The sequence below is a fragment of the Stegostoma tigrinum genome, chromosome 1 (assembly GCF_030684315.1).
Source record: "Stegostoma tigrinum isolate sSteTig4 chromosome 1, sSteTig4.hap1, whole genome shotgun sequence".
Lineage (NCBI taxonomy): Eukaryota > Metazoa > Chordata > Chondrichthyes > Orectolobiformes > Stegostomatidae > Stegostoma > Stegostoma tigrinum.
In genome coordinates this window covers 70,924,171-71,212,528 of record NC_081354.1, presented here as the reverse complement: position 1 = coordinate 71,212,528, position 288,358 = coordinate 70,924,171, and the positions used below count along the sequence as shown (strand labels likewise).

At 41.4% G+C, this 288,358-nt stretch overlaps 2 protein-coding genes across 6 annotated transcripts; one reads left to right on the top strand and one right to left on the bottom strand.

Annotated features, from left to right (window-relative positions):
• Positions 1-126,987: 126,987 nt before the first annotated feature.
• On the top strand, positions 126,988-147,943 carry paqr3a (progestin and adipoQ receptor family member IIIa). Of its 3 annotated transcripts, none has more exons than XM_059646169.1 (7): positions 126,988-127,511; positions 129,449-129,637; positions 130,198-130,291; positions 138,412-138,567; positions 139,905-140,102; positions 145,213-145,303; positions 145,839-147,943. In XM_059646169.1, the coding sequence occupies exons 2-7, from the start codon at positions 129,453-129,455 to the stop codon at positions 145,976-145,978; spliced, it is 864 nt and encodes a 287-aa protein (XP_059502152.1). In that variant the 5' UTR covers positions 126,988-127,511; positions 129,449-129,452; the 3' UTR covers positions 145,979-147,943. The 3 variants fall into 3 exon arrangements, with proteins under 3 accessions (XP_059502152.1, XP_048388326.1, XP_048388316.1); XM_048532369.2 differs by having other exon boundaries at positions 126,990-127,511; positions 130,129-130,291; positions 139,992-140,102; XM_048532359.2 differs by having other exon boundaries at positions 126,996-127,511; positions 130,129-130,291.
• bmp2k (BMP2 inducible kinase) lies at positions 147,733-281,416 on the bottom strand. 3 transcript variants are annotated; one of them, XM_048562843.2, is made up of 17 exons: positions 280,818-280,900; positions 280,315-280,332; positions 235,908-236,026; positions 233,961-234,066; positions 232,932-233,074; positions 231,249-231,370; positions 217,810-217,891; positions 197,392-197,524; positions 195,873-195,976; positions 192,484-192,563; positions 174,303-174,460; positions 174,061-174,218; positions 169,325-169,429; positions 167,738-167,997; positions 163,246-163,412; positions 161,401-161,514; positions 147,735-153,839 (listed from the first exon to the last, which is right to left on the bottom strand). In XM_048562843.2, the coding sequence occupies exons 3-17, from the start codon at positions 235,962-235,964 to the stop codon at positions 152,407-152,409; spliced, it is 3,222 nt and encodes a 1,073-aa protein (XP_048418800.1). In that variant the 5' UTR covers positions 235,965-236,026; positions 280,315-280,332; positions 280,818-280,900; the 3' UTR covers positions 147,735-152,406. The 3 variants fall into 3 exon arrangements, with proteins under 3 accessions (XP_048418712.1, XP_048418800.1, XP_048418623.1); XM_048562755.2 differs by lacking the exon at positions 280,315-280,332 and having other exon boundaries at positions 147,733-153,839; positions 167,738-167,994; positions 280,818-281,416; XM_048562666.2 differs by lacking the exon at positions 280,315-280,332 and having other exon boundaries at positions 147,736-153,839; positions 280,818-281,416.
• Positions 281,417-288,358: the final 6,942 nt, after the last annotated feature.

Below are 288,358 nucleotides of genomic sequence, written 5' to 3'. Positions count from 1 at the left end.
CGTCTTAGATATGAGGATCAGCTTAATTATTCCTTTAGGATCTCTGACGATTGGGAGAATTGGGCTAGCATCAGGCAAAAGTGACACTAAGGGGGTGTGATGTGTCATTAACAAGGTCAGCTTGGGCCAATAGCATGAGAAAATGTGTGATGTTATGGAGAGAGGCCATCCATTAAACTATATAGATTAAGCCCAAAGTCTCTATTAGGAGCTACATAACCCTCAAGGAATACCTTGCAAAGTTAACATGAGGAAATGGGCAAGGTAGTCCACTCCTGGAATATGGCCTGAGGACCTGACAATAGCGCCATAAGGAAATAAATGGCCTCACTAAGGCGAAGATCCAATAATGCATGTTCAAATTACATTCCCTGCTACCTGCAAACCTCCCTTTCACCCTGATCAATGCAATCAAGATTCAAGGGCTCCATCTTATCTTAACACAGATTTAAACACAGAAATGATACTAGATTAAATCCTACTTCTCACAGTCCCCTCTTACACATTCGGCAAGAGAAGCAATGATGGGGAGTAGGGGGGACTAGCCAGAGGTTGGCTACACCTATATCTCTCCTGGCCAATGGAGGACAGGAGTCTCCACATCATCAGAACAGCTGTGGCAGAACCCAAGGGTTGCCCAGAACAGTGTGGATGATGGCATGTTCCAAAGTTATGTCACCTCACCCTGATATTTTGCATGAAGAGCAAGACAATAATGGTGTGAACATGAAGCCATCATTTTCTGCTTCACTCCAGTTTGTTCACACAACCCTCCTGTCTGACTTTCTGCTTTCATGCATTGAACAACTGCTGCCTGCATCTGTCAATACACGGGAACTCACTAACAGCCCTGTTAGAGGTTCCCTACATCCCATGGACTGCAGAAGTTCAAGAAGGTATTTTGCCACCAACTTCCCCAGGGCAAATAGGAATAGGGAATAAATGCTGGCCTGGGTGGCTATGCCCACATCATATGAGCAATAAAAACAGTAAAGAGAGTGTTTGTTCAGACATTGTGGTCATCTCTATCATAGGTCCTCAGCTTCATTAACATGAAACATCAATGCCACATCAAAGGTATTGCCATGCATCATGCTTCTCATGTTAATAACCGTGACTTGGAAAGCTGTAATGGTGTCCTTATCATTTGACAATCCAAAATAACAGTAGCATTGCTAACTGAGAAACATGCACTATGATGATTATTGATTCATGCCTAGTGACATCCCTACAATCATGGCTAATCTTGCTCACCTGGAATCCACAGTGAGAGGAACAGAATACAGTAGGTATAATGAGATCCAAGGTGCCTCAAGAGTGTTATTAGAGCAGGTCATTACTATTTTGAGGTCTTATTTAAAATGCTTTGAGAAATCTGGTAACCCCTGCATTTCCATTGCCCCAATCTGTCTTACAATATTATATAATGTTACCAACATAAGAGATGATAAGGATGTTTTCCCATTTTCAATCTCTCAAATGACCAAAGACAGATGTGTTTACTAATAGTATTTTAGTCTTCTGACTACTGCAACTGTCAAAAAGATATAAAGATTTTCTCTTACGTTTGGTTTAGAAAGACTATTCAATATCTGAATATATTCACAACCAAATCCATACATATTCATACAAACACACACTTGCAAGCAATCTCACTCATACAACCAAGAACACAAAGTCACATGAGCAGCTACCTGAGACACAAACATACATTCATATTTTTACTTGCGCACTTATGCTCTGACATGCACAAACTCTCATACTGACACTCATTTACAAACACACACACACACACATTATGATTATAAGAGGTAGCATGCATTTAGGACTTAATAGTTCTCTGTTACACTTGCTTTTCCCTGAGGTCAAGCCCTAAAACATTGCAGGCCCACAGCTCTTTTTCTCTGTTCAACTGAGGTTACACAGAATCCAAAGTTTTGGGTAAAGAAATTTGCTATGGTTCATTGCTCCAGTTTGTATTTTTCTCTTATTCCACTCAAACCGAGGTGCAATTAAAGCCCTGAACCAAAAACCTGCCTCAGTTCCTCTAAGGTCAAGGCTGACACAATGGACAGAGTCTCATAGAGTCTGAACAACATGGACTGTGGCAGCAAAGTCTGATGAACATATATCTCGATACCAGGAGTAACTCAATGCATCTTTTAAGGAAGTTCCAGGCTTTGAGACGGGTTTCCCACTAGGGAGCAGTGTGTTGTCTATTAATGGGGACGATTGCTTGTTAACATAGCTAATTAAATGCACATCTCAGCTCATTTGTATACAGTGTCCTATCCTGCCAGTCACTGTAAGCAAAGCATACACTGAGAATTCTTGATATGGAAGCCAGAGCAGGTACCTGGTGACTTTAACTCACTGGATAGCTGTGAAGAGCCTCCATATTCATCAAACAACAGCGATTCAGGGCAGGATCATAGGCACCAGCTGCACAGACTCTCCGTCTATTGGTATTTGATGATGGACCTCAGGATCCTCATGTAACCTCTCTCATTCGCTTGCACAGACCTGTATCGCAGGATGAACCAATAACTGGCAATGAAAGGCTGCTGCAGGGACACTTTGCCCGTGGTGAGAGACTCCCAGCTCACTGATTGGACCAGGCTGCATCTCAGAGTTGTCTGCTTTTTCTCTTAGAGCTCACTTACGTAACACCCACCTGCGTAATAAACTCTAATTCTGCATCACTTTCCTTTTGTTTAATTCTTTTTTTCTGGGTTTTGTTTTGTTTCGAGCCTTTCCATATTTCAGAGAGTGGTTAATCTTCCTCCATGCTCCTGCGAAGCAAACATTTATTTTCCAGGCACTAGATGTAGGGTTAAAGGATTGTAGAATCAGATCTCTGCTCACTTCCATCCAGTATTGCATTTAGCTATGAAAAGTGCCCTTTAGGAAATGTGTTGATGTGACACGCTGCTACATTATGAGCATGTTCGGAATGGTACATTGCATGCCAGCTGTGAGACATAACACAATGAGATGGGCCAAATTGCTTCTTCTGCACTCTAACATTTTGTGATATTACTGCAGAATTTCCTGGAGTTACCCATGTTGTATCTAAGATAGAAGGAAGTATTTGTCGACTCATACCTCACTTCCACATTTCTGTGAGTGAGGTGAATACCTAAAGGAGAGGCACACAGAATCTGGGCATTGGATTTAAGTCAAAACCACCCTCTGATTGGAATGTCTGCAATGATTCCAGCAGCAACACCAAGATTTAAACTCACTACAAGACAGTAAGAGCAGGGCATTTCTTTTCTTCGAATTGCTATTCATCAGCTTCTTTTAGCTAATCAAACTTCTTTCGATACTTGCGTACTTTTAACATGTTCCAGTTCCATTTATTGCTCAAGTTTAAGCTTATCTCTCGGTACTCGGCAGTTTAGGGGGTTTTGTAGCTTTGTCTTCTCTGTGCTTTTGTGCACCTCCTGTGCAGCTCTAACCCTGTATGCCTCATTCTGTCTCAACAGTCTATGCTATGTATGTCCTTGTCTGTTGTGATCTGTCTGTACTGCACGCAATATAAAACTCTTCGCACAGTGTGTAGTTATTGCCCAATTGTTTGTCACATTTACAGATCAGAGTGTTGCAAAAGAGCTTACTGCAGATCCCTTCAACCAGAGATCGCACACCTAATGATAGGATTCCACTTTTGAAGCATTTTCTTGCTCATTTTGGAAACATTTTTTCCCTGGTCTCCAAAGAACTCTGATATACATAGTAGAGTGTCCTCCTGTAGAAGCATATGTAGAAGTCCTTTGATTACTTGAGGAATGATAAATTCTTAGCATGGATGCTGAGATGCTAATGTCCATTCTATATTGGTCTAGATCTTATCAGCATGGGGAAGGAATACCACTACCTTAGACTTGTTGACATTATCAGACTAGAACACCAATCAGCAGGGTATTTTCCCCTCTAAGGGAGCATCACAGACAGTACATATATCTTCAACTGGGATTAAGAAAATGATTAGGGTTTGAAATCTACACAAAAAAGAATACTTTGAGATGTGAATTCAGAGAAGCAAGTTAAGTTCTCATGGTTAAAGTTAATAGTCAAATAGGATGGTGTAAATTTAAGATTGAGATGAGGAGGAATTTCTTCTCTTAGAGAGTTGTGAGTTTTGGGACTCCTTGCCACAGGGAGCAGTGGGGCTAGAGTCCTTGTGTTCATTTAAGCCTAAGATAGATCAATTCTTGATCAGTCTGTGAATGAATGAGTGTGGGGAAAATGCAAGAAAGTTGATTTGATGGATGACTAATCAGCAATAATCCTATAGAATGGAGACACCAGCTTGAGGTGGTGAATGGCTTACTTCTGTTCCCATTTCTTGTGGCCTTGTATTAAATAACATGGAATGAGACAGAAAACAAAGTAGCCATGCTAGGGCTACTGGAGGCTCAATGGTGATCTAGGATAAACTGTTCTCAGAACTCTTGCTGAAGAATCCAAGTCAAAAATTCTTTGTTCCAGGTCGATCTGCAGTTTTCTTCTTAATATTTATTAGCAGATTCAAATCCATCCAAAAACAATATCACAATAGTTTTGAATAGTATGCCAAACATTTTATTAGATGCTTTCAAAATTTCAGTTTGAATATCACTGTCCTTTTAAGAGCTTTTTACTATTGCATGTGTTGTTTTTAAATTATAATGCAGATTAGTTACTGGTCCTGGGTCCCTGTGCATTAACATGAATTTGTCACATGCAAATTCATTTCCATTTTGTTTAATACATTTCTCCTTATTTATGGCAGGACAGATGTTTCAAATCATATCCTCTATTTAGCCTGATTTGTGCCCTGCTAAAGGCATCAGTGCTGAGAATACAATGCAGAAACAGCTGTGGCACTGAACTCAGAATTCACCAGGCTTTCTCTGGCAAGTGGCTTATGATTCAAGTGTCTTTCAGTTAAATTGGAAGGTTGCAAAATGCTGTATTTTTCAGCACCGATAAAAATACATTTTAAGCCCATAGAAACACTGGACGTCTGAAACATCAGATTCCAAAAAATGTAATGTTCGTATTGTATTTGGAAACCATACGTATGCATCTGTAAATGCAGCATGATGTATACAATATACACACCTTTCCTTACCTAAACCCACGGTCTAATCTCTGAACAGCTGGACTCCATCACTTTTCATTGCAGGCTTGGGAAAGACAAGGATGACAGAGTGATGCAGAGAGCCTGTCCCAGTTAATGACTTCACCATTCCCCATCATTATCCCCATCATTAGGAAATTAGGAGGACAGAAGGTATTTACTGTAAACCTGCCACCTCCCAAGGAGAGATAAATAGAAACTGATAAATGGTATCTCACAACACTGTCCATCTATTAACCTTCTGCTTCCCAGTTCGAGCATATGCAAGGCTTTCTGTCATTAATATTCACTAATTAGGTTTGATTTGTACTAAAACACATCTAAAGTATTTACATGTGGTCAAGTAGGTTAAATTCAATATAATAACTTTATTTTATGAGGTTTTCATGTAAAGGACTGCAGATCAAAAGATGACCTTGAACAAAAATGGTGGCAGAAAATGTTTTAAGAGGACAGAGAAAAAGATTATGCTGCAAAATGAGGAACATTGTCAGTCAACTGAAAAATTAATTGATTTGTCCCATGTGAAATAACTTGCCTATCTACATGAAATCCTTTTGGTGCCACCCCCTAAAGCTATTCATGGTAAGAATATCCAGAATGTCACAGACATGCCATTTGTTGGAGCACTCCGGTTGGCCTTGGACACCTTTAACGTGACACAGGTCTCTCTTTCAGTTCCCAGGGTCAGGAATTCTTTTTGATAAGTCTTGGGTGCAAATGGCTCTGTTGATGGTCAAGAGACCTCAGGCTATTTTCCCCAATAAGGAAGTAGCCTATCTTTGCCCTAATATGTAGAAACATAATGCTAAAGAGGATATACAATGCCATAAGCATAATGTGGAAGTACCTTGGGGAATCAGAACCACCAGTACAGAATACTCAACCTCTAACTTGCTTTAATAACTAAGACAAAAGTGTGGCTGTTGGGTGTCTCCTTCCCAAAATCCTCAAAACTGGCTGCCCTGGTCAACCCATTGTCTCTGCCTGCTCCTGCCCCACCGAACTTATCTCCACATAGCTTGACTCCATTTTCTCCCCCTTGGTCCAGTAACTCCCTCCCTATGTCTGTGATACCACCCATGCTCTCCACCTCCTCCAAAACTTCCGATTCTCTGGTCCCCAACATCTCATCTTACCATGGACGTCCAGTCCCTATACACTTGCATTCCCCATACAGATGGCCTAAAGGCCCTTCGCTTCTTCCTGCCCTGCAGGCCTGACCAGTCCCTCTCCACTGACACACTCATCCACTTAGCTGAACTCATCCTCACCCTCAACAACTTCTTCTTCCATTTCTCCCACTTCCTACAGACAAAGAGGGTGGCCATGGGTACCCACATGGGCCCAAGCTACGCCTGCCTCTTTGGAGGATACATGGAACAATCCCTCTTCCAAAGCTACACTGGCACTATCCCCCACATCTTCCTCCGTTACATCAATGGCTGTATCGGCATCGCCTCGTGATCCCACAAGGAGCTCAAACAGTTCATCCACTTCACCAGCACCTTCCACCCCAACCTTAAGTTCACCTGGACCATCTCCAATAACTCTCTCTCCTTCCTGGACCTCCCTGTCTCCATCTCTGGCAACCACCTGGAAACCGATATCCATTTCAAGCCTACCAACTCCCACAGCTACCTAGAATACACCTCCTCTCACCCACCTTCCTGCAAAAAGGCAATCGTCTATTCCCAATTCCTTCACCTCAATTCCTTCACCTCCACTGCATCTGTTCCAAGGATGAGGCATTCCACTCCTGAACATCTCAGATGTTCTCGTTTTTCAAGGACTGCAACTTCCCCTTTCCCCTCCACAGTGGTTGAAAACACCCTCGACCACGTCTCTCACATTTCCCACAACTCATCCCTCAGACCCACTCCCTGCAATAAAAGCCAAAACAGAATCAATCACATCCTCACGAACCAGCCCACCAACCTTTGGATCCAACACATCATCCCCGACACTTCCGTCATCTGCAGTCCAACCCCACCACCAAAGACATTTTTCCCTCCCCACCCTTATCTGCTTTTCGGAAGGACCACTCTCTCCGTGACTCCCTTGTCCGCTCCACACTCCCCGACAGCGCCCCCATCCCTGGCACTTTTCCCTGCTACCGCAGGAAGTGCTACACCTGCCCCTACACCTCCCCCCTCACCCTCATCCCAGGCCCTAAGAAGACATTACACATCAAACGGATGTTCACCTACACATCTGCTAATGTAGTATATTGTATCTGCTGTTCCAGATGTGGGCTCCTCTACAGCGGGGAAGCCAAACGGAGGCTTGGGGACAGCTTTGCGGAACATCCATACTCAGTTCGCACCAAACAACTGCACCTCCCAGTCGCGAACTATTTCAACAGCCCCTCCCATTCTTCAGACGACATGTCCGTCCTGGGCCTCCTACAATGCCACAACAATGCCACCTGAAGGTTGCAGGAACAGCATCTCATATTTCGCTTGGAAACCCTGCAGCCCAATGGTATCAATGTGGGTTTCACAAGCTTCAAAATCTCCCCTCCCTCGACCACATCCCAAAACTAGCCAAACTCCTACCCACCTCCCTAACCTGTCTTCCCATCTATCCACTCCTCCCACCTCAAGCCCCACCCCCAAATCCTACCTACTATCCTCATCTCACCCCCTTGACCAGTCCGTCCTCCCTGGACCAACCTATCCCCTCCCTAACTCCCCACCTACACTCACCTTTAATGGCTCTATCCCCGCTTCTTTGACCTGTCTGTCTCCTCTCCACCTATCTTCTCCTTTATCCATCTTCTATCTGCCTCCCCCTTTCTCCCTATTTATTTCAGAATCCCCTTCACCCCCCCATTTCTGAAGAAGGATCTAGACCCGAAACATCAGCTTTCCTGCCTCTCTGATGCTGCTTGGCTTGCTGTGTTCATCCAGCTCTACACCTTGATTATAAGGAAAGCCACGCTCACCTCATCTCGGAGTTCAACTCATATGTCCGTGGCTGTGCAAATTTGCAATGAGGTTTAAAGCCATTTAGGCATAAGAGAACCCAAAGTAGGCATTGATGAGTGAATTGCATGGGCCATTTAATAGTACTATTGTCAACACCTCTTGTCACTTCATGTTGACCGGCTGTAGGCCATGGGGTGTATAAGTAATTGATTGTTGTGGACAATACAATATTCCGCAATTGAAATGTCAATGTTGTACATTTAATGGAACAGCTTGCCTGGAAGTATGCTTAGTCCTGGAGCATTTCGGCCAGAATGTCATTGAGGCTGAAGACAAAAACAGAATTTGCTAATAAAACTTAGCAGGTCTACTGGTATTTGTAGAGAGAAAGCATAGTTAACGATTCCCATCCAGTGACCCTTTTGCAGAATGTTATTGATGCCCAATGTCTTTGTGCTTTTGTCACATTTTGATTTATTGTCTGGTTTGCAATAATTTGATTTTGTTTCTTATTAATTTTACAGCAGATTGGCACTTGTGACTTGCCCAGGCTGTTCAGAAGGTGGCATTGTGAAACTGAAGTTACATATATTAATCAGGTAAGGAAGAATGATAAGCAAACATATCAGTGAACAGGTTGACTTTTTTGGAAATAAGTCAACAATTTCATGGCACTTTTATGATGGCAGATTTATTATTCCAGATTCAATTGTAAATTAATTTCCATTGATATGGTGGGATGTAAAATAATATTTTCTGATTTACTAGCTCAGCGCCCCCCCCCACCCCAGGCAGTAACATAAACATTACGTTGCTACGTACAATGCAGTGACGTAAGAAAAAGGAAAAGGCAAAGTTGCTGTCGACTTACCAGATTTAGGGCTGCTCTCTATTTAGAGAGCAATGACCGGTGGTGGTTTAACCAGAGGGTCGCCATGCCTCATGCGAGGGGAGAGGCTAAGAAGGGGAGTCCCTCATGGAACCTGAGCTGGTGCTGAAGCAGAAATTTAGATGAGTAATGTGACCATTCTCACCTTAAATACATATGGTGCTATGTTATAATGCTTTCACTTTAGTCAATGTAAACAGCCTCGATTCTTCACTCTTTCTGTATGTACATCAACTGGATCTATCTGATGGTTAATTTAACAGTACCTAGAGCAACATTGGCCTTGGGTGGTTGGAGCTGAGCTCAAGTAAAGCTGGATGAATACCACCAGCTTGGAGCTTAATTCTACGATAAAATGCACACATCAGACATAAGACACTAAGCTGTTGTGTAATAAAGAAAGAATTGCATTTAAGCAATGCTTTTCAAGAATTTAGCATGCCCAAAGCACTTGATTATCAATGTCGCCTTCCAAAGTGTTGTTTTTTTTACTGTGATATAGGATATGTGGTGGCTGATTTTTGCACAGCAAGGTCCCACAACCAGCAACTTGTTAATGACTGGATAATCTATTATAATGATCATGTAGTTGAGGCATAAACATTGGCCATCAAATGGCTGCCAATCCACAAAGCAGTATGAATTCAATGGCTTTGTAAATTTCACAAAAGACATTAATTTGAAGCTTGGCTATTTAATTAATTCTGTATTTCAAGGAAACAGGAAGTTTCTAAACTGCTGTTTCTGAGTTAAAAAGAAATGAACGGGATGCAAAAAGAACACTTATTTATATTTTCTTACACAATGCCAGGGGAAAAAACCACCAATTTTGGCTGAAGTAAGAATTAGAATGTGTGCTTATGACCCCTAATGTTGATAATCTAGATATTAATTTACAGTCTACTGGTGACTGGCAGAATCTATCAATTACAGCATTAAACTAACCACCAGCTGCAGCTGCAGAGCACTGAATTGGTCCTCAAACTGCTGCCATTTCACTTGAATTTTACAGGCACAATTAACACTTAGACAATTGGTACATTAGTGGGCTGTCTCAGGAAACAGCAGCAGGGCAAAAACTATTCATCAGGAGATTTAGTTGACATTGACAAATAATGTTCTTTTTGTAGTATACATTCTGAAATTTCATCCCCATTAGTTGAAGAGGAGCTCTGTGATGATGTTTAAAAATTTGTTTAACAAGACAGCGCCCTAAAATCCAGGCCAGTAATAGTGTGTGGCCTGAATATTAATCTGAAGGTAGTTTCCAATACAGGGTGGTGGGGAATTATCTGCGGGAAGCATGGAACGAAGTAGATGGAATCTGTGATTTCAATTTAATTGTACTAATTAGTTTTGACTTCCAGGCTTTCATGTCCGCAAATTGCACAATGGATGTGATATGCACACAAACAACATCAGTTCAGCTACATTTAAAGCGAGTGTCCAAATCGAAAGTGGAAATATTCAAGATTGCTGATGGATATAGAGCAAAGGCAGTATCAGGATTCAGTGGATTCTAGAATTAGTGCTGAGTGTTTTGATGAATAAAAGAGATCATTTCAAAGCAACAGGGGAAATCTAAGGCTTTATTATAAAGAAGGTATAGTTAATGGTAACTAAAGGCAATGAAGAAGCTGGTTTGAAGATATAACTAGGTCAGGGAAAGTGCGTATCCATGCTGACTTTCAATATTCTTTTCTTCAAACCATTTTTGCAGTCCCTCTGTCATTCTGTCTCAACAAACATTTTGTTATGTAACTCCTCACCACTATTCATCTTTTAACATCTTTCATCTTTCGCCGGCTCTCTAATTATCCATTCATTATTGACAGTCACCATCTGATATGGGAGTCTCCTGTCTCACCATCTCCAAATGGGGCTGACACTGATATGCTACTTATCATCAGGCCTTTGTCCTTAGTATCTGTGAATGATGTTATTTGTAGTGGCCGCCACGTAGTCCCCTCCCTCAGGTTTTGTGTTCTCTTCTACAACGAGCAAGAAAACAGAGTTGAGTGAGTCAACTTTGAAGATTCACCCATTGGAAATTGTGAATTCAGGATCAGTCTGAGACACAAGAGTCACACTCCATTTGGAGTATGTGCATTTTCCCAGGAGAGGGATAATGGAAAAAAAGGGACACAAAAGTGAAAACTTCTGCTAATCACACTTGGCGCAGCTGCTCAGCACCCAGTCATTACCCAACAAACAGCCTCATCTCCCTGTTGCTGAGTTTGCCAGTGCTTAGTGCTGTTTGTATTGATTCACATGATGTGGGTTTCAGTGCTTGGCCCAGCATCTATTGCCTGTCCTTAGTTGCCCTTGAGAAGACGGTGGTGAGCTGCATTTTTTTTATTCATTCATGGGATGAGGGCCTCACCAGCTAGATTAGTATATATTGTCCATCCCTAATTGCCCAGGGACAGTTAAGAATCAATGACATTGCTGTGGGTCTGGAGTCACAGATAGGTCTCTCGAACTGCTGCAATCATTTGATGTAGGTAGACCCAGAACACCCTTAAGGAGGGAGTTCCAGGATTTTGATCTGGCGACTATGAGGGAACAGTAATATATTTCCAAGTCAGGATGGTGAGTCATTTGAAGGGGGATTTGAAGGTGGTGATGTTGCCATGCATCAGCTGTCCTTTGCCTTGGGCATTTGAGAATGCTATCTACTTTCTTCAGTGAATCTTGTTGATAGTATACACTCTTAGTGCTGAGCACCAGCGATGAAGGGAGATGATGCTCGTAGATGTGGTGCCAATCAAGTGAACTTAGATAGTCCTGGATTGTGACAAACTTGTTGAGAGTTATTGGAGCTGCACTCATCCAGAAAAGTGGTGAGTATTCCATTACACTCCTGACTTGTGCCTTATAGATAATGGACAAACTTAGGGAAATCAGGAGGTGGGCTATTCACTGCCGAATTCATAGCCTCTTAACCAATTGTTGTAGCTGTTGTATTTAGAGGACTAGCCCAGTTCAGTTTCTGGTAAATGGTAATCATTAGTGTTTTGATAGTGGGGGGTTGAGTGATAGTAAAGTCATTGTGTGTCAAGAGGTATTGCTTAGATTCCATTCTGTTGGAGATGGTCATTTTCTGGTAGTCGTGTGGCATGTACATTACTTCCTACTCATCAGTCCAAACCTGGTTATTGTCCCCTATGCCTTGATGCAGTTGAACATGCTACAGGCACTAAGGAATCAAGAATTTTGCCAAACATTGTGCAATAATTAGTGAACATCCCCACTGCTGATCTTATGATGGAGCGAAAAGTGAGATGGTTCAGGGCAGTGAATATCTAGCATTCGTTCCCCATTGATGATGAAGCAGCTGTAGATGGTTGGGCCCAGGACACTAACCAGAGGAACTCATGAAATGAAATGTCCTGGAGCTAGGATAACCCCCCAACAACCATAACCGTCTTCCTATGTGCTAGTTATGACTCCAACCAGTGGAGAATTTTTCCCTGATTCCCATTGAATCTATGCTATGGCTCCTTGATATTAAACTCAATCAAACGCAGCTTTGAAATCAAGAATAATGACAATCCCTTCTCATCTGGAATCCAGCTGTTTTCTCCATATTCGAACCAAGACTCTAATGAGATCAGAGGCTGAATGACCCTGGTGGAATCCAAACTGAGCATCACCATGCAGATTATTGCTCAGCATGTGCTGCTTGATAGTTCTGTTGATGATCCCTTCCATTATTTTATTAGTGATCGAGAGTAAACTAATGAGATAGTAATGACCCAGATTAATTTTGTCCTCTTTTTATACAATAGTTGGGCAATTGTCCACATTGTTTAGAAGATTCTACTGTTGAAGGTGCACTGGAACTATTTGGCTAGGGGTGCAGCACGTTCTGTAGCAAAAGTCTTCACTATCATTGCTGGAATGTTGTCAGAGCCCATAGACTTTGCAGTATCTAGTGACTCCAAATGTTTCTTGATATCATGTGAAGTGAAATTAATTGTCTGATGATTGGCATCTATGACGCTGGGGAGGTCGGGAGGAGGCTGAGATGGCTCATTCTCTCAGCAGGATTAGTTAAAGATTGCTGTGAATGCTTTAGTCTTATTTTTTGCACTGATCCACCATTGTTGAGGATGGGAATATTTGTGGATATCTTGCATATTGCTGCCTCCAAAAGTCCATCCCATGTTTTCAGAATTGTTTCAGTGTGCAACATGTAGATGAGTAGTTGAAGGGCAGCTTAGTGTAATGGAAGCTGCATGTGGTTGATGCTGCAGATGGGAGCAGCGAGCAGGGTCCTTTTCTTATGTTTCCCATTAAGTGATCCGCTGTGATCTTTTGGCAACCAAGCAACAATATAAGGTTATGATGGATACCTCCTCTTGTTCTTTTCCACCCTGTCCCAAAGTTGGATGATAAATCCCTATCAACTGGCTAACAAGACAAGTTGAGGTTTGTATTCAATTGAACAAGGAAGTTTATAAAGGTGCCAAAAATATAGTATGCCTGGGAAGTGTGTACATTTTAGAATTCTGCAGTGTACGATCAAGAAACTGATGAAGGAGTGGAAAATAGGATATGAGAGTTCACTGGCAAATGGTTAAAACTTCAACATGATTGCAAAAATATTAGCAAAGACAGATATGGGGCTATTACAGAGAAAACAGTTTTGAAGAAAGGTCGCTCAACCCAGAACATTCACTCTGCTTTCTCTCCACAGATGCTTCCAAATCTGCTGAGATTTTCCAGCAATTTCTGTTTTTGTTTCTACAATTTGTACTATATTGAAATCTCAGTTGCACACCTGAACGATTATTGCTCGCCACAAATAGTCCTTCACTGTGCATGGAGTCAGATGGAAACCAAAAATGAAAGCTTCTGAGAACACATAGTGGCACTTTATAGCAAATCAAAGTTTACATTTTTAAAAAATGAGCTACCACTTCACATCATCATCTGTCTGATGGCTGTCAATGTAAATACAGGTCTAAGAATCAAGCTGTGTAGGCAACCCAACCTTAGCGCTGTACTATGTTAGATACTGTCTATGGGAATGCATCTTGTCATAGAGTCATACAACATGGAAACAGACCCTTTGGTTCAACCAGTCCATGCTGACCATAATCCAAAACTAACTAGACCTGGCCCATTTTCCTCTAAAGTATCTTATTCATGTATACATCCAACTGTCTTTTAAACATTGTAATTGTACCTACATCCACAACTTACTCAGGAATTTCATTCTACACACAAACCACCCTCTGTGTAAAAAAAATTGCCCCGATGTCTTTTTTAAATCTCTCTCTTCTCAGCTTAAAAATGTGCCCCTTAGTCTTGAAATTCTCCATCCTAGGGGAAAGACAACTGCCAGTAACTCTTGCCCCGACTGACTTGGAAGGATGGCCCTGGCTATTGAATGAACAGACTCCTGACTGACATTTGTGAAGGCCTCAATTTACTCAGGGCCCATGGCCCACTCCCCAGAATGTCATGACTGGTCCAAGCACCTGATTGACCACGTCCAAGCCACTGGAATGTTGTCAGATGATGTCCTTGGCTTATTGTGCCAGTAATCAATGACTTGACTTGATTGAAAACGTACACCCCTTAGAATTTCTAGACTTGGCCATTGGGTGAAGCTGATGCAGTGTGTTTGCTGGGTAAGCTGCTTATACATGATACTGATGGTGATATTGTTGAAGCTCAGTGACTTAAAGTAACATGTCTATCTCTTTGACTGATCATTGCTGACAAACATGACAAGCTGCCTGGCTTTGTGACTGTGATAAACAGCAAGGCAAGAAAAGGATAATAATAAGACGTTATTGCATGCAAATGGACTCTCACTACTCACTAGGTATCTCATTTCACTATTTAAACCTTAAGTGCAAAATAAAACTTCTTTTCTCAATGTCAAATATCTCATATTTCCAACTTGGCCATATTTTCCCAACTGACTCATCCTTGCCCATGTTGTTCAAAGGCTGGGGAAATTCAGCCCTTTATATCTATGTTCAAAGTGAAATATCCCAAAGAAAAACAGAAATATTATATTTCCATCGGATGAATGATAAAGAGGAACCAGAATAAATTTGTATTAGTCAAAACATAGTCCTGGGAAAATTAATGGAACTGAAAGTTAATAAACCCCTCAGACTTTATGATCTAGCATATCAGAATATTAAAAAGATGACTATAAAGATATTCATTAAGTTGCTAGAGGGTAGAAAAAGTCCATTCAGGCCATCGGGTCTGCACCAAACTTCTGAAAAGCATCTCACCCAGACCTACCCCTATCCCATAATTCTTTACTTATCACGGCTAATCCACCCAGCCTGCACATCCCTGGACACTAGGGGTCAATTTAGCATGGCCAATCCACCTAAGCTGCAAACCTTTGGACTGTGGAAGGAAACTGGAGCACCCGGACGAAACCCATTCAAACATGGGGAGAACATACAAACTCCACATAGACAGTCACCCAAGGCTGGAAAATTGAATCTTGGTCCCTGGTGCTGTGAGGCAGCAGCATTAGTCACGAGCCACCATGCCACCCCAATGTATAATTGGGAGATCATTTCCACAATTCTATAGATTTTGAAACGCATCCTATAGATTGGAAGGTAGCAAATGTATCCTCGCTATTCAAGAAAGAAGATAGAGAAAATAGGAAACTACAGGATTTTAGGTTAACATCAGGCATAGGGAAAATGCTGAAATCTGTTATAACTGGGTCATAACTGGATGCTGAGGAAATGATGGTGGTGAGACAGACTGGTCAATGTGGATTTATGAACAGGGAATCACATTTGACAAACTGTGGAGATTTTCAAAGATTTTCTGAGCAGAATAGGTAAGAAGGGACCAATGATTGTGGTGTATGTGGATTTTCAGATGGATTTTCAAGGTGCCAGACAAGACTTTAGTAAAACAAATTGGAGCACATAGGATGGGGTATAGTGCATGGATTGAGAATGGCAAATGGGCAGAAAATAATGAGAAAGAATAAATAGGTCATTCTCAGACTGATAAGCTGTTACTTGTTGAGTACAGCAAGGATCAATGTTAGGGCTAAAACCGGTCATATTCTCAACCAATGATGCATGTTCCAGTTCACTCAGAGTGTCTGACTTGCTAAAGCATGTTGTAGCATGGATGTTGTAGTCTGGATGTACAGGTAGTGATGGTAGGGGTTCCAGCCTTCTACTCTTAATCATAATGCTACACAAACACATTGTTGCTTTGTTAAAATCATTTTCATGCCACTGACTCATATAAGTCCTTAACTGAGCTCTTTGTGGCAGACCTTAGCTACCATCTTGCCCTCTGGTGAAGTGACATGCTGCTGTCCACTGAGTCAGCATATCTCAATCTCAATGCTCCACCAGCCATCAATTCAAGTGCAGTATGAATATCTGAGCAGATCAAGTGATGGGACATCTTCTTCAGTGCCATTCTGTTTGTTTTTCTCTCCTTGGGTTGTGGCTGGGCTGGGCTGGAACTTGGATGTCTGAAAGAGGAGAACAGAGGGGCAAGTTGTTGTGAGAGAAGGAGTCTTGGTTAGGAAGCAACAGTTCCACGATCACACCATCTGCAGCTTGCCCATCATGCTAAATAGGAGGGTGAGGACTTGTTTGGAATTGAGAATGTTCTCAGCAATGTTGGATTTTACAGGCCCTGTTGCAGCCAAGTTCATGATGCAGCAAATAATCTCTTCTCTTGAGCCCGGGAAATACCTTTCCCTCACCAGCTCTGTTTTGCTTCCATCTACCATGTGCTAACTTATCCTGCAAGAGAGATGGCAAAATGTCAATGATTGTGTTGCATTGTGGTTGGGTAATGTGCCTGAGAATGCTGAAAATATGAAAGTATAGTGAGACAGCGGATTGAGGATATGAAACTGACAGTATTGGTAGGTGCTTGATGGTGTGGTAGAATAACTGGACGTTGAGTCTGAATGCTAAAGACTGCTGCTGGGCAAATGATGGGTGTGTAGTGCATTGAGTAATGTGAGAGGCTGGCATTCTGTTGAATAGGGGATATCATGTGAAGATATCTCCACTGACCTTGACCCCCATATGAGGTCATTAGATATTTGTGACACTGATTCCAAATCCCTGTCCTTTTACTCTCTTCCCCTTCTGAGTGATCTCTTAGTCACACCCAGAGTGGTGTCTGTCCTCAACCCTTTAATGCCTTTAACAGTTTAATGATCAGCCTGGTATCCTGTCTCTGGTTAAGGGTTCTGTTTGCAAGAATGTACATTGCATCAATATCTTTCTACTGTCCCTAAGGTTTGCAGCCTGCCTTTAAGCAAATGCAACACAAATCAGGGAAAATTAATCAGGTGTCTATGTTTGTAAATGGTACTTATACGTAAGCCTCCAGTTTGGCCATTAAGCTATCATATATTTCCTCCATATTCACGAAAGCAATTGTAGGTTGGATTGTCATTTCCACTCTATCCAGTAACATCATTCTGGTTTCATGCAACACAGAGTTCACTCTCCAACCTCCACAAAAGACCTTAAATTATTAGCTGGGCTACGTTTTCCTGGAATAGGAGGAGTTCAATCATAATCCTTAAGCCAGTGCCACTGTGTGCAGCAGGCTTGTCTTTTACTGCCTGTCATTCCCACAAGTTCATATTTCCACAGTCTGCCTGCCGACAGCCTGTTGCTGAAATTTTCTAATAGCCGGCAGTTTTATTTGTATTTATATTTTGTATTGCATTAGCATTTTGCAAACTATTATGTTTTGCTCTTCTAATTTATTATAAGCAAGTATCTTAGCTGTTCAAGCATATACATTTTGAACTGTACTAAATGACTGATGCAAGTCTAACCAAACTAAGTGTGATGATGGAGAATTAAACTTGACTTTATCTTATCTGGTAAGCAGAACACTTCAAGAAGGACAAATATTAATCCTTTGTTCACAGCACTGTAAAAGATGATTACCAAATATGCATAGTATTGCACAGGAAGTCCATTTACAGGCACTGCAATTAAGCATGTTGTGAGGGAAAATGGTTCTATTAAAGAAACTGATAAATTGTAACTACTTCACTCATAAAATCAAATGAAATGGGAAAGTACATGATCTTACAAATATCATTTGGCTTCAACTAAGTCATTTTCACAATGTAAGAATTAAAGTATATCAGACTTATTAGCAATAAGACAATAGAAGAATTATCATTCCTGTTGACAGTATTCCCCATCTCTACTTAGGATGCAAGGATTGCAGGCATTAAAATTCAGTGTCTCCACAGATCCTGCCAGAGACGGTTAGTATTTTCAGAATTTTAGTTTTTATTTTGTTTGCACGTTCTCCCTGTTTCCACACACAGTACAAAGATGCGCAAGTTAGGTGGATTGGTCATAGGAAATATGAGGTTACAGTGCTAGGTTGGAAGGGGTTGGGTCTAGGTGAGATGTTCTTTGGAGGGCCAGAGCAGATTCGACAAGTCAAATGGCCTCTTTCCACGCTGTAGAAATTCTATGAATCTGTGATTTCCAATTTCAAACATCTGAAGGATCTCATTCTGTTACTAAAAATCTGCTTTTTCATCCAAATATCCACTGTAAGTTAAAGCAATAGAGTCATATAACACAGGAACAGACCCATCAGTCCAACTAGTCCATGGCAAACATAATCCCAAACTAAACTAGTCCCACCTGCCTACTCCTGGCCCTTAGCCCTCCAAACCTTTCCTATTCATATATGCATCCAAATGTCTTTTAAATGTTGTAATTGTACCCATATCCACCACTTCCTCAGGAAGTTCATTCTACACACGAACCACCCTTTCTGTAAAAAAATTGTCTCTCATGTCTTTTCTAAATCTTTCTCGTCTCACCTTAAAAATGCGCCCCTTAACTTTAAAAAAGTCTCAAAATTTCCCACCCTAGGGAAAAGACAACTACAATTAACTCTATCTATATCTCTCATTATTTTATAAGCTTCTATCAGGTCGCCTCTCAACCTCCTATGCAGCAGTGAAAAAGATTCCAATCTATTCAGCCTTTCTTTATAACTCACGCCTTCCATACCCGGCAACATCCTGGTGAATCTCTTCTGAACAGTCTCCAGCTTAATAATATCCTTTCTATAACTGGGCAACCTGAACTGGACACTACATTCCAGAAGAAACCTCACCAATGTCCTGTATAACCTCAATATGACTTCCCCAGTCCTGAAAAGGGCTTAACGATGAAGGTAAGCAGGCCAAACACCTTTTTAACCACCTTGTCTGTATGTGACACAAACTTTAAAGAATTATGCACCTGCACTCCTAGGTCCCTCTGTTTTACAATATTACCTAAGGCTGTACCACTGACTATGTAAGCTCTATCCTTGTTTGCTGTACCAAAATGCAATACCTCACATTTAGCCACATTGAACACCATCATTTTTCAGCCCATTAATCCATTTGACAGAGATCCCTTTGTAATCTTAGAAAACCTTCTTCACTGTCTACTATGCCACTAGTTTTTGGTGTCGTCTGCAAACTTACAAACTATGCCTCCTGTATTCTCATACATATCATTTATATAAATTGCAAATAAAAGAGCATCCAGAACTGACCCCTGTGGAATATTGGTGCTCACAGGCCTCTGGGCCAAAAAGCAACCCTCCACCATCACCCTCTGTCTCCTGCCATAAAGCCTATGTATCCAATTGGCAAGCCAACCCTAAATCCCATGTAACCTAACTTTATTAATTAGACTACCATGCGGAACTTTGTCAAAGTCAATGACAAACCTTCAGAACTCCCGGATAAACAATTTCTGTGCTTGAAGTGGCTGTTTCTGCTGCTCTTTTGGGATTTTTTGTGCAACATTGGTCCAATTACTGTAGAAATTACGCACTTAAATGTATTAGGTAACACTGGTTTGTTCACTATTCTGAAAGATGTCTTTGCCTCTCTATGCATAATATCTTGATTCTATTCCTATCATTTGTGGAGAACATCTTATTTCGCAATTCTCTTATTTAAAAAGATACAGAATGATAGTGATGCATAAGTGGTCATCAAGCTTATAATATGAAAATTTCCATAAATATACATGTTAAGAGTGTAAACAGCCCACAAATAGTTATGCTGAATAGAAGTTCCAAATTTTTGAGATGTTGCATCAGGGACCGAGACTATTTATCATTTCTTTGAAGAAGCAAATTGCATAGGTATGGTAGAAGAGTTAGGTAAGATTAATTGAGCAAATCAACTTAAAGGAATGGTGGTATATAACCAGTGGGAAGCATCTTAAGAAACTTCAAAAATTCAACAAAAATATATTCCAAAACAAACATTAAGAGGTAGATGTATCTAGAGCTTACTAGGGAACTTAAGGATACTTTAGATTAAAAGAAGACATTATAATGCTGCAGTGAATGACAGTATATTTCAGAATGTGCAACTGTTTTTCTTTGGCAGCAAAGGGACGCCAAAATATTGGCAACATTGACATAATAGCTCAAATTTTCCAGTCTCCAGATGGTTGGAGATCAGATATGTGATCAGGCATGTACATTGGAAGAAACCCCTCTGAAGTCCCAATGCACTGACTCACAGAAGTTACCCAAGATGTTTGAACACCTGATGGGAATTTGCCTTTCTATCCTTGAGGGTCTGAAAATGTCTCTGACTCCAAATTAGATTCCAGGGCTTCAGAGGGTTGTGACCTATCTACCTGTATAGTTACCCAGATAAAGCACCAAGGTAACTATATAACCTCCAACATCATGAACCACAGACACGCCACTGATGCAACCTGACTAGAACCTACCATCTGACTTAACCAATCCCCTGACCTAAGCTGACAAGCACCCGAACCAACAACACATCCCAACCTGACTTGACTTAACTGCCCACTCTGTCCATTTGCCAAATATCCATCTGTCACCCTGTCCCTTACAAGTTACCACACTGTCATTCTACTCACCTGCCATCCTACCCCTTACCAGACATGCCACCCTGACAACCTACGGCTCCAGGCAGCCTACCGACCTGGTAATGGCACTTTGTCACACACTTATCACACTCTCTGTGCACTTACCCTTTTACTTCATTCATACTCACCAAAACTGAAAATCTGCCTAAATATCTTAAAACTTTGCAATTTTTTTTTAAATCTTCGCAGTAGAAGATGTAAGTTACGTACCAGAAATAAGAAAACAACTGAAATCATGAAGTGAGATTACCCCTGATGTGGAGGTGCCGATGTTGGGCTGTGGTGGACAAAGTCAAAAATCACACAACACCAGGTCATAGTCCAATGAGTTTATTTGAAAACACTAGCTTCCTGAGCTTTGCTCCTTCCTTAGGTGTAGTGTGGAAGCAGAGGTATGCTGGCACAGAATTTATAAGCAGAAAGGTAACCACCCTAAAAATGGCTCGCTGACCATCTCTTATTGGATCTTTGATCAGTTAGAAATGAGACACAGGTTTCTATTGATTAAAATGCAAACCCCAGAATTTCTTTAAAGTCATTGCCCAGAGATAATTAAAGGTTTTATCAGTGTATACAAGAAGTGATATCTCAGGTCAGACAATGCATTTTAGGTGTGAGGCTTTGTTTAGAATCTGCCAGTGTTTTTTTACCCGGAATCAGGCTGATTTTATCTCTTTGAACAAAATAGAGTGCATTGACAAATACACAAATACCTTGGATAAAATAATTCACTCCATAGATTTATACACATATGTGTATGCATGTGTTTCAGAGAAATTGTGTGTGTGAGAGAGAGAGGGAAAGTGTGTGTCTGTTCGTGCATGCATGCGTGTGAGTACGCGTGTGTGTGCGTGTGTCAATATACCATGTCTTGGGAATCCTTGCCTGCAGCATATGAGATAGACAACATTGGCCAAGTTACATGAGTATCTGCCTTGTGCCTGGTGTGTGGTGTTCCCATGTGTGTTGGTAGTATCCATGTCAATGATCTGAAATTCAACAGGAGGCAGTCAGCAAATCATTTTTCGGGTTGTTACCTTTCTGATTATAAATTCTATGTCTGTATCCCTCCTCTTCCAGACTACAGCTGAGGAAGGAGCAGAACTCCAAAAGCTAACAAACAAACCCTGTTGGACTATAACCTGCTGTTGAGTGATTTTTGACCTTGAGATTTGACCATGAGACATGGATAGAGTATGCTTTTAGGCATTTTGTTAACATGGGGGTTCAGTGTTGGGAGAAAGGTGTCCTTTGTCCTTCCTTTTGTTTAGCATCCAATAGATACAGAAGTTGCTCCTTTAGAGTAATCTAGAGACAGTGATAGGCATTTGAAGACCCAGGAGGTAAATCTTTGTGTTCAAAGCATTCCAAAATAATTAAAGTGTGAGGAAACTGCGAAGAAGTTAATAGATAGATAGACAGGCAGACAGACATTTGCTCATTTCTCTAAGCTAGGGATACAATTAATTGAGAAAGTAAGTATTTCAAAACCTGAGCAATTTATTAATAAGGCTTTGTTTGTCATAATAAGGTTTACTAATTAAATAAGAAAAAAGACAACTAATACACAATAAAAGAACAAGAGAATAAGATATAGCAGGGTAAGCAATATGTTGCAGATAGTTCACAAATATACTTTGTGTTGAAAAAGCCAATCACAATCCTTAGCACAGATAGGGTTTTTAAATTTGGCCAATGGTAAGGGACAAAAGGATGTGATGTGAGTCATGCAACTAAGTAATTGTGCAACTGGTTTCGTATTTGCCTGGTAGGTTTGAGGCTGTTGCACCTTATATGAATAAGAGTGAAAGCTGCAAGATAGACGTGAGAACTGACCATGAAATAACGGTACAGGGAACCAAATCAGGGAATAGAGAGGAATATTGTGGAAATTGGGAACAGCATTTCCTTTAGTTAAAAGCAAGAATCCAGAAGAGTGTGCTGCCTGTCATGTGTCAGGGTTTGAGAGATTTTCTCTGGGCTAGAGTAGAACTTGCCATTGGTGAGTGTTTGGGTAGGGGAGATGGGATTCTGCAGGGTATACAGTCGTTGTGTTCTATTCTAGGAAAGCAGCTCTGCTTGGGGATTATGAGCAGGCAAGGTCTAAATGACAAAAAACAGAATCTTATCTCTTGATTGTTAACTAAGCAATTAATAAATTGGCGTAAGATAAAAATGATTCAAGAGATCAATAAGTGATTCAAACACTAGTGTGTGAGAAAAGAGCTTCAGTTCATGCAGCACTGGTACCAGGGTTGAGAAATTAGGGACTGTACATTGAGTTGGTGTTCTCCTGAATGATCGTGCAACAAATATTCTGTTATGTCACATACGGTAGAGAGTCTTTAAAATAAATAGTGGAGAGAAGAGATTGTGTAAGAGGAGATGTGGCATAAGGAAAAGCAAGGAAGTATAGCAGGATGATGATAACTAGAACTTGATTGTTTGATTGATTGATTTTATTGTCATGTGTACTGAAATACAGGGTGGCACGTTGAATTCAAAGTTAAAAATGCACAAGCAAAGAAGGCCAGAAATTGCAAATGATGAAAATCGTACCACATCCATAACAAAAATGGATGAACTGTGAGCACAGGTAGGATTAAACTTGTACAACCTGATTCATTTGAAAGACAAGGTTGCAAGGTGATTAAGACTGGGTCTTGAACATTGTACGATAATTCACATTTCAAACAATGGGAAGCTAGAAATATGTAACTCCAACCTACGCCATATGACATTGTAATTAACAATGGTGAAGTCCTAGGAGGAAATAGACAACATTTCCATCCTGCATATTCATACACTCAGCACACAAGCTGATTTCTTAGATTGTTAAAATATCATGCTAAGCACACATCGGCGTCACAAGATATGCATACATCTATGATGACAGTCAGTACACCACAAAATAAAGCTACACTCCATAGTCATGATAATTGTACAATCTGTACATTGACCAATGCATTACATAATCATGAGTAAAATTATGGCTGTAATTCCCTGAATCATGCTCATTTCCCCCACCATTTTGTTATTAGTTATTAATGTTACTACAGGCTCACAGCATTGTGGTTGACTCTTATGGAATGAGCAATAGATGCTGGTCCAGACGTGATGCCCACATCTCTGCAAATGAATAAAAACAGTAACAACAGCAAGGAGTGCACCAGAGACCTGCTTAAATATACACTGTTATGCAAATTTCACAGCCAAACAAACTCGAGTCCAAATTCTAAGCACATATACTTTGATCATTGGAACTCAATTGTACAACCAACAGCCAATGAATTATTTGCAAACAATGGGTCACCATTCCCTTGCACTGGCCCACTGACAATGCAATGCAGCAGTTGCAATTCAGCATGGAAATCACAAGATGCAAAAAGTGAAGGATATAAGTGAATGTGCACACATGAATTCTCATGGTGATTCACCAGCTAAAACTAAGCACCTAACCATTACAGGGGTCACTGTTATTGCTTGACCAGTTCCTTGGTTTGCAAGGTTATTAGAAGGGAAATATGAAGATGCTGAATCAATGAAAGGTCTGCCTCTTCATGTCTCAGTGATGAATAGTAATGGTTGAACTCTGCCCTGGAATATGAAGGGCCTGCATTACATCCAAGATTTAGGCATGTATTCCCATGAGTTACCAAATTATGCATTATGTTTCTTCAATTGGTCTTGTTCAAATCCCAATTGCAAGTTTCTGTCCCCAAGCACATAAGCTAGCCTGGTACCTCCGTCCGTACTAAGGCCAGCTGCATGATTCTGTGGATAACTTAAGTACTGTCCCATTTTTCTCTTAAGGTGAATGTAAATGATTCGAATTACTATTTTCAGAAGAGTAATGAATTATCACAGCATTGTAGCAAAGAATTCTCGCTCAAATGAGATAAAACATTTCATTAACCATGTATCACATATACTATTTGCTAAACTTTGCTGTCACAATTTTATTATCTTTGTCCTTGCAAACTCTGCTTATTATGATATCAGGCACTAGACAGAAAGCATTGTGAAACTCGGAGAAAACCATTTGGCACATTGTGTTTGTTGAAGTAATCCAAAACTAATCTCACTGCTTTGGTCTTTCCTCACAGCCCTGTATTATTCTCTGCTTAACATAAATATCTCATTAGCTTCCCTTCAAAACATGCAATGGTCTCTGTGCCAACAAAGCATTGTGTGTTATAAGACAGCATTCTGTGTGAAGAAAGATCTCCTGAAACCTTTTCTCACTCTTGCCGCAATAGTTTTGAATCAATAAATACTCATCATTGTCCATCTAGAATAAATAGCCTGGCGAGAGCCAGATTTCAGTGTTTACAGGGAGTTAGATCCTCCTGAAATTGACACTGGTTCAGTATGCAGACCTCATTCCACCTCCTTCTGGCTTTCCCTGAGGCAGATTCCAAAGTAGGCAAAGAACTCCTTTGAGATCCTTCTAATGAGCTCATCATTTCCAATATTCGCACTCCTACGGTTGTGATATCAGGATGACTAATTTCAGTTTGTGCTACATGTTGCAATCCATGTAATGGGCATGCAGTATGGCAGATGTTCTATGGTATACTTCATTATAGCTCATTAATATACTATGCTGTATGCCTCACTATATGGATTATGTTCTCTTTGCATGTTCTTCAGAGTTTCTCCCTCCAGGAAATCAGACATAGAAAGAAATTAACCTCGGGATAATTTACCCCTTCTGCCTTCCAATAGCTCAGCTCCCATTCTTATAGCCTGAAAACTAAACCATTATATTAACTCATTGAAAACTCAGCAAATTCAGCATCCATTATTTTAATGGAGACATTACTCCATTCTTTGGAAATAATTACCATGTCCATTAAAAAAAAGAAGGTAGAGGAATTTGCTACAATGGAGCCTTGAAATACTCAGCCTTTAATTCTAGAATATGTTTATTAAATGAAAACTATTATAAATATAAAATAGCTGTGTATGTAAATCAGGCTGCGATGTGAGACAACCATAGAATGTTACACCAATGGAGTAAAGGGAGCTTAAAAAAAACAATACTCAAAGAGATGAATTGGTAAGTCAAAATAGAGTGGGCTGTGATCCCTTGTAACCATAAAAAAGATAACAAAGAGCTGACAACACCATGCCAACCGCAAACTATCTGCTGCAAATTATATTCTGAACTGCGAACCATTTTGTGGTTGCCCCTTTGAAGAAAACACAGGAGTTATAAACCCGTTTCAACCAGACTGTTGTGTGCAGTAAGACTGATTGTGTTCATGTGTACAAAAGTCGGTTCGAGTGTTAGTGTGCTATGAAAGTCACTGTTAAAGAACTATCCCCTAGTCACCGCTGTGTTGTAGGTTGAAAACTCTTTCTCACTTGAAATGCTTGACATCAGCTAATCAGCAGCCAGACAATACTAAATAGGATGACAAGAATAGGATCCCTCTTCCTACTGGTAAAGGGGGTGGCGATGGGTACCTGCATGGGCCCAAGCTCTGCCCACCTCTTTGTAGGTTACGTGGAACAGTCCCCCTCCCATACCTACACTGGCTCTAAACCCCACCTCTTCCTCCGTTACATTGATGACTGTATCTGCGCCGCCTCGTACTCCCAAGAGGAGCTTGAACAGTTCATCCACTTCACCAACACCTTCCACCCCAACCTCAAGTTCACCTGGACCATCTCCAATGCATCCCTCACCTTCCTGGACCTCTCTGCCTCCATCTCAGGCAATCACCTAGAAACCGATGTCCATGTCAAGCCCACCGACTCCCACAGCTACCTGGAATACACCTCCTCCAACCCACCTTGCTGCAAAAATTCCATCCCCTATTTTCAATCCCTTCGCAACCGCCACAACTGCTCCCAGGATGAGGCATTTCACTCACATACAACCCAGACGCCCTCATTCTTCAAGGACTGCAACTTCCACTCTGCCCCCGCAGTGGTCGAGAAAGCCTTCAATCGTGTCTCCCACATTTCCCGCAACTCATCCCTCACATCCCGCCCCTGCAATAACCGCCAAAAGAGAATCCCCCTCATCCTCTCATACCACCCCAACAACCTCCTGATACAACGCATCATTCTCCATCACTTCCCCATCTACAATCCGACCCCACCACTAAAGACATTTTTCCCTCCCCACCCTTGTCTGCTTTCCGGAGAAACCACTCTCTCTGGGACTCCCTTGTGCTCTCCACATTCCCCTCCAACCCCACCACACCCAGCACCTTCCCCTGCAACCACAGGAAGTGCTACACTTGCCCCCACTCCTCCCACCTCACCCGCATCCCAGGCCCCAAGAAAACTTTCAACATCAAGCAGATGTTCACGTGCACACCTGTCAATGTGGTATACTGTATCCACTGTACCCATTGTGGCTGCCTCTATATTGAGGAAACCAAGCAGAGACTTGGAGACCGCTTTGCAGAACACCTATGCTCAGTTTGCAATAAACAACCACACCTCCCATTCACGAACCACTTCAACTCCCCCTCCCACTCCTTAGACGACATGTCCATCCTGGGCATCCTGCAGTGCCACAATGATGCTACCCGAAGGCTGCAGAAACATCAACTCATATTCCACTTGGGAACCCTGCAGTCCAATGGCATCAACGAGGGTTTCACTAGCTTCAAAATCTCCCCTCCCCCCAGTGCATCCCAAAACGAGCCCAGCTCATCCCCGCCTCTCTAACCTGTTCTTCCTCTCACCTATTTCTTCCTAGCACCTCCATTTCTTACCTAATAACCTCATCCCGCCTCCTTGACCTGTCCGTCCTCCCCGGACTGATCTATCCCCTCACTACCTCCCTACCTATACTCACCTCTATAGGCTCCATCCCCACCCCTTTAACTTGTCTGTCTCCTCTCCACCTATCTTGTCCTCTATCCGTCTTCAATCCGCCTCCCGCTGTCTCCCTATTTATTTCAAGACCCTCTCCCCATTTCCTTTTTCTGATGAAGGGTCTAGGCCCGAAACGTCAGCTTTTGTGCTCCTAAGATGCTGCTTGGCATGCTGTGTTCATCCAGCTCCACACTTTGTTATCTTGGATGACAGAAAGACTCCATTTCACCTGGAATTTAATCACAATTGAAAGGAAAGTGGAGTCAAAGGTAGGCAGGGTAGTGAAGAAGATCTGGCAGCATTTGTAGAGAGATATCAGAGTTGATGTTTAGGGGCAAATGGCCCTTCCTCAGTGAAGAAGGCGTTTGGTATGTTTACCTTTATTCATCAGAGCATTGAGTATAGGAGTTGGGAGGTCATTTTGCAGCTGTTTAGGCCACTTTTGAAATATTGCATTCAATTCTGGTCTCCCTGCTATAAGAAAGATGTGAACCTTGAAAATGTTCAGAAAATATTTACAAGTATGCTGCCAGGGTTGGAATGTTTGAACTATAGGGATGGACTGAGTAGGCTGTGGCTATTTTCCCTGGAGCATCGGGGGATAGGGGTGACCTTATACAGGTTTATTCAGTCATGAGGAGCATGGAACAGTCAAGGATTTTTCCTCGCGTCGGGGTGTCCAAAATGAGAGGGCATAGGTTTAAGGTGAGAAGGGAAAGATTTAAAAGCAACCTAAGGGACAACTTTTGCATGCAGAGGTTGGTATGTGTATGGAACATGTTGCCAGTGGAAGCGATGGAGGCTGGTACAATTACGATGTCTTAAAGGCATTTAAATGGGTACACGAGTAGGAAGAGTTGGGAGGATATGGGCCAAATGCTGGCAAATGGGACTAGATTAATTTAAGATGCCTAGTCAGCATGGATGCGTTGGACTGAAAGGCCTGTTTCTCTGCTATATATTTCTATGATTCTATGAATCAGAATTACAGAATCTCAACCGATCTACAAAGCTAAGGATTGTGAAACCAACTGTTCAACTCCCGATGTTTGCACCTCCACTGCAATGACTGCAATGTTCAACTGTCCACTCCTCAAGAACAATTTAGAGACTCATTGCATATCAATTTTTTTCTAATTTTTTTCCTTTTTGACTCACCTCTTATTTCTAACTTGTATGTTTGTGTATTGCATTACTAATTCTTCTTATACTTAGTAATTAAAGAAGTCACACACCTATTAAATCAAGAAAGCCTGATGAAATTAAGCCCTTTTAAAACATACATTCATTTGGATCTTGGAGAAAAAGACCTTCAAGAGAAAGGATCATTTTTAAATTAACCTTGTTGCAATCAACTGAGGATGTAGGTGAATAAAGATCAAGGCCAGTTTATCTCTCCTTACCCAAGAATATAACAGTTTGGGGCATCCAATCTGGAAAAAATTGAGAAACCTCACTGTTTTTACTCGACTCCAGGGAATATTATTATGATAATATCACAAAATCTGCAGTGACAACAAGAGGAGGGGAGATCGAACCAGTGTGAGGAAAGTTGGCCAAAGTGGAGGAGACCGAGCCCTTGTAGGAAGTACAACTCCAGCATGGTGAAGCACTTAAGAAAGACTGCAGTGGTTGAACTTTTAGGTTTATTACTTTATTTTTTGACTTGTTACTGAGAAGGATTGTAATTTTTAACTTTTAATATTATTTATTTCTTTCTTATGCTATACTAAGAGTGACTGTAATGTTTAACTTTTAATTTTGTTCTTTTTTCTTTTTACTTTGTTCAGAAGTTTTTGTACCTAGGTACCTAAGAAGGTGCTGTGTGTGGCGATTTTGAAAACTTTTCATTGTATTTTTATACTTGAGTACATGTGACAACAACGTCTAAATCTAAAACATAGAATAAATTCCAGCTTTACAAGTCAATTAACTTTGGATAATTCTCAGGCACTGGTGTGTTGTTTTCAATCATTGGACCATACCTGTAACACGAAATAACTTTTCCATGAATTGTTTGCAAAGTGAGCAGTGCACCTCCAATAATCCCCAATGGAACATGTAAAAGAAGTCTGCCCCAAGTTTTAAATTAGGTCGCAAATCACAGAAACATCTTTGAATGAAAATGGATATATTTTTACACTCATCTGTGGAATCGCAATGCCCCTTCAACCAACCATCCAAATCAACACAACTTGAAATGATGTAAACAAAAATACCAGTCACTTTTAATATTTGTCACTTATGACATATTATAATATTCGCCTAACCTTGTAGAACTCACTACATGTACGAATGATCATTGCATAGAATAAATCTGTCACCTAAATAGAAACATAACCACAGCTGTAACCCACACAAATAAGTAAGCTTCCTGTGTATAGAAAATATATCTGAGTCACTGATTATCACATTTATTATCAATGTTCCATAAATATATTTAAATAATCACTATTAAACATACATTTCCATTAATATCTCATGTTGCATTGCCAGTAGGTTAAATCTTTCCACTCACCCCATATTCACCCTGCACTAGCACTGAAACAGCCTGTCAGTAATTGACATATCACCACTCATGTGGTGTAATAATATTACGCTGAGCTAGTTTTATCAGCTCTGATTTACTACAGGCCATATTGGGCCTAGTGCAATGCACCAGCAAACTAAGAAAAATTCACGTGAATCCAAAAGTTTTTGAGGAGCAGATGAAGGAGGCATGAACAGAGATCAGCTGGTCAGGGCTCTCTGGCGTGTGCCAAGCTGTCTGATTGGCTGGAGGGCTATATAGCCATCTTGTCATCCTGGCAGGCAATACTCTGACAGTTTGAAGCAAATATAGAGCTAGAGAGTTTGGCAGAGAGAGAGGGAAATAGCGGAGAACAGGAATAAAAGCGGACCCACGTACGTCCAAACGTTAATGTGTTTTTCTTTCTTACCTTGATGTGTTTATAAAATAACTTTACATTCTCGAGGCATAAGGTTGAGCAATTAATTACCAGCTCAAGCCACATTTACAAATTTGGCTTTGGGTTAACCCAAAAATTGATTTAATTGTATACAATTAATTTGTAAATGTGCATTAAAACTCATTGTGCAATGTAAGTAATTTTTTTTTATTTTAAGTCCTGTATTTACCATAATACTAAAAGCTATCTTAAATTAAATGAAGCAAATCTTTGGTTAAATAATAGCAAAATGAATTGTGTACAAGTGCAGTACCGTGTTTTTATGAATACCACACAGCGTATTTTCAAACCCAAGTTGTTTTTTTTTGTAGTGCCATTAGTAGTTCTTACTAGTTTTAAAACTGAAAGTGAATTTGTGCAAATCATAAATCTTACTTTTGAGTAGATCATAAATATTCACATATTCGCATGTACTCACTACAAAGATGCTTACTCATGCCAACAGTTCATGATTGAAGTGCAAGAAAATTTGTGACAAAACCTAAACAGGACACCTAGAGTGCTTTAGCTTAATGGAATTCCTATAAATACCATATCAACAAAGTGTTTATTGACAATTATTTGTTCATAGAACCAGATGCCAGATTCTGGTATGGCTGCTGTCAACAGCTCTCATTTATATTTGCATTTCTCACTTACCTTTGTGCCATGCATCAAGCATTCTATCAAAAGTCAATTTTTATGCAGTAATTTAGAATTTGATCTTTAATTTTCTCATTAATGTCATTTAAGGATTCTGAGTAATCCAAGATGGAGGATGGGAAGAAGTTGTGACTGCAAGAGCTGTTATTTTTTGGGGGGTATTTTAAGTGTTGGAGCTGATTTCTTTGAATTCTAGGAGCAGTTATTACTGCTTTATAAGCTGGTGCATTGTTTTAGAACCTTGGGAAAAAGAGATCAAAACAATGGCGCTTTAAAAATGGAAGAAGGGAGACAAAGGCAGTGACCACCTGGTAGGAAGCAAATCAATGGGGAAAGCAACCTACAGTGCGGTTGACCCAGCAGTGAACAGCCACAGCAACAGCCTCTGCTGTTTGATTTCAAGTACCCTGGACATTGTAGTTTGTCTAAGAAAAGTAAACAAACAGCGAATTTCACAGTTGACACTGGAGAAACCTGTATGGGGGCATCATAGCAGGCAAGGAACTAAGTGGCTATATCTTTTTGTAGATCTACAATAGTGAGTAGAGTGGGTTCTTTTCAATTATGTGTTTTTATTGAGATCTGTCTCTTGATTAAACTCAAAAAATACAAAACATAGGTTCTAAGTTAGACTGGAGCGGTGTTTTAGAGCTATTTTCTGGGTCTGTAGATTTTTAAGGTGCAAAGATGGCATTTAGTAAAGTGATGAGCCCTTCCTGTCAGATGTGGGAGATTAGGGAGAGTTTTAATGTTAATGATGATTATTCTGGAGGATGTGTGCTTGATTGCGAATCCTATTGGATCACATGGATTTGTTGGAATGGTACTTAGAAGCGCTGAGGAACTTACAGGAGCTAGGGGGTGCGATGGATGGCAGTTGCAGGAAGGCAGAGAAACTGAAGATACAGCCAGGTAGATGGGTTACCTCCAGGAAAGGTAGCAGAGGGAGGCAGGTCGTGAAGGAATCTCCTGTGGCTATCCCCATCTCAAACAAGCGTATTGTTTTGGAAAGCCTGGAGGGCGACGGACTCTCGGGGGAATGTAACACTGACAGCCAGATTTCTGGTACCGGGACTCACTCTACAGTAACGAAGGGTTTACCAGGTTCCAAGTGGTTGATTGTGATAGGGACTCTCTAGTAAGAAGCACAGGCAGATGTTTCTGTGGCCAACAGTGAGACACATACAAAGCCAAAGATCACAGCTGAGATGATACTTCTCATTTACTTTTGGCTGCGAGTAAATATTCACCTTATAGCACATTCTAGCAGGATGCAGATATGTTATTTGAATTCCTACACAATGTTTCTGATGATATTCAAATTTAAAGTTTTTATTCCGTCCTACTTTAAATTATAAAGTCATGCATAAAAGCATCAATGAATAGGGGTTTCTCTGTGTGTACAAAAATATATATTCCTTTAAGTACAGCTGTGTTGTACCAGACACTTTACGGATACAGCCATGATTTCCTGTCTGGTGAGCTCCCAGTGTTTAGCCAGGTATCAGTCCTGTTATCTCTGGATAGTTGGGGGATGGGAGGGGATGGATGAGTAAGTCACCCAGGAGCTCTCAGGAAAACACCAACAGAGTGACCTTTAGCTGGAGTTCCTACAGAAGACTCTCTTAGGAGCCTTTTAATCAGGATGTGATCACATATAATAGAATTTTAATATGACAATTAAGATATATACAATTTATTTTTAAGCAATTTTGAAAAATAAAGGGTTGTTTTATGTCATCAAGGTGATTAGCAGCAGTTAGGAAATTTACTGATTCAGCAGAACCCCTTAGGCACCTGTTATATCCAACACTGAGTCTGGAAAGGTAGGGGCAGGATAATGTAGGAAGCAGGCAGCAGGTGATCGCATGGTTGGGCTAGTGTTAAGAAGCTCTGCCTTGATTGTTGGATATGCTTTCCCAATTGTTTTAGATGTAGTTAAGCTCTGTATCCCTTACTCATCCCACCCCATTACTCACTCCCGAAGAAATCTATCTACCATCTCATATACTCTCCATAAACATTCAGCTACTATGTACAGATCTCAGGCCCCTGTCAAACAAAAAATATATAAAATTCTATCCATTCATTATAGCTCACACTTATGAACTCTCAATACTGAAAAATACCTGCTCATGTCTATTTTAAATTCCTTATTTATTTATTCTACTATGAAAGCAAAGTTCTATCCTGTAATTATATTAAAGGCTAATAATCATCTAAAAGCCTCTTTAACTGCCAATAATCAAATGAACTCTGCCACCAATGAAAAAGGTACCTGTAGCTTTTGAAATTCAGCCAAGCATTCGTTTTGACCCTAGTTGTAATCATAGTCCTTGAAAAATTTTTTTTAAAAATGTCATTTGAAGCTTCAGTTATAAATCATAATAGTTTTTTCTTCAACCCTCCACCAGATGACCTGTCAATCGAGGCAGTTCATGAGGACATATTTCTTTAACTCTACATGACAACTTTAGTCTGCTTTTTTTACAAGCTTAATGGCTAAAATATTTCAAAAATAACTTTGGATTAGTAGACTTAAGGAAATGCTATTCATCCTTCACAAATGTTACACCTGCTACGTAATCTTGTGGCTCTTATGTTGTGGGTTAAGCTGTTCAGAACAGCGAAGATAGAGTCTGTTTGATCTCTGCACAAGTTTTGACTAACCCTGCTTAGATCAGATTGCCTGTCCTGTGAATCATGCACTACCTCCTCCCCAATCCACACTGCTAATGAAGAGCCTAGTCTAATGTCCTAGGGGTAAGGGTTCAAATCCCAAGTGTAATATTTCCAGCACAGAGATGATAAACTGAATGGTCTCCTGCTGGACCATAATGATTCTGTGAACTGAATGCATGCTGGTGCAGTTTTAAGACATATTCATGATATTTGAACCAAGTGATTTTAAGTCTGAAATAAATTTGCAGCTTAGGTGTGGTCTTGGACTGAACATTCATGGAGTCAAGAAAACTCTGTCGGCCTTCAAAAGTGCATAAGTGCCACCATTCAAATAACTTAATGTCTTATCTGACCTTCCCTGTAAAAGCAATGAATACCACAATACTACTCAAAACATATTGGGTTGGGACTTCAAATGAAATACGAAGAAAATACCACAGAAACCTGAATTAAAAACAGAAAAAAATTTGAAAAACTCAGGAGGCTAGAGTGAGACAAGAAAGTCTTGTTTAGAATTTCACACCAATGAATCAATCTAAAATGTTGACACTTGAGCACTTTAATGTCCTAGCCAATATTTAAACTTTAATCAACAACTCTACAAATAGACTGTCTGCCCTCATTATCTCATGAATTGTCAATAATTGCCATTTACTTCACTGTACATAAATTCTCTACATTACGAAACTAATATAATGTCATGTGGCAACTATACAGTATGTTGGTTAGGCCACTTCTGGAATATTGTATTCAATTCTGGTTTCCCTGCAATCGGAAAGATATTGTTAAACTTGAAAGGGTTCAGAAAAGATTTACAAGAATGTTGCCTGGGTTGTAGGGTTTGAGCTATAGGGAGAAGTTAGAATAGTTGAGGCAATTTTCCTTGGAGCATCATAGGCTGACTGGTGACCTTAAAGAGATTTGCAAAATCATGAGGGGCATGACTAGAGTGAATAGTCAAGGTTTTTTTTTCCAGGGTAGGAAAGTCCAAAACTAGAGAGCATAGATTTGAGTTAAGAGGAGAAAGATTTGGAAGGGACCTAACGGGCAATCTTTTCATGTAGAGGTTGATGTGTCTATGCAATGAGCTGCCAGAGGAGGTGGTAATGGTTGGTACAAATACAACATTTAAAAGGCATCTGGATAGGTACATGAATAGGAAGGGTTTAGAGGAATACAGGTAAAATGCTGGCATGGATGAGTTGTACTAAAAGGTCTGTTTCCATGCTGTTCAACTCTAGAACCATGACTCTCCAAGCTTATCAGCCTTGAACTGCTTTGAGACATCATGGGGCTGTGAAAGAAGCTATATAAATGCAGTTGTTTGTTTCATATTGCTTTAAAAGGCTAGGTATTCCATCAAAGAAGGCCACAGTGATTAGCATATGTCAATATGGATATGAGTTTGCTCGCTGAGCTGGAAGGTTAGTTTTCAGGCGTTTCGTCACCATTCTAGGTAACATCATCAGTGAGCCTCCGACGAAGCGCTGGTGTTACGTCCCGCTTTCTATTTATCTGTTTAGGTTTCCTTGGGTTGGTGATGTCATTTCCTGTGTTGGTGATGACATTTCCTGTTCATTTTCTCAAAGGATGGTAGATTGGCTCCAAATTTTGTTGATGGAGTTCCAGTTGGAATGCCATGCTTCTAGGAATTCTCATGCGTGTCTCTGTTTGGCTTGTCCTAGGATGGATGTGTTGTCCCAATCAAAGTGGTGTCCTTCCTTATCTGTATGTAAGGATACAAGTGATAGTGGGTCATGTCGTTTTGTGGCTAGTTGATGTTCATGTATCCTGGTGGCTAGCTTTCTGCCAGTTTGTCCAATGTAGTGTTTGTCACAGTTCTTGCAGGGTATTTTGTAGATGACGTTCGTTTTGCTTGTTGTCTGTATAGGGTCTTTTAAGTTCATTAGCTGCTGTTTTAGTGTGTTGGTGGGTTTGTGGGCTACCCTGATGCCAAGGGGTCCGAGTAGTCTGGCAGTCATTTCGGAAATGTCTTTGAAGTAGGGGAGAGTGGTTATGGTTTCTGGGCCCATTTTGTCTGTTTGTTTGAGTTTGTTGCTGAGAAATCGGCGGACTGTGTTCATTGGGTACCCGTTCTTTTTGAACACGCTGTGTAGGTGATTTTCTTCTGCTGTTCGTAGTTCCTCTGTGCTGCAGTGTGTGGCTCGTTTTAACAATGTTCTAATGCAGCTTTGCTTGTGGGTGTTGGGATGGTTGCTCCTGTAGTTCAGTATTTGGTCCGTATGTGTTGTTTTCCTGTAGATGCTGGTTTGAAGTTCCCCATTGACTGTTCGCTCTACTGTGACATCTAGGACCCATAGTGTCGCTACCTGGAACACCAACCTACAGATTAGCCAAGGAACTACACAAAAGACTAAAACACCTAGTAGAAGACTCCTGCCACTCCATTCGCTCCACCCAAGAATTCCTGAACACCATCAAAGACACCAAGATAGAAGAGGATGAAATAATGGTCTCCTTTGACATAACAGCCCTGTTCACATCCATCAACATCAACCTGGCCAAAGAAACACTGACTACACTATTAGAAGAACCGAAGACACATACACCAGACACCACCAACCTCATCAGCAAGGACAACATCATCAAGCTAGTGGACCTATGCCTCACCACCCACTTCACTTTCAATAACAAAACCTACAGACAAACCAACGGTACACCCATGGGATCTCCGATATCAGGGTTCTTAGCAGAGGCAGTAATGCAGAGACTCAAACAAACAGCTCTGCCAATCATCCAACCCAAACTTTGGGTCCGCTACGTGGATGACACCTTTGTCATCACTAAACAAAACAAATAAGAGGAAACCTTCAAGACCATCAATAATACCCTTTACTGGCGTAACATTCACAAAAGAGGAGGAAAACAACAACAAACTGCCATTCCTAGATGTCACAGTAGAGCGAACAGTCAATGGGGAACTTCAAACCAGCGTCTACAGGAAAACAACACATACGGACCAAATACTGAACTACAGGAGCAACCATCCCAACACCCACAAACGAAGCTGCATTAGAACATTATTCCAACGAGCCACCACACACTGCAGCACAGAGGAACTACGAACAGCAGAAGAAAATCACCTACACAGCGTATTCAAAAAGAATGGGTGCCCAATGAACACAGTCCGCCGATTCCTCAGCAATAAACCCGAACAAACAGACAAAATGGGCCCAGAAACCATAACCGCTCTCCCCTACTTCAAAGACATTTCTGAAATTACTGCCAGACTACTCGGACCTCTTGGCATCAGGGGAACCCACAAACCCACCAACACACTAAAACAGCAGCTAATGAGCTTAAAAGACCCGATACAGACAACAAGCAAAACGAACGTCATCTACAAAATACCTTGCAAGAACTGTGACAAACACTACATTGGACAAACTGGCAGAAAGCCAACCACCAGGATACATGAACATCAACTAGCCACAAAACAACATGACCCGCTATCACTTGTATCCTTACATACAGATGAGGAAGGACACCACTTTGATTGGGACAACACATCCATCCTAGGACAAGCCAAACAGAGACACGCACGAGAATTCCTAGAAGCATGGCATTCCAACCGGAACTCCATCAACAAATACGTTGATTTGGAGCCCATCTACCATCCTCTGAGAAAAAGAACAGGAAATGACATCACCAACCCAAGGAAACCTAAACAGATAAATAGAAAGCGGGACGTAACACCAGCGCTTCGTCGGAGGCTCATTGATGATGTTACCTAGAATGGTGACGAAAAGTCTGAAAACTAACCTTCCAGCTCAGCGAGCAAACTCACATCCAGAACCTCAACCTGAGCTACAAATCTTCTCAACACTCGATATGTCAATATCTGTTTGGCCATCACACTTTGAAATCCTGTGATTGTAAATACATAAGGCAATCGTGAAAGAAATTGTTACTATTTGGCGGGACAAATAGCAGAGGCAACATGAAACATTAAAGGAGTCAAAAGCAAAGTGTGTTTTCTCCATTTCTCACTTAAGGTAATATGAAATGCTCTGCTCTCCATGAACAAAATCATGTCTTATTCTGTTCATTCAAATCGTAAATTTGCTGCAAGTTTTTTTCTACCTTATCTTCAAATTGCTTGCAATTTGTGACTGTCTGCTTTATGAAATATCTTTAGTAAAACCACGAATGGCCAGCCTCACAGGTTTCTTTCGCCATTTCAAGGTCAGGAAATGGGGAAAAAAATAGCGTAAGCTCATCATATCTACATGTTCACAGGGCACTTACAGAAAAACAGTTAGCCTGGAGTGAGGTGAGAACATACAGCTGTAGGGCTTTTGGCTAGAATACCGAAGATGGAAAAATTGGCAGGAGAAATTGTGATACATTGCTGCTGCCCCTACATTGACATTTTTAAGAAGAGCACCATGCCTAGGGCAGGACTCTTTTGCCAAATTATAGCTAATATTGAGTTTCAACAATTTGTCAAATTATCTACACATTTGATGGCAAGGTCCGAGTAGGGAAAGAAAAAAGGTTCGAACTGGAACATTTCCATTTTTTATGGGTATAAACAGTTGTAAGAAGTGAAGTTCACCTCCTTTTCTAGCCAGGGGATGCTATTTTTGACATGCACTAACTGAGAGATTTGCTATTCCATGTTCCAGTCCAGCTGTAGCCAAAACTGTTCTGCAAGCTGTGATTCAAATAGGGGATGATACATTTGTCAGTGTATCTGACCTACAGGCAGCACAGAAGCACACTGAATGTATTAGTTTTATAGTATATACTGCCGACTGCTAATGATATATAAACATTTTTTAAGGGGTGGCATGGTGGCTCAGTGGCTCAGTGGTTAACATTGCTGCCTCACACCTTCAGGGACCCAGGTTTGATTCTCAGCCTCGGGTGACTGTCTGTGTAGAGTTTGCATGTTCTCCACATGTCTGTGTGGGTTTCCTCCAGGTGCTCCGGTTTCCTCCTACAGTCTAAAGATGTGCAGGCTAGGTGTATTGGCCATGTTAAATTGCCCATAGGGGTGTGTAGATTAGGTGGGTTAAAGGGGGATGGGCCTGTGTGGGATGCTCTGACGTTTGGTGAGGTCTTGTTGGGCCGAAGGGCCTGTTTCCACACTGCAGGGATTCCATGAAAATAAAAGAAGTCACACAGTCTTGAAAAATTAGGTAGAGTTTAATATTTTAAAAAATCATCAGGTTACAAGGTGGTGCAATGCATGGGATAGCAGGCCATAGCACTAATAACAGTATCTCAAGTCTCAGGAGGTCAGTTCATAAGTCTCAGTTTGATCCAGTTTGCAATCTCACTTCTTTCTCCCAGGAATATATTGAACAAAGTCCAGGTTTGTTCCTAAAGGGAAAAGAAAGGAAGTGAATAGTACTTTCATTCCGAGGTTAGTCTTGTACATCTCTTGCAAACCTTGTAGTTAGGTGCTGGGTTAACCAAATTAGGGAAAAAATAAAAGAAAAGTGCACGCTTCAGATTTTAATAGTGATACTGATAGAATCTTAATTGAGTATTTAAGAGAGATACGCTGTTGGAACAATTTTAACACAAAGCTAGGCATAGTTTTCTCATCCACAATTTGTTCGTGCAAGCTTTAATTAAATGATTTAGTTGAAAATTTCACAGCTACACATTATAAGGGTTGTTCATACTTTGAATATAAATAGGGCAGTAAATGTCAGCAAAAGAGAGAAATAAATAACAATCTTAAAAGGTAAAGGTGAAGATGCTAATAGTCAGTGCAGAGAAGATAAATAATTGACATTGTATACCACCATCTAGTGTTTAAGAATTAGAAGAACAAGCAATAAATGTTGATAGAAGCATTTGTGTAACTGTAATTGCACTTACTTTAGAAAATTTAATATAACAAATGTATTTTAATTGATGGTGAATGGCGAATAAAAGAGTTCAAGAAAATGGATGTTGCTTGGCCTGAATAAGGATTAAAAGTGATGATCTAAGGATCAGTGCAAGGTCCATCACTATTTCTGACATGATTTGGGCCTGAATATAGGAATTGTACAATTTCAAATTTTACACAGAAGTACTAGATTTGTCAGACAGTGAGGAGAACTGTAAAGGATCCCTGAAAACTACCTGTAAGTTAATGGAATAGATAATTTGTAGGTGCATCTTGATACAAATAAGTGTGGATTAATACATTGAGGAAGGCAAAAGAAAGCAAGAAATAGAAATATGTTTTCAAAGGAACATTACTGAAGGTTACAGATAAACAACAAAAGGACAAAATTTCCCAAGGACTCTGCAACATCTGAAGTTGGGACTAAATATAGATCTTGAGTGTTGCATTTGCCAGTATCCCTGCCAACAAGCCTGCAATCATGGCACTAAGAAAATTCAGCCCACATATCCCATGGACATCGTTTCTCTAATGTGCCAATGCAAATAAATAAAGAAATAAAAAGACCTAAAGGAATTTTAGGTCTTATTAAAAAGTGCCAGAATAATAACGAATTTGCATAAAACATTAGTCAGGTCACAATTAGAAGATTGTATACAGATTGAGCAATGTTACATAAAAAAAATGTTAGCACGATAGGATTCACCAGGATGTGCTAAGAATAGAAAACTGAAATTTTGTGGACAGAGTTGAGCTACTGGGAGTACTTCCACTGAAGCAGAGAAAGCCGGTGCAGGACAGTAGAAGGCTTTAAAATTCCAAAGAGTTTGATGGGGTGAATAGGGAAAGATTATTTCCTCTGGTTTGTGAATCAGTGATGAACGGGTCATCAATTTAATATCATCACTAACACAGTGAAGAGAGAAAGAATAGGAGAAATGCATTATGCAAAGAGTTGTTGGAGCATGGAATGCTTTGCCACAGGGAGTGGTTGAGGCAGAGAAAGGGAAAATTGGATAAATATTTGAAGCAAGAAAGATACAAGGCTATAGGGAGAGCAGGGCATTAACACAGGCAATCTTGGACTGTTCTAGCCTACAGCTAGCATGGACAGTATTGCCTCCTTCCGTGCTATAAACTTATATGGTTCTAGGAATGTGAGAAGTGCATTAACACTGTCAGAAAAAGTACAGGGAGTTCTGGTGTCCCAGCAACATTTATCCCTCAACCAAAACCATCAAAACAGATTGACCATTCATTTAATTTATTGCTATTTGTGAGACCTTGTTGTGTGGAAAATAGTTGCCACGTTTATCCAATTAGCAATGCTTCAATTGTAACTTATTGGCTGTGAAGCATTTTGGGGCATTCAGACAATATGCAGGGTGCTATATAAATATACATTATTTCCTTCTTACCTCTTCAACCATACCTGTGATCACTGATCTTAATTTCCTCTTAATTTGTGCTTCCTCTTTGTAAAAGATTATGGATATTGTACTAAATTAAAGACTGTATATAAGCTAAAATTAGTTTTTATTAGCTGCAGTCTAACTTTAGGGTACACAATGTGCAGGACAGGTCTCACTGGGCTTACAAACCATGCACACTTGCATGGGTTGCCTATGTAACAGTTTAACATTTCTAACATCAATATTAAACATCTCTTCTTAATACATTCACTTCAATTTGGAACTTAGACTTATTTAATGCCCTGAATATTTTAGTCAAATGCACATTGCTTTGAACCATTCAGGTTCTTTCTGTTCATTTCTAAGTACAAGATCCCTTCATTAAACTCATTACATGTCAATGGCCAGGAACAAGTCACTTTTTAATGCACATGTACAAACTGCAGGTACGTCTCTGAGTATCGTCTGTATGTTTCATAACAAAGTTTCAGCCACATAAGAGTTAACAGTTATAGTTTTGGTGACAAATTTGCAGACTGGGGTACACAATACCAACAATAACTTGTATTTATTCAGAACAAAATGTCTAAAGGTGCTCCACAGGATTGTTATAAAGCAAAATTTGACATCAAGCTATGGAAAGCAACATCAGGGCCAAAGGCCAAAAGAGATAGGATTTAAGGTTCCTCCTAAAGGAGGAGTGGGATGAAGAGACAGAGAGAAGCAGAGAAAATTCCAGGTGTTTATATAATTGAAGGCCTCTAATGGAGCAACTAATGTTTTAAGATTACAGTGATTACAGAGACAACTGGGGCAAAACCATGGAGAGATTTGAAACCAAGCTTCTCAGATGTATAATCAAATTTTTCTTGATCAGAAGTCAATATAGGTCAGTGTGCACAGGGATGAACAAGGAAGGGAACTGATGTAAGTAATAACACAAACAGCAGAGTTTCAGATGACCTTTAGGTCACGGAGGGTAGGATATGAGAAACCAGCAAGGAAAAGATTGGAATAATCAGGTCTAGAGGCACAAAGGCAGAAAATGAGAATATTAGAAGTAGATGAATTGAGGCAGAGTAGAGCCAGTGAATTATAAAGAAGTGGGACTACTTAGCCTTAGCTTTGTCATGAAAATGTTGAAGGAAGCTTATCTTACATCTAAACATGATACTGAGGTTGCAATTTCTCTAGATTAGCCTCAGACAGTTGTTTGAGAGAGGAATGCCGTTGACTTTAAAGAAGCCATGGAAGAAAAAAGCTTTAGTTTTCCATGTATCATAAGGCAAAATTTCTGCGCATCCTCTACTGGATAACAGAGAAGCCATCTGAATATTTAACAGTTGAAGTGCCAAGAGAGGTAGTTTTGAGATCACAAAGTGTGAAGCTGGATGAACACAGCAGGCCAAGCTGCATCTTAGGAGCACAAGATTCTGCTTGGCCTGCCGTATTCATCCAGCTTCACACTTTGTTATTTCGGATTCTCCAGCATCTGCAGTTCCCATTATCTCTAGTTTTGAGATCAAGCAGGGTGTCATCATTGTGCCTATGAAAACTGACTCTGTTTTTAGATGCTGTTGCTGAGGAGCAGTCCACAAATGAGAAAGGGGAGGTGATACCGGTGGTAGTAGTGGCAAAGCAAAAAGAGAAACTAGTACAAGAGATTCTCTGAATACAATTCGATAGATTAGAACAGAATGAAGGGAACGGTCCCATGCAATAAGATGACAGTGAAGAGGCATCAGAGAAAGCTGATGTAGTCAACTTAATTGTAGTAAATACTCTTCGCATGAAATCCCATAAGAGTTCTTAACATTTCCACAGGTTACACATAGGTACAAAATAATGTAATACAATGTAATATAACAAAAATATCTTCTAAAACATTCCAGCATTTTACCCAAGAGCTGTTGAAATCCCTTTAAATATCTCGGAAATGGCTGCCTCTCCACTTTTACTGTCCAATCTTTGTGGGATCCGGATCTGTCAGTGTAAATGCAGGCTGAGGTAAAAAGTAGTATTATGTTGTTCTAAACACATCGACATTCTGCAATTATCATGGGTTAATGTGATTCCAGACTTTCCAGATTTCAGCTCAACTCCATATGCCCCCACCCTCAATACTCATCCCATTCTTTTACTCACCTTGTTTTTTCTATTGTTTCTAGATTAGATTAGATTAGATTCCCTACAGTGTGGAAACAGGCCCTTCGGACCAACAAATCCACACCGCCCCTGACGCATCTCACCCAGACCCATCCCCCTATTTAGATAGTCTGAGAGAAATAAGTTCCCACAATTTTGAGTTATTTCTTAGTTAATTAAAATATACTTGTGTGAGATATTATTATGATTCTCTTTACTAACTCACTCACAAGCACCCTACATTCGCTATACTGTGTTTCCATTCATTCATTAAACCGCATTTTGTGCAGTACATTTTAGTCTTATCAGATAAACTAAATTAAACAACCCTTCCTAGGCTGACAACACGTTACTGTTTCTTTACACCTTTCAATACTTACTGGCCTCATGCTGAAAGCAGTGAAGACCAGTTTCTGTATCAAAGGCTATCCCTGAATAAGTGTTAATACTGTAACCTACTCAGACCAATGCCATTCCCGCCATCGTATCTCCACACTCAAAATTTTGAAAGATTAATATTTTAATTTGCCCTTAGTAACCATCTCTTGGACCTGGATAGGCTGTAGGACATCAAATAGTTTCCTCTACCAGCATATTCATACAGCCTGCTGTTTTATATCGCTTTAAAATTTCCGTATACACTACCTATTTCTACAACACTGCAGTGCCACAACAATGCCACCCGAAGATTGCAGGAACAGCAACTCATATTCTGTTTGGGAACCCTGCAGCCCTACGGTATCAATATGGATTTCACAAGCTTCAAAATCTCCCCTACCCCCGTTGCATCCCAAAACCAGCCCAGCTCGTCCCTGCCTCCCTAACCTGTTCTTCCTCTCACCTATCCCTTCCTCCCACCTCAAGCTGCACCCCCATTTCCTACGTTCTAACCTCATCCCACCTCCTTGACCTGTCCGTCCTCCCTGGACTGATCTATCCCCTCCCTTCCTCCCTACCTACACTCACCTTCACAGGCTCCATCCCTGCCCCTTTAACTTATTTGTCTCCTCTCCACCTATCTTCTCCTCTATCCATCTTCGTTCCGCCTCCCCCTCTCTCCCTATTTATTTCAGAACCCTCACCCCTCCCCTTTTTCTGATGAAGGGTCTCAACCCGAAGCATCAGCTTTTGTGCTCCTAAAATGCTATTTAGCCTGCCGTGTTCATTCAGCTCCACACTTTGTTATCTCAGATTCTCCAGCATCTGCAGTTCCCATTATCTCTGTTACAACTCCCACAATTACCTTGACTATGCCTCCTTACACCTTGTCTGCATTCCATTTTCCCAGTTTCTTCACCCACTTCATATACGTTTCAATGACATTACCTTCCACACTGATACTTCTGATACGTCCTCCTTTCTTTTCACTCAAGGACCATCCTTCTCCCCCTCTACTGTGGTGCATCCTCACTCATCTCCAACCTATTTCCTGCACATCTGTCTTAATTTCTTCCCTTCGCTCCCAGAACCACAAACTGTTCCCCTTGTCCACTCTTTTGACCTTCCCGGTTTCCGCATTGAAAGGATCAAACTTCACCTTTTCCATCGCCTCCCACAGTATGCCACCACCAAACACAACTTGCCCTTTCCTATCACCATTCCTAGGGACTATTTCTCCGTGACACCCTGGCCCACTCCTCCATCAGCTCCCAATGGTTATCCCCATGCATCCCCATCCACTGCACCTTGCAACACCATTGCAGAAGGTGTGACATTTGAAACTTTACTCATTTTCTCTTCAATGTCCAAGGTCCCAAACACTGCTTGCAGGTAAAGCACTAATTGACCTAAACTTCAATCTATCTCATCTACTGCATCTTCAGCTCACAATACAGTCTCCTCTACAGTGAGGAGATCAAACGCAGACCAGGTGACCACTTTGCAGAACACCACATTCAATTCACAAACATGACCCTCACCTCCAAGTCAATTGCCATTTCAATACATTATTCTTCTCTCATATTTAAAAAAAAACTTTCTTCATTGAATATGGGCATCATTGACTGGTCCAACATTTATTGCCTATCCCTAGTTGCCCTTGAGAAGTTGGTGGTGCTCCCTTCTTTAACCACCGCAGGCCATGTGCAGTAGGTAATTCCACAATACCATTAAGGAAAGAGCCACAGGATTTTGATCTGGTGGGAATGAAGGACGGCGATATATTTCCAAGTCAGGATGGTGAGTGGCTTGCGGCGGAACTTGCAGATGGAGGCTTCCATCACATGACTGATTTGTGCCTTGAAGGTGGAAGCCTGGCTTTGGTAGTCAGGAGTTGAGCTATTCTCTGCAGGATTCCTAACCTCTGATTCTTCTTGCATCCACTGTATAATATGGCTTGTGCGGTTCAGTCACTGATGTCATGTGTCATCCCAGCACTGAGGATAAGGATATTTGAGGAGCCTCCTCCTCCAGCAAGTTGTTTAAGTGTCCACCACCATCACAACAACAGAGTTTAGATCAAATTAAATGGCTGTAGGGTCACTTAGCCCTGTCTATCAATGCTACTTATGCTGTTTGGCATGCAATTAGTCCTGTTTGGTAACTTCACCAGGCTGACACCACATTTGTAGTCATGTTCGATGCTAATAGTTGAGCAGGTAATATGCCAGACCATGAGGTAGCAGGCTGCATTTGAATTTAATTCTGCTGTTTGTGATGGTCCACAGCACCTCGTTGACATCTAACCTTGAATTGCTAGATCTGTTTAAAATCTGTCTAATTGACACAAGTGATATTGCCACACAACGCAACGGAGGTAGTTCTCAGTGTGACGGCACGTCTTTGTCTCCAGAAGGACTGTGCAGGGTTGCTCTTACTGGTACTGTCATGGACAGGTTCATCTGCAACTTGCAGATTGGTACGGATGAGGTCAAATAGTTTTTCCCTTTTGTCGGCTCCCTCACCACCGCACACCCAGGTCATTTCTAGACACTGCCTTATTTCAGTGAAACCCAACACAAGCTGGGGGAATCGTATCCCATTTTTTTGCTGAGGAACGTTACAGCTTTCTGGTCTTAACATTGAGATCAATAATATTTGATCATAAATTCTGTCCTCCCTCCCTGCCCCCACCAGGGCTTCCATATTGCTTCTAATGCATCTTGCTGTCAATCTGAGATCACCTTTCTTTTGTTATTAGCATCAACTCTGAATCTATGTCTTCCATTCTCTACAGCATTCGTACATCTTTGTCTTTTGTTAAATGCCATCTTTGATCACAAATCTCCCTTAATCTTGCCCCGAGCTGCCATACAACAACATTAGACAATGGCTTTCCAACTCTCTTCAGTTCCAAAGAATAGCCATATCAAACACAAACTGTTAACTCTACTCCACTCTCCACAGATGTTATCAGATCTCCTGATTTTCTCCAGCACTTTCTCAAGCATTCATCAACCAGAGCCTGAATGGTGCAGTAAGTTTTTCTGCATGTTTCACGGGCATTATTGCCCTGTTTCCATCAAGCAACATGAAGACAATTCGTCCCTGAGCATTCTCCTGGATTGGGCTGAGAGCAGTGGTCTGTTAAATGTATAGTTTCAACCAGAGAGAACAGAGTTGCTGCCCCACAGACAAGGCTGATAGAAATAAAATGGTAGGCTTGAGATTTCCAAATTCAACCCAGGAACAGCTTGATATTTGAGTCATCTAGAAGTATTTCCACTGTAGTCCTGCTCCCAGAAAATCCACACGTGGTTTTAGTGCCATCTCATTCATGAATTATTCAAGGCACAGAAAATGCCACGTGAACAACAAATGAGTGAATTCCACAGCAACAGGAGCTTCTGAATACAGATATATTGTGATTCAACGCACATAGGGATATCGAGAACTAGATTTAACAGAATGCCAGTGTCCCTCTTCCCACCTACCGCCCCCCCAAGTGGAGGTTTAGGGTGAGCAACTCCCCTCACAACACCATCAATACCCTCCTACACCCTCACAGCTTGTCCTGCAGGTATTTAATACTCAGACTTGAGTTTATCAGTATACAGTAGCACCTGTATCCTTTTCTGAGAAGGACGTCTCACCTCAATCAAATAGCTGGCAACTGTCCAATCTCAGTAGTGCCACAGAGTTCAGTGGCCACTACTGGGACTGCAATCAATGCTTGATCACAGGGATGGAGCCAGAGTGAAAGGGAAATGGGGTCTTGGTAGTATTATGAAGTGTAAATATTATAATATGCTGCTTGAAAAATAGTACTGCTGGAATTGATGGGTGAAAATTTCAAGGACATCATTAATAACACACACAAAAGCCTGGCCTAAAGTGATAGAAAGCTAAATGTCAAGTAGTTGAAAACCAATCAACATCATTGTGCGTTTGCTTACACGTCCTGCATCTAGAAAGCTGGATGTGATGTAGTACACACCCATGGTTTTGGCATCAAAGAGACTACAGCAGTATGAAAGAAGGAGAGGAAATCTATTGAGTATTTACTGATACTTTGAACATGCACAACAGGCAACCAGCAATGAGACACACATATTGTTCTCTGGGAAAATACGTGTGAGAACACACTGTAGGAACAATTGCTAATAATAATGAAATGTGACACATGCTAAAGCAGAATTACCATAGCATGTACCTCCACCATCAGTGTCTCCAAGAAATTTAGCTGGTTCACATCACCTTTATTATGGCTATATGGACGGACAGCAGATCCAAGTTTGGGAATGTAGCAATCAGTAATTTGCCTTCAGATTCCCCAAAGCCTGTCTGGTGTCAACAGTACATATGTTAGCAATGCAATGGACCTGTCTGGAAGGGTATAGATCCAACAATACTCATGCAGTTCAACACCATTGAGCAGGCACATGGGAACACCGTCATCCGTGTGTTTCCTTCCAAGTCACACATCATCCTGACTTGGAAACATATCCCAATTCCTTCATCACACCCTAGATTAAAACATTCAAACTTCCTCCCTCAAAGGTCTTTGGGAATATCTTCACCAGATGGACTGCAGCATTCTTCAAGCAAGTATCTCACTATTGCCTTCTCAAGGGCAATAAAGGAAGGGCAGTAAATGCCGACTTTTTCAGCAACACAAACATTCTATGAACAAACAAAAAAATTCTTTTGAGTCTGTCTAGCTGTGAATTACACATTTCAAATGTTGGATCCTAATCGTTGTTTAGAGTACTGACGAACATTTTTTATTAAAAATTCTCATCAAACTTATGTTTTATCACTCAAGTGCTTTCACAGTGACTCATCTGTAGGCTTATTTTGGAGCAAAAAAAAAGTCGCAAACTCTTGTTTCTCCTCTCTCAATTTTTATATTTGAAACTTGGAGTTGGTCAGCTCTTAATAATCACCAAATTCCTAAATCAAGTTCTCCATTCCAGTTCTGATGAAAGATCATCAAATACAAACATTGTAATAAAGTGTGAAAGGTCTAGGCCCAAAACGTCAGCTTTTGTGCTCCTGAGATGCTGCTTGGCCTGCTGAGTTCATCCAGCTTCACACTTTGTTATCTCAGATTCTCCAGTATCTGCAGTTCCCATTATCTCTGATCCAAATACAAACATTAATTCTTTTTCACCAGAAGAAGTGTTCAACATCCTGAGTGGATTCAGAATTTCTTTAAATTCGTAATTGCATTGATAATACCTGAGCCAGTAGTTAAGTATTTTTCTAATCAAGCTTCCTTTGGAAACATTTATTAATGTTAATCTGCTTCTCTATAATCTGCCCTCATAAATAAATAAATGAACAAATAAATAGTCAACAATTGTACATGGATAAGGCAATAGTGTTTAATCCATCGCAATTAAAACCAAACACCAACTTGCTTGTTAATTCCTCTTTAAAGGCATTGTTGGTCAACATATAGCACATGGGCCACAGCGATTCAAGAAGGCAGCTCACCACCACCTTCTCAAGTGTAACTAGGGATGGGCAATAGATGCTGGCCAGCCAGAGACACACGCCCCATGAATGAATAAAAATGGCTGTTCTATGAAGGGACCAGAAACTATCTTTGGAGTAAATAGTTGTCAGGGTGGCTCTTAGTTAGCACTGCTGCCTCACAGCATCAGGAACCTGGGTTTGATTTCATCCTCGGGCAACTGTCTGTGCAGATTTTTCACATTCGCCCCATACCTGTGTGGGTTTCCGCCCGGTGCTCTGGTTTCTTTCCACAGTCCAAAGATGTGCAAGTTAGGTAGATTGGCCATGCTAAATTACCCATAGTGTTCAGAGATGTGTAATTTAGATGCATTAGCTATCATTAATGTAGGGTTACAGAGATAGGATAGGTAAGAAAAGTCTGTGTGAAATGCTGTTCGGAGGGTCGGTGTGGACTTGTTGGGCTGAATAGCCTGTTTTCCACATAGTATGGATTCTACAGAGTGCAACTTCTGATCTACTGCTCCACTTCCTACAGTATATTCTCTTCTAGACATCAAAACAATGCATTAAGATAGTACTTTTCACAACAACTGGATACTACAAAATGATTTACATACATTGATATACTTTTCTGAACTAAGATCACTATTGCAACACAAGAAATACATTTGCATACAGAAACTCCCAGAAGTAGCAATGTGATAATGACAGATAATCTACTTTTTATGATGACTAGGCGTAGACCTGGATGAACGCAGCAGGCCGTGCAACATCAGAGGAGCAGGAAGGCTGACGTTTCGGGTCTGGACCCTTTCTGAAGAAGGGTCCAGACCCGAATCGTCAGCTTTTCTGCTCCTCTGATGCTGCCTGACCTCCTGAGCTCATCCATATCTATACCTGGTTATCCCAGATGCCAGCATTGGCAGTTCCTACTATCTCTACTTTTTATGATGTTGTTTGAGGAATGAACATTGATCTGAACACCAGGGAGAACTTCCCAGATCTTCATGGAATTGCAGAATTATGTCAGTGCAGAAGAAGGCCATTTGTCCATTTTGTCGACACCAGCTCTCCAATTCTCTCATTCTTATATTAACCTCTCTATTCATCTCCATAACCCGGTACATTCCTCCTTTTCATATTACAGTGCAATTCCATTCTGAACACTTTACCTGAATCTATCTCCACAAAATCCTCAAACAATACATCCCAGAACTCAACTACTCACTACATGAAAAAGTATTTTCTCTTATCTTTTTTGCTTCCTTTGATGATTATGTAAAACCTATGACGATCTTTTTACAAGTGGGAGCAGTTTATCTTCTTCTGGAATTCACATCATAGAACGGATGCGATCGGTTCTGGAATCCACGTTATAGGAGGGATGTGACGACACTGGAAAGAGGGTAAACGAAATTTTCCAAGATGTTGCGTGGGCTGGAGAGCTTTAGTTATGACAAAAGATTTGCTAGACTGAGATTGTTTTGCTGAGAGCAGAGGGCACTAAAGAGGGTCATGACTGAGATGTATAAAAGTATGAGGGGCATATACAGGGTAGACAGGAAGAAACCTTTCCCCTTGTTGGAGGGATAATAGATTTAAGGAAAGGGGCAGAGGGTTTAGTAGGGATGTCAGGATTTTCTGTTTCACTCAGAGGGTCGTGGGAATCTGGACACCACTACCTGTCGGGGTGGTAGAGGTAGGAACCCTCATAACATTTAAGAATTAATTAAGTGTACGCTAGTGATGCCGAGGTATACGAGACCAAGAGCTAGAAAATGTGATTAGAATAGTTAGGTTCTGGGTTTTGACCAGTGTGGACTCAATGAGCAGAAGGGACTTTGTCCGTGCTGTAGCCCTCTATAACTTTATGACTGCTATGCAATCGTTCACATCTACTAAAGCAACTGGGCCCTTGGTGTAACGTAACATTCCAAAAATGATCAACCTGCCACTGCAGCAGTCCCTCGGCTCTGCACTGGATTGTCAGTGTGGAAATTTTTGCTCAAGCTTAGGAGTGGAATTTGAATGCAGGATGTTGTGGCACAGAGAAAGCTCTCTCACTGAACTATTCCTGACACAAATTCAGCAACGTGTGGTGCAAGTTATAAACAGCATGCTAAACACTAAAATGTATAGTCCATGTCACCCATCGTGGCCTTATTTAACAGGAAATCTTAACCATTAAGTCTTATGGTTTGTAAATTGTAAATAATCTCAAGATAGAAAGGTTTATCAGTTAGCCATGCATGACTTCAGTGTGATTAGCTCATGTTCCAGATGGAGATTCTGGAAATGACTCCTGTAGCTTTGTTTTAGACAGTCATTGTGATGATTGTGTAAGAATAGTTATGTGAACAGAGGGTAATAACTCCTAAACTGGGAGCCAATTAATTCCGCAAAATAACTCATTCATAGATCAGAAACCAGATCAAGTGACTCGTTGCAAGAATTGTGAGAGGCTTCCAACATAAATTGTCCTTTGCAACAAAGAAGAAAAGGAGATAGCGGGGCTTCAGGGGATCAGATTATGAGGCTTGATTGTACAAGTGTTTTCTTGAGAATGTAGAAGTCATATGGACTATCTGATTGAAGTCTTCAAAATATTAACAGGAGAAGACAGGGTAGATAAAGATAAACTATTTCCACTGGTTTGGGGATTCTAGAACCAGGGGTACAGCCTGAGTATTAGGTCAGACCATTCAAGAGCAATGTCAGGAAGCAATTCAATTCCAAATGGTAGGTAAATATTTGGAACTATCTTCCACAAACAGCAGCTGATGCAAGATCGGTTGTTAATTTTAAAGATGAGATGGATAAATTTCGGTTAACCAAAGTTATTACTTCAAAATTTTGGTAAATATCTGTAGCTCAGGTTGTGGATGAGGTTGTTGACTTTCTCGCCTACAGACATTTCATCACCATGCTGTGTGACATCATCATCATTCACACGATTCTTCGGAGGCTCCACTGACGATGTCACCTAGTTTGATGACAAAACATCTGAATGAGAACAAGCCAGCTCGGCGAGCAGATCAACAACATCAAAGTTATTAATGGATATAGGTTGAAGGAGTTATATGGAATTAGGGCACAAATCAACCATGATCTAATTGAATGTAGACAAACAGGGGGCAGGAAGAAGTTTCTTTTGTCTCTGACCATGAATTAATTGAATAGTGGAAGAGGTTCTAGGGGCTGAATGGCCTACTCCTGTCCTTATCTTCCTATGTTTGTTCTCTGAAGTACAAATCAATGTTCTAAACAATTTCACACCTTCCCGAAGATTTACATGTCTACATGACATTTTCTAAAAATTAGTTTGTCAGCAAACATCCTCTGTACCTTTTGTAGCTCCACAGACAGTTTATTTCAAAGAAAAAACAATTTAATTGCCAGGCCCAGCCTTTAGGTCAGTTCTAGGGAGGAGTTCCGATTAGGCAGTGCAGAGATGAGCAGGCTGAGCTATCAGAGCCTGAAGCTGGGGAGACAATCTCTACTGCACAGAAATGTTTTAGAAAAACACTTCACCAACAAATTTATCAATAAAACCTTAAACCTGCCCAAGACATCCCATGGGTAAGGTAGTATGTTTTGTTCCCATTTTATTGTACAGATAGACAGATACATCACATAGCAATATCTGTTCCAATTAAAGTATCCAACAAGCTACCTGTATTGCAAAGTTATGCTGTGATACATTCATGTCATTTACTGTTTTATTTCTATCCATTTTATCAAGACAATTCTATATTTTTGAAAAAATTACATGGTAAAAGGCAATAGATCATGAAATAATGGAAGTCTGTAGCCTATTTCTGAATGAAGTCAGCAGTTGGGATAACAGATTTCAGAATAACTAAAGTAATACTCTTGGGGGTGAGATTTTTTCATTTAAAATCATTTTGAAAAGTTATAATGTTTCTCCAATTATCTACGAAGAATGTTTCAACGAAGAATCTTTCAGTTTTAATAAATTTTCTGTGCCCCGTTCCAAGCTGTTGTCTTAGAATTTAGCCGTACTTTCTCTGTTCTGAAGTGCGGAAAAGGACCTGTTGCTGAAAATGATTATACAAGCTAATATCTGAAAAAGACTGAATGTTGTAGTGCTTCATCCAAAATGGTAGCATTCATTTTAATCTGAGAATTACACAAACTCAAATATAAGTATATTTGTTTCGACCCTAATTAAGCCTCCAAAGGCATTTTGAATAAGACATATTGCAGTGTATTTGATAGTTGGTGCAATATGTTTTCTCTTTTGGAATGCTGAAAGAATTAAACCAATATTCTCCCTCCTCATGTCAGAGCGTAGAAAACCAACAACTGTAAGAAAATGAGCATTTCATTCTGTCTGCATATTACATTAATACACCTCAGCTCAACTGGTTCGTTTGTCAGCCTTTAACAGATCCCTGTCTTTTTACACCCTGACCTTTTGGTCTGATTAAAAATGATCAATGCACACATTTACAATGAGTTGCTTTACGCTCATATCTGGAGATTCAGTCCTAGTCACTCATGCAGATAATAACAGTGGTCAAGTCACTTACTGACTCAGAGCTTCATTACATCCAGAGGCTGTCAGCAAAATCCTTTTAACAGTCTTTGTCACTCGTGAGGAAAATTGACAGCAAATAGAAATAGGATTAGCAATGTAAATAAAATGTTACATGGATACTAATTCCATTGCAGGATCACTTCACACAACAGGATATGGTTAACATTTTCTAATTTATTCTCAAAAGAACATTCATAAAAATTGGTTTTATGCTTTAATCATTATCCATATTTTGTCTAAAAATATTCATGGTACTAACTTTACAAACTGAAATTATTCTGCATTAAATAACTCCAGGAAATTTTTGACTGCAATGAATAGCATTAAGAATGCAGAATATTCAGTTATTTTTGTTTTTGTGACTATGATCAAGAATATTTTATTAAATTCACTAAATGAGTAGAATATTAGCTATCATGCCTAAAAGTTTGGGTGAGTGAATCTTGCAAATGATGTAAAATAGCTTCAGCATTATTTATTTTTCATCCTCTGACATACTCAAGGTATACTCAAGGTTAAATTAAAGTCTGATCTAATAGACATTGTAACACCATTGTGCTTCATTACCAGGCTATAGCATTAATGGCAAGATTATTTATGTTTTAATATAACAATTATTACAAAGACACTCAATCATTTCCATTCAATTTTGAGATGTACATTTTATATCTTTTCTTGCCATTTCCAAAATCCCACTGGATACCAATATTTCTTCAAAGACATGGAAGTTTATGGTAGCAATTTAATCTTATTGTATAATCTTAACATGTATTCATATAACAATGGAATAACATGAAGTTTAATTTTAGCTTTATTGATGCTACAGTAAATAAATTAGGGAATTCTGAAATTAATTTTAATATTGTTTTGATCAGCGAATGAAGAGATTACACAGGTAATACATTGTAATTACTGTTTAGAAAAAAATTGCTTTACTGCTAAAAAACTAATATTCAGTATATTCTGTGCAAAGTTCAGAAATGTTGATGTCTCAAAATCTTTTTACATTAGTTATATGCCAGTAACTGATTTATAGTTTTACGTATGTCTTATCATACTTCTGTTAAACAACTTAGAACATTTTAAAGTTGCTATATAAATACAAGTTATTGTTGTCCTAATCATTAATAAATAATGTAAAGATACTTGCTTATTAATCACCAGAGCTAGCAAAAAAAATTAGATCAGTTATATGTTAGAATCCATCACCATCCTGGTATAACATTTAGAAGACAAGATAAATCTGGTAAATCTGATAAATTTAAGTATTAGTTATCCAGATCTTGATGAATTTGTTAAAAACAGCATCATTACTAATGATATAATGATTATTAATAATATAATTGTACAAACAGTACATTTAAGGCAAGTTCACTCGTTTGCTATTCTAATACAATAATTTTAAACAAATGGGTTACTGTCAAATGTCAAAAAATTGATTCAAGATGTGTATTTTAAGAGTTCTAAACAAAAACATTGTTCAATTATTTCTAGACCACTATGAGGTAAATAATCTGAGGGTTGCATTATTAAAAACTTTAACATTATGAGCTGCAAAATAACTGACAAGATTGTCTTGCAAATATATATGAAGATATGAAATAGGAGCAGATGCAGGCCATTTGGCTCTTTAAGCCTTCTCCACTATTCAACACAATCATGGCTGATCTGTTTGTGTTTAGAATTCCACCCTCCAATTTACCCAAAATAACCTCTGATTCTCTTGCCTAACAAGAATCTTCTACTCCCACCTTAAATACATTCCATAACCCCATTTCCACTGCCTCTGAGGCAGAAAGTTACACAGTCCTAAAAAAGAGACATCTAACTTTGAAACAGTGACCCCTAGTTCTGAACTGAGCCACAAGAGTAAACGTCCTTTCCACATCTAACTTGTCAAGACCATTCAGGATCTTATACACTTCACTTAAACGCCACTGAAAATCAGCTCAGTCTGTCCAAACTACCTTATAAAACAAGCTACTAATTCCATAAATAAACCTATTAAACCTCTTCAAAATCATCTCCAAAACATTTACATGCTTTCCGAAATATGGAGACAAAAATGACACGCAGTGTTCAAGATGTGGTTTCAACAATTCCTAATGTAAATGAAGCATAACACCCTTATTTTTCTGTTCAATTCTTCTCATAATAAAGGATAGCATCTCATTAGACTTCTTGATTCTGTGCTATATCGCATGCTAACTTATTGAAACTCATGCCTGAGAACACTGAGATATCCTTCTGCACCCCACAACTCTTTGGTCATTCTCCACTTAAGTAATACTGATGTTCCTGCCAAAGTGAACAACTTTACATTTTTCCATATTATACACCTTCTGCTAGATTTTGTTGATTCATTCAAGCTGTCTAAATCTACCTGTAAACTCATTATATATTCCTCACAACTTACTTTCATATCTATGTTTGTGTCATCTGCATATTTAACTATCATATCGGTGCTGTCCCCATCAAAGTGATTCATCTAAATGATAAAACGCTGGGGCCACAGCGCAGACACTTGCACGATTCCACTCATCACATCCTGCCAATCAGATAGAGGTTGGTTTGTGCATACTCTCCATTTCCTCCTGTTTAGCCTTTTACTCATTCTGTTATTCTTTACATCTGATCAATCTCTGACTTGCTGCTTGTCTTCTAACAGATAAATGCTTTCCTTAACTTTGATGCCTTCTCTAATTTCTTTCATTAACCTTGAAGGGTAGATCAATCCCTTGAAATATTTCTTCATAATGCGATTATAGTTATGCGAAATATTTTTTAAATGTCTGCCATTACGTTTCTCTTGATCTATTCCCTAGCCTAGTAAGCCAGCACATTTCAGTTAGCTCAGCTTTCATGCTTACCCTTATTTAAGTTTATGACACTAGTCTGAGATCCAAACTTCTCCCTTTCAATTCTGATGTAAATCTCAATCGTATTGTGGCCTCTGCTACCCAGAGGTGCTTTTAGGTATTTTCTAGCCAACCTGTTCAGGGGTGTTGGAACATTTGGGACTAGAACCTGGGCCTCCTGGCACAGAGTGTAGGACATGACCATTGCTCTATTGCTAGCAGTGTTGTTTCTCTGAAGCTATTAGTTCATTTGATCCAGAACTGTTTTAGCTATGGTTGTTAATTTAATGACTTAAAACATGAACTTTGTAGCAACTTTGAATCCATCATCTGCAACATACACAGCATACTATCTATACAACTGAAGTCTGTCCCTTGTCCCATTCTCAATAACTATGGAGCGAATAAATCAATGGCTGTGATTGTTCTGCCTTCTTCCTGCAGAAATTTGTGAAGAGGAAAAGTGCTATGAGGGCGAAATAGCAAAAGGAATTATAATATAGAAACAAAAATGCATTCATATTAATAAATTGCTTTTTGCATCTTTTTCAAGCGTGGTTCAAGTGACAGCTATCATTACCGATATGCTATGTGTTTAAACTACCAAGAAATGAAAGCACATGGTTAGCTCTTGCTGGGAAAACTGTTTTTAATCAGGTCATTTAAAACCTCAGTCAGATTCTCCATCAGGTGCTTCCTTACATAAATGTGCTGATCCAATATACTAATCCACCTTGGGTGACTTGGGCAATATATCAAGGTAATTGCCATATTAGGCTGCAAATTGGAGCTAAAATAACCAGATGCAAAAGAGATGGCCATATCACACTCTGTGGATGGATCTCAAAAGTTCAAGGAGAGTTCAAGCATTGAAAAGGCAATGGAAAGGGGTCAAGTGTAAGGAAATTGTTCATGTTCACGAGGAATAATCTTTACAAATATGTGATTTTAAAGGTGGTAATTTTCTACTGTCACACAGCTATTCATACTTCATTTAATTTTCCATACGTCTTCTCCATACTCCTACCAGTGTAAGGAGATTTCACATTTGAAGTGGATTTAAAGGCATGGTGGGCCCTATTTAACATTTCCTGAGATTATTTAAAACTAAATTTTGCTATTGGTACTAGCACAAGCTAACTTTTACAAAAGGATTAGACTAAATCATTTGGCATTCACTACTAGATCTGCCACAGTCACATTTACCATAAATGGACAAAAACATTTATTATAAGGGTTGGAGCAATATACTAAGCAATGCATTATGTATTATTCAGCTTTTGAGCTGGAGCTTTATGTAATTGCTGTGTCGCTGTCATGTTGTGAAGTATAATATATTGCATGCATTTCAGAGCAGGAGTAGGCCATTCAGCCTATTGTGCCCATTCTGGATTTATCGCACTAGAAGTCAATGAGAAAGATTTTTCAGTTTCTGGAAAAGGATTCTTGGATTGAGATTTACACTTAAGTCAAAACTGCCAACCAAGGTTGAAACAAAACAATAAGAAAAGATTAGTTTTCTTTCTCTTTCTTTTCCTGTTTGTTTTAAGAATGCCACAGAGATTTACATACATGACAAAGTACGGCACTTGAAATATGATTTGTGTGTTTCAGAATCCCTCGTAATATAATGTTCATACCCAGACAAGGCCTTACTATGAAACAAAATCATTAGCTTCAATGCAGAGTAACTGATGTTCTGCTACTTTGCAGATGCTGTACAACAAACACAGCTGTTCTGCACCATGCCAAAATATTGTTTTGTGCATGCACTCAACACTGGGGTCGCTGACGCAAAATTTAAGACTGCCTGATATTGAGCAGAATCCCTGATTATGTGCTTCCAGTAAAAAAAAATTGCCTTTCCTGTCTCCTCCTTCATCTAAAAAAAGACTTGCAGATGCTAGAAATCAGAAACAAAATCAGAAATTGCTGGAAAAACCCAGCAGACCTGGCACCCTTCACCATAAGTCTTCTCCAAACTCCTACCAGTGTAAGGAGATTTCACACTTAAAGTAGATTTAAAACCTGGTGGGCCCTATTTAACATTTCCTGAGATTATTTAAAACGACATTTTGCTATTAGTACTAACGTAAACTAAGTTTTGCAAAGGGATCAAAATAAATCATTTGACATTCATTAGTAGATCTGCTACAGTCACAGCAGCTCAGAAGAAATTCATTCTCTTCTTCAGGAGGCAAAGGTGTTATGGCAGGGACATTGACCATGTCCACGTCAGATTCTGAGGAATCTTGATGGATAGAGAGAGCCTATGGGTTCCACAACAGTCGGAAAGGCTGTCGATGATCCAAGCACGTTTTGCTCCTGCACCATTTGCAAGTTTGCAGCTTCTATGTGGTCTATGTACATGTTTAAGACCATTGCACCTACCAGAACTTAATACATCACTGAGCTTGACCTTGCATTGATCATGCTTCGTACCTGTGCAGGCCTATTCCCATGGTTCCTACACCAAACTTTGTTCCCTGAAGCAAACTGTTTCTCTCGGTTAGCACAGTCTTACATCTGGCATTGGCGTTTCTGATGTCATTTCACCCTCCCCCCGCCAAATCTGAGGAGATCAGATTTCATCTGTGGTGGATTCTTCTCCCTACTAGCAACTCTGCTGGAGCTATCCCTGTAGTTGCAAGATGGGTGATCCTTCAATCAAACAGGAACTAGGACATTGTGGTATCTAGTGAAGCTGTAGGCTGTTTATTTAAGCCTGCTTTCAAAGTTTGGACTGCTGTTTCTGTCAGACCATTGGATGATGGATAGTTTGGAGCTGTCCCTATATGTCGAATATCATTTCACTTTAGGAAATACACAAATTGACTGCTGGTAAATGAAGGCCCTTTAACTGTGACCAACACTTTTGGAAGTCCATGTATTGCAAAAGACGTATACAGCTTTTCTTTCATTGTCCCCGTGTTTGAAAAATGAACTCTGTGGGGGTCAAACCACTTTGAGTGGGCATCCACAATGACTAAGAACACTGGGCCCATGAAAGGGCCAATATAGCTAATGTGTTACTGAGTCTAGTGTTTACTCGGCCATTCCTACGAATGTAGGGGAACTGCTGGTGGTAGCTTTTGTCCTTGACGGCACTCTGGGCACTGCCCCACCAATGCAGCTTTCTCTCCATTCAATCCTGGCCACCAGACATAATGTCTCACTGACATCTTCATTTTGAAAAGCCCTGGATGACCCTAGTGGAGATCAACCAGTATTTGGCAGTGACCTTTGCTTTGGACAATCACTTTTGCTCCCCATAATAAAATGCAAACTCTACTGTGATCTGGTCTCTCCGGGCCCAAAAAGGTTTCAATTCTTGTTGTGAAACACCACCAGCTGTGTCAGTTTTGCCAGGTCCAGATCTTTCTGCATCTAAAGTCCGATACTGTCAGCTGTGACTGGAAGTGTGTCCAGAAAATCTTAAAACCCTTACGCACTCTTCCAGTGGTGTTACTCCTGTTGGTGTATCCACCAGAAGCAGGCAAATCAAAGCATCCGCATTTGCTACTTGATCTCCTAGACCCTGTTCCAACTTGAAATTGTATGCGCTTAGAATTAGAGTCCACCACTGAATTTGACCTGAAGCTGTGGGCTGCACTGTGCTGTTCTCCTTAGGTAGACCAAGCAGGGGTTCATTATCCTTTCTTATTACAAGTTTATATCTATGAAGATAGTTATGGAACTTCCTGATATAAACCTTCCTTCTCTATTTGGCTACATTTACGCCCTGCATTTGCCAAAGTCCTGGATGCATATACTATCAGGCATTCGTCTCTATTAGCCACCCATGAGCTAATACTACCCCGGTGCCATACAGGGAGGTATCCCATGCCAAACCAGATCTCGCTTGGGATCATTGTGTGGCAAACACCTTAGACGATGATAGCAGTTTTATTACATCTCTAAAAGTTATGGCTTGGCTGCATGACCATTTCAAAGACTGACCTCTTTTCAAGAGTTGATGCAAAGGTATAAGGATGAAGGCCAGATTATGTATGGACCTTCCATAATAATTCACCGATCCGAGGAAAGACCTAATGCGGGGCACCTTTGATTGCCCTTGTTTTATCTTCCAGTCTTGTCGACTCTGTCGCCCAAATAAGTCACTTGGGATGCTTGGAACACATGTTTCTCCCTTCTAATGTATACGCCTGCCTTGCTGAAACATCTAAGGACTATGTCCAAGTTCTCTAAGTGCTCCTTATTGGTCTTCCCTGTTATTAGCATGTCACCTAAATAAACCGTAATTTGGGGTAGACATTGTCAAATGTTCTTCATCATTTGGTGAAAAATTGCACAGGCTGTCGATATCTGAAAAGACAATCTCGTATATTAGTACAAACCTTTATGGGTATTAATTGTAGCATATGCCTGGGAATCCTCATCTAATCACTACTTCCCAGCCAGCCTTGAGTTTAAACCCTCAATGTGAGGGATTGGGTATTTATCCAGCAGCGAAAAGCAGATTACTGTTTATTTAAGATGTTCACAAAGGTGAACCAAACAAACGGGTTCGCAGTTGATACAACAGGTTCTGCCCTTTCCACAAACTGGACTGGTTTGATCTTTCCTTCACTTTCTAGCCTTCCCATTTCTGCCTCTATTTTTGCCCGTAAGACAATTGGCACTGGGCAGGCCTTGCAAAATTGTGCAATTGCTTCCTGTTCAACATGTAAGGAGGACTTAGCTCTTTTGATAGTCCCTAGACCTTCCTGAAAACCTTCCAGGTACTTAATTAGGACTTCACTCAGGCAGCCATTTTCTAATCGAAAAGTGTTGAGCCTATCAAAATGAGTCTTTCTCAACCAATTTCACCCCATCTAGATTGGCCCTGAACCTTTTACTACAATCAGGTATAACTGAACCAGCTGTTCTCATCAGATATTGGAACTAAAAATTGTACCCTTAATCCATAAATATTCCCCAATATGGGTTCCCAGTCTAGCCAAGGTCTTGCTCAAACTTAAGGGTCGGGGTCCAGAGCGAATTTTGTTAAAGTTTGGTTTGGTGATTACTGGAACGGCAGGATCAAATGAGTCAAGCCTCCCAAATAACACCATGACGCCAGAAATCCTTACACCAACTCCAAGATGAATGTTGGGAGTAAATTTTCTCAGGGCAGTGCTTTTCTCACATCGCCACTGAAGTAGCACCACAGAGGCTGGTATCCCATCACCCTTTATTTACACATGGAGAATCCTTTACACTGATGCAGCTCCCTCAGAACGAGCTCCCAGACTGAACAGCATGGTCTGACACTCCTGTTCTTATCTGTCAGCCAGGGCTCCCTGAACAGATTACATTAACAACTCCAATCAGGGGACTCATAGTCTACGATGACCACCTAACTGACCTCATTGCAATCACTGCAGGGATGCTGGAGAGGATACAGTGGACTTGTGGAAGGAAAGATGTATGTGGGGAACCATTGTTAGAACAGGAATCCAGAAAATATGTACCCTTCCTTTCACTGGCCAGCAACCTACAGGGCTAAACCTTCTGGGCTGCACATTGGGCATAGGCCTTTCCCATCATTTGTTATGGTAGAGAGGACAATAATAAGGCCTTCGCTCGGGCATTAATTTGTACCACATGGGCAATCATCAACTCCCTAGTACCCAAACCCATTAGGGTCACAGTGGGCAGAAAGGTGTTGGACACCCAAATTCATGGTGCCATCTACCTGCGGGTAAAATTCAATGCAAAAACTCAATTCCCATTTTAGTTGCCAGATGTGTGTTGACACATCCAGCTCCCTCAGCTCCTCCACTCCATTGGGAACTTTACCAAATTGGGGTATATTTCCTTTCACTTCTTTTACTTTTCTGTTGTTTGATGCCATGAGGACTTTGTTAACTCTGGGCATTAAGTTTTAACTGGGTGTCTTCATAAAAAAAATACAACATCCAAGAACACAGACACAGGAACTACGTGAAGCAAAGGATGGCTGGGGGATTTTAGTTTAGTTGACATCCTTTATCAACCATCAGACCCAATGTTCTCTGTCACTGCCATCCTGTGTTACACAAAGCAAAAATATTGAAAGATTAATCTTTCGTAAATCACTTGTCAATCAAATGAAAATTGAGAAGATCTCAAATTCTACAACACTCAGCAAGACATTTTGGTCTAAGAAACCACTGTGTGGGAATTTTTACATCAAGGATTCTGCAACTGTAAAGTATGCATAACTAAAGCAAATTTTAGCCTGATTTACTTGTCTCTCATATACTATAAAAATGAATATTAAATGTGATTAATCCTTAGTTAGTTATAGCTCATTTGTACTGTAACCAGAGTTTTTCACTCATGGGACATGGGTATCACTGGCAAGACCAGAGTTATTGCCCACTCTGAAATAAAAGCCAACCACATTGCTGTGCGTCACATGTTGGCCATACCAGTGAAGGTTACTTGCTCAGTGCTCCTAACATCTGGCCTTGTCTTGCAGCTGCAATATTTGTATGGCTAGTCCAGTTCAGTTTTTGGTTAAAATTCTGGAATTCCTGCAGCAAATGGACTGCAGGGCATCATGAGGTCAGCTCACCAACATCTTCTCAATGGCAGCTAAAGATGGGCTGGTCCAGCCGGCGAACGCCACCTCCTGAAATGATTATTTTAAATTAAGTAACAAATTACAAGCATTTGCTACATTGGAGAGTTCCAAACTATTAATTATATTCAATTCAGCATAGCAGTAGGGTCAGGATTTGTTGCTAACCTTTCAATAATTTATATTCAAGATTCAAGAGGTGTTAGCATTTGTGGACAGTTCAAAAGAAACCAGAGCACAATTCACAACTCGGTACAGTAGAGAGTCAGGGTTGAAAGCCATCCTACAGCATTTGTTTGATACAGTTGTGTAAGATTGGAGCTCTGGGAAAAACCTAAAGTCAGAATTGACTGAATTAGACTCATTGTTGGTGTGAATCTGGAGCTATGTCAGTGAGTGATTTATTTATTTGGGGTAGACATTGTCAAACGTTCTCCATTGTTTGGTGAAAAAATACACAGGCTGATGATACCTGAAATAGCAGTCTTGTATATTAGTACAAACCTTTATGGGTATTAATTGTAGCATATGAGACAGTAGGAACTGCAGCTGCTGGAGAATCCGAGATAACAAGGTGTAGAACACAGCAGGCCAAGCAGCATCAGAGGAGCAAGAAAGCTGACATTTTGGAAGGAAAGAGGTTAGAATTTGTCAGTAAAGATGATAGTGGGGAAATGCAGCGCATGATCCCTTTAAGAGATTGTGGTTTGTCTATGCATGGAAGTATTCAAACACTGTATAAAGCCCCAAAATCAAAACAAGTGTGTCAAAAGGCCTTACCATTGGCAGGCAAAACAGCAGTTTTGTTTTGGTATCGAGACAAGTTTGAATTTAGTCAATTAATTTAAACCAAGAACCCAGATACAGAAAACCAACTGATTTTAAAACTGATGGTTTTAACAACCTGAAACCAACTATAAGAAATTGATGTGTCATTTGGTGGGGAAGAGTATATATAAGATGAGAGTTTTTTGAAAATCAGGGTGAGAGCCATCTCTCATCTGATGGGAAAGTAAGCTGGCATCTGAGAAATAAGACCCGAGCCCTCACAAGAAATTGCTAAGCTCTCTAAGAAAGCACCAACTATCAGAAAAAGGTACGTCTGCATTTTAGGTCAAAATCCTCACCAAAAAAAATTACAGGGAAAAATATCCCTAACAGCAGAATCAATGGAAGAAAGGCATTTGTAGTGTAATGGAGAAGGCAGATCATTCCATAAGTCTGTGTGAATTTGGAGAGATTAAGTTTTAATGTATTGTTGTCTTGTAATGGGTTTACGTTAATGAGGCTTGTGTTTATTTGGACACCATTCCAGTAGAATTTAAGCTAGTTGGGGAGTAGTTAGTCCACTGGGGAATTGTTCAGTTTGTTAGTAATTCTGTTAATTTGCTCACTGTTAGAGTTAAATAAATAAATTGTTACTTGTTACTTATTCAGTGAATATCAGGGATTTTCTTTCATTTAATCACACTTTTAACAGATTATGAGGAGGGAGCTGAGCTTCTCTGGGTGTTTTTTGGTGTAATTATTAGAAAGGAACCTCTATTCCTGCCATAACAGGTTGCCACACAGATTGGGCCTTGTGTTTTGGTTTATCTATCAGAGGAATTTGACTTTCCCCTTCTCCGTAACAACTTGATCATGGGCTGAAATGGGAAAAATCATGGATTTTTGAGGAATTGCTGCATTTTTAAAACCAAGTAAATCATTGTAATTGCTGTTTGCACAGCTGCTTGTTTAAGCAGTAATTGAACTGCAGTTTGCAGACAAGCTGGAAACGAGGGAGGTGTACAAATAGAGACCCAGAGAACAACAAACAGCTGTTTGCTATGTGAACTAGTAACCAATTATTGATTTTAAAAAATGCATTCTGACTGTCAACAACCCAGCTAGATGACCTGCTTGGAAATGTGGACAAATTCTTGAGAAGCTATCAAATCTCCACATGCTCATGAGCTATCTCTATTCTCACCAATATAAAACATTTGAAGCCTTAAGAAAACTAACTTGTTTTCCCTTCAGCAGTTGCTATAGCCTGTGATTTGAAATTACTAAATCAGAAAGCTGTATAAATGTCAACCAGTCATCCTGTGCCTTCCACAAACAAGCGAAAACATCCAGAGCAGGAAGATTAAGAAGCAATAATCTGATTAATGTAAGAATCATCCTGGAAAATCCTGTGTTTGGGGAAAACTGAACTGGCTTGCCTCCAATCATACCACCATATTTTTCCTGTCTGTACGTGTGTATAGAGAAGGGTATGGTTTATAAGTGGTTAGAGTTTTGACTAGTGGAGTTATACCCCAATAGTAGGTTATTCCTTAGCCATAGCTAGGATCGATCTACTGGTCATAAATAGCCATTGTTATAAGTACAGAAACCCGGTCCATGCTTTTTGTCAGCCTGGGTCTGTAAGACAGATACATAGAGCGATTCTGCATACTTTTTTAAAATCCATAACTTTGTGATGACCCTGGAGGTAGTGGAGATTGATTTCCTGTGAAGCATATTAGTGAGTGTTCAAATGGAGTTTCCACTGTCCAGGTTAATGTAAAGCCAGGATAGGAGGATGATCAACTAGAATCAGAGCAGGCCTTGAGGCCATCCATAAAGGTACAGCTCTTGGGGGAGAGTTTCAAGGCCAGAATGACAAAAGTGAAGAATTTGTATTGTTTGTGAAATTGCACGAGATTTGATGATCCTTTGTGTCATTAATTGGTATAAAATAATATAATATCATATCATATAAGGTATTGTTGTGAAATTCGTGGGAATTTGTCTTCATGAGTTTGTTAATTACTATACACTATTGAGTGTTAGATCAGTCAAATAACCATATTAACTACATATAGTCTGGAATTAGTTCTACATATATTGTAGATTGCATCGAAATTGAACATTACATTGTAAAGTTTATTGTTGTTCATTCAAAACCATGAAATCTTTTCTGTATTCTCTTAATAGCAGTTCTGGACATATGCTTTGCCTACTTTTAAAAAACAGTACTGGTCCCATATCAGATTGTAGCATAAATTTTGAAGTATGTTCTAGGATTGTAACACTGTTTTATTCCAAAACATTTTCTAGTTAAATGTTTATTGCAGCTTCTTTGCTCACTCTGGTGATTCAGTCAAGATGGGTCTTGGGGTCAACCTAATTATGTTTTGGCAAAGTGTTATTTTTGACTAATTTCATGGAAGCTTTCTCTCTGAGAACTAACCGGTTTCCTCACAGTATTGTCTTGTCCCAACCATTAACACTTTACCACACTCCTTTGACTTTCCTCTCATCCAATGCTAACCCAACCCTCCTACTCACCACAACCTGAAATATTCACCACTGCTGGATATGCCAGAATCCCTTGTGCCAATGTCATATTTAAAAAGCTGTTGTGCACCTAATCAAGTGCTGGCTGCCCTGGTTTGCAGACAGGATTCTGGAGCTCCTAGTGGACAGGGTGGTATAGAGGAGGGCCAACATCTTCCCAGAGGATTGCCATAGGAAGCCATGAGCAGATATTACCAGCCCAGTCTGAATTGGGTCAGTAGGATGTCTACATTCCAGAAAAATATCCAGAAGTACAGGCAAAAGGTGAATGCTACAGTAATACCACCACGTTCTCTCTGCTATCTTATATTCACTCTACCTCCACTACCTCATGCACCTCCCACCAAGACCCATACTCCATCATTTCCTAACACATGCACCGTCTTCGTTCATTCACTCTTAACTCTGCATGGCTTCAGCACTGACCACTCATTCACTTGTGTCACTTGCCCATCTTTTCCAGCTGTGCCAGTACTACCAGCTATGCCACACACTCTCATCTCACTCAATTCCTCCATCTCAGGAAAAGAAGACCATAACAGGCTGAAAGGACTAGGGCAGGTGGTGATTTGTTGGATATTCACCTCCTCATCCCCCATGATCTTGGTGTTGGCCAGCAAAGTGTGAGGCCACTTGGGCAGAGGTGGTGAAAACTTCATGCTTCAGAAGCCAACTATGAAGCATTTCACATCGTTGGCTCCCCACCATCGTTAACGAGCCACAAAGTATACTGCTCAGTTATGAGGTTCTCTCTTTTGTCTTCTGCAGGTATCAGTGGGAAGTCCATGGTCACATTATGAACAGGGATATTCCATAAGACACGCTGTCCTCCCACTCTGAGGGAGACAACATGGATGCTTCAGAGGAAGCATTGGCAAGGCTGCCTCCTGAACCCTCCACTAGCTCCAATTCTGGCACTGTCATAGCTATGTTAGCTGGATTAGAGCCTGGAACACCCACTGGCGAGCATCTTGCTGTTACATCTCTGCAGCTGGTAAAGGGACTGCCAGAAACCAGACACGGGCTCACGCCTCAACCCCCATGCAGAGGAAGAGCCAATGTTGCCAGTCATTAATAACTTTATACAAATGTTCACGCAGACAAAGAAGGAGAGGTGGGTTTGTCAGAGATGTTTGACAAACTGGATTAAAAGGTGGAGGAGTCGGCTAACCTGACCTATACCCGCCAGCTCTGACGTGTGTGTCTGGCTGTTTCCATCAACTTTTTGGCAGCTGCCATGGAAAGCCAGATCTGGCAGAGTGCTCATTTGGTTACTGAAGATCTACACAGAGCTAGACCATTCACACTCAGCAACAACAGCAAGGGGCAGGTGGACAAGGCACGTTAATGTTACTCCAGGTGCCCCTTTCTCTCCAGGAGACAGGTGAGAGACAGTGGACATCCAGACAGGGGAGGAATCATACCCTAAAATATGCCCCCCATCTCAGGCCCCTCCACCTGCACCCTGCCTGCGATTCCCCAACATCATGGGAGATCAAGCCAAGGCGGGTGGCCTGCATCTGGGTCCAATAGCCATTATCATATCACACTCACCAACACCCAAAAACCTCAAAGCCAAGAGGCTCCACTATAGCAAAGGCTCCCTCCATCCCAGCTAGAGACCCTGGGTCTGCACCTACATCAAGTGGCAGGGAAAGTTAGAAAGAATTTCTTCTGAGGACCCACGTATGCCATGGGTGACACTTCATTTGAAGTAGTAACATTTGTAAACATCCTGGCTAATTAAATCTTTGGTTGTCCGATTGTCATTTTAGCTGCAGCTACAAGGAATGAAATTACAGACACTACTCTTGCTCAGCACTAGACAATGTTAAAACACCATCTTTCCTTAATGTCCAGCATTGCAATGCTGAATATAAGGGCGCCAGATGTTGTAAAGCCTCCCAACAACATTTAACCTTAATTTTTATTAGACAATGAGAAAAGCAAAGAAAGGAGAAACAAAAAGTCTGCATTTGGGGCTATACAGGCTCTGCTTACCTTTCCAGTGGCAACAAATTTAAAGTCAACAAATGGTGCCTTCATCTAACTGAGATCTATTGGGTTCTGATTGGATTGTTGTGCCTGAGGCTGCTCTGCTCTATAATGGTGAAGGTGATGCTCCTCCTGTTCAATTCCCTCCTCAGAAAACTGTCACTGTTCTCCAAGTTCTTTGATATCCATCATATTCCCTCTCTACTGCTGCAGCTGTACAGAGCACTGCATGTTTGGATTACGCAACGCACTCTGTCTAGAGTTTACTGCAAGGCTGGAGTTTGTATTACAGAGCCATCAACTGTGGTCAGAGGGGATCGCTCTTGTATCCCAGCAGCCATCCTTGTAAAGCTTTCTGATCTTGAAAAGATAAGACAACTTGAGAGTTCTCAAGGATACAAGCTTCAGGAGAATTTCCAGGGTGCCAGGTATAGATTCCGAGGGGTTGTTCTGATGATGACAGTTAACTTACATTTTCATAGGGTGGAATCCTTTTCTGTTGCTGATCTCAGCCACGTTCGGATATGGCCCGCTCAGTATGATGTGTGTACAGCCCACAGCCCATTCAATCTGGGGGAAGCCAGCAACGTTGGCAATGCACTGACCTTAGCATGAGGAAAGGGAAAGAGGTGATGTAAACAGGCACAAACTGTATCAGTGACAGGTCTCACATGTTGCCGGGGTGCATGTTGGAAATGAAGCCCTCTACCCCTGACAGCTCACTAAAATTAACCATTTTTAAAAGTATGCGGATTTCCCAATTTACCTGTCCTTCAGGCAGAAAGCGCCAACCAGATTTCTATACCACAAAAACTGCTCTTTATTACAAATAAATAGATTCTAGCTAGAGGTAAACAATTACATGGAAACATTACAAATAGGAGGAGAGGAGGTCATTCAGCCTTATGAGTGTGCTCCATTGTTCAATATGATCATGGCTGATCATTTAAGCCAGGACCCTATTCGTGCTGTCTCCCCTTGATCCCTTTAGCCCTAAGAACTATATCCATCTCCTTCTTGAAAACACTCAATGTTTTGGCTTCAACTGCTTTCTGTGGCAGAGTATTCCAAAGACTCACCACTCTCTGGGTGAATAAATTTAACTCTATTAGTTAAAACTGAAATTCCTTTACAACATCCCCATTTCTTATTCTCTCACTCCCTCTCTCCCAGACACACACACACACACACACACACACACACACACACACACACACACACACACACACACACACACACAAAATAGGGGTCATGGACAATTGTAGGGTCTCCTGAGGTGGTGCTTGTGCTGATCAGAACGCTGTTCCTCAGTCTTCCTTCTGTGGATGTTTTCACTGGTTTGTAGAGGTGACAAGAGCTGGTTCACACGTATAAGTATATCTAACTTATTAATTAAAGGTCATCTCATCCTCCCAAACTACTAACCCTTTCTTGCCACCAGTATTTCCTACTCACTCACTATTGAGACCACATCACCTCTCCTGCTCATGCATGACCATTACTGATCTACTTTCCTCTTCCAAGGGATTAGAGTTTGAACGAGTGGAATTATATGTTTATACGTGATAGCCACTGAGTGGATATGATGCATGCAGGGGTTTGTGCCTTACCATGTTTATTGTCAATGCCACCACAGAGCTTGTAGACAATGTCACAGAAGCAGTGGGCATGTGAGTACTGCCTAAATCTGAGGAGTGCCCAACCCCAGGGAAGGAGGTGACAGCTGGAGAGGGCTAAGTGGGGTTAATAAAGGACAGGCACTCTTCACCAACACTTCCACAACCTGCAATAGTCCCTTCTCACTGTAACTAGTCCTTCAGTAACCTGATACAATGAAGCACATTCCCTGGGCTCCCTGGGCTGTCCCTTAGTCAACTCTCTAACCATTACTTACTAAATCCACAGGACTAATCATGAGCCACAACCCAGACCAACTTGACAAGAGAGCTGCAATTGTCCACGGTCCACTTTTCAGACTGATGTCTCCCTGACTATCCTACTCAAAATTCTTGGACTGCTTGACCTGACCTTCAGCACTGACCATAGTTCAATCCACGGACTGCAAGAACACACATCCCCAGACTCTGGCAAGGCCAAGTACCTGACTGACTGTAGTTCCTCTTCATCCCATGAAGGACTGCTCCCCTTTGACTTTCACACATGGCTGTTTGTTTGAAGCATTTGCAGTGTTTTTGACACATGGCGGATCCTGCAGATATGACATAGATAAAGCACAGTGTCTCATGCTAACATGCCCACCCCCCTGTCTGATAGATTGACAGTTCAGTCTCCCATCTTTACAACTGCCTGCCTCTCACTCTGCACAGAACAGCAGGGCAAGCTACAACGACTGGCAGCCTGAAACTGAAGATCCTGTAAACTAAGAAAGTAACACAACCCACACTGACACTGGTAGTCTGTAAGTCAGTGCTGAAACCAGTGTGTGCTAAGAATGCAATGTTACCCAGATAGAGGCTACCAGACTCCAAGAAAACACTGAAGGGATTGAGTGATAAGAAAGCTAAGAGCCATAGAATGTGTATGCCCTGTCAGTGCAAAAACATCCTGTATACAGGAATGAAATGCATGCTGTTCCTGCACAAAAATCAAATTCAAAGACCATAAGAAAAGTGTTCAGCAGTAGGCCATTCAGCCCATCCAGTTTCCTCCACCAACTAATGAGATCATGGTTGATCTGAAAGTCTTCAATTCCACTTTCCTGCCATATCCTTATTCTGTTTGATTCCCTTATTGATTAAAAATCTGTCTATCACAGCCTTGAATATATTTAACAGCTTCAATAACGTTTTACAGTAAAGAATTCCATAGATTTGTTACCATTTGACAGAAGAAACCCTGTGTCTTGTGTGTTACAAATCTGGACCACTAACACTGAGATTAAGCCACCTGCTCCTAGATTCTGCCGTTAAGTTAAAACAACTTCTCCACATCTGTCCTGTCAAGACCCTAAGAATTGTATATCTTACAATAAGGTCTCCTCTCATTCTTCTAAATTCTAATGGATATAAATCCAACTTATTCAACCTCTCCTAATAAGCAAATCCCTGCTAGACCTGGCAGAAGCATGCAAGTCATACTTGTCCCTAAACTTCAGCATCAATGCCGTCACCAACGCACTTTATAATGAAGTCTGTAATGGCAGTGGCATACTTGTTTAGGTTGCCCGCTGAGTTCTTGAAACTGGACCAGTCCACGACTCTAAGCAATCTGTAAAAGCCCTTCTGTTTCCTCAGACCAACACTGCACTACTTTCTGTACTGGGTCCTCCCGCCTCATTTTCTGCTTGCAAGCTAGGAGGAGGAGCACAACATTGCGATCTGACTTTCCCAAATGCAGATGGGGACATAGAGCAGTAGGCATCTTTTATGGTTGTGTAGTAATGTTCAAGCATGTTCGGACCTCTGGTGGGACAGGAATCATGTTGGTGATGTTCTGGTAGCCTGGCTGAGGTCAGCGGTTACAATCAACAAGGCCTTGGGGTATGCCATCCCAAGACTGTTTGCATTGTTGTATACTTCATAAAGTGCACTCTTCACTTCCACATGGGATGGGATGTAGACTGCTGCCAGGATAGCAGAGGTGAACTCGCGAGGTGAATAGTAGGGACAACATTTCACCATAAGATATTCTATGTCCAGGGAGCAATTAGTTGCCAGGGCCACCACGTCTGAGCACAAGGAGGTGTAGATTTGGAGGCAGACCCCATTGCCCCTTGCCTTGCCAAAGGACAGAGAGGAGCCCATTTGGTGAACCGAGAAGCCCTCACGTTGTGAGCCAGAGTCAGATGAAACAAGGGTGAGGATGGTGGTCATGGAGCACACAGGGACATTGCTCTGAAGAAGTAAAAACTGAAAGAACTGCGGATAGTGTTAATCAGGAACAAAAACAAAGTTGCTAGAAATTCTCAGCAGGTCTGGCAGCATCTGTGAAGGAAAAAACAGAGTTTAACTTTTTGGGGCCATAACGTTAACTCTGTTTTTTTTCTTTCACAGATGCTGCCAGACCTGCTGAGCTTTTCCAGCAACTTTGTTTTTGCTCTGAAGAAGTAGTTGGATGATGGCCAGGACAAGCACCCGCTAGGTACCTGCTCTGATTTCCAAGACATATAATTGCGCTGTCTAGCTCCTCGGTCAATGAGAAGAGAATTGGAAATGCTGCACAAATGCTGCTGAATTGAGATTTTAATAAGTCGCAAATGTATGGAAATAATGTCGTCATGGCTCAATGGCTCAAGGGATAAATCAGGAGAAAGGTTTCCCAACATCAACTTGATTCTTTCATTCTCTCTGTATTTTCCCAGCTTTCTCACCATTCCTCACACCAGAAGAGGGAGGGGAATATTCTGCCTACAGTATTTTTGTTTGGTGAGTGCCGACAGTAAAACTGCTCATAAAATCATCACATTGCTTTTCGTTCAAATTGGAGACTTGCATAATAATAATGGGACATTAATTTTGCTGTGACCCCTAAACACCACAAAAGAAGGAAAAAAAATGGAATAAATAAAGTACACAATGCTTAATACACTCCATATTTTCCTGCAACATTTTGCAGTTTGCCCACAGCAGTAACAGTTGGAAGGTAATCCTTACTAGGCGCACCATCTACTGAGAAGAACACTGATCCTGATTTTACAGGATCACACCGGTGCCACATAAACTTAAAAGAGTGACAGCTGGTGGTCTGACAGCTGCTGGATTTATAGCTAATAGATTTGTTTGAAATTGCTCAAATGATTAAACATGGATCAGACTGTGGCTGGAGTATGGGTTGAGCATTACAATGGAATGTCTGTACTTAAATCCATGATGCACCCTGTATGGAAGCAGGCCAATCTGCAGAGGTGAGGGTACAGGGAGTAGATCTTTGAATGCGTGCCATACGTCAGGCACACATTAAAAACAGATCTGCAAACTCAAAATTGCCACCCAGTTGATGCAGAGAGAAATAAGTGTGTCACTTCCTCACTATCCTTGTGATAGCGTACTTTAACAACAAACAGAAGCTAGGAAGAAATGTCTAGATTAGCGCACAAGATGGCTATCTTTACAATCTCAATGTTACAGGAAAATCTGGGCCCATATTCTTCCATTTTGGTACTACGCTAAAAGTAAAACTTGCAAATATATAATGTTTTTCCTGATCTCAGAGCATCCAAAGCACAACTAATGAAGTCCTTCTGGAAGTGTATCAGAGATAACAGGAGCTGCAGATGCTGAAGAATACAAGATAACAAAGTGAGGAGCTGGATGAACACAACAGGCCAAGCAGCATCTTAGGAGCACAAAAGCTGACGTTTCGGGCCTAGAACCGTCATCAGAAAAGGGGGAGGGGGAGAGGATTTTAAAATAAATAGGGAGAGAGGGGGAGGTGGAACGAAAATGGATAGAGGAGAAGATAGGTGGAGAGGAGACAGACAAGTTAAAGAAGCAGGGATGGAGCCAGTAGAAGTGAGTGTAGTTGGGGAGGTAAGGAGGGGATAGATCATTCCAGGGAGGATGGACAAGTCAAGGGGGTGTGATGAGGTTAGTAGGTAGGAAATGGAGGTGCAGCTGGAGGCGGGAGGAGGGGATAGGTGAGAGGAAGAACAGGTTAGGGAGGCGGGGACGAGCTAGGCTCCATTTGTAATGCAAAATCAATTTGCATGCAGCATGCTCCCATAAAAGCAATGGGTTAATGACCAGATAATGTGTGTTTATTATGTTGGTTCAAGAAAAGATATTAGTGAGGTCACTCGCTTAACTCTGCTGGTCTTCATTAAAACAGTGGCATAGGGTCTACCTATCTCAGAGAACAGACAGGGCCTCTATTTCTCAGCACCTCTGATGGTGCAGAACCCCCCAGTACTGCACCAGAGTGTCAGTCTTGATTTTTTTGAGCTCAAGTTCTTGAAGCCACAAACTTTGGGTTATAGAGGAAAGAGCTCTACCAACTGAGCTGCAGCTGGCGCCGGTATTATTGGAGAAACGGGGCTGTAAATTCAGTACCTACAGCTTTTAGATCTCGTCCCTACGCAGCAGAGAGAATGACAATCAGAATTATTCACTGCAAATGATTCCTATGTTCCCAATAGACTTCTTTTATGTACAGAAAGACAGGCATGCTCTATTATCAGCAATTGAATAAATTGAGGATACCATGCAAACTGAAGTAGAACAGGCACATCTATCCCTTTAGAAGGTATATTCCTAAAATATAATCTGATTGGTAGCCAGGTAAGGAAATGTACTGAAGAAATGGTGAAGCCTTTAAGAAATTCAAGCTTTTTTTTACGATATTCTTGCAAAATCACGAGAAAAAAAGACTGTGGCCAGAAGAAACCAATAAAGCATTTTTTTAAACTATTTCCGTTTGTTGCAGTTCATGTGGTATAAGGAGATTCATGCAAGTCATGATGATATAACTGATCATATGATGTTGATGTCAGTAGGAGAGAAGATATTAACCCAGAATGGGCCTGTGAAGAGTCTTAGATACTATACTAGAGAGTTCTATTTCGGCACCTAATGAATGGAAATGAGGAAGTGTTCCAGTGCATGAGGATTTGAAGAGCTTTACTTAAAGATAAGAAGCAACCAGACCCAGAGACAGTGCATGTACAGACAACCAGATAAGTATCTCATTGTGTAAATAGCAGTACTGGAATAAGCATGTGAAGAGTGAAGTCCTAGAATTTCACCAGAGAGTTGCATTTGAAAGTGTATTTCATCAAATGAATTCTCAGTGTTGGATACATTGCAGGCGATTGATCCTTCTTTTTACTTGCATTTCCTCACATCCCAAATTATCCATCCACCTCTTCCATTGAAACTGACCCACATTCAATTTGAGACCTCTCACTTGTAGTGAACACACATAATTCCACTTCCTAATAGATCTGTTCTTTCCTTCATTCCAGGAGGAAGAGAATGGAACAGCAGGGAAGGGTAAAAACCAGAGAAGGCCTTGTGCACATCACACAATTGACAGAGATGCTGAAAGTAATCCGAGTTGCGGATTCACTGAATGATAGAGGTGTGGAAATGGGGAACTCTCTGCCACTTGGTTAGACAATTAAATACAATCCACTCACATATTTTATCATACTCAGACATGTTCATTTGGGATCATAGAATTTAAGTGTTTTCTCATTGTCAATTATCAAAGGACTTTTTTTATGTGTGAGGTATGTTTATGCTTTCAACTTAAATGATACAGCAGCAAGCTTTTGTGACTTCAAAAAATAAAGATATTAAATATCATTACATTTGTTTTCGAAAAAGAAACTTCTAACTCATTTGATTCAAACACATTGTCATTCATAAAAATTAGATGAGATCAGAGTGGAGGCTTGTGACAGGTGGTGTTCTATAGAGATTAGTCCTGTGTCCACTTTTGTTTGTCATTTATATAAATGATTTCGCTGAGAATATAGAAAATATGGTTAGTAAGTTTGTGGATTTTACCAGAATTGGTGAGATAGTGGAAAGTGAAGAAGGTTTTCTAAGAAAACAAAAGAGATCTTGATCAGTTGGGTTAATGTGCTGAGGAGTGACTGATGAAGTTTAATTTAGATAAATGCGAGGTATTTCATTTTAGTAAAACAAATAAGGGCAGGACTTATACAATCAATGGTAGGGCCCTGGTTAGCTTTGTGGAACTGAGATACCTAGGGTTTCAAGTACATAATTCTTTGAAATTTGTATCACATGCAGACAGGGTGGTTAAGAAGGCTTTTAGCATGCTGACCTTTATTGCACAGATCGTTGAGTATAGGAGTTGGGAAGCACATTAAGATTTCATAGCACATTGATGAGGCCTCTTCTGGAGTATTGTGTTCAGCTCTGATCGCCCTGTTATAGCAAGAATATTATTAAGCTTTGAAAAGGACTTGAGGGACAACATTTTTGACGCAGTGGTTCAGATATGAAATGAACTGTCAGAGGAAATGGTAGATGCTGGTACAGTTATAAGATTTAAAGACATCTGGATAAGCTCATGAAGAGAAAATGTTTAGAAGGATAGGGGCCAAATACAGGCAAGTCAGGCTAATTTGGTTTGGGAACATAGTCAGTTGAACTAATTGGGTCAAAGGGTCAATTTCCAGGCTATATGATTGTATGAAGAGAAAAAGATTATAATTAGAAATTATTGTCTAGCAGACCTGTAGTTTCTTAGTTGAGTTGGTATTTTAGCCAGAGTGGAGTTCTGGTAAAAGCAGCGGTTTTTTTGTACATTGTGATGCTTCCTATAATTTACTTCCAGCGCATTACTCCTCAGCTAAACCTGAAATTAGAACAGGTTCGGGGAGAAGCCTTCTCCAACTTTCAAAGTAGAGCTTTTTTTTATGTTGATGGGATTTTATTACATCCAATTCAATGGTTTTACATGGTGTCTCCCTTTCAGAATAGCTTCTGCAGTTACTTTTAAAAGCAGGCAATAAATTGACTGACTAATTCATGTGAGGCTGGATAAACACAGCAGGCCCAGCAGCATCTCAGGAGCACAAAAGCTGACGTTTTGGGCCTAGACCCTTCATCAGAGAGGGGGATGGGGTGAGGGTTCTGGAATAAATAGGGAGAGACGGGGAGGCGGACCGAAGATGGAGAGAAAAGAAGATAGGTGGAGGGGAGAGTGTTGGTGGGGAGGTAGGGAGGGGATAGGTCAGTCCAGGGAAGACAGACAGGTCAAGGAGGTGGGATGAGGTTAGTAGGTAGGAAATGGAGGTGCGGCTTGGGGTGGGAGGAAGGGATGGGTGAGAGGAAGAACAGGTTAGGGAGGCAGAGACAGGTTGGACTGGTTTTGGGATGCAGTGGGTGGAGGGGAAGAGCTGGGCTGGTTGTGTGGTGCAGTGGGGGGAGGGGACGAACTGGGCTGGTTTTGTGTTGCGGTGGGGGAAGGGGAGATTTTGAAGCTGGTAAAGTCCACATTGATACCATTGGGCTGCGGGGTTCCCAAGCTGAATATGAGTTGCTGGTCCTGCAACCTTCGGGTGGCATCATTGTGGCACTGCAGGAGGCCCATGATGGACATGTCATCTAGAGAATGGGAGGGGGAGTGGAAATGGTTTGCGACTGGGAGGTGCAGTTGTTTGTTGCGAACCGAGCGGAGGTGTTCTGCAAAGCGGTCCCCAAGCCTCCGCTTGGTTTCCCCAATGTAGAGGAAGCCACACCGGGTACAGTGGATGCAGTATACCACATTGGCAGATGTGCAGATGAACCTCTGCTTAATGTGGAATGTCATCTTGGGGCCGGGGATAGGTGTGAGGGAGGAGGTGTGGGGGCAAGTGTAGCATTTCCTGCGGTTGCGGGGAAGGTGCCGGATGTGGTGGGGTTGGAGGGGAGTGTGGAGCGAACAAGGGAGTCACGGAGAGCGTGGTCTCTCCGGAAAGCAGACAAGGGTGGGGATGGAAAAATGTCTTGGGTGGTGGGGTCGGATTGTAGATGGCAGAAGTGTCGGAGGATGATGCGTTGTATCCGGAGGTTGGTGGGGTGGTGCCCTCCGGATACAACGCATCATCCTCCGAAACTTCTGCCATCTACAATCCGACCCCACCACCCAAGACATTTTTCCATCCCCACCCTTGTCTGCTTTCCGGAGAGACCACTCTCTCCGTGACTCCCTTGTTCGCTCCACACTCCCCTCCAACCCCACCACACCCGGCACCTTCCCCTGCAACCGCAGGAAATGCTACACTTGCCCTCACACCTCCTCCCTCACCCCTATCCCAGGCCCCAAGATGACATTCCACATTAAGCAGAGGTTCACCTGCACATCTGCCAATGTGGTATACTGCATCCACTGTACCCGGTGTGGCTTCCTCTACATTGGGGAAACCAAGCGGAGGCTTGGGGACCGCTTTGCAGAACACCTCCGCTCGGTTCGCAATAAACAACTGCACCTCCCAGTCGCAAACCATTTCCACTCCCCCTCCCATTTTTTAGATGACATGTCCATCATGGGCCTCCTGCAGAGCCACAATGATGCCACCCGAAGGTTGGAGGAACAGCAACTCATATTCAGCTTGGGAACCCTGCAGCCTAATGGTATCAATGTGGACTTCACCAGCTTCAAAATCTTCCCTTCCCCCACTGCATCCCAAAACCAGCCCAGTTCGTCCCCTCCCCCCACTGCACCGCACAACCAGCCCAGCTCTTCCCCTCCACCCACTGCATCCCAAAACCAGTCCAACCTGCCTCTGCCTCCCTAACCTGTTCTTCCTCTCACCCATCCCTTCCTCCCACCCCAAGCCGCACCTCCATTTCCTACCTACTAACCTCATCCCATCTCCTTGACCTGTCTGTCTTCCCCGGACTGACCTATCTCCTCCCTACCTCCCCACCTGCACTCTCCTCTCCACCTATCTTCTTTTCTCTCCATCTTCGGTCCGCCTCCCCGTCTCTCCCTATTTATTCCAGAACCCTCACCCCATCCCCCTCTCTGATGAAGGGTCTAGGCCCAAAACGTCAGCTTTTGTGCTCCTGAGATGCTGCTGGGCCTGCTGTGTTCATCCAGCCTCACGTAATATTATCTTGGATTCTCCAGCATCTGCAGTTCCCATTATCACTGACTATTTCATGTGAGCTCTTACAAGTCCAGGTAATCGGTACCAAATGGGTTTGTGTGTAAGGTCAATGCACATCTGGCTTTTTACACCATCAGTGTCTGAGACAAATTTCACTGTTTGGATGAAAGGCTATCACAACACATTGAACGGAAAATGGGATCATTTCATATTTGTTTAATACCATTGAGTATTGATGTGCCTCTTTTCCATATTAAAGCAGAAAAATGGGATTGATGGTGCACTATAGTCATTTTTTGTTGACAGCCCATCCTTAAGTAAGGGTTGCGTGAATTTCACAAGTAACTGTGATTGTCGATATTTAATTTGGTATTTGCTTGAGTATCAAGACCTAATACTTCTCAAGGCCACATAATATGCTGCAGCTTTAACTGCTTCTTTATTTACATTTTTAAAATAGCTTTAAAATGTGTAATATCACCTTGTCTCTGCTGGGCATAACATTTAGCTAAAACAGTAGGTGCAATAGGATTATTATGATGACTTGCAATCTATTTTCTTTGCCAGGGTTTTTATGTCTCTTACCTCCTCATAGCCTTCAGATGTGCAACACAAGTCAATGGGCATGGTGGGTGAACAATGGTGTTTTTAGCTATTCTGTTAGTAAAAGACTTCTAGGATTTCAGTGGACCACCAATGAAGAAATGATAATATGTTCCAAGGCAAGATGTGAGGTCACTTTGAGGGAACTGGGAGTGGTGGTGCTTCCATGTATCTACTGACCTTGAACTAGGCTGAAAACAACAAGTGCTAGCGATCACAGCAGGTCAGGCAGCTTCCATGGAGAGGCTGCAAGCTAACATTTCAAATCTAGGTGACTCTTCATCAGAGCTGACGTGAAGTGTAGAGGGGGTTAGTATTTATGCTTTGGTTGGGTGGGAGGGTCACAGATTTGGGAGGTGTTGTTAAAGTAGCCTTGGAGCTTTGAGTTGCTGTAATGCATTTTGTCAATGGTGCACACTGCAGCCGCTGTGAGCTGGGTAATGAACGGAGGAATTAATCAAGCTGGCTGCTCTTTAGATCTATTGCTTCACTTTGTCGTTCTGAGGGTACATTGTCACATTATTCATTCAGATCCTTCTCAGCAAAGTGAGACTTTGCAAGATGGTCGTTATGTAAATATCTCCTTTTAATTAAAGATGAAAACAAGAGTGCTTTAGATCAGGGAGGCTGGTGATTTTGCTTAGCCTGCAGGCATGTTAGCTAAACCTATTGAAACCTGATATTTGAGTTTCATGCCTTGATACAAAAAATGGGCACTGTTTTTGTAAAGGTACAGAGAAACAATGTCACCGTGGTACTAGAGATTTAATGCTGTTTGGTGAATCAGCTTTCATTCTTGTGAAGATTACAATGAGTAATACCTCTGTTAATAGCTCAGCAGACTACTTTCAAAAATTGGTAAGCCGATATGCAATTTTCTGTCCAATGAACAAAGAAAATAGGACAGCCAAAAAGACTTTTTGAAATTTGAAAGAAAAAAAGACACCAACAAAATAAGAGAATTGTTACACTGCAACTCAGATCATTTGAATACTGGGTAATTCTAAGAGCACAATGCTGCAGGATTGCCAGCAAGTATCTGAACATGGAATGAGACTCCAGTGACAGTCTGTCAGAATTCCAGTTATTCAAAGTAAGAAATAATCTTCACTTCATAGATCAACAGATAATTGATAAAGGAAGACTGGCAATTCAAAAGTCTCATTATTTTAAGGAGGAATGCAAAGTACCAAATCTTCCAGTATTTCTAATGATGACAACAAAGATCCTGACCAGTGATAATGGGAACTGCAGATGCTGGAGAGTCCAAGATAATAAAGTGTGGAGCTGGATGAACACAGGAGGCCAAGCAGCATCTCAGGAACACAAAAGCTGATGTTTCAGGCCTAGACCCTTCATCAGAGAGGGGGATCATCCCCCATCCCCTCTCTGATGAAGGGTCTAGGCCTGAAACGTCAGCTTTTGTGTTCCTGAGATGCTGGTGGCCTGCTGTGTTCATCCAGCTGCACACTTTATTATCAAAGATCCTGACCAGTTCTTTTTTCTAGTTTGTTAGAAGATCACCACTAAGCTTATGCAATATCCTCTCTATTCTGTGTGGACATGGCACAGCTGCTCAGATTCTGTGCCCAATGGTCAGCATGTGGACATATTGACTTCTGGTTCTGGAAGCAACTACCATATACAAACCTCAGCAGCAGGAAAAATTAGAAGGGACATAGGATTTGAGTCAACTTCAGGATAAAAAAGTCTTTAAGCTCATTTCAAAATGCCAATTGCCAGTGAAAATAATAACAAAATCTTAGGTAGATGCCAACATAAAAGTGCAGAATGTAACTTCACCACAAGTGAAGTTAGTTGAAAATCTTATGGAATCGATCATTGCCTCAACAACTGTCAAATCTTTCCAAACAGCAGTTCTAGGCAAACCTAAAGACTATACCACTAACACAGTGCTAGTAGGTGAATTCATTTTCAAAGCAATTGTAGCAGATTAGCAGAAAATACAAGTGCTTGATTCTGTCATGACGATTGCAGCAATTAACAGGGTCTGTAAAATATTCAATTCCTGTATAAGATATGGATCATCTTATCCATCAAAAGAGTGTCCAGCATTTCTTGAGATGTGCAATGTATGTTCTACAAGAGGATGTTGGCCTAAAATGTAAAAGAAATCCAAGTGCTTGGGAAAATCAAAGTGTAACACAATGTTCCTTAGCACATACAAAGACAATAGACAATAGGTGCTGGAGTAGGCCATTCGGAAGAGGAAATCAAGGAGCAAAGTTAAAGATGCTTCCAAAGCCCCCTTTATGATACACAGACATGTCAACAGAAGGTAACCGATCCCAGGCAGGCATTGTACGTGGCCAATTTGAGATTCCACATGGGTGCTACAGAAAACCTAAAGCATTTACCTCTATCTAAGTAATGTATCCAAACATAATGAATAAAACAGAGTGCTAAGATTTACACCAGTGCAAGTGCAAACATCATCCCTTTATACATCTTACAAGATATAAATCCAGGAGATTAGCACAATACAGTATAATCCACACATAATGTGTCAACCACTCACTACATAGGATATCCCATGCAATGGCATTATATGTCCTCAATGTCAATATGGCTCCTCAGGATGGATACCTAAAACCATTTAAGTCATTGGTACAGCAGGACTTTTTGTCAATGGTCTACAAGTTTGCACAGACTAAGGAATCATTATGATACACAAGGTAACCAATACATCAATTCCGACATCAAAAATCCCAGATTCCAACACTGAGTCAGTTTATGACCCAAACAACTTCTACCCAGATCAATTTGATTCCATCGGTAGCTGTAAAGGTTTCAGTGTTATATCTGAAAGATGATGCTTAATCTGGCATCAACCCTCTTCATAAGTACAGTATTTATATTCAACATTACCTCAAACTGGGTTCCATGGTACAAAACAACCTGATTCACAATCACGCGGATTGGTGCAGCTGCATTAATTATGTATTGAATGAACATTGCATTCTACATTTGTGATTAAATCCAAGGAGATTTGTCATTGCATTAAAATGATGTCCACGTATGATATTTATTTGAAGGAGATCTGAAGCCCACGTTTTCAGACATGTAGCATTTTACAAGCTCTTTGCCAAGAAGGGATATTGGTCCATCAATCTTTCTGCTGAGTCAAAGGAATTGATCATTTTCAGATGATCTTTTGGTAGATGCTGTTGGCTCAGATCACCGCTTGGATTATCAGTCAACCAGGAGTTATTCCAACAATGTATGACTTGTATCATCGAGAATCTACCAGGTTGTCTCTGCATTGCAGGTGACATAGCAATTCTTCAGAAAACTAAATATGATCATGACACAGACCTTCATTAGCTCACAACAGTGAACAAGTCCCATCTTTATTTCAAAAGCAAAAAACATCAAATCATTCTCTGTGGATCTGTCCACTCGTCAAACAGTATTAAACATAACCCAAACAAAGTAAAATACAGGAAAAATACTGTTATTGAGTAAGACAGAAGCGTTTGTTTTCAACCTTTTATCCCTGTACATTCTAAATTTAGTGACCAATGTACCCCTTCTCAGGCAAACCACTCCAACATGGAAATGAAAATTCTTGTTTTAATTTTCAGAATACAAGTGTTCCACATTCATCTGTTCGGTTAGCATGCTATTATTCATGCTGCAAGCAAGTCATCAGACATTATCTGTCAAAAACCTCTCACAAGTGTACGTCCATGACTGCAATGTCTACTTGTGAGATACAAACATAGAAACATAGAAAATAGGTGTAGGAGTAGGCCATTCGGCCTTTCAAGCCTGCACCACCATTCAATATGGTCATGGTTGATCATGCAATCTCAGTATCCCATTCCTGCCCTCTCCCCATACCCCTTGATCTCTTCAGCCCCAAGAGTCACATCCAGCTCCATCTTGAAAAAATCTAATGAACTGGCCCCAACAGGTTCCTGTAGGAGCAGACTTCATAGCTTCACAACTCTGAGTGAAGAAATTCTTCCTCATTTCAGTCTCTATTCATAGATTGACCCCTTGTTCTGGACTTCCCCAACATTGGGAACATTCTTCCTGTGTCCAGCCTGTCCAGTCCCATCAGGATTTTATATGCTTCTGTGAGGTCCCTCCCTCATTCTTCTAAATCCTAGCGAGTACAAGCCCTGTCAATCCAATCTTTCCTCATATGACAGTCATGCCATCCCAGCAGTTAGTCTGATGAATCTTCACTGCACTCCCTTAATAGCGAGAATGTCCTTCCTCAGACTAGGAAACCAAAACTGTACACAAAACTCAAGGTGTGGCCTCACCAAGGCCCTATATAACTGCAGCAAGCTATCCTTACTCCAATACTCAAATCTTTTCACTATGAAGGAGAGCATACAAGGGTACAACTTCAAATTGCAACACAAACTAGGATCAACGATGACTATTCCCGAGATTCTTCATCAATTTCCAAGACTACTAAAAACAAGGATATTCTACTACACCTACAAGTGGGCATTTGGAATCCAAGTTAAAGATAGAATTCACATTGATCTCATTCATTTTGAACGTATCAAAGCAGAACAGATTCAGTAATCTCTGTCTGATGATGTCCAGATATAAGACCTAACACACCACCTATTTCACAAATTTCCCTTTATTAAGACAGATCAAAAATATTGTTGGTAGTTGACAAATTGCTCACTATATTCAGTATGTTTAGTCTTGTTCAACAAGATATGACTGTCAACAGCCTGCAGTGCACTGGTGCACATTCCAAGGCATGCGGAAGAAGTCAGGTATTCAACAAATTAACTCCACTCCTCACTACCCTCAATCTCATGATCTTGCAAAATGCACTATCCATAAAGTCCATGAACATTCAATGCAAAGCTATTTGCCAAGATTTGAAGTTAACCTTATTAAGCCTATATTCTGCTCCTTAAGGCAGTCATCTGCCATCAGTGGAGGCTGTCATGTTTGGAATACAGATCCACATAGTCCATTCTTCAGACACTGTTATCGGCCAAATGCATGAGACAGTGTTGCAGAGAACTGAGAAAAAGGTACAACTGCAAAATCAATGAGCTTGCAGACAGTTATCCCAACTTAAGCCAGAATAAACCATCCAAGTTTGAAATTTTTGTTCAAGTAGATTGGTTGGTGGAGAAACACCATAATGTGTGCACACTAAGCCATACATTTTTATCACACACAATGGGAAAATGCTACAGCAAAATAGGCATCACATCTGACTTGTATCTGACTAGAAGTCCTTCATACAAGATGAAGAGTCTGACCATTAAAGTAATATATCCGACTGCAACCAGATATTGATAGCACTTGATACACTCTCATCCACAATAGCAAAGAGCACACTGCAGAGTGAAGCTAAACAGCTAAGTTGAGATAATTGTATAAGGCTAGATCTAGTCATGTTGCATGTCCAACAAATCATTAACTTAATGTTTGAAGAGAATTTACAGATATACGCCTTTGTATTTGTTTACCAAAGCAGGTTTCTTATTCTTCAAACGACAAAAAGACTATGGCACATTACTGCACAGATCTCAGGAAAACTTTATAATGCTAAGAAAATGAGTTGGCATTCCAATATGAGATGCAATGGTGATGCCCAGATGCAACACAGCAACTGGAGGACCAGAACAATAAACACGTCACTTTCAACAGGCAGTATGCCAATCATGCTCAATTAGCTATTGTATATTCACTTTCCAAGTTATTAATATATTTTATAAATAATTGTGATCCCAGCATTGATCCCTGTGGTATTCTACAGGTTGTAAGTTGCCATCATGAAAATGCCTCCCTTAACAAACTTTCTGTCATCTATACTACTATACTACCTCCAGCACCATTAGTTCTTACCTTATTAAGAAGTGGTAGCTTAACAAAGAACTCTGGCAATCCAAACATATTACATTATCCTGTCTCCTTTATCTGTTCTGCTTATTATCTACTCAAAGAATACTAAAAAATTTGTTAGGTATGATTTCCTCTCTCCTACTACATCACTACCATTAGGGGGCCAATAGCGTACACCTGCCAGTGTCATCTTAACCTTTTTATTCCTTACCTTCCCCTGTGATTCTATATCTTCTGATCCACGTGTGGAGGAGAAAGAGACAAGCTGGAATCACAAGATTAAGCAATAGTGATGTTATTAATGAAGGATAAACTATGCTAACAGGTCAGTCACCACTTACTAGCCAAGATCTGCATCTTGAAGTCCAATACCTAATTGGGAAATGCCTCCTTTTAGTTTGGACTTCGAGAAGGTCCTCAATAAACATCTCACCCAATTTTCCCAAATTTCGCATCATGGCCCTGATTTTTCAGAGACAGAGAAGATTCTTCCCTTTGTCTCCTTTTAGCAATGTTTAAATTCTCACCTCTCCTCTGGCATTCACCTTTTGTGTTCCTGTGTGGATCAAGGTTATGACGGGATCTGCATTTCTCCGGTTTGGAAGGGAAACGGCAGAGTTGGGAGCTGGTAGATATGGTTTGATGCAGGGATTGGAGGGTGAGGGATGGCTGTAACTCAGGGAGTTGGGACATCGTGTTGAAGTTGAACAGGACATTGGTGAAGCCATTTTTGGAGTGCTATGGGGCATTCTGGTCGCCCTGCAATAAGAAAGATATTATTAAACTGGAGTGAGATCAGAAAACATTTACTGGACTGGAGAGTTTGAATTATAAGGGAGAAGTTGGATAGGCTGGGACTTTTTTTCACTGGAGCTTGAGGGATGATCTTATAAGGTTTATAAAATCATGAAAGGTATAGAAAAGGTGAATAGCAATGGTCTTTTCCCAAGGATTGGGGAGTTTAAAACTAGAGGGCATGGCTTTAAGGTGCGAGGAAAAAGATTTAAAAGGCACTTGTGCAAGATTTTCGTACAGAAAGTAATTTGTATGTGGAATGAACTGCTAGAGGAAGTAGTAGATCCAGGTTCTGTTACAACATTTAAGAGGCATTTGGACAGGTACACGAATAGGAAAGGTTTAGAGGGATATTGGCCAAAGGGAGGCAAATAGAACTAGTTTAGTTCAGTAAACTTGGTTGGCATGGACAAGTTGGACCAATGGGTCTGTTTCCTTGCTGTATGACTCTATGACTCGATAAAGACTAGAAGAACTACTTTTGAGTTTACCAGCCCATAATTCTATCCATATCTCCCTATTATAGCCAGTTGATTAAACCAAGAGTCCTGCCATTTTTATTGTGGTAGAACTGTATTGATGTGTATGTAACACAATATACCCAGATTAGACATTTCCCCAGAGTGGAAATTTAGTCAGATCTGTATCTCATTTCTTTTTCTGTAATTTGTTATATTAGCAACTGCTGTAGGACGTCCACTGATCTGCCAAGGTTGCAGAACGAAATTGCAGAATCTCTATGGAATGTCAAGGCCACTGTTCTTTACTGACCTTTCTGTAATATTTATTTTATATTGTGTTAAATGACAAGCTGGCAAAATAAACAATTAATACAGGGCATCAGGAATTTGTTTGTGAGAATGGGAGTTATGTTACATTAGTTTCGTTGCCTGTAAAGCTAAATATTCCATAATTTGTGATGATGCAATTTCTTTTCATATTTATAGCAAAGATTGCACTATCATTGAAATTTCAGATCAAAAGAAAGCCGTTTGGTGCCCAGTACCCACTTGGAGCTATCTAGTTTGATCTAATTTTCCTGGCCATTTCTATTACCTTTTAATATGGTTCTTACTCGAACATTTGCAGTTCACATTTACCCTATCTCTCTGTTTCTTTCTCTAATATGTTTTACTTCAGGATCAAATCTCAATTAGAGCAAATATTGTTCAGTGACATTACCTACCTTCCTCTTGCTCTTAGGTAGTGATAGTTTGACCCTCACATTAGCAAGTTATTTCCCAAATCCTATGTTTTAATGTACTCACCATTTTTAGCTCCTGGATAATATCCAACTGCAAAGTATGCATATGTGACCGTGCATAGGATAAGGAAATATCAATCAGCCTCAAAATCTGAATGCACCAACTTTTATTTAATTGTGTAACAGGATTAAATTTTATCAGCTTAAATATATATTCACATACGTACAAATCATCCAGAAGGAAAATCTGAAAGCACATTGTGATCGATGATGAAGTTAGTTTATTTGCTGTGTAAAATATTCTCATTGAAGTCTTATTGAACTCTAGGTTTGCATGAGAATTTGCCTATCATTAGTTACAAATATATCCATGTGAATTTAAAAAATGTTTTGTATTATTTTAACTAGCTACATTTTAAATTGTTTGATCATTTATGCATATAAATAACATACATCATCTTATTTCCTTCTGGTCACATAGTACACTATAGCCTTTGTAAATACAGTATATAAACCTATAGTGTACGGCATTTAACCACACGTAATTATCTAAAATGGATTTAATGAAAAGGATATTTTTAGGTGCAAAAAATGTCCATCGCCTCCTGTTCATCATATTTCCTTCTGTCTAGAAAATAACTTTGAGAAGACAAAAGTTGTTACTTGCAATGGTGCAGCATGGAATGGAAAAAAAACTGTTCTTCTGCGGCTTTCAATGCCGACCATCTGTGCCCCCAGCTGGAGTGCCAGCAATGGTCTGGCACTTGAACCAGACCATATTTACAGATCTAAACACAAATGGCTATTGCCTGATTATTTCACGATTCATTAGTCAGACAAGCTCTCCTATCCCACCAGCACAGCTGTTACAGAATAAACCTTTGTCACTTAATAGGTCTGATTATTACTTCCCATGAAATGTATTGATCTGTGTCAGGTTTCTTTAAGAGGAAATGACAGCAACACACCACACAAAACAAAGGTGAAATATCTGTTCAGACTTGTAACGTTTGTCTGCAATTTAAGTATGGGTCTACTATTATACTTAAGTAGTACGATAAAACCAGAAGGAACCAATATTGAAATCAGTCATTTCGGAAGAACAGATTATTTATAAACAAAAGCAAAATTTAGTGGATGCTGGAAATCTGCAATAAAACCAGAAAATGCCAAAGAAACTCACCAGGTCTGGTAGCATCTAAATAGGGAGAAAAACAGAGTTAACATTTCAAAGTCAATATAACTTCTTGATACCGATAAGAGGTAGAAAAGGGGTGGGTTTTATGTTGAGGGGAAAAGGTAGGGAGAAGCAAGTTGAACAGAAGGGAGGTTAGAAGGCAGGGGGAGTTAGAAATCACAAGTGTCACAGAAAAAAGCAAAGAGAGTAAAACTGGCTATTAAGAAATGGGAAAGGCACATAGTAGGCATTGTTGCTGGGTGTAAATGGAAGATTATTTGTAAATATGCTCAAACTAAAATCCCTTTTTGCTGAAATTCAGTTACTGAGATGTGAGTGTTTATAGCAACGATCTGTTATGTTGTAAAATTCTCAACTAACGTACTGCGTAGCTCATTGCAACTGTAATTGCCAAAGTAATTTAGTGACCTGGCATCTCCTTGCGATACCTGAATATCTGATGCACATACAGATGCCGGGCCCCATAAACTCTCGAAGGCCTCCATAACAATGATTATAGAATTGTCTTCAAAGTTAGAATAGAGACAAAGTTTCACAAAATAATGTAATCTAACAGAGCTCTCATGAGAAGGAAAATCGAACTCAAAACAGAAGAAAATTAATTCTTATGCTTTGGAATGCCATCAATTTATAGAGGATGTTTTAAGGTAACAGATTGTAAGAGATTAATAAAAAAAACTATAATAGACGGGTTAGTAATTTACCTTTGAACAGCATCCATACATTGTTATTAATGCCAGTGGTTACAGATTTTGCATTCTGCTACATGCATTATCGAACCACTTAAAAATAATTCATTGACCAGTTGAAGCAGAGATCGTTTGTTGGCTCATTGCCACGGCCCCAGTCTTCCCAGTCACAATCATTCATGGCAGTCAGTTTATTTTAATGGTATTTAATGGCATCAGAAACAGTTGGCAGTACAGAATAATTTTTATTTGAACCTGCTGTAAATAATGAATGCAATTGCTCTCTAGTGTCCTTTAGGGAATGAAATCTGCCATCCTTGCCTGGTCTGATCAACATATGATTCAGACCCACATCAATGCAGCTCACTCTTAATTAAGTCTCCTCTGAAATAGATTAGCAAGCCACTAAATTCGAGGACGTTGGGGATGGGTAACAAATGCTGGCTTTGCCAGTGATGTCCACATTGCAGGAAAGAAGAAATACACCATTTAGGACATTAATGCCATTTCAAAAATTCAGAATAACCAAGGGACTAAAGGTGGAGGAAATAAACACTCTATCACTAGAGACAAAGTACTAGGAAAGTCATTGGTCCACTGGACCTAATGGGGTGTATCCTAGAATTTTAAAGGAAGTAGATGCAGAGATGGTGGAAGCACTGGTAATATTTTTTCCAGAATCCTTGGATTCTGAAAACAATCTGGGAGGATGGAAAAACTGTCAACGTAACACCCTTCTTCAACACATTTGGAGGTCAAAATGTTAGTTATTGTTCTATGTTCTATCCAGGTTCAGTGGCTAATACATGACGTAAATGCAGTATTGGACTTTTTTTCAAGGAAATAGAGAATAAAAATAGGAAAATTTTGCTAAAACTATACAAGTCACTAACATACCACACCTAGAATAGCTTTTGTTCCCTTTTCTGAGGGAAAATATATTGACATTGGACGTAGCTCAGAGAAGATTCACTTGGTTGATTGCTGATATGGAGAGATTTTTTATGAGGACAGATTGAGTAGGGTGGCCCTGCACTCAGTGAAGGTTACAAGAATGAGAGTAGACCTTATTGAAACATAAAATTGTTAGCGGTCCTGACAGGATAGTTACAGAGAGATTGTTTCCTTTGTGGGAGATTCCAGGATCCAAGGGCATAATCTCAGAGTAAAGGTGTCACCCATTTAAGACAGATATGAGGAGGAATTCATTCTTTCAGAGGATAGTGAATTTTGGAATTCTTTACCACGGGGACCTGTAAAGGTTGGATCACTTAGTATATTCAAGGCTGAGATGGATATTTTTATTCAGTAAGGTAATCAAGGGTTCTGAGAAAAGGCAGGAAAATGGAGCTGAAGGTTATCAAATCAACCATGATCTCATTGAATAGTGGAGCAGAGCCAATTTAAACAAAATTGAAATGAGAAATATTTTGAAACGTGTCTTTTAAAGGATTGCTGCATTTTTAGAAGTCCGATGTTACAGAACAGACCAGACACCCCTCAAAGTATTTTAAGTGGATAGCCCAGACCCTAACTTTTTCTTGGTTTAAAGGCAAATGTAAATTGCTATGTTCCAGACACGATTTTACTGGTCAAATTATGCAAAACGTAATTTATTCAAACACTACAGTTAAAATACAACAAAAGAAAGAAGAAAAATGAATAACTTAACCCTATTAGAAATCTTAACAGAATAATATGGTGGACTTGTTGGGCCGAACGGCCTGTTTCCACACTGTAGCGATTCTATAACTCTTTGAATATATTCAATAACTATTACTACCTAACTGTTCCAATGTAGTACATGCCATAAACACACCCCTTGGCTAAAAGGCAAGTTCAAAAATCTGATGTTCTCACATGTAATCCTTGTAATAGGAAGAGAAAATCCAAGTTCTGGCTGTAACCAAAAGAGGGGTAAAAATAGTTTCCACTTCTTCAAAGCTCCAGCACTTTCTGTTCAATCTAAAAGCTAAAAGAAAAGCTGGAAATCCTGGTCTGTGAGAGTTGGCCACACCCATCCAGGCTGCTTCTAATGTTCCAACTTTTTGAAAAAAACCCAAGGCCTCTCAAGCTGTTTACATTTCCGCAGACTGCTCATCACCTTCTGTACACTGTCTCTCTGAAAAGAAACCAGAACAAAATAACCTCTTAAAGTCATAGCATCATCACAAGCAAGTAACCTGACACTTATGGGAAGTATTTTATTACAGGATAGAGTTGAAGTGGTTGCAGATTTATTGGAGCTGAGGAGTTGTGTACAGTTACAGCCGAATGGTAACAAGAGGTTGTTTGGTCCATGAACTAGTGACTGGTTATCGATGACAAAAGTCTTTTGCCTGCCAACAGCTTTGCAATTCGTTCTTGTTTCACTGAACAGTTTGGGGCTGGAACAAAATAGGAAGGAGCGATTTGATCTCCTTCAGCACAGAAGCTGTCTCTTCATTCTCTGCAATCAAAAACCATTTCAAAACTGAAGAAAACCAATGTCAAGAGTCCAGACACAAAATGTCAGCTTTCCTGCTCCTCTGACGCTGCTTGGCCTGCTGTGTTCATCCAGCTCTACACCTTGTTATCTCAGATTTTCCACCATCAGTAGTTCCTACTATCTCTCTCATCTTTCCTTCAGAAGCTTTAGTAAACAATAAACTTTACCTGATCAGTTTGAATCTATTTATAGGCACATTGGCCTCTTGTGTCTCTGTAAACCTGTGGAAGCATCTGGAAAAGAACAGCTGAGATGCAGCATTCTGACCAGTGTAAGAATCATAATGATCATCTTAGCAACAACTGAACTGTATCGTAGTTTTTCCTCTGCTCACAGCCAAGTTTTCCTGTCTTGTGTACATCATTGAGAGAGAAATCTGGAATTTGTAAGAGAATCTTACTATTTACCTTTAGCTGGAGTCTAATTATTTGTAATAAATAATAATTCTTGTTAAATAGAGAAACCTAGTCCATGCTTTCTCTCAACCTGGGTCTGAAAATCAGAAGTTGGGGAATTTTGCGCACTTAATTTAAAATCTATAAGTTTTGTGATGGATCCGGGAGAAGTGGGGTTTGATTTCCAGTGTTCGACCTCCAGTGAGATATAGCAGTAGTGATCGGCTGCCCAGGAAGTGTCAGGTACTCATCGGTCTTCACTAAAGGGGAAGCAAGTAATATCCCAGGAATAGCTGTAAATCAGTGACTGAAAGGGACGAAGGAACTCAAGAGAATTACAATAACCAGGGAAATAATGCTGAGTAAACTATTTGAACTGTGAGTTGATAAGCCTCTTGGACCTGAAAGGTTTCATCCTAGGGTTTAAAAAAAAACTCGGGAGATAGTTGATTTGTTGGTTTTAACTTTCCAGAACCCATTAGATTTGGGACAGGTTCCTTTAATTAGAAAATTGCTAATATAACCCTTTATTCAAAATGGGAGGGAGGCCAAAAGCAGCAATCTACAGACCAAACAGCATCTCAGGAGCACAAAAGCTGACGTTTCGGGCCTAGACCCTTCATCAGAGAGGGGGATGGGGTGAGGGTTCTGGAATAAATAGGGAGAGAGGGGGAGGCGGACCGAAGATGGAGAGAAAAGAAGATAGGTGGAGAGAGTATAGGTGGGGAGGTAGGGAGGGGATAGGTCAGTCCAGGGAAGACGGACAGGTCAAGTAGGTGGGATGAGGTTAGTAGGTAGATGGGGGTGCGGCTTGGGGTGGGAAGAAGGGATGGGTGAGAGGAAGAACAGGTTAGGGAGGCAGAGACAGGTTGGACTGGTTTTGGGATGCAGTGGGTGGAGGGGAAGAGCTGGGCTGGTTGTGTGGTGCAGTGGGGGAGGGGACGAACTGGGCTGGTTTAGGGATGCAGTTGGGGAAGGGGAGATTTTGAAACTGGTGAAGTCCACATTGATACCATTAGGCTGCAGGGTTCCCAGGCGGAATATGAGTTGCTGTTCCTGCAACCTTCGGGTGGCATCATTGTGGCACTGCAGGAGGCCCATGATGGACGTGTCATCTAAAGAATGGGAGGGGGAGTGGAAATGGTTTGCGACTGGGAGGTGCAGTTGTTTATTGCAAACCGAGCGGAGGTGTTCTGCAAAGCGGTCTCCAAGCCTCCGCTTGGTTTCCCCAATGTAGAGGAAGCCACACCGGGTACAGTGGATGCAGTATACCACATTGGCAGATGTGCAGGTGAATCTCTGCTTAATGTGGAAAGTCATCTTGGGGCCGGGGATAGGGGTGAGGGAGGAGGTGTGGGGGCAAGTGTAGCATTTCCTGCAGTTGCAGGGGAAGGTGCCGTGTGTGGTGGGGTTGGAGGGCAGTGTGGAGCGAACAAGGGAGTCACGGAGAGAGTGGTCTCTCCGGAAAGCAGACAGGGGTGGGGATGGAAAAATGTCTTGGGTGGTGGGGTCGGATTGTAGATGGCGGAAGTGTCGGAGGATGATGCGTTGTATCCGGAGGTTGGTGGGGTGGTGTGTGAGAACGAGGGGGATCCTCTTTGGGCGGTTGTGGCGGGGGCGGAGTGTGAGGGATGTGTTACGGGAAATACGGGAGACGCGATCAAGGGCGTTCTTGATAACTGTGGGCGGAAAGTTGCGGTCCTTGAAGAACTTGGACATCTTGGATGTGCGGGAGTGGAATGTCTTATCGTGGGAGCAGATGCGGCGCACAGTTATCGAGCAAGTTCTTCAAGGACCACAACTTTCCCCCCACAGTTATCGAGAACGCCCTTGACCGCGTCTCCCGCATTTCCCGCAACACATCCCTCACACCCCGCCCCCGCCACAACCGCCCAAAGAGGATCCCCCTCGTTCTCACACACCACCCCACCAACCTCCGGATACAACGCATCATCCTCCGACACTTCCGCCATCTACAATCCGACCCCACCACCCAAGACATTTTTCCATCCCCACCCCTGTCTGCTTTCCGGAGAGACCACTCTCTCCGTGACTCCCTTGTTCGCTCCACACTGCCCTCCAACCCCACCACACCCGGCACCTTCCCCTGCAACCGCAGGAAATGCTACACTTGCCCCCACACCTCCTCCCTCACCCCTATCCCAGGCCCCAAGATGACTTTCCACATTAAGCAGAGGTTCACCTGCACATCTGCCAATGTGGTATACTGCATCCACTGTACCCGGTGTGGCTTCCTCTACATTGGGGAAACCAAGCGGAGGCTTGGGGACCGCTTTGCAGAACACCTCCGCTCAGTTCGCAACAAACAACTGCACCTCCCAGTCGCAAACCACTTCCACTCCCCCTCCCATTCTTTAGATGACATGTCCATCATGGGCCTCCTGCAGTGCCACAATGATGCCACCCGAAGGTTGCAGGAACAGCAACTCATATTCCGCCTGGGAACCCTGCAGCCTAATGGTATCAATGTGGACTTCACCAGTTTCAAAATCTCCCCTTCCCCAACTGCATCCCAAAACCAGCCCAGTTCGTCCCCTCCCCCCACTGCACCGCACAACCAGCCCAGCTCTTCCCCTCCACCCACTGCATCCCAAAACCAGTCCAACCTGTCTCTGCCTCCCTAACCTGTTCTTCCTCTCACCCATCCCTTCCTCCTACCCCAAGCCGCACCCCCATCTACCTACTAACCTCATCCCACCTCCTTGACCTGTCCGTCTTCCCTGGACTGACCTATCCCCTCCCTACCTCCCCACCTATACTCTCTCCACCTATCTTCTTTTCTCTCCATCTTCGGTCCACCTCCCCCTCTCTCCCTATTTATTCCAGAACCCTCACCCCATCCCCCTCTCTGATGAAGGGTCTAGGCCCGAAACGTCAGCTTTTGTGCTCCTGAGATGCTGCTTGGCCTGCTGTGTTCATCCAGCCTCACATTTTATTATCTTGGATTCTCCAGCATCTGCAGTTCCTATTATCTCCAATCTACAGACCAGATAGCTTAACATCTGGTATAAGAAAAATGTTAGAATCTGTTATAACAGGCACTCAGATAAATTAAATGAAATCAGGCAGACTCAACAAGGGTTTGTCAAAGGGAAATCATGTTTAACTAATTTATTAGAATACATTGAAGGAGAAACTTGTGCTGTAGATCAAGGGGAAACAGTGGATGTCTTGTGCTTACATTTTCAGAAGGCTTTTGATAAGGTGCCACATCAAAAGTTCTTGCAGCCAATAAAAACGCCTGGTCTTAGAGGTAACAGTTTGACATGGATAGAGGATTACCAGGCTAATAGAAAGCAGATGATTGGAATAAATGGGTCTTCCTCAGGGCTGACAGAATGTTCTGAGCAGCGTGTCCCAGTGGTCAGTGCTGGGGTCTGAATCCTCTGGAGCTTTTAAAAAACAGAGGTAAATTTAAGAATTTGAGGAGACTTGACCGATGGACTTGGAAAGGATGTTTTCTTCAGGGAGAATCTAAAACTAGGGGTCATCATTTACCAAAAGGGCAACACCCACTTAAGACAGAGATGAGGGAGAAGTTTTTTTTTGGAGGGTCATGAGTCTTTTGAATTCTCTTCCTAAAGAGGGAGTGGATGCAGAACCCTTAACCTTTTTCTTAAGGTAAGTAGCTGGCTACTTGATTATCAGGGGTATGTATGAATGTAGAGTTGAGGTTAAAACCAAATATTCATGATCTTAATGAAGAGCAGACTAGGCTTGGTCATCTACTCTTGTTCTTTGTTCATACAGAAACAGAAAATAGGAACAGGAGTATCTTCGAGCCTGCTCTGCCATCCAATGTGATCATGACTAAACATCCAACTCAGTACCCTGGTCCTATTTTCGAATATGTTTGTATGTTTCTCGGTAGAAAGGGACATAGAGGTTCGGGGGGTTAATGATGTGTGTACCTACTGATCAAACTGACTCACTGCGCCAAGACAGGCCTGCATTGTCTTCCACAATCTCCTTATTCCTAAATGCACCCTAGGAATGAAAAATGGCTGCTACCTCACCTGGAGTAGATGGAGTCAGTGACTTTTTTTCCTTCATCTGCTTCAAGATGCAGGTTCCAATTGTGAGCAACAGGAGGCACTTTAAGGAGCAATCGCTTCAATCATGCACTTGCTGATTGAAGTCATTTGCAAATATGTCATTGGTCATTGTGGATGGAAGATAACCATTTGTGTGATTCAGGAATAATCTAAGGTGGCCTTAAAAGTGGCACATGTGTGCTACAAAGCTAATGTATGACCTCGTAGGCTCAACAACTGTACTGCACCTACCCCCTCTCAATTTGAGCTATATGTATAATGTAAGCTGGTCTCTTATGCAAAGGTGCCTTTCTTGGGTGATGGGAGCGGCACAGTGGCTTAGGGTGGCACAGTTGCTCAGTGGTTAACATTGCTGCCTCACAGCACCGGTGACCCTGGTTTGATTCACCCTTGGGCTGTGTGGAGTTTGCACTTTCTCCCCATGTCTGCGTGGGTTTCCTCCGGGTGTTCCAGTTTCCTCCGACATCCAAAGATGTGCAGGTTAGGTGGATTGGCCATGCTAAATTGGGTTCAGGGTGATGGGTATGGATGGGATTCTCTGAGGGTCAACGTGGACTTGTTGGGCCAAAGGGCCTGTTTCCACATTGCAGGGATTCTATGGCAATTAAGAAGAGCTCAGTACTCTTGCAGCACTTAGAATCTATTTCTGTCTCTTTGTGACATGATGTGCATTGATCACAGTAAGGTCCAATCTCAAAATTTTATGCAAAGTAATTCTGTGGCCTTTTTGTCGGAGTGCTTTATGTCCCACTCCCATTAATGTTTTCTTCCTTTTGTTATTTCATACCTCACCCATATGGATTCTACATCATCTGATCCAAGATCATTTCTCATTCTAAGGAAGTTAGACCACCACCCATCTTTTCCTATGTGTCCTTTCAAATGACCAGTTACCTGCAATGTCACTAAATCCTTTAGCTTTGTGAGCACAAATATCCCCCAGCCTGAACCCCATTCCAACCCAATTAGTTTAAAGCTCTCTCAATAGCTCTAATTATGTGTTTCACCAGGACACTGTTCCCAGCTCAGGTAAAGTGAGGTCAGTCTGACCAGAAAAGTTGAGGCCTCAGGTGATTCTCCCAATTTCTCACCATAGTTCCTGTTGTTCAGGTCTTGGGAAAATTCCGTTGCAGGGGGCTATTTTAATGGGTAAAACAAAACTATGCTTGTTGGTACTAATGAATTATGGTGACAAAGTTAGTATGTTACAGAAAAGTTTTGTGAATGAATTGGGCTCTGGGTAGGCTTTGTCTGCAGATAAGGCATGCCACTTATCATTAATAACAAGCTGAGAAATAAAATCTCATGGAATCTTTCTGAGCATCCACTGTGACTTGAATTGTGGGCTAGAGCTGGAAAAATCAACAGCCTACTGTTTCACTGGCAGTTTGCTCTGAAATTAAAGTATCTGTACCAATTTGATACAGTACTAAAGGATACTAACAGTTATAAAATTGTTGAATAAGGTATGACCAGCAGTTTTAATTTGTATTGTTCTGTAATTATAAGCCACTAACAGATTTTTTGTTGTTTTCATGCAATCTGTTATAATTCATTAATTTTGAAAAAAATCTGTTTTGAGGCAGCTTGAGATTCAAAATATGATCAGCGTTTGAAGTTCAAGGTTAATTTCATGCTCAAGAGAGGGGCTCAGTGGGCATTTTTAATTCCCCAATCTTTTGATGAGAAATATTCATAATGCTCCAAATAATTTTTCAGCTGTAGCATATTCCGCTGTGGCTTTGAAATGTGTTTTGGATTTGCTTTTGATTTCCATTTCATTTGTTATGTTCTTGTCTGCACAGTTCGAATTAGGCAAACATTTAGTTCATCCAAGTAGATAAATCCTTCTATCCGCCTGACTATATTTTTAAACCCATTTATTAAAATCTTTCTTCCAATGCTTTAATCATCTATTGTACAGTACTTCAAAATAAAAAGAATCCCAAGTTTTAGTGTAAACATATTTCATTTTCTTTAACATTGCATTAATCTGTGATGTTTGGTCTGATATTATGGATGTCTATATTTAAGCTTGATTCCACTGGGTCTTCTGTAACATGCTCTAACATACAACATCTGTAACAATAATTTTCTTTGAAAATGCTAAAGCAAAATATGTACAGGGCAACATAACATTTCATCATGCACAATATGCAAACAGTAAAGTAAAACAAATACCACAGAAACACTGAGTGGGATATTACTTCCTTAGGCTTCCTGTTTTTTCCAACATTTCTTTTCATTCATTCACATATGGAATGTGGGTATACATGCTGGCCCAGCTAGCTATTACCCATCCTGAATTGCCTTGGGGAAGGTGGTGTTAAGCTGCCTTCTTGAACTGCAGTAGCCCGTTGGTGTAGGAGTGCTCACAAAGCTATTGGGAAAATAATTCCAAAATTTTCATCCAGAGACAGAAAAGGAATAGCATTACCATCCCAAATCAGGATGATGAGTAGATTAGAGGGGGAATCCTGGGTGGTGGTGCTCGCATGTTTCTACTGCTCTTGTCCTTCTGGATATAAAAGGTCACGAGTTTCAAATGTGGTGTTGAAGGAACCTTGGTGCATTTCTGCATTACCTCATATAGATGGTAAACACTGCTGCTACTGTTCATCAATGTTAAAGGAAATGAATGTTGAAAGCAATGGATGGGGTGCCAGTCAAATGGGCTGTTTTATCCTGTAGACATAACTTTGAAAGAGCTAATTGACAGGACAGTCATTGGCCAAGTGAGATTTGAGGTAGACAGTAACGCTCTGGGCTTTTTTCCACTTTGTCATCTAAGTGCTAATGTAGCTCCAGTAGAAGAGCTTGACTAGGAGCATGATTAGTTCTGGAGCATATGTATTCAGTACATTTGCCAGACTCTCAAGTGCTAACCTTTTACTGCATACATTGCCTTCAGTACCTTCATCGTCTCACATGGAGTGAATTGAATGAATTGAAGACTGTCATCTTGATGGGATCCTGTGGAAAGGGCCAAGATGGACCATCCTCTTGGCACTAATAAATGAAAGATGGGTGGAATTATTTTGGCCTCTTTGCACTGATGTGCTAATCTCTCCCCATCATTGACGATGGGTATACTTGTAGACCCTCCCTCCCCATTAGTTTTTTTTTAAATTATCCACCACAATACATGTCTGGATGTGGCAGGACTTCAGAGCTTACATCTAACCCTTTGGTTGTGGGTTCACAGCCCTATTTATCACTTGATGCTTATGACATTTGAAGTGTAAGTTGTCTTGTGTTATAACTTCACCAGGTTAACACTTGATTTTTAGATATGCCAAGTGCTATTTCTGGCCTGCCCTTCTGCACTCTTCACTGAACCTAGTCTGATCTCCCAGCCTGATGCTAACGATCCGTTACAGATTGTGGTTGAACGCAATTCTGCTGCTCCTGATGGCCACAGTATCTCATGGCTGTCTTATTTTGAGTTGTTAGATCTGTTTGAAGTCACACAACATTCTTGAGGGTATCCTCAATGTGAAAATAGGATTTTGTCTTCACAAATTTTGTGTGCAGTTATTCCCACCCACATCATCATGGACAGACACATCTGCAATTTGTAGTTCAGGATGAGGACAAGTAGAATTTTGCCTCCTATTGTTTTCCTCAGTGCCTAATGTAATCCTATGCCTATGTCTTACCCAATCCTTCATTCCTGCACCAGGTCAGCTAGTAATGATGTTACTGATCTATTTTTCATGATGGACATTGATGTCCCTCACACAAGAGGACATTTTGTACCCTTGCTACTCTCAAGGGCAACATTTAACAGGCAGCTTAACATTACATACATAGGCAGGGACTAGAGTGACATGGTCCATATTTAAGCAAAAGGTTTTTAGACTAGAAAGGCATCATTTGTCAGCGCAGGCTTAATGGGTCAAAGGGCGTATTCCTGTGCTGTATTATTCTTTGTTCTTCCTCCAAGTGTTGTTCAACATGAAAGAATTTGTCAGTTGATGGAATAGTGGAGGGGGAGATTGGAGAGTGGCAGGTAGTGGTGTGGGGGAGGGGTTGTGGTAGATGGTAACCAGTAGAACATTTCCTTTTCCTTTTACTATGACCTGAATACATGAGACATCATGGGGCTACAAGCCAATGTTGAGAACTCCCAAGACAATAACACACTGATTCTATACCATTATGTCACCACCTTTGCTGGGTCTGTCTTGACTAGAGGATAGGATGTAACAGGATGGTGATGGTGATTTCTGGGATATTGCCTGACTTTATTTCATGAATATGGCGGAGTCAAGATACTCCTTGATTAGGTTCTGTGACTATTCTCCCAATTTTTGGCACAAGTCCATTACTGATAGTAAGCAGGGCTTGCATGATCAATAGGGCTGTGTTTGTCACCGTCATTTCCAATGCTTAAGTTGATGTCAGGCAGTTCATCTGGTTTCATCCCCTCTTTAAGCTTCATAGTGCTTTGGTAGAACTGAGTGACTTCTTAGATCATTTCAGATGGCCTTTTAGAGTCAACCACATGACTGTGGGTGTGGAGTCACATGTAGACCAGACCAGGTAAGGGTGGCAGATTTCCTCACAAAAGTATGCTAATGAACCAGTAGGCATTTACAACAAGATTGTTATTAGGTTATTATTGTCATGGGTGTCATTAGGCCAGCTTTTAGTTCTAGAAATTTATTCAAATCAAACATGGTAGAAGGGAAACTTACATCCCCAGAATATCAATGTGGAGTTCTGGATTATTAATTTTGTGACATTATCAGTGCGACCACTGCCTACTTTTATTATGAATGAAGAATGTTTCTTCATTCTTTCCTTCAATTCATATTTTTAATCACATTGCAATATTTATTATTATTGTTATTATATGATTTTTTAAAAATTGATTTGTTTTCCCAGGAATTCAACATTTTATTTCCCACCATTGCACTTTGTCAGCTTGGCTCAGCAGACCTTCAATAATTTTAACAAATGTTTACCAATACCAAAAACAAAGGATCTTGACATGTTCTGAGAGAGTCTCTACCTCAGCTCCAGATGGTCCAGGTTCAAGTTCCACCTTCCCTGGAGATGTTATCATATGTTAGAATGAGTTGAATTTTAAAGAAATGAAGACCTGTCATATAGTTTTGTTGATACTAAAATGTCTTCATGAATACCAATGTACAGTTGTTGTTTGTGATGGAATTTCAAGAATAACAGTGGTTTTCAGTGTTTAAAATTTCAGCATTGGATCTTTGCCAATAATACAAAACGTACGTAGAAAACAGTGCCACCCAATGTCATGTAATGTTTGGGTAAAGTTGCTGGGCAATGTCATTGCTGTCATGATTTACAGTATGAAGGTCACAGACAAACCTGAGCTATGTTTTAGAAAGGTGCAAAGAGCAAGAGTAGAAACATTAAAAAAAACTTCCAAAAAGTAAAGATTAAAAAATGATGCATCAAAAATAATAAATTATGTACTGGAAACACAGTCTGTCTGAAGTAAAATGATTATGATTACGAATAGATTTTTTAAAATAATAATCGTATACTTGGAATAAATTTGTCAAAATAGGTATTACATAATCAGATATCATTATTGTTGAGCTATGAACTGGAAATAAAGAATTACTGAAGGAAATGCAATGATCTATCGAGCATCAAATGGCTTTTGTATTTTTTTCCCTTGGAAGAATATTGCATGGCACATTATAGGAAGGAATAAAAGTAATAATCATGACATGGGAAAACTAGAAGAGTACAGAACACAAAACTGAAGAGGAAACTCCTAAGGAGGTAAGAAATCAAAATGATACAGTAAAAATTCCAATGTTCAGGAAGAAATATCTGGGCTGTTTACTGGCACCACAACCAGACTGTTCCACTTGCATTATGGCACCAAATGAATCAGTAAGCCCTGGTACATTTACCTGGCAAAGACTGATAGGAATTGTTTCTACAGCCTCTGGGTTAGCGTGAATGCAGCCGCTGAGCTATACCATCTGTCATTTGGACCCCTACTACAAACCTCCATCACAGGCTGGCAAAGCTAGTGTCTGTCATGGTCACCTCCTTATACCTTTCCTTCTTTTCAAGCTAACATAAGGATCTTCTGTAGAATTAGTCAATTTGCTGCAAACAGATGTATCAAACAATTGATGAAGCATATCTAATAGGGGCAACACTTGCATCTCTTTTCTCACTGAATAACCACAGAAACATAACAAGAATGCTTGTTTTAGCCACAATTGATGCATGTTGTGATGTTTGGAGAACAGGCACTGCATTGGGGCGGGTGCTTATTGATTGAATCCATGAGATTAACTTATCAGCTCCTGTAATTGAACATCTAGGTTTAACAGAACGTGCGTGTGAAGCATGATTAACATTGTACTCCAACAGCAGATGCAAATGTAACTTGCAAATGGCTTGTCCATCTCGCTAGTGTATTGTCATGCATGCTTGGCATTTAAAACACTGGAAGATTACATGTCTACTTTGGACAGCAGTGCAAGAATAACAGACTCTAAGGACACACATTGTTTATCCATACTGGAGCAGATATTTACTGTCAAAATCTGATATGCAGCTATATTTTGGCATCTTCCATCAGGATTAGGATCTTCGCCCACAATTGCCAACAAGCTCTCTGAATGCACTAACAGCAACTTAAGTCCTGACAGGTCCTTTTGGATACTTTTTCTGGAAGTAAGGCTTCAAATGCCAACTATGTGCACTTAGCCCATTTTCTCGCTAAACCACAAAAAGTTAACATGCGGGTACAGCAAATGTTTGCAAGGCAAGTGAAATGTTAGCCTTTAATGTAAGAGGTTTGTAGACTGAGCACAAGGAAATCTTGCTCCAATTGTGGCATGTTTAGGCCAGGATAAAGCCTGACTTTTTCTAATGAATCATAAATTTGATTGAGAGGGAATGAAACAAATATTCATTAGATTGATTGCTGAAATGAGAGACCTAGCCTACAAGGGGAGATTGAGCAGATTATTCCCTAGAATTAGAAAAATCAGAAATAATCCCAATAAACATATAGCATTATCCAAAGGTTTGACTGAGGAGTTACTGAGTGGACCTGGATTAAAGAATGTAATCCCATGATAAGGGCTTAGTCAGTTAGAACTGAAATGAGGAAAAAATCCTTTTTGTGCTGTGAAGCTCCGGAATTCTCTTCCTAAATGGCCAAAGATGCTCAGTCGACAAGTGTGTTCAACAGTGAGATTGATAAAAATTTTGAGCGCTAACCAAGTTGAGGTATATAGGACTAAGGTAGGTAAGAGAAGTTCAAGCAGAAAATTGGGCCATGATCTTTTTGAATGAAGAAGTTTTATAAGCTTTATTGTCTATTTAGGCTTGTACTGCTAACGTTCTTAGGTTCTTTTGCATGCAGCGACCATCAGAGGCACTGTCTTCAAATTATGCATCTTTAGAAACCAATCTTGCTGGAAGGTAGTATTGCTTCAATATCATAAAAGGAAGAAATTAATTGATCTGTCTTTGTTTTGAATTTCAAAGCATTGCTTTCATTTCTTTAATCAAGGTATTTTGTTTGTAGGGCCTAACAACTTCCAGTGAAGAGTTCCTCCAGTGTTATTGCATTTATAACCCAGTGAAGCTTCTTTGCAAGGTAAAGCTTATCCTTCTGTCAGTTCCACACTTCACCAAACTTAGCTTCCCTTTACAAAATACGAACAAATTAAGCAATGCAAACCTGCCAAACACCCAGCATTATTTCACAGCAAAATACAAAGCTCACTAAATTTGCAAACACCTCCGGCTCTCATATGTAAGTGCAATGTTTTCATAACCAAATACAAATAAACAAATTGAGGACAAACTGATGGTCAAGATCAGGGTCATCGAACCTTTCAATGTGTTCGGGGCCACACTTCTCACACAAAGCACCAATGAGCACTCTTTGGAAAGATGAGGTTTGGCACAATATTATACATGAATTTCAAAAAAAAACAATAAATTGTTTCTGAAGAAGGGTCTAGGCTGGCGTTTCAGGCCTTTCTGCTCCTCTGATGCTGCTTGGTCTGCTGTGTTCATCCAGCTCTACACCTTGTTATCTCAATACATGGATTTTTTTTTAAAAGAGAGAGTAATCAATAGAAATGATCATTTAAAGAGTATCAAGCAGCAGAGCTAGCTAACTGAACATTTTTAGCCTTTATAGCTTAAGAAGCAGAACAAGAGATGGACAGACTAGGCTGTATTCCTAATCACGTGGGGACTGGAACAGAGCTGAAGCTTTGGGTTGAACTAACAGAGAGCTAGCATTTGCCTCTGGCAGTAAACACACTGAACTGGCCTTGATGAAATTCAAAGGAAAGTGGGTGCCAGTAGTGTGTTGCCTTCCAAATTTGCTTTTTCTCCTCTACCAGATATTCTGTGGTAAGGCTGCTCTGGTTGTTTGATTTAATTTATTATTGTTATTGTCACATGTACCTAGGCACAGTGAAAAGTTTTGTTTTGTTTTGTATGCAGTACAGGCAGATCATACCATACAAAGATCACGGTGATTGAACAGAGCGAGGAATACGAAGTCATGTCTGCAAAGAAGGTGCACAAAAAGCAAGATCAACATTAGATTTGAAACTCGAGAGGCCCATTTAATAGTCTAATAACATGGGCTAGAAGCTGTTCTTGAACTTGTTGGTACATGTATTTTAAGCTTTTGTATCTTCTGCCTGACGGATGAGGTTAGAGGAGATTATAACTGGGGTGGGAAGTAGGGGGACACATGATGCCTTCTTAGGTACTGAGGTACCTCAGTACAAAACAAGCTTAGGTAAGAAGTACTAAGAGAAATGAGAGTTAAAAACTTAAATATTACTTCATAGAACGGTAGAAAAATAAAGAAACAGGTCAAAATTTACATTAAAGTCTTTGTAGTTTTAACTAGGAAAATAAAGGAGTAAGTTTAAAGTTCAGCAGTCTTTGATGAGTCTTCTGCTTATCTGATTCTGCTGTCTGTACTCAATGTCACCCTCATATATACCATCAATACTGCCTCAGCAAACTTGCCTGGACAGGATCCACTTGCACACCGAGCCGAGAAACCAGCCACCATATCGCCGAGAGACTAGGCTGAGATCCACCACAAGCCGCTGAGAGTCCAGGCCAGAACCTGTCAGGAGCTGCTGAGAGGTGCCATGCTGCTGAGAGATCAGGCTGGGATCCACCATGAGACCAATGGGGGGGAAAGAAGAAAAGGAAACAGAAGCAGTAGAGGACCTATGGTTGGAACATTCTACCCTGATGCGGTCTTGACTTGATGGAAGGTTGGCTTTTGTGATGGTCTGGGCTGTGCACACAACCCTGTGCAGTTTCTTACTGTCCTGGGCAAAGCAGTTGCCACATCAAGCCATGATGCATTCTTAGAATGCTTCCTATGGTGTATCTCTAAAAGTTGGCAAGAGTCCTTTGAAGATATGCCAAATTTCCATAGACTCCTAAGGAAGCAGAGGCATGTTGTGCCTCTTGCCCTTTGTTTCAGCATGGGTGATCCAGGACAGATTGTTGGTCATCAGAGATAAAGGGAACTGCAGATGCTGGAGAGTCCAAGATAACAAAGTGTGGAGCTGGATGAACACAGCAGGCCAAGCAGCATCTTAGGAGCACAAAAGCTGACGTTTCGGGCCTACACCCTTTATCAGAAAAGATTGGTTATCATCACTCCTAGGAACGTGGTGCTCTTGACCATCTCCACCTCAGCTCCATTGATGCAGGTAAGGGCATGCCCTCCTCCTTGCTTCCTGAATGCGACAATCAGCTCCTTAGATTTCCTGACGTTGAAGGAGAGATTGTTCTCTTCACACCACTCCAACTCTTTCCTGTATTCTGTCTCCTCATTGTTTGATATCCAGCCTACAAAGGTGATGTTGTCAGTGAACTTGTAAATGGAGTTTGGATGAAATTTGGCCACACAGTCATGAGTGTACAGGGAACAGTAAAAGGGGCTGAGTATGCAGCCTTGCATGGTGCCAGTGTGACAGACTGTCATGGAAGAGGTCCTGTTGCCTATCTCCACTGATTACAGTCTGTGGGTCAGGAAGTTGAGGATCCTGTTGCAGAGGGTGGAGTAGAGACATAGGTCTTGGAGTTTGGAAATTAGTTTGGTTGGTATTATGGTGTTGAAGGTGGAGCTGTAGTCAATAAGTTGAAGACTGGCATAGGTATCCTTATTGGGCAGATATTCCAGGGATGAGTGTAGAGCTAGGGAGATGGCATCTGCCATGCACCAGTAGGCAAATAGCAAGGTATCACTGAAGCAGGAGCTGCTGAGAGGTGCCATGCTGCTGAGAGATCAGGCTGGGATCCACCATGAGACCAATGGGGGGGAAAGAAGAAAAGGAAACAGAAGCAGTAGAGGACCTATGGTTGGAACATTCTACCCTGATGCGGTCTTGACTTGATGGAAGGTTGGCTTAAAACTACAAAGACTTTAATGTAAATTTTGACCTGTTTCTTTATTTTTCTACCGTTCTATGAAGTAATATTTAAGCTGCACTCCAAGCAAAGCAGCAGACTTTTTGAAAAATTCTAATTCTCGTATTCAATCAGAGAGGCCCCAGAGATTAGTTCCATTGTGAGCAGGACAAATGTGCCCCTGGGGTCCTGAGATATATTCTGAGCTGAAGTTGTGTCTGCTAACACTTCTCCACCCTCCCACACACACAAGTGTCTGGGTGCAGGCACTCAGGAAGTGACCTCCAGCAGTGGTTAGAACCTGGATAACAGTGGTCACTGTCCTGGCACAACTATCAGATTTGCAGCCGATGGACATTCAAACTAAACAGAATGCTTCAGTGATGCTGATACTTTAAGAATATTCATGTAAGAGTTGTTGGTAATATAGGTCCCAAGGTATGACAATGATTCGCTAATTATTATAAGTTACACAGGTACCTTGGGTCTGCACTGAAGGAATAAATAATCATAGATACTTAGAAATCTGTAAAGCCTTAGCCATCCAAGTAATAATACTGCACCATTCTTCCAGTCATTTGCTTTATGATAGTGTCCTAATTTGACCTACATAATGACGCTTGTTGCATTGAGGTAGATGAAGGAATTCAAGAGAGCCATGATAGATTTAAAACAAAAGAAAGCCTTGTTTTTGCATTGTAGTGGCAAATGTTTGCAAGGTCAATTCAACACTGTCTGAGATCTAAAACGATACAGGGTATGAAAACTCGGTCACTCCAGTCACTCCGTCCAATATCCGAATCAACCATACTTCAATGGGCTAAATGACACAAGTGACAATTTGTCGATGCTTTTCTTCTTGCAGTTATGTCGATTTGCAGTAAGCGATAATTTCACTGCTGCAGGCCATGAAATCAAAACAAATTAGAGAGGAATTTTCATAAAAATGTTGTGTGACTGAGCCCCGGAGAAAAATTCCAAGTCAAATGAGCTTTTAGAAGAGTTACTCGATTTGATCTAGCCATTATGGTGCAATAGATATAAGGAGACCATTGGACCAATGTGAGCATCCTTCACGTTGCTGCATCTGCCAGCATTGAAGCCTTCTTCCTGACTGACCAATTCCAATGAACAGGACATTGTGTTCCAATGCTCAAAAACCCACCTCCCTCTACAGTTTCTCTTCTCCCAGATCATCAATTGCCAATTCTCAAAGGGCTGTGAAAGGGAAAGGGAGAAAGATAAGCTCCAGCTCACCCTAGAGAGCAGAGACGGTGACACCACCGAGTGGGAAGAAAAAGATGCTGACATCTTGATGAAACACCACCTGATCCATCAAACTCAGCGAGTAAGTCCTATGGCTACATAACAGCCAGTCCAAGGGATGGACAGGCATCAATCAGGAGGCTTGACACTTCTCATCTGGCCTCTCCAGTTTGGTCACTCAAGGGGGTGGACCATGGCCAATCCATTGGGTCTATCCTGGAGAACCAAGTGAAAGGGCAGGATCAAAGGGGAGCCGCTGCTGTTTGTAGGAGACTTGGGAGCCTACTCATGGAAATACAGGCTGGGGGGAAGTGCCCTAACAATTGTGAAAGAAGATATTTTAATGGGGTATACAGTAAATAATGGATAGAAATAAGGATAATATGGGAAGGTAGTTAGTGCACCGTCAGGAGAATCTTGGCTTCAAGGGAGGGACAGTGTATGAGCATGCCTGGTATGGTCACCTCATATACCAGGGGCTCATGGAGCAGGGGATAGGGGAAGGGGGAAAGATGCAGGCTCATGTAGATGAGTCTCGTAGTCACCTGGAGAGGTACAAAGTCCAGGGGGTTAATTGGAAGGTTGGTCAGGAAGGGAATCTGGATATTTGGGGGCTCACTGACAATGAGAGGCAGAGGCTGGAAACCATTGCTCAAAGAACACTCCCTGTAACCTTGCATCATGCTGGAAATTGAAAGTATACAATGGGAAAGAAAATGGCTGTGATCACACTCAGAATGGGTGGGGTATGTGTCTCAACCTGTTAGAGAGGGGCTGCAAGACCCACTGGTCTGATGCCCTTTAAAGGGTAACAACATTAGGCAGAGACCCATGCACTTGACAGGACACAGATCTGTGGGCTCCCAATCCATCCCCATCCTAACGCATTGGCTCCCTATGTGCTGAATATTTCCCTGCCCCAACAACACTGACCAGTTAAATCAAGACTTCTGTACACGGATGCCACAGAAAGAATAGCAATGTTTGACCAGGCGGGCCATTTGTGCTAGCAGAGCCCATTACCCTATGTACGCCTTGTTAATCTTGCTAACACGCATTGTAGTAGGCTCTCAACACAAACATTGCTCCATATATTTCCTGTGTGATGTTAGGCATCATGGCACATTTACATTTGGGTCTGAACAGAGACTCAAACAGATGTATGGCAAAATCCACTCGCTACTGAAGACCAGACATACAAAATTTAGAATACAGGGCCAATACATAAAATCCAGATATGAGCTCCACAAAGACGTTAGGAAGGTCAAGAGTCAGTACCAGACCATGTTAGAGGCCCAGACTTACCAGTCCTAAATGACATGACAGGATACAAAACAACACAGTGTCAGATGGTGGATAGACACATCCCTGTCTAACACGCTCAGTGCCTTCTCTGCTCGGTTTGAGCAGAAACCACCGATTTGTGGTGTTGCCTGCCCCAACAGCCCCAGGCACACCTGTTCCCTCTGTCACCACTGCAGAAGTCAGATCGGTCTTCCTGGGAGTCAACCCAAGAAAAGCAATAGGCTCGGACAGTGTCCCCAGACGAGCTCTCAGATCCTGTGTGGACCAACTGGCGGAGCTATTCACCAACAGTTTCAACCTCTCACTCCTAGAAGCTGAAGTCCTCACCTACATCAAGAAAACCACCATCATCCCCATACCTGACAAAGCACATGCAGTGTGCATTAATGACTGCCACCCAGTGGCTCTGACATCAATAATCATGAAGTGCTTTGAGAGGCTGCTCATGGCCCACATCAGCTCCAATCTCCCAGCCTGCCTCAATCCCCTACAGTTTTCCTACCAACATAACAGGTCCACACAGGATGCCATATCTCTAGCCCTGCACTCATCCCTGGGACATCTGGACAACAAAGATACCTACATCGGACTCCTGTTCATTGACTACAGCACCACCTTACACCGTGTCCCCTCCAGACTGATCACAAAGCTCTGTGACCTTGGTCTTGGCTCCGCCCTCTGAAACTGGGCCCTCAGTTTTCTGACCCACAGACCACAATCAGTGAGGACAGGTAACTACACCTCCTCCACAATAACACTCAGTACTGGAGACCACCAAGGATGTGGCCTCAGCCCCCTCCTGTACTGTCTGTGCACCCATGATTGTGTTGCCAAATTCCAAATGAACGCCATCCACAAGTCCACTGATGACACGACAGTAGTGGGACGGACATCTCACAATGACAAGTCAGTCTACGGAAGGGAGATGGAGGGCTTGGTGACGTGGTGCAATGAAAACACCCTCTCTTTCAACATCGGCAAGCAAAATTGAAGAACTGAACATTGACTTCAGAAAGAAAGGAGAATATGCCCTCATCTACATCAACGGAACTGAGGTTGAGAGAATGAACAGCATCAAGTTTCTCAGACGATAACGGACAACCTGTCCTGGGCTACCCATTTAAATGCAATGGTGAAGAAGGCACAACACCTCTCCTTCCTCAGGTGGGTCAAGAAATTTGGCATGGCCATAAGGTCCCTCACCAACTTTTACAGGTGCACCATTGAAAGCATACTGCCCGGGTGTATAACGGCCTGGTATGGCAGCTGCTCTGCCCAGAGTTCAGCTTCGGAAGATCATCGGACCCAAAATTTTAACTCTGATTCCTCTTCACAGATGTTCCCAAGCATGCTGAGCATTTCCAGCAATTTCTGTTTTTGTTTCACTATTCCCAAAGTGACCACAAATGTGAAAAGATCCCATTTAATCATTCAAAGTCCCTAATTTAACTATCTCCTGAAAAGTTAAAAGAGAATATTTACCAAGTTTCTAATTTAACAAGAAATTAACTATTTGTTGCAAACAAATTAACTTTAACTTATGGCTATTGAAAATTTAATTTAAATTCTGCTCCTGCTAAATTCCACCTCTGTTATAATAGACAGATACACACAGACAGGTCATAGAAATTAAGGGTGGAAAAACAATTCTTGAAAACACAGTCCAATAGCACTGGTTCTGATGAAGGGTCACTGGGCCTGAAATGTTAACTCTGATTTCTTTCCACAGGTGCTGCCAGACCTACTGAGTTTCTGTACCAATTTCGGTTTTTGTTTCTGATTTCCAGCATTTGCAGTTCTTCTGGCTTTTTTGTTTAGGAGTTGATGAGTTGTCTTCTTTTCATTTCTTTCAATTTCTTTAAGTTCTTTGCCGATGAATTGAGGTTGTTTAAACACCAATGCTCTCCTTCACTCACTTGGTGAGAATTTGTCCTTTGAATATTGAGGTCATTTTTATTGCTCCTTCAATTTGCAGGGAAGGTGAGTGGAAAACAGTTAGCTCATACTGTAGCCTTTCTGGTATGTCCACACAGGAGAAGGACCAAAATTAGGAGAGAGAGAGTTTTGATGCTTTCGCTTTGCAGTCTAGATATTTCTTTTCTGCACTGATAGGGATGGGATAGGCAGTGGCAATTAATGAGGTAAGTCTGGCACAACAGCACAAGGAAACTGACTATGCATCACTGACAGAAACCCTCCAAGAAACTTGACAAACTTGACACATTATCAAAAATACATCAGATTCAACTGATGGTCTTTACAGATTTTCCCTCTTTGAACCTGTCTCGTTCAAGTAGACAATTTACACAATAGTGCTAAAGTCGATTTTTCACTTTAAATATTCAATTAAAAAACATTGAAACCTTTACTTTTCTACAGCTCTGTAAACCCATTAAACAACCAAGGGCTGTTTGCATCAAGGATCATTCCAATGGTGGTTCTTCAAACCCTTTTCCAGGGCCTCCATATCATCCATCAGCTAGAGGCTGGGTAATATATGTGCAGCTCTATATTTGCCTGTATTAAGTTGCACAAGTAATATGTAGGTGCATTGTCTCAGCACAACTAGATTTACAAATAATTTTCTCATGTAAAGATCATATCATCTTTGAATCATCTGCAAACTTGTAAGAAGTTTGACAAACGTCTTGATGTATATTTTGATAAAAGCAGATGATCTAGATGTTGATGGAGTAGGGGTCCTGTGCCTGGGCTTGTGTGCGCCAACTGCTTTTCTATTTTTCTTCTCTTGTTTTGTTTTCACTTTACACTCACTTCCCTTTACTACCACTGATGGCAGCAAAGAGTCGCAGTGTGGACCCAAGCATGCCCACTGCAGATCTCATTGGCAAGTGAGCCCTTACTTAATTTTCTGGGCTGAGCACGGGACCTGGCATCAGAATTGGCAGCTGCCACATCGGTGGTAGCCTGAGGATTGGGAACTTCGTTGTTGGGTGGATCTGGTGCTGGTGGCAGTGAAGCCTAGTGGAAGGGCATCATGTGACATTGATGAGGTGGGCCCAGTGGTGAGAGATCTGACTCTGACATTTGCAGGTCCAACACAGGTGGAAGTGGGGTGGTGGCGGAGGAGAATTGGCCCAATGGCAAAAGATGGCACCTGAAGAGCGCCAATATCAATGTTGGTTGGGCCTGGTGTTGACGGAGGTGAGGTGGTGGAAGAGGGATGGTGGCGCAGGCATTACTGATGATGAGCTGGATCAAGATTGATAGACTCTCTTTAAGCTAAATCTTTCTACTGTTTTCTTATTTTTCAAACTATTCAGAAAGACGCTGGATCATGGCAATGGCAGAAAAGCTTTTCACTGTATTTTACTGTTTTTCTCACTGTAAAATGCATGTGACAATAAAATCATTCATTCAAAATGATGAACAGCAGTAGTTCAAAAATCAAGTCCTGTGAATCTCCATTAGTAAAGAGAATTGACGCAGAACCAATAGCATGAATAATTACTTATGGTGTACTAGCATTTAACTAATTCTTATAACCCCAAATAATCCCAAATCCTCCTGCTAATTCCATGTGACTGAACCTTATTTAGAAGGCCACTGTATAACCAATGTCTACAAACCCATCTACCCACATTTTTAAACTCAGGAACCTGAGATAAAATGAGTTAAGAAAGGACAAAGGTCAGAAAAGAGCCAATACATTTCCTCCTGTCTGTATTTGAATATATCTTTCTACTCTAAGCATTTTATTCATGGCCAACATTGCAATAGGTTGTAAAGGAATGTGCAATGAACTATTTGCTCTGTTTATGTTATAGATTTTGATGTGAAGGAAAGGATTAAGTTGTGACTTCAAAAAGCTAATGATAACCAGCTAATGAAAACAAGCTACACATGTTTACATATTATACTGTTGCAGTGTGAAATTACATGCCTGATCAGGCATGAAAGTACATATGGCATTGTGTGTTACAATTTAAGGCTACAGGACATCACTAATCATATTCAATATTTCTATAATTCATTTTGAAGTACTAGTCTACATTTCTAATGCAGTCTATATTTCTGATGGCATGCAGATATTGTTAGTTCTTCATTCTTTGATCAATAATTAGAACAGTACTTTAAGCTTATCATTGATTTTTTTTGTATTTAATAGAAATCCCTATTCAAAGGTTGCAGAAAACTACTCAGTCAATGATACAACTCGAGTGAACGGTAAGATGCAGGAATCGGGTAGCATTGTGCTCAGTTTTAATAATTAGCTCGATATTCCGTGTTGAAGTCCACAGGATATATTTTATGAATATTGTATTACAGCAGGGAGTCATTTTTTTATAATCTATGTATATACTGACTGAGTGAAGTGGTCATTTTAAATGTCAAAGCATGAGGCATTCTATTTATTTTCCTGCATTTTAGAGCAATCTCTTTTCACTCCACTGTTAAATACATCCTATGTTTACCAAACTGAATGCAAATTTCACTTCATTTCATCAAGCTCTCAGCGTTTGCCTCCTTTGAGTGATATTGGATCATCATACTTAATCTAGGGTGAAATTTCCTAGTCTGAGCTAAATTACTCGTAGCCATCAACAGGGAGATATTTATTTTTTGCAGGACTAATGATCTGTCCTCCAGACCCACCCACTGATGGTTATTTACAAGGACCCAGATGCTTGAGCTCAAAATGACTGGTAATGTCAGCAGGTGCCATCGCTCATTCTGGTCACTGATTGAATTGAAGCTATCCCATTGACATTGACTCTGTGACTTTTAAGGCCATTACCCTGGGTGAGAGATGATCATCTCATCATCGCTCTAAACTGACAGCTGATTAGCAACAAATTACAGGCAGGAAGATGCTCAGCCATCAGGGCCGCAAAAAAAGACCAGAGCACAGCTTTCTGTGTATATCACCACTTGACAGAAAAGAAAGGGCTTGATGTTAGGAAGCTAGACAACTGCCAGGCCACCTCTTTGTTATAATTTATTTAGTGCAGCAAAAACAGACTTACACCATCTGCATGGCATATCCCAAAATGCATAGCATAATAGAAAATTGAGGAGCCATTTTTAAAATGCTACCAGATTATTTTAAATGCCACTAAGCTTACAGTTCAACAGAGATACAGTCTTGGACTCAGAGGGCGGCTACATCGTTGGAGATTTATGGCACTATCTCGCGTTCTCCTCAGCGCAGCATTCATTTACATAAACAGATAATACCAGATAAAAATTTCCATTAGACAAAGGTGAAATGGATCAATTTTCTCTAGCAAAATAAATCTTAACCAGGCAGGATCATTACACCAGCCACATTTCAGAAATAATGTATTTAAAATCACCAGATAGCAGCAGTTTTCAGAGTTTCCAATTATCTTTAAGAAAAGCTTATTCTGTGGACAATAAAACACATTACTGCACAATATGATACAGTCCATAAAGATGATGATGTTTTATGTAAGGTTGTGGAAAAGCTCTGCACATTTAATAGAATGCTTACAGACAACAAGATAGAATAATCTTTAAAATGCAAAAATCCAATTTTTATGCTTATCTTTTTTCCTCACATTCCTGAGCTTCTTCTAAAACATCACCTCACTTTCTTACTTTATATCTTGGCTATTCTTAATCTGCAGATTTATTTTCATTCACTGTATTTTCTTTGTTGTGATAAATATAAGATGTAAATACTTATAGGGTAAATACCACCTGTAGAGTCACTTCTGACATATCCTGATTTCAACATCAATCTCAACAATATGGAGCTAGTTTACTTTAAACAGCATTCATTTTCCAGTTTGAAGCAACTGCCTAAATACTGTCACTGTTTGATATCCATATTGTTAGAATTCATAATATTGACTATTCAACCAACATTCAGTGCTCTGTACTCAGCCAAATTAGGGCTTATGTGCATCCATATGTAAATGTCCAGCTCTATTTTGTAAACAGTTGAACATCCCATTGGCAGTTTTTAGTATTCAAAAGCATTAAGTGGTCCAGGAGGCAACTGGGAATTTCCTCAGAAATAAAGTTGAAGGGAATGGCTTTCTATATGAGGTACAGATACACAGCAGCTGGACTTTAGTTAGCAATCAGCAGACTATTTTCTCAAAGTGAATTCACACTAGTTGCCAAAAGTGGGTTAAGTTCAAGCCAGCAAATTCAAATTGGAGCCATGCCATGGTGTCTGCATTTTTTAAAAAAAACCCATAAACTGTGCTTTTATTACATGGATAGAGTAAATTCAGGATTTCTAGGTTGATAAATATGCCAAAAGGGAAATTCGAATTCAAATCTTTCTCTCACACTCCATTATATTGCTAACAGAATTATTTATGATTATTTATACTTTTGCAATGAGATAGTATGTTCTGAATTTTACCATGTTTGCAACTCAAGTTATGCACAGTCACAATCATTAATTTATAGCCCTGTTGCAATAGATAATATTTTATTTGCAGCTCTAAAAGGTGAGCTTAAAGCAGGATGTAAACCTATATGGTAAATTACAGATTACAATTGGAAAAACTAAAATGCAGAAAACTTGAAAGACTGAAGTAAAGAATGGTACAATGTAGAGGAAAGTGAACAGCAAAATGTGTGTTATATTTGTGGGCATTTCATGAATGGTTAAGGACTTCCTCTTTAACATTGTTACTTCAAATAATTTTTAACCCTAGAAGTATGTGATAAATTGGTAAAGTTACAGCATCAAAAGTTAGACAAATAACAAATGTTGTCCATGATGGCAGTTCTGTAACTGATGCCTGAGTACCCTTAATCATTTCTATTTTTTTAAAATTTGCTTTCATGCATATGTACATAAACAATCACGTATTAAACTTTCAAAATACATCAACCCTCAGCTGGTATCATTTTCCAAATACTGTTTACTCACTGAGAATAGTTTGAATTCTCTCATAATAAAATACAAATTTTCCAAAGAGCACCTTGTTAGTAAAATGATATTTTAATTTTTGATGTGTTCAGCAAAATGTGCATGCAGTCTATCTGAGCTGATTTAAAAACAAAGCTCTAAACAATGGTGATCTTTTAGTGAGATTTTGTAGCAACAGTTATTCCATAATTTTATCACAGCAATAAACTCCGCATTACTGCAGAATACTTAACATAATCACACAGTGCAGAAAGGAAAACATTCTATTCGTCAAAATCTATCAGCAACCCATGTGAGACACAGCTTAGGAACAATTTTCTTGTTGTCACTTTAGTGGAAAAATCTATTAACACTTCAAAAGGTGCAGAAACAAAGCCAAGACATATATGCTGTGAATGGGTGACAGTTAGTACATGAACTAAATGCTAACATTTCTGCATGTAACACTGAAAATCCACAGAAATATGCAATAGTGTCACCAAAATCTAAAGCCTATCTAAACTGACAGCAATTTTACATTTATAAATTAATTTTGTTGCTCTAGTGTCCTTTCTATCTTTATTGTAGTGACAGAATATTAATTCACTGCAGAGAAAATTAAAATGATAATTCACTACAGCAAAACAACAGAGCACACAGTCCCAGCTAGCTACAGAAGCCATCTCAACAATCAGTTCAAAACATCTATATCAAAGATTATTTTCAGATTTCCTGGCATTTACAAGCAAGTTGGAAATGCATTATCATTGCCATATCCTGATATAAATTCAATTAAGCTAACTTCTAATTTTAATGTGGAAATTATCATAACAGAACAATCAAACTGTTACACCAAGATCATTAAACTTAATGAAAAACTATTCGCTTTCTGATCAACAAGCTAACTCATGAATTATTAGTGTTTGATACTCATTATATTTGTTTTGTAATATACTGCTTGGTCTCTTATTCTGATTATTTCATTTACAAAGCAGAAGAGAAATATCTGCAGTATTTTTCTCAAAAACTATATTAAAACATCCTACCTGCAAGTGATCACATTCTCAGGCACCTCAAAAATCAAGGTAAAAGAACAAGAATATGAGCAAGGCATATCTATATGCCATTATTGCATACAATTATTTCATATGAGGAAAATAAGGCTGGTGGAATAACAAGATGGGTACTGTTCAGTCAACCACTATGTTATCATGATGTGCCTTTCATGTCAGGAATAAGATGCAGAATAATATGAAGTTGGCTGGTGCTTCTTATGTATGTTTTATGCCACTTTCAAATTTTTTTAGTTGAAGACAAAATACACAAAATGAAAACACTCTGCTCCAGCATATCATATTATCCTTTGCTATTTCTTATAATAGGCTCATATAAAAGCATATTGTATATTTTCCATGTAAACAGTTCTATCTGAGGATGTATTCGGGTATTTTGACGTTTGCAAAAAGCTGACAAATAAAACAATGTAGATCCTTGTATCTTACAGTTACTAAATTATGGAGCAAAGCGCATGATTTTCCTTTTAGTCTTTTAACATTGTATACTCTTAAGAAGTTCACATTTAGTGTTAAAAATGATACATGTTAAACCAAGTGTCAATTGGTCTCTGTGGATCTATGCTAACAATCGGTACCAATTTATGGCTAACAATATGTTGATTAATTACACTGCATGTTTGTATCTTCTGTCTGTTTTTATTCCAAATGAATAGATATGTTGTTTACTATGTTATGATTAACTTTTAGATAAAATTGATATAATGGTCTTAGATGGAGCTTTACAGTTTGAATCTCCCATTATGCAAATTCTTCTAGCTCAAATGTTCTTAAAACATAAAATGTTGTACAAGGCTTTTTGTGGGAAAAACATGATCTCAGCAGTGGAAGACTGACACCTTTAGGATTCTACAAGCACTACTGTTCTACGTAGCATCCTGTTGGAAAATCAAATCTGAAATAGGTATACCTGATTAAACATGCCTGAGAAGTTTAAATGGTCTGTTATCTGCCCAAAGTAAAGTAACAGACCTTTTCTGTCAGCTGTTTTGGATGCAAGTAATGTCAACCAATGCAAGTGGAGTTATACAATATGTGCACCTATTTCTCTATGGCTATTCTGTCACATGTCAGAGTCACATGTAGAAGTGACACAGGGCAGGTAAGGGTGGCAGATTTCCCTACAGGAGGGCAAGATGAACCAGTTGACTCTTTATATCAATCCATTATAGTTATCATTACTGAAGCTAGCTTTCAATTCCAGCTGATCTTACAAAACTTTCTTCATTTCAACTTCAGTCTGCAGGTCTCCACGAATCTTCTGTTTAATGTTCCCTTATTTTTATCTGAAGATCTCAGGAATATGGTTCAGAAGGGCTAGGCTTGCACAAAACACTGCAAGGAACAGGGGTACAAGATAAAAGTGTGATGTAACAGAGTGATGGTCCCTTTGCATCGGGACTAAGAACTTGGTCATCAGGCACAAAATGCTTCCAGTGTTGCTGTATATGTGTCGCAGGTCTGGTCTGTTCCTCACTCCTGTGCTGTAACGATCATACAAGCCATCTTCCTGTCTAACTGTTGTTGAAAATGGGTCATTTTTGCAGAGTCATGCTGTACAACCTGTTATTTAAAGGGGAAAAAAAACTGTACCTACATTATCTTCATCCTGATGGCTACCTTCGTGTCTAGCTCATCAAGTATGTAGGTACTCAGAAAGCAAACAATAAGTGGCACTAAGCTGTGGTTCCATCTGTCCCTGGTACTGTGAAGGATCGTTCTGGCAACATTAACATGGAGTACTCCAAGTAGTAGGTCCACATTGTAACACCTGTCCCCCACTGAGAGGTTAATGGCAAAAAATACCTTTTGGCCACAACTCTATTAGGCAGTGGTCAACATGTAATGTCCTCAAGGCACTGTGGGAAAAGGTAATGGCAGGCCTGATGGATGGTTTCTCAAGCAGACTGTCAAAGTCATTAGACAGGATACCTCATCAGCAAAATGTTCAGGGACCAAGGGGCAGCTTGGCTGGCTATGAGAAAGACCCTTTGCGTCAGAATCTTCCATTATGCCTGGAGTCCTACCTACTCCCATATTGTCCATAAAGTGGCTACTGTGAGAAAAAATTAACCTTTCCATCTCCAGGTGGGATGTGGCTTTGCAAAGAAGGTCTACAGAGAGATACAATGGTTTTGTTGAGGTTCAACTTAATCAGCTCCATGACACAGGATTCTGCTCAACAGGGTGTCGCAAATATTAACTGTGCCATGAGGGCCATCCAGTCAACAAAAGATGCTCTATGCCCTCTCCAAAATTTATTCATTCAATGTAAAGCCTTGATGTCGACAGTGTTGCATTCAGGCACATTCCAAGGTCCAGAACAAGGTGCTGGGAAATGCACCAAAGTTTGGAGCGGCAAATGCAGAGGGACTGTAGGGAGAGGTAGCTATCTAAGGCTTTCAGCTACGGTACACTGAAGAGCCGGAAACTATAACAACCTTCCGGCTTTGTGAATGCCAAACTTATTGAAATGGTATTGAGGCACCTTAGACTGGGTGTATCAAGAAAAGTTTATTTCTATTGAACTTCTGTCAATTTCCAATTTAAAAATTGCATGTAATATAGAACATAGAACAATACAGCACAGAGCAGGCCCTTCGGCCCTCGATATTGCACCGAACTGTGAACTAATTTAAGCCCATCCCCCTACACTATCCCATTATCATCCATATGCTTATCCAAGGACTGTTTAAATGCCCCTAATGTGGCTGAGTTAACTAGATTGGCAGGCAGGGCGTTCCACGCCTTTACCACTCTCTGAGTAAAGAGCCTGCCTTTGACATTTGTCTTATATCTATCACCCCTCAACTTGCAGCCCCCTCGTACAAGCCAATGTCATCAACCTAGGAAAAAGACTCTCACTGTCCACCCTATCTAATCCTCTAATATATGTTATAAATTTTAAGATTATTGCAATCACATTGAGGCATCTAAGAATGGAACATCCTGTATGGAGACAAGTCAATTTTATTGCAAATTCTATATATTCAAACCCAAATGTATGGTCGTGTATTTTTAAAATAATCATTTGAAGTAATGAATATAAAGATCCTTGTTGCATATTCATTGGGAACTGGATCAAATAATTGTCCTAATCACCATCAAGTCAAACCACCTGAAGTACTAGGGAAACAGTTTGGAAGATCCGTGGTATGTGGTTAAAATTTTTAAGGAGTAATGGTTAATGCAAAACAAAAACTGGGCATGAAGGAGAGATCCTCGGTCTCTGTTACAGGTGAGTACTGGCCATCAGATTCAAGGCTATCTTGATGATGCATGTGTACATGGCACAGGTCTGATCCATTCCCACTCTCGCTGTGAGGCAATCACCAGAACTCTCTTCCACCTCAGGCATGTCGCACGTAGAGCCTCAGGAGCTCACAGCCCAATGGCCTCAACATAGAATTCACTAGCTTCAAAATCTCCCTGCCCCCACCGTCATCCCATGTCCAGCCTTCCCTCTCGTCCCCGCCTCCTTGACTTGACACAACCTGAATGTCTCTCTTCTCACCCATCCGTCCCACCCTTTCCATTGACCAATCTCCACGACTCCTTACCTGCATCCACCTATCACCGCCCCTACTGCATTCACCCAGCCCCAGCCCTGTCCCTCAATTTACTTCTGAGCTCCCTTCCCCCTTGTCAGTCCTGATGAAGGGTCCCAAGCCGAACCGTCAACTTTCCTATTCTTCTGATGCTCCCTGGCCTGCCATGTTCCTCCAGCTCCCAAACAGTATTGATTCTGCCAAATTTGGACCATTTTCAAAGGAACATGATACACAAACTGCTAATCAGTTAAAACAAAAATGTCCCAGACACTGTCCTCATCCTGCTGGCCACCTTGCTGTGGAGCTGCATCAATCTGTGTATGGTGCCATAGTGTACACACACTGAGTGTTACACATGCTGAGATTCTACCTGTCCCTGCTTTTGCCGGTCTGCCGTAAAGCTCTGTAAACAATTTAGTCATGCAGTATTACTTATTCTTCTCGTAAAGATTTTATGCTTCAAAAATAAGCATTTTTGACCAACATTGATCGTTTTTTAATGTCCTACAGGTATAGCGAAAAATGAGATGAAGATTCTATAAGATTGTTCCGAGTAGACTGTTAAATCTTTTGCAGAATGCATTATCAGAAAAACTTTCAAACAAGTACTTGGGTATATTTATAACCTGGCTGATAATGCGAAAGGCTTTTGTCTTTAGATCCTTGGATAGAAACTTGGATTTCACCCCCTATATACATGGTCTCCTCAAGGTGGGTTACTTTGGATGAGACTATTGTCCACCTCCTGCTGGAATGTGGTTTTAGGAAGTCCGGAGGAAGATGTAGTGGTTTCTGACAAGGTTCACCCCAAACTTCGACTTGCTACAGGAAGGATAATACTAAATTGGAGAGGGCTCATAGAGGATTTCCTAGGCTGTTGCTGGGACTGGAGGGTTTGAGTTATAAGGATAGACTGGAACTTTTTTCACTGGAGAGTAGGAGGTTGAGGGCTGACCTTCCATGTTTATAAAATCATGAGAAGCATTAATAAGGTGAATAGCAAAGGTCTTCTCCCCAGGGTGCGTGAGTCCAAAGCTAGGGGACATATTTTTAAGGTGAGAGGAGAAAGAGGAGAAAGATTGAGAAGGGACCTGAGGGGAGATCTTTTCACACAGAGGGTGGTTAGTGTGTGGAATGAATTGCCAGAGGAAGTTGTAGATGCAGGCGCAGTTACGACATTTAAGATATTTGCATATGTACATGAATATGAAAGGTTTAGAGGGATATGGGCCAAATGCTAGCAAGTGGAATTAGTTTAGTTTGAGAGACATGGTGGGCATGAACTAGTTGAACCACAGGGTCTGTTTCCATGTTGTATGACTCTGTAGCTCTTGCTTCATGGGCTACTTACAGGGACATAAACTGAGAAAAACATTAACTGTGATTGGAAGACAATAAACTCCATTAAGTTGCTGTTTAGTGTTCTTGAAACTTGTTGATCTTCCAGTACCAAAAGTTGTCTTCAACCAGGTTTTGCAGACCAACACATTACAAGGTCCAGGACCTCATGCTGAAGGATGAGTTAAAGCTTGAGGCAATTGTCATAAAACGGCAATGTGGAAAAGGGAAATTTAAGGCCTTTCAGCCATACTGCACCATGGGACTGGAAACTGTGAAACCCCTCAGAGAAAGAGTATGTGTATTTGGAAGTTATTGAAGTCATTTCCATGAAAAAGGTGCAAGATGTGAACATTGTTTTTCATGAATATTTTACTTCTGCTTTCACAAGAGAGTGACAAAGTTAATATTACATAGTTAAGGAGGAGGTGTGGGACAGGATGTTCAACTGTCCCAGAATCCTCCAGGAATTTGGCCTCTTGTCCCATGTGTGGTCTTCCTGGGATGTGTTTTGTTCCAGATTGCTTTTGTGGCTCCAGGCTTTGTTTCCAAACTTGGTGCTGAATGTTTGAGGTTTGTCCTGGTGTCCCACGGTGAGATCAAGACAGTAGGATCATGGTCACACGGTTTTAAGGTTTCATCACGCCCACAGTCTCACTAGCAGCAACACCATTTAAACAGTTGTAGAGTTGTACAGCACAGAAACAGACCCTTCAGTCCAAATCATCCATGCTGACCAGACATTCAAAATTAATCTAGTCCCATTTGTCAGCATTTCACCCATGTCCCTCTAAAACCTTACTTATGTACCCATCCAGACACCTTTTCAATGTTCTAATTGTACCAGTCTCCACCATCTCCTCTGTCAGCTCTTGCACACATGCACCATATTCTACGTGAAAAAGTTGCTCCTCAGGTCCCTTTTAAATCTTTCCACTCTCAGCTTAAACCTATATGGATTTATGCAAGGCATTCGATAAAGTTCCACATGGTAGGCTCATTCAGAAAGTCAGGAGGCATGGGATTCGGGGAAATCTGGCTGTCTGGATACAAAACTGGTTTTCCAATCTGGATGTGAGTTTGCTCGCTGAGCTGGAAGGTTAGTTTTCAGACGTTTCGTCACCATGCAGGTAACATCATCAGTGAGCCTCCGACGAAGCGCTGGTGTTATAAATAGAAAGCGGGACATAACACCAGTGCTTCGTCGGAGGCTCACTGATGATGTTACCTGCATGGTGACGAAACGTCTGAAAACTAACCTTCCAGCTCAGCGAGCAAACTCACATCCAGAACCTCAACCTGAGCTACAAATCTTCTCAAAACTCGCTGGTTTTCCAATGGTGGTGGTGGATGGTAGTATTCAGCCAAGAGCTTGGTGACCAGTGGTGTTCCGCAGGGATCTGTTCTGGGATCTCTGCTCTTTGTGATCTTTACAAATGACTTGGACGAGGAGGTGGAAAGGTGGCTTATTAAGTTTACCGATGACACGAAGGTTGGTGCAGTTATGGACAGCGTGGATGGCTGTTGTAGGTTGCAACGGGACATTGACAGGATGCAGAGCTGGGCAAAGGAGTGGCAGATGGAATTCAACCCAGAAAAGTGTGAAGTGATTCATTTTGGAATTTCAAATTTGAATGCTGAATACAGGGTTAATAGCAGGATTCTCAGCAGTATGGAGGAACAGAGATTTTGGGGTCCATGTCCATAGATCTCCCAAAGTTGCTACCCCAGCAAGGTAGGGTTGTAAAGGTGTTTGCTGTATTGGCTTTCATTGGCAGGGGAATTGAGTTTAAGAGCTGTGAGGTTATGCTACAGCTCTATAAAACTCTGGCTAAACCACACTTGGAATATTGTGTTCAGTTCTGGTCACCTCATTACGACAAAGATGTGGAAGCTTTATACGGTGTGCAGAGGAGATTTACCAGGATGCTGCCGGGACTGGAGGGCAGGTCTTATGAGGAAAGGTTGAGGGAGCTAGGGCTTTTCTCATTGGAGTGAAGAAGGATGAGAGGTGACTTGATAGAGGTTTACAAGATGATGTGAGGCATAGAAAGAATGGGTAGTCAGAGATATTTTCCCAAGGTGGAAATGACTATTACGAGGGGGCATAATTTTTAAGTGTTTGGAGGAAGGTATAGGGGAGATGTCAGAGGTAGGTTCTTTACACAGAGAGTGGTAGGCGTGTGGAATGCGCGGCCAGCAGTGGGCAATGGAGTCAGATACTTTTGAGACTTTTCAGTGACTCTTGGATAGGCACATGGAGGATAGTAAAATGTAGGGTCTGCAGGACAGATTGATCTTAGTAGGATGATGGGTTGGCATAACATCGTGGGCCAAAGGGTCTGTCCTCTGCTGTACTGTTCTATGTTGTCTAGTTTTGGACTCCACTATCCTGGGAAAAATATCTTGGCTATTTACCCTATCCATGCCCCTCATGATGTTGTCAACCTCAGCAAGTTCACCCCTCATGATTTTGTCAACCTTTACAAGTTTATCCCTCAGCTTCTGATGCTCCAGGGAAAATAGCCCCAGCCTATTCAGCTATCTCTATAATTCAAATTCTCCAATCCTGGCAACATCATTATAAATCTTTAATAATTTCAAGTTTAACATCTTTCCTACAGTAGGAAGACCAAAATTGAATGTTGTATTCCACATGTGGCCTAACCAATATCCTGTACAGCCTCAACATGACCTCCCAACTCTTATACTGAATGCACTGACCAATAAAGGCAAGCATATCTATGCCTTCTTCACTATCATGTGTATCTGCAACCCTACTTTCAAGGAACTATGAATCTGCACCCCAACGTCCCTTTTTTTGGCAACCCAGGACCCTACCATTAAGTGTATAAGTCCTGTTCTGGTTTGCCTCACCAAATTGCAACACCACACATTTATATGAATTAAACTCCATCTGCCACTCTTCGGCCCATCGGATCAAAGTCTCCCTGTACTCTGGGATAACCTTTTTCACTGTCCACTACACCACCAATTTTGATGCTATCTGCAAATTTACTAACCATTCCTCCTATATTCGCATCCAAATTATTTATATGAATGACAAAAGCCAGCGGACCCAGCACTGATCTCTGTAATACACCACTGGTCACAGGCCTCTATCTGAAAAACAACCACCCTCCATCACCTTCTGTTTCCTACCTTCAAGCCAATTCTGTATCCAAATGGCTATCTCTCACTGGATTCCATGTGATCTGACCTTGCTAACCAGTCTATCATGTGGAACCTTGTTGAATGCCTTACTGAAGTCCACACAGACAATGGCCACCACTCTGCCTTCATCAATCTACTTTCTCACTTCAAAAATCTCAATCAAGGTAGTGAGACATGACTTCCCACACACAAAGCGATGTTGATTATTCCTGATCAGTCCTTGCCTTTCCAAATACATGTAAATCCTGTCCGTCAGAATCCCCTCCATCAACCTTTCCACCACTTATGTCAGGCTCACCAGTCTATAGTTTCTTGGCTTTTCCTTACTACATTTCCTAAAAATTGGCAGCACATAAGCCACCCTCCAGTCTCGCTGGCTGCACCTGTAGCTATTGATGATGGAAATATCGGCAAGGGGCTCAGAAATCACTTCCCCAGCTTCCCACAAAGTTCTGATCAGGTCCTGGGGATTTATCCACCTTTTGAGATGTCCAGCACTTCCTCCTTTGTAATGTGGACACTTTTCAAGGTATCACTATTTATTTCTCAAAGTTCTGTAGCTTCCGTTTCCTTGTCAACAGTAAATGCCAACATGACAGACTTGTTTAGTATCTGATCCATCTCCTGAGGTTTCATGCATAGTTGGCCTTGTTGATCTTTAAGGGGCCCCACTCTCTCCCTAGTTACTCTTTTGCCCTTAGTGTATTTGTAGAGGCTTTTTGGTTTGTCCTTAGCCCTATTTGCCAAAGTTGTTTCATGTCCCCTATTTGCCTTGATTTTGCTCTTCAGCATACTCTAGCTGTGCTTATACTCTTCAAGGAGTTCAGACGATCCTGGCTGTCTACACTTGTCAGATGCTTCCTTGTTTTTCTTGACCAGAGCCTCAAATTTCTCTAGTTATCCAGCATTCCTTACACCTAGCAGTCTTGCCCTTCACACTATCAGGAACATACTGCCTCTGAACTCGTATTATTTCATTTTTGATGGCCTCCCAATTTCCAACTGTCCTTTTACCTGTTAATCTCCCAAATTCAAGACGTTATCCAAACGCCACATTTCAAGCATTGCCTGACCCAAACCCCAGCCCAACATCTTGCGAATACCAATGTGTTCATTTTTTTTAAAGTCACTCGGCATTGGTCACCTTGGATATGAAGTATTGGTTGGAATCAACAAAACGAAGCAGAAAATGTTAAATTGTTCAGCATTCTCGGAAGTGGAAACATCACTGGGCTCAGATGAAACGTCGAGCACAGACTCCTCATGGTAACAAGGGAAAAAACGATGGAAATCCTCGCCGTTAATTTTCAGGCTGTACTGGCTGGAGGCGGGGGAGTGCAGAAGACTAAAAAACATACGTACCATAGTGAAAAAGGACAAATAACGGGCCAGTCAACCTAAACTTGGTGACAGCAAAGTTATAGAGAAAAAAATTCTGAGGTCATTACAAATCATCGAAGAAAATTTTTTGGGGGCCATGTCTGAAACAGAGTCGATGAAATAGCCATCACGTGCCCTGCACACCCCCAGGGCTACTTCGGTGTGACCCCTGACCCCCCTGGGCTCTGATCGCGGGTTCGGGGGGGGCGGTTAGAGCCGCTAAGTCGGAAGTGCCCCCAAGAACTGTATCCGGTTCCAGGTTTGGGCCTAGTCTTTACCGTCTGTCCCTGTCTCCAGCGCTTGCTCACACACTCCCAGCCCCAGCGGGTGATGATGTCTCGGCGGCGGGGACTGTGAAATACCGGGTGAAACTTTCCCCATTTCCAAAGGGGCGGGTGACGGCGCCGACTGGTTACTAAGTCACTCCCGGCAGGTTTCACCCGCCCCGGGTAATTTAGTTATCGGTCAGCCTGTCAGCTTTCACTGGCGACTGAAGGTGGAGTCATGCTGAGGGGGTGGGCTAGAAAGTCCTGCTGTGGACGCTGACTGACTCCCTCAGAGAAGTTGTCGTGGGACTTTATTTAAAAATCAAAGTTTTTAAAATCATTTACAGTGGTGTTTTTGAGCAGTTTTATGTCCACTTGATGGAGCATTTCCCGATGGAACATTTACTTTGTTGAACTAATTTTCATAAGCAAAAGGTAAGAAGTATCATTAGTTTATATCATTAGGAAATATTCAAGCTTATAACATATCAGATTCGAGCACCGTCTAGCATGTTTGCACAATGTCGATTTTAAATAAGATAAAATATCTCCAGGTGAAAAGTATTACTGAATATTTGCTCATGTGTGTAAAACAGATGCCTAGTAGAGATTCTTGTAATATTATGAAACTACCTTTTTTTAATCAGATGGAGCAGCCTTTAATCACTCGTACGGTGATGTTAAATGGATCACAGATAATGAGAACTGCAGATGCTGGAGAATCCGAGATAACAAAGTGTGAAGCTGGATGAACACAGCAGGCCAAGCAGCATCTCAGGAGCACCAAAGCTGATGTTTCGGGCCTAGACCCTTCTTCAGAGAGGGGGATGTGGACTGAAGATGGATAGAGGAGAAGATCGGTGGAGAGGAGAGTATAGGTGCGGGGGTAGGGAGGGGATAGGTCAGCCTGGGGAGGATGGACAGGTCAAGGGGTTTGGATGAGGTTATTAGTAGGAAATGGAGGTGCAGCTTGAGGTGGGAGGAGGGGATAGGTGAGAGGAAGAACAGGTTAGGGAGTTTGGGGACGAGCTGGGCTGGTTTTGGGATGCACTGGGCGGAGGGGAGATTTTGAAGCTTGTGAAACCCCCATTGATACCATTGGGTTGCAGGGATCCAAAGCGGAATATGAATTGCTATTCCTGCAACCTTCGGGTGTCATCATTATGGCACTGCAAGAGGCCCAGGATGGTCATGTTGTCCAAGGAATGCAAGGGGGAGTTGAAATGGTTTGCGACTGGGAGGTGCAATTGTTTATTGCAAACCAAGCGTAGATGTTCTGCAAAGTGGTCCCCAAGCCACCTCTTGGTCTCCCCAATGTAGAGGAAGCCACAGCGGATGCAGTATACCACATTGGCAGATGTGCAGGTGAACATTTGCTTCATGTGGAAAGTCATCTTGGGGCCTGGGATGGGGGTTAGGGAGAGGTGCGGGGACAAGTACAGCACTTCCTGCAGTTACAGGGGAAAGTGCCTGGTGTGGTGGGTTTGGAGGGGAGTGTGGCGCGGACAAGGGAGTCTCTGAGAGAGTGGTCTCTCCGGAAGGGTGGGGATGAACAAATGCCTTTAGTGGTGGGGTCAGATTGTAGATGACGGACGTGTCGTAGGATGATGCGTTGTATTCCGCCGTCTACAATCCGTGGTATACTGCATCCGCTGTACCCGTTGTGGCTGCCTCTACATTGGGGAACCCAGGCGGAGGCTTGGAGACCGCTTTGCAGAACATCTACGCTCGGTTTGCAATAAACAACTGCACCTCCCAGTTGCAAACCATTTCCACTCCCCCTCCCATTCCTTAGACGACATGTCCATCCTGGGCCTCCTGCAGTGCCACAATGATGCCACCCGAAGGTTGCAGGAACAGCAACTCATATTCCACTTGGGAACCCTGCAGCCCAATGGTATCAATGTGGATTTCACAAGCTTCAAAATCTCCCCTTCCCCCAAAACCAGCCCAGCTCATCCCCACCTCCCTAACCTGTTCTTCCTCTCGCCTATCCCCTCCTCCCACCTCAAGCCACACCTCCATTTCCTACCTACTAACCTCATCCCACCTCCTTGACCTGTCCATCCTCCCCGGACTGACCTATCCCCTCCCCACCTATACTGTCCTCTCCACCTATCTTTTCCTCTATCCATCTTTAGTCCGCCTCTCCCCCTCTCCCTATTTATTTCAGAATCCTCTCCCCATCCCCCTTTTCTGATGAAGGGTCTAGGCCCGAAACGTCAGCTTTTGTGCTCCTAAGGTGCTGCTTAGCCTGCTGTGTTCGTCCAGCTCCACACGTTGTTAAATGGATCTTATTGGCTTAATCATACATTCATCATCTGTTATAAAATCCTTATTTTTGTTTTTCTGCATTTCTGTGTAATTTCCAGCACCATGCCTCAGAAGTTGCTTAAAAGTGCCCACTATATTGAATTAGGAAACTACCATTATTGGCCTGTTCTTGTACCACGAGGCATCCGCCTGTACACTTATGAACAACTTCCATCTTTCCTTAAGGATAATCCTTACATTACAGATGGATATAGAGCTTATCTACCTTCAAAATTATGTTTGAAAAGGTAAATTATAGATTGAAATAAGTTTTTCCTTTTTATATTAGTTTTTATATATGTTTTTGTATAGAAACGTATTTCCGGAATACAACTCATTATCCCTCAAACAAAATTGTAAACTGCATTTTAGTAACTGATCTGGTACCAATCATGAAAATATTATTTATTAGAAGCTTGATAAATGCAATGTATCTGAAATGATAAATGTACAAAATGCTACCATGTACGCAAAGATATTTTACCTAGCTCTCTAGAGGATTTAGAAAATTTAAAACACAGAACCGCAGATACTGGAGATCTGAGACCAAAATAGCAGAAATTGCTGGAGAAATTCAGCAGGTTCTGGAGAAGAGTCGCTGGACATAAAATGTAAATTCTGCTTTCAGACCTACCGAGTTTCTCCAGCAATATGCTTTTAATTTAGGAAATTGTTGTTTTTAACTCAAATAATTGCACTTGTATTTTACATTGCAATAATATGATACCTTTTTCTACAGTCTTTTCATCCTTTCTAATGAGACGGTGAATATCTGGAGTCATCTACTTGGATTTTTCCTGTTTTTCAGTCTTGGCATTTATGACATGACCACTGTACTTCCTGCGGCAAGTGCCTCTAGGGATGATTATGTTATATATACCATATGTCTCTTCTGCTTCCAGGCAAGTAATTTAGATGTGTTTGTTCATTAAAGAAATGTATATTTTAAGGGAATGTCAGATTGCAGATTTTTTTTTTCCTTCCATGAGCAGTAGATACTCCAGTAACTTTGTCACTCCCAACTGGAATCTGACTAGTTACTCCTGTTAAGAGACTATCTCAAGATCATCTCGCTGTTAGTTGTTATGAGACAGAATAATGGTGCCTATTATGCAATTGATCCGGGTAGCATATTGTTGATGAGGGTTATAAAAGTGTCCCATCCATACACTGTCTGAGCAAGAAAAGTACTTTCTCACTACTGTAGCTTTCAAATGCTCTAAATAGAGTAAACTGTTACAGTTTTGTGTTAGTAGAACCGGAAGAATATCACATTTACAGTGCCAAATGTGTTTTTTTTTGTCATTTCTTCATTTTGGTTGCAGGAGTAGTAGTTTCATATGAATAGAAATGTTTATGCATGGTTAATACATGCTTAAAGTAACCCTCCCATTTTCTAGCCATCCGTTTACCTGCAAACATCTGCACGCCTCCCCTGTTAACTTTTGTAAGTTCTTGTCGGATACTGTCAAAATTGGCCTTTCTCCAGTTTAGAACTTTAACTTTGAAATGGTGCAGTTAAGGGTTGGATAAGGAATGAGTGGAACAGGCAGAAAGGTAGCAGTTTGTGACTAAGTCCAGATCACAATAGAGTTTAAGCTTGGGAATTAGGAACGAGGGGTTGGGGAGTAATCTAAGTGAGTGGTGAGTTTTTCTGACTATACACAGGCGGGTGAGTCATTAAAACTAGTGTGAGGAGATGCAGTATTGAATTATAGCTTTAACTAGTGTTGCCACTTAATCTAACTGCAGATATTCATTGGGTGATTTTTTTCCAAATATAATTTGCTTTTAAAAATGGCAAGTGATAGTTTGCAAATAAAAACCAAAAGAACTGCAGATGCTTAAATCAGGAACAAAAACAGAAGTTGCTGGAGAAGCTCAGTAGGTCTGGCAACATCTGTGAAGAACAAAATCAAAATTAACATTTTGGACCTGAAATGTTAACTCTGATTTTTTTTTCTCTTCAGAGGCTGCCAGACCTGCTGAGCCTGTCCAGCAACTTCAGTTTTTGTTCCTGATTTACAGAACCCACAGTGTTTTTTTATTTAGTATTTAACTCACTGTCACATCTTCGAGGTGGGTATACGAGGAAAAGAAGTTCTGCTTCTTTCTCTGACGGGATTTCCTTTCTAACCTTTCTTGTCCACGGGATCCAAAATATTAACTCTGATCTTTTCTTTACAGATGCTGCCAGACCTGCTGAGCTTTTCCAGCAACTTCTGTTTTTGTAAGTGATATTTTGAAGTTGTAATGTTTGGCACTTGGGTGTTGGTGGACACCTGTGTGATCCACAGCAACTGTGTCTGTAGTAAGTATCTGTAATTTGAAGAACTTCAACTCAGGTGATGAGCTTGAACTTGACCTTCACCTTCAGATGTATTGATGCATCAGGGAGGGGGAAGAATTAGTCAGACATTTTGTAACAAAAGGAGGCACTCTCTCACTTTTATGCTCATTACTTTAAAGTTGAGCCATTTTTAGGGACAGGATAGTGTGACGAGAGTGAGGAAGGTATGGAGATGCAGGTGGTAACACTAGAGTAATCTTAGCCCTTGCCAACTGGTACAAAGTTCTTGCAAATTGTCCCATCAAGAGCAGAGACTGCAGGAAGGATGAGCAAACTAACCATAGCACCAAGATGTAAAGGGCCATTCAAGTGGGTAGAGGTAAAAATAAATGTAGTTGTCGTGGAGGACAATGTAGTTAAGCAATAAATATGTTTTATTGTGGCCAAAAGTGATTGTCCCAAAAGTTGTGTTGCTTGCCCAGTATGAGATTTATGGCCATCTCCTCGAGGCTGGACAGTAACCTGGATATGGGTAGGACTCCTAAGCTAGAGCTCCTTCACTCTGACCTTTTTGTGTTCTTTTTCTTTCTTACCTCCTGTCTTTGGGTGGCATCTCCCCAGGGTGAAGCCAGTGTGGACATATTTCATAACTAATAAAAATGTACTCCAGTGAGGAAGAAAGACACCATGAGAACGATATGCCATTCATGGCTGACTAAGGAAATTAAGCATGGGATCAGTTAAATGAGAAGGTATGCAGTGCTACCTAGATTGGGGAGACTTTTAGAAGTCAGCAAAGGATGACTTTAAAAAACCGAGGGAGAAATGTTTACTGTGTAGTCAAAATCAAGAAAAATAAAAACCAAAAAGTAAAAGCTTCTGCAAGTTTATCAAAAAAGGAATAGCAGCTAAAGTGAAGATTGGTCCATTAGAGGGTAAGACTAGGGAATTAACGGGAAATGAGGAAAGGATGGTGGTTTCATTGCAGAAGTCATAAAAACAGCCCAAGAATAGTAGAATATCATGGGGAGAGGGGTGTAACTTAAAACAATTACTAGCGGAAAAAGTAATTGGAAAATTGTCCACTGGACCTGATGGGCTGCTTCCTAGAGTCCTAAAAGAAATGGCTGCAGGAATAGTAGATTCATCAGTTGTGATCTTCCAAAACCTCAAGATTCTGGAAAAATCTGAGTGGATCATAAAATGACAAATGTTATACCTTGCTTCAATTAACATGTGACTCAGAAAACAGGAAACTACTGGCCAGTTTGTATTGATTGAAGTTTAGAAGTATGGATGGTGATCTCATTGAAACACACAAGCTTCTGACGGAACAAGGCTAAGTAGATGCTGAGAGGATGTTTCCTTGCAGGAATCTGAACGAGGGGTACATTTCAAATAAGAGATCTCCCAGTTAAGATCTGGATGAGAAGTGGGTTTTTTTTAGTATATGGACATTTTCAGGTTGTCAAAACTAACTGGCGAAATGTTAGGGATTAGGACTGGGGCCTCAATTATGTATGATTTTTATTAATGACTTCGGTGAAAGTTTAACTTTATTGGAGCCAAGTTTACTGATAACGCAAAGGTTTATAGTAAAGCAAGTTGTAAGAAGGATACAAGGTCTGGAAAGAGGTCGATATAGTTGTGGGCAAAAAATTGACAGATAAGGTATAATGTGGGGAAGTGAGTGTCTGTCTGCTTTTGTAAGAAGAATGAGCTGTTTATTATTTAAATGTAGAGAGGCTACATATTGCTGCATGACAGAGCGATTCTGAGTTCCTTGTGAGCTGACTTGTGATTCAAGCACAGCAAGTGATTAGGAAGGTGAAGAGAATGTTGGCCTTTAATGCAAGGGGAATGGAATACAAAATGAAGGAAATCTTGCTACTACTGTAGTGAGCATTAGTGAGAAAACACGTGGAGTACTGCGTACAGTGTTGATCCCTTGGGGAGGGACATTCTTGCACTGGAAGCAGTTATAACAATCACTTGGATGATTGCTGGGATGAGGGTTTTTTCCCTTTTGAGTAAAGATTGAGTTTGTATTGATGTTTAGAAATATGGATGGTGATCTCATTGAAACACACAAGCTTCTGACAGAACAAGGCTAGGTAGATGCTGAGAGGATGTTTCCTTGCAGGAATCTGAACGAGGGGTACATGTCAAATAAGAGAGCTCCCATTTAAGATGTGGATGAGAAGTGGGGTGTTTTTTTAAGTGTCCTTAGTATTTAGAACTCTCCTTCCCACCAAGCAGTGGCAGTTTGGTCATTGTCAACTCAGCCGAGGAAATACTCACCAGAGGTTTTGTGGTACAGTGAATAAGTATCCCTGCCTCTGAGCCTGAAGGAGAAAAGATGCAATTGTAATGTGGCCAAGCAGCCTTTGAGTATTAACCTGAAAATTCACAATGACAGAAGGAGAGATTCCTCATCAGGCATGAAATAGAAAGAAATCAGAGCCTTAACCACCATTATTGATAGCTCCACAGTGCAACATTCAAGTAAAATTTGATGTTACCACATCAAAATAGTCGGGTATCTAATATTGCCTGAGGTGTATAGGACAAGATAGATGGATTGGGCAGCTGAGTCAGATGCAATTTAACCGTGAAAAGTGTGAGGCGATGCACTTTGGAAGAAGTAATGAGGCAAAGTATTACTCAATGAATAGCAGGACATTAGGAAGCTCGGAAGAGAGATCTTTGGGTACTTGTTCACAAATCCCTGAAGGGGGCAGGTACTTGCCTTTATCAATCATGGCGTAACTTATAAGAGCAGAGAGGTTATGTTGGAGCTGTACAGAACTTTTGTTAGGCCAAAGCTGGAGTAGTGCATTTAGTTCTGGTTGTCCCACTATAGGAAGATATGATTGTACTGGAGGGGTGCAACAGAGTTAATTCATCAAGATGTTTCCGCTGATAAAAGGTTATGTAGCCTTAAGACCATAAGACACAGGAGTGGAAGTAAGGCCATTCGGCCCATCAAGTCCACACCGCCATTTAAATCATGGCTGATGGGCATTTCATCTCCCCTTCCCTGCACTCTCCCCGTAGCCCTTGATTCCTTCTGAGATCAAGAATTTGTCGATCTCTGCCTTGAAGGCATCTAACGTCCTGGCCTCCACTGCACTCCGTGGCAATGATTTCCACAAACCCACCACTCCCTGGCTGAAGAAATGTTGTCTCGTTTCCATTTTAAATTTACCCCCTCTAATTTTAAGGCTGTGCCCACGGGTCCTAGTCTCCCTGCCTAACGGAAACAACTTCCTAGAAACTCCTTCTAAACCATACATTATCTTGTAAGTTTCTATTAGATCGCCCCTCAACCTTCTAAACTCTAATGAGTACAATCCCAGGATCCTTAGCCGTTCATCATACGTTAAACCTACCATTCCAGGGATCTATTCCAGCCTTGGATTGTTTACTTTAGAGCAGAGAAAGCTGAGGAGACTTGATTGAGATGTATAAGATTGAGGGCATGAACAGGGTCTGTAGGAAGCATCTGTTCTGTAGTAGGTGGTTTAGATGGAATTTGAGGAAATGTTTTTCAACAGAGGGTAGTTGGAATTTGGAAAGCACTGCATGGGAAGACAGTAGAATTGGAAACCTGGCAGCCTTTTAAAACATAATTGGATTAGCACTTGAAATATCGTACCATGTAGTATAGATAGACCATCACAGACTTTGAAGGGCTTCTTCTGTGCTGTGTGACTCTGAATGCAGTTGTACTCCTTGGCAGTGCCAGTTGACTCGGTTAATAATGTGGCTGCTGTGGATCACACACATCCTGTGCAAGTTGAAGTGAATTCAGGATTTGCCTCCTTGTCCTGCCAATAGTATAATTCACAATACTGGGTGAGGCCTGCTTTCCAGAGAAGTCAAGGAGTAGAAGAATGAGACCTGTTCTTGATTGACAAAATTCAAAAGTTTACAGGGAAGAAATCTGGAGTCAAGGCCAAATTAGATCAACTATAACCTTAATGAATGACAGAACATGGTTCACAGACCAATGACCTTCTATCCTTAATGTTTTGAACCAGGATTACAGTTGTTTTGCACGAACAGACGGTTCATGAACTAACACAGTAACTGGCAATACACTGCACTAAACGTTGCAAGAAAGACCAATGAAATGCATTGCACAGGTAGTCACTTAGGGTGATGATGAGGCTATGGGACTATAGTAAAGAGGCAGAAGATGACCATTCACAGGCAAGAAAACTCCATAAGTCTACGGTTGAGGACCTGTGATAAGCACTTAGCACTACCTAGACCAGTGAGCAAAATAAGTATTGTGGCAGGCTAACTGGATTAGACTAGTTAGACTAATTGGATCTGTTTGGAATTGCATTTTGTTCTTCCAGGAAAGAAGCTAGCTGCGTATTGAGTCTGTAATTAGTGATTGAGTCTTTTCTGCTCTTAAGTTTTAACATGGTATACAGGTTGGTGGTAAAGTCAATAAAACGTGCAGGAAGCAATTTACAATAATCAATATTATTAATAAATTGTTGCATTCAAAACAGCAGGACAGGTGACATGTCAAGGCTGAAGCATGTGGGAATTCCCGGATACCAGTATGAATGATCTGCACAATAAATGTTTGAAGTAGCTTCAGCTCAGAGTTTGAGTTCAAAGCTGAACTGTAGGCATTGGGATGCATTAGGATTGGGGAGGGTTATTTAGATTCTTAGTATTAGGAAGCAATCAGACCACTTAGGATGGTGTCTTCTGATATGGTGAGAAACCTAGAGTGCAGCAGTGTGCAGTCTGCAAATGTGCAGTGGCTTTGAGCAGATTGTTTATTTGGATGAGAATAGGTGCTGTAAGATGGAGGAGCATGACATGGTAGGGGGAAACCATTCAAGTCAGGGAAACAACCAGGAATGTGGTAAAAGATAATATAATGAGGGGGATTGACATCCTCCTGCAGCAAAGAGTGAGTGTCCATGTAGTTGGGATTCCTGCTCGGTGCTAAGTTTCAGGACGTTTGCTCAAGGCTGAAAAAGAACTAGTAATGTGAAGGTGAGGAGCCAGTGTTTGTGGTCCATGTCAGTACCAATGACGTATAACTAGGAAAGAGATTCTGCATAAAGAGCTAAGGTAAAATAAAATTCAGAACCTCACAGGTTGTAATATCTGGATTATTACCTGAGCCATATGTAAATTGGTGTTGGGTACACAAAATTTAGAGAGACGGATACGTAGTTCAAAGACTGGCATCGGAGTTTTGCAGGACACTGGCACTAGTACTGGAGAAAGTGGTGGTTGTACCATTCGGCAAGTCTACACCTGAACCATATTGGGAAGTGTTCTTGCAAACCTCAAAACTAGAAAAGTATAGAAAATTTAAAACTAATTGGTGAAGGCAGGAAATCAAATCAGGAAATATATAGTGTACCAGAGAGTAGGAACAAGGTAACAGAAGAAAGTAGTAATATGGGCAATGAGGGTCAGGTAGTGGCAAGAAGGGACAGTGTAGAAACAAAATTGTGAATACACCAACAGTCAAGATATGTTACAAAGATAACAAAAAGACACAACTACTGGTTCTGTATCTGAATACGTTGTGACTTTAATCATAAAGTGATAAACTGATAACACACATTGAAGTAAACAAATATCTAGTAAATATCTAGCAAATATGTAGCAACAGGATGACAAGGATTGGGTCCTGAATATTGAGGGAATTAAAAAAATTTTAAAAGAATAGGAAGTTGGATAAATGTGGAGTAGTGGTATTATTAGTCAAGCATGGCATTTGTACAATAGTTAGAGGTATCTTTGGCTCAGAAAGTCAAGACATAGAATTTATTCAAATGGAGGTTAATAGGGGAAAGAAGTTGCTAGTCAGAGTAGGCTTAGTGGACAACAGGTAACCACGGTAAACAAGAAATAATATTGGGTGGTTGTGATAACAGGATGGCAATAATCAGGTTGACTTTAATCAACGTGTTAGATGAAGAAAAAACAGCAAATACTAGTTTGAATGAGGAATTCATGGAATGTGTTTGAGAGCAGCACATTCTAGGACTGACCAGAGAGCAGGTTATGGTAGACTTAGTATTGTCTGAGAGCAGATTAATGAGCTTGAAGTAAAGGCATCCCTTAGTAGCAGAGGGGATAAGATGATTGAATTTTCCATCCAGATTGCAAGGGAGGAGATTGTGTATAAGGGTTGTATTTTAAAATTAAATAAGGACAACAATGTGGGCATGAGGAGTGAATCAGCTGAAGTGAATCAACATACCAGGCTAGGTCAATAGAGATGCAGTAGTAGACATGAGGATATTTCAAATTTTATTTTTAAAATCATTCAGTATTTTGAATAACTATAAACTTCAGCCCTCTGTTAAGAATGCAGTTAAAAAGATAAGCCTCTCCATATACAAGTATGAGTTGGTTGGTCCTGGTTAATTCTAAGTGCTTTATGCCTTTACTTTTTAAATGCATCTGGACATGTTCACCACTTCAAGCAATAGTAATTAATAAAGATGGTTGCCTCGTTTTGTTTTGATGACAATGTAGATATTAATATGACATTTTTGTGACAAATTGCTTATTTATTACAATACTGCAATGTAATTTTGAGATTTACTTAGTTGTGAACATTATAGCCATTGAAATCATTTTTCATTCACTGTTTGATTCTAGGTGACTTAGGTCATTTTCTGTGGTACAGGTGTTACTGCATTTCTTTTCCTTAGTCAATTTGAAATATTTGGTTGGTAGGTTTGCATGCTGTGTTCAGTGGGCTATCACCTGTTCTGCTGTCATCGCTCTGAGAAAGCAAATCGGCGCTGGATGGCCCTTGATTATGCTGGTATTGCCATTGGGATTTTGGGCTGCTATGTCCCTGCAGTATTCTATGCCTTTTACTGCAATGAAGTAAGTAAGTTTTTTTTTCTGCTCTGTCTGCATAAATGTTTTGAGTTGGCTTCACACTGAACAGTAATGTGACATTTCTCTTTAGTAACTGACTAGTTAAGCCCTGATTTGAGATTTATGCTATCCCAGCACAAGTCAACAAAACAGCCGTTGCATTAAGAAATGTGAGAAAAATATTGCTTATTTGCAGAAGTGCGCTCTCATGTTTTATAATTGGGGAAGAGAAAACATCTATGGCATGCTAAGCTGCAATCGGTAATTGTTTTTTGCTATCTTAAAACCCTGAGAAACAAAGTATTATTTTAAGGACACCCTTCAAAGTCCGCTCCTTAGGTACTGACTTGATCCCTTTTCCTGGTAACAGTTTCAGATTAAATCAGTATGTTCACAACTTTATCACTTTGATCCAATTGAATTTCCCATGACTAAGCCTGTCGCCGCTGTGAATGTGCTTCTGTCTCAGCTTCTCCAAAACAGCTGAAACTTATTACCTTAACAAGTAACCTTGTTACTTCTAGGCTCAAGTACACTCCTGGCTGATCTCACACATTCTACCTTTCATAAGTTTGATCATCCCAAATTAAACTGCCCTTAAACCACATCATCCCATTTCTGATTTCATCCTGTTTCCAGAAAACAGAAAACTCGACTGTTTTCTGGTCAAGCAATATCTTGTTCTTAGAATTCTCATTTTGAGTTTTCCAATCTGTCTATATCCTTGTAATTTCCCTCAATCTCACAAACCCTTTCAGATACTGACACTCCTCACTTTTATAGCCATGCGTTCAATTGCTTAAGCACCAGCTCTACTTTGATTTCCTCCATGGCACCTTTTAATCCCTCCATATGTGGCTTGGTGTCATATTTGTTTTGTAATGCTCCCACAACGTGTTAATAAATTAAAAGTGCTCTAAGGTTTTGCTTTAAATGCAGATAATCCCAAATCTGATCATTGTATTTTTCTGTGATAATGGGAACTGCAGATGCTGGAGAATCCAAGATAATAAAATGTGAGGCTGGATGAACACAGCAGGCCAAGCAGCATCTCAGGAGCACAAAAGCTGACGTTTTGGGCCTAGACCCTTCTTCAGAGAGGGTCTAGGCCCGAAACATCAGCTTTTGTGCACCTGAGATGCTGCTTGGCCCATTGTGTTTTTCTGTCTGGCTATTTAACTGAATAAATAAAGCCAATAGAAATCACAACTTTCATAAATATGCTATCGTCATTTACTTAAGAGTGTCATTATTAATTGTGATGTTAAAGTGATATTTCTAACACTGATCCCTAAAATTTTAATGGTTAAATAATTTGATTCGTAAATTTTTTTTGTGCTTAGTATTGGCGACAGGTATACTTAATAATGGTGCTGGCTATGATACTGGCAGTATTTTTTGCACAAATACATCCGTATTACCTCACACAGCAGTGGTACAGCCTGCGTGCACTCATCTTTTGCTGTGTCTCTGCGTATGGGTTTATCCCAACAATACATTGGATCTGGCAGAATGGAGGGATGAACACACCAATTGTTCAGGTGAGTGAGACAGAATGAATTTAACATGTATAACTAGTTTGAGGCAAACAAGAAGTGAGTCAGTTAAAGCGTTAATTCAAGTGTTTAAGTAATAGTCCATTCTTTCCAATAACAAAATGCCTGAAGTACATTAACGATTTTCATCAAACCTAGCAACATACTGATGCACAGTTTAGTCTATGGAAGGGTAGAATCTGACCTCGAATATAGAAATTCAGAACAAACCAGTTTGGCTCTCGGTAATTTTTTATTTGGTAGTTAGTAACAGGACCTTTTTAAGTAGGTGGTACATTCCTATGCTTATGGCCTAACAAGCCTCAGTTGAATAGAATATTTTCAAAGACAAAATTCCCTTTAAAGATTCTAGATGTGACTGTACCAGCAAGCAGGAAGATATTGAGCAACCTGAATAACTGACTCTCTTCAATAGAGAAACAAACCCTTCACATCCTTCCTAGAATGCCCAGAAGAATTGGGGACACAAAGCCAGTTGCAGCCTAAACAGAATTTAATGAAGTTTCATCATACCTTCCGTACTTTTGTAGTCTATGTTTACGGTGGCCAGGATCTGTTTGTCTTAACCTGCCCTGCCAACTTCAATGATTTGTGCTTACATACCCCCAGGCATCTCTTCAGTATTATTTAGCGATAGAATTTTGCAGGATAAAGGCTTACTGACTTAATGTGTAACAACTGAAGAGAACAGGTAATGAACAAGCACACATTTAATTAGATATAATGTATGACCAGGTACAGATGGCTGAAGGAAATTACTGGAGGTAGCTTGGCAAGGGTTTGGGGGATTAAAAATTGAGAATGATTTTCTGAATTCAGAAAAAGGTGGAGAGATGAGGGTATGAACTGGCATTCTGAATGAGTTTTTTTATTTGAAAGGGAGAAGATTGACAAATGGAGAACTTTATCCGAAGTGATAAAGGTATGGTGGGTTCTGCTATAACATGATAGTTGTGTTCCAGCTCAACATCGTGTTATAGAAAATCGGGCTGTATAAATAACTGGGCCTATGGAAAAAGCACAGTTGGGGCAAACCACCAAAAAAGCATAAGACAAAGGATAGCACTACTGTTAGCTGTTCACGCAGGTTGTTCAGACTGTGACAGCACCTCCGTGGCTCCTTCTCGAAGTGACACAACTGTCGTCACTATTTCCAAGAAGTGTAGGACAGTTACACAGGTATTCTGGTCAATACTTATTCCTTAGTTAGCAACACAATGACAGATTGTTTGGTCATTATCACTTTGTCATTTGTGGGAGAATGTTGTGAAATTAGCTGTTGTATTTTCTACAATGACTGCACTTCAAAAATACGTGTCTGTCAAGATCTTTGTAACATCCTGAGGTTGTGAAAGGTATAAGTCTTTGTAAGCAAGAAAATCTAGGTTCAAGTTCTGCCTTAGAACTTAGTGGCTCGGGAAGATGCGTTCACAGTGTAATTAAAAAGATTGAGTATCAATCGGCAAAGTCTTCCAACACTGCACATAACAGGCTATAAGATAGGGAGAGATTTCTGGTTAGCCATGTGACTAAAAGAACATTGCGGACTCTACTACTACTATCCATAGTTCCAGACTGTGACATATACATGTGTATGTTGCCCTGGCAACTCAGGCGCCTTCAGGAATCTTATCACCGTACAACAAGGGTAGCGAGGGGTATGGAGCAAAGGTGGGAAAATCAAATTGAAACACAAATGAACCTTGATCTAACTTCTTAAATAGGCTGCTGGAGACTCCTGTTGTACTCGGGGCCTGTGCCTCTGTGTTTCCTTTCAAGGAAAGTTAGATATACTGTTTTTCATGCTCACCTACACCCTGCTTTTCTTGACAACAGACCTGCTGGCTTCTTACTTTTCAGTTTTAATGAATGCTGACAGGGAGAATTTCTCTGAGACTCTCAGCATTGTACAGGTACACTGTAGGTATCATTAGCAAAAGGGCTCCTGACAGCAAGATGTCGACCCTATAGAATTGTATTATAGCCACCACAAGTTTGCATTTTAGAAATAGAATTTCCCATGCATCAGTCACGTTATAGTCAATTCTTGTTGTTGGAACACACATTGTAGCGGAGCCCCACTGTATGAGATCAGAGATAGCAAGAACTGCAGATGCTGGTGGAAGAAAAAAGTATGGAGCTGGAGGAACACACTGGGCCAGGCAGCATCAGAGGAGCAGGAAAGTTGATGTTTCGGGTCAGGACCCTTCTGAAATGGGGTCCAGGAGGATGAGGTATGTTGGAAGTTGGAGATGGGAGAAAGGGTCCATAACAGTGAGTCTAACACACCCTCTAAAGAAATAGGCATGGACATGGTAAAAAAAAGTGTTCAAGATCCAAACGTGAACAGGATTCATTGGTGTGTGGGTGCAGGGGAATGAAGGTGAGACCTTTCCTGAGGACTAACTGTTCATCCTCAAAGGGGGAGTGGAAGGAGGTCTTGGGGAATGGTGAATACCCAGCAGGGCTTGGGGCTAGATGAAGAGCTGGTAGCAGAGTTGGAGTTTGGTGTGAAGGTAGAGTAAGTGATGTTTGTTGGCGTTGGCAGCAGGAACAGCAGTGCCTGGGTGTCAGCAATGGAAGCAGCAGCAGAAGTAACATGAACAGAGTTGGCAAAAATGACATGGTCGGTGGTGTCAGCAGGAGAGGCAGTGGTAACCACATGGTTAATGGCACCAGGTACATTGAGGGGAGGTCCTCGGTAGGGTTGAGAACTTGGGGGTTGGAAGAGGCCATGATAGTAAGCACAAGTAAGTTTAGTGTCCTTACAGATTTTAATGTCAGATGGGGTGGAGAAAAAGCAATGGTTGAGGTTGTGGATCCTCTGTAGAATGGGGAAAAAAAGAGGGCTGTTGCAGGTCTGGGAGAGGGATGTTCTGAGCTAGGGTAAGGTTGATTGTTGTGCCAGAAGATGCTGCCACATTTGAGTGTGTGTACTTGAGGATCCATAGAGAAGACTGTTGTTGGAGGCCCTGGATGTTTTGTACGTAGAGGTTGTAGAGGTTAAGGCCAAATTGCGATGGCCTGAATGTAGTTGGGCGTCCATTGGGGATGATCCGTTTCTGTAGGCAGGTACTGAGAAAGGGCAATATAGCTGAGTGTCTGGTAAGAGTTTCATGGCTGAAGAGATTACCAGAGGGTTGCAGTGGGAGAGCGATCCACTGATGTCTTTCCGGAGGGAGGAGGACAACTTCTTCAAGTGGGCATCCTTGGAAGAGGATGCACACCTGGGGTTATAACTCACTCATAGCAAGAACTGCAGCTGCTGGAGTCAGAAATAAGAGTTTGGAGTTGGAAGAACACAGCAGCCAGGCAGCAGCAGAGGAGCAGGAAAGTTCATGTTTCAAATCGGAACACTTCGTCAGAATGAAGAAATTTATGAAGAAGGGTCCCATCTCAAAACATCAACTTTTGTACAAATGCGGAGGAATGGAATTGTAGGAGATATAGCAGTTTGGATCGGAAATTGGCTTGCTGAAAGAAGACAGAGGGTGGTAGTTGATGGGAAATGTTCATCCTCGAGACCAGTTACTAGTGGTGTACCGCAAGGGTCGGTGTTGGGTCCACTGCTGTTTGTCATTTTTATAAATGACCCTGGATGAGGGAGTAGAAGGATGGGTTAGTAAATTTGCAGACGACACTAAGGTCGGTGGAGTTGTGGATAGTGACGAAGAATGCTGTAGGTTGCAGAGAGACATAGATAAACTGCAGAGCTGGGCTGAGAGGTGGCAAATGGAGTTTAATGCAGACAAGTGTGAGGTGATGCACTTTGGTAGGAGTAACCAGAAGGCAAAGTACAGGGCTAATGGTAAGATTCTTAGTAGTGTAGATGAGCAGAGAGATCTCGGTGTCCATGTACACAGATCCTTGAAAGTTGCCATCCAGGTTGACAGGGTTGTTAAGGCATACGGTGTTTTAGCTTTTATTAATAGGGATCGAGTTCTGGAACCAAGAGGTTATGGTGAAGCTGTACAAAACTCTGGTGCGGCTGCACTTGGAGTATTGTGTACAGTTCTGGTCACCGCATTATAAGAAGGATGTGGAAGCTTTGGAAAGGATGCAGAGGAGATTTACTAGGATGTTGCCTGGTATGGAGGGAAGGTCTTACAAGGAAAGGCTGAGGGCCTTGAGGCTGTTTTCGTTACAGAGAAGAAGGTTGAGAGGTGACTTAATTGAAACATATAAAATAATGATAGGGTGGATAGGGAGAGCCTTTTTCGGCGAGTGACGGCGAGCACGAGGGGGCATAGCTTTGAATTGAGGGGTGAAAGATATAGGACAGATGTCAGAGGTGGTTTCTTTATTCAGTAGTAAGGGAATGGAACGCTTTGCCTGCAACGGTAGTAGATTTGCCAACTTTAGGTACATTTAAGTCGTCATTGGACAAGCGTATGGACGTACGTGGAATAGTGTAGGTTAGATGGGCTTGAGATCGGTATGACAGGTCGGCACAACATCGAGGGCCGAAGGTCCTGTACTGTGCTGTTATGTTCTATGTTCCTGCTCCTCTGATGCTGCCTGGTCTGCTGTGTTCTTCTAGCTCCATACTGTTACCCCTGTATGAGGTATCTGGTTCAGTTCAGGTGTGCTTCTGGCTATTGTCAATTGAGGTGCATGGAGATGAGTCTCACCATCAATCAATACTTGAATCAGTATAATAAAGGAAGTCACTTAGCTTATCGTCAACGACTATTATCTTGTCTTACTACTGAAAGATAAATGTATAGAAGAAACCCGTCCAACACAGGTGTCATTTCCTCTCACCCCTCTACCAATCTACCTTTAAGAAAACCTTAAAGTTCATTTTGGATTAAACTTGTTCATTAAATTTTCCTATTCTCAGCCCTCTGTCTTATTACTGCTTTACAAAGTGTCTTAGGCTGTTTTTCCACATGAAGCACATTATATAAACATTCTAGCTGTGGAAGGTTTATTTAGAAATTAACCCAAATTATTTGTCAGCAATTAAATTGTAGTGTTGCATTAAAGCCAGTGGTTCATAGAGGAAATGCATAACCCGATCCCTTCCTGTTGATTGGAGCTTAATCCGAATCCATTTGTGTAATTTATTATAACTCAATTTCTGTCTTCCCAGGCATTTGTACCACGTGTATTTGTGATGTATTTGATGGGTGCAATTGCTATTTTTTTCTACATTACGAAAATTCCAGAAAGATATTTTCCAGGTGAGTGTGCAGAGACTGAAGTTGGAGTTTCAGAACATCACAGTATGAAACTAAGTTACATAACTATCCTCAACAAATCATTCATTGTAATGACATCCTCCAGCAACTTTTAAAAATTCTTTAAACAAAAGTTTGTTTCATTCAGTCTAATATCTGAAATATGGCAGAAGGGGACAACCCTAGATCAAAACTTAACTTAAATTATCGAATGAGAGAACAAGATAGCAGGAGGGGAGTAATTGGTACACATTAAAAATGAATGCTAATATATCCTTAAATAGTTTTGAATACAGGGAAGAGTTGTGGAAACTAAAGTTAAGCTTCAAAACAGTTTGAGAAATTGCACAAAGATTAAAGTTTAAAGTCCTTTCTTGACAAGATTATTAAAAGGTTTTTAAGCTTTCATTTTGCGAATTAAACACAACATCCAATGATGGTTTGTTCTAATGTTCTTGGTTATAAAGTGACTAAACATAGTAATAGTCTTCGTAAGGGAAACAAGCAAGAGTTGCTAACGTTTCTGTGCCTTTTACAGGACAGCTCAACTACCTCGGTTCTAGTCATCAGTGCTGGCACGTCCTTGTTGTATTGATGTTTTATTGGTGGCACCAGACTGGAGTATACATCATGCAGTACAGACACAACCAACCCTGTTCTGAACTAATGAGTACGTAACCGCAACAGTGTCTTGTGATTAGGTGAACAACTTCTGTAAAAGTGCCTGTTGAGAATCTGTTGTGGTGTGCAACCAGGAAATGTGAATGAATGAGTTATACTTCTGTCAATCTGAATGGACAGCTACCTCTATTTCCAGTTTCCAATAATCTGTTACTTAAATAAAGAAGTCTCAACATCCTGCAGATATTTTCCAATAGCTTGAGATGTCTGAGGTATTTCTATGAATGAGCTTACAAATTAAGGTGTAATAGTCAATCTTCAAATAATTTTCATACTATTATGTCTGATACTGGTATAATTCAAGAACCTGCAAAATGCAGGTGCTAAACGTTGTATTTGTGTTTGTGTATGTGTATGCCTGTTTGCCCAGTTTTAATGTTAGCAAGTGAGGGGTGTTTTAACCTTGGAATTGTGCTGAACAGCACTGAATATCCCTGGTTTGAGACTGCCTCCCAAGATACCTCACCCCTGTTTACACTACTGAATATTAGCTCAAATAAGTGATCTCATTAAAGCTGTACTTTTTATGGATAAAAATGTAGAATATTGTATGAAATCTTCTCTGATCTGTTTAAACTGGAACTTAAGGAACAAGACTTAAAAGCTGGGAGACAAAGGAGAAAGCTAGGGTTTCTGGGAAAAGTGAAACATTAAATAGAAACCCTGGTATTCTGAAATGTGAATATATATCCTGAAACAAAATCAGGGAAAGAATTGACAACTACTTAATCTCCATCTCCAAGAATAAGAATCCTGTATGTGAGAATAATGTGAACAGAATTGGAACCTGTCATTTAATCTTCATAGGAACAGTTTGCATTTGGAAACAAGTATGATTAAAATTATTTAGTCATCTGCAAAATTTGATCAAAGTTATCAGGATGCTTTCTGATCATAACCAAGGTTTCATACCTTATTTTAGCATTTGCCACATAACATCTAATCAATCAGTCAGTTAGCTAGACGAGTAGTTTGAAATGCAGAGTAATGTAAACAGTGCGAGTTTAATTCCCATACCATGAAAGATTCTTGTCAACCTCTTCTCATGCCTGGGGCATGACTACCCTTGGGTTGAACCACTAGTTTTCCGACAGCATCCCGATCTTTAACACTTCGAATATCATTGTGGAAGAGATAGGAATTTAGATACCAAATGTAAAATCTTAAAAGGAAAGACTTTTTTCCTTTGAGACGTGAAAATATTTTTCCTTTGGTTATGCTTACTATGTTCTAATAGCATGGCTGGCTGGTTCACTGGAGAAGTACAAATCAGAGTCGATTGTTTGCCTAGCTTTATCCTTTTGGATGACTGGCAGGTATATTGGAGAATGGACACTTAGTCTGACAAATGTTGAGGAAAACAAACAAACAGTCTGTTACTTCTACTGTTCCTCCACATGCAGCTAGATTGTCTTTGCACCTTGTACTTTTTCACTGAAATGGCCAGCCAGTGCCTTAGAACAGACCAACAATGAATGATGGCAAAAAATTCTAGTAAACCTCAGAAGAAAAACAAACTTAAGACTTTTCACACTTAGTATATACTGTGTTTTTTAAAAATGTAGCAATTACTGCTGAGAACACCATTGACAATTAAAGGGTATATTATACAACCTATACATCGATCCCAGAACTTCACACAGTGGGTTGAGTCCTAGGTTTATGCTGGGATGTTAAACCAAAAGGGCTAAGTGCAATTTAAAAGTTATGTGCATAGAAAATTTATTTAGCAGCAGGTAGAACTGGTATGGTTAGAAAATGGTGGTTACTTGCTCTTAAATATCTGAATCACATGACAAGCTCTTCATCTGGAAAATTCGTGCAAATCCTGGAACTGGATGTCTATTTTGAGGAATGCAGTGAGAGAAAAGATGGGTGTTTTGTCTGACATTATTTGGAGCTTAATTTCTTTTCTTCTCCTCTGTAGAAATGTATTATCAATAAAAATATTTTCCAACACAATTTTTAAAATAATTCATTTAATACCTGAAGTTGTGGGATGAAGCAAAATTGCTGGAGTAATTTAACAAACCAAAGAGGCTTGTGCAGAATATCAAATGGTAAGAATAGATGACAGGAGGAAAATGCAAATTAATTAACATCAGATCATTTTAAGAATATGGGCTGTGCAAGAAATGAGGTATAGCCAACATTTTAATGAATTGCACTTATGTAACCAGGAGTGCATTGGTTGATCATGAAGTCCACCTAAATGCATGTTTTTACACCAATTTAAGTAATAGAAACTTATTGCAGGGGATATACGCATCACAATTATACTTCATATACAGTGTAAATCACAAATAATCAAGCAACTATGCCTTAAAAAACAAGAACTGACTTACCTTCAACTGACTGCTTGGACATTGCAAAGATCGCTATAATACAGCAAACTTCCAGTATTTGAGGTATATAATTTTTGTGGGTTTAATGAGGGTGCTAGTCAAAACAGTAATCAATCTACAAAAGCCATACAATGAAATTCCTTTCCTCCCCATCCCACCACCACCACTAGTCAAGATTAAAAAATTTTCTAATCAACCTGTTCAGTGATGTTATTATACAACTCTGATAACAGTTGGGACTTGAACCTGGGTCTCCTAATTCAAAAGGCAGGGATACTACCACTGCACCTGAACAGCCCCATGTGATGATTAACTAGAATTCCAAAATATGAAACTAACATCCCCCCCCAATTTTCCCTTCCATTGACTTCAGTGGGCAACAGGAAACAAGGGGGGTGGTGGAGGAGGTGGGAAGAGGGGGAAAGAAAACAATTGGGATATAATACTGGAAGCTGTGATAGGGATAGAATGAGAATAGACAATATCATAGCCAACAAGAGGAAGATACCATAAATGTTAGTAAAGTACTGAAGTAACATTTAAAGACATAGAACACTGACAAATAAAAAAAGGGCATGCACTGAATAGACCTAGGCTGGACACATTGCCCATCTGTATTTTAAAATAAGAGATGAGAGATAGCAAAGGTATTACTGAAAACAACATGCTGAGATCGCAGCAGGTCAGACAGCATCTATGCACAGAAAGCAAGCTAACATTTTGAGTTGAAACATTAGCTTGCTTTCTCTGCATGGATGTACCTGACCTGCTGCAATCTCCAGCATTTTTTATTTTTGTTACAAATTCCAGCATCCACAGTAATTTGCTCCTGTATTATTCATTTAATTAGTTAGATAAGTATGTAGCGTCAAGAGATTAGCAGTTGAGTACTTCTGTAATTCCTTTCTTTAAGAATGGGGATAGAACATATCCCAGAAATCATAGCTCAATCAGTGATAGGACAAATAGAACTAGACTAGAGAGGTTGGAAAATAAAACCAGAGAATGTTTGAGAACCTCAGCAGGAGAAGGAACATCCACAGACAGAGAAACAAAGTTAATGTTTTGATTTCTAAATTATGATAAATATAATAATCAGTAGTAACTATAGATTTCAAAATGAAAGATTTGCTTGACCAATGCTGCTGAATTTGAGAGATGGTAAAGCAGTGGTAAGATTGATGGCATTTACGTAGGATTTCCAAATACCTTCGATGAAATACTCAAAATACCAAAATGAAACTGTCAGAGGATGTTGTGCAAAACCAGGAAAGTACTGGAGAAGCTACAGGTCTGGCAGCAGTGACAGAGCAGTATGATTTTTTTGGCTTGAAATAATTTGGAATCAAAATATTAACTTGCTTGCCCCAGATGTTCTTGCAGCCTCTGAGATGCTCCAACACTTTCTGGTTTAATCTACAATCCCCAGCATTTGGAGTATTCCTCCCCCCCCCCCCACTTTAATGTGGATTTGATGCAAGTGGCAGAATGGATTGCCAGCTGGCCTCCAGGAATAGAGTGAAGTATTCATGTTCACAATTTACATTAAATTTAGTAGTAGTGTTTGGATTCTGAATCTAAGTTTACAGACGACACCAAATTGGGTGGATAGTCAATACTGAGGAGGACTGCAACAATTACAGGAACACTTAAAAATTGACAAATGCTCAAATATTTGGAAAACTAAGTTAAACACAAATGAGGTAGTGCAAGATTTTGATACAGAATAGACACGGAATTGTACTGCTTGTGTAGCAGACAATAAGTAAGGCTGCCAATATAAGATAGTCCCCAAGAAATCCAATAGTGAGTTCAGATGAAACCTATTTAATCCAACAGCAGTAATTGTGTAATATGCCACCTTAAGGAGTAGATGAAGTAAATAGTAGCAATGTGTTTATAGGGAGGCTTCACAAGCATATGAGGGAGAAGGAAATAGGTAGTTTCAAAGAATAGATCCCTACAGTGTAGGAACAGGCCATTCAGCCCATTGAATCTACACCAACTCTCCAAGCATGTCCTACCTATCCCTCTGACCATGCATTTCCCATGGCTAGCCCACCTGCCCCTGGACCACATGGCAAATTTAGCATGGCCATTTCACCTATCCTGCACATCTTTGGACAGTGGGAAGAAACCAACACAGACATGGGAGAATGTGCAAACTCCACACAGTTGCCCGCGGGTGGAATTGAACTCAGACCCTCATGCTGAGAGGCAGAGGTGCTAACCACTGAGCCACCATGCTGCTCCAATGGTAAGTCTAAATTAGAAATGAAGGGAATGAAGCTTGAGTAAAGTATGAATGTCAGCATGGTTTGTTTCTGCTGTATATCCTTTATATGTAATACTGTACACTGCAGGAAGCTGATTCACCACTCTCCATTTTGTGCCCTGAATTAAATTTCACTTAACTGTTAGCTGGGCTGAAAGAAGTGGGGTATTAAAAATGACTTCATGCCCCCATGAGGGTATAGTTATCAAAATGATTCTACATTTGACTAACAATTTAGTATACAATAAACGAGGATTCCATTCCAGTCCGGAATGAATCCTCTGCCCATATTTCAACTGCCAACATTGGTGCCACCATTTATGTAGCTAATGTGGCTGTGCTTGGATTCTGCATATGTTTAAAAAGTTCATTTTTTTCAATGTTATTCTTCATTGTGTGTTGCTTATTAAGCACTAAGAAACAGTTACATGTTGAAAACATGCCCATTATTTTTTCCATTTCTTGACAAAATATTGTAGATTTCGGTCAGCTGGCTTCTCCTGATGAAGGAGTATTCTTCCCCAGTGTGGAAGACATTAATCCTTTTACTTTATCCCTAATAGAGACATAATTAACAACACAGGAGGTGCAGAAAAGGATTGAGCTGTTTTTCACAATATGAAATGTACAATGTCTGATGAGTGAACAATCAATTTTGCAGCCTGAAAGTTGATTTTCACCATTTCATTATAATTGTTACTCAATTTTCACAATTTTCAAATTTAAAACATGAACTGAGTTAAATTAACTGAAGTTTGAGATAGCTTGAACTAAACAAAGCTTCTCTGCTTTCCTTAATACAAATGAAATATTCAATCCATTATAACCTTAACTTCAAGTTGAATTTATTGCTTCATTGGAAAGCAGTTATCAATGAATATAAACAAAGGGAGTATAGGAAACCAATCCTTCTAATCATATTGTTAAAATGAAAACTGAAGTTTGCAAGGAAAATTGTAAGTATCAGCGCTCCCTATATGGAAAACAGTAGAAAGAAAACCATGAAGCAGACTGCGATCAATACAAAATGATAGGTTTAACAAATTATAATTAAACTATTAATACGAGAAAGGAGACTTGCTCACTTTCAAGTCCAAGTCTGAAAAGTGCACTTTTTAAAACTTTATCGCAGCAATAAAAATAGACTATATGCTGGGTGTTTGATTCCTGTTCACACAGAAGCAGCCTAGCTGAACACAAGCTTTAAAACACAGTAATATCACAAAAATACAGGGGGCATTTCAAATCCAGCTTTAAGCATGTAAGTCTTGACATTTTAAAACTGTGGCTGCACATTATGACAACTTGAAGAGCTGCAAAACACATTCTGACGTTATGCTAGTCTGAAGATTGCGAGCACATTCTACATTGGAATTCATTTGGAAACCCTTCACCTCAAATAGCAAAATACATAATTTACATAATCAAGTTCCACAATCCCTTTCTAATCAATCAATCTCAAAATGTTAACCAGTAGTTGCAGTTCTGCAAGCTCATACTCTTTCAGAACAATCAATCATTTTCACTAAAATTTAGGGTTAATTAAAAAAAAAATCAGGATTTGTTGCAGAAAGCTATAAATTCTGTAAAATGCAGAATTAAGAAATGAAACAAATCATACACAGTCTAATTCCAGGCAATGGAAATAAAAATTTAAGGAGAGTGTCAGCTGTGATATCCCCTATGATGGCTCAGAGGTATTGCATAGCATTGGGGGAAAAAGCCCAGTTTGTAAGGCCTTGTGGTGGAAAATGAGTTTTGTACAAAGTAGATATGGATTCTGTTCTACTGGAAGACTACTGATTCTACTGTTTGGAAGGAAATGGTGCTGCACCAAATGGATCAAAGTCACTGTGATGCTGTGTAACAGTACATAATACTAGTTCAGTAAAGGGAACTGCCCCAAAATCATCTGTTGTTAGCCCTTCTCCAGTGAGAAATGCCCCATGTACAGAACCTGGTCTTGATCTGCTTGCGACTGGATGGTGTTCTCCTCGACAATCACTTAGCCCTTGATACTGAGTGTTTTTTTGAAGCTCTTGTGGATGGAATGGTTTGGCACCGAAGGGATCAAGCAAGCTTTCATCAGAAGGCAATGACTGACATTTCTCCTTTCCATCAGTAAGTGTTACACCAATATTCTCCTTGGAGTCAGATGTGTTAAGGAGTTCATTACTACTTTGTGAATCACGCCTCCCTACTTTTTTATGCCTGCGCACTCGCTCTGGAGTTCTATAGGTAGGTTTGGAAGGTTTTCTTGTTGTCGTTGGTGTGCCATGATGTCGCTTGCCAGTTCCACCAGATGACTCTTGTTTGGTGCGCCGTTGCCGAGATGAAAGTTTCTGTAAACTGCGTTGCTTCATCTTGTGCAGTTGACTGGCTGTGATCTCTTCAAAAGGGACATGTCCAAATACATCCTCATTGCTTTCCTTTCTGTACTGTACAGTCTGAATTGGCTGGAATGGAGCAGAACCAAACATGTCTACATCATTGGGTGAAATAGGTGGTGTCTGCGTGAGAGTACCCTGACTATATTGAACCGTTTGAGGTAATTTCTTAGTAAAAGGTGCATTGCTGAATACATCAAACTCTTCTTGCTCTTTATGGGTGGCTGATTTGAAACATGTATTTTGAAAACTCTCTTTATTTTCTAATCTTTCGCTGGGTTGTGCGTGCTGATGCAAACCAACAAATGGCACAGCACCGAATATATCAACTTCACCCTGTAATGTTTTGGTCCCTTTAACTTGAGGCGAATCTGGAGGGGTGATGAGTGCTGTTGCTGATTCAGCACTTGCAATACTTTCAGCATCAGCATTATATTCTAAACCTGGTTCTGCTATACTATACATCTGTTTCTGTTCATAATCTGAATCAGAGCTGTGTTTTTCTTCCTCATCCACTTCGTCTTCATCGGAGTCCATTAGCAGAGGTCTCTGCCCAAAGGTTTCTGCTTCTACATCATTAAATTCACCTTGTTCACTATGAAACTCCTCCTCCTCTTGTTCCTCCTCTTCACTGCTCTGAGGGGTAGGTGGGTCAGACTCAAAATCACTCTCTGAGTCTTGACCTCTTTTATTATGGTCTTGCTGCATGATTAAATTTGAGTCATTTCTTCTCCCTTCTTTGCTTTGACGAGTGAGTGGCAGGACACCTTGTCCTTGTTTGTCAATTTTAAATCCACACTCTGAAACAGTACTTGAAATCGTTGCATTTTCTTCACATTTTCCATTTGAACCTAAAGGATAAAGTTAAAAACAAACAAACGTTCACCATTATGAAAAGATTAATAAGACAAAAATTTAAGGAATAAACTGTAAGCAACAAGAGCACTGATTAAATTTCCATGCAGACCCCAATTCACATCCTGGTCGGAGGAAACAAAAATTTTCTTCCAAATAAAAGTTTTCTGGAACTTGTCCAAAATGAGCTTGGCAGTTTAATTCAATTTCTGGTTGACAAAATAGGCCCTAATTTAGGAACCTTGTGCAGAAAGGTTTCAAGAACAGCTGATGCTCTAATAAGAATGTAACAGAAGAATGTAAGTGCAGTATCATAGAAGGTCTTTCCTTGCCTGCTAGTTATGCTGAACTCTGTAAATGCTTGACACCTTGCTACTCCACATGTAAACAGTTTAATTTCTCCGTATTAAATATACAAAACCTAATTAGCACACGCAGAAGAAAAGCACTTCACAAACATCTGAAAGTATCTAAGACGACTATGTTTGTGGTACAAAAACTAGAGAAAATGTCAAAATTCATCTTATGATAAATACTTTTCAAGCTAGTACACAAAACACAAACTAGTTTGGTTCGTAGATTTTACTGTTTTTGGTGGGGGGATTACAGTAGGAAAACCAAATAGAGAGCAATTTAACAGGACATCCGCATCAATTTTTAAAACTCACAATGTAAAAAAACGTCAGAACAAGCAAGAACTGCAAATGCTGGAGTTAGTGTCAATACATGTGGAGCTGGAGGAACACAGCAGGTCAGACAGCTTTAGAGGAACAGGGAAGTCAAAGTTTCAGGTATACACATTTCAGAGCCCTCATGAAGGGTATAAACCCAAAACGTTAACTTTCCCGCTCCCCTTGCATTGTCTGACCCGCTGTGTTCCTCCAGTTCCACACTGTAATTGAAAAAAAATGTCCTTCAAGGAAGCACTCTCAATTAAACACATTGTACTGGACAAGCAAAACTACAACAACTATAACAGCGAATTAAGTGGATGGTGGAAGTCTGAAACAAAATCAGTTATATTTTTAATTCACTCATGGGTGAGGGCATTTCTGGCCAACATTTATTGTCCATCCCAGAATGCAATTTAAAAGTCAAACATATCGCTGTGGGGTCTGGGCTCACATGAAGGCCAGACAAAATAAGGATTGCAGTTTCCTTCCACGAAGGACATTAATAACCATTTGGGTTTTTCCTGACAATAGACAATGGTTTCATGGTCATCACTAGATCTTTAAATCAAATTCCACTATCTGCTGGGCGAGATTCAAACCCGGGTCCCCAGAATATTAGTTGGGTCTCAGTCCAGCAATAATGCCATTAGGTCATCACCTCCACCAATATGAATTTTTTGTGTGGTTGGGCAGAGGTAGAGAAACAGCCAACTGTCAGCTTACATGACCTTGCATCAGAACTGAAAGGCCATCAACTTAAAAGCTGATTTCTTTCTTCAAATATTCAGTCTAGTCAGTTGTAAATGTCCAACATTTTTGTACAAGTGTAAGGAGGTCATTCAGCTAGTTTTTTAAATGGAATACAAAGTTCACTGAAAAAAGACCACAAGATTGTAAGATATAGGAGCACATTAACCTGAGTTTACTCTGCCATTTGATCATGGCCAATGTTTCTCAACTCCATTTTCCTGCCTTCTCCCATACCGTCAATCCTCTTACTAATCAAGAGCCTATCTATAACAAAAAAATTGGGTAGAATTGTTTTAGCTTCTTTGTAATAAACTTCCAACATCCTTTACAAAATGTACATATTCTGCTTTCCAAGTTCATCAATAGAATAAAAAATCTAATTAAGACCAGTTTGTAAAAACCACAATCTTAATATTTACTGTTTTGAATGAGGCTTTTTATGTAGCAATGAGCTGCCATATGTCAATATCCACAATTCTTCTGTAGATTTGGAAATACTAAGTAAAGTAATGTGGTCCTCTTACAAGTACAATATATTAGAACATATCTATTGTCTGGCACATCCTGCACTTCAGACTGGTCCATATGAACCTTGTGACCATTAAATCTCCAATATAGCTGCAGTTGTCAAGAATCAAATGGGCTTCTGCTAACCATTTGTTCCAGGTGACTGCCACAATGCTCCAAATTAACACCTAGTCCCCTCCAGTCTTGCCATCAAGACAGAAGTTAATGACAGCGAATTTCAAATATGCAGACTTATAGAATGAGAATAGAAAGAACAAACCTGTAATTATATAATATCTTTTATGACCACTGACTGTCCCAAAGTGCTTTGCCACCCAATTAAAGTACTTTGGAAGTGTAGCCACTGTTTTAAAATAGGAAAGGAGGTCCGCCAATTTATTCATAAATTGTGCATAAGCAAGTTCTACCAACTGCAATGCAGTAATGCATAGATTTTTTTTCCCAAGTGTTACTGGTGAACGGTCAACTTATGGCTAGCAAAGACTCTAGAATGAAACCAGAGTACACAACTTTACAAATCGTGAGGCAACGACACTGACAAATATAATGGCAGATGTTTGAGAAAATTAATTTTTATGCAAATTTTGAGTTCGATGGCAGGAAATTCTACAGGACAAGGTACGTCAACAGGCTCCTGTACACATACCACATTTAGACTGCAGACACTATTCAATGGATAATGTCGTCCAAGCTATAGTGAGGCTGATGGCAACATTGTCATCTTATATAAAGTTGCAATGCCCACTTACTACCTTAGACTCAAAGAAGTATATCCTAAACTTAAATAAGACTGTGGCTTCAAGCCTAATTCCAGGGCTGGATGTTATGTAAGCTTTTGTAGTGGGAATCATATAATCGCAACTGAGGGCCTGCATCAGTTTCCTGATTAAACCTTTTCCAATTAAATTAGAACAGAAGGGTTGACAGGGGATTCCTGGTCGTCAGCGCCAGGATGTCTATTTGCTTCATTATTGAGCCAAGTGACATCCGTTATCTCTGAGCCTACCGCAACTTACGGGTAGCTCAAATTAAATGAAGATTGTAGGGTCTTGTGACAGTAAATACTGTCCCTACCTCTGGGCCAGAAGGTGCAGGTTTAAGTCTCACCAGCCCAGAGATTTGTCACAAATTTTAAAAAAAATCACCCTGTTTGGACATGTTAATGATCTTGTTTTACAGTAACAAAAGAACATACACTCTAAATGCTACATTCTATTTCCAACAAGTTCCTCATTATCAGAAACAGTTAACAAAGTGTTCACCTACGCAATCACACAGTAACCTCTTGATAACCGTGCCCAGCAAGCTGTCAATAAAACTATTTCAAAAATATAGGAACTAAAACATTACCTTACAAACATGCAAATTATGATCTTAAACTAAACATGGTCTGAAAAACTATTAATCCATTTGATAGCAGTTTGAAAATGTAAATGTAAATCTGTGTAAGTCACTATAAAATATGTATTTTAATATCTCTTGCAAATGCACAAAGATTACTACAAATTTCAATCATGTACACATTTCTAAATACAACTCCTAATCTCTAATAGTGGAACACAAGAGAATCTTTAATCAAATCTTTAAAAATAAAATAACTTTTTTTTAAATGTTCTTTTTCCAGACAACAGATTAAAATTGATGAATTTCTTGTAACTTGTAATTACATGCCTTTTGCTGATTTATCAGCAGTAACAGTTGGGCAAGTAATTTGGAGCTATATTTAAATTGGAAACATACTGTCAGTCCAAAGCTATTTGCCACATGTTTTTTACGAGGGTTACCATTATAGGTGAATTTCCCTCAGTCTGTTTCAATGTGCTTCTATTCTACTGAATTTAGAGATACACCACCTGCTTAAGCGTTTATTTCCTTTGAAATTACAAGGAACTGAAAGCATTCCCCTTCACTCGTGTCCCCCAAGAACAAGATCAGGAAGCAATTAACAGTAAGACAAAAACATATTAAAATCTGTTTGAAGATCATTTTATGCAAAAATCTTGTCAATATTCAACTAAATGTTGATTGAAAGCAATGAACTGAAATAGATTGACGAAAATCAGAAATATGATCTTGCATCTGAAGATGCTCTCTCTCAGCATGAGAAGCAGAAACAATATTAGCACAAGGTGAAGTAAACAAGCACATCCTTCTGTGTCTAAGAATGATACTGTTCTATTTCTCAGAACTCAGTTCTGGTCCATGTTCAAATTTTCACCACTATCAATAATCTAGAGAGATAAAAGGAACTGCAGATGCTGGAGAATCCAAGATAACAAGGTGTAGAGCTGGATGAACACAGCAGGCCAAGCTTGTTATCAATAATCTATGGTCAGGTTGAGGAGCTTTGGGATATGGGGTAAATATGAAAGGTGCAGGTTTATTGCAACCCACACCACACTTCCTATTTAGATGTCTTGAACTAATTGATATTTTATCCATGAGCCTTAAAAGATCTTTTCCCAATAATATCCAAGATATCTACTCACCCAGAAGTAAGCTGCAGTTTTAGGAACCATATCAGAATACTTGCAAGCACTTTTGCCACTTCTGGAAGCTTTCAAGAGTAATTTCAACCTTTAAATTGACATTTCTAAAATTAGCTCTAGGAAATCTGCATGAATACTGAAATTCTCAACCACGATCCTTTGTAAGGAAATTCAATTTTTGTCCTGTGTTTCATATGGCATGGTAAGGACCTAGACTGCAATTGCTCCAGAGATCTGTACTGTACTAATAGTGGCTTATTCAGATTTATTTGCAAATTCTAACATCATCTGCATTTGAAAACTGCTGCATCATTCCACACCAACAGTGGTGCAGCGCCACACAGAAGAAGCAAACTTGAACTGGAAGAAGGAAGAATGCTTCGATCCTCGTAACCTGTATGCCTCTGTCTGAGTCTTTTTGATCTGTACATGCTTTACCTGCTATGATCTGCCTGTACCATTTGTAAACAAAGATTTTCACTGTTTTTCGGTACGTGACAATAAATTCAAGGGCAATTATATAAACTAGGAAGTGTGTGAAGAGCTGAGTTATTGCCATAGAAAAAGCAACGGTAAACTGTAGGCTACCTAGAAAGCTTTAATCAACTTGTTCAGGGACGTTGGTTGTTCTGAGGAAGGGTCACTGGACCCGAAACATTAACTTCACAAATGCTGCCAGACCTGCTGAGCTTTTCCAGCAACTTCTGTTTTTGTCCCTGATCTACAGCATCCATAGTTCTTTCGGTTTTTAATACATTGGTCAATCAGTGTTAACTTGCCAACCAATCAGTATTGTTTTACCCTGTCAAATAAATTGTGATCATTTGAAATTTGGCATTCTTGCATTTGTCCTGATGAGCAGAAGAGGAAGCACTTCAACAACATGTATTTCTTTTCAGCAAGATATAAATACTTTTGGGAGATAGAAGCTGGTGGATCCATTCACTCCTTCCCCTGGGTTAGAAACCAATCCAATGGTGAGCATTTGCCTCGTTCACAATTATTTACATGCTTTGAGATTATTGCCTCTTGTGAAAAAGCACCATTCTAGTGCAAAATAAGAGGCTGTGATTAGATGGCTTGAGGGTGAGGGTACAGTGATGAGGGGTTGGGCAGGTTGGTGATTAGAGAGGCTGTGCCAAACCTTTGAGGTCTGTGCATAAATCTGGAGTGACACAGTGGCTCAGAGGTTTGCACTGCTGCCTCACAGCACCAGGAACCTGGATTCAATTCCACCCTCAGGCAACTGTCTGTGTGGAGTTTGCCCAATCTCCCCGAGTCTGTGTGGGTTTCCTCTGGGAGCTCTGGTTTCCTCCCAGAGTCCAAAGATGTGTAGGCTAGGTGGGTTGGCCATGCTAAATTGCCTGTAGTGTTTAGGGATGTGCAGATTAGGTGGGTTATAGGGGGATGGGTCTGGGTGGGATGCTCTGAGGTTCAGTGTGGACTTGTTGGGTCATAGGGCCTGTTTCCACACTGTAGGGATTCTATCTATACAACTGAGGAAATAATATAATTAACTAATGAATACTGCATGGTTCTTCAGAATGATGGGGAAGGATATGCGTCAAGAGTTAATCTGCCCATGAGGGGCTTTGGTAAACTGATACTGATGTAAAAATAACATTTGATAAGAATGTGTCAACAATGACTTTTGTATCTAAATTTTCATTGTATGTTCAGTTAAGGTTGTCTTAGAACCTGGGAAACTTTTTAAAATATTAAAAGAAGTGCTTTTCAAAATTCAATATCGTTTGAAGCACCGAAATCTGTCCATTGTGAATAGAAAACAGCTAAGTAGATGCCAATAAACAGAGGAAAATTAGTTTGAGGTTCAGAATGTCCCCTTATGTACACTAGAGGATCCAAGCAAAATAGTAATTCAAAAGAATGAATTTAGGAGGGATGGACCAGATAATGTTACGGTGCCAGTGGATAAAGCCAAGTCCTAACTAGGTACACACACACACACACACACACACACACACACACACACACACACACACACACACAGGATTAAACTGAATATTAAGGATTGCAATCATTGAATGAAAATTCTGTTAAATCATTCCATCACTTTCATAGTCAAGGAAAAAAAACACTAATTTACCATGTGATGTTAGAACCCTCAATGATTTTTTAATTATTTTTATTTTATTCTTATCAATTTTAGTTTGGAGCTGTAAACTGTGAGCTGAAAGATGACCTTTAGACTGCAGGCTGCAGCTTGTTAAAAAAGCAACAAATAAGCTGTTGTTTGTTTGAGAGGCCAAGTCTGAAAGTTAACTGCAGGTCGGTTCTTGATCAAATGGTTCTACAGAATCTCTGACAGCAGGCAAAGCAGCGTGTTTAACCAGACGGCAAATGTTTGGCCATTAACGAGGTCAGTACCTGGGAATTAGTACCAGCATATATGGGAGGGAACATGATGGTCAAACAAAGAGGGAAGCTGTAAGTTTTGAATCGAGGAGTTTCCAGGAGGGGTTTAGCTGTTGATGCTACAGCTTGACAATGTGAAATTCCTTGCCTAACCTCCCATTGTCCGCTACTGGAAATTCAAAGAATAGAAACTTAATTATAAGAATGATTTAAGCTTGAACTGAAAGGTATCACTGATCAATGTCTTCAGACAATCAACCAAGAAACAATTGTATATGCCTGTGGAACAATATATCTTGAAAACTGCTTAAGTAACCTTGCTAGCAGTTATCCCCTTTTTGTGTCTGTCTTTTGTGAGACAAAGGTTATTGGATTTAAATCACAGACATTAATTAGATTACGTTGTTGTTTAATTTTGTTCTGCTAAAGTTACTGTTTTGTTAACAAATTATTAAGTCTTTTGTTTGAGCTACAAACTACGTGTCTAGAATCGATTAGCCACAAATCATTGAGGTTGGTTAGTCAAAATGTCCGATTGGGAACCACTGGGGTCAAATTTGATGGTCTTTGATGGTTTTAATTCTAAGGTTTTACAAATACAGATTTGGGGAGACTGCTTTGATTTGGCTGTCTCCATATCTCAAGTGATTAACCAACATTGTTCCACATAGAATTTTTACTGAAGTTCAAAGTAGCCATGAACATAAACTTTATAAAATCTTTAGAAGGATCAGACTAACCTGTTTCAGAAACAAACGGAATACAGCCAAACAAGTCTTCCTTAACTGGGATCTGTAGAATAGGACGTGGCTCAATTTCCGCCTCTATAGAAGTTCTCCGGTGCTCTTGTTTACCTCAAAAGGAAGAAAAAAAAGGCATTTTCTCTCTGAAAACCACACCTCAGTTCATATACAGAGTAGCTATTTAAATAAGCAACATACTGCAGTAGGAAAATCAATACATTTCCTAATGTTGCACAAGTTTGAACCAAAGGCATCATAATTTTAAAAATTTTGTATTACATCACACATTGCACTGATTAGCTGGTACTGACCCTATTACTTGGGTTAGCATTTATTTATAAGCTAAACAGTTCTACACTTGTACTATCACATCAAGAGGTGCTTAATGAATTTAACACTTGGGTCAATTGTAAAGTTTTCTTCCAGATTTTAGGACCAGAAATAGCAAATCTTCAATAGACTGCCAACATAGAAGACAAATACAGGTGTTGCTATCTAAAATTATTTTGCAACATCTAAATTGAAAGATAGTTATTTTGATAACTCGAAGTCAATAAATTAAAGGCATCAGTTAACGTTGGTTATTTAATGCAAGACGTTCATTTAAAATGTCATTTGATATTAAGTATCAGTGTTGTGGGGAAAACTTTCAAAATTCTCTATCTTGGAGGAAGAAAAAGTGATCTTACTGGAGATAATATTTGCCATCTCCAGTATTGCTACAAATGTGAAGTTGATAAAATTCAAAATGCACAGGGGAATTCTAGTACTGTGTAATCCTTCTGTGTAAGTTACAGTTTCAATTAGAGATGGATCCAAAGAGTCAAGACTGCAGAGGTTAAAACATATCAGATTGGAAAAAAATAACAGCTGGACATGAATTAAAACCGCTCGCTTTTAATCTGCACAGGCTCAAAGCAAGAGATGTCAAAACAGCCAACAATGGCGCTGAATGCTGATGACAGAACAAAGGAAAGCGGTGCTTTGAAACTAAATAACACTTTAGTAAATAATATTGATATCAACAAACCAAGAAGAACCACTTGTGTTGAATACAAATTAAAATTTAAAATTAAGAAAGTTGCTGCTCTTCCAAGAAAAACACTGAACAAAGCTTCTGCTGAGTATGACAGCAGAGAGAGAGATGGAGTGACAGGCAGCAAAACAAAGTGAAAAAGCTGTTTACTCTTTTGAGCAGCAGACAATATGTGACAGTAGGTACGCTTTGGTTGAAAAGAGTGAATCCTTGGAAATTTGAATACAATCGTAGATTCATCCTTCATCTTGATGTAGTTGTGTGGGAGGAATCAATGGCATGAGCAGTTCTGCTGGAATTTTGTTCGAGATTTCTCTGAAGGCTGGGAAAAAGGACCTTTAATGACTGGTGGACTTACAACTAAGTAACAACGAGGAGATATGCAGAGATCAAATAAATAAGGTAGTACTATTTGGTCAATAATGTGTAAAATTAGCATTCGAAGGTTACTGAGTCTTAAAAAAAATCTGTCCCAACTTTTCACTGTGGTGCTGCTAGTGCAGTTAAAGTTCTCCTTTGAAATTTATTGTATTATTACTGACTGAAGTTGAGACAATAAGTGTCAAATTAATTGATTAGAATGCATCCCCTTACGAGACGTATCTTCTGCAAATAAATACACTAGTGTATGTTAGCAAGGTATTTTGTGTCAAGAGTTCAAGGGGATTTTGTTTATGAATTACTTATGAGTCACCTCAAGCCTAGTTTAAAAAACAATGCATATCTGTTACATATTTAAGCTAAATTTTGTTCTTGTACTATTTTTAATTGTGGGTGGAAGAAGAGCAAATAAAAGAAACCATTACCACTCATATATGATCTGAGCTGGTCAAATTGCTTATCAAGCAGCTCTTCCTCAGTTAAATTTGAGAAGTTGTCCTCTCCAAATGGATTCCATCCAGACATGTCAGGAGGGTTACTGATATTCTGTGGTGGACAAATGGGAATACCATCCATTTCTAAAGAAGTTGGCCTGTAAAGTAGGGAAAAAAAACTCTTCATCCTAAGTGAAATACTGTATAAATTTGTATACATACACATTACAAACAAACACAATAGCTGACAAATATGTACAAATTAAACTTCTTTTGCAAACTTAAACTCTATCTAAAAATGTTAATTTTGGGATTCTAAAAGGAACTAGATAATACTGACCATGAAAAACTACTTTATCTTGTCTAATATAGTAGAACGCAAAGCTGGTAAGTTTAAACAAACATTATTTATTATGTGTTCGATTTATGGAAAAACTCATTAGGATTTAAGATATAATTTTAAGTAGTTTCAGACATGAAGTATAGCAAGTGTTCATGTTTGAAAGCATCCAGTGATGTGGCAACCAAGGTTCCTACCAGCATGTCTCACCTCATACCTGGGTCTGTTTGAGGTTAATGGTTAAAGATTGCCATGATTAGTCAAAAATTACGTGGTAACATTATGAGACCACCTGGGTGGCAGAAGACAAACTGGATTGAAATTGGTATTTTCTCATGTAGAAAAAATCCTGTATTCCTACCACTAGATAGGAAATTTTTAAATAAAGACCTGCCACATTTTAAGTAAAAATATCACTCTAAAATAATTATATCACAAAATTATAGTATTCTTACTCTCTTCCTTGATAATTATTAACAATGAAATCTGGAATCTTTTTGCACAAACGCTGAAAATTTCTATTTACCTAAACCATGAGGCTGGTTACATGCTAACCCACTGGCAAGTCGGACATAGAGATGGATTGGAAAATCATACCTGCCCTCAACCTATCTGAAATACTATAGGAGATGCAGAGGCACAAGCCTGCCTCAGTCCCAGTGAGGCATGTGCCTCCCAGGCTGTTTGTTGGTGGCACAAGAATTGGAGACAAGACTTCCTGAACATGCGAGCTTGAAGTCTTAGTGCCAAGTGCCAGTATTAAAACAACTATGAGAGAAGCAAAACACTAGAAATATTAAATGAAGAAAGAAACTGCCTGAAACTGAGCAGAGAATAAGAGCTAACACTGTCAGTCAAATAAGATACTTCAGTTCTAACATTTCAGTCCTTTCATTAATAGAAAAAAAATTGCATATTTTTAGGTCTGTGAAACCCTTCATCAAGTGAAACATTTTGTACTTCAGTAAGGCATTTGATAAGGTTCTCCATGGCAGGCTGATGGAGAAAGTGAAGTCACATGGGGTCCAGGGTGTGCTAGCTAGACGGATAAAAAACTGGCTGGGCAACAGGAGACAGAGGGTACAGAAGGGAGTTTCTCAAATCGGAGACCTGTCACCAGTGGTGCTCCACAGGGATCTGTGCTGGGACCACTGTTGTTTGTGATATATGTAAATGACCTGGAGGAAGGTCTGGGTGGTCTGATCAGCAAGTTTGCTGATGACACTAAGATTGGTGGAGTAGCTGATAGTGAAGGGGACTATCAGAAATTACAGCAGAATATAGATAGACTGGAGAGTTGGGCAGATAAAAGGCAGATGGAGTTCAATCCGGGCAAATGCGAGGTGATGCATTTTGGACGATCAAATTCAAGGGCAAACTATACAGTAAATAGAAAAGTCCTAGGGAAAATTGATGAATAGAGAGATCTGGGTGTTCAGGTCCATTGTTCCCTGAAGGTGACAACGCAGGTCAATAGGGTGGTCAAGAAGGCATATGGCATGCTTTCCTTCATTGGGCGGGGTATTGAGTACAAGAGTTGGCAGGTCATGTTGCTGTTGTATAGGACTTTGGTTTGGCCACATTTGGAATACTGTGTACAGTTCTGGTCACCACATTACCAAAAGGATGTGGATGCTTTGGAGAGGGTGCAGAGGAGGTTCACCAGGATGTTGCCTGGTATGGAGGGTGCTAGCTATGAAGAGAGGTTGAACAGATTAGGATTATTTTCATTAGAAAGACGGAGATTGAGGGGGGACCTGATTGAGGTCTACAAAATCATGAGGGGTATAGACAGGGTGGATAGCAAAAAGCTTTTTCCCAGAGTGGGGAACTCAGTTACTAGGGGTCATGAGTCCAAAGTGAGAGGAGGAAAGTTTAAGGAAGATATGCGTGGAAAGTTCTTTACACAGAGGGTGGTGGGTGCCTGGAACGCATTGCCAGCGGAGGTGGCAGACGCAGACACGTTAGCATCTTTTAAGATATATTTGGACAGGTACATGGATGGGCAGGAAGCAAATGGGCACAGACCGTTAGAAAATAGATGACAGGTTGGACAGAGGATCTTGATCGGCGCAGGCTTGGAGGGCCGAAGGGCCTGATCCTGTGCTGTAGGTTTCGTTGTTTCTTTGTATTCAGTTTGTCTATTATTTAGCAAATTTGATCCATGACGGAGCCAACATCACATGGAATGGCTACAGCTTTAGCTGACTTTGACTCATCAAATCAATCTTTAGCTTTTGTTGCACGCACTGGTTTCAGACAGTTGCCACCCAAAGTCCATAGCTTTTGACCTTCCCCCTGATCTTTCAAACCAGGCACCATATCACTCCTTTTTAGGGCAGGCCAGACTAGTTCCAGTGATACTCTGACATCCGAATCTGGGCTCCTGTTTATAAGGACTGGCTGACCAGTAGTGGCCATCTTTACTGCATGGAGTTTCTGGGACTAGTGAGCTGCCAGCCATCTGACTGGCCAGCAGCCCTCTTCCAACAAAATGGCAGAAGTATGGCTTTAAAGGAATTCATGTGGACACAGTGTTAAATTGATGTGGGATAGCCTTCAGGACTATAGGGCAGATTCATAGATAGGGATGATGACATTTGTGTGAAATTAAACTCATGACTTTTTTTTGAAGGCTGTTTGTTGGTGGCACAAGAATTGGAGACAAGACTTCCTAAACATGCGAATTTGAAGTTTTAATACTGTCACTTGGCACTAAGACAACTATGATAGAAGCAAAACACTAGAAATATTAAGTGAAAAAAGAAACTACCTGAAACTGGGGAGAGAATAAAAGCTAGCACTGTCAGTCAAATAAGATTCTTCAGTTCTAACATTTCAGTCCTTTCATTAATAGAAAAGAAAATTGCATATTTTTAGGTCTGTGAAACCCTTCATCAAGTGTAACATTTTGTATTCAGTTTGTCTATTATTTAGCAAATGTTTCTTGTGTAAAACAGACTTCTGGCAGTTCAGTAAACGGTGATGAGAAAGAAAGAGGATATTTCAGCTAAGTAAAATTCTGAACTTCAAATATGGAGAATTGCTTATTGTACTTGTAGGGCACTTGTTAAAACAATTAAATATTTCAGTCAAAGTAATTCTGGAGAAAAATCAACTACTGAACATGAAAAATAAAATGATTATTCTGGAATTAAGAGTCCCCTTATCCACAAATGAAGTCAGACTGCGTAGAAACCCCTTATTTTTTCTTTATTCATTCACAGGATGAGGGAGTCGCTGGTGAGGCAGCATTTATTGCCCATCCCTAATTGCTCAGAGGGCAGTTAAGAGACAACCAAGTTGCTGTGGGTCTGGAGTCACATGTAGGCCAGGCTTCCTTCCCTAAAGGACATTAGTGAACCAGATGGGTTTTTCCAACAATCAACAATAGATTCATGTTCATCATTAGATCTTTAATTCCAGATATTTTATCGTCTTCAAAATCTACTATCTGCCATGGTGGGTTTCGAACCAGGTCCCCAGAATCTTCCCAGGGTCTCTGGCTTAACAGTCCAGCGATAATACCTCTAGGCCATCACCTTCCCTTGCACAAAACCAAACATCTTGGATCTGGCTTAAGGAGACAGCCCTCAAATAAAACCTCATCAAGATTGTGATCCCACATAGATTGCAGTCTGGGATTGAGATCTGGCAGCAAATTATGTTTTGCTAAATACAATGGTATTTGTTTCTCTGACATCAGAGAATGCTACCAGGAATTCCCACTGTAATGCATTAAGACTATACAATCTTTGACAGATCCAAGCTCCTGTTACTAACGGTATAAGTGGTAAGAGCAGCAACACATGCTGGCAGCTGCAGTGCGGGACAAGTTTACATGCGCAACTGTTCCTAACGCTCTTTTAGGTGATAGGAGGGGGTCTGGTTTCTGAACTTCAGATAGGATAGAACAGCAAAGTGTTGCACAAAGGTAACACAATTTCTAACATTGCAATGAAGAAAAATCACAAACAATTCTATTCAATCGAGGTGCAACACAGTAGATTTGTCTTGCCCAATTTATAATTGGTGCATACAGATCTCTTATTTTCACAGAAGAATTAGACTGTTAATATTCCAAAAAATAATGCACTGATGAAACTCATCAACTCTTTCTCATTTTCTTTCTAGAATACTCACCTAACTGATTTATTGGAAGATTCTACTGTCATTGTTCCAACAGGCTGTAAAGGATTATTGCCAGTGATCACAAAAGCTAAACCATGTGAGAAATCACTCTGGATCCTATGATGGCCAGCAGGTTGATGGGATATTGGTGAGGTTGGAGAAACAAATCCCACTGACGTAGTTTGGTATTCATGTGGTGAGGACTGAAATTGTGAATGCTGGGGCACAGCAAGCGGAGGTTGTGCAAAAGCATGTTCGTATTGTTCTACCTGCTGGATATAAAGAAAATAAATTGGCTTTTGCTGAACATAACTGTTGTCGAACAAAATGAGTACAACTCGTCCCTATAAGAGTTCAATAATAATCACAAGCTCCACTGAAAATCTAGGGAAACAGATGGAATAGAAATGATAAGTGTCAGAATGGTGACCAAAGACTTGTTTAGAGAAACAGTTTTCTGTCAACATGACATTAGGAAAACTATTCCACACTTAAGGAGTGTGGAGGCTGATGACTATCATGGTGCAACAGGATGGATATAGGCAGCAAGAAAAAGGGTGTGAACACAAGGGTAGTGAAAGGTGCAAAAACAACAATGGTTTAGACTGGTAGTTTTGTAGTAATTAAGGTTTCTTTAAAATTGCTCATAGGATGTAGGTGTGCACTTAAGAGGTAAACATATTAATGTAGATCTGGAGTCACATGTAGGCCAGACCAGGTAGAGACAGTAGATTTATTTCTAGAAAGAATATTAGTGGGTGTTTTTGACAATACTTCATGGTTGCCATTGGACTGGCATTTTGAATACCTAAAGGATAAGCTTATAAAAGGTATTCATAGTAGTTAAGGAAAGAGAAAACACAAATTTGGGATTTCACCAAATTAATTTGGAAGAAGAGTGTATGGGAATATACCCAAACTAATAAAAGTCAAATTTAGGACACATAAAACAACCGCTCTTTACATCATCGTAAATGCATGGAGTGGGTTTTCAAATAGTCATGGAGGGGAGAAAGAAAATCTGAATAATGTTATAACTAGATGCTAAAATCCAAGATATTTAGTATACTTCTCGATTCTGGTATCATGGAATTTTACAATACAGGAGGCCATTCGACCCAACATGTCTGCACCAGCTTCTGAAAGAGCTACCCAGCTCATCCCATTCTCCAGTCCTATTTCTGGACCCATCTAAATTCATCACTTGCAAATATATATCCACTTCCCTTTTGAAACCTAACATGCGATCAGCCTCCACCAGTCTCAAGGTAGGGCTTTCCAAATCCTGACAACAATCTCACTCAAAACTTTCTTGCTTACAATTTTGAAGTTATGAGATATTGACTAAATGGCTTTTCTGATCATTAATGATCTTACAACCTTTAACAGTTAACATTCTCTATGCATTTTGTCTCAGACTCTAAAGACATAGTCACATGTGCTCTGACAACATTTCTAAGGAACTTTCTGCTAGCTTTGAAATGCAAATTTAAAAAAGGTACATGTCACAGTTATTCAGGGTAAATTGAATAATCCTTGGATTAGTATCTCATCGTCTCACTTCTCCACATACATCCCTCCCTTACAAAAATCTCTTACCACAGATGAGTAGGGAGGCATTTGCTGCTGTTGATAGCACATTGATTGCATCATTAATTGTTGCTGCTGTAATCGCTGTGCTGACTGCTGCAAAGCCTGCGGATACTGTCAAAGGAATGAAAAATTATATATAGAGCTATAAAAAGAGTCATGATCACTCCTTTTATTCACAACGCAAGTATAACAATATGTTCAAGCTTAAGAAAAAAATTTAAAAATCATGCATTACTGTAAAGTATAACAAGTAGTCAAACTCCAAAACATAATGAAATTCTTGACCATATTTAAATTCACTCGGCCAGCATTTCTCAAGATCTCCTTGCTGAAGTAAAACTTTACAGATGATATTTTTAAGTTGTCTTCCACCAGTAGAGAAGATAAATATGGTCTTAGGATAGCATGCATAATATTATTAAATCTTGACAGCAGTATCAAACCACTCATGCTTGGAGACTTTGAAGAAAGGTAGCAATGTTCTACTTGAAATTTGATATTGGTTATTCATAAACTAGTGGAAGAGAGAATACTCTCCCGTTATCATAACATTAATAGATTTCTCTAAAGGTAAATTTTAAAAGCAAAACCCTGGAAGTATTACAAAGTATACTGAAACTTAAAATCGTGAGGATCATGGATGGGTTAGATAGACAAGGTCTTTTCTGCAGGTTGGGGGAAATCTAAAACTAGATGGCATAGCTGAGGGTGAGAAGGGAAAAATTTAAAATCAACCTAAGCAGCAACTTTTTCACGGAGAGGGTGGTGCTTGTATGGAACAAACTGCCAGAGGAAATGGTGGGAGTAGGTACAATTACAACATTTAAAAAGACATCTGGATTGGTACATGAATAGTAAGGGTTTACAGGAATGTGGGCCAAATGCTGGCAAATGGGGATAAATTAATTTAGGATATCTGGTCAGAGCAGACAAAATGGAACATAGGGTCTAGTTCCATGCTGTACAACACTTCTAAACTGTAATTACTACAGATTCACAGAAATAATTGCAAGATGTATTACAACCCATTAATAAAATAGACATTTGTAGCACAAGTTCCATGCCCTTTCCTGCAGTTTTGTAGGCATCATTCCAGGGACCCAAGATTTAAGTGTTGACTTGGGAGAAATAAAACTTTTGAAGGGATGAGTAAACCATCCAAAAAAAATAAGATTAACATGAATTCTCTCAGCAGCGACTGCTACTTTCATTTAAAAAAATGGCAAAGAGTGACTAAGGCTGGGAACAGAAATTTCAAGAATTTTCTAAATTTGCAAAGGATAGCCAAAAAAGGAATAGGAGGCAATTTATATTCCGCTTGAGAACCCTGCAGCCCAATGGTATCAATGTGGACTTCACAAGCTTCAAAAATCTTCTCTCCCCCCACTGTATCCCAAAACCAGCCCAGCTCATCCCCGCCTCCCTAACCTGTTCTTGTTCTCACCTATTCCATCCTCCCACCTCAAACCGCACCTCCATTTCCTACCTACTAACCTCATCCCGCCCCCTCGATCTGTCCGTCCTCCCCGGACCGACCTATCCCTTCCCTACCTGCCCACCTATAGTCTTCTCTCCACCTATCTTCTCCTCTATCCATCTTCGGTCTGCCTCCCCCTCTCTCCCTATTTATTTCAGAACCCTCTCCCCATCCCCCTCTCTGATGAAGGGTCTAGGCCCAAAACGTCAGCTTTTGTGCTCCTAAGATGCTGCTTGGCCTGCTGTGTTCATCCAGCTTCACACTTTGTTATCCAGGAGGCAGGGTGGCACTGTTAACAAACAATGAAATCGTTAATATTGTCAGGGAGGATCTAAATGTCTGTCTTGGAAGATCAAGATGTCTGTCTGTTTGGAGTTTGCACACATTCTCCCCATGGCTGCATGGGTTTCCTCTGGGTGCTCTTTTTTGACTGTGGGAGGAAACGAGATGTGGAGGTTCGGTGGACTTATCTAACTAAATTTCCTACTGTGTCCAGGGATATGTAAACTAGGTGGATTAGCCATGGGAAATGCAGGGTTTGGGGTGGGGGCTTGGGTGGGCCTTGGATGGGATGCTCTTTGGACGGTTGGCGTGGTCTCGATGGGCCAAAATAGCCTGCTTCCACGCTATAGGGATTCTATAAAAATCTATAAAATAAGGCTGGGTAGTACTAAGAAAAATCAAAGAACAGCAAAAATTGCTAGTAAGTATTTCTGGGCCAAACGCTAGTTGTAATGTACAGCATACGACACATCAGGAAATTAGAAGGCATGCAATAAGGGTAATACAATCAATGGGTCTTCAAATCAAAGGACAACACCTGGAAATTATACGAGGTAGTTTTTTAGAACAATATTTTGAGGGACCAACTAGAGAATGGGCTACTTTAGTTTTAAGAATTATGCAATGAGAAAGGGTTAATTAATCATTTCATTGGAAAAATGTCTTAGTGAATATTGATAGAATTTTATATTAAGTTTAACAATGATGTAGTTCAGTCTGAATATAGCTGTTCAAATTTTCAAGGAAACGATAAAGTAATGAGGTAAGTTGGGTGTGACAGATTGAAAAACTACATGAAAAGGGCATGACAGCAGACAAACAATGGCTGGCATTTAAAGAATCAGCACATAGTTTACTAATGCAAATACCAACACATTAACGTGACACTAAGGCACAAAACCCAACATGAAAATTGATCAAATCATGGCCAATGAGAAAAGTTGAAGGTTTTATTAGATCAAAGGAAGAAGCTAATGACGTTACCGATAAAAGTAACAGGTCTGATGGTTGGGAGCGTTCTAGAATTCAGCAAAGGAGGACCAAGATAGTAAAAAAGGGAAAATAGATTAGAAATGTAAACTTGTGAGAAATAAAAAAGGTATTTACAAAAGAAAAAGATTCGTAAAGACAGATGTGAGTCCATCACAGACACAGAATAGGCGAATTCATTATGCAGAATAAAAACAATGAAGGAATAATAATATTAATAAATTGGCAGAGAAACGAAACCAATACTGTGTCTGTCTTCACTAAAAATACAAAGGCCTTCCCAGAAATACAACAGTACCAAGAGACAATGGACATCATGGAACTAAAAAGAAATTGGTATCAGTAATACTGGAAAAATTAATGCAACTCCACTTGGGCCTGATGATCAGCATCTCAGTGTTGGAAGGAGTGAGTGCATTGCTATCTTGTAAAACTTTATAATTCTGGCATGGTTCTTGCAGATGGGAAAGTAGCAAAATGTAACCCCACTATTCAAAAAAGGAGGAAGAAAATAGGGAACTACAGAACTGAATGCCTAATATCATTCATATGGAAATTGTTAATGACAATTACAAAATAACAGTTGGATTGAGCAGAGTAAATGTGGATTTATGAAATAGAAATAGTGTTTAAATTTAAGGACGTAATGAGCAAAATACATGTGGGAGAAACAGTGGATGTGGTCCCTTTGGATTTTTCAGATGGCTTTTGAAAAGTAAGAGGCTAGTGAACAAAATTGGAGAACATGGGATTGGAGGTACTGTTATGGATTGGGGATTGATTAATAGACAGAAAACAGTAGAAATAAACAAATCATTCACAGGTTCGAACTCATGGCATTCAGGAAGGGTCAGTGTTTGCGCTCCAGCTATTCAAAATGTATTTTCATGATTTGGATGTGGCCAAATTAAATATTTCCAAATTTGCTGATAAGACGACACTGAATCCAACCGGAGTTTTGAGAGTAGGGCCAAGGGAGATTGTAAGGGGATTTTGAAATGTTAAATGAGTGGTCAAGGACATGGCAGATGGCATAGAATATGAAAATAAAATCTACTTTGTTTTCTTTTGCTACCAAAGTGGAGTATTTCTTAAATGGTGAGATATTGGGAAGTGCTGCTTCCCAAAGGGACCTGGGTGCCCTTGTTCAAGAGTGACTGAAAGCTAACATGTAGTGGAAGCAAGCAATTGGGAAGACAACTTGACTTGTGTTGCAAGAGGACTGGTGTACAGAAATAAAATTGTTTTGCTACAATTTTAAATGATTTTGGTGAGACAGCAAGTAGAATATTGCATACAACTGTGGTCTCCATATCCAAGGAAAGATATAATCACCATAGACGTAGTGCAATAAAAGTGCACCACGCTTATTAATGGGATGGCAACATTGCTGTGTCAGGACAGCTGAGGAGACTGGGACCATATTCTTCAGAATTGAGGTGTGTACGTGTACGTGTGCGCGCACGCGTATATGGATTGAGAGTGGTTGAGCAGAGGGAGGAGAGCAGAACGAAACAGGGAAGGGTGGGTGGGGGTCTAGAACCTGGGACACTATCAGGATAAAGAAATTTGCCATTTAATGCTGAGATGATATTTTTTCAGAGGGTGATGAGTCTTGGGAATTCACTACCCAAGAAATTTGTGCTAACTTAGTCATACAGTATGTTCATGATGGAGATTCTGAAGAATTAAGAAATCAAGGAATATCGGGATTGTTCGATGGTGATGAATGGCACAGAAAGTCAGTTGTGATCCAGTTGAATGCTGGACCAGTCTCAAGGGGCTAAATGGCCTACTCATGTTGCTATTTATGTTTCTGCGATTATGTAAATTAGATTTGTTACAGAACCCATGCCCCACAGTTCTGCAGTTTGCCATTCTGATGTGCTGCAGCCTGAAAATTATTTCACTGTGAAAGTGACTAGCATATCATAAGTTAAGATTTTAATAATTTTTTTTAAAAATGATGCAAACAAATGCTTGACACTACTACCTTTTGAGTCTGACTATTAATTATCTGTTGCTGTTGCAACTGTTGGAGTTGATGTTGCTTCAAGTCTCCTTGTTGTATCTGCTGCAGGACCCTATGATGCTGTTGACTGGTCTCCTGAGCCGTATGGAAGAAATGTCCATTCTCAGCTTGTGCAGCAACTATGAGAAATCATACAAATAGTAAGCTAATAAAAAAGTGGTAATTTAAAATTGGGCACATAATTTGAAAGATATGGGTATTACCTTTTCGGCCAAGATTTCCACAGGCACTTGAGATTACAGTTTTCATTGGAGTTACTGTATTCTGGATTGGAAAAACATTTGTATTTACAGCACTATTGGCTTTAGGTCTTCTCCTTGGGGCTATTGATGTCTCCGTTGGGCCTACTGCCTCACTTAGCCTGTATGGAAATTATTTTGGATATAAATACATTGTTAAATCAAAAGTAATTAAATAAACCAAAATACCTACAGAGCAAACATATTTGACTGTAGCACATTGAAAATTAACAAATTCTGAACTGATCAGAATTTATACTGACAACATATTAGAAAAGAACAACTAATTAGAGAAAAATTCTGAGTCCTATTAAGCTGGTGCTGAGTAATATCCCAATTGCTATAATCTCAGTAGAGGTCAGTAACATGTTCTTTTAAAAATCTGAAAATCTAGGTATTTACTATGAATGAAGCCACAAATTTCACAGTTTAAATCAAAATAATTGCTTCCACACAAATAAAAATAATCAAAGCACATGGATAGTCATAATTACTTCCAACCTCAAGATGCTCAGTTACATTAAAAGATATGTAAAGTGCAGTAAGAATACATTCTCGAAACTAAATTTAATTGCTTAACTTTTCTTCTAAACCCATTTCACATACACCAATAAACTCAAGTCAGATACTTATACACAACAGGAAGATTCCACACTTACTGTGTACTAGTTTGATATGTGTACTGGTTGGAGATTTTTTGGTTTCATTTAGTTAGAACACAGAACATGGAACAATACAGCACAGAACAGGCCCTTCTGCCCTCGATGTTGCACCAACCTGTGAACTAATCTAAGCTCCTCCCCCTACACTATCCCATCATCATCCATATGCTTATCCAAGGACTGTTTCAATGCCCCTAATGTGGCTGAGTTAACTACATTGGTAGGCAGGGCATTCCATGCCCTTACCACTCTGAGTAAAGAACCTGCTTCTGACATCTGTCTTAAATCTATCATCCCTCAATTTGTAGCTATGCCCCCTTGTACAAGCCGACGTCAACAACCTTGGAAAAAGACTCTCACTGTCCACCCTATCTAATCCTCTGATCATCTTGTATGTTTCTACTAATTCCCCTCTTAGCCTTCTTCTCTCCCATGAGAACAGACCCAAGTCCCTCAGCCTTTCCTCATAAGACTTTTGCTCCAGACCAGGCAACATCCTGGTAAATCTGCACCTTTTCCAATGCTTTCACATCCTTCCTGTAATGGGGCAACCAGAACTGCACGCAATATTCCAAGTGAGGCCGCACTAGCATTTTGTACAGTTGCAGCATGACATCACGGCTCCAGAACTCAATCCCTCGAACAATAAAACCGAACACACCGTAAGCCTTCTTAACAGCACTATCGTGTGTGGCAACTTTCAGGGATCTATGTACATGGACACCAAGATCCATCTGCACATCCACACTTCCAAGAATCCTTCCACTGACCTGGTATTCTGCCTTCCTATTATTCCTCCCAAACTGAATCACCTCATTTATCCACATTAAACTCCATTTGCCAACTTTCAGCCCAATTCTGCAATTTATCCAAGTCTCCTGCAACCTGCAATATTCTTCCACACTGTCCACCCACTCCACCGACTTTAGTGTCATCTGCAAACTTACTAACCCATCCACTTAAGCCTGCGTCCACACCATTTATAAAAATGACAAACAGCAGTAGTCCCAAAACAGATCCTTGATGCACACCACTAGTGACCGGACTCCAGGCTGAATATTTTCCATCAACCACCACTCGTTGCCTTCTTACAGAAAGCCAGTTTCTAATCCAAACTACTGAATCTCCCTCAAACCCATGCCTCCACATTTTCTCCAACAGCCTACCATGTGGAACCTTATCTAAAGCTTTACTGAAGTCCATGTACACCACGTCAACTGCCCTACCCTCATCCACATGTTTGGTTGCCTTCTCAAAAAACTCAATGAGGTTTGTGAGACACGACCTGCCCTTGACGAATCCATGCTATCTCCAATCAAATTGTTGCTCGCTAGATGATTATAAATCCTATCTCTTATAATCCTTTCCAAAACGTTTCCTACAACAGACGTAAGGCTTATAGGTCTATAATTACCTGGGTCATCCCTACTGCCCTTTTTGAACAAGGACACAACATTTGCAATCCTCCAGTCCTCTGGTACGAAACCTGTAGACAATGACGACTCAACGATCAAGGCCGAAGGCTCCGCCACCTCCTCCTTAGCTTCCCAGAGAATCCTCGAAAAAATCCCATCTGGCCCAGGGAATTTATCTACCTTCACACCTTCTAGAAATGATAACATCTCCTCCTTACTAACTTTAATCCTTTCAATTCTAGTAGCCTGTAACTCGGTCATCTCCTCTGCAATATTCTCCTGTTCCTCAGTGAAAACAGATGAGAAATAATCATTTAGCACCTCTCTGATCTCCACAGGGTCCACACACAACTTCCCACTTCTGTCTTTGACTGGCCCTATTCGTACCCTCGTCATCCTCTTATTCCTCACATACCTATAGAAAGCTTTAGGGTTCTCCTTTATTCTACCTGCTAATGTCTGCTCATGTCCCCTCTCGCTCTTCAAATCCTTCCTAGCTAATCTGTAATTCTCCATCACCTCATCTGAACCATCTTGTCTCATCGTCACATAAGCCTCCCTCTTCCACTTAAGAAGAGATACAATTTCTTTAGTAAACCACGGTTCCTTTACCTTATCGCTTCCTCCCTGCCTGACAGGGACGTACCTATCAAGGACACGCAATATCTGTTCCTTAAATCAGCTCCACATTTCGATTGTCCCCATAGCCTGCATTTTGCTAACCCATTCTATGCCTCCCAAGTCTTGCCTAATCGCATTATAATTGCCCTTCCCCCATCTATAACTCTTGCCCTCTGGTATGTTCCTGTCCCGTTCCATCGCTAAAGTAAACGTAATCGAATTATGGTCACTCTCTCCAAAGTGCTCACCTACCACTAAATCAAACACCTGACCTTGTTCATTACCAAATACCAGATCCAGTGTGGCCTCCCCTCTTGTTGGCCCTTTGACATACTGTGTCAGGAAACCCTCTTGCACACATTGGACAAAAACTGATCCATCTGACGTACTAGAGTTGTAGCAATTCCAGTCAATGTTAGAAAAGTTAAAGTCTCCCATAATGACCACCCTGTTCCTTTCACTCCTGCCCAGAATAGTTTTGCTAATCCTCTCCTCCACATCCCTGAAACTTTGCGGAGGCCTATAAAAAAACTTCCAGTGTTACCACTCCTGTCCTGTTTCTGACTTCGGCCCATACCACCTCAGTAGAAGACTCCTCATCAAAAGTTCTTTCAGCCACCGTTATACTGTCCTTGACTAACAAAACCACCTTTCCTGATCTTAATGAAAGATCTAAACCCTGGAACCTGCAACATCCATTCCTGACCCTGCTCTATCCATATCTCTGAAATGGCCACAACATCGAAGTCCTAGGAAACTATCCATGCTGCAAGCTCACCTACCTAATTCCGGAAACTCCTGGCATTGAAGTAGACACACTTCAATCCAGCTTGCTGTCTGCCAGCACACTCCTGTGACAGTGAGATCCTGTCCATGTCCTCCCTACTCTCATCCTCCTGTGTACTAGAACTACACCTCAGTTTCCCATCCCGCTTCTGAGCTCGTTTAAATCCACCCAAATAGCACTAGCAAATTTCCCACCCAGGATATTAGTGCCCCTCTGGTTCAAGTGGAGACCGTCCTGTTTGTAGAGGTCCCACCTTCACCAGAATGAGCCCCAATTGTCCACGTACCTGAAGCCCTCCCTCCTGCACCATCCCTGCAACCAAGTGTTCAGCTGAAATCTCTCCATGTTCTTTGCCTCACTATCATGTGGCACGGGTAACAAACCAGAGATAACCACTCTGTTTGTTCTAGCTCTCAGTTTCCACCCCAACTCCCTGAAATTCTGCCTGACATCCCTATGCCTCTTTCTACCTGTGTTGTTGGTGCCTATGTGGACCACGACCTGGAGCTGGTCACCCTCTCACTTCAGGTCCCCAAAGTCACGATCCACGACATCACAGACCCTGGCACTGGGAGGCAACACACCAATGGGGAGTCTCTTTCGTTCCCAACAAACCTACCAGTCCCTCTAACTATTGAGTCCCCAATGGCTAACACTCTGTTCCTATCCTCCCTTCCCTTCGGTGCATGCCAGAGACCTGCAACCCAGTGCATGCTCCTGGTAAGTCATCCCCCCACAACAGTATCCAAAACGGTATGCTTGTTTTTCAGGGGATCTTCCACAGGAGATCCCTGCACTGACAGCTTTTTCCCCCTTCTAACAGTTACCCAGCTTTCTTCACGCTTAGGAGTAACTACTTCCCTGTAACTCTTGTCTATCATTGACTCTGCCTCCCGAATGATCCGAAGTTCATCCAGCTCCCGCTCCAGTTCCCTAACATGGTCTTGGAGGAGCAAGAGTTGGGCACACTTCCTGCAGACGTATTTGGATGGGACACTAATGGCATCCCTCACCTCATACATCATGCAGGAGGAACATTCCTCTACCTGCACTGCCATCCCTGCTAGTCCCCTTATCAGAAAGTTTAAAAAAAAAACTTACCTGATTTGTTCATCAAGGCTTTCCCTTCAAATCTCCTCTAACCATCTCTCAACTGTACGCTCCCATTTCAACACAAAAATTACTAATATCGTAAAAACATTCCTAGTTCTAGTATTCTGTAACTCTCGAGTCCTTAAATATGCTCTCCTCAGCTTGGCTATCTCCTGAAGTTCAATTCAGCTTTAGAAGTCATTCAAATAAACAAGAGTTTTGAACTATTTTAGCCAGCATACAATTTTCTAGACTTCAAGAAGTCTCCTTGAAACTGAACCACACTACAATCATCATGTTGGCTCCTTTCTTGGTTTCTACACCATGACCATCATCATGAAACATACACAGATCTAAATAGACACCAGTTCAACAATATTCCTCTCTCCCCTTCTTTGTTCTTCCATTGAACATCCTTGCCGAGCTGGCTTGTTCTCGTTCAGACATTTCATCATCCATGCTAGATGATATCATCAGTGGAGCCTCCAATGAAGCAATGTTATTCTACTCCACTTGGAATTTATACTGCCCATTATGGTGAGTACTGTTGTTATATCCGGTTTTGATCTGTACAGGTTTGTATATGGGGCCCAATTCTATATGTTTATTTAACCACTATGGTTACTTTGTTCCTAGTTATATTAATGGCCTTCATTGTCTGAGTGTACCGATATTAAGGAGAGTTCGTCGTGCCGTTTTGTTGCTATCTGATGTTCACATATTCTGATGGCTAGTTTCCTTCCTGTCTGTCCAATGTAATGTTTGTGGCAGTCGTTGCGTGTTATTTTGTGAACCACATTCGTTCTGCATGTCATCGAATGGAGTCTTTAATCCTTGCAAGTGCTTGTCGTAGAGTGGCTGTGGACTTGTGGGCCACCATGATTCCTCATGGTCTTAGGAGACCAAACACACTTTACCACACTTCCCTACATCAGGAACATAGAGTGTGTTAGGTCTCCTACGACCATTAGGAATCATGGTGTCCCACAAGCCCACAGCACAAAAACGGCACGACAAACTCACTTTAATATCAGTACACTCAGACAATGATGGCCATCAATTTAACAGGAACAAAGTAATCATAGTGGCCCAAGCCAAACATAGACACGCACAGGAATTCCTAGAGGCATGGTTCTCCACCCATACTTCAATCAACAAACATATAGAATTGGATAAAAAAAATCAAAGTTGTTGGAGAAGCTCAGCAGGTCTGGCAGCATCGGTGAGGGGAAAAAAAAAGTTAACATTTCATGTCTGGTGACCCTGCTGAGCTTCTCTAGCAACTTTGTTTTTGTTCCTGATTTACAGCATCTGAAGTTCTTTCGGTTTTTACATAGAATTGGATCCCATATATAAACCCATACGGATTCAAAGCAGAAAGGACAGGACTCATCATAACGGACCGGACAATATAAATTCCAAGCGGAATAGAATAAGGTTGCTTCATCGGATGCTGTACTGGCGATGTCACCTAGCACAGTGATGAAACATCTGAACGAAAACAAGCCAGTTCAACAAGCAAGTCAACGGTCGCATCCACAATCTGAGCTACAGATCTTTACCAAAACTTTAGACGGAACATCCCCTCGTTCACTCATCTATCGGTGCAAACATTCAAGCACTGTGGAACAATTAAGGCAGAAAATATGGCTTGGACACTAAAAGAAAACATGAGCAATGGGAGTCCTTTCTTATCTAGCTAAGCAGACAAATAGGTTCTTGGTTACCACTTGTTCAAAAGGAACCACAATGACAATTCACTGTTCCCTTAGTTCATGTTGAAGTGTCAGCCTCGGCTGTGTGTTCAAACCGCTAATTGGAACTGAATTCTTAGCCTTCTGAGTGAGAGGAGGAAAACAGTAAGAACTGTAACTGCTGTTCCAATGTAACTGCATTAATATACTGCATGCTTGTGAAGCAGAATTTTGTAGGTGAACAAATTTCTTTCTTTGCCATCATACAGGGGTTTCCTCTGGGTGCCCGTTTTCCTCCCACAGTCCAAAGATGTGCAGGCTAGGTTGATTAGCTATGTTAAATTGCCCACAGTGCCCCAGGATGTTTAGGTTAGGTGGGTTAGACAAGGGAAATTTAGGGGTAGGGGAATGGGTCTTCGTGGGATGGTGTGGGCATGTTGAGCTGAATGGCCTGTTTCCACACTGTATGGATTCTATGATTATGTCTTGCATTTCAATGTGCTAGCCTTCGTGCTTTTGGGAAGAAAAGCTATCACTCATATTGATGATGGTCCAAAATCCAACAAAGTTTGTGTGATTTGATATCTTGTGTGATGCCCAGCTTTCAGTTAATGATAATTTGAGAAAGGTTCTTTTCTCAAAAAATTCTTGAGATGTGGGCGCCAATTGCTGGCCAGCATTTATTACCTGTCCGGAGTTGTCCTTGAAAAGGTTGTTGAATTGAGGGCTATATAAATATCAAGTGACGTTAAATGACAGTGGCCAGGTTTTAGAAACCAACATAGAATCAAAATGGAGTTGTAACAATCCAAAAGGCGGACAGGAGGAAGGAATGAAATAATTAAATAATTAAACAGACCATTAAATAATTAAATAAACAAGAATTAATAAATGAAATAACACAAATAAATAAACACAGAAATAAATGGATGAATAAACAAAAAAAAAATCAATCGCCGACTAAGAACTCCACAGGTGTCAGAGGCAGAATATCCCCCATCTGTCCTGTAATTTAAATTATGGCAACTTCCTATTGGATCCAAGTTGTTTTGTTATTCTTTCACATTACATGGTTACCAATGCCAGGACCAGCATTTGTTGCCCAACCCTAATTTTGCTCAATAAGGGGAACCACTGATTTGAACCACCATCATTCATCTGGTGTGATTATACCAACAGCGCTGTTAGGAAGGAAGTTCCAGGATTTTGAGCAAGTGAAGGGCCAGTGGCATGGATGCAAATCAGGATGGTGTGGAACTTTGAGGAGAACTTGCAGGAACATTTGCTGCCTTGTCCTTCTGGACAGTACAGTTCATAAGTTTGGAAGGTGCTATCAAAGGAGTCTTGGTGAATACCATTATACTTGCTTGGACAAGGTACACTGCTACCACTGTTGATAAGCAGTGGAGCAAGCTAATGTTTCAGGTGGGGTGTAAGTCAAGCATTTGCTTTGTCCTGCTTGATGTCAACTTCTTGACTATTCACTCATCCAAACAAGCAGTACTCCAACATAGTCCTAACCTGTGCCTTATACATTGTAGATAACACAGCAAGCCAAGTAGCATTTTAAGAACAGGAATGCTGACATTGCAGGCCTAGACCCAAACTGATGAAGGGTCTACGCCCGAAACGTCAGCTTTCCTGCTCCTACGATGCTGCATGACCTGCTGTGCTCATCCAGCTCTACACCTTGTGATCTTGGATTCTCTAGCATCTACAGTTCCTATTACCTCTTGTACACTGTGGACAGGAGGCAACTTACTGCAGAATCTGGATGCAACTTTGCTCGCTGAGCTGAAAGGTTCGTTTTCAGACGTTTCGTCACCATTCTAGGTAACATCATCCGAATCAACGTGTGTTGTTTTGGAGCCTATCTACCACCCTCTGAGAAAAAGGACAGGAAATGACACCACCAACACAGGAAATGACATCACCAACCCAAGGAACCCTAAACACAAACAGAAAGCGGGACATAATACCAGCGCTTCACCGGAAGCTTATTATTGATGTTACCTAGAATGGTGACGAAATATCTGGGAACAAACCTTCCAGCTCAGTGAACCAGCTTACATCTGGAACAAAATAAAGACCCATTCTTTTGTGGACCGAGAAGAGGAGAGCGCGACTGTGTTGGAGGTGGAAGGAAGACGTCGGGTTGGCTGTGCACCCATGCAACCGGCGGATCTTGATGCTGGTTCCGGGGAGCAGCCAACCTGCAATGATGGCTGCGGCGAGTGCTCGTGCCCGTGCCCTGGGTCAGGGGGTCCGGAACACCATCCGCGTCTCCATGAAGAAGGTGGATGAAGGTGCACCTGTGGACCGCACCTTCTTCGTGAAGAGGGTCCTGCTGGACTGTTGTGAGTTCACTGCGGACATTTACTGCCTGCAGGATTTCCCCGGAGGAGGTTTTTAACGATGTAACCTTCAGGAGTGCCAAGCTTTGCGAGCGCTTCCTGGAGGTTTTCAAGGAGAAAGGAGACAAGGGCCTCCTCTCTGTATTGACCGCTGTCCCGCTGTTTGTGATGCCAGCGCAGAGGAGCCGTATGGTGACTGTACACATGTACAACCCGCATGTGCCAGCAGTTGATGTCCTGACCTTCCTTGGAAGGTACGTGAAGGTGGAAGGGGACCTAACCAACATCATGGACCCCTTCGGGATCTGGACCAGTAAGAGGGAGGTCAAGGTGACGCTGAGGACGAGCGCGGACAGGAACATCGTACACCCACCTTCCAGCTTTGCGATCGGCGGGAGCAAGGGCTACCTGACCTAAGCAGGGCAACCTAAAGTCTGCCATGCCTGTGGTAGGTCAGGTCACGTGGCGGCCGACTGCAAAGCCGCCATCTGCAGGAACTGCAGGGAGGAGGGACACCTTGCAAAGCATTGCCCACAACAAAAAACTGCAACCTTTGCAGGGAAGCAGGCCACCACTATACGGCATGCCCGCGGCAGGGGACCACTTATGCCCAGGTCGCCGGCAGGGGCAATGCGGGGCCAGCCCCTCTGGAGGAGAGGAAGGCACCAGGGCCCTGCAAGGGCCCCCCTAATGTGCAGGAGGGCCAGGTCGTGCAGGAGGGCCCAGCCCTGCAGGATGGACCCGAGGCCGGCAAAGCGCCCCTGGAGGCTCCGCTCCCCCCGGACAACCCAGAGTCGATGGAGGAGGCGACAGGTGACCCGGGGAGTGGACGACGGTCCGGAAAGCGAGGAGGAAGGCGTGCTGGCGGGTCCAGGCACTGCAACCATCAGGCGGGAAGAGACAGCTACAGGCGGGCTATAAGAGCTCCTCTGACGAGGGAGATTCGGAGGAGGCCCGCCCAAAGCAGAAGCTAAAGATCTCAAGGGAGAAGGAAAGCAGCACCACGCTTCCAGGTGACAGGAGGCATCCTGAGGCTCCCTCCGACACCCAGCCACGCGCCGCTGGGGCACTGGAGGGCCCCCTGGAACTTTCAGGTGGGAAGGAGGAAACAGCATGTCCCAGCCTGACCCAGAACCAGACTCTCCTGCCTCCGTACCCCCGATTGGGGGGATGCCACCCGGAAGGCAGCACGGACGGTTTCCTGAGCCCGGAGAGCGTCCAGCAGTTAGCCCGGGCAATGGGCATGAGGGGACAGATGGAGGGGCTGGACCTTGGACTTGGGGAGGGTACTGCGGTCACTGCCCACAATGGGGGTACGAGTTGCGAGCATTCATGTGCGCAGCGTCAAGTCGACCGCAAGATGTGTGTCCACGTTGGCCTACCTGACCACCGTCAAGGTGGACCTCCTGTTTCTGCAGGAGTGCGGGATACCGCACCTCAGCAGGTACAGGAAATGGTCCGGCGCCTGGACCTGTGGGCCTTCGATCTGGTCGGGGGTTAACGACTGTCGCTCCTTGGGCCTGGCTATTCTGCTGTGGGGGCGCAACATCACCATCTCTCAAGTTCAGGAGGTGGTGGTGGGGGTCGCCTCCAAGTGGCTAATGTCACCTACAGGAACGCTCCCCTGAGGGTGATAAACATGTACGCCTCAGTGGTACGGAGTGAGCGGTTGGCCGTCCTGCAGCGGCTTCCACCCCTGCTGGCTACGTCCAGGCCGGTCACCCTAGGCGGAGACTTCAACTGCATCATCGATGCAGATGGAAGATCCGGCGTGGGGTCAGCGGGTGGCGGGAGTCAACTGGACGTCACGTCCAGATTCCTGATGGGCACGGTGCAGGACACCAAGCTGCTCGACGTCTTCAGCACCCCTGCAGACGGAGCGCAGCGGAGATAGACCCGTCTGGCTGCGACCAGGTGTATCTGCTCAAGGTTAGACTTCCTGTTTGTGTCATGGGCGTTCTCGGTCAGGTCCATCGGCGTCGAGCCGGTGTTCTTCTGTGACCACTGCCTCCTGCTGGCTGACTGTCACTTACAGGAGGACCAGCAGGCCGGCATGGGGACGTGGAAGCTCAACACGACTCTGTTGACCCCAGAGAACGTCGAGGAGCTAAAGAGGGAGTACGCCGGTTGGAGAACCATGAAACCCCTCTTTGAGTCTCCGGGCGACTGGTGGGAGACGGTGAAGGAGAACATCAAGAGGTTCTTTGTCCTCAAGGGTGTTCGGAAGGCGGGAGAGAGGTGGGGAAAGCTGTTGCGACTCCAGAAAAGGGTGCAGAACCTGCTCCTTCTGCAGTTGATGGGGCTCGATGTCACGGAGGACCTCCACGAGCGGAGGGGCCAGCAAGCCTCGCTCTTCGCTGCGGACGCCTCCAGGATAATCGTCCGGTCCAGGGTCCACTCCGTGGAGCAGGACGAGACGTGCTGGTGTTTCTTCTTTCAGAAGGTGCACAAAGAGAGCTCTGTGCTTAGCCGGCTGAAGGAGGGCGACGGCTCGGTGACGTCATCTCGGCCCGACATTTTGAGGATCAGCAGATCCTTCTCTGCCAGACTGTACGACGTGAAGCCCATGGACAGCACGGCCTCCGTGTCGTTCCTGTCGTCTATCACACAGAGGTCTTAGCCGACGGCACGAGGGAGCGGCTGGGCCAGCCGATATCCCTGGACGAGCTGACCAGAGCCCTCAAGTCCTTGCAGAGGAATAAGACTCTCGGTAGCAACGGCTTACCGGTCGAGCTGTATTCCGCTCTGTGGGACCTGGTCGGCCAGGACCTGCTGGAGGTGTACGATGGTGCGCTTCGGGCAGGGGAAATGTGCAAGTCCATGAGGAAGGGCATTATCACCCTCGTTTACAAGAAGCGGGAGAGGGAAGAAATTAAGAATTGGCATCCCATTTCACTATTGAACGTGGATTACAAAATCCTGGCCAAGGTCATAGCCAACCGGGTCAGGTCTGTCCTGGAGTCGGTGATTCACCCTGACCAAACCTGTGCTGTGCCGGGCAGGAAGATCGCTGAGAGCCTCGCGCTCATCAGGGATACGATTGCCTACGTGCAGGACAGACGGGTGAACACCTGCCTCGTCAGCCTGGACCAGGAGAAGGCCTTCGACAGGGTCTCTCATGCTTACATGAGGGGCGTCCTCTCTAAATTGGGGTTCGGGGAGGGCATCCGCAATTGGATCCGGCTGCTCTACACCAACATCGTTAGCGCAGTCTCAATCAACAGGTGGGAATCGGACAGTTTTCCCCTCAGATCTGGAGTCAGGCAGGGCTGCCCACTCTCTCCTGCCTTGTTCGTGTGCTGTATGGAGCCCTTCGCCACATCCATCAGGAAGGACGTGAGCCTGAAGGGCGTGACTATCCCAGGCAGCGGAGGACTTCAGTTTGAGACCTCCCTGTACATGGACGATGTCGCCGTCTTCTGCACCAATCGTCGGTCAGTGAGTAGGCTGTTGGACATCTGCGGCCAGTTTGAACTGGCCTCTGGTGCCAAAGTCAATAGGGGTAAGAGCGAGGCCACGTTCTTCGGGAACTGGGACGACCGCTCCTTCATCCCCTTCACCGTCAGGACAGACTACCTGAAGGTGCCTGGTGTTTGGTTGGTGGAGCTGGGGCGTGCACTAACACTTGGGAGGAGCGTATCACCAAACTGAAGCAGAAGCTGGGCAGGTAGACGCTCCGGTCCCTCTCCATCGCGGGTATGAACCTGGTTGTCAGGTGCGAGGGGCTTTCGGTACTGTCGTGTGTGGCTCAGGCCTGTCCTATTCCCTGGACCTGCGTCGCTGCAGTCACCCGGGCCATCTTCTACTTCATTTGAGGGTCGAGGATGGACCGGGTCCGCAGGGACACCATGTACAAAGACCTGGAAAATGGGGGAAAGGGCGTACCGAATTCCTCCTCGCCCCGATGGCTACGTTTGTGTGTGGCTGCATCAAGCTGTGCGTAGATCCTCAGTACGCAAACACCAAGTGTCACTACTTACTGAGGTTCTACCTGTCCCTGGTGTTGCGAAGGATGGGCCTGGCCTCGTGGCCACGCAACGCTCCGAGTAGTTGGACCGTCCCGTACCACCTGTCCTTCATGGAGAAATTTTTGAAGGGAAACACCTTTAACCACAAGGCCGTCAGGCAGTGGTCAGCACCTAGTATCCTCGAGACCCTTCCGGAAAAGGAGAGGGTGGATCCCGTTGTGTGGTTCCCCACGCAGACTGCCAAAGTCATTTGGCAGAATGCCTCATTGCCAGAACTTTCAAACAAGCACAAGGACATTGTTTGGCTGACAGTGAGAGGGGTTCTGCCAGAGAGATCCTTTACGCATGCCTGGAATCTCTGCGCCACCGCACGCTGCCCTTGAGGCGGCTGCAGCGGGGACGGGACTGTCGATCACCTCCTTCTGGAGTGTGCCTGTGCACAGGAGGTCTGGTGGGGGATGCAGTGGTATTTGTCGAGGTTTGTCCCGAGCAGCTCCGTGACACAGGACTCCGTGCTCTACGGGGTGTTTCCCGGGACGCACGCCGAGACCAACATCAACTGCGCCTGGAGGACCATCAATGCGGTGAAAGACGCTCTTTGGTCTGCCCGCAACTTGCTGGTCTGCCAGCTGGAAGAAGTGACCCCGACCGAGTGTTGCAGACTGGCGCACTCCAAGGTCCAGGACTACGTGCTGAGGGACTTGCTAAAGCTTGGAGCAGCCGCCACCAAGGCACGGTGGGGAAAGACCACCGTATGAAACCTCTCGTCCAGAATAGAAAAAAGGGCCCTATCTGGTAACTGGGCCCAGCTGGTGCCTTCCCCAACTGGTCAGGGGGCCAACGGGGACTGTGCTGGGAGACGACTGCCGGGGTATTTTCTTTGCTTTTTTTTTCATTCTTTATTTTGTTTTTGCCTTTAGTTGCTGTACGTACCCCCTGGGTAACCCAGAGCGGCTTGCATGACTAGGTAGGTGTATAAATGTTTTTTTTGTACATTCTATGAATAAAGTATATTTTTTCAAATAAAAAAAGTGACGAAACGTCTGAAAACAAACCTTCCAGCTCAGTGAGCAAACTTACATCCAGAACCTCAACCCGAGCTACAAATCTTCTCAAAACTCGCTAACTGCAGAATTTCAAGCCACTATGCAGTTCAGCTTTTGTCAGTGGTCACCCAAGGATGTTGAAGGAGTATTCCAAAACAATAATATACCATGTCTAGTGAGGTTAATATGGCACTATTATGGAATGAATGTTACTTGCCATTGATCAGCCCAAGCCCAAATGCCTACTTCTTGCTGAACTTGGACAAAGACTGCTTCAATATCTGAGTTCTCATGAATGGTATTAAACACTGTACAATAATGAATTAACATCCTCCCTTCTGACCTTTCGTTAGAGGGAAGATCACCAACAGGGCAGCTGAAGATAGTTGTGCTTTATTCAGCAACCTGAAGAACTTTTGCAGCAATATACTGGGGCTGAAATGGCTGACCTTCAACAGTCACAGCAATCTTACTTTGAGCCAGGTATGAGACTAACATTTCTAACATAAATGGTAGGGAAGCATTTGGCAAAAAATGCTGAGACAAAATTAAACTCTATTTCGACAGGCAGGAATTAATCGAGGGTGGTCAGCATGCCTTTGTCGGGGGAAGACCATGACTGACAAATTTGATTCATTTTTGAGTAGGTGGCCAAGACGATGGTAGTGCAATGGATATAGTCTACATGGGATTACGGTGAGGCTTTCGACAATCTGTCATGAGAGAGACTGGTCAACAAATGAATGTAGAATGTTTGATCAGGTAAGTTTGCAGGAGATAAAATATGGCAGTGCAGTAAATAACAAGGAGGAAACAGAAGTGTATACGGGCTGATCAGAGGAGCAGAGAGCAATGGGAAGTTAAATTTAATCTTGCAAAGTACAAGATGAAGCACTTTGGAGGAATAACAAGACAAGGGAGTATATGTGATGAATTGATCTACACATTCATTGATCCTTAAAGGCAACAGAACAAGTGGATAAGGTGGTAAAGATGGGATAGATGGCTTTATTAGTCAAGGCACTGAATATTTGAGAAAGGATGTTATGATGGCACTAGGCCATACATAGAGGACAATATGCAATTCTGGTTACAACAGGCCAGGAAGTATGTGACTGTAGCCTCTCTGGTACAAAACAGATTCACCGGTATGTTGAGGGGGCTGGAGAGTTTCAGCTGTGAAGAGACACAAGATAGGCTATGGTAGTTTTCCATAGAGCATGGAAGGCTGAGAAGTAGCCAGATGGAGGTATATAAAATGATGAGGGGTACAAATAGGTTTCTTCCTACTCACCTTTCTCTTTGGAGAAAGGCAATGGGCAGAAGGTTTTGGGGGGATTTAAGAAGAATTCTTCTGATCAGGGCTGATTTGTTTCTCAACACCATTCTTCTGCCTTCTTCCTATCACCCTTGATCCCCTTACTAATCAAGGGTCTATCCATCTTGGTTGTAAATACACTCAGTGACTTGGTCTCCACAGTATTTCATTGTAATAACTTACACAGGTTCACTACCCTCTGGCTGAAGAAAATCCCCCTCATCTCACTTCTAAAGTTCCTTCATTCTGAGGCTTAGTACATCCACTTACTCCAGGCCTTTCGGTATTTTGCAGGTTTCAAGGAGATTTGCTCCCTTCCAATCCTGCCGAACTTCATTGAGCGTGGACCCAGAATCCCAAATTGCTACTCATATGACAAACTCTTCATCCTCGTAACTCTCTAGACCCACCTGAATACTAGCATGTCCTTGCTTAGATACAGGGTTGAAAACTATTCACAACTTTCCAAATACATCTCTACTCTTGTATTTTAGCCGTCTTGAGATGAATGCTAACATTGCATTTGCCTCACCAACTACCATTTGAACCTGCATGTTAACCTTAGAATCCTGAACTAGAACACACAAGTCGCTTTGTGTTTCAGAATTCTGAAGCCTTTCCCCATTTAGAAAATTGTCCATGCGTCCATTTTTCCTACCAAAGTGCATAACTTCATACTGTTCCCATATTGCATTCCATCTATAACTTCTGTGCCCACTCTCCTAGCCTGTCCAAGATAAACTGCAGTTTCCCGCTTCCTGAAAACTACTTGTCCAACCACCTAGCTTTGCATCATCTGCAAACTTAGCACCAATGTTCTGTTCCTTTGACCAGATTGTTTATATAACATGAATAAAAAAGTGTGGAGCTAGATGAATTCAGCTGGCCAAGCAGCATCTTGGGAGCACAAAAGCTGACATTTCAGGCCTAGACGCTTCATCAGAAGTGTCTAGGCCTGAAACGTCAGCTTTTGTGCTCTTAAGATGCTGCTTAGCCTGCTGTATTCATCCAGTTCCACACTTTGTTATCTCAGATTCTCCAGCATCTGCATTTGCCCATTACTTCTGACATAACATGAACAGTTGTGGTTTCAACACTGACTCCATTAGTCATGACTGCCATCCTGCTCTCTCTGCGTTCTGCCAATCAGCCAATCCCCTCTCCATGCCAGTGCGTGGCCATTAACACAATGGGCTCTTACCTTATTTAGCAGCCTCTGGAGTGGCACCTTGTGTCAGGCTTGATAGAAGTCAAAATCAATCATGTCCACTGGCTGTAGTCTGAATAGTGCCTTGTATAATTTTAGCAAAACCTCACTACTTCTATGCTCCATTTCCTTTGAAATAAAGGCCAACATTCCATTTGCCTTTTCTGTTACCCCCAAACTCACATGCTACCTTTGTGGGATAGACAGACAAGGTCTCCAAAATTCTCATTGTTCCAAAGCTTTCTGCAAATTTTCTCCACTTAAAACATACTCAGCTTCTCGATTATTCCTGTTAAAGTGCATAACCTCACATTTTGTCACACAACATTCCATCTGTAAAGTTTTTGCCTACTTATTTAACTTATGTACATCCCTCTCCATTCTGTGTGTTATCCTCACCACTTGCCTTCCCACCTACTTTTATGTCATCTGCTAACTTTCCTACAGTATTCTCCTCAACCAAGTCTTAGTAGACATGGTAATTAATTGTGGCCCTAGCACTGATCCCTGTGGCACTCCACTGGTAACAGGTTGTAGCAAGTCAAGGGCTGCCTCTGATTCCAGTCCAGTGGATTGGCCACTATTAGAATCTGTTTGGGGTAACATCATTTACAAGTCCATATCTCTGCATTCCAGGAGATGAGTCACAGACAGTCTTGTGGATCCATAGCAGCCAATCCAGTCAGAGATACCTACAGCATCAATCTGTGATCTGGGCCTTAATTTCTCCACTCTAATCACAACAAGTGTGACAGCACAGACCAGATGCAATGTCTCTATTGTGGTACAGCAGCCCAACATGTATCACATGAGAGTTATGAAACAAAATTTGACAGTGATATGAGCTAAATGACTGATCAAAGCAATAGGTTTCAAAGAGCACTTTACAGGGATTTTTAAAAAGTTAGGAGGTCAGAGTAGGGAATGACTACTAGAACTGGTTTTAACATATTAAGGCACTACCAGCACTGTTGAAACAATAAACAAAAACTTAGAGTTCTGTATGGCAAGTGGTAATTAGAGATGGGAGGGCCAAGGCTATGAGGCTGGGATTTAGGATTTGCTTAACAAGGCAACAGTATGGGTTCATAAGCACAGGATGAGAAGTGGACAGGGCTTGGTAGAAATTAAGGCACAGGGAGCAAAGTTTCGGATGACCTCAAGTGTACAGGCAGACAAAAACCAGTCATGAGTCTATCAGAATTATAAAGTCTGAGGCAACAAGGAAATTGATGATGGTTGCAGAGGATAAATTGAGGCAGCGGAGCAGTCAGTTCATGTTATGGAGGTGAAGATCATGTCATCATGAAGACATGAATATATGTTTTGAAATTCATCCTCGGGATATAGTACAAAAATTATGAAGAGGTTTACCATCTTAGATAATTGCCAGCAAGAAGGATGAAGTCAGTAACTAAGGAATGAATTTTGTGGTAAGGATTAAAGATAACTATGTTGCACATTCTTGGAAAAACTCCCTAATAGACACTGAGAAACTGTTCAGTCGTTGTACTGATTACACTTTGCATCCAACTGTAGTTCAGGAAGATTTTTACATCATTTAAATGAACTAGTTTAAAACATGAACATATTAAATACATACCACTGAAGTGAATTTGATGTATCTGTCTTTCATCTACTTTTCCCCCCCAATCCAATACAAATTTCCACTTGGGAAGCAAGCCATATCAGTTCTCTTGAGGTTCAAAAAGTAAGAAATGTGTGTACAGTGGGCATTCTACAGCAACATTCATATGATAAGAAAACAGCACTACTGTACAACTGTACAACCTTATGGACGTAAGTTTATATACAAATCAGGACAGCACAACTATTATCTGCAATGCCAGTAAGAAATTTAAAGCTTCAGCAATGCCACAATTTAAATGCCATATACGGATCGGAGTAAACTATTGTAATTGCTCTCAAGACCGGAAATCTTTTCAGTTCCTGGCAGGTCTAACTGATGCATCATAATTACCTAGCTTTTGTTTGACTCTTCTTGGCAGCTGCCTCACTTGCAGTCATGGGCTCAGGAAGTACTGCTGGGATGGGAACATTCTACAAAACAGAATTACAAAACTTAATGTTTAACAAATGAACTATTTTGCCGCAAACCTAAATATATGTAAAGCTTTTGATTTTTTTTAAAAAAGAAAAGAAATCTTGTGACAATAAAATGGAGTGTTTGGATTTCTCTAAACGTTGATGGTCCATCAGCTGATTGTAACAATGGAAGCATTCTATAAATGATGCAACTGGATGTAATCTACTGGCACAATAGGAAATTACAACACAGACTAAGCAGACATGATTACAGCGGTCAAGAATAAAAGAAGTAAAAATGAATAACAGTTTCAAAATAATCTGGGAACAATGAAGAAATGTGGACACAGGAAGGTTTTGAAACATTTAAACAGTTTTATACTGACACAGGAGTTGATGAACGCAAAAGTTACAATAATCACAAAGCTGTGAATTGTAGAATTGCAGACACGATAGGGGCATTTAATGGGCTTTTAGATAAGCGCATAAACATGCAAGAAATGGAGGGATATGTACCAAGAGCAGGCAGAAGGGATTACATTAATTTGGTGTCATGTTTGACACAACATCGTGCACTGTTCTATGTTCTACACAAGTACAAAACAGAAAACAAAACTGGGGTAATGCATATATACTATATTAATAATAGGGCATCACTAATGGTATCACCAAAAAAATCTGTCTCAGCTTTTCACTTGAAAGAAATGCTTGGCAGTCCAGAATCTAGAAACTGAAGCTTTTACTTTGCACTCATCAAAATCAGGACGGTAGAAAGAGACTTTGAAAGAGGTGAAATGTATGTACAAGTTCCATTTGCCTACAAAAAATAAGGTGTTGAGTGTTTATGTATATTGCTTCTAGCACTCTGAAATGCATCTCACTGCAAATTACGGTAGGCCCCAAGCCTGGACCCCCAATGGCAGTGGCAGTATTGCCAAGTGTGGACCCACAGCGATGGTAGCAGCGGATTCTGGACCCCCAACAGCAGGGTGCCAAGCCTGGAACTCCCCAACTGCGGCAACATCAGTGTCCTGAGCCTGGATTCTTGGCAGTGGCAGTTCCCAGAGCAGGGAATCCTGGCGACAGCAGCTGAGCAGGGATTCCCTGGGGAATTGATATCATGATTGCTATCCCTGGAGAGGGCCACGTTTGAGACTAACAATGGACCAGAAATGAACTTTTACTTAAGTAATTTCTTAGCTTTATTGTAACTCAAAACAGCACCAGATTGTGAGAGAAAACACTTTTCATTGTATCTTCAAGATATGTGACAACAAATCTTTAATTCATTAAGATCTTAGCTACATAGATGCTGCCAGACCTGTTGAGTTTCTCCAACAATTTCTGTTTTTGTTTAAAGCTTTGCTTTGTTGTTTAAGATCTTTCGGAAGAGTCACGTATAAAGTTTTGGTTGCTTTCTTTGCCTAGCAAGTCTGTATTCTTGTGTTAAAAATGGCAGCTTCAGGCCAATATACTCAGTTACTAGCCATCATAGCAAAAGTCTGCAAAAATTAAATTTATGATCCAGTAAACCAGGTTTCACTTTGCAATCTGACTTGTCTAATATTGCCATCAGCTGTAATGGAAACACGACAAATTTCAAACAATAACCAGAGAAAAAGCTAGCCCAACATCTTTCTTGAATGTAACATATACTATTTATATGAACATCCCAACCAAGTCAACACAAAGCAAAATCCCAAAGAACGTACTACTACAGTTGAGATTTGTTTGAAACAAAGCTAATTAACATAAACAGAAAGTACAAGAAAAGCTCAGCAGATCTGGCAGCATCTGTGAAGAAGAAAAAAAATCAGGGTTAACGTTTCTCGTCTGGAGACCCTTCCTTGAACCCTTCATCAAAACTCAGTATGCCTGACTTGGTGCTAGTAGCTACTAAAATATCTTCAGTAACACACAGCAAGTTCAGACAAGGAGTTATCAAAGTAATTGTGAAAACTGACCTCAAGTTATGCGACTCAAACTGTTAGGTTTTGAACCATTTTAATTAGACAGCTTTGATTCATTGTTAGTCTGTTTATAACACAGCACAAGCGGATCCAAGCTTAGCCAATGCCTTTCTCTGATCAGAATCTCTCAGAAGTCTGATTTCTAGAAAGAATTACATTTTGCCAGCAACATGGACCAACTTCAAGTTTACTGTTAAGTAATCTGTAACTTGTAGCCTCTTATTTCCTTTCTTCTGCAATGCGAGCAAGCGCGAGCATGAGAGTGCACGCAAGAGAAAACAAGTGCTGTAAACCATTTCCTATAGTTTTGATTACATTAACAAACTCTGCTTTAACCCCAAAGAACGTGCTTGGGCAGTTTTGAAGACTGGACTTCACAGGCTGTGTGTTTGGAGAAAAATACCATGCTTTGTTTGAAAAGAAAAGAGAACAATAAGGAACAAAATTAAAAACCACCTCTATTACAGACAGAAAGGGAGAATAGTAAAAGTAGTTCAATTCAACAGTCCTCTTGTCAGTGACACTAGTACAGTATAAAAGGGTTGGAAATCGGATGAACAAGTCCTTGCTCCTTTTTATTGTGCGAAGTATCTGGGAGCAGCATTGAGTGAAATACAGGCTGCAGTTTCTTAGAATTAATAATACTGATTATATCTATCACTCTGGCATGAACATCTGATAGTGTTTACTCAGTTGCAGTGCCACAAGAGATCAGAGATGTAAATTTCATTACTGGTAACCACTGCAACTTAAAAGCAAATTTTGCTGTCCAGTTACCCAAACTTGTTTGCTGGGGAATTGAATCCATCACAAGAAGCATGCATACTGCACTGTAACGTAGGAAGACAGCCCATTCCACATCAGCGGGAGAAATATTTCTAAATTTTGGTTCTATTTTGCTTTAAATCTGACTTTAGCTAAGTACTAGCAAAAGAACTCAACAAAAAACCTTTAGCAGTAAAAATTATAGAGTACTGCGTAATTTACAGAGCTGCAAAACACATCTAAAATTTTACTGCAGAGAGAGAACCTTTTCAGCTGACAGGTTCTCTGCAAAAGACAAACTAAATTGTTGAGGGTGACAAGGGCTCATCCAGGATGTGAATCCAGGATGTAAACCCATGACCTCTCGCATGCACTACACTAAACAAAAGCGAGAATAGAACAAAAGTTGAAGATGACAAGGGCTCAATCCTGATGAAGGGCATAAAGTGCGAAGCATTAACTTTTCTGCTCCTCTGATGCTGCCTGACCGTCGGTGTTCCTCCAGTTCCACATGTTTTTAAAACTAAATTGTTAGTGAGCCATCACACAAAAAAAATACACTATTTAAAAAAACAGAATGCACACTTACAAATACATTTGGCAGCAGACATTCCTTTCCAGCCAATTTAAATGCACAAGTTGAAACTTGGTAAATGTCAGGTCTCTTGTTTGGATCTGGTTCAAGCATGTATCCTTTTAAATACAAAAATCAAAAGTTAAAAATGTACAAATTAAATGCAATACTTAAATTCACAGTATATTAAACTAGATTACTTTTTTCTTTCCCTGTGTGCACCCTCCCTTTATCTGCAGTATCTGTTAGGCTCTTCAAATATTCTCACAATACAGTAACTGCTTCATAAAAAAACGTTTCAATACAAGTTAGAACTTCTTTCATTTCAATACCTTACTGTGAAATAGCACCCACAACAATTAACATCATCCATGGTTTTTAAGTTGGATATACAGGCATCCCCTGCTTAATGGGGCTTTCCTTAAGCGTCATGAATAGGTTAGTGCTGATTTTTTCATTTAATATTGAGTTTTGTTTTAATGCCATCTGTCACAGACTTTCTGCTTTGTAGTTGATACCCACATGAGCTTTTCCCCAATGCTTTCCCAGTTCTTCCCTCAGAAACCCTCTCAACCAAGTCACTCCTACCTGGATCCTGCTCCCTTCCTCCATTCTTACTTATAAAGAGTCTGTTGTTGCCATAGGTCATTTCTACCATGGTGCCCCCTCCAGTCAGGTTCTGTATATAGACACCCCAGTCAGGATCTTGGCCTGTAAAGTAAACACCCTGCCAGAGCCAGACTTTGACATGCCTCCACCATGGCTCTTGCTTCTGTCTTTGCCCTCTGTTCTACTATTGTTCGCCACTACCAGTTTCAGTCTCCTGATGCACACTGAAGTACTGGCCTACATGGAAATGAGACAACGCAGACAATTACTAGCCTGCCAACACCTGCACTGACCAATATCTACCATTAGATGCTATGATGTATGGCACTTCATATGCCATTTCTTTTTTATATAGGTGTTTCATTTTATTTTAAGTTATTTCAGGTAGGAATACACGGTACTGCCCACATTTGGTGCAACGTTTCAATCTGCACATTGTTTCTCAAGCAAAACGTGTCTGCAGGACCCAAATCTGCCTTTGACAGATTTCTAGAGGAAAATCATGCTTCACTTAAAGTCGTTTCAGAGATAGCAGGAACTGCAGATGCTGGAGAATCTGAGATAACCAGGTGTAGAGCTGGATGAACACAGCAGGCCAAGTAGCATCAGAGGAGCAGGAAGGCTGATGTTTCGGGCCTAGACCCTTCTTCAGAAAGGGTCAGAGCTACTTTTGTTTTCATCGGCAAGGCATGCAATTTCACAGCCATGTACGAGATCTTAATAGTTTGGGGTAAATACTTCAAGCTGGATCAAGCCTTGCATCCAATGCTGAATAAAATGCATCAGTGGGAAAATATAATGTCCACTAAGAGGAAGCGTAGGTGCGTAATTTTCACTTCAGTATTTCAGGAACCAATATATTTACAACTATTCCAAGTGGACTAAATAGAGCCCAAATCATTCAAAATTAAACTATTGTACATACGTATTAAGCAGTGCAATTTCTGAGAATATTTAGAGTTGTCTGGCACAGTAAAGCTCCCATCACAGATTGCAACTTGACTCTCTCCAAAGGGTAGAGTGAAGAAACAAAGTTTGTACAGCAAGCATCCAAGAGCCTAAAGAAAGAAATCAATTAACCTTTTTGAATACCAAAATTCTTAACTTTTCTTTTAATTGAAATAAGATTGCTGCAAATTCAACAGTAAACCATATAGGTACTTTATGAAAAAAAAACTTGTATATCAAAGACCTTGTATCAAATTAGCTTACAATCCATTAATGCAGAGTAAACATTAGATTCTACCTTGCGCAGTGGGGAATGAGAGTTTGGCATAACATTCTTATCTGAAGGGATGGTGAAATGCTGAATTCTGTTACATATCTAATGGTTAAAGCATTCTTAGGCAAAGCTGTTTGCCCATGATGCCATTAACTAATTATTAAACAAAGTACATTATATCATTGACTAAGATGAAGGAAACAAAGGCCAGCAAAAGTCAACCACAATTAGGAAAACACCTATTATCGCAAATTACTTTCACATAAAATAAACATATGCAGTATTCCTTATTAGGCTGCTGTTTTTTTTGGGAGGGGGGGGAGAGAGGCGAGGACAGTTTCCATGTAAACCTAGTCACCTCACTCAACAGAAAGGAGAAAAAAAAAGAGGTCAGCATAGCACAGCCTCATACACAAGGAGTGACCAGTGGCACTCACCCACCATGGTCATAGATGTGCAGGTTAGGTGGACTGGCTAAGCTAAATCACCCATAGTGTTCAAGAGTCTGCAGATTAGGTGGGTAAAAGGGGGATGTATCTGGGTGGGATGCACCAAGGGTCAGTGTGGACTTGTCGAGCCAAAGGGCCTGTTTCCACACTGTAGGGGTTCTAATTCAGTTCTGTAGTATAAAAAGCTGAGAACCTGGACATGTTAATGACATAACAATTTTAACTGGTTCAATATATTGACCTGTTAAAAATAAACTTAAGACCATAAGACATCGGAGTGGAAGTAAGGCCATTTGGCCCATCAAGTCCACTCTGCCATTTAAATCATGGCTGATGGGCATTTCAACTCCACTTCCCTGCACTCTCCATAGCCCTTGATTCCTTCTGAGATCAAGAAGTTGTCCATCTCTGCCTCGAAGGCATCTAACGTCCCAGCCTCCAGTGCACTCCGTGGCAATGAATTCCACAAACCCACCACTCTCTGGCTGAAGAAATGTTGTCTCATTTCCATTTTAAATTTAACCCCTCTAATTTTAAGGCTGTGCCCACGGGTCCTAGTCTCCCGGCCTAACGGAAACAACTTCCCATCGTCCACCCCTTCTAAGCCATACATCTTGTAAGTTTCTACTAGATCTCTCCTCAACCTTCTAAACTCTAATGAGTACAATCCCAGGATCCTTAGCCGTTCATCATACGTTTAAACCTACCATTCCAGGGATCATCCGTGTCAATCTCCGCTGGACACGCTCCAGGGCTACTATGTCCTTCCTGAGGTGTGGGGCCCAATATTGGACACAGTATTCTAAATGGGGCCTAACTAGAGCATTGTAAAGTCTCAGAAGCACATCGCTGCTTTTATATTCCAACCCTCTTGACATAAATGACAACATTTCTTAATCACGGACTCTACCGGCAAGTTAACTTTTAGAGAATCCTGGACCAACGCTCGCATATCCCCTTGTACTTCTGCTTTACGAATTTTCTCACTATTTAGAAAATAGTCCATGCCTGGGCTTGTCACAAAGCTAGCATCTACTTAAAATTAGTCCCTCTTTCGCAGATAAATAAGCTTTTTGTACATTTATGCAAAAGTACTGTGTTCACTTTTCAGATTTTTAAAAGAAACAATCTGATGTCAATTGCTGAAAATGTGAAGAATTCTTCAAGTTGAAGAAACAATTTAAGCTTTTCAGAAATATAAAAGTGTCCAGCACCAAAATGAATCAGGAGAAAATTATCAATTCTACTCCATATGGAACTTTGGTTCTCAGCTTATGATATGAAAATTAATCACCACACAGGAATTAGGCAAGCGTGCTCCATAGATTTGATCCTGATCTAGCCAGCTCAAGAACAAAATACTTTTAAGTCAAATAAAATTACCTGGGATAATTGTTACCATAAACAAAAACAGGTGCATAAGAAATGCAAGTGCAACCACACAGTTCTCACTAATGTGGGAAATTAGAAGTCTGTGAAAATTGAAGAGAAATTGTCAAATGTAGTGTTTTTTTTAATTAAAAATGCTGCCTATCAAATCTGAATACCAAAATTTTAGGTACAATAATCAGCTTCCCTGCCAAATATAAATTGAAATTGCAACTGGAAAACCAAACTGCCACAAAGGAAATAAACCAGATAGTACTGGAATTGATGAAGGCAAACCCAGCCCCTTCGACGCTGGAAAAGAAAATCCTCCTGATAATATGTAAGGTTTTGGGCAAAATTAGGAAAGTTGTCTCAAGAACCAATCAGGTGACAAAGAAACAAGATACAGACACACTCACTGAAAAGTGTCTCAGACACCACTAAATCAATCCTGAGTATACATGGTCCCATCTTTATATCTGGCCCACCAGAGATGGCAGTACAGTGATATACAGTCAAGGGTAAGTTGCATTAGGAACCCTCAACATAGATTCTGAACCCAACATAGATTCTGAACCCCATAAAACCACATGGAATCAGGTTAAACCTTCGTCAGGAAGCCTCCTAAGAGCTGACAGCACCCAATTTTGCGCACTGGCGGAGAAGGACTTGAAGCATCACAATGACAGCTTCTACTGTAATTTTAAAAAACAAGTGCAGTTAAAGCCAATGTTAGCCCCCTAATCAATGTATCATCCTCAAACACTTGCACCAACTCCAATTAGATCTCACCACCTAGAACATCTTCCACAAGGACCATTCCCTTCGCCACTCCTTAGTTCACACCACACTCCCTCACCAACCACTCCAACCCACCCAGTACCTTACGCTATAACTGTAAAAGATGCAACACTTGCCAACACACCAGCTCTCGCACCTCTATTCAGGGCCCTAAATAGTCCTTCAACTTCATCTTCTCCAATCTAGACTTTTGTATCTAATGCTCCTGATGTGGTCTTCTCTATGTTGGTGAGACCAAACATAGACTAGGTAACTGTTTCCCTTAGCATCTTCACTTGATCCACAAATGGCCAATTTAACCTCCCAGGCACCGCTCATTTCAACTCCCCACCTCACCCTCCATTCGAAATGTCCATCCTCAGCCTCCTCCAGTGTGTAGCAACTCACAATGCAAATTTGAAGAACAACTCCTTGTCTTCCACCTGGGGACCCAACAGTCCGGAGGACTCAACATCAAGTTCTCCAATTTCAAATAACCTTCCCATCCATTCCCTTCCAGCCCCAACTCCTCCCTTCTTTCTGCCTTCTGACCCTTCCTTCCAGCAACCAACCAGATTCATACCTCTCGGGAACCAACCAGGTCATACCTACTACCAATGTCCACCTATCACCACCATTTCGCCTCTATCCCTTCCATTCCCCCTCCCCCCGCCCCACCTTTATCTGCAGCTACCCCTACCCCCTGGTTCAATCCCAAAGCAGGAAATACCCAAAACATTGCCTGCTCCTGTTCTCCAGATGCTGCCTGGATTGCAGTATTCTTCAAGCTTCCTGCTTGTCTAGCTGGATTCCAGCATCTGCAGTTTATTTTGTCTCTAGCCCTCTAGAGACTGATACTGGGGAATCAACAAGGGAAGAAAAGTGAATGAAATTATCAAACGTATGCTGTGAAGGAGGCAAAATAATTATCCATGAGATACTTCAGGCTGGGCATCATTTGAATGCTTCAGTTTATTTTGCCATTATGTACTGGGCAGTCTCATCATGGAGGATGGGGATATTTGTGCAGCCTTCTCCTGCAATGATTTATTTGATTTTCCACCACAATTGGATGTGTCAGGGCTGCAAAGCTTGGATCTGATTCACTGGTTTTTGAGTCACTTAGCTCTATCAACCACTTGATATGCTTGCTGTCTGAAATGCAAGTCATCTGGTTTTGAATCTTAACCAGGTTAACAGCTCATTTTCAGGAACGGCTGTTCCTGCTCCTGATATGCCCTCCTGCACTCTTCATTCAAATACTGTTGATCTGCCAGCTTCATGATAATGGTTGAGTGGACAGTATGCTAGACCACGAGGTTGCACATTGCATTGGAGTAAAATTCTGTGACTGCTGCTGGTGGCCCAGAATGACACGAGTGCCCAGTCTTGGACCGTGAGATCTGCTCAAAGTCTTTCCTACACTACCACACACTACAATGTAAGAGACAATTAACGCAAAGGTAAGACTTTGTCTGCTTCATCTTCATTCTCATCAGTATGATCATGGACAGATGCATCTGCAGAATACTATGCTTGGGTTTTCAGAAGGCATTTGGTAATGTCCCTAAAAATTTACTGTTGGAAGTGAAAGTTCATGGTGTAGGGGCTGACATATGAGCATGGATAGTAGATCTAGCAAAAAAACAGAATATGATGAGTGGCTTATATCTGTTGTGATGAGGTAACCTTCCAACACAATGCTTCAGACGTGTTTTCCTTTTTCCTAGACCAAGGATTCCACCACCATTTTTGATAGGGCCTTCAACTACATCCGCCCCATCTTCTGCACTTCTATTCTTACCCTGATAGCAGTGTTTCCCTTTGCCCTTGCTTGTCAGACTACCAACCTCACATCTGAAGGATGGTCCTCCACTGGTCCTGTGACATCCAATGTGATGACACCACCAAACATCTACCCCTCCCTTCCAATGTCAGCCATCCAAAAAAAAATTAAAATCCTTCCTTCACCACCAAAACCTTTCCAGGCAAGTGCGGGTAATGCAAACTAGTGCTCTTCTGTCTCCTCTTCCTCACCAGCCACTGCCCCAAACAGCCTTTCTAGGTTTCAACATACTATACTCCATTTGCTGGTTAAAGTAGACTCCTCCACACTGGGAACACCGCTTGCAGAATGGGTGGCCAGTGTGTGGAACATCTCATTCTACAAGCAAAACTAGTAATTTAATGGACTGTTATTTAAAATTCCCTACTGTGATCTCACATGGACATTTATCCTCATCCTTCTGCACTGTTGTAGCAAAGGCGAACACAAATCCAAGGAGCAGAATCTAGACCTTTGAGGCATTTAACAGCATTCAATTCTCTCAAACCATCAACTCTTTCTTCTATCACCACAGTGGGCATCACCATCAGGGTGACACAGTGACTCAATGGTTAGCACTGTTGCTTCACAGCACCAGGGACTAGGGTTCGATTCCACTCTTGGGTGACTGTCTGTATAGTTGGCACATTCACCCCTTGTCTGCATGGTTTCCTTTGGGTCCTCCAGTTTGCTGCCACAGATTAGGTGGACTGGCCATGCTAAATTGTCTGTAGTGTCCAAGGACGTGCAGAATAATTAAATTGGTAATAAAAAGAAATGCAAGGTTACAAAGTTTTGTTGGGCGGGGGGGGGGGGGGGGTAAATGAAAGAATCTGGGTAGTATGCTCTCCAAAAGGGTCAGTGTGACCTGATGGGCTGAATGGTCTGTTTCCACACTGCCGAGATCCTATGATTTACCTCACCACGCTTCAAATCTCATTTTTCATGATTTTCAACACAGGTGTACGTTATTCTGCCACTCACCCATTCTCAGCAACTTTTTTTTTCTTTCCTACAACCACTACCATTCCTTTGCCTTTTGAACCATGTACCCATCTATCAGTTAATTTCTCCTGCCCTTCACATTATCATAGGCCTTGCCTTTGTTATTCCTCCCACGTTTCACTTGCTTAAAATGTATTACGTGACAACTTTCAGCTCTGAAAAAAGATCCTTGACTTGAGACCTTAACACTGCTTCTCTCTCCACAGATGCTACCAGACGGACTTATCACTTCTGGCATTTTGTTTTCTTTATTTCATATTTCCAGAGTTTACATTATTTTGCTTTTACACAACTGCTCCACCATCAGTGACCATACCATCAATTGCCTACACCACAAACTCTGAAATTTCTTCCTTACACTCCTCTGCTCATTTCTTTTTCTATTCATTTTGTGGGATGTGGGGTCACTGGCTGGCCAGCATTTCTTGCCCATCCCTAGGTGTCCTTGAGAAGGTGGAGGTGAGCTGCCTTCTTGAACCGCTGCATTCCTCTTGCTTGGGTTGACCCACAATGCTATTAGTGAGGGAATTCCAGGATTTTGACCCAGTGACAGTGAAGGAACGGCAAATTATTTCCAAGTCAGGATGGTAAGTGACTTGGAAGGTGGAGATGGTAGTGTTCCCATATATCTGCTGCCCTTGTCCTTCTAGATGGAAGTGCTGACTGAGGATTTTTGGTGAATTTCTGTAGTGCATCATGTATACAGTACACACTGCTGCTACTGACAGTCAGTGGTGGAGGGAGTGGATGCTTGTGGATGTAGTGCCAATCAAGCAGGCTGCTTTGTCCTGGATGGTGTCAAGCTTCTTAGACAATAGACAATAGGTGCAGGAGTAGGCCATTCGCCCCTTAGAGCCAGCACCACCATTCACTATGATCATGGCTGATCATCCACAATCAGTATCCTGTGCCTGCCTTATCCCCATAACCCTTGATTCCACTACCTTTAAGAGCTCGATCTATCTCTTTCTTGAAAGTATCCAGAGACTTGGCCTCCATTGCCTTCTAGGGCAGAGCATTCCATATATCCATCACTCTCTGGGTGAAGAAGTTTCTCCTCAATTCTGTTCTAAATAGCCTACCCCTTATTTTTAAACTGTGTCCTCTGGTTCTGGACTTCCTCCGTCAACAGAAACATGCTTCCTGCCGCCAAGTGTACAATCCTTTAATTATCTTATACGTCTCAATCAGATACCCTCTCATCCTTCTAAACTCAAGTGTATACAAGCCCAGCTGCTCCAATCTTTCAACATATGATAGTCCTGCCATTCTGGGAATTGACCTCATGACCCTACGCTGCACTCTCTCAATAGCCAGAATGTCCTTCCTCAAATTTGGAGACCAAAACTGCACACAATGCTCTAGGTGCGGTCTCACCAGGGCCCTGTACAGCTGCAGAAGGACCTCTTTGCTCCTATACTCAATTCCTCTTGTTATGAAGGCCAGCATGCCATTAGCTTTCTTCACTGCCTGTTGTATCTGCATGCTTGCTTTCATTGACTGACGTGCAAGAACACCCAGATCTCGTTGTACTTCCCCTTTACCTAACTTGACTCCATTTAGATTGTAATCTGCCTTCCTGTTCTTGCCAAAGTGGATAACCACATATTTATCCACATTAAACTGCACCTGCCATGCATCCGTCCACTCAACTAGCCTGTCCAAGTCACCCTGTATTCTCATAACATCCTCCTCACATTTCACCCTACCACCCAGCTTTGTCTCATCAGCAAATTTGCTAATATTACTTTTAATGCCTTCATCTATATCATTAATGTATATTGTAAATAGCTGCGGTCCCAGCACCGAACCTTGTGGAACCCCACCGGTCACTGCCTACCATTCCGAAAGGGACCCGTTTATCATTACTCTTTGCTTCCTGACAGCCAGCCAATTTTCAATCCAAGCCAGTATTTTGCCCCCAGTACCATGTGCCCGAATTTTGCTCACTAATCTCCGATGTGGGACTTTATTAAAGGCTTTCTGAAAGTCCAGGTATACTACATCCACTGGCTCTCCCTTGTCCATCTTCATAGTTACATCCTCAAAAAATTCCAGAAGATTAGTCAAGCACGATTTCCCCTTTGTAAATCCATGCTGACTCTGACCTATCCTGTTACTGCTATCCAAATGAATCGTAATTTCATCTTTTATAATTGACTCCAGCATCTTTCCCGCCACTGACGTTGGGCTAACCTGTCTATAATTCCCTATTTTCTCTCTCCCTCCTTTCTTGAAAAGTGGGACAACATTAGCCGTCCTCCAATCCACAGGAACTGATCCTGAATCTATAGAACATCGGAAAATTATTACCAATTCGTCCACGATTTGTAGAGCCACCTCCTTAAGTACCCTGGGATGCAGACCATCAGGTCCCGGGGACTTATCAGCCTTCAGACCTAACAATCTATCCACCACCATTACCTGCCTAATATAAATTCCCTTCAGTTCATCCATTACCCCAGGTCCTTCAGCCACTATTACAATCGGGGAGATTGGATCTGTCTTCACTAGGGAAGACACAAGCAAAGTACCTATTAAACTCTTCTGCCATTTCCTTGTTCCCCATAATAAATTCACCCATTTCTGACTTCAAGGGCCCAATTTTAGTCTTAACCATTTTTTTTCTTTTCACATATCTAAAAAAGCTTTTACTATCCTCCTTTATATTTTTGGCCAGTTTGCCTTCGTATCTCATTTTTTTCCTCCACATATTCCCTTTTTAGCTATCCTCTGTTGCTGTTTAAAATTTTCCCAGTCCTCCGGCTTCCTGCTCATGTTAGCTATGTTATACTTCTTTTTTTTATCTTTATACAGTCGTTAACTTCCTTCATCAGCCTCGGCCACCCCTGGCTCCCCTTAGGATCTTTCTTCCTCTTTGGAATGAACGGATCCTGCACCTTCTGCAATATCTCCAGAAATACCTGCCATTGTTGTTCTACTACCATCCCTGATAGGGTATTGAACCATTGAACTTTGGCCAGCTCCTCCCTCATAGCTCCATAGTTCCTTTCGTTCAACTGCAATACTGACACTTCCGATTCTCCCTTCTCCCTCTCAAATTGCAGATTAAAACTTATCATATTATGGTCACTACCTCCTAATGGCTCCTTTACCTTGAGGTCCCTGATCAAATCTGGTTCATTGCACCACACCAGATACAGAATTGCCTTCTCCCTGGTAGGGTCCAGTACCAGCTGTTCCAAGAATCCATCTCAGAGGCACTCCACAAACTCCCTTTCTTGGGTTCCAGTACCATCCTGATTCTCCTAGTCTACCTGCATGTTGAAATCCCCCATTACAACTGTAGTGATACCTTTGTGACAGGCCAATTTCAACTCCTGATTCCGCTTACACCCTACATCCAGACTCCAGTTTGGGGGCCTGTAGATAACGCCCATTATGGTCTTTCTACCCTTAGAATCAGGAGATGTAGAGTCAGTATGGATAGACCTGAGGAATTCTATGTCCCACCTCACAAGGGACTGAATATCATTCCTCCCAACAGGGCCACCCCACCCCCCCTGCCCATCAGTCTGTCCTTTCGATAGCACGTATAGCCTTGAATATTCATTTCTCAGGCCCTGTCCACTTGAAGCCACGTCTCAGTTATCCCAACAACATTGTCCTTGCCAATTTCCAACTAAGCCTCGAGCTCATCCAGCTTATTCTTATGCTTCGTGCATTCATATATAATATTTTTAATTTGTTACTCCCTCACCCTTCCTATCAATCCCTATTTCACTTGGCCATTCTGTATGAACCTTTCTTGAGTTTTCTGCTCGGTTGATTCTGTTGTCTTTCTTAACTTCTCTTATTTTCACTTTCCCTTTAACTTAATTCTTACATTTCCAGTTTGTCCCCTCCCCCCACTACTTAGTTTAAACACACCTGCATTGCAGTGGCAAACTTGCCTGTCAGAATGCTGGTCCCCCACCTATTAAGGTGCAACCCGTCCCTCTTGAATAATTCATCCTTACCACAAAACATACCCCCGTGATCCAAGAATTTAAATACTTGCTTTCTGCAACAGTTCCTCAGCCACACATTCAAGTCCATTATCTCCCTTTCCCTACCCTCTCCAGCCAGAGGAACTGGAAGCAAACCGGAGATAACCACCCTGGAAGTCCTGCTTTTCAGCCTTCTTCCGAGTCCTATGAAGTCCCACTGCAGAATGTCCCTCCTTTTCTTCCTGACGTCATTTGTGCCGACACGTACCACCACCTCTGGCTCTTCACCTTCACTTTTGAGGATTCTCTGCGCTCTGTCAGCGACGATGCTGGATCCTGGCACCAGGAAAGCAACACACCATCCTCAAATCCTGCCTGTTGCCACAAAAATCCCTTTCAGTCCCTCTTGCTATGGAGTCCCCTATTACCATGGCTCTGCATGATGTCTGCCTCCTCGCCAATTTTCGATTGGCAGACCTGTCCGCCTCTCGGACTGGCAGTGTCATCCTACTCGACAGTTTCCAAGAGAGTCAACCTGTTCACGAGAGGTACTTTCCCAGGGGTCTCTTGTACTTGAATCATCTCTTCCTTCCTCATCGTCATCTCCCTTCTCTCTTCTGGTATCCTTGGTGTAATGTCCTCGCTGAAGGTCCTGTCCAGAAAATTCTCGTTCTCTCGGATGAGCATGAGGTCATCTAGCTCTTTCTTTAGTGCTGCAACGTGCTCCTTCAGAAGCTGAATGTGTACACACTTTCCACGGCTATAGGAGCCAGAGACACCGTCAGTGTCCCTGACCTCCCACATCATGCACGAAGCACACTGAATCAGCTTGGCAGTCATGTCTTCACCCTCTTCAACGGTAACGTAATCTCCTCACTCAGCCTCTTCACCAAGACTCCAGAGCCAAAGACGCGCACTTCTCACACCAGACACTTCCCTCAATCCCCATTTTTCTTTCTGCGAGTCTGTGCACTATTAATTACGTTAGGGGAGGAGGGTGGGAGGGAGGCCCTAGCGTGTAGGACCTGGGGCCTAGAACACGCCTGCTTAAATAGCACTCACCAACCTTCCCTACTGCCTCCATACTACGACCTCACTTCTGCCCGGCTCCCGCCACTCTCTGCTGCAAAAAGTATTGCTGGGGCTGCACTCATCCAGACAAGTGGGGAGTATTCCATCACATTCCTGACTTGCGCCTTGCAGATGGTGGACAAGCTTTGAAGAGTCAGGAGATGAGTTACTCACCACAGTATTCCCAGCTTCTGGCCTGCTTTTGTAGCCACTCAGTTTATGTAATGAGTCCAGATTTCTAGTCAATGGTATTCCCCAAGATTTTGACAGCGGGAGACTCAGTGGTACTAATACCATTGAATGTCAAGGGGCAGTGGCTAGATGGTCTTATTGGTGATGGTCATAGCCTGGCATTTGTGTGGCATGAATGTCATTTCCCACTTGTCAGCCCAAACCTGGATATTGTCCAGATCTTGTTGTATGTGAACATGGGCTGCTTCAGTACCTGAGGAGCCACGAATAGTGCTGAAATTGTGCAATCAATCATCGGCGAACATCTCCAATTCTGACCTGATGGTGGAGGAAAGGTAATTGATGAAGCAGTTGAAGATGGTTGGGTGTAGGACACTACCCCGAGGAACTCCTGTAGAGATGACCCGGAGCTGATATGATTGACCTCCCACAACCTCAACCATCTTCCTATGTGTCAGGTATGACTCCAATCACCGGAGCATTTGCCTCCTGATACCCAGTGATTCCAGGTTTGCTAGGGCTCATTGCTGCCATATGCAGTTGAATGCAGCCTTGATATCAAGGGTTATCACTCTCAACTCACCTCTGGAATTCAGCTCTCTTGTCCATGTTTTGAACCAAGGCTGTACTGAGGTCAGGAGCCGAGTGGCACTGGCAGAACCCAAAACGGGCATCACTGAGCAGGTTATTGCCGAGTAGGTGCTGCTTGATAGCACTGTTGATGACACCTTCCATTAATTTACTGATGATCGCAAGGAGACTGATGGGGCAATAATTGGCCAGGTTACATGTGTCATGCTTTTAACGTACCAGACATGCTTGGGCAATTTTCCACATTGTCAGGTAGATACCAGTGTTATAACTGTACTGGAACAGTTTGGCTAAGGGAGCGACAAGTTTTGGAGCACAAGTCTTCAGTGCCATTGCAAGAATGTTGTCAGGACCCATAGTTTTTGCAGTATCCAGTGTCTCCAACCGTTTCTTGATATCACGAGGAAAGAATCGAATTGGCTGAAGACTGGTATCTGTAATGCTGGGGATTACTGGAGGAGGTGGAGATGGATCATTCACTCGGTACTTCTGGCTGAAGACTGCTGCCAATGCTTTAGCCTTATCTTCTGCACTGATGTGCTGGACTCTTCCATCGTTGAGGATGGGGTTATTTGTGCAGCCTCTTCCTCCTCCAGTTACTTGTCTAATTGTTCGCCACCATTCATGACGGGATGTGGCAGGATTGCAGAGCTTAGATCTGATCTGTTGGTTGTGGGAGCGCTTAGTTCTATTTATCACTTGCTGCTTTTGTTGTTTCGCATGCAAGTAGTCCTGTTTGGAGGCTTCACCAGGTTGATATCTCATCTTCAGGTATACCTGGTGCTGCTCCTGGCATGCCCTTCTGCATTTCACTGAACCAGGGGTGATTGCCTGGCTTGATGGTAATGGTTGAGTGGGGGATATGCCAGGCCATGAGGGTAAAGATTGCGATGGAATACAATTCTGCTGCCGTTGATGGCCCACAGCGCCTTATGGATGCCGAGTCTTGAGCTGCTACATCTATGTGAACTCTGTCCCATTTAGCACGGTGACAGTGCCGCACAACATGATGGATGTTGTTCTCAATGTGAAGGCGGGACTTCGTCTCCACAAGGACTGTGTGATGGTCAGTCTTAGCGATACTGTCACGGACAGATGTAACTGCAGCTGGCAGATTAGTAAAGATGAGATTAAGCATGTTTTTCCCTCTTGTTGGTTTCCTCCCCACCTGCCACAGACCCAGTCTAGCAGCTATGCCCTTTAGGACCTGACCAGCTCAATCAGTAGTACTGTTGCTGAGCCACTCTTGGTGGTGGACTTGAAATCCCCCACCCAGAGTGCATTTTGTGCCCTTGCCATCCTTAGTGCTTCCTCCAAGTGTGGCTCAGCATTGAGGAATACTGATTCATCAGCTGAGGGAGGACGGTATGTGGTAATCAGCAGGAGGTTTCCTTGCCCATGTTTAACTTGAAGCCATGAGACATCATGGGGTCTGGAGTCAATGCTGAGGACTGCTAGAGCAACACTCTCCTGACTGTATACCACTGTGCCACTCCCTTTCCTGCCAGTGAGACAGGACATATCCAGGGACGGTGACGGTGGTGGTGTCTGGGACGTTGTTTGTCAGGTATGATTCTGTGCGTATGACTATGTCAGGCTGTTGCTTGACTAGTCAGTGAGACAGCTCTCCCAATTTTGGCACTAACCCCCAGATGTTAGTGAGGAGGACTTTGCAGGGTCAACAGGACTGTTTCTGCCGTTGTCTTTTCCGGTGCCTAGCCCGATGGCAGGTGATCCATCCAGTTCCATTCCTTTGAGTCTTTGTAGCAACTGGTACAACTGAGTGGCTTGCTAGGCCAGTTCGGAGGGCAGTTGAGTGTCAACCACATTGCTGTCAGTCTGGAGTCACATGGAGGCCAGACCAGGTGAGGGTAGCAGATTTCCTCCCAGATGGGTTTTTCCAACGACTGATTTCATGGTGATCGGTAGATTTTTAATTCCAGACTTTTTTGTTTGAATTCCAATACCACCATCTGCCATGGTGGCATTCAAACCCAGGTCCCCACATCATCAGCTGGGTTGCTTGATTAATAGGCTAGCAATAATATCACTAAGCCATCGCCTACCCTTTTTCCTTCGGTATTTCTTTTACTCTATCTCTGAACAAAGTTTTGGTTACCTTAGTTTATAACTGCCTGTGGCACACTTTATTTTAGAATGCTGTAATGATTTGTTACATTGTGGACAAAAACAGTTATTATATCAGGTGGAATTCTTAACCTTGAGATTTTGCACTGTAAATTGTAAAAATAGCTAAGCTTCTTGCTTCTTTCAGAGATATTACAAACCGTAGAAAGATGGTCAAGTTTAAAAGAAGTCTCACCCAATCGGATTAAAAAAAGTTCAAATTTGAATAAGTTTCACTTAAGCAGACTCTACGTTGTATTTGATGGTTTATAAGATCAACAAACAGCAACCCATAATTCCCCAATATGTACTCTGGATGACAGATTTCATAGCAGCCTTACGATGTGCAAATAGGCCATATGTCCAACAAATCCGCTTTTCTTCAGCGGAGAGCGGCGGGAGCCGGGGGGGGGGGGGGGGGGGGGGGGTAGTGAGGTCAGAGCTGAGAGGCAGTTAGGAAGGTAAGCGACCGTTACTTAAGCACTTATCTCGAAGCCCCAGGTCCTACACAGTAGGGCCTCCCTCCCTCCCTCCTCCTCTAACCTAATTAAAAGTCCACTGACTCGCAGCAGGAAGAGCGGGACCGTCGATCAGAGGCCTACAGGTGGGTGAGTCTCTATTTTAAAGATTAGCAAATGCCTACCTTGACCGTCGGAGCCCTCCATTCCTGTTCCAGCAGCAGAAAGAGCGGGAACTCTAACCCAGAAGGACTCTCGTGTGTTGTTAAGGGAAGGCTTTTCAATTTATATCCTTGTGTATTGTGTAATTTATTAGAAGTTTAATTGCTTAATTGAAAAAGAGTGTAGCAGAAAAGTACTAGAAAGCATTTAATACATAAGTTGTAAAAGTTAACTAAATAAGTAGTAATGGCTGGACAGGTGATGTGCTGTAGCTGTATGGTGTGGGAGCTGGCTGATCCCATTGTGAATGGCAGTGACCACATCTGCAGCAAGTCTTGGTTGCTGAAAGAACTCTGGATCAGAGTAAATGATCTGGAATCTGAGCTTCAAACTCTGCGGCACATCCAGGAGGGCAAGAGTTACCTGGACACTTTGTTTCAGGAGGCAGTCACATTTGGGTAAATAACTCAAATTCAGAAAGTGTTCACAGGCAGGTAGGGGTATTCAGAGTTCAGGAGTGCAGGAGCCTCAGCCCTTGACCTTGAGCAACAGGTATGAGATTCTTGCTCCCTGTACGGTTGAAGAAAAGGACTGTGGACAGGATGAGCCAGCTGACCACGGCACCGTGGTGCAGAAGGTCATTCAACAGCGGGGAGCAAGAAGACAGGTAGTTGTTATAGGGGATTCTATAATTAGAGGGACAGATAGTATCCTATGCAAGCCAGATCGGGAGTCCCGCGTGGTGTGTTGCCTACCCGGTGCCAGGGTGAGGGACATCTCCGACAGGGTTGAAAGGATATTGGAGCGGGAGGGGGAGGATCCAGTTGTTGTGGTCCACGTTGGGACTAACAACATAGGCAAAGCTAGGGTAGAGGACCTGTTCAGGGGTTATGAAGCACTAGGAAAGAAATTGAAGTACAGGTCCGCAAGGGTCATAATCTCCGGATTACTGCCCGAGCCAGGTGCCAATTGGCATAGGAAAAAGAAAGTTAGGCAAGTAAACACGCGGCTAAGGGATTGGTGTGGGTAAGAGGGATTCCATTTCAGGGGGCATTGGCATCAGTTTTGGAACCGGGGGGGGGGGGGGGGGGATCTGTACCGTTGGGACGGTCTCCACCTGAACCGATCTGGAACCAGTGTTCGAGCGAAAAGGATAAATAGGGTGGTCAGTAGGACTTTAAATGAGTGAATCGGGGGGGGGGGGGGGGGAAGGGAAAGTGAAAGAGACAGGGAGTATGGAGTTAAATGGAAAGATAAGCAACACGATAGCATGTGCACAGGTGGATTTAAGCTCGAGGCAGACTAGGAATACAGCAAAAAAGGATAGCTTAAGACATCTTGGGATTTCCAACCTCTCTAAAAATGATAAGAAAGCTAGCATTAAGACACTATCTAAATGCTCGTAGTATTCGCAACAAAGTAGATGAATTAACAGCACAAATCCTCTTGAATGATTATGATGTGGTAGGCATCACAGAGACATGGTTGCAGGGAGTTCAGGACTGGCAGTTAAACATCTAAGGATTCACAACATATCGAAAAGACAGGGAGGTGGGCAGAGGGGTGGGGTTGCCTTATTAGTTAAGAATGGAATTAAATCTACAGTATTAAATGACATAGGGTCAGAACATGTTACCAGGATGCTGCCTGGACTGGAGGGCTTATCTTATGAAGAGAGGTTGACTGAGCTCGGTCTCTTTTCATTGGAGAAAAGGAGGAGGAGAGGGGACCTAATTGAGGTATACAAGATAATGAGAGGCATAGATAGAGTTGATAGCCAGAGACTATTTCCCAGGGCAGAAATGGCTAGCACGAGGGGTCATAGTTTTAAGCTGGTTGGTGGAAAGTATAGAGGGGATGTCAGAGGCAGGTTCTTTATGCAGAGAGTTGTGAGAGCATGGAATGCGTTGCCAGCAGCAGTTGTGGAAGCAAGGTCATTGGGGTCATTTAAGAGACTGCTGGACATGTATATGGTCACAGAAATTTGAGGGTGCATACATGAGGATCAATGGTCGGCACAACATTGTGGGCTGAAGGGCCTGTTCTGTGCTGTACTGTTCTATGTTCTATGTGGAGTCTGTGTGGGTGGAATTGAGGAACCACAAAGGCAAAAAAACTATAATGGAAGTTATGTGCAGACCTCCTAACAGTGATCAGGACCAGGGGCGCAAGATGCACCAAGAAATAAACAGGGCATGTCAGAAAGGCAAGGTCACGGTGATCATGGGGGACTTCAATATGCAGGTGGATTGGGTGAATAATGTTGCTGGTGGATCCAAAGAAAGAGAATTCATGGAATGTTTGCAGGATGGCTTTTTGGAACAGCTTGTGATGGAGCCCACAAGGGAGCAGGCTATTCTGGACCTTGTGCTATGTAATGAGCCAGATTTTATAAAAGACCTTAAAGTAAAGGAACACTTTGGAGGCAGCGATCATAATATGGTAGAGTTCAGTCTGCAGTTTGAAAGAGAGAAGGCAAAAATCGGATGTAATGGTGTTACAGTTACATAAAGGTAATTCCAGGGGCATGAGAGAGGAATTGACGAAAATCGACTGGAAGCAGAGCCTAGCGGGGAAAGACAGTAGACTAACAATGGCAGGAGTTTCTGGGTGTAATTGAGGGCACAGTACAGAGGTTCATCCCAGAGAAAAGATAGATTATCCGGGGTGGGATGAGACAGCCATGGCTGACAAAGGAAGTCAGGAAATATATCAAAGAAAAAGAGACAGCCTATAAAGTGACCAAGAGCACTGGGAAATCAGAAGATTGGGAAGGCTACAAAAACAGACAGACAGAGGATAACAAAGAGAGCAATAAGGAAGGAGAAGATCAAATATGAAGGTAGGCAAGCTAGTAATATTAGAAATGATAGTAAAAGCTTCTTTCAATAGATAAGAAACAAACGAGGGGCAAAAGGAGATATTGGGCCGCTCCAAAATGATGCTGGAAGGCTAGTGATGGGAGATAAGGAAATAGCTGAAGAACTTAAAGTACTTTGCATCAGTCTTCACAGTGGAAGACATGAGTAGTATGCCAACAATTAGGGAAAGCCAGGGGGCAGAGTTGAGTACGGTAGGCATTACAAAAGTGAAAGTGCTAGAAAAGCTAAAGGATCTAAAAATTGATAAAGCTCCGGGCCCCAATGGGCTACATCCTAGAGTTCTGAGGGAGGTGGCGGAGGAAATAGCGGAAGCTTTGGTCATCATCTTTCAAAAGTCACTGGAGTCAGGGAAAGTCCCAGATGATTGGAAAATTGCTGTTGTAACTCTCTTGTTTAAGAAAGGATCAAGGCAAAAGATGGAAAATTATAGGCCGATTAGCCTAACCTCGGTAGTTGGTAAAATTCTAGAATCCATTGTCAAGGATGAGATTTCTAAATTCCTGGAAGTGCAGGGTCAGATTAAAACAAGTCAGCATGGTTTTAGTAAGGGGAGGTCATGCCTGACAAACCTGTTAGAATTCTTTGAAGAGGTAACAAGTATGGTAACAAGTAAGTTAGACCAGGGAAACCCAGTAGAAGTTATCTTGTCCAGACTTCCAAAAGGCCTTTGATACAGTGCCTCACAGGAGGCTGCTGAGTAAGGTGAGGACCCATGGTGTCCGAGTTGAGCTACGGGCTTGGATCGAGGATTGGCTGAGTGACAGAAGGTAGAGAGTTGGGATAAAAGGCTCTTTCTCGGAATTGCAACCAGTGATGAGTGGTGTCCCGCAGGGTTCAGTGTTGGGGCCACAGCTGTTCACCTTATATATTAATGATCTGGATGAAGGGATTGAGGGCATTCTGGCAAAGTTTGCCGATGATACAAAGATAGGTGGACAGGCAGGTAGTACTGAGGAGGTGGGGAAGCTGCAGAAAGATGTAGACAGTTTAGGAGAGTGGTCCAGGAAATGGCTGATGAAATTCAGTGTGAGTAAATGTGAGGTTTTGCACTTTGGAAAAAAGAATACAGGCATGGACTATTTTCTAAACGGTGAGAAAATTCGCAAAGCAGAAGTACAAAGGGATCTGGGAGTGTTGGTCCAGGATTCTCTTAAGGTTAACTTGCAGGTAGAGTCTGTAATTAAGAAAGCGAATGTAATGTTGTTGTTTATCTCAAGAGGGTTGGAATATAAAAGCAGCGATGTGCTTCTGAGGCTTTATAAGGGTCCAGTTAGGCCCCATTTAGCATACTGTGTCCAATTTTGGGCCCCACACCTCAGGAAGGACATACTAGCCCTGGAGCATGTCCAGCGGAGATTCACACGGATGATCCCTGGAATGGTAGATTTAGCGGATGATGAACGGCTAAGGGTCCTGGGATTGTACTCATTAGAGTTTAGAAGGTTGAGGGAAGATCTAATAGAAACTTACAAGATAATGTATGGTTTAGAAGGGGTGGATGCTGGGAAGTTGTTTCCGTTAGGCAGGGAGACTAGGACCCGTGGGCACAGCCTTAAAATTAGAGGGGGTAAATTTAAAACTGAAATGAGACGACTTTTCTTCAGCCAGAGAGTGGTGGGTTTGTGGAATTCATTGCCACAGAGTGCAGTGGAGGTCAGGACGTTGGATGCCTTCAAGGCAGAGATCAACAAATTCTTGATCTCAGAAGGAATCAAGGGCTACGGAGAGAGTGCAGGGAAGTGGTGTTGAAATGCCCATCAGCCATGATTTAAATGGCGGAGTGGACTTGATGGGCCGAATGGCCTTACTTCCACTCCTATGTCTTATGGTCTTAAATCCACACTGACCTTTAAGGAACATCCCACCCAGACTCAACCCCAACCCCATCCCAGTAGCCTTGCATTTCCCATGGCTAATCCACCTAACCCGTACATCCTTGGACACTACGGCCAAATTAGCATGGCCAATCCACCTAACTTGCATATCCTTGGACTAACGGAGGAAACCAGGACACCTGGGAGGAAACCCACGCAGGCACAGGGAGAATGTCTGCGTGGAGTATGCACAATCGCCCAAGGCAAGAAATAAACCCTGGCATTGGTAACTGCTGAGCTACCGTACCACCCCTAAATATTTTGTTTTACGAAAGCTACAGTTAATAAGTATTGCATCAAACACCACAGGAGGTCAGCTAACTTTTAATAAATGCTTCCCTTTCTAAAAACATATGATCATAAAATATTCTAGTATCTTTGACATTCACGATTATTATAATCAGATTCCAAGAAGTACAACCATCAAATACCAAACACTCGCACTAGGTGAAAACAATGCCTCTGCCATCTGAATTCGTACAATTGTAACTGGTCACAAGAAGGGTCAGGGTTAGGCATGAGGAGAAAGAACAGCAGAAAGGAAATGGGAGAGGAAAGAAAGGAAAGAATGTGAATGACAGACAGTAACAGGAAGAGAACATAAGCTAAAAAATTTTGAAGAGCAGGAGATCAATTGCGTACTTTTGTCTCCAATACTACAGGAAACAATCCAGGTTAACAGGAGATCATTTTGATTTAGCACTGACTTGGTGTTATGATTGCACATGATGAAATGAAAACAAAAGGTGGTTACAAGTTTGCAATATAAAAATTATGTTCCGCCACTGGAGGGCAGTGGTGATCTTTGTAAATTGCAGAACATATTTGCATCAACATGTAGAAAGATAAATACTCAGAAACTTACTACGTCTGGCAAAAAAGAACTGATTTCATGAAATATCTACGGCAAGGAATTAAGGATGTCAACCTAGGAGCATGTACAGATGTCACAAAATAGCATGTGTAATAATTATGCTACCGAGTTCTATTATACTTCCACAATGTATCAACCACCTTCAAAACTGCAGTAAACCACCAAATTTGTTTCACTTCTCCTCTCCCACCAGACCAAGTCTCCATCGCGGTTTCTTCAATCTCATTCTGAACTCATGCCTTTTATTTTCCTAAGGATCTCTCTAAATCACCTCGTTCCAAAGACCCAGTTCCCATTCTCAGCATGCTTTTTTCCAAAAGTTTACCCCACTTTACGTGCCTCCTGGAAGACCTTCGGTGGTTCTCTTTCCTCAGGCAGTGTTCCATCTTCAACCATACCAAATCTTACACAAGTCACACCTGCAAGGATCTGGCAAATATAACTGTTGCCTTCTCATCCAGATATTTTACACATACTTCCACAGTCCTGTGAAATTTTGAAAGTTTTGCTCACCCATATATCAGACTTTGTTGTGATTGAGTTTCCTCCATAAAGATTAATCATTTCAGGGGCTCTATAAGACAATGTTGTATACCTAAAAAGCAAAACATCAGACATTTACTTTTGTGCAATCTGTTCTACTGTAGTTTTTGCATAATTAATTTAAACACCTGTTACTTTTGCTCTGAGTTTGCACTAATTACAGCATCAAAATATAAAAAAAACACACTTGTTAATTCAACCATAATTGATGGGATTCACACACGAAGTTTTCTTGAAGAAAAAAAAGACAGACTGTAGCACAATCGTGAAACAAAAAAAGGTTTAGAATGACCTGGATGAGAACAGAGAAAACTGATTTAGAAATACATCGTCCTGTCTTTTGTCATAATTCTCTGCATTTAAAAACAAACAAAACTGCAACATGTATTTTTCATGTTAAGCAGAATGAGCAATTTCACATCAATATTATTCTGGTGTGTTCAAATGTCTCAAATTCTGTACCACCAAATGAGTGAATTTTAGGTGACAAGAAGATCCAAATTTGACAATGGATTTGATTTTTACAAAATCCTTCATTTACTATCCCCACACCTATTCTCAGAGAAGAGTGAAATTTTCTAACTACACATAGTCTTCATTTCTTTTTTATGTTTTCCCCCCACACATTACTTCTTAGTAAATTGGATGACCTTAATCATTAGCTTCTGGGCTCCTGTTCAACTTCTGACCCAGTGGAAATAAGAATCATGCCAAAACTTGTAAATGTGACATTACTAAATATTTCTTACCATTATGGATTACAATGCAGCACACATGGCATTCATTTTTGTTAAATATCAGCATTTCAGGTATGACTATTTGATATCGTAGCTGCAGCTGGGGACTGTGCAAATTGCATTTGCAAAATTGCAGTCGTTGAATTGTATACTATACATATTCTAGCCATCTAGCAAACATTTAGACACTTGCAGGATCAATGCTTTTCCGCATCAAAATTAATGTACTTTCTTTGTGGAATGTGATGCCTCATAATAAATTGGTTGTTTTCCCATCAAATACTGAGATGAGAGTTACAATGTTTTAAATAGTGCAACAATAAGTAGTTCAAAGTAACAAATTCTTTATGATTATGGCAAGATAGAAAACACACAGGGCTGCAAATTTGGTTTTAACAATTAAACCGATTGTAAAACAAAGCAAGTTTCTACAAAAAGTGTAATTTAAAAGATTTCAATCACATGGCAAAACAAAATCCCACCCACTCCCCAATTCCATCGTGTTATAGTTGAACAAAATCCAGAGAAATGTTGCTGCCCCATAAAATCTGTAGGTAATCTTAACTGCTTCTCATCAGTTCAGTCGAGAGAGCATCAAGGTTTTTTCCTTTGACTCACACAAATGAGATCATTACCAAAACGTACATTCTTCCCTCAACTGCTCTGCACAAATTCTATCATGGAGAGACTATTCTTAAATCAGACTTCAGAGTCCAGTCCAACTTGAATCGAATTTAAAATTTTAACTAACTTTTGTAAAAGCTTGCTCATCCAAGCTTCTGCTAAATAGTAGCGTGATGTATTTTCTCTCCTGTCATAAAACCCTACATGATGAACAAAAATCTAAAACTCTCCAGGAGGCCTCCAGTCATTTGTTCTGTTTAAAAGTCACGTTTCTAAAAGACTGACGTGGTTAATTATTGAACTCCTGCACTAATTTAACGTTCAAAAGGATATATATAAATCCCACATCTTTCATCACAGTTGATTAATCAAAGGAGATGTTACGTACATAGTTTCTTCATTCCTCAGAAAGTTCATTAAGGAAAATGTTTAGGGTATTAAAGTACAAATCACATTTTCCAAACTCAAACTGCAAAAGATAGTGCAGAGAAAGGTCATGTCTACATATTGACCTCTTACCTTTTGACATTAAAAACAATTCTTCACACTCCCCACGTAAAAAAATTGACCTCAAACTTACAGGCATCAAACCATGTTGTGATAATTGCTGATGAATAATTTATTACAGTTCATTAATTTAAAAACATGTCAAGTAACAACTATGTTTCCATTTGACACAAGTTAGGAATAACATACAACTTCAAGTTTTTATTTTGCATTATGGGGGAGAGATGGGGACGTGGTTTTCTTTTTACTTCAAGAGCTCCTCGTGAGTTTGATGCCAAAAGGTTCAGAAGCCTGTTGTATTCATGCATTTTAGTAAGGCTTTACAACTCAAAAGTAAAGAACTGGAGAGTAGTTTAATGTTTTTAAAGAAGTGATGTTGCTTAGCAACAAGGGGCTAGGGGCACAGACAAAAAAAATCCAGAAGGATGTCTATAGGTATGCCCCACATAGTGTGGAAGTAATGTTGAAGTATTTCGTAGGAAATCCTTCAAGACCACCACCTAGTATTAAGTTCAGGAAGCACATGTATTTGCTTTCAAGTTTACATAATATTGAGCTTAGTTGCAGTTTGTTTCCACAGTCTCAGAGATAAATACCAGCTGAAGGAAAAGCATCAAGTGAATACACTAAAGTTTTCCAGCCTTAGAAAGAAGTCTTGATGTGGATGAAGATATACATTTCCACTGGGGTTTTGGCATTCATCAGGAGAACGGACAGACAAAAGGAATAATGAGAGTTTGAATTATCTGAACTTGTCTGTAACAAAATCTTTCTAACCTCCAGTAACTGAATCCATTGTTTTAAACAAAACAAATTTAGGGTCCATCAAGCCAGGTTTTACATAGATTTGATGTGTCCTCTATTTACATCAGCTGAAATCATAAAACAAATATGTATCACACAATTAGCATGCCACCTTCAATAAAGAAGAACTGAGCACCTAATTTTGAACCGCACGAAAGTGTAGCATAATGGAGCCATCCAAATTTACGTCCTCAGGTAAATAAAAATTGTATTTCAAAATTCAAGGTCAGTGTAAGGTGGTACAAAAGATTCATGTAAAGACAGGGTTTGTTTTTTTAAAATTCTAAAGCCATCTCAACTCAAAACTATCAAATCCCACTGTTTAGCTAACATATGGAGTGATTTACACGGGAAAAAAATAGACTGAATTACCCATGAACTTCAACACAGCACAAAAGATCTGCCAAAAGCTTAATTGCAGAAAGCACAGCTCACAGAATGGCTAAATTGTGTTACGATCCCAGCTGATAGTAATACTGGTCAAGTCAACTCCTGGATTGAGACTTGGCTTGACATGCTGTAAGGCTTTTTGTTACTCTGAGGTTCAACTACTGAACATGTTCAAAAAGGCAGTTATTGTACTTTTGACAAAAGATCAAAAATTCTTGCACAAAAATCTATTATATTATTTACGAACTGTTTGATACCATCTTATTACAAATATCAGAAATAAAGATTCAACTTTTTCATTGTCAATGTTACAAAGACACAAACCTCATCAAAAGGTCCCCTGTTTTCACGCTTTACTCTCTACCTCTTTATTCATATGATAAGGCTACAATGATTCTTTTTGAAAAATTTACTTGATGCTATTGTCACAATCCTCTGGAGTAGTACAGTGGAAATCAAGGCCCACACTACCTAAAGTCATCACAAATATCAAAATTTGATTAAACTACTGAATTGCCCAATTTTCACCTAACTCTAATGCAGGTGCAAAGAATATGACTAGATTTACCTCATTTAAAAGAAAATCACAATTTACTGCAGTCAAATTATTTTAACGACTGGAAAGAAACATGAACTGCTAACTTGTAACTTTAAATGCTACATCCTTTTAAAAAAAGTTCTCAACCATACAAACTAATACACGAGAGATAATATGCAAGACAAATATTATGGGTGGGAAAGAAACAAATACAAAAAAATCGTCCCAGCAAGATGTGTCCTTCACCAATCCAGATTACAAGCATGAATAACTTGTCTTCCTTCTGTTCCTTTCCAAATACCTTTTGACTCTTTGATGAGAACATATGATGTGGACCCACTAATTCTTAACCTTCCATTCAGTGGTAAAGATTCTCCTGTTCGTTAAAAGGAAATAATTTGTAAGTGAGAGAAGCTTCTTCTGGCAGTGAAGCATTAAAATATCAACTGCTGTAGCTGTCAATTTATTTTGTATGGGCAGCAGTCTGCTTTCCTTCAGCCAACTCAATTGTCTTAGACTTTTTTTCTGAAAATGACATGAAACAAGTCCTTTTCCTCAAATTTTGGTACAGCCTGGGGTGGCACTGTGGCTCAGTGGTTAGCACTACTGCCTCACAGCACCTGGGACCCAGGTTCGATTCCAGCTTTGCATGGAGTTTGCACATTTTCCCCATGTCTGCGTGGGTTTTCTCTGGGTGCTCCGGTTTCCTCTCACAGTCCAAAGATGTGCAGGTTAGGTGGATCGGCTATGCTAAATTGCCTAGAGTGTCTAGGGTGGGAAGCTCCCAAGGTACGGCGTGGAGTCGATGGGCCAAATCTACACTGTAGGGGTTCTATGAATATTTCCTTATTGGACTCGAGATTACAACTAACATTGGGAAGAAAACAATGTGTGTTAGCATTTGATTTTTTTAAAAATTGTGTCATTTTAAGATCATATATTTAATTTTTTTCCCACTTGCAATTCACATTTTCTCATTACCACTCTTTTCAATTCCCACTGCCTTTCTGGCTCAAGCTACTTCAACGTTTCCTCTTGCTCAAATTCCTTTATCTGTAACTCAACATGACTTGGAGTATGTGGTTTCTCTTGTATCTCAACTCCAAATACTATGCTAGTCCTTCAACTACATCAACCTTCTTGCTTCTGCAGGTAATGCCACTTCTTATGAGCTTGTCAATTCCAGCATCCTCACTTTTCTAGTCTCTTAAGCTGTCATAAATAGCTTGCAGGAATGTTTTGGCAGTTTCTAGAGCCATCTAGTTTCTTAATATAAAATATATAGTGTTTATCCTTCTGTTCTTTATTCACTTACACCAACTCCACATCCAATCTTAAATTGTTTCTATTTGAAAATCCTAGTTAACGAACAAAATTTTGGCAAAATTCCCTGGGATAAAGCACTGGAAATCAAACCCCACTATTTACAGAAACATCACAAATGTGGAAATTTGATTAAACTACCAAATTGCACCTAATCATCTAATTCAGATTATAAGAATATGCATACTAGGTTATTAACAAGAAAAAAAAAATCACTATTTATTATATTAAATAGTTCTAACCAAGGATAAGAAAGAAACACCAACAGCTAACTTCAAAAACAATAACTTAGTTTAAGTTTTTTGGAGAAACTGACGTTCCTGTCCTTTCAAGTTTCTTGCCCATTTCTAATAAATTAGTCAGACACCATAACAGTAGAACAGTTCAGAAAACTCTCCAACAAAATCCACTCCAACTGCAAAAAAAAATCTCATTTTGTCTTAGATTTTTCTATCCCAAGATAACACTTTTTGATAAAGGTCCCTTGAACCTTGCTCTAAAATGGTTCCTCTAGGTCAGGCAACCTAAGTCAGGTAACTTGTATCCAGCAATAAAATTTTGAACTTTGACCTCTTATCTTCTCTATTTTCCATTGTATGTTATGAGCTCTTCAAATGTTCTTTGGCCAACTCAAATACTTTAGTGTTTGTCAGAAATATGACACACAAGAATAACTCTGAGCTTGTTTATTTTCTACTTAAAATAAGAGGTCCTCTCATCTCAAGCTTATACATCAGTTTTAAATAGCTGAATCCAGCTGACTCATTAGGAACAATCCTAAAGACAAACAGTAACAGTATCAAAGGTATTCCTTTATGCCAAACATTAGGACAGTCCTAACAATATAATCTAATCATTACCTTTAGAAAAACGAAAAAGAGTTGAATGCCCCTCGAGATCATGAATCAAATGCTGAAGATGTCAACTGTTTCATTCCCAAACTACTCATTGTTTGTTTGAACTCTTTTAATATGTTTTTTAACGATAGATTATTCAAAGTAATACAAGATACAATACAAATAATACAAGTATCTTTCCAACCATCATTACGTCTTAATTTTCCCCAAAGGTAGTGCCTCAGAAAATCATTTTGAAACAGTCATAATTATTTAAAAGGCAATGAATTCCACTCCTGCCTTTAGGGAGAGGTCCAACGCAACCATATTAAGCCCCTGCTAAATTATTCTTTGTGGGCTTGTATCAAAATTGAAGCATTTCCCGAGCAGACTGTCAAAGTCATTTGGCTGAATCCTTATCAAACACACCTTTTAGTATTTAAGCATGCGTTTACCTAATATCAAGTGATCTGCCATCTGTGATGGACAAGACCAAACCCCCTCACAATATAAGAAGGTAGCCTAGATTCTAACAGTTTCTTAATTTAAAAGGTAAGTGTAAGGCATTGTGTTCCAGATGCAATTTTTTCCAGTCAAACTGCCAAATCTGAAGCAAAGCACACTTCAATCATACACTATAATTTAAATACACCAGAAGAAGAAATTGGACTAACAACAGAATTGGAAAACGTGACAATAACAGATTTGACTACGTGACAGTCACTGTTCCACTGAGGTAGCATCCCATAAACACACCCTTGACAAAAGGCAAGTTCATAAAAATAGATGGTCTCATAGCCAATTCTCCAGTCCAGGAGGAAAACAATCAAAAGTCAGAGACAGAGTAGCTAGGAGAGATGTACTGCAGCTTCCAGACCCAGCAACAACTCCTGGAAACTAAAAAATCCTGTTTCTGTGAAAGCCTGACCCTGCCCATTTAGGGTTCTATTGTACCAATTTCTCAGAACTAAACTCAAGGCCTCACAAACTGTTTAGTCTAATGGCTGAGTAGAGTGCTGGGTACCTTTGCCTTAAAACCTCTGTTCAACTAAAAAAGGGAGAAAATACACCTCTTAAAGCCATAGTATTGTCACATATCAAACAGCCATTGTGAGCCACTTGTAAAATTTTGTTTTCATACGCAATTAGGACTGCCACTTCATAGATTATTCAAATTCCTCATGAGCTGGTGGTCTCCATTTTCTCATTTACAGGTTGTCTGTTTAAAAAGTAACAAGTTCTGATTCAATTTCTGAGTTGATTGCTTGCGATTGCTATCAACTCCGGATTCATTTGTTACTTTTCTCAAAGATAAAGAAAGCGTTACAGCCTCATTCTCTTTTCCTTCCTCCTTTTTACTATTCTAAAATAGTTTCAGATAACTGTATCGCTACACCAACTTCCTGGTGCAAAGAGACTCATCAACTTCTGGTCTAATCTTTGAGTATAACTCAACAGATACAACAGTCAGAGTTAATCAGTTGTTAGGGCACAGAAGGCGGCACAGATCATGCCTACCCTGGTGTTTCAAATGAGCATCATTACTTCATGCCAATTGCCTGCTTCTTCTCAAAACCTTTGCATACTATTTCTATCTAAATAGATCATTCCATGTCTTCTCGAATGCCTCAATCAAACATGCCTCCACCATACTTCCAAGCAGTGTGTTCCATTCGTAACTACTCAGGAGTGAAAATCTTTCCCTCATCACACTTGCTACTTTGGTACATAAACTTTAAAAATCTATGCCCTCTTGTTCCTCAAATCTCCCTTAGTTTCTTCTGTTGAAGGGGAACAGTCCCAACTTTTTTCATTTATCCTCAAAACTGAAGTGTCTCATTCCTGGAGCAATATTCAAAAATCACTTCTGCACTCTCTCCCATGCATACACATCTTTTGTATCATGTTACATCCACAACTATACAGAATAGGCTAGCTGAAATATTAAATTCAACATTACCTCGTTACTCTGTGCCTCGTTACTCTGGGGGCACTGCATTAACTGCTTTCTCCCACTTGTCCTGCCACCTTTAAAAGGTATCTTCTAGGGATTTGTTCTGCTATTTCAACTATAACATCGCCATTTACAAAGTTACTTTTTAAAATCAAACTCAATATAAATGGAACAAGTTTATAATCTTCAGGTATATTTTCAATTAACATTTCTTTCCCCCTCATCAGCAGCTACTATGGAAGACAGGTTTTATCATCATTCGGCATCAGCAACTGACCTGTTCCAGTTTCTCTTGATATCTTTATTGGTTTGGCTCCTTGATTAAAATACTAAGCAAACTCCTCTCTACTCGGAATAAAATATTCAGAAAATATTTACTTGGTCTGATTCTCATTAGTAATAACCAAGGAAAAAATTTTGACTGTACAAGCCACCTATCCCTTCCTAGTAGGTTCAAAGAACACATCCTTGCAACATACAACTCTCTTGTTCTCATGTTGAGTACCTGTTTCTGAAAATTCACAGATCCCTTTTAAATTCAATCAATTAATTCCAATAAGAATGCCTACTTTGTTATGAGATCCATAGGTGATCATAATGCTGGGCAATAAAGACCCTAGAGTGAGACTTAGCCTGAGATATCATAAGTTTAATTGTTTGCTTTTCATTTATCTTGAAGGTCAGTGCTGAACAAATTCACAAGAGGCTGTAAATATGCTTTAAACAAAAGAACAAAGTTTTCATATGGGAAAGGAAAAAAAAACTATATTGTACAAAGAATTGTTTGCAATAGTCTTAATATTAAAAATGAAAATCCAGCCCTTTCACCGTCAACAACATCCTTACTGACTGTAAACCTCAGTGAAGGGTCACCTATCTCCACATTAAAGCCCTTTGGTCATTTGACACAGCTGTCATCAGTTTGTATTTGGCAAAATTCACTCAATGCTATTTTCTGTATAGAAAATCTCTTCCCAGTGCCTTTTACCTACTAGCACAGTGCACTTATTTTTAAAAATAAGTTCCTTAAACTCAGATCATCCACAGTCTGTGTCTAGAGCTCTTCTCTTCCTGACTTTGAAGCCAATCAGCACTTTTCAGCCCAGACCACACTGAAGATTGCCAAGATACAACTCTGCAACTACCAACCTGTTCTCTTTGATAGAATGCTGCACACTGCCTCTTCTTTTCAATGTTTCTTCCTTGTTGTTAATACTGGACTGCTGTTATCAGGTAACAGCAGTTTCTTTTTCCTTCTAGCTTTTTCTATTAATATACTTAACTGTTCACTTCAAGGGTTCGACTGTGACACTAAAATGCACGTAAACCAACAAATTTCCAAAAGCCACACACTACTCAAATAAAACTAAAACTATATCTCCCCCTTGACACACTCTATATATAAACACAAAAATCAAACAACACTATACACATGCCTGCACTCTAGAACTCAAGTTTTCAAGTAATCACAACACATCATTAATCTTCGTAACAACAGAGGAAGATGGTTGCCAGAAATGGTTCAAAAAGTGTGGAATATCAGAGAAAAATGATTGCACAAAGAAAAAACGCTTGCTCATCTCGATATGTTCAAACCCCACCTTGATGTTACTATAGTTTGTGATGTGAGATTAACTAAATTTGACAGAGCAGTTATTCCAAGCAGTCTTATAAGTGCTGTTCACTTGTTCAAAGTGTGCGAGAGAGATTTGGAACAATTGGATATTGGAGACAAGAAATGAAAAGGAATAATGTGAAATATTAACAGCATACAATACTAACAAGGACAATTAGTTGTGAAATGATGCTTAATTAATAGTACTATCAATAAAGAAAAGGGAGGAAGTGCCATATGCAACTAGTGTCATGGGGCAAATTGTTTAGTGATTCAAAGGATTTCTGCAAAGTGCTGAAGTTAAATTTTGTTGTATTTTTATACTGTACTGGATAAAATGTGCATAAATTATAATGTTATCAACTAAATAAGCACATTTAAATTAATTATTTGGCAATGTTAATTTTTACTTTGTTTCATTGATTCCTTTGGAGGGAAAAATCAAGCACATATCAATTCCTCGTAACATCGTGCACCTAAAAGTTAACCTCTGACTTTTGATCTAAAAATAGGTCTCAAAATTGAGATTTTCATGAGAATACATAAAACACACAAGCACCACATCTATAGACAAATGCTGAACAGCTGTTTTGGAAACTATTTTTGTATCTTTTCTCAGGTCAAGGAGTGTGCTTAGTTGATTATGACTGTGCAAATTACATCAAGAGTCATTACAAGTTTTTTTTTATTCATTTGTGGGATGTGGACATTGCTGGCTGGTGAGCAATTCTTGCCCATCCCTAGTTGTCCTTCAGAACGTGGTGGCAAGCTGCCTTCTTGAGCCACTACAGTCCTCCTTCTATGGGTTGGGGGAAGGGTTTCCAGGATTTTGACCCAGTGGCAGTGAAGGAATGGCAATATATTTCCAAGTCAGGATGGTAAGTGACTTGGAGGGGAACTTGGAGGTGGTGGGGTGTTCCCATATGTCTGCTGCCCTTGTCCTTCTAGATGGAAGTGGTCGTGGGTTTGGAAGGTGCTGTGAGGATCTTTGGTGAATTTCTGTAGTGCATCATGTATATAGTACACACTGCTGCTACTGACAGGAGGAGTCAGGAGATGAGTTACTCACCGCAGTGTTCCCAGTTTTTGGCCTGCTCTTGTGGCCACGCTGTTTATGTGGGGAGTCCAGTTTTCTAGTCAACGGTAACCCACAGGATGCTGATAGCAGGGAATTCAGCGATGGTAACACCACTGAATGTCATGGGGCAGTGGTTAGATTGTCTCTTATTGGTCATGGTCATAACCTGGCATTTGTGGGGCGCCACTGCCATTTCCAGCTTGTCAGCCCAAGCCTAGATATTGTCAAGATCTTGTTGCATGTGAACATGGACTGCTTCAGTACCTGAGGAGTCACAAATGGTGCTGAACATTGCGCAATCATGATTTTTTTTGGGGGGGGGGGGCGGGGAGAAAGAGAGAAGGTAATTGAAGCACCTGAAGATGGTTGGGCCTAGGACACTACCCTGAGGAACTCCTGCAGAGATGTCCGGCAGCAAAGATGATTGACCTCCCACAACTATGACTATCTTGCTATGTCAGGTATGACTCCAACCACAGAAGAGTTGGCCCCCTGATACCCATTGATTCCAGTATTGCCTGGGCTCCTTGATATCAAAGGCTGTCACTCTCACCTCACCTCTGGAATTCACCTCATTTGCCCATATTTGAACCAAGGTTGTAATGAGATCAGGAGCTGAGTGGTCCTGGCAGAACCCAAACTGGGTGTCACTGAGCAGGTGTTTCTTGATAGCATTGTTGATGACACCTTCCATTACTTTACTGACAATCAAGAGGAGACTGATGGGCAATAATTAATTGGGTTGGATTTGTCCTGCTTTTTGTGTACAGAACATGCTTGGGCAATTTTCCACATTGTCAGGTAGATACCAGTGCTGTAAGTGTACTGCAACAGCTTGACAAGGGGAGAGGCAAGTTCCGGAGCACGAGTTTTCAGTACTATTGCCACAATGTTGTTAGGGCCGATAGCCTTTGCAGTATCCACTGTCTCCAACTGTTTCTTGATTTCATGAGGAGAGAATCGAATTGGCTGGAAACTGGTATCTGTAATGCTGGGGACCACTGGAGGAGGCAGAGATAGATCATCTGCGTGGCACTTCTGGCTGAAGACTGCTACAAATGCTTTGGCCTTATCTTTTGCACTGATGTGCTGGACTCGTCAATCATTGCGGACAGGGGTATTTGTGCAGCCTCCTCTTCCTCCTCCAGTGAGTTGTTTAATTGTCCACCACCATCCACGATTAGTTGCGGCAGCACTGCAGAGCTTAGATCTGATCTGTTCACTGTGGGAATAGCTTAGCTCTGCCTATCACTTGCTGCTTTCGCTACTTGCTTGCAAATAGTCCTGTTTTGTGGCTTCACCAGGTCGATGCCTGATCTTCAGGTATGCCTGGTGCTGCTCCTGGCATGCCCTCCTGCACTTCATTGAACCAGGGCTGATTCCCTGGCTTGATGGTAATGGTCGAGTGGGGAATTATACTGGGCCATGAGGCTACAGATTGTGCTGGAGTACAATTCTGCTGCTGTTGATGGCCCACAGCAACCTCATGGATGCCCAGGCATCAGTTGCTAGATCTGTACGAAGTCTGTCCCATTTAGCACAGAGCTAGTGCCACACAACATGATGCAGGGTGTTCTCAATGTGAAAGAGGGGCTTCGTCTCCACAAGGACTGTGCAATGGTCACTCTTACTGATACTGTCAAGGACAGATGCAACTGCAGCTGACAGATTTGTAAGGATGAGGTCAAGTATGTTTTTGCTTCTTGCTGGTTCCCTCACCACCTGCCGCAGGTGCTAGACTGGGTCTCTGTCCAGTAGGACGCAACCAGCTCGATCAGTAGTACTACTGCCAAGCCACTCTTGGTGGTGGGCACTGGAAATCCCCTACCCAGAGTATATTTTGTGCCCTTACCATCCTCAGTGCTTCCTCTCAGCTGAAGGAGGACAGTATGCGGTAATCAGTAGGAGGTTTCCTTGCCCAGGTTGAAGTTGAAGCCATGAGACAAAATGGGGTCCAGAGTCAGAGTCAATCTCTAGGACTCTGACTGTTTTCCACTATGCTACCCTCTCTGATGGGTCCGTCCTGCCAGTGAGACAGGACACATCCAGGGATGGTGATGGTGGTGTCTGGGGCATTGTTTGTCAGGTATGATTCTGTGAGTATGACAGGTATGATTCTGAGTGTATGAGTATTTCAGGCTATTGCTTCTCTTGTCTGTGAAACAGCTCTCCCAATTTTGGCACTACCCCCCAGATGTTAGTGAGGAGGACTTTGCGTGGTCGATGGGGATGTTTCTGCTGTTGTCTTTTCCAGTGCCTGGGTTGATGCCAGGTGATCCATCCAGTTCCATTCCTTTGAGTCTTTGTAGCGACTGGTACAACTGAGTGGCTTGCAAGGCCATTTCAGAGGGCAGTTGAGAGTCAACCACATTGCTGTGGGTCTGGAGTCACATGTAGGCCAGACCAGGTGGGGGTGGCAGATTTATTCCCCTGAAGGACATTAGAGAACCAGATGGGTTTTTCTGACAATTGGCAATGATTTCATGGTGATCGGATAATGCCAGACTTTTTTTGTTTGAATTCCAATTCCACCAACTGCTGTGGCAGGATTTGAACAATGCCCCAGACACCACCATCGCCATGTCCCAGAACATCAGCTGTGTTTCTGAATTAATAGTCTAGTGATATCACCACTAGGCCGTCACCTACCCTATGAAGTTAATTCTGGCATCTAAACAAGGCAGAAATAAGTACAATAGAGATGGTACTTGGATAGAAAGGTTAAAAATATAAAGTGCTGTTAATGGTAGCTGTGAGTATAAGAAAAGTTACTGATTTGAAAAGCAATGTGCAATGCTTAAATGGAAGACATTAAAAGGGAAAGGTCACAATAGGATGACGATTGTGGAAACTAGCTAAAAAAGAAAGAACAAAAGGGCAAAACTTCTGGAGTTCAGTTGCAATGGCCAAATAAAAGAAATGCAAAATACTGGAACAGCTTTCAGAATATTGAAAAATACACAAGTAAAGCTCATTAAAAAAATGCATAAAAACAGATCTTACTTTTTGATTTCATCCTCCACAGCACTGACACCATGTACTTGTGCATTAAGAATTTTGTGAGTCGCACTTCCAAAATCACACAGTACATAATTTCCATTATCATTCAACAAAATATTTTCAACCTGAAAAAGTTTACAAACAAGAAAATATTACTGTAACAAGAACACTTTTTACATTGTTATACTGTGGCTACTGTCAGCATAAAATTACTTCGGGATATTTATAGATCAGATGAATCAACAAAACTGCAGCAAATGAGAGTTCAATGGAAGCAAGTGTGAGGTTATCTATTTCAGACTAAAAAACAAAGAACAGATTAGGATACATTTTTCTGAAGGGTTTAGGCCCGAAACGTCAGCTTTCCTGCTCCTAAGATGCTGCTTGGCCTGCTGTGTTCATCCAGCTCTACACCTTGTTTTCTCGGATTCTCCAGCATCTGCAGTTCCTATTATCTCTGATAGGAATTTAACCCCACTGCGAAGCCTCTTCTAAGGATGCCTAATCTGGAAGTTACCCTCCAGACAAACCTCAGGAGATTTCTCTCCCAAAGCAACTCTTTAGTGATCTCTTCGGCCTTGAAACTGTTCAACCATGTCCTGAAGCAAACCAGCCAAATCACCTTTCTTAGTATCTTGATTTTTCTGAAGGGGGTTCTAGGCCCGAAATGTCAGCTTTCTTGCTCCTAAGATGCTGCTTGGCCTGCTGTGTTCATCCAGCTCTACACCTTGTTATCTAAGATACTTTTCTAGATGGTAGGAAATTAAATATATTGCATATCCAAATACAATTGGGGTTTCAGGTGCAGAGGTTTATAAAATGCCACAAACTGGTGCAGAAAATAATCAAGGTGACTAATGCAATGTTGGCCTTTGTATATAGGGGAGAATAGGGATACAGAAACTATGCTAACAGTTATACAAAACTCTGGTTAGACCCTACTTGGAGTACTGAAACAGATATATTGGCTGTAGCAAGAATACTACGGAGGTTTACAATCATGATACCTGGACTTCAGTGATTAAGTTATGAGGAGAGATTATACAAATTAGCCCTGTTTTCTCTGCAAAATAGTAGGTTTAGAGATGATCTGATTGAAGTCTTCAAGGTATTAACAGGAAAGAACAGGGTATATAAAAGATGAATCTCCAACCCGTGGAAGTAGTTTAAAAAAAAGGATGATAGTCTAAAACTTAAGGCCAGACCACTCAAGAGAGATGTCAGGAAGCATTTCTACACACACACAAAGGTTTGGAACAATCTCCCACAAGAGTTGATACTAGATCTATTGTTACTTTTAAATCTGGGATAGATAATTTTTTGTTAAGCAAAGTTAGAAAGGGGTTGGGAACAAAGGCAGGTATATATTTTTGTGCCACAGATCAGCTTTAATCTCATTCAATGATGGAAGCGGTTCAAGGGGTTGAATGGCCTACTTCTGTTCCTACTTTAATAAATACAATTCACGGACAAACCAGCAAACCCAAGTGAATCTCGAGATTTAGCTGCCATGCAATATTGACTTTTCAAATGAAAATATTTTCAACTGTAATTCAGTGCAGATCAACAGAATAATGGAGGGGCAATATTCTCAATATTGCAACTAATGAGAATTTTGAATTACTGCAACCTGTCCAACTCGCTATAGCATTGCAAAAATGTTTAGCACTTCACGGTGGTTCTTACCTTGAGATCTCTGTGAATAATTGGGGTTTTGCACTGATGTAGCCTTGCAACTGCCTCACAGGTATCACAGAAAATCTGCAGAACTTCTGTTTCAGCAAAACCTGTTTGCAGCCTCTGGTTCATTTGATTCACCACTTGTCCCGCTGTCAAATAAATACATCAAGTAGTTACTGCTTGTGCAAAAGTTTCAATATCAGAAAGGAAAGTCAATGATGCAAGATGTTTACACACTAATCATCTTGTAAAATTTCTACACATTAAAGTCATACGTCTTTAAGAAAGCCCTCAATCCACACTCAATTCTAGCACTTGAATGACAAAATGGAAAGTATTTAATTTCCAGTGCTGGCACACCTTATTTTACTGAGCACAAGCTTGCAATAAAAAGTTAGATTTTTGTTTAATGACATACCAACATCTGTACTTTGGACAGAATACATTACTTTGTCCTTTTTTTTAAGCTTGAACAATACAATAAAAACAAGTCTTCATAACATTTCCCTTTGCGCTTTGCTTATCTCTCTGTCCAAATAATTATCAAAGGGGCAAAAGTAGACACTGTGCAGCTAGTGAAACCCATACAATAGGAGGATTAAGTTTGTTTCACTAAGACGCAGTTTGGTGGGGGGGGTGGTTTCCAGCTGTGTTTTGCACACATTAGATTATTTATTTTCGAAACTTCATAGCCACTTCAGAACCAGGATCTTGAGACTGCACAGTTCTCTGACTCAGATCCACCCAAAGCGCAGTCCTGACAACTTTTCACCTTTGAATGTTCATTTTCAAAACAAAAGAAAAGTATCATTTGTTTGCATTATTAATAGCTGTCAAAAATTAAACAAAAATCTTCGACTTTCCAAGGCTAGTGGAGGCAATCTCCTACTCCAGTCACCGGGTTTCTCAGGGGATATTCAGTTCAACGGGCAACTAAGGTAATTAAGTAAAAATCTAATGAAACCTACAGCATTTGTGTACGTCATAGAGCTATAAAAGGCAAAACATTTCAGAGACATTTACAATAACACTTACCTCGGCAATATTCCATGAGAATAAGTACTTCCCAAACATTATCACCAACTGATGTAATGCTACAATCCAAATAACCAACAATATTTTTATGGCCTGACAGCTCTTTCTAAAAGAAAGCATAACAAAGTTGGTTACAAAAAGATATAAGAGCTTATATTCGGGTTGGTAAACACTTACTGCAGTGCACAATGGCATACTTTAGTGGATCAACATACATTTATCTCAACTTAAGCTCAAATCTCATATGTAACATTAAGCTTTGTTTCATCGTCCCAGATTAAAGCTTTTCCATCCATAGGTGGTCGGTTCCTAGAATTTTCAACCCAGTTTTGTGCTTGAGGTGAAACCTTCAACTCATCTCTAAGGAACCTGGATCTACAAGTGAAACACTGTGCCCTGCAAAGCGAAGGACTAGTGCTAGTAAATGGGATTAGAACAGGCAACTGGTACAGATGCAATAAACTGTATGACTGTTTCTGTACAGCAGCCCAAGGTTCTAGATTTAAGGAAAAGAGTAGTCATCATGGTCCTACGAGACCATAGGGTTGCTTTCTCATTACAGAGAGACATACAACTGCGGTGGCTTCACCTGATGGTCAGCATGCATTAGGCGAGGGAACAGCTCGAGAAGGACAGTCCTACATGGTAACTCCAGTCAGTGAGGAACTGAACCACTGCTCTTGGCATCACTCTGCATCACAAACAAGCCATCCAGCAAACCGAGCTAAATGACCCCTCGTCTAAGTTCTAGGAGGCATTTATTCAAAAACCTCAGGAGAAAAGGGACTAAATGTCTTTTATTTTGGTTAGCAAGAATTTAAATTGGCAGATGAGTGGGAAATAACTATTAAAAGCAGAAAATGGAAACAAAAAAAATGCATAAACAAGTGAAGCATTGGATAGTACTTCAAGCCATGATCAGCACAATCATACTAAATGGCAGAATAGGCTCAACATGCATACAGTCTATTCCTGTTACTATTTCTTATGTTCTTAGAAAAAGTAGTGGTGTTTTATTAGATGGAAGAAACTATGGACTGCAAGTAATTTAACAGGTCTATAATGCTTGTGTAAAAGTGAAGTGTGGTGAGAGCAAGACTGCTGAACTACAAGCTCAAATAGCCATGTGGGAATATGACAGTAACAATAAAAAGAAATGAGGTTGAAAAACAATAAGAAGTGTGTGCTTAATGTTCTGAAGTAATAAAGAGTGCAAAACAGGCAAGAATGAACATAGGGAGTATAACAGCACTCAAAAGAAATGTCTTGTAAAGAGAGAATGTCAAAGGGGTAGGACTAGCTTGATGACTTGTGGAGGTGCTGGAGGACAAGGACAGAAGTCACACAACACCAGGTTACAGTCCAACAGGTTTATTTTAAATTACAAGCGTTCAGAGCACTGCTCTTTTGTCATCTGACGAAGCTTGAGATTTCAAATAAATCTGCTGGAGTATAATCTGGTGCGGTGTGGCTTTCTGACTTTAACTTGATGAGAGTTGATAAAGGAAAAAGAAAAGTGTAGGATCATGCTACTGGCAATATGACATTGGTTTCCAAATTGCAATAAATGGGAGGTGATGCACTTGGGCAGGACAAACAAGGCAAAGGAATACATGATAAACTGTAGGACCATGAGAAGCACTCATGACCAGGGGTAGCATGGAGTCTAAGATTAAGGAGGCTATGCTGGAACTGTATAAAACATTGGTTAGGCCACAGCTAGAATGTAGTGTGTAGTTCTGGAATACACATTCTAAGAGGGATGTGATAACACTGGAGAGGGCTCAAGGGAGATTTACCAGGATGTTGTCCAAACTGAAGAGTTTCATTTATGAATGTATTCCTCAGAGCAGAGGATAATGAGGGAGCATATGATTGAGTTGTATAAATATTCTCCCAGATATCACTGCAAATCATATTCATTTACCCCAACAAGAATTTCCTTACCATAATCATGACTTCTCTTTTACAGGTGTTCAAGTCATGGGCGTCATTAACATACATGCGTTTTAGGGCACAACGTACTCCACTGACAGTTCGAGCCAAGAACACAATGGAGAATCCACCTATAACATTTTAAAATTAAGTTTTAATTTAACAAAGCAACTACTTCAAACAAAAAGCATCTCATGAATTACACCCAGCTTACACATTTTTGATAACGTCTATACTGGTGACTTATAGTATTTTAATTGTTTCACTCCCCAGTTGGGAAAATTTAATACGAAAATCCACTTGCCTCTTGCCCAGGTTTCTAGAGTAAGAACCTGACCTATGACACAAACAGCAGTGCCATAATTGTCCAGACAACTTTCAATCAATCAGAAAAGATTTTGTTTTTAAATAGCAGCTTTAACATAAGATGATATTCCAAGCTACTTCACAGGTGTATTATTGCATTAGGCCACAGAAACATCAGGTAGATTTGAAGGACTCTCCTAAAAATAAGAAATAGATGGAGGGATTACATGAGGAATTTAAGAAATTATGATGTCAGGAGGAAGAAATTCCTCAAGTTGGGATATTTTCCCAAACAACCTCTGGTGCAGGTAGGGATTGAACTTGGGATTTGTGGCCCAGAGGTACAGGCACTATCACCACACCACAAGTACTGCAAAGGTGCTCAGTGTAGTGTTCTAGGTTTAATCATCTTCAGCTGTTCTGCCAATGACCTTCCCTCCATCTTCAGGAGAGAACTGATGTTTGTTGAAGACTGCAGAGTGTTCAACACCATTTGCAACTCCAGATATTGAAACAGGCCATGACCTTGACAATATCTAAGCTTAAGCTAACAAGTTGCAAGCAGAAAATAACGTTCCTGCACACAAGGGCCAGGCAATGGCATCTCCAAAAAGGAAACTAACCATCATCCCTGGACATGCAATGTCATTACTATCACCGAATCCCTGTTATCAGAATCCTGGCGGCACCACTGAACAGAAACAGAACTAGACTTGCCATAGAAATACAGTAGCTAACAGAGCAGGTTAGAGACCAGGAAAGCTGCTGCAAATACTTTATCACCTGACTCCTCAAAGCCTATCCACCATACACAAGGTGCGAGTCACAAGTGCGATCAAACTGTCCCAACTTGCCTGGGTGAGTGCAACTCCAATAAAAAAAATGGACACCATCCAGGCAATTCAACTACGTCACATTCACAATAATTCACTCCTCCACCACTGATGCACAGTAAAAGCAGTGTCCATCAAATACCAGATGCAGAAGAAATTTGCCAATGTTGTTTAAACAGCATCTTCCAAATCCACTACCACCACCCAGAAGGGCAAAGATAACAGGCACATGCAAATATTCCCACCTGCAAATTCCCCTCCAAACTACTCATCATTCTGCCTTGGAAATATTTTGCCATTCCATCACTGTCACTGGGTCAAAATCCTGGAATTCCCTTTCAAAAGCATTGTGGGTGTATCTAAAACAATGGACTGCAGCAGTTCAAGAATGATCCCCACACCTTCTCCTTGGTGATTAGGGATGGACAGCAAAGCCTATTTCCAAAGGAATAAAAAGTAGAAAAACACAACTTTGGAGTCTTTGCTCAACCTTTCATGAGAATCAATCAATCAATCAATGGCGATTCAATTCAAATTTGGAATGCTTCAAGAAGCCAGAGCAGGGAACATTTTTAGAAGTTTGCTTGGATGGATTTCTTTCTGAGATGGACAATTTAAGTATTTGTTTTTAAGTATACAAACATGGTCACATCATGGCCCTTCACATCATTCATGTGGAAGCTCATCGGTTTGAGACAGTTGCACATATGGAGGACACATGTACAGGTTGGTCCAAAGAACAATTTGAATTGAAATATTTATACAGTTCCTATGAAACAGTAACCTCTCCATGTTGATCACCCAGAGAATGCATGATGGGAATTTACATACTGTATGTACTTTTGGTAAGCAAGTTTTAATGTCCACCAACAACTCAGTCAACCCTTTATTAAAAAGAACTGGCCAAGCTTTCAGCACAAGTGCTAGATTAGACATCCATCAGCTTGCAAGTGAACGGAAAAATTCTAAGTTATTCTCCTCAACTCAACTTCACAAATATACCCATCACACATGGCCATCCATTAGCACTAGCAAGGGTCACCACCATGAATCCTCTACTCTGCACAGTAGAAATTTCCCATGCTGTAAAGTGTGTTGCACAATCACTGCATGAAGTGAAACAGCCAGAAAAAAGAAACTAACCTCAGGATCTCAGGATGAGGCACAGTACATCATACCAAATCAGGAAAGTGGGCCTAATATCGCTCTTTTCTCCAAGGCTAGCAAACAGCCAAACTTTTGGCATAGCGTTCTTCACTGATGACAAGAGCACCATGCATACATTGCAATCCGATTCCAAGCTAACAAAAACTTATGTTAAAAATCTCAATCTGTAGGTAGATGTAATAGTCCTACATTTGGTGTATTAATCAAAAGCTAAGCCACAAGATAGGGAAGTTTTATGAACAGCTGCAGCTTCAATCAGGTCAGAGCCTAGCTTCAGACCAAGAGGCAAACCTGAATTGATTTGGAATACTGCATCCACTGTACCCGTTGTGGCCTCCTCTACATTGGGGAAACCAAGCGGAGGCTTGGGGACCGCTTTGCAGAACACCTACACTCGGTTCACAATAAAACAATTGCACCTCCCATTCACAAACTACAAACCATTTCAACTGCCCCTCCCATTCCTTAGACGGCACGGCCATCCTGGGCCTCCTGCAGTGCCACAACGATGCCACCTGAAAGCTGCAGGAACAGCAACTCATTCTGCTTGGGAACCCTGCAGCCCAATGGTATCAATGTGCATTTCACAAGCTTCAAAATCTCCCCTCCCCCATTGCATCCCAAAAATAGCCCAGCTCGTCCCCACCTCCCTAACCTGTTCTTTCTCTCACCTATCCTCTCCTCCCGCCTCAAGTCGCACCCCCATTTCCAACGTATCCACCTCATCCTGCCCCCTTGACCTGTCCGTCCTCCCCAGGCTGACCTATCCCCTCCCTCCCCACCTACACTCACCCCCACTGGCTCCATCCCCGCCTCTTTAACTTGTCTGACTCCTCTCCACCTATCTTCTTATCTATCCATCCTCAATCCGCCTCCCCTCCTCCCTATTTACTTCAGAACCCTCTCCCCCTCCCCCTTTTCTGATGAAGGGTCTAGGCCCAAAACATCAGCTTTTGTGCTCCTAAAATGCTGCTTGGCCTGCTGTGTTCATCCACACGTTGTTATCTCTGAATTGATTTTAGGTGTTTACAGCTTGTTGCGCTAAGCAGGTAACTCTATACTCTTTGTTGAAGTTGAGCTGAAGGAAATAACTTTAGGTTGACACTAGATTCCAGTATCCTTGTCTCTTCATATGACATGGCAAATGCACTGGATACAATAATACGATAAAGACAACGGACCTTAACATAATCCTGGAAACTTAGTTAAAAGGCCTGTGCATCATAATCAGTGACCATGACCAAGACCAAATGTCATCAACTCCCAAGTCAACTAGTTTGAATAGAAACACAGCTCTAGCACCCAGCTGACATAAAAGCCCACCGATGGGACCGAAGGTGTCAAACAGAGCTATCAAGTAACACCGGCACAGTGATAACCCTGGGTACCATCAGGTTCCAGACCTCATTATGGCCTTGGTCCCAATGGGCAAGAGATGCAAATGCCAGAGGTGAGATGAGGTAGTCAAATACTGCCTTAATGTTAAAAGGACAAAGTGTAGAATCATGCATACCACCAAAATTCAATGTCAATGGGAACCAGGGGTAAGCTCACCACTGAAGGAAGCCATACCTAGCAAAAGGTAGATGGCTGTAGTTGTTGGAGGCCTATCGTCTGTCACCTCAGCACCAGGCCATTGTTGCACGCGATCTTCAAGTTAGCGTCTTACATTAAACTATATTCTGCTGCTTCGACAATGGCCTTCTCTCCAGCACATGGTCAGACTCAGTACCATTCACAACTCCTTAGATGCTGAAGAATTTTTTATCTTCATGAAGCACAATATGGATAATATTATGGCTTGGACTGATGACTGGAAAGTGACAGTGACATTCACAGCACACATGTCCCAGGCAGAAACTTTCCTCAGAGAACCTAACCATCTCTTCTTGATATTCAATGACATTATCATCTCTGAATCACTCAACATCAACATCTTGGAGTGACACTGACCAGAACAACTGGCGATAATTGCAGATAAAAAAGTAGAATGGAGACTAAAAGTCCTACAGCAAGCAACTCTTCTCCTGAATCCCCAATGCCTGTCTGCCATCTACTAGGCATAAGTCAACAGTGTGATGAAACACTGGACACTGGTTATAAGTCTGTAAGCTAAAAGAAATAGATCAAAGGTTAGTCACACAGTTGAACTGACTGGCCTTTTTCAATGCTGTACAGTTGTTTATTCATGGAAGTACTTCCTAAACAACTGTTCAGAGCTTTATTGTACACTGCTGGAGCAGTTGACTCTAGAAACAGGTCCTCCTGATCCAGGGGAAGGGACACGACCACTGAGTCACAGCAGCCCATTATATATTTTCTTTACATCAACCTGTTCAAACATTTTGTGACACACCACTTCAATTTGAACCCAGGCTTACTGAGCTCAGAGGTGTGGGCACTATCAATGCACCACAACGACCTTTTATACAATCACATATCCTCTTCAATTGCCTGGCAAAGTGAAGCTACAGCAATGAAAAACTCAAAAGTATTCAAAACAAAATCAGCCCATTTGATCAGTATACCATCCACCACAGCTGCACAAATGACTGTTATGCATGACAATTGCGAGATGCACGGCAACAACTGTCAAGCTACTTCAACAGCATTTTCCAAACTTGCAATGCCAACCACCTCGAAAAACATAGAACATAGAACAATACAGCGCAGAACAGGCCCTTCTGCCCTCGAGGCTATGCCGACCTGTGAACTAATCTAAGCTCCTTCCCCCTACACTATCCCATCATCATCCATATGCTTATCCAAGGACTGTTTCAATGCCCCTAATGTGGCTGAGTTAACTACATTGGCAGGCAGGGCGTTCCACGCCCTTACCACTCTGAGTAAAGAACCTGCTTCTGACATCTGTCTTAAATCTATCATCCCTCAATTTGTAGCTATGCCCCCTTGTACAGGCTGAAGTCATCATCCTTGGAAAAATACTCTCACTGTCCACTCTATCTAATCCTCTGATCATCTTGTATGTTTCTACTAAATCCCCTCTTAGCCTTCTTCTCTCCAATGAGAACAGACCCAAGTCCCTCAGCCTTTCCTCATAAGACTTTTGCTCCAGACCAGGCAACATCCTAGTAAATTTGCACCTTTTCCAATGCTTCCACATCCTTCCTGTAATGGGGTAACCAGAACGGCACGCAATATTCCAAGTGAGGCCGCACTAGCATTTTGTACAGTTGCAGCATGACATCATGGCTCCGGAACTCAATCACTACCAATAAAACCGAACACACCGTATGCCTTCTTTACAGCACTATCAACCTGGGTGGCAACTTTCAGGGATCTATGTACATGGACACCAAGATCCATCTGCACATCCACACTTCCAAGAATCTTTCCATTGACCCAGTATTCTGCCTTCCTATTATTCCTCCCAAACTGAATCACCACACATTTACCTGCATTGAACTCCATTTGCCAACTTTCAGCCCAATTCTGCAGTTTATCCAAGTCTCCTGCAACCTGCAACATTCTTCCACACTGTCCACCCACTCCACCGACTTTAGTGTCATCTGCAAACTTACTAACCCATCCACCTAAGCCTGCGTCCACACCATTTATTAAAATGACAAACAGCAGTGGTCCCAAAACAGATCCTTGATGCACACCACTAGTGACCGGACTCCAGGCTGAATATTTTCCATCAACCACCACTCGTTGCCTTCTTACAGAAAGCCAGTTTCTAATCCAAACCGCTGAATCTCGCTCAAACCCATGCCTCCACATTTTCTCTAATAGCCTACCATGTGGAACCTTATCAAAGGCTTTAGTGAAGTCCATGTACACCACGTCAACTACCCTACCCTCATCCACATGCTTGGTCACCTTCTCAAAAAACTCAATAAGGTTTGTGAGACACGAGCTGCCCTTGACGAATCCATGCTGACTATCTCCAATCAAATTGTTGCTAGCTAGATGATTATAAATCCTTATAAAACAAGTGCATCAGGCACATGTGTCATTACCAAGTTCCTCTCCAAATCACTCAGCAACCTTACAAGGAAAATTAACACTGCTCCTTCACTGCTGATGAGTTAAAATTATGGAACTCAGTTTTTAACAGCACTAAAAGTATACGTATACCACACGAAGTGGGGCAGTTCAAGGCTTCACGACCTCCTCTAGGGGAATTGGGGTTGGGCAATAAATGTTGATCTTCCCAGAATAACAACTTACAAAAAAAAACAGAACAGTGCTCTTTAAAAATAAATCCATGAAACAGAATAAATCCAACTTGCTTGTATGTCATTCCAATTGCCACCAATTATCTCCTCCTTGGGAGTCATAATAGTCAACAGCACAAGTAACATGTATTCACCAATAATTTGTTTCCCACTTTGGACTCTACCAGAATGACTAGGCTCCAAATTTCAGAGATTCAACCAGGTATGGAGGCACTTCAAAATGTAACACTCTTATGGGAATTGGCTTAAGTTCTGTGCTCAAGTGTCCAGTATAGAATTTCCCTTACTGACCTTGGTATTGGATTTAATTTCCTCTGCGATTTAAGAAAAAATGTTTTTCTTGGGCTCATGTTAACAAAGGAAAGGAGCAGCACTAAGTAGTCCAGTGCCCTAAGCCTGCTTTGGCATTCAAAAAGATTGTGAATGGCTTATTCCCTCATATCCACTTACTTACCCAATGCCCAATCTCTTGATTCCCCTCAAGTCCAAAATTCTCAACCTTTTAAGTTACTCACCTGAGGAGCAGGAAACATTCAAAATATTTAAGCCACGAAAAGAAACAAACATTCTTAACTCAGTCGTAAAAGGCTGGGTATCCTGAGACCACGTCTTTCAGTTTTTTTTAGATTCACTTGTGGAATGTGGATGACACAGGCTGGTCAGCATTTATTGGGTGTCCCTATTTGCCCTTGAGAAGGTGTGGTGAATTGTCTTCTGAAACCACTGCAGTCCACATGCTGTCAATTAACCCACAATGTCTTCTGGCACAGAATTCCAGGATTTTGTCCCAGCTACAGTAAAGGTACAGGGAACAGTTCTAATCCAGGATTGTAAATAGCTTAGAGGGAACCTTGCAGATGGTGTTGTTCACAGGCATCTGTTCACTTTGACCTTCTAGGAAATGGGTTTGGAAAGTGCTCTCTCAGGAGCAGCAGTGAATCTAAATTCTGCAAAAAAAATGGTTAGCACTGCTAGCTCAACGCGTCTGGAACGCATGTTCGATTCTAACCCTTAGAATGTGTGCAAACTCCACACATTCTCCTTGTCTGCGTGGGTTTCCTCCAGGTGTTCTGGTTATCTCTCACAGTCCAATGATGGGACGGTTATGTGGATTGTTATGAGAAACGTGGGGTTACGGGGATACAGGAGGGGGTTGGGTCTGGGTGGAATGCTCTTTGGAGGGTCAGTGAGGACTCAATGAGCCAAATGGCCTGCTTTCACACTGTAGGGATTCTATGATTCTAAACTAGGGGAAATAACCTCTCAGCACCTATGCTATCAAGTCCCCTCAGATTCAATTTTCAAGTGGATCATCTCTCAATCCTCTAAATTCCAAGGTTAATATACTCAGCTTCTCATCATTAGGATATCATTCTCAACCCAGAAATAAATTGCAAAACTCTGACCCACCTCAAACGCAGCTTATCCTTCAATAGATAAGGAGACCACAACTACTTAAGACTCCATGTGAATTCACCAAAGCCCTGTACTGTTGTCAAAAGACATCTTTATTCTGAGGTAATTGAAGTAAAAGAGTAAAGACCATCACAGTGTTGCCTTTCCAAAATGAAAGGTGTGCGTGAATGATAACTTGGTACTTCTCACATGCCATCCAAACATATTCTGCTTTTCTACTCTTCTATTGAAGTAAATAACCTCAAATTCCCCCATATTATACCACATTTGGGGAGGTAATGGCCTAGTGGTATTAATCGCTGGGCTGTTAATCTAGAGGCCCAGATGATGTCCGGGGGACCCAGGTTCAAATCCCACCAAGACCAATGTAGAATTTGAATTCAATAAAATATCTGGAATTAAGCCTAATGATGACTGTGAATTCATTGTTGATTGTTTTTTTTTCCCCAACAATCTGGTTCACTAATGTCCTTTATGGAAGGAAACTGCCGTCCTTGCCTGGTCTGGCCTACATGTGCTGTGGGTCTGGAGTCAATGTGGTTGACTCTAACCTGCCCTCTGGGCAATTGGGGATGGGCAATAAATGCTACCTAGGCAGCGACACCCTCATCCCTTCAATGAATAAAGGAATAAAAGAACATCAGATATATGTTATGAACCTATCCATGTTCATTTACAGTCTCTGTAGCTCCCTTGAACTGGCATTCTAACTAATTTTACACTGTCCTTAGTCTTGTATGAAGAGGCAGAGACTATGATGTAGATTATAAATTGCCAAGAACCGAGGTTGTACTTCAAAGATAGGAAGAACTGCAGATGCTGGAGTCAGAGTCAATGCAGGGTGGAGGTGGAGGAATACAGCAGGTCAAGCAGCAACAGAGCAAGAAAGTCAACATTTCGGGTTTACACCCTTCATCAGGACTTGGAGGGATGGGGTTGGGTGGGGAGTTGGGAAATGTGGGGGGGGTGGTGGAGGTGCTGTGACGGGGGATAGGCAAGTGGAATGGTGATAAGTGGATGCAGGTAGCAGGTTGTGGAGATAGGTCTGCATTCAATCCTAACAAATGCGAGGTAACGCATTTTTGGAAGATCTATTTCAAGAGTAAACTATGCAGTAAATGGAAAAGTCCTGGGGAAAATTGATGTACAAAGAGATCTGGGTGTTCAGGTCCATTGTTCCCTGAAGGTGGCAACGCAGGTCAATAAGTGGTCAAGGCGGCTTACGGCATGCTTTCCTTCCTCAAGCGGGGTATTGAGTACAAGAGTTGCCAGGTCTTGTTCCAGTTGTATAATACCTCGATTAGGCCACAATTAGAGTACTGCATACAGTTCTGGTCCGGCACATTACCAAAAGGATGTGGATGCTTTGGAGAGGGTGCAAAGGAGGTTCACCTGGATGTTGCCTGGTATGGAGGGCGCTAGCTATGAAGAAAGGTTGAGTAGATTAGGATTATTTTCATTAGAAAGACGGAGATTGGGGTGGGGTGGGGGGGGGGAGGAAGCTGATTGAGGTCTACAAAATCATGAGGGGTATAGACAAGGTGGATAGCAAGAAGCTGTCTCCCCCCAGAGTGGGGGACTCAATTACTAGGGGCCACGAGTTCAAAGTGAGAGGCGGAAATTTTATGGGAGATGTGCATGGAAGGTTCTTTACGCAGATGGTGGGGGGTGCCTGGAATGCTTTGTCAGCGGAGGTGGCAGATGCAGACACGATAGTGTCTTTTAAGATGTATCTGGACAGGTACATGGATGGGCAGGGGGCAAAGGGATACAGACCATTAGAAAACAGATGATAGGCTTAGACAGAGAATCTCGATCGGCGCAGGCTTGGAGGGCAGAAGGGCCTGTTTCAGTGCTGTAATTTTCTTTGTTCTTTGCCATGGAAATAATGGGGCGGATAGGTGAGAAAGATGATGGACAGGTTGTGTCAGGTCAAGCAGGCAGGGATGAGAGGGAGGGCTGGACATACAATGAGGCTGGGGGTGGGGAGATTTTGAAACTGGTGAATTCTATGTTGAAGCCACTGGGCTGTAAGCTCCCAAGGCAGAATGAGGTGTTGTTCTTCCAGTTTATGTATGACAGCATTGTGGCACTGCAGGAGAACCAGAATGGACATGTCACCAAGGGAGTGGGAGGGGATGTTCAAATGACTGGGAATCAGAAGGTGCTGTTGATGATAGCACAGAGTGCAGATGTTCTATGAAAATCGGTCTCCAAGCCTTTGCTTGGTCTCTTCGATGCAGAAGAGACCACAATGGATACAGTAGACCAGGTTGGACACACAGGTGAATCCTTGTCGAATTTGGAAGGATTACTTGGGGCCTTGGACAGAGTTGAGGGGGGAGGTATTGGGCAGGTACAGCACCTCCTGCAAGGAATGGTGGCAGGTGTGGTGGGTTGGTGGGTCTGGTGGGGAGCATGGAGCGGACGAGAGTGTCACAGAGTGAGCAGTCTCTACAGAAGGCAGATAGGGTTGGGGAGGGAAATCTCTTTTTGGTGGTGGGGTCAGATTGGAGGTGGTAAAAGTGGTGAAGAATGATGTGCTGGATGCAGAAATTGGTGGGGTGGTATGCGAGGACCAGAGGGACATCCCCCTCCCCCAGTCCTTAGTCTAATCAGGACTATTCTTATGACCACGCTAATAGTTACGGCTTTAACAAACTAATTTATCAAATACTATGGCACTTTGGTAGAATCATGGTCATTTTGAATGATAATACTATGATTTGAGGGTGCCATTAAGACATGCATTCTCAATAGATTTGAGCACGTCCCCAATGACTCACATTAGGCAAATTAGCCTTTGGTTCCCTGTTTGCTTTCTTCTCTCCTTTCTTGAAATTTTTTCTATTTGCAAATTTCCAATCTGCTAGGACCATTCTAGAATCCAAAGAATTTTAGAGAACTATAATCAGGGCATCCTCTCATCTTTGTGGTTAACTCCTTTAAAATTGGATGTGGATCACCTGGTCCTGGGAAATCAGACTTCAGTCTATTGCATTTCTCCAATATTTTGTTCCTGCTGAAATTGTTCATCTTCGGTTCTTTACTTGTATTTATCTATAAGATTACCTTCCATTTCTGCTATGAAACTAGACCTCTGCTGTGAAGACAGACAAAAGCCTTCGTTCAATGCCTCTTTCATTTTCTCAAACCCTTCAATAATCTTTGTTGATATCTTCAAAGGGCATTTTAGCAACTCTTCCTTTTTTAGGATTTGTAAGAGCTCTTATTAGCTTCTTTTATATTCACTGCTAGTTTAGTCCTATTCTATTTTATTATGCTTAACCTTAAATAAATCAGAGGAATAATAAAATCACAGCAAGACAGATCCAAAGGGATGCATTTTTGTTAAACCCGGAACTCTTTCCAAAAAAAAAGTTTCCTACTGTTTATTTACCACTGAACCATTCAGACCACTTATTTAAATCAACCTTAGTCAGTTCTTGCCTCATGTGTAATTGGCTTTAGGTTTAAGATTTTTATTTGTGGTTGGAGCTTGAGGCTTTCAACTGTATTATTATCACGAGTTCTTATGCTATGCACCCAATTAATTCTGCCACATTATACAATACTACATTTACAACGGCTTTGTTCCTAATTGATTGCAAGATTGCTTCAGAAATGAATCAGGAAAACATTCTACAAACTCCGTTTCTAGGCTACCCTTGCCAATTTGAATCATCCAGTTTATTAGATGACTAAAGTTCCCCAAAAATTATTATACTACCTTTGTTAAAGGCTGCAATGGTTTGCTTGATACTGTCCAACTGCATTTAGTTATTGCAAGGGATCCACAGCATTATCTGACTTCTGTTATTCCAACACCGGAATGACTCCACTTCATGAGGTACGACTAACAAGTTTAAGCCATTATTTGTTATAGGCAATTCTCTTCCTTTGGTATTCTTTATTTTCACCACCACCACCACCTATTCTGTTGCCTCGACATTTCTCTATAGCTTTCTAAATGCCCTTCACTTGAACACTCTGGTTAGTTTAAAGCACTATTACTTAAAGTCACAAGGAATCAAGGGCTACGGGGAGAGTGCAGGGAAGTGGAGTTGAAATGTCCATCAGCCATGATTTAAATAGCGGAGTGGGCTTGATGGGCCAAATGGCCTTACTTCCACTCTGTCTTATGGTCTTATATAAATTGTACGAAGCCACAGGTTCCAGCCCAGTTCACACTCCATACATTCTACAATACTTCTCCTTTTCTTGAATAATAATAGCAATGAATCCAAACCCCCTTCCCCCACATCACTCTGAGCAGTGCACATAATTCTCTAATCATTGCATTTAGCACATCATAAAGTCACGATTTAAACAAAATTTACTTTGTTGTTCTGCATTTTAAATTTGGGCCCTAACTCCTCAAACTATCAGCAGAATATCATTACTAGTTCTATCCATGATATTAGTTCATATGTTGACCATGACCAATTCCACTCCACATTTGTTTCCAGTCACAAGATGATGTCCTCAATCCTGGCATTGAGTAGGCAACATAACCTCCCAAGCTCATAGCAGTAAAGCTACAGAGGACAGTATTCCCACAACTATACTCCCTCACCCATCACCAAAATATCGGTTGCTGTTCCCACTTCAATAGCATTCCGCACCATAGCGTTAATACAGTTTGCTCAGCAACTCCGTAGTCCTTCACCTCATCCACACAAAAACCTTCTTCATAGCTGTTGAACAAAGTCAAAATCTGAAGTTCCACCAATACCAGTTACTGAATCCGCAAAGAAATAGTGTTATGTTAAATAGAAAATTGACTAACTAATAGAAGTCGGCAATGGGACGAGGAGAGCAATTTCAGGACAGTAAACCTGTGCTGCGACAGGGATCAGTACTGAGGCTGCAATTATTTATAGTATAAATTGATGACTTTGATGAGGAAATGCAAATGTACTATAGCCAGGATTGCAGATACGAAAAAAAAAGGTTGGACAGGAAGCAATGAGGAAGACAAAAAGAGTTTGCAAAAGGACAAAGGCAGGATAAGCAAGTAGACAAAAACTTGGCAGATGGAATACAACATTGGGGAACGTGAGGTCTAACCTATGAGCACTTTGGCAGGAAGAACTGAGGTGGTGATTATTACTAAAATTAAGAAAGACTGCAGACAGCCAGAAGAGGGATGTGGAAATCTTTATCCACAAATCACAAAAAGGTAGCAAAGTTCAGGGGGTAACAGAGAAGGCAAAATGGAATATTGGTGTTAATTTCAAAGGGAAGATAATATAAAAGGTAGGGAGGTTTTGCTAAGATTATACAAGGCACTAAATCACACCTCAGCTGGAATACTATGAACAATTCTGGGGCCTTTTTCAAAGGAAAGACGTATTGGCATTGGAAGCAATCTGGAAAAGGTTCCAGACGACTACTGGTTTCAGAGGGTGTTATGAGCATAGGTTGAGTAGATTGGACCCAGATTCAGTAGAATACAGGTATTTCTGCTATAATGCGTGTTTTATTAATGCTAATTGGCTGTAACAGAATTGCTGAGTAGTGGATGCTGTTTAGATAATGCAAACTATCTGCTGTACAGATATAGCAATTTTCTATGGCAATCTTCCTACAATATGAGGTCACACAAAAACTTAACTATCACCTTATACAAGAACGACTTGTATCCAAGAATGAGAGGTGACTTTATTGAAACATAAAGATTTTTAGGAAGCTTGACAGGGTAGATACAGAAAACAATTCTGAATAAGGAGTCACACATTTAAAACTGAGATGAAGAGGAATGCCATCTCTCAGGCAGTAGTAAATCTGTGGAATTCCTTACTACAGTGGTTGTCGAGGGTGGGTCATTACATGTACTGAAGGGTAACACAGAATTGTAATCAGTAAGGGAATCAAGGGTTATAAGGAAAAGGCAAGAAAGAGAAGTTGAGGATTACCAGATCAACCATGATTTCATTGAATGGGAGAGCAAAGTCAATGGGCTGAACGGTGTCCTTGTTGTCTTAGTCATTAAAATTAGAGCAGTGGATAGGCTTTTAAGATGGCTGAAAATATACGGCCCTGCTATTTCATTTTACAATATTTATCGCTCGTTCTGCTTTTCCACATCTGGGTTTTGGTCTCTATTCAAATAAAGCCTTGAATTTTAAATTTTGTTCATCAAATCAGGTGGGCTTCGGCAGCAGCTGGGAAGATAGGTATGTGTATTCGGAGTCTGTTGGTTACAGGGTGTTCAGAAGAAAATTACTAAACAAATCAAAATATATTGTGTGTGTAAATATATAAAAAGATACTGCGAACCCTGAATTAAATAGGAGTCTCAAATGCCTCAGTATTAAATCAAGCCCCGTGTCAGTAAAATGCAAATTAGGTAAAATCTAAATAATAATGGCAAATATTTGGAAAAGTAAAAACGTGCAAAGCTAATCTGAATCAATGATTGGGACAACACTACTTGAACAATGGCACTGTCATTAAAATTTCTATTAACAATTTGTAGCCATTGCCAGTTTCTACTGCCAATAAACTGTTTCCAACCGCGCTTCTCACCTTGATGCTAATCTCAATTCCACCCCAAATCTCACCATCAACATGATTCAACAGTACAAATTGTCAATGTAGTGTCAACTGAGTTATCAACAACCATTCGATAAAAATAAAATATACCATTTTCTGAACCATTTGAATCTATTCAAATTTTGTTAGACTTGTACAGTTTTTTTCCTTAAGACTTGCTCCCCTCTTTAGGAGCTGAAATATGGTTTGGTCCAAGATTCGCCCCAGTACACTTTCAAGGGCCTATATATTCCTTTCTTGCAAACTTGTGTAGTGCATGCTTGCAGGTAATACAAACAGAGAAGCAAAGTTTTCTCTTCAGCACATTCACACACAAATAACCTCCAATAGTGGTAGTGGTTAGTGATCAGCAACAGGAAATTTGATGTTAGTTAGCAGGACTAAAATGGTCTCAACTATCATTACTTCTTGTGCGTTTACACATTTTTCTTTTGTTTTCAAAAACTATTTTATGCCTGTCACAGGAGTAAAATTAATATAAACAGTTACTCTTACTAAAAAGGAAGTGGCTTACAAATGCAGTAAAACTTGTGAATAGTTGATGAGATAGGGGTCACAATGGTTTGCAAGTATCTTGACATGAGATACATTTATATCGTGTTACTTGAATGACAGCAAACCCCCAGATAATAAACATGAAATGTGCACAGGCAAAACCAAAGAAATCAGATAACGTGTTGAATAAAATTTGTTTTGAATCAATAAACTATTCATTCTTCGGGATCATACCATACAATGGGTGATCTATTTCAGCTACGCCTTTCTACACCATCCTCGTATCCCTTACTGACCAAAAATCTACCTCAGTCTCAAACATACTCACACCTGAGTGCCTTCAGCTCTAAGTCCTTCTACAATTATAACAAAGACTTCCTTGCTGTCATGCAGCAATTCACTTGCAGTAACATTTCCTTGGATAGCAGCAACATTTTACCACAGGCAAATGGACTGGTGACACGTTAAAATCCTACCAGGGCTGGAGGAATTTAAATTCAAATCAAGAAATCTGGCAAACACAGTCTTGACAATGACAATTACCAAAATGTAAAAACCCACCTAATTCACAAATGCCCCTTAGGCAAGGAAAGCGATCATCCTTAGCTAGTCTGGCCAATAGAATGTTTTTTCTTTTATTCATTAACAGGATGAGGGCATCACTGGCTAAGCAGCATTTATGGCCATCCCTAAATTGCACAAAGGTCAGTTGAAAGTCAGCCACATTGCTGTGGGTCTGGAGTCACATGTAAAACAGACCAGATTAGGATGGCAGTTTCCTTGCCTAAAGGACATTAATGAACCAGATGGGTTTTTCTGGCAATCAACAACGGATTCATGGTTATCATTAGATTCTTGATTCCAGATATTTTATTGAATTCAAATTCCACCATCTGCCTTGGCAGGATTCAAACCCAGGTTCCCAGAATGTTACCTGGGTCTCCGGATTAATAGTCTAGTGATAATACCACTAGGCCATTGCCTCCTTGAACTCATTTCCTGACATTCCTGCTCTCTGATTTGGCCTAGCAAGTCGCTCAGTTCAAAGACAAAATACAGTTAATTCAAGGCAAGCTCACACCCCATGAAACAAAGCAGAGAAAGAATTCAGAATAATCCAAGTTTGAGTACAGATTATAAACAACTTTTGAAACAATTTAATTTTTCCAACAACACTATGCACTTTTTATAAAGAAAAAGCACAACATTATTTTAAGCGTCTATTCAGTGCAAAAGTAGTGTTGCACAGTAGTGTAAACTTTCAAATGCAACATTAAAACGAAGGCCCATCTTCCCTCTGAATTAGACATTACAGATTCCAGTTGTACTAATTTGCACGGCAGTGTGCTAACTGATATTGGTCCCCAAAGACTAAGGCAAATCATCTAGTTATCGCATGGATGTTTGTGGGATTTTGCTGTGTGCAAACTAGATATCAAGTTTTCCTACATTACAACAAACACCATGATGACTTATTATCTTAACAGCAAAAATCTCAATTAATTGAACTCACTTACATTAATTTTTGAGTAAAAAGAAACACTTTTTTAAATGTGATCAGAGATACTGGGAACTGCAGATGCTGGAGAATCCAAGATAACAAAGTGTGAAGCTGGATGAACGCAGCAGGACAAGCAGCATCTTAGGAGCACAAAAGCTGACGTTTTGGGTCTAGACCCTTCATCGGAGAGGGAGATGGGGAAAGGGTTCTGAAATAAATAGGGAGAGAGGGGGAGGCGGACCGAAGATGGATAGAGGAGAAGATAGGTGCAGAGGAGAGTATAAGTGGGGGAGGTGGGGAGGACGGACAGGTCAAGGAGGCAGGATGAGGTTAGTAGGTGGGAAATGGAGGTGCGGCTTGAGGTGGAAGGAGGGGATAGGTGAGAGGAAGAACAGGTTAAGGAGGCGGGGGTGAGCTGGGCCTGTTTTGGGATGGAGTGGGGGGAGGGGAGATTTTGAAGCTTGTGAAGTCCACATTGATACCATTGGGCTGCAGGGTTCCGAAGCGGAATAGGAGTTGCTGTTCCTGCAACCTTCGGGTGGCATCATTGTAGCATTGCAAGAGGCCCAAGATGGACATGTCATTTGAGGAATGGAAGGGGGAGTTAAAATGGTTCACGATTGGGAGGTGCAGTTGTTTATTGCAAACCAAGCGGAGGTGTTCTGCAAAGCGGTTCCCAAGCCTCCGCTTGGTTTCCCCAATGTCGAGAAAGCCACAACGGGTACAGTGGGATACAGTATACCACACTGGCAGATGTGCAGATGAACATCCGCTTAATATGGAAAGTCATCTTGGGGCCTGGAATGGGGCTGAGGGAGGTGGTGTGGGGGCAAGTGTAGCACTTCCTGCGGTTGCAGGGGAAGGTGCCAGGTGTGGTGGGGTTGGAGGGGAGCGTGGTGAGGTTGGGGGGGGGGGGGGGGGGGGGAGTGTGGTGGAGTTCCGCCATCTACAATCCGACCCCACCACCCAAGACATTTTTCCATCCCCAACCTTGTCTGCCTTCTGGAGAGACCACGCTCTCCGCGACTCTCTTGTCCGCTCCACACTCCCCTCCACCCACCACACCCGGCACCTTCCCCTGCAACCGCAGGAAGTGTTACACTTGCCCCCACACCCCATGCCCCCACACCTCCACCCTCCCCCTCCACCCCCATCCATCCCAGGCCCCAAGATGACTTTCCACATTCAGATGTTCACCTGCACATCTGCCAATGTGGTATACTGTATCCACTGTACCAGTTGTGGTTTCCTCTACATTGGGGAAACCAAGTGGAGGCTTGGGGACCGCTTTGCAGAACACCTCCGCTCGGTTCGCAATAAACAACTGCACCTCAGTCACCAACCATTTTAACTCCCTCTCCCATTCCTTAGCCGACATGTCCATCCTGGGCCTCTTGCAGTGCCACAATGATGTCACCCGAAGGTTGTAGGAACAGCAACTCATATTCCGCTTGGGAACCTGCAGCCCAATGGCATCAATGTGGACTTCACAAGCTTCAAAATCTCCCCTCCCCCAACTGCACCCAAAACTATCCCAGCTCGTCCCCTCCCTCCACTGCATCCCAAAACCAGCCCATCTCGTCCCTGCCTCCCTAACCTGTTCTTCCTCTCACCTATCCCCTCCTTCCACCTCAAGCCGCACCTCCATTTCCCCACCTAGAACATAGAACATAGAACAGTACAGCACAGAACAGGCCCTTCAGCCCACAATGTTGTGCCGACCATTGATCCTCATGGATGCACCCTCAAATTTCTGTGACCATATGCATGTCCAGCAGTCTCTTAAATGACCCCAATGACCTTGCTTCCACAACTGCTGCTGGCAACGCATTCCATGCTCTCACAACTCTCTGCGTAAAGAACCTGCCTCTGACATCCCCTCTATACTTTCCACCAACCAGCTTAAAACTATGACCCCTCGTGCTAGCCATTTCTGCCCTGGGAAATAGTCTCTGGCTATCGACTCTATCTATGCCTCTCATTATCTTGTATACCTCAATTAGGTCCCCTCTCCTCCTCCTTTTCTCCAATGAAAAGAGACCGAGCTCAGTCAACCTCTCTTCATAAGATAAGCCCTCCAGTCCAGGCAGCATCCTGGTAAACCTCCTCTGAACCCTCTCCAAAGCATCCACATCTTTCCTATAATAGGGCGCCCAGAACTGGACGCAGTATTCCAAGTGCGGTCTAACCAAAGTTTTATAGAGCTGCAACAAGATCTCACGACTCTTAAACTCAATCCCCCTGTTAATGAAAGCCAAAACACCATATGCTTTCTTAACAACCCTGTCCACTTGGGTGGCCATTTTAAGGGATCTATGTATCTGCACACCAAGATCCCTCTGTTCCTCCACGCTGCCAAGAATCCTATCCTTAATCCTGTACTCAGCTTTCAAATTCGACCTTCCAAAATGCATCACCTCGCATTTATCCAGGTTGAACTCCATCTGCCACCTCTCAGCCCATCTCTGCATCCTGTCAATGTCCCGCTGCAGCCTACAACAGCCCTCTACACTGTCAACGACACCTCCGACCTTTGTGTCGTCTGCAAACTTGCTGACCCATCCTTCAATTCCCTCGTCCAAGTCATTAATAAAAATTACAAACAGTAGAGGCCCACCTACTAACCTCATCCCGCCTCCTTGACCTGTCTGTACTCCCCGGACTGACCTATCCCCTCCCCACCTCTGCTCTCCTTTCCACCTACCTTCTCCTCTATCCATCTTCGGTCCGCCTCCCCCTCTCTCCCTATTTATTTCAAAACCCTCTCCCCATCCCCCTCTCCGATGAAGGGTCTAGGCCCAAAACGTCAGCTTTTGTGCTCCTAAGATGCTGCTTGGCCTGTGTTCATCCAGCTTCACACTTTGTTATCCACTTTTTTTTCATGTAATTGATACAGAAGAGGGTAAAGCGAATTGAATTATTTTCTTTTCTTCATCTACCCACAAGAGATTTTAAAGCTTTCTTCTTTATTTTCCCTTTCGAAATAAGCTATGGTGTGCCCTCACCCTTCAATTTAAAAAAAACCCACAACAAATTTGGTCCTGGGTTAAAAACCAAAGGACTTTCATTCATGTATCCACACCACGGACACGTTTGTCAAAATATGCAAGCATAAAAGGAAGGGAAAAGTGATTACAAATTTGTATCACAATAAAAAGGGTATCAGTTCTTGCAACTTTAAACTCAGCCTAGAAATACAGCGTCCCACGAAAAGTTCCTTTCTACATGTATCGAAATTCAAGTGGATGTAGGTGGCCAAAATTGCAGAATTCTTTACAAAGTTGACAAAGGTACAGTGAGATCAGTTATGTCCACTTTTCCTTAGAGCTAAATTCTAAAGAGGATTTAGACCAGGCTTATGTTGGAGTCTGATCGTGGTTCACCAGTTAGATTCTTAACAGACTAGTGTTAACAATAACAAGATCCGCACTACACGGAAGAAAACTAGTGTGAAAATTATAATTCAACCTTTTTCCAAAGATCAGAAATTTTGGCCCTGTGAATGGATTCCAGGATAAATCTGTTTCAACTTAAAGAAACAAACTGTTGACAAACCAGCTGTCTCTCTCTGGCCAGAACCATTGCTCATTAATGACAATAAATGGTTAACCATTAGAACTTCAGGCATAATTGGGTTCAACAGTCCCAATTTATTCAGCACTGGGTGAGGGAGATTTCTTGTCTCCTGGTCTTTGCGCGTATGTAAATTGCAAGCTGTACGCAATGCAAGGGGATGGTATTCCAAGAATTTGATGTCAGAGTTCTGTCCTGGTAACTGCTGACTGGAATCCTTCCATAAATTGTGTCATTTTACATCCTGCGATCAGAAAAAGCCATGCATTTTTTGTACAGAGTTAGTAATAAAACTTAAACAAGAAAGTACAGCTTTTAAAACAGTTTATGATCTCGATGTTTTGTGGGCATGACAATAACATAACAGTGCGGGGCACTGAAAAAGTTATTTGACCGATGAGCAGCAACAAATTAAAGAAATGTTTTTCCAAAAATGAATTGTAAAATGAAACTTCTGTAACCTAGTTAAAATATTTTCCAGAAAATATAGGTTCTGCCATGATTGCCCAAGCTCCTGACTTTTATTATTTGTCAAATAAAGAGAAATTTAAACGTGCTAAATATACTTCCCATGAACATTGTGAATCTGGCACCTGCTGCTGCTTGTTTCTGGGCTAGCCCATTGATAAACAGTAGCACAAAATTTGGATAAGCATCCATGTAAGTATTGTGAAACAAAGCTTAAGACTTTGATACCAAGGTCAATGTCAGAAATGTGATCCACACTTTTATGCTTCAGAGACAACGACAAGCAGAAAAATTATTCTAGACAGCTAACAGGTAGCCTCATCTTCTTTTAAATACCTTTCACAACCTGACTGCCTTTGACAAAATACAACTTACCCCAGATCTCAATTAAACAATTCTCTATTCAAAAGAAATTCAATTCCAAACTAGCGTGTGCTAATTACTCAAATTAAATAAGTCAATTGACACTAGTTTTTTTCCCCCAACCTGAAATTGTCTGCAACTCCACAAGTAGAAGGCCAGTAGCTGCAATTAGAGGGAAGCAGTTGTTCCTTACTGATTGTTCCTTCAGTTCATCTGCAGGGCTCAGAAAATCAGTTGTTGAAAACAGCAGATGATATCATTGGTGAATGAAATGCAAGTGCTTTTGAATAATACATCCGAGGATATGGAAATTAAATCATGAGTCTGTCAGCACCTTGAGCACAAAACAACCATCAACATCCAACAAATGTGGATGGAACTTGGAGATCACAATGTAAAGATGCCTAATGTGCTTTTGAAGAAATTCTGTTCTTGAGACAAAAGCAGGAAGAATTAAAAATAGGGATTGAAAGAATTGCAACTATTTTGCAATAGGAAGAGAACAAAACAAAAATAATCAGAATCAAGGAGCCCAGAATGCACTCCAATACCATTTTGGTGATAGGAGGTTCTCAAGTTATTATCCAATAGAATAAAACAGCAGAATTGAGGTCGAACAGTAATACAGATGAAACTGATCAAATATTCTGAGAACTAGAATGATGTAATGGAATTGCTACACTAAAGAATGCAACTAGAAAATAACTTAAAAGATTTGTTTTTAAAAAGTTGCACTATTCACTGGTCAGTACTGGGACATAGTGCATTCTTGTACATTATCCTATAAAAAACAACATTCTGCTGGAAAGGCACCAGCAAGGGTAATCTCAAAATTGATGAGTAATGATAAGTATTAGGAAAAAAAATCTAATTACAAAACGTCAAATAAGAGGAGGGAAAACCTCAAGTATTCATGAGGTTAAACCTGATCGAAGAGATGAATTTAGTTTAAAAAGACTTAAAATAACAAAATAAATTCAGAGCAGAGAGATGAAAACATTAAAAAGAGACGGAAATGTTTTAACTTGATGCTCCTAGGATGCTAATTTACCTTCTTAGAAGATTGACAGAAGTAGCAATTCATCAGAACTTGAAATTGATCAGCTTGTACGTGGTTTCAAATGTTCCAAAACTAAGATGTGTAACAAGTGCCATAGGGATCAATGCTGGGGCCACAATTATTTATAATATATAAGTGACTTGTGAATGCAGTAGAGCCAAATTTGCAGAAAACAAAGATAAGTGGGAAGGCGATTGGTGAGCACGTCACAAACACCCGTCAAAAGACACAGACAGGTTGAACAAGTGGGGAAACAGAAGTTATGCATTTTGGCAGGAATTGATCAACTGAATGATTAAACAGAGAAAGACTGCAGAAAGCCACAAAAGAATGATTAGAGAGTCCTGATCCATGAATCATATTAAAACAAAATTACATCCAAATTCAGCAGGCAAAAGTTAATGCAAATTGCATGCTGCATGTATTTCAAAGGGAATGAGGCATAGAAGTAGGGGGTTTTGCTAAAACTATACATGATAATAAATCAGACCACAGCTAAAAAACTGCAAACAGTTTTGGAAGCCTGGTCGAAGGAAAGATATACTAGCATTGAGGCAGTCCAGAGAAGGTTCACTAGGCTGACCCTAGGCACTTTATTGCTCGGGATTGAAGAATGAGTTGGCCTGACTGAAACATACAAAAGGTAGCGAGTTTTGAGAAGATTTGTAGCTCAGGTTGAGTTTCTGGATGAGAGTTTGCTCGCTGAACTGGAAGGTTAGTTTTCAGACGTTCCGTCACTTTTATTTTATTTGAAAAAATATACTTCATTCATAAGATGCACAAAAAATAAAACATATTTATACACCTACCCACTCATGCAAGCTGCTCTGGGTTACCAAGGGGGTACGTACACCAACTAAAGGGAAAAAAAAACAAAGAAGAAAAAAACAAAAGCAAAGAAGATACCCCGACAGTCGTCACCCCGCACAGTCCCATTTGGCCCCCTGACCAGTTGGGGAAGGCGCCAGCTGGGCCCAGTTACCAGATAGGGCCCTTTTTTCCATTCTGGACGAGGGGTTTCATACCGTGGTCTTTCCCCACCGCGCCTTGGCGGCGACTGCCGCAAGCTTTAGCGCGTCCCTCAGCACGTAGTCCTGGACCTTGGAGTGCGCCAGTCTGCAACACTCGGTCGGGGTCAGTTCTTCCAGCTGGCAGACCAGCAAGTTGCAGGCAGACCAAAGAGCGTCTTTCACCGCATTATGGTCCTCCAGGCACAGTTGATGTTGGTCTCGGTGTGCATCCCGGGAAACAGCCCGTAGAGCACTGAGTCCTGTGTCACGGAGCTGCTCGGGACGAACCTCGACAAATACCACTGCATCCCCCCTCCAGACCTCCTGCGCAGAGTCACACTCCAGAAGGAGGTGATTGACAGTCTCGTCCCCCCCAGCAGCTGCCTCGAGGGCAGCGTGCGGTGGCGCAGAGATTCCGGGCATGCGTAAAGGATCTCACTGGCAGAGCCCCTCTCACCGCCAGCCAAGCAATGTCCTTGTGCTTGTTTGAAAGTTCTGGCGATGAGGCATTCTGCCAAACGACTTTGGCAGTCTGCGTGGGGAACCACACGACGGGATCCACCCTCTCCTTTTCCCGAAGGGTCTCAAGGATACTACGTGCTGACCACTGCCTGACAGCCTTGTGGTTAAAGGTGTTTCCTTTCAAAAATTTCACCACGAAGGACAGGTAGTACGGGACGGTCCAACTACTTGGAGCGTTCCACGGCAACGAGGCCAAACCCATCCATCACAACACCGGGGACAAGTAGAACGTCAGTAAGTAGTGACACTTGTTGTTTGTGTACTGAGGATCTAAGCACAGCTTGGTGCAGCCACACACAAACATAGCCGTCAGGGCGAGGGTGGCGTTTGGTATGCCCTTTCCCCCATTTTCCAGGTCTTTGTACATGGAGTCCCTGCAGACCCGGTCCATCTTCGACCCCCAAATGAAGTGGAAGATGGCCCGGGTGACCGCAGCGGCACAGGTCCAGGGAATAGGCCAGGCCTGCGCCACATACAACAGTACCGAAAGCCCTTCGCACCTGACAACCAGGTTCTTGCCCGCGATGGAGGGGGACCGGAACGTCCACCTGGCCAGCTTCTGCTTCAGTTTGGCGATACGCTCCTCCCGAGTCTTAGTGCACGCCCCACCTCCACCGAACCAAACACCCAGCACTTTCAGGTAGTCTGTCCTGACGGTGAAGGGGATGAAGGAGCAGTTGTCCCAGTTCCCGAAGAACATGACCTCGCTCTTACCCCTACTGACTTTGGAACCCGAGGCCAGTTCAAACTGGCCGCAGATGTCCAACAGCCTACTCATCAACCGACGATCGGTGCAGAAGACGGCAACATCGTCCATGTACAGGGAGGTCTTGACCTGAGGGATAGTCAGCTTGGGATAGTCACGCCCTTCAGGCTCACGTCCCGCCTGATGGATGCGGCGCACGGCTCCACAAAGCACACGAACAAGGCAGGAGAGAGCGGGCAGCCCTGCCTGATTCCAGATCTGAGGGGAAAACTGTCTGATTGCCACCCGTTGATCAAGACTGCGCTAACAATGTTGGTGTAGAGCAGCCGGATCCAATTGCGGATGCCCTCCCCGAACCCCAATTTGGAGAGGACGTCCCTCATGTAAGCATGAGACACCCCGTCGAAGGCCTTCTCCTGGACCAGGTTGACGAGGCAGGTGTCCACCCACCTGTCCTGCACGTAGGCGATCGTATCCCTGATGAGCGCGAGGCTCTCAGCGATCTTCCTGCCCGGCAGGACAGACCTGACCCGGTTGGCTATGACCTTGGCCAGGATTTTGTAGTCCATGTTCAATAGTGAAATGGGACGCCATTTCGTAATTTCCTCCCTCTCCCCCTTCCTCTTGTAAATGAGGGTGATAATGCCCTTCCTCATGGACTTGCACATTTCCCCTGCCCGAAGCGCACCGTCGTACACCTCCAGCAGGTCCTGGCCGACCAGGTCCCACAGAGCGGAATACAGCTCGACCGGTAAGCCGTCGTTCCCGGGAGTCTTATTCCTCTCCAAGGACTTGAGGGCTCTGGTCAGCTCGTCCAGGGATATCGACCGGTCCAGCCAATCCCTCGTGCCGTCGTCTAAGACCTCCGTGATAGACGACAGGAACGACTCGGAGGCCGTGCTGTCCGTGGGCTTCGTGTCGTACAGTCCGGCATAGAAGGATTTGCTGATCCTCAAAATGCCGGGCCGAGACGAAGTCACCGAGCTGTCGTCCTTCTTCAGCCGGCTAAGCACAGAGCTCTCTTTGTGCACCTTCTGAAAGAAGGAACACCAGCACGTCTTGTCCTGCTCCATGGAGCGGACCCTGGACCGGACGATTATCCTGGAGGCCTCCGCGGCGAAGAGCGAGGCTTGCTGGCCCCTCACATCACGGAGGTCCTCCGTGACATCGACCACCATCAACTGCAGAAGGAGCAGGTTCTACACCTTTTCTGGAGTCGCGACAGCTTTCTCCGCCTCTCTCTCGCCTTCCGAACACCCTTGAGGACAAAGAACCTCTTGATGTTCTCCTTCACCGTCTTCCACCAGTCGCCCGGAGACTCAAAGAGGGGTTTCACGGTTCTCCAACCGGCGTACTCCCTCTTAAGCACCTCGACGTTCTCTGGGATCAACAGAGTCATGTTGAGCTTCCACGTCCCCTTGCCGGCCTGCTGGTCGTCCTGTAAGTGACAGTCGGCCAGCAGGAGGCAGTGTTCAGAGAAGAACACTGGCTCGACGCCGGTGGACCTGACCGAGAACGTCCGTAACACAAACAGGAAGTCTATCCTTGAGCGGATAGACCCATCTGGCTGCGACCAGGTGTACCTCCGCTGTGCTCCGTTTGCAGGGGTGCTGAAGACATCGAGCAGCTTGGTGTCCTTCACCATGCCCATCAGGAATCTGGACGTGACGTCCAGTTGACACCCGCCACCCGCTGTCCCCACGCCGGATCTTCCATCGATGATGCAGTTGAAGTCGCTGCCTAGGATGACCGGCCTAGAGGTAGCCAGCAGGGGTGGAAGCTGCTGCAGGACAGCCAACCACTCACTCCATACCACTGGGGCATACACGTTGATCAGCCTCAGGGGAACGTTCCTGTTGGTGACATCAGCCACTAGGAGGCGCCCCCCATCACCACCTCCTGAACTTGAGATGGTGAAGTTGCGCCCCGCAGAATAGCCAGGCCTGAGGATCGACAGTCGTTACCCCCCGACCATATTGAAGGCCCACAGGTCCAGGCACCGGACCATTTCCCGTACCTGCTGAGGTGCGGTATCCCGCACTCCTGCAGAAACAGGAGATCCGCCTTGACGGTGGTCAGGTAGGCCAACGTGGACACACATCTTGCGGTGGACTTGACGCTGCGCACGTGAATGCTCGCAACTCGCACCCCCATTGTGGGCAGTGACCGCAGTACCCTCCCCAGGTCCAAGGTCCAGCCCCTGGTTGTCCTTTATGGTGGCATTACAGCTAATGAACTTAAAAAGACCCGATACAGACAACAATCAACACGAACATCATCTACAAAATACCTTGCAAGAACTGTTACAAACACTACATTGGACAAACAGGCAGAAAGTTAGCCACCAGGATACACGAACATCAACTAGCCACAAAACGACATGACCCACAATCACTAGTATCCTTACATACAGATGAGGAAGGACACTACTTTGATTGGGACAACACATCCATCCTAGGACAAGCCAAACAGAGACATGCATGAGAATTCCTACAAGCATGGCATTCCAGCCGGAACTCCATCAACAAATACGTTGATTTGGAGCTAATCTACCATCTTCTGAGAAAAAGAACAGGAAATGACATCACAAACGCAAGGAAAACTAAACAGATAAATAGAAAGCGGGACATAACACCAGCGCTTCACCAGAGGCTCACTGTTGACGTTACCTAGAATGGTGACGAAACATCTGGGAACAAACCTTCCAGCTCAGTGAACCAGCTTACATCTGGAACAAAATAAAGACCTACTCTATGTGGACCGAGAGGAGGAGAGCACAGCTGTGTTGGAGGTGGAAGGAAGACGTCGGGTTGGCTGTGCACCCTTGCAACCGGTGGATCTTAATGCTGGCTTCAGGGGAGCAGCCGAACTGCAACGATGGCTGCGGCAAGTGCTCCTGCTCCGGGTTGGGGGTCCGGAACACCATCCGCGTTTCCATGAAGGTGGTGGACGAAGGTGTACCTGTGGACCGCACCTTCTTCGTGAAGAGGGTCCTGTTGGACTGTTGTGGGTTCACTGCTGCAGGATTTCCCCGGAGGAGGTTTTTAACGATGTAACCTTCAGGAGTGCCAAGCTTTGCGAGCGCTTCCTGGAGGTTTTCAAGGAGAAAGGTGGTGAGGGCACCCTCTCTGTATTGACCGCTGTCCCACTGTTTGTGATGCCGGTGCAGAGGAGCCGTATGGTGACTGTACACATGTACAACCCGCATGTGCCAGCAGTTGATGTCCTGACCTTCCTTGGAAGGTACGTGAAGGTGGAAGGGGACCTAACTGACATCATGGACCCCTTTGGCATCTGGACCAGTAAGAGGGAGGTCAAGGTGACGCTGAGGATGGGCGCAGATGGGAACATCGTACACCCACTGTCCAGCTTCGCGATCGGCAGGAGCAAGGGCTACCTGACCTACGCAGGGCAACCTAAAGTCTGCCATGCCTGTGGTAGGTCAGGTCACGTGGCGGCCAACTGCAAAGCCACCATCTGCAGAGAGGAGGGACACCTTGCAAAGGATTGCCCACAAGAAAAATGCTGCAATCTTTGCAGGGAAGTGGGCCACCACTATAGGGCATGCCCGCGGCAGTGGACCATCTACGTCCAAGTCGCTGGCAGGGGCAATGTGGGGCAAGCCTCCCCGGAGGAGTGGAAGGCACCAGGGCCCTGCAAGGGCCCCACTAATGTGCAGGACGGCCCAGCCCTGCAGGATGGACCCCGAGGCCAGCGAAGCGCCCTGGAGGCTCTGCTCCCCCCGGACAACCCGGAATCGATGGAGGCAGTGACAGGCGACCCAGGGGAGTGGACGACGGTCCGGAAAGCGAGGAGGGAGATGCATCGGCGGGCCCAGGAACCGCAACCATCCGGCGGGAAGAGGCAGCTACAAGTGTCACTACTTACTGAGGTTCTACCTGTCCCCGGTGTTGCGAAGGATGGGCCTGGCCTCGTTGCCACGCAACGCTCCGAGTAGTTGGACCGTCCCGTACCACCTGTCCTTCGTGGAGAAATTTTTGAAGGGAAACACCTTTGACTAAAAGGCTGTCAGGCAGTGGTCAGCACGTAGTATCCTCGAGACCCTTCGGGAAAAGGAGAGGGTGGATCCCATCGTGTGGTTCCCCACGCAGACAGCCAAAGTCGTTTGGCAGAATGCCTCATCGCCAGAACTTTCAAACAAGCACAAGGACATTGCTTGGCTGGCGGTGAGAGGGGCTCTGCCAGTGAGATCCTTTACGCATGCCCGGAATCTCTGCGCCACCGCACGCTGCCCTCGAGGCAGCTGCTGGGGGGGGACGAGACTGTCAATCACCTCCTTCTGGAGTGTGACTTTGCGCAGGAGGTCTGGAGGGGGGATACAGTGGTATTTGTCGAGGTTCGTCCCGAGCAGCTCCGTGGCACAGGACTCAGTGCTCTATGGGCTGTTTCCCGGGATGCACACCGAGACCAACATCAACTGCGCCTGGAGGACCATAATGCGGTGAAAGACGCTCTTTGGTCTGCCTGCAACTTGCTGGTCTGCCAGCTGAAAGAACTGACCCCAAACGAGTGTTGCAGACTGGCACACTCCAAGGTCCAGGACTACGTGCTGAGGGACGCGCTAAAGCTTGGAGCAGCCGCCGCCAAGGCGCAGTTGGGAAAGACCACCGTATGAAACCCCTCGTCCAGAATACAAAGAAGGGCCCTATCTGGTAACTGGGCCCAGCTGGCGCCTTCCCCAGCTGGTCAGGGGGCCAACTGGGACTGTGCTGGGAGACGACTGCCAGGGTATTTTCTTTGTTTTGTTTTTTTTTCTTCTTTGTTTTCTTTTCCTTTAGTTGGTGTACGTACCCCCTGGGTAATCCGAGCGGCTTGCGTGACTGGGTAGGTGTATAAATATGTTTTTTTTTGTACATCTTCTGAATAAAGTATACTTTTCCAAATAAAAAAAGTGACGGAATGTCTGAAAACTAACCTTCCAGCTCAGCGAGCAATCTCACATCCTGACATACAAAGGTTCTTAGGGGAGCGGCAGATGCAGAAAGGTTGTTTCCCTTGTAGGAAAATCTAGGGCCAGACAACAATCTTTGAAGAAGGCATTGTACATTTCAGACAGAAAAGTGAGAATATGTAGAATTCTTCAGCCCAGCGGGCTGTTGAGGCTGGGCATTAAATATGTTCAAAGCTGAGCTATATAAGATGTTGGTGAGGCCTCTTCTGGAGTACGGTGTACACTTCTGGTTGCCCTGCTATAGGAAGGATATTATTAAATTGGAGAGAGTTCAGAAAAGATTTAACAGAATGTGGGCAGGAATGGAGGGCTTGATTTATATGGAAGGCTGGGGCTTTCTTCACTGCAGTGTAGGAGGTTGAGGGATGACCTTATAGTAGTGTATAAAATCTTGAAGGTAACAAATAAAGATAAATAGCAAGGGTCTTTTCCTTTGGGGAGAGGTTAAACAAAAAAGGTGTTTGAGAGATAGATTTTTAAAAAGACCCAAGGGTCAATTTGTTTTTGTTTACAGAGTGGTTCATGTGCGGAATGAACTGCCAGAAAGTGATGGACGTAGGTACAGTTACAACATTTAAAAGATATATGGATAACTGCAATGAGTATAGGAATTGGGTGGTTATGTTGCGGCCGTACAGGGCATTGGTTAGCAAGGTGTAGAGCTGGATGAACACAGCAGGCCAAGCAGCAGAGGAGCAGGAAGGCTGACGTTTTGGGTCTAGAAGGGTCTAGGCCTGAAACGTCAGCCTTCCTGCTCCTCTGATGCTGCTTGGCCTGCTGTGTTCATCCAGCTCTACACCTTGCTATCTCAGATTCTCCAGCATCTGCAGTTTCTACTATCTCAGGACATTGGTTAGGTCACTTTTAGAATAATGTGTGCAATTCTTGAGTCCAGAAAGATATTGTGAAACTTAAAAGGGTTCAACAAAGATTTACAAGCGTGTTGTCAGCGCTGAAGGGTTTGAGCTACAGGGAGAGGCTGGATAGGCTAGGACCCATTTTCACTGGAGCCAGATGCTGAGGGGTGACTATATAGGAGGTCTACAAAGTCATGAAGGGCATGGACAGGGTGAGTAGACAAGGTCTTCTCCCTGGCTTTGGGAGTCCAAAACTAGAAAACACAGGTTTGAGGCGAGAGGGGAAAGATTTAAAAGGGACCTAAGGAGCAACTTTTTTTTTCATGCAGAGGGTGGTGCATGCATGGAATGACCTGTTCAAGGAAATGAAGGAGCCTGGTACAATTACAACACTGAAAAGACATCTGCATGGGTATTTGAATAGGAAGGGTTGAGAGGGATATGGGCCAAGTGCTGGCAAATGGGACTAGATTTATTTAGGATAACTGGTCGGCATGGATGAATTGGATCGTCTGTTCCTATGCCGTACATCTATACAACTCTAAAGTATATAAATTGGAAAATCAGGTCAGCCTTTCTTGCTGTGGAGCTCCAGCTCCACACTGTACTGACTCTGTCTCCAGCATTTGCAGTTCTTGATATCTCCTTTGAACAGGAAAGATTTGGAGGGATATGGGGCAAATGCAGGCAAGTCGGCTAGTTTAGTTTGGGAACATGTTCGGCGTGGACTAGTTGGACCAGAGAATCTCCTTCTGTGCTATATGACTATGACACTAGTACTACCTGAAAAATCACACTCATTGGGTGCACTCATGTTTAAATAATGTACCAATCTTATTCCAATAAGAAACAAACAAACAAACAAACAAACAAACATTCTAAACATTAGAGATTTCAAGTTTTTTTGTACCATTAAGCAACAACCATGGAGCACCTATTCAATCAAAACTGGATAATCACAACGTGACTTTTATTTATATTAAAAAAAAATAGAATTCTACATGATGGGAGGCCATTCAGCCTATCAACTGTTTGACAATCAAGGCCACTACAATTTAACTAAAGGTAGAGATTAAACAGTAGCTGTCATCTGACATCACTGGGCTGTGTATTTTTAACAATTTATTCGTGGGATGTAGCTGTTGCTGGGCAGGGTTGTGATGAGCTGCTTTCTTGAACTGCTGCAATCTATTCACTATCAGTGTTGTCCGTGAAGGAATGGTGGATTTTGACTCTGACACTGAAGAAAGGATGGTGAACTGCTTAGATGGGAATTTGCAGATGGCAGTATTCCCATGTAGATGCTGTCCTTGTTCTTCAAGAAGAAAGGGTTATGGATTTAAGGCCTAAAAGAACCTTGGTGAAATTCTGCTTTGCATCTTGTATTCTGCTGCAACTGTGCATGGGTCGTGACGGGAATGAGCGCGGTAGTGGATGTGGTGCCACCCAAATGGTCAGTACAGTGTGGAGCTGGAGCTCCACAGCAAGAAAGGCTGACCTGATTTTCCAATTTATATACTTTAGAGTTGTAGAGATGTACAGCATGGGAACAGACGTTTCGATCCAATTCATCCATGCCGACCAGTTATCCTAAATAAATCTAGTCCCATTTGCCAGCACTTGGCCCATATCCCTCTCAACTCTTCCTATTCAAATACCCATCCAGGTCATTGCTCAGCAAATGCTGGTTGACCAACTGTTGATGGTATCAAGCTTCTTGAGAGTAGTTGTAGCTGCAGTCATCTTGGTAAGTGGAAAGTATCCATCACTTTTCGGAGTTGATCCTTTTTATATGACAGACATGTTTTGGGAAACATGAAGTGACTTATTTGCTGCAGGATTTATAGCCTGCTCTTATAACCACTGATTTTATGTAGCTAGTCTAATTCAGTTCTTGGTCAATAATAACCCCCGGGATGTTGATAGTGTGGGATTCAGTTATAGCAGTGCCACTGAATGTCACAGGGCAACAGCTCGACTCTCTCAGTGGAGATGACTGCAACCTAACCTTGGGTGACATGAATGTTACTTGTCACTTGCCAACCAGAACCAGGACAACATCGATTTGGCTGTGGACTGCTTCAGTATATGAGGAGTCAAGAATTGTACTGAACATTGCGCGATTACCAGTGACCATCCTCACTTCTGAGCTAATGTTGGAAGGAAGGTCATTGATGAAGCTATTGAAGGTGGTTTGGGCCCAGAATTCTAACTTGACTAGGACCTGCAGTGATATCCTGGAGCTGAGAGGACTGATTTCAAACAACAACTAACTTCCCTTGTGCCAGATGACACCAATGTTCCCTATGAGCCCAACTGACTCGAGCTTTGATAGGTATCCGTTCTGCTACAATTGGTCAAGTGCAATCTTGATGTCAAAAAAAGTCACTTTCGGAGTTTAGCTCTTCTTCCATGTGAAAAAAGTCTGTAATGAGGTTAAGTAGTGACTGGTCCTGGTGGAACCCAGTCATTGCACCGCTGAGCAGGTCATTGCTCAGCAAATGCTGGTTGACCAACTGTTGATGACACCTTCCATCAGTGATCATTGTTAGAAAATTAGAATTTGGAGAAGTTGGACTGTAGAGCCAGAGAAGACCATAAGGCAACAGGAGCAGAATTAGGCCTTTCAGCCCGTCAACTCTGCTCTGCTTTTCAACCATGGCTGAAAAGGTTACAGGGAGAAGTCAAGAGAATAAAGGTTGGGAAACCTAAGAGAATCCCAAACTAGGGCTCCCAAGTCCCTTTGTGCTTCAGAATTCCAAAGCCTTTCCCCAGTTAGAAAATTGTCTGTGTCTCTATTCTTCCTATCAAAGTGCATAACCTTCTATTTTTCCACATTGTATTTCATCTGCCATTTCTTTGCCCATTCTCTACACCTGCTTAAGTCCTTCTGCAGCCTCCCCATTTCTTCAACACTACCTGCCCATCCATCTATCTTATTATGGGAAAACTCAGCAACAATGCCTTCAGTTCCTTCATCCAGGTCATTAATGTATAACATAAATAGTTGTGATCTCAACACTGTGGAACTTAATTAGTCACAGCTGCCATCCTCTAAACGGCCCCTTTCTCCCCACTCTCTGTCTCTGTCTGTCTGTCAGCCAATCCTCTATCCACGCTAGTACCGTGTCCCTTCTGGCCATCCAAACAGATCACATCTGCTGGCTTTTCTATGTCTAACCTGCTTGTTACCACTGGTTACCTTAAACAATCTGAAAATTTAGACTGGATTATGGAGGGGTTGAGAGATCTGTTTGTGAAAATCAATGGCATTGCATGTAGGCAACATTTAACTGAGAAATAAAAGTGGGAGCTAACAGAGACAACAGTGCTGAAGTAGGAGGAAAACCATTGCATGTGGCTACAATTACACTGAAATAAATACAACAAAATGAAGTAAGTTCCACCAGCTAAATGATAGTTGATGGTCAACGGTGTTAACTACGCCAAAAGGTTGCAGTCAGGACTATGAGGTACAGTTCATTAGAAAGATAGGTTTGAATCTGGAAAGCACAAATCAAGAGCTTTGAAAAGGAAGCTGGAGGTGGGTGGTAATCTTGAGGAACAGGAGGTGGTTTCATAGGCAAGATTAATTCATGAGACTTCAATTTCTAATGCTGTGAAGCTGTCCTTTTTCTTTTAGGTAAACTGCTGTTAAAGAATCGCATTGATTTCATTTTTTTCTTTTCATTTCTAAAGATATATTCAGATTTTCAGTCATTGCAAGTTTCAGGATGGCTGTGTTCATATCATTGATAATCACTGGCATCGATTTGTAGAAATAAATCTATGGTAGTTTAATTGGGGCAACAATGGTATTGCAATATTATGAGTCAGGTAATCCACAGGAGGCAGCCAATAATCTTAGAACATGGGTTGAAATTCCCACCACAGCCGCTGGTTGAATTTAAACTCAGTCTCAGTAATGTAATGATGATTATGAAACCCTCACTGGCAGCCATAGAAATCCATATGGCTCACACGTGTCCCTCAGAAAAGGAAATCTGAGATCATTATCTAGTCTAGTTTACATGTGGTTAGCTCTTAACTGGCCCAGCAATCACTCAATTCAAGTACAATTAGGGATGGAAAACAATTCTTTACTTTGCCAGTGACAACAGTAACCAATGAAAGAATTTTAAAAATGAAGTGTTTTATTGCAGGAAAACAAAGCCAATATATAATTACCATAGTGTAGAAGTAGGTCATTCCGCCCATCAAGTCCACAGCAACCCTCTGAAGCACATCCCACCTACACCCAACCCAACCCCATACCCTATAATTGTAACCCTGCATATCCCTTGGCTAATCTACTTGGCCTGCACAACCCTGGACACAACAGCCATGCTAAATTGCCCAATCGACCTTATCTGCACATCTTTGGACTGTAGGAGGAAATCAGAGCATCCAGAGGAAACCCACACAGACATGGGGAATGTGCAAACTCCAAACAGGCAGACATTTGAGGGTGGAACCAAACCTGGGTCCCTGACACTGCGTGGCAGCAGTGCTAACCACTGAACCACCATGCTGCCCTAATATACCTATAGCAAGCTCTCAAAGATAACAATGTAATAAAGGACCAGTTATTTTTGAGTGCATAAAGGCATAAAATATTGGCGAGAACACCAAGCTTAACTCCACAGTTCCCCTTCAAAATAATGCCACAGGATCTTTTACATCCACCAGAGCAAATTTATGGAGTCTTTAGTTCATGTGTCATCCAAAATGTGGCACTTGGAACACAACCTCAGTACTGCACAGGACTGACAGTCTTTAAATTTTTTTTTGGAGTGGGATGTGAACCCAGAACCTGGTGACTCAAACACAAATGTATTACCAAATAAGCCACAGATTTATAACTGGGTCCTGTACAAATGCTTACTCAAGATGTCAAGCAGATCAGCTCTGGAACCCCTGAAACAAAGACATTTGCGACAATGCTTTTTCTTATTGAGCTTGAACAACAGAAAAAAAAAGTGATCCTTTAAGTGGGGGCAGCATCACATAGCTTTATGAAATGAAAGAGGTCAGTATACAGCCTTGCCTTTTTTAAAAAAAAAAATTCATCATACAGTGTGGTACCTGACTCTTAGCATTTTAAGATTCAGTCAGATTGAAAGAGTTCTGAAACTGCTGCTTATCAAGTGCTGGTGTTACCTGCAGACCCTTAAAAGAGATTTGTTCCTTTCATCACCATAAGAGAAATGATTGATTGAAATGTTACTTGGAGAATCAATCACTTCAAAAAACGTGTCCAGCTGAAGATTTCAACAACAAGTCGTCAACTACATCTGACTGATATTTGCATAAAATCTAGGAAAACCATAAAATCTTAGGAGCCAACTACATGCTGGAATTTAACTAACTGACCGCACTCCACTGCAATGGTACAATGTATAATGTCATCCAGGAACAGCAAAAGATCGCCCAGTCAGCATCTTAGCAACTACATAGGAAACTCACACACACAAAATTATTGTACACTGCATATTGTACCATTCTATTCTTTAAGAGTGGAATGAGGTGGAATTTACATCTGTCTCATGAATGTAGACATGTACTTTCTTTTTTAAGGATATGTGGATTAAATGCTTCCATTAGAAAACAAACTGCAACTAATGGTATCTTGCAAAAAGTAATTAGCAGGAAACAGAGAGCACAAACCTGCTAACAAGGAATTAGTCAGATCAGGGAAGTATTATAAAAACAATTGTAGGAAGCAAAGATCAAAAGACATAGCTTCCAGCATCAAGAGATCACCCAATTACAACATTTCTGAAAGGAACTGAGCCTATATGATATCATCATAGGATTACTTGAGAAAGTTGCAAGATACACAACTTAATTTTATTTTATGCAGTTCTACCAAATCAGTTTATTAGTGAAAACCAAAAAAAAACTGATATTAAGCATGAAACAGTAAAACTAATGAGAATATTCAATACCTTAGTTTTGTAGTACTCAACTTTTCATTTCAATGATTCAGGGATTCCTTAAATCACAAAAGACTGGCAATTATACTGCAGATCTTACAATCCATTTAAAAACTTACAAATACAGAAATTCACCTTAGGGAAGTAACCAGAATGCTTGTGTGACACATTCAATGAATCAAATATGCCATTAAGGCTACACAATTGGTCAGTTCTTACGATATCTCCATTAACTATTTGTATACAACACCAGAGTCCACCATGAAGATACATGAACTATAGAATCACAGACAAGATACATTCAAGTATTCAAAAGAAAGATTTTTTTGGCAAAGATTCTAAAAATTCTGAACTATCAACTCAAAGAACTCAATTTAATATTTTTGTTCGTTTCATGCAAAAAGTATGAAGTAAAAGCACTAGAATCATGTTAAATATGCAAAATTATTCATTTTGTCCTTGCTCATTACAACTATAATGAATGCCTTCTTCCAATATATAGCAAGGTACAAAAAAAACTTCTAAAATTTACAACACAAAGAAAGCTAAAGTAAAATTAGGGATTTCTTTGTCGTCAAAATTTAGATAGAAATGTCCCTGTTAACTTTTATCTATGTCCAGAGTACACAATAAGGCGTACTTAAGAAATACAAGATGAAATCTAGTCTAAAACTGAAATTCACGATCCTGTGTTCTTCAGAAAAGATAAGCTATTCCTCATGTGCTGGTATTTCGGAACCAAAAATAAAAACCTACATTAAAAAAAAACGACAGTTCAATCACGTATCTGCTGATAAAAATATGAAGATAAGCAAAAATAGATTACATTTTGAAAACCTATCATAATGAGGGATTGCAACACGATCTGCCAATCTACTCTACCTCTGAAGTCACTCACGGCAATCATTTGACAAATTAAAGGCCAAAACTAAAACCAATCTGAAGAAAACAGTGCAATTAGAATATAAATTGTAAAAGTTACAATTCCATGAAAAAGGTGAATTCTCTCTTCCATACCATCATGAATGCAATTGCATTTATCACCGCTATAAGCAACACAGAATGTGCACAATAAAGTGATTAATTAGCAAAAAGTAATCCAACACTAGAATCTCATAAAAGCTGTACTGAAATTTACACTCAGATCTTGCCCTTATTCTAAGCTAATGCATACAAATTGCCACAGTTGAGTTACAACAAAGTTAAGCTAACCTACAGCAACCAGAAAAAGTAGATCTGCTATTCCAGGAACGCAAGGATACTATATGAGAAAGTGCTATCGTTACAACTAGGAAAAAGACAAAATGTTTAAAAATTGAAATGAAAACACAGTTTAAAGGTCAAGCACTTCTGTTGACAAAGCACTCGGACAGTTAAACCAAAAATTAAACCCAACTGTTAACTATTAGTAGTCTTCATGATCATTCCAGGAGATAGGCATGTATAACAGCAGGTGGAGCTCCACAGTGATCAGTCACAGAATGGGATATTATCATGACACCTGCAGGTGCAATACCATTATTTTGAATTTTGGCATTGTGTCAAATGCTAATGAGTTGTATTTGCTGACCACTAAGTTTCTCCTTGTAAAAAAACTGTATGGACATGGAAATGAAATAAGGGCAATAGGATACCACTAAACCAGCACTCTGCCCAGAATGCATAACTTGAAGCAGTCAATGGCACTGTATAACTGAAAAACAGTTCATTATTAGATAAAATACCTACGAACAGCAAGCAAACTAATTAAAAATGGTTATTTTTCCAAATTAGTAACAGACCCTTTATGAGAAAAATTCAAAAGGCCCTCGCAAGGCACTAAGCTTCAGCAAGTTTGAACTTTGTGGGAGAAAATGATATACATCACAGATACGGCTGTACAATGCAGCTATTCAGTCCAGATTTTTATACATTTGAAATTTTAATTAAAATACAGCCAAAAATAAGGCAACGGCAGCTATGATAAGCTAAGACTTAACCTTTGATGGAAAACAAGCAAATGATATGAGTTAGAGTTTATATAGGGTGTTAAAACCAAGCTGCCTGCAAGACCACAAGTCAAGTTGCATCTAAGTTAATGAAGATGCAAGTAAATTGAGTAGAGTGTGTGTCTTGGAGATTAACTGGTTTCAGGTTTCAACCTCTGCTAACTTGGCTAAAACAGGTTGAGGTAGCACATCATTGATGAAAACTGGAAGTAGAGCTGAGGCACGATAATAGCAACGGACAAGGATATAACAAAATAATTCCTTTGTCATTTGAACTGGACATTGCCCTTTTGACACATTTTTCTTCTCTTTCCTCCCCAATTCAAGATCATTCCAAACTGTTTAATGGCAGACTAAAAAGGAAAGTTAGTGAATCAAGACCTTCCAAAGCAAAAACCTACAGGCAGAATGTCAATGCATGGAATAACAGTGAAAGTAAACTCCACATATCCTACATCTCAAATGAATTTTTTTTAAAAAATGATCAGGCCCTGTATTTTCATGAGCAACCTAAGTGATTTTCATATTCCTGTCTGTTTAAAAACCATCCTTTAACACTTCAGGTCACCAGCTTCAAAAAAAAATCTACTCTCGACTCTTAATTTTAAAAATAAGCTTCATGAACTCGTATTTCCATTGTTTTTCATAACTTTAACCCCAGAATGTACAGAATTGACGTGTGATGCTTGATTTACCAACACAGCACCCAAACAAACCAATTACTGTACTTTTAAAGAATGCATAAATATTTTATACACGCTCATGTTAGTGGAAAGGTCTACACCTAAAAGGGGTAAATATTTGTTTGAGGTAAACTATGTAAAGTCTCTAAACATTGTGCAGATCTAACCAAAGTCTGCTTCTTTAGTCATCTCAATTAAAAATTATTTTTAAAAAAGCCAAAGCACAAGTCATTTTCAAATCCTTTTGGGGGGAGAAAAAAAGTACCATCAGAAGTCCAAACATAATACACTCACACAAAGGATAGCAGTCAAATTAAGCATTAAGTTTGAAGTCAATAGCAGTAGCAAAGAGTTGGATAGATCTTGACACTTTCAACATTGTTAGACTGATGTAGGTCAGCATGCTTACATACACAAATTGACATACTGCGAAAGATGGAAGGGTGGGCTAGGACTGCAATGGGATAGTCAGTCTGGAAGTAACAAAGGCACAAGATTTCCATATGCACTCAGACCAGGTTGGGATCAGGCAAAGTGACGGAATTTGAAATCACAGTGAAAGAAGAATACAGCATTGGAATAAGCCTTTCAACCCACCTTGCATTAACACTAACCCTTTTCTAAACTAAAAACATTTTGTCTCCATATGGTTTATACTCCTCTATTCTCTGTCTATTCAATATCTATCAAGGTGACTTTTTAAAATTGCTGTTGTATCTACTTCTACCATTTCCTCTGGCAGCTCATTCCTGGACCCTAGAAACCTGTGTAAAACAATCATGCCTCTCTCATCTCCTTTAAACTTTCCCTGGGTAGAAACGTCAATAACTAGAAGCATGGGTTGAAGGGAAGAGAGGGGGGAAAAAAAGATTATTAACTCAATCCATGCCTCTCAATTTTGTAAACTTTTATGAGGTCGTCCCCTCAGCCTCTGACGTCCAAGTAAACCTTTGATAAGGTCCTGCATGGTAGACTCATTAGTAAAGTTAGATCACACGGAATTCAGGGTGAGCTTGTCAATTGGATACAAACTTGGCTTTATGATAGAAGTCAGATGGTGCTGTAGGGTTGTGCTTTGGACTGTGACCAGCAGTGTTCAACAGGGATCAGTACTGGGTCCACTTTTTTTTTGTCATTTGTATGAGAATACAAGAGGCATGGTTAGTAAGTTTGCAGGTGACACCAAAATTGGTGGTACATTGGGCAGTGAAGCTTGTCTAAAATTACAAGGCGATCTTGATCAATTGAGTCAGTGGGCTGAGGAGTGGCAGATGGATTTTAATTTAGATAATTGTGAGGTATTGCATTTTGGTAAAACAAACAAGGACAGGGCTTGTACAATTAATGGTGGTGTTGCAGAAAAGACAGACCTAGGAGTTCAGGTACATAACTCTGAAATTTGCATCACAGGTAGACAGGGTGGTAAGAAGGCATTTAGCACACTTGTCTTTATTGCTAAGACATTTCAGTACAGGAGCTGGGGTGTCATGTTGAGGTTTTACAGAATGTTGATGAGGCCTCTTCTGGAGTACAATGTGCCGTTCTGGATACACTGTTATAAAAAGGAAATTAAACTGGAGAGGGTTCAGAAAAACTTATCAGGATGCTGTTAGAAATGAAGGGTTTCAGATATGAAAACAGTTTCAATTACGAAAACAGGCTGAACAGGTCGGGATTCCCTTCACTAAAGTGTAGGAGGTTGAGGGATGACCTTATAGAAATTTATAATATCACAAAGGGCACAGATAAGATGAGTAACAAAGATACCTTCCCTAAGGGGGTGGAGGGATGTGGCAGGAGAGGGGGAAAAGGAGTTGAGAGGAGAACATTCTAAAAACGATGAAAACAACTAGGGATAGGGACCAAATGCAAGCAGGTGGAATTAGTTTAATTTGGGAAACATGGTCATCACAGACTGGTTGGACCGAAGGGTCTGAATCCACACTCTATGACTATGACTCTATAAAAACAGTTTATCCGGTCTCATCACATAGCTAATACCTCTCAATTGAGGCAACATCCTGATAAACCTTTTCCATACCCTCTCCAAAGCCTCCACATCCTTCTGGTAATGTGGTGACTGGAACTATACACAATTTCTCTGATGTAGCCTAAAGTTCTATACAGCTACAACAAGCAGAGAAAATCCTCCATAATCACCTAGTCTAGAGATGAAGAAGTCTCCCAGGGGAACCTCCAACATGATCACTGTTATAAGATAAAACCAAAAAGAAATGCTGAGAACGACATTAGAATTTCTTCATTGCTTTCAAAAATCCAACCAAAACACTTGTTTCAGCAAATATTTATATGGATTATTAAAAGAATAGCATCACTATCCTACAGATGCTTCAAATCAATGTGACTGCACTCTCCCGAGTACCTGAAATGAACAGGTCATCTTATGAGGAAAGACTAGAAAGGCTCGGCTTGTACTCACTAGCGTTTGATTGGAACATATAAAATCCTGAGGGGTCTCAACAAGATCGACGTCCAGAGGATATTTTCTCTTATGGGAGGATCCAGAACTAGGGCCACTGTTTAAAAATCAGCAACTGAACATTTAAAAACAGATTTTCTCTGGGTCATGAATTTTTTTCTGGGATAATCCTTAAAAATATTCAAGGCAGAAGTTAGATAGGTCTTAATTAAAACCTCTGGGGTGAAAGGTTGTCAAGAGAGCAGATGAGGTTAAAATCAATCTGCCATTTAATAAAATGGCAGCGAAGAGGGATGAATAGACTCCTCCTGTTCCTAATTCACATGCAACAGCAAGAGAAATTCCATCAGCAACTTCTCTGTATATGCTCGTCTTCGCATGGATGAAACTTTAAAATGCCAGATACAGGGTCTGAATCCCCTGGTGCAGGTTATCCTTCCAGTGAGTATAGTTCAGTCAGTGCCTCACTGGACAGACACTGTCTTTTCTAGCATTATCTCTCTAACATGTGGAGGCAATTCGTTCAGATTCTAGGTTGTGCTGCTAACCCCACGTGCCTTTGTTGATCAGCTGTCTGGTCTTATGTTATCTGTTACCAATCTGCAAATAGTAACTCCTGCTGTTGTGGTGAAGGCTGCAACGATGGCTCTGCAACGTGAATTTTATTTTCTATGCATAATTCCTTGCAGTTGTTGCTTTAACTCCTTTATCACCCCCTTTTTAAAGCTCACTCTCCTCCTCCTCCTCTGCCGCACTCTCACATCAATGGGAATCATTTCAACTTTTAAAACCAAAGTCAGAAGTGTATCCCAAAAACCACTATGACTGGTTTCAGATGTACAGTACACTAACGGTCACGTTAAAAGGCACATTAAAATTTAAGTAACATGGCTGTACACAACAATTAACAGGTAGACATCAAGCGTAATTAGCTACTGAGCAGGATTACTGCTTCCCTTCCTTTCCACCTCAAGAAACGGCACTCTCTTAACCTGCACACCAACGTGAGTCTGCCCACCATGGTTGCAACAGACTTCATCAAATATTGAATATCAGCATATTATAAAATAATAATTATATAACACTGAACAAATCCTTGGGTTGGTCTGACAATAAGGTACTCTGTAAAAACTTCTCAGCGTTACAATCTAAATAGTTGTACAAGTCCAATATCATTATAGAAATATGCCAGAAACAAGTAACAGGTTTAACCAAGTTCTCTCTGCCCTTTTGGTCTACGGCCATTTGATTGATAATCCATTCAACTCAATCTTCAGAACATTTTCAACAAAATATGCAAATCGTACCTCTTCGCCAGGTCTAGATTTGATTGTATTAGTATTTTAGTTGGATGTAATGGGTTTGGGGGGGGGGGGGGGGGGGTGGCAGGAGGGAGAAAGAAAACTGAAAAAGGTGACTCCAAGCAACTAAAAGCAAATAGTCAAACAAATTTTTAAAAATGCCAAAGTAGAATGAAGACAAAATCTAAAGTAGTAGCACAATGTAAAAAGAATAAAAAAAGCTTTGTAAAGCTGACAAATCAGTCAAAAAAGGGGAATGTTTGCAGCCTACTTTAAAGGTTTATGAAGCAAAGTTAAAAAGGGACAGTTATTTTTTGCCCCTTTCAGTTTAACAAAAAAAAGCCAAAACACTTCTATACTACACAACATGAACTGCTCACTTTTTGCTAAAACACTGCATTAGCAAAAAGGGAGTATAAAAAAATTTTTATAAATATTTAAGAGGGTTATGCTATTAAAAAGTGAGTTTCAAATTTAAAATTGAACTTATTGATGTGCATAGATCAATTCACTAAATTATGATATCATTCAATATCTTGGTACAACTATAACATCATGAACACTGAAAACCGAAAACCATCCCAAGGAACCTTTCAGGCCAAGGAAACACACTGAACTTATAAAGGAAAGACTAATATCGGGTAATAAAATTCTTCACCAAAAAGACAAGCTCTCAAAAGCTGAGGAAAGAATTAAAAACATGACTGAATTTAATTTGATATATTAAGTAAAATGGAGAAAACATACATTGGCTAGAAGAGGTGTGATTGTGGAGCTTTACTCTATTTTGGGTAATAACCAGGCAACAGGGTTTTGGATATGTTGCAGATTTTTAGGTCTAGATTTGATTGTATTAATATTTTAGTTGGATGTAATGGTTGGGCGGGGTGGGAGGTGACAGGAGGGAGAAAGAAATGATGATCTTCAGGTTTTGGAAAGTAGACAATGGAAGCCTAGTTTGCCAGTACTTTTGATAATCAAGCAAGGTTAACATTAGCACAACTAAGGCTTTCAGCATCATTTAAAAGGCAAAAGTGAACACTATTACCAATACTGAATTAGGCAATCTTTGTGCTGGAGAGAATGAGTTTGAATTCTCTGAACGAAAGTATATAGCAAAGTTGCATGATAACTTGATTATTAACTGTTGTATTGTAGCATAGTCATTGAATACATTTAAAGACAAAGGTAGATTGCTTTAAATTTATGAATCTCAGTTCTTGAGAAATTCATCTGGTCTAACAGAATGTGGGCTAAGAGAAACAGAGTTAACATTAAGTCCAATAATGACTTCTCTAGACCTGGTGAGATTTTTCACCACTTTTTATTTCAGATCTCCAGCATTTTCACTACTTTTAATGTAGTAGGTAAATCAGGGTAGATGGGGATGTGGAATTCAAGACTCAAACAGTATCAGCCATGTTCTTATTCAATGGTAGGGTAGGCTCAAGGGGCCAAATGCATCAATTTCATATGTTCTTATGACACTGCCCAATGCTCAGAAATCAATAACAAACTTGTGTACATGATATCAGTATTTTTGCAAAATAAAAGCATATCCTACTTAATACTGTTCATGAAAAGTAGGTATTGTGCTATTCATGATCAAATAAATAGCCTTTGTACTTAGTTTTGACTGAGATACAATGTTACGTTACATGTCATATTTCAATAGTTACTGCATGTTCTGTGCAGTGAGTTCTAAACTACTGTAACAAATTAGTTTTGTAATGATATGTCTTGCATGTATACATCCTTTGCCAAAATCACAGCAAAAACGGTCAACTTCGACTTGTCAGAATTTAAAGGTGCTTCATCACCAAGAGATAGAAAGCAATCCCATAATGCAAATTGACACGCTTCAGACTCAATATACAAGAGCGGACGTATTGTCGAAGTTCCTAATGTATTTTACAGCAACCCTGACCTTATGTTATCGGACAGCAAAAAGTACACTGACATGCTGCACACAGAAACATTTTTCAGGTGTACTTGGTTAGTGTGATTTGGACAAGCAGGACTACAGAGAGCAGAAAAAGAAACTGACATTTGTCACACTTACATTAAAACACACCGCAGGCTAAGGAATCAAAAGAAGACAACATTAAAATAAAATCCGACACGGAGCACGAGGCAAACAGGTAGTTTTAAAAAGGTAGGCGAAGTGCCGATTGTCAAAACATCTCTACAGTGCATACATTTCAGCACCACCCAACCCCGATATCTTTTAAAAAGAAAATTCTGTCTTGCCTTTTTAAAAAGAACAACTTGTCAATGGATAAACATTGAAAATAAAAACCGATAGGAGTAAAGGCTGGGTGGGTGGAAAATGCGGGAGGGGGGGGGAGTGGTGGTGGAAGAGAAGAGATGATGGTCGGTCAGCGTTGGGAACTGACAGTTCGGATCAGGTCTGGCCGGAGATATATTGCGCTCCATCAGCCGCACCAAGCTTCAGAGACCCCTTCTTTCCCATCCCATCACATCACATCCTCTGAACCTAACTGCACATCCCAAGCTCCTACCTCCTCACTCTCTCCCCGGTCCCATGCACAAACACACACACACCTTCGGCGATCAGTTCCTCCACGGTCACCTGGTAACGGCCCACGCTGAACGTTCTGCCCAGGTAGTTGGCGGCACTTCCCGTCGAGGAGCCGCCACCGCCGCCTCCTGCTCCAGCTCCGACATAGCCCGCTCCCTCAGGCTTCGAGATGCGAGAGAATTTCTTCATGGCTCACAGAGCGGAGAGGCAACTTCTTAAAAGTGTAGCGGAGCGCAACAAGAAACCAAGTTTGCCACCACCTCCCCCACCAACCGTAGGCGCTGCCTTCCTTACAAAAGTCGTGAGGGAGGTGGGCACCGAGCGAGAGTCGACGCGACGCCACCCGCCCGGGGAGGGGAGGCTGCGCACGAGCGCAGGAAACGCTATCGCGCGAGGGAAGGAACGAGTCGAGTGCCCTCCCTGATGGGCACTAGCAACCTAACGGCATTTCATTCCACCGGCCACTTCAAACGATTCGAAATTCGGCTTCCAGATTCTACGGCTCGCGCAGCTCAGGCCGTGCCACCAGGTCAGGCACTGCCAGGCTTCAACCCCCAACCCTGTGTTGTTCTATTTACCCAGCATACTCTGACCCCACAGTCAACCCAACCGACGGACCGACCGCCTACCCAACGCAACCATTGGTCTGACCGCACTGGGCCCTCCCACTACCTCGATGCGGATTGGACAACACTGCTGTCTATCGGATCAACGCACACGGTATTTAGCCGTCGTGACGCGGAAGAGTATTGAAGCCTGGGGCGGGCGGTTAGTTATTTAGTTACAGTATCGTTAGTTTATTTACTTTTTTTGCGGGGTTATACAAGTCGGCCGCGAAACCGCAGGCTTGCGAAATAGAAAGAAAAATTAATTTGAATCAAACAATTATGCTAAAGTTTCCCAAGGAGACGGGGTAATAGGTTTTGGGAAACATGGTGGATGTGAGTTAGCGTGGACACCAGTTCTTTTCCCCCTCCCCAACTTTTAATTTGTAACTTTAGTGTGTGACGAATTCAAAAACCGAAAATACTTACGTTCTTAAAACAAAATTGACTTTGAAGTGCAGTGTAGCGTCTGAAAATAGCGTAGCTGAGATGCAAATTAAATTTATTCATTCAGATTTACTTTGAGGATGGGGTTACCTAATAGCTGCTCATAAGAACATAACATGCAGATACATAACTATCAATGTTACAGCTGTTGCTTTCCAAATTCTGCGGTTTTACGTTGTACCTTTTACCATTGCCTTGTAACTAAAACTGCGCGACCTTTAAAAAAATCTATGGCAGTAAAGGGGACGATGAGGTGAGCAGTCCATGTTTTCAATTTTGGACTGGTATGGTTTTTAAAAAATAATTATTTTTCTAGCAGTTTCTAATAGATAATTTAGACGCCAAGCAGGTTTACAGATTAAAGGATTGAAAATCAGCAGGGTCTGAGTAAGAAGTGTAAACTGGAGTGGGTGAACTCCATTTCAAATCAGGTACAGTAGGGGAAATAAAGAGAAAGAGTGGATTGATTTTAAGTGAGGGAGGAAATATAAAAGAATAGTTACTAAAATTATTTTTTTTAAATCTTCACCAATGATTAATACTTGTAGGAATGAGACTTCACAGTTATAATTGAGGCATAGGCAGCAATTATAAGTTTTTTTTTTCTATTGTTTTAAAAGAGTGCTTAAATTTGAAGTAAGTTTCTATGTGACTATTATGTACCTCTGCAAATACAAAAACATCCCACCATTTGACTCGTGCCATTGGTGAGGCAGGCAGTGAGGTAGATTTCAAAGTTGGATGAAAATAGTCTGTAGAACAAGGCAAATATGAATTGTAATGAATTGTAAACTGCTTTATTTTAAGGACAGTTGAATGTACGTGTTAAGCAATATAAGCAAATTTCACCCTGAATCAGTTAACTAGAGGAGCCTCCTGGACAGCAAGAAAATATATCTGCTCAGCCCTCTGGTCCCAACCAACTTTGAGCAAACAATTGTTTCGGAGATAGTAGGAACAGCAGATGCGGGAGAATCCGAGACAACAAAGTGTAGAGCTGGATGAACACAGCAGGCGAAGCAGCATGAGAGGAGCAGGAAGGCTGAAGTTTTGGGCCTAGACCCTCTAGGCCCGAAACGTCAGCCTTCCTGTTCCCCTCATGCTGCTTGGCCTGCTGTGTTCATCCAGCTCTACACTTTGTTGTCTCATGAGCTAACAGTTGACAGGATTCCCCCTATTAGTCCAAGCTGCTTCTCTGAGCAAGTCTTCTGATCCTTGTTATTTGTTTCTCTGTGATCCTAACCAGTTAGTGGGAAGTCCCTGTGACTGTTTTCCCCGTTCAATAATCTTACGGTAGATATGATAACAAAACAAGCTACTTCTCCTTTTTTCTTGAGGGTGTTGGCTTAAAGTTAACAGTTGCTATTCTCAAAATGACTAGGGACCAAAGAGTCTTTTGGGAAAATGGAACTTCATTGTCTCAGTTTCAGAGACAATGAATCAGTATATTCTGACTCATCAGACTTCTATACATGTGGCCTGTAGGTTTCTTTAACTCTGTGACAATTAATTTTATTTTCAAACACAACACCGCATAAACATAATTTATCCCCAGATACTTTTTGTGCGGAAACTAGAAAGCAAAAATCCTAAGCACAATAGATCCTTTATGGATTTTGATGAAATGTCAGTATAAGCAAATCAAAACTGAAAACATGAGCTATGACCTTGTTCCTGCCCTGCCGCCTGTACAGTTTGAACTCATGAAAATGTTTCATATCATCACCAATTAATCAGCTACAAATTATTTGAAACAGCAACTTGTCTCAGCATTTCGTATGGCAGTGAATGAATAGAGAAGTTAAAGAAGGTGAACCGTTTTGAGAAGGCTTTTGAAATGGTGAAAATGATGAAGCAAGACTGACAGCTTTGGTTTAGAAAATAAAGTGCAAACACATAATTACAGAATAATTTGCTACTGATTTGCATTTAGAAAGATGGACGAGTGTCAATTCTACAGAGCTGGTCTGGCATTTAAGATTAATCTTCTAGATATTACAGCAAATTCAGGAGAAACTCACAGCTAGAACTGTGATTCTAGAATGGTTACAACACAGACGGGAGCCAGAAAGCCTGTGTTTTCTTGTCAGTCCTCTGTAAACTCCTCATAAAATTTCTTTGAACACTTTTATTTAACAGTTATAAGCATATTGAAAATGAACAAGTAAAGACCCTTAGGTCAGAATAGTTGGAGGTAATGGGCAATGTGATGAAGCCTGCACAAATGCATTCAACCAACATTGGTGATCAGAGATTGAACTAATAGTAGATCAATATTCGAAAACAATGGAATGTGAGTTAGGTTGACTGAAAAGAACATTAAGGAAATGGTAAATCAAGGCCACAGCATATTTTGTTTTACAAGAACAAGTATTTAAAACAATGTTTTAGTGGATAAGAGTCATTGATGTTGGTGAACTTGTAAGGATTGAAAATGGAACTTTGCACACAATAGAATTCAGGTTATAAAGGTTTCAGTAAGTCAGAATGTATTTACAGTGAAGCTTTGGAGAAGACAAGAGGAGTTTTGGAAAAGTAAAATTTTGTTATCAATATTAAATGATAAAATGAAGGTTAAGTTCATTCATCTAGTGCATAATTTGATTACGTTGCTACCCAAGCCTTGTAATATCTAACTGTAATCTGACCCCTGAGATTAAATTACATATTTGTGTCTTATGCTTCAGCTGCGACTAATTATTTTACATTGCTTTTTGTTTTTATATGTTAAGTAATTGTAGTAGGAGGTTTATACCCTAAACCACACTCTCTGCATGTTTCAGAGATTCTTTGAGGACTATATCTTAGATGAGGTTTTTTGGCATTTCCTTATGTGGTACAGTTTTGATTTCTGATTGGTAGCACTCTTCGCAGAACATAGGGAATTTTTACTAGATTGCAGGTGTTATACAAGTTGCTGTGTCAGTCTTTCACTTGAACATGCAAAAGAATGGAGGCAAAGTCGGAGAGAAAAAGAAATGCCACAGTTAGCTAGCTTTTGGAATGCACTGCCTGAAAGAGTTTTGAAAACAGGTCAGTAATAGGTTTCAAAAGGGAATTAAATGAATGCATACAGGAGGAAAAAGTTGAAAGGATATGGGAAAGGAGTAAAAATGCAAAAAAGCTGATCCTTGAAAGGACGGAACAGCTTCCTGGTCCAAATGACTTTGTTTTGGCATGCTATTCTATGATTCTATGACAGCAATGAGAGCTTTTTTTAGTTTTTTTAGTACCATCGATCAAAGAATCAATAGCATCCAGTGAGAGATAGCAAGAACTGCAGATGCTTGAGTCGGAGACAACACAGTATGCATGGAAGAACACAGCAGGCCAGGCAGCATCAGAGGAGCAGGAAAGTTGACATTTCAGGGTCAGGACCCTTCTTCAGAAATGGGGTGGGAGAAGGGAGCACAGAAATAAATAGAGGATGGGTGGGACTGGAGAAGGTAGGTAGGATGGTGATAGGTGAGTGCAGGTAGGCAATGGTGGGGATTGGTCAAGTGTGATGGGAGGGGCAGATAAGTGGAAGAGAACATGGACATGTTGTGTTAGATCAAGGAGGCAGGGATGAGAGGAAGGGTTGAACATATAATGAGGCCAGGGTTGGTTGGGGGAGATTTTAAACAATTTTCCATGTTTAGGCCATCAGGCATAGGTTTCCGAGGTGAAATATGAGGTGCTGCTTCTCCAGTTTGCAGGTGGTGTTATTGTGACACTGGTTGAGGCCCAGGATGGATGTGTCACCCAGGGAGTGGTAGGGGTAGTTAAAATGCATGGTGACTAGAAGGTGCTGTCGCTTGTCACGTACAGAACACAGATGCTCCACAGAACAGTGTCCAAGTCTACACTTGGTCTCGCCGATATACAGGAGGCCATGTCGGGAGCAGCAGATACAGGAGACCCAAGTTGTTGGGTGAACTTGCTTTACTTCTTAGAATAATGGCTTATCTACTTAAACCATCAGAAAAATCTGATGAGCTATTGGTTTAAGAATGTCATTTCCAATAATATTATTTTCTTTCAGAACTGTGCTGAAGGTTCAGGATAAATTAAAATTAGGACCAGAAGATATAAGATCAGAATCTGGCTATTTGGCCTACCAAATCCGCTCTGCCATTCAACAATGGCTAATGTGTGCCATTCAACAATGGCTAATGTGTTTCTCAACCCATTTTCCTGCTTTCTTTCTGTAACTCTTGTTCCTCTTACTAATCAAGTCTATCACTGTCTTAAATTCTTGAACTGACAACCTTACGATTACTACAGATAAAAATTAGGCAAGTCCAATCCACCTATATGTTTTGTCTTCACGTGCAGTTTGAATTTTTCACTTATTATTTTTACAATCACTTTTTTTTAACCTGTTTTAGTTTTATGTTATTTCCTGCTGAAGAGTAACACCAGCGGAATAATGTGACATTATGATTCAGATATATTGCCAATTAATTACAACTAGCATATATAATAATGCAGTATCTAAATTAGTAATCATGGCACCTTATTTCACACTCTATTTTGCTTCCGAATTTAATTTGTTTAATTTACCAGTGCAAGTGATCAGAAATGAGTTATGTCAGGATGTAGGGAAGGCAGAGCAATGTCAGGGAAACCATTTTTACTGATGTATAAATCTTAGTGCACACTTAGTGCACACTATTTATAATACTTCATCAAACAAAAAAGTACAGCAAAAATGTTTACTGGAAAATTAAGTTTAATTTATTGTGTATTGCATCTAATGTTCAGTGTATTTTGTATTAAACAGAACAGTCACTTTTGGATTTTCTCTTAAATTTTTGTAGATTATAAATGCGATTTTATCTATTACGCACTTGGTGCACAGCGGTTCTAGGGAAAATTAAACCTTAGCAAAAGTTTCATTCCCAGCTTCACATAAATTTCTCCCATTTAAAGTTGGCATCAAAATATTTGAGAAAATTGCTATTTGCTCAATGTTTCTGAATAGGTGTAAGAAAACCTAGAATCCCTGGCCTCAGGACTCTCACCTATCCAATGAAATGTTGGTACTAACAGCTTGTTGTTTAACCTTATTTGATCAAGCAACAGTACATAAAGAAGCTGCAACTCAACAGAGATTCAGCCTCAGAAAAGCAATTCTGAATGGCATTTTCATCAGAATTCTGATGCCACTGGATCCTGCCACAGTTATCAACTCATCAGGAATTCAAATTGGAATTCGCTGAAACTGTCTCTTACTATACATCTGCATGTATCAAGTGCGACAGGAGTTCTAACTAGAAAACATTCCCAATTGTTTCGTTGTGACATTCCTAGAATACAAGATACCATTGATTGTATTCACTGTCATTCATGCACCCATGGGCAGTGCTGTCTATTTTCTTAATAGTAAGGATTAGTATTCCCTTACTATGCAGATCATTTCATTTACTGACAAAAATTGATTTCAGTAAATGTAAATTTTTCATGCATGATAAGAATTTCATCAATAATTTGAAGGAGAAAATAGATTGCATAATTGATTTTTAAACTTTGTGCCTGAAATGTGACAGATAATACCTCTCTGGACCTCAGTATCCAGCAGGATATTTTTGAGGCAGAATTGCATTAAAGCAGACCCTCAAGTAATGCTTCCATTATTGAAGGAATTCTGGCCATGGCCCAGTATTATCATATTGGGCTGGCACTATTACAGGCATAAGTATTCTTGCTAAAGATCCACAGCAGTGAGCTAGGCCCAAAGACCTGGGGCGAGGAGGTATGAGCTCAATGACCAAAACATTGTAGATTTGGGACGTACTCATTTCTGATTGTATTTTGTTTTTGGCGTATCCACATAAAACAAACTCATGATTTTAAGCATTATAATTACCATTTATCAGGAATTTATTTTTGTATGTAAGGAGGCAGTTCCATGGTTTTGGCCCTGCAGCAGTGAAGGAACAGTGGTATAATTTCAAGTCAGGATGGTATGTGGCCGAGAGAGGAACTTAGAGTTAGTGGTTATGCATGCTTCAAATTGTGCATCTGCAACGGCTGCCATTCTAGGTGGTAAAGTTTTGGTTTTAGAAGCTACTGCTGAGGGCAAGTTGTTGGAATGCATATAGTATGCATTGCTGCCACTCTGAAGGTGGAGGGAATAAATATTTAACGTGGTGAATGTGAATGCAAACCAACTGAGGGGTTTTGTCCCTAATGACATGGGGCTTCTTTAGTATTTTTGGTGCTGCACCCATTCAACCAAGTGGAGGGTATTCCATCACACTTATTGTCCAATTTAGAGGAATAAATTTTAATAATTCTCAGGCAAATTGTAGTTGACCTCCAAAATGTCCACCTTCTTCCTCAACCAAGGATTCCCCAGCTCTGTTGTCGACAGGGCCCTCAAACGGGTTCAACACATCTCCCGTACTTTTGCCCTCACCCCTCCTCTCCCACAACAACAATAGGGTCCCTAACCAGTAGTGCAACTCCCCACCTCTTTTTCTTCCTCCTATGTCTCATCTAAAACACTGATATCCAGGAACATTGAG

Coding starts and splice junctions, on each gene's coding strand:
- paqr3a (XM_048532359.2), top strand. CDS start 129,453: ATGCCTCAGAAGTTGCTTAAAAGTGCCCACTATATTGAATTAGGAAAC. Junction 138,568..139,904: donor ATGCCTTTTACTGCAATGAA/GTAAGTAAGTTT, acceptor TTTTGTGCTTAG/TATTGGCGACAGGTATACTT. Junction 140,103..145,212: donor TGAACACACCAATTGTTCAG/GTGAGTGAGACA, acceptor CTGTCTTCCCAG/GCATTTGTACCACGTGTATT.
- bmp2k (XM_048562666.2), bottom strand. CDS start 280,983: ATGAAGAAATTCTCTCGCATCTCGAAGCCTGAGGGAGCGGGCTATGTC. Junction 195,977..197,391: donor GAAATTGCACTGCTTAATAC/GTATGTACAATA, acceptor TGTATTTAAAAG/GATACATGCTTGAACCAGAT. Junction 167,998..169,324: donor TGCCTCCCTACTCATCTGTG/GTAAGAGATTTT, acceptor CTTTATATCCAG/CAGGTAGAACAATACGAACA.